We start from the raw sequence: 229,668 nt of genomic DNA on the forward strand, positions 1-229,668 counted from the left end.
TTCTCTCTGGATATATGGTTCTCTTCATCACTCTTCATCACAAGATCATTGGAAGTAGCTGAATCATCTCATTGTTGAAAAGAGACACTTCCATAAGAATTGATCATTGTGTAATCTTGTTGTTGCTGAATCCAACACGTTTTCTGCTGCACTTCATTCTCTTCCACAATGATATTAGTTTAGTACATGTGATAGATATAGAGACATGACCTGTTAGAATCATAAGAGACCTAAGGGATCATCTCTTCAAATCCCTTTATTTTATAGGTAAGAAAACTGGAGGCAGCAAGGTGAAGAATCCATCCTAAATCTTAATACAACTAATAAGTGGAAGTGGAGCCTAGGTCTTCTGGCCCTCATTACCAAGTTGATTTTAATTCACTCCAATAAATGTATCACAATTTATGGGGCAAGTAACTGGAATTTTTAAAGAGATTTTAAAACTTAATTTTAATTGATTTTTCATTTCATTTAATTCTAATTAATTTTAAAGGAATTTTAAAACATTCCTACATGAGGCTGTTCATTAGAAACAATGCTTGCAAAAGATCTCTTCCTTAAGCATTAAGCTCTACAAATGTGGCCAAGGCAGAGTTTTTGAATTTGTGGATGTTCTTCTACCAAATGTAGATAGAGCCTGTTAATAAAGGAGCTTAGCTCAGGAAGCATTACAGGTACTCATTCAGCCTGAACTGTTAATGAGAAAAACAGGGTGACAGGGAAGCCAAAAAAGAGGCTCATTGAAGAAAGCACAAATTAAAAAAATTGTCTCTTCAAATGCAATCTCCTAATTAGTCAAGGCTAAGCATCCCCTATCCCGTGCATTAACACTTCATAGCTGCTAAGTTCCCAGAGGACCTGGTTTGAGGATTGGGTACAATGGCCCTTTTCCCAGAGCAGCAATTAAATCCAGCTTGAAGAGCAGATGAGCATTCACTGAGAGGCAAGGCTTCCTTTGCCCCCTGGCAGGGGTCTTCCTAGCTGTCCATCTCCCAGCATGAACAAAAACGAGGTCTGAGAGCCAGGCCTTGGAGGGGAATACCAACTGGACAGGGCCGGCTTCAGGGCTTGGCAGAAAGTCTCTTTTTGCTCTTATGCAGAGGAAAGAGAAAGCAGGCACAGCCAGGCAGCCCCGCTCCTGCCAGCCATAGGGGGAGGGAGCAAACAAAGCCCTCTTTCTCTGGGTCCCCAAACCCACTGCTGAGCCAAACCATTGGTCAAATCTGCGCCACCTTCCTTTGGCACTGTGTGGTCTGGAGATCAGAGCTTACCCAGGACCTAGCAAAGGGCTACCCCTAAATAAAGGCTTCAGTCTGCTATGGATGCTCGTCTCATATTCTCTGCAGACTCGTTCGGTTACTGAGGGGCTGACTGGTTTGTCTAGGGCAGTTTCTCCTTCTTTATACACCGTCACCATCACCTTACATTTATAGAGCTGTTAGGCTATGCTATGAAAGGTTTATAGTTTTTTCAAAGTACCTCTTATTTGATTCTGAAAGCTCTGTTAGGTAGACAGGACAGACATTGTCCTTCATTCTACAGATGAGAAAACTGAGGATCAGTGGGATTAAATCATTTGCCTAAAATACCACAGCACGTGGCAGAGCCACTGTACCCCCAAGCCCCCAACCCCAGGATCCAGGGGACATTTCATGGAAATAGAGAATATAAGTATCTTAACTGAAACCAAAGTCCAAATGAAAAACAACTCAAGTCTGACATTCAACCTTACTGAGGACAATGGAGAGGTGAGCCTTTGGGAAGTAAGAAATCCAGAAAAGGAATGAGTTCTTGGTGTGATGTCACCTGAGGCTGGACATAAATAATCCCATGCCAGTTTGCTCAAATCCCAGCAGGGTCAATTAATACCATAACCAGATTCCTCTCATACAAGTTTTCCTACTCTCTCTCCTCCAGGTTAATCCCCTAGTCCCCATTACTTCATCTCCTAAAGATGAATCCCAGATGAATGGCTTTCCACACACAATTATACATCACTTACATAGACACAGACATATACATATATATATAAATATACATATATATACGTAATATGCACATCTATAATGCATAGTATATTGTAGATATATACATATATGTTTGTATGTATGCATATATTTACACATAGATATCCCTAATTAACAAGTTCATTGGTTGACAGTCACAACTATTTACTTTGCTTTTTCAAACTCTTCCATTATCATTATCAATTGTATCATCATTTATTGAGGACCACCTACTACTATATGAGCCTGGTATTGTTATTAAGAATTAACAGTAACTGTTATTAAGATCTGGGCCCAACCTTTGATCGTCTTACAGTCTAGTTGAGGAGAAAGGACATAAACTAGAAGTGATCAATAATAGTACAAGGAAGTTTGCCCTAAGTGCCAATGACTGCTATACTCGGTGAACTGTTCCAGGGCTTCAGAAGAGGAAGAGATGGTTGAGAACTAGAGAGACCAGGAAGGTGTCAAAGAGGAGGCAGGACTTGAGCTGGGGAAAGCAGTGTGCTGGAGCCAGTTCATACTGACAAGATCGTTTTGTTAACTTTTCAGTGTGAATATTTATATACTACAAATCAAGCCTTGATTAATTGTTTTGTTGATTTCTAGACCAAATAAAATGATGGAGAAAATATTAAATTTTAACAATTTTAATTAAATTTAAAATTAGATTTAAAAGTGTATCATCAATACACATTTCCCCTGGAGAGCCAGTTGCTAAACATTTACCAGAGCAGAGAAACTACTTAAAAAACAAGAAGACAATGGGATAAGGAGCAGAGAGAATCTTGTAGTATTACAGGGATCTACCTGGAATTTGCCAAGCATAAATCCAACCTATGTTTTCTTTGCTTAACACTTGCAGTGGGAGTGTTAACATCTGACCTGGAACTCCTGCCTTCTTGATACCATTGACCTCCACTCACCTTAATCATCTGTCTCTTTAAAAGCCTTCTTCAAAGCCTCTAGCTTCTTTCTGAGCTCTGCAGTGTCTCCTCTCCATTGCCCAGCAGCTGAAATCAAAGCAGCCGGAAAGACCTGTGTTAACTAGCCTATTATCCACATGTCCAGAGTCCATTTCCAGAACAGGGAGAAATAAAAACTCTTGGAGCATCAGGAGGGGCCTTACCAAGGAAGGCCAGGGTGGAGACCTGGAGTCTTTGGAGAATTCAAGTCCTTCACTGCCTGCAGGACAACAGGATGTTCCTGCCCACATCTGCTTTCAGAAGTCAACAGCTGCAATCATTCCGTCCTCCCCAGACCACTAATTTCTAGCTGATAACAAGCAGGCAAACTATTAATAGAGCTAGCAATATCTTTTGAAAGTAATATGGAATTATATAACTGAAGTTACAAACGTGTTCATAGTCAAGTCAGTGCTCTGAGTCAGTGACCTCACTTCTTGTACCAAACTTTAAGAATGTTATTGATGGAAGAGGATAGATTTCTCTGTATTCCCTCCAGCCTTATTCATAATAACATTATTCTAAAAGTTGAAAGCAATCCACAAATGCAATCATTATGAAGTACGAAAAAGTTGAGTATACAAATGATATAGAATGAGGCAATGGAAAGAATGCTAGGTTAGGGTATCCAGAGGCCTGAGTTTAAATCCTGTCTCTCCTCTTATTACTTATGTAGCTTTGGGAAAAATCATCTTATTTCTACAGGCCTCAAATTCCTCATTGTAAAATGAGAAGGTTGAATTAGGTTTAATTTTAAATTATGATTCTATGAATATTCTTATAATAAATGACAAGAGGCAACACAGAGGGCATTCTAGCCTAGATTCAATTCCTTCCTCTAATACAAACTCGGTTATAATGGACAAATCACTTAACCTTTCAATGACCCAGGCAGCTATGACCATATCTTATAAATATGCTGCCCTCCATCTGCGGAGAGAGTATCTATTCTGGGAATGCCTCACATTGATGAAATCCTAAGTCCAGCCAAAAAGTGACAAATATAAAATGTGCAATGAAGAAAGGGAAAACAAAGCAATAATATAATGCACATACTCTAGTCTGAGAACTCATCGATTTGGCCATTGCTTCTAGTAATTTAGATAACAACCTATCCATATCTTTAAATCCCATGCAACTCTTGTCATTGTGTTCTCATTGAATCCTCCATGGGAATCTACCAGATAGTATGGAGGCCTTTTGTTAGGCTGCTCAAAATTATGTGACTTCAGGTTCAGGACTTGGGCTATCTGTTGCCTCAAGCTACATATAAGTTTGCTATGTGATCAGGCTACCCCTCTTTTCCCACCATGTATTTCTAGGGCCATATCTTTTGCACCATTTCTTGCAAGTAAGTCATAGTTGGTAGCATACAACAGCCTATTTGTGCCCATTATGCATCCATTGCCTTGTGGGTCACTCATATTTGTGATTCCTTGGGGATTGTGCTATTCTTTGATTTACAATCATAGAGTATCACCAGAAGAATATTACAGTGTAAAAGATGTAGAGGATTTCTTTTGTTTCAGGAAGCTGCTTGGGCTCATGGAAAGCACCATGCTACATTCACCAGAGAAACCTCATTCACATTCTCTCTCTGCAGTTCTGACTCCTGGCTCACCATTTCCTGTGTCTGCTTATAACAAGGGCTCTTTTAATTTTTTTTTGGAGTTATCTGATGCAATATTTAGATACTTTCTTAAAATAATGTTTTAAGTGCAAAAATAAGATATACAAGATTAAAAAGGAAATCAAATATGTTGAATACACTTATGAAAATATTTTAAAAATAAGTTTGTAAACCCCTAGGTTAAGAATTTTTGGTCTAAAATAAATATTTGGATATATGGTTGTCCAGTCATTTTTCAATCACATCCAGCCCTTCATGACCTTATTTGGAGTTTTCTTGGCAAAGACACTGGAGTATTTTGATATTTCCTTCTCTAGCTCATTTTACAGATATGAAAACTGAAGCAAATAGGATTAAGTGACTTTCTCAGGGTCATACAATAAGTATCTGAGACCAGATTTGAACTCAGAAAAATGAATCTTACTGATCCTAGGTCTGCCACTTTATCCACTGCATTATTGAGCTGCCCTCATTCATGGATAGATCAGTTCAATAGAAATGTTATTCAACAGAATATGACAATCAAAGTAAGAGACATTATTTCTTAGTTCTATTTTTAAGTCAGATTCTACTGAGTGGTTGTAGATATCATTTCCAGTACGATTCCAGAACTTGCTGCAATTTACAGATCTCAATTCAATTACAAATCTTAACTACAATCTCACCTTCTATCTGGAATCCCTCTTCTGTGTTTTTATGTTCAGAATTTTCTATATGGCTTTGGAAAGCATGCATTCCCTCGTCTTAAACCACTCTTGACTTTTTCTATTTAGAAATTTGCGGAAGAATTATATGTATGTGTATAAAATGTGTGTGTACATTGTATATTTTGTATATATAAAATGTATGTATATAAATATATGTGTGTGCATGTATATTGTATGTATGTATGTATATAGCAGTAGAGGAGAGAGTGAGGGTCCCATGTGTATAAATAAAGTGGTTCCACGTGTTGTGAAGGTCTGTCATTGTGTGTGGCTTAAAGGGAGACAGAATACATAAATGCTTTTCATTTCTTTCCTCCTCATACTTATCCAAGGAAAATTTCCCTTTCTGTAAAGAGGGAAACAAGAGGTCAGACCAGAAGCCACCAATTCTCAGAGGGAGAGGGGAATACCCAACTAGAATTATGTCTCTCTGCTCCCTTAAACATTATTAATCTCAGGGGAATCATTGAGTTTCATTTAACTTTTGATCACTTTGCCATTTTAGGGTAAAGGAGGATCTTAACCTCTATATCCAAGGTCTGATCCCTGCCCCTATCTATATAAGTTGCACAATGAATACACATAGAAAATAGCAGAAAAGCCTCTTTATTATAAAGTCATAGCAGAAATCAAGGAAGATATACATAGAAAACTATATACCAGATAATATAGAATGAAGGAAGTCTTCCATTGGAAGTAAGATAACTCAGTTCAATCAAGAAAGAAGATCTTAGATCTCACCCAAAAAAATTACTACCCAAAGTCTCTAGAGAAAAAAACTGGGGAAAAGGACATATTGCAGACTGCCTACTACTCCTGTCTTCCCAAGAGTCTTTTCCATTGACAACTCAAAGTGGAATTTACTGTCTCCCAAATTGTCTCTAGAACTGAACGTCAGAACTGCCTCTTGAGGAATCCCCAAAGAGAGAACTGGCTGAAAACCAAAGTTCTCACCAGCTCCCCCCCTTCCTCCACACAGAATCGGGTCTTCATCTCCACCAATAGAGTCCCATGCCAATTAACTTTGGATCAGGAGTTGCATACATATATACATATACACACATATATGTGTGTGTGTGTGTGTGTGAAAACACATTAGGTTTGCATTTTTTTCAGAATCAAATGATTTTTCTAAATAATCAATAAACAACAAACACATTGAGCTTGTATTCTCTGTTTTTCAATCAGCCACTTGTGAAAATATGACCTGACATAAAATTTTCATTTATGAGAATCTGCCTGTTTACTTTTCATGCTTTCATCAAAGGTACTTTCACCATTAGGGGTCCCAAAAGTCTTAGCTTCAAACTAAGCTTGAAACTCTTGAATATTAAGACTCTTGAGAAACCCTAAATATACAAAGAATGTTGTAATAAAGATTTTTAGAGAGTTTTAGCCCTTCAGATCAATAACAGTTATAAATGTCATTTCAATGACTTCAACTCTGTAAATAATAATAACAATAAAAACGAAGTCTAGAAAATGCATAGAAGGGAAGGAAAAGAAATTGAAGCAGAATGGTTTTCTTGCTACTTAGTTAAATTTAATATGTATATTTAAAAATTTTTAATAATAGTTTTTTATTGTCAAAATACATGCAGAATAGTTTTCAACATTCACCCTTGTAAAACCTTGTATTCCAATTTTTTCTCTGTATCTTCCCTTATCTCCGTTCCTAGACAGCATGTGCAGTTCTTCTAATCATATTTCTACATTTTTCATGCTGCACAAGAAAAATCAGATCAAAAAAATCAGATCAAAAAAGGAAAAAAGAAAAAGAAAACACAAAGCAAGCAAATAGCAATAACAATAGCAAAGGTGAAAATACTATGTTATGATCCATATTCAGTTCCTATAGGACTCTCTGGATGCAGATGCTTCTCTCCATCCCAAATCTATTGGAACTGGCCCGAATCACCTCATTGTTGAATAGAGCCAAGTCCAACAGAGTTGATCATCACATAATCTTGTTGCTGTGTATAATGTTCTCTTGGTTCTGTTTACTTCATTCAGCATCAGTTCATGTAAGTCTCTCCAGGCCTTTCTGAAATCATCCTGCTGATTATTTCTTAATATTCCATAACATTCATATTCCATAACTTATTCAGCCATTCCCCAAATGATGGGCATACACCCATTTCCAGTTCCTTGCCACTACAAAAAGGGCTGCCACAAATATCTTTGTATATGTGGTTTCCTTCCCAATATACATATTTTTAAAACAAATTGAATAAAGTTTATAATTTTGTGTATAAGTTTTTGTCCTTATTTGATGGGTTAAATTAATAGTTTTAAACTTTTTATTTTTAAAAAAAGAAAATGAAATTCTTCTCTAGGGTTTACTGGCCTTTCTCTGCTTTCCTATCCCTCAATGTTTCAAAGCTAGTCTGAAACTCCAATTTTCTACTCCCAGAATGGTGATGAAAGTGGCCAATCAGATGGTGCAAGATCCCTTTGGTTTGAGGTTTATTGGATCTACCAGTTCAATCAGTTAACAAGAATTTATTTAGGAAATGCTATGTGCTATACACTTTGATAAGTGTGCAGAAAAGGCAGAAATGCAAAAATTGTCCCTGTTCTCAGGGAGCTTACATACTGATCAGAAAAACAAGATAAAAATAAATAGGTACATCCTAACTAATCTGGTATACAGAATCCTGGGCTCTAGTACACTGCCAACTCATTAAATAGTAAGAAGTAATTTCTCTTAGATGGATCTTCATTTCCCTATCAGAAATTTAGGGGTGATAATATTTGTTCCTTAAAGATATGTTCCCTTTAAGAAAATCCAGCTGATTTTATCCAAATTTCAAAAATTAATCACACTTAAGGATAATATTACAAAATGTAATATTATAAGATCTTAATAGAGCAATTTAAATTTTTGTCTTTTTTCAGTAATTTTATAAAGTGAGACGCAATTATATAGCACTTTGAAATACTTAGATAAAAGATTTGGGGAAAGTATTTGAAAAAAAGAAAAAGAAAACACAAAGCAAGCAAATAGCAATAACAATAGCAAAGGTGAAAATACTATGTTATGATCCATATTCAGTTCCTATAGGACTCTCTGGATGCAGATGCTTCTCTCCATCCCAAATCTATTGGAACTGGCCCGAATCACCTCATTGTTGAATAGAGCCAAGTCCAACAGAGTTGATCATCACATAATCTTGTTGCTGTGTATAATGTTCTCTTGGTTCTGTTTACTTCATTCAGCATCAGTTCATGTAAGTCTCTCCAGGCCTTTCTGAAATCATCCTGCTGATTATTTCTTAATATTCCATAACATTCATATTCCATAACTTATTCAGCCATTCCCCAAATGATGGGCATACACCCATTTCCAGTTCCTTGCCACTACAAAAAGGGCTGCCACAAATATCTTTGTATATGTGGTTTCCTTCCCAATATACATATTTTTAAAACAAATTGAATAAAGTTTATAATTTTGTGTATAAGTTTTTGTCCTTATTTGATGGGTTAAATTAATAGTTTTAAACTTTTTATTTTTAAAAAAAGAAAATGAAATTCTTCTCTAGGGTTTACTGGCCTTTCTCTGCTTTCCTATCCCTCAATGTTTCAAAGCTAGTCTGAAACTCCAATTTTCTACTCCCAGAATGGTGATGAAAGTGGCCAATCAGATGGTGCAAGATCCCTTTGGTTTGAGGTTTATTGGATCTACCAGTTCAATCAGTTAACAAGAATTTATTTAGGAAATGCTATGTGCTATACACTTTGATAAGTGTGCAGAAAAGGCAGAAATGCAAAAATTGTCCCTGTTCTCAGGGAGCTTACATACTGATCAGAAAAACAAGATAAAAATAAATAGGTACATCCTAACTAATCTGGTATACAGAATCCTGGGCTCTAGTACACTGCCAACTCATTAAATAGTAAGAAGTAATTTCTCTTAGATGGATCTTCATTTCCCTATCAGAAATTTAGGGGTGATAATATTTGTTCCTTAAAGATATGTTCCCTTTAAGAAAATCCAGCTGATTTTATCCAAATTTCAAAAATTAATCACACTTAAGGATAATATTACAAAATGTAATATTATAAGATCTTAATAGAGCAATTTAAATTTTTGTCTTTTTTCAGTAATTTTATAAAGTGAGACGCAATTATATAGCACTTTGAAATACTTAGATAAAAGATTTGGGGAAAGTATTTGAAAAAAAGAAAAGAAAAAGGAATGTGATCATCCATGTACTTGAATTGGTATGCAATTAATTACAGGGTTGGGGAGAGATGGACAATTGGACTCGGAACTACATAAGTCTTTCAGTAAAAACATGAAGTTAACAAGAAAACTCTGTTCTTTGCTATCTAATAACAAAATATCCTATGCCCCTTCCCCATGTTCCTGAAGTACTCATTCTCTGAAACCAATCTCTCCATTTGGGAGTTGCTGGAATTTCAGCCTGAATCCATCCAAATAACAAAACATACAGCAAAACTGATCAGAGTTAGAAATAGGAATTTCCTGTCTGGGTCTCTTTTAGCTTGGAGAAGAAGTGACACAAATTGAAAATTAAAGAGATGTGAAATTAGACATTCTACCAGGCTACAGCATGACCTATGTTTTGTCTAGCTGATCAAATAAATCAGGTCATTATACATGTTGATGCTGGCCACACACACACACACACACACACACACACACACACACAGAGGAATGAAAATTTTCAGTATGATTAGCATTCCTTGGAGCCCAGAGACTGGGTCAGTGCTTAGGTTAACAAGGTCATCCCCAGAGTCAAAATCCAGGTGGGAGCAGGCTCTTGGATGGTTTCTCACAACAGTAACCCTATGCTTATATTATGCCAGTAGTTCTCAGGATGCTGGGAAATTTCTAGAATTTCCTTCAATAAATTAGGATTGTCTTAAAGAGGAAATAAAATTGACTTTTTTTTTCCAGAGAGGAAACCCCCATGGGAAATTAGCTTTGTGCCCCGTGGCACAAAGAACTAGAACTATCTTGACCCTCGAAGTTTGAACTAAATGTGATCAATGGACGAGTGCAAAGAGTTCAGAAACATCATCATTAACTAGTAGTCAATAATATAAACTGGAAAATGTAGTGCTCCTAAGGAGACGCCATAAGGTCCAAGGCCATGTTTGTTAAATAGAACTGAATATTAACTAACCAAGGGAGCACCAGTGTCCTAAAAGATGTGATCTCTCCCATCTAACATTTTTAAATTTTAAAATGAACATCAAAAGCAACTTTGAAAGCAAAGATCTCCCCAGCCTGAAGGATACATGTGAGAACAGAGAAAAATAATATCTGCCATATTACTTTGTCAGTATTTGGGAAAAGAATGCAATAGTTATATAAATAGGAAGTCTATTCTTTGTTCTTAGAATAGTCTCTAGCAGGGAAAAGAACCAGATAACTATCACAAAATCCTAATATCTTAAAGTTAGAAGAGATTTTGGTATTATCTAGTCTAACCCTGTACTCAAAGGCTCACTAAAACCTCTCTGAAAGATGGTCACCCAGTTTCTTCATGAACAATTCCAATGATAGAGAGTTTATTTTCTAACATTTTTACATTATTAGATAACTCTGTTTTATAAGAAGCTCTTCCTTAAAGTGAACTCATCTCTGCCTTCCTATGTTTTCCATCTGTTGGTTCTCATTTTACTCCCAAAGTCATTATAAAAAATTTTAATTTCCCTTTAACATGATATCTCTGTAAATATGTGAAGATGATTATCATGTCCCATCTGTTTCTTCTCCAAGTTAAACATGTCTAATTCCTACAATCATTTCTCACCTGGCAATTAGGAGTACAGTAGAGAGAGCACTGGACCTAGAATCAGAAATGGCAGAAAGTTCTAATTCTGATTCAGATATTTACTAGGAGTATGACTTTGAGCAAATGTGTCTGCCTTTCTTTCCTCATCTATAAAATTGAAATACTAATAGTCTCTCAAAGTTATTTTTGAAGTTAAAGTGAAAACTTTTGTGAAGCTCTTTGCAAACCTCAATTTGTTGTCATTGAGTCGTCTGTCTGTCCAACTTCTCATGATTCCATTTGGGGTTTTCTTGACAGGGATACTAGAGTGCCAATTAGGGCTGCCATTTCCTTTCCCAGCTCATTTTATGGTTGAAAAACTTATATAAACAGGATTAAGTGACTTATCCAGGGTGACATAGCTAGTAAGTATCTGAGGCTGGATTTGGACTTAGTTCTTCCTGATTCTAAACCTGGTGCTCTATTTACTGTGCCATCCAGCTGCTGTTAGCTGCTAAAGCATTTTATAAATGTGTGCTGGTGCTGGTGGTGCTGATGAGTGACATGGTTTTTAGTTCTTTCACTCTCCTTGTGACCCTTCTCCAGATTTGTTCTAGTTTGTCAATATCTGTCTTAAAAAAAATAAGCAGTAGTGTCTAGCAATTTACAAGAGACAAAATCTAAGAAAACAAGTCAAAAGCTTAAAATCTGCAGTATCAGATAAGCAAATACAAATGCATAAAGAAAAAAATCCAGTAAAATTAGATAAATCATGGAGGCAGATTTTACTTTGTAGGTATAACTAAGACTTAGTGGAGTACTAGTACTGGGGTCCACCTCTAGAATAGTGTATCTCATTCAAAAAGATAAATAAAAGTTCAGGGATTGAGTAGCATAATAAATTTAAAAATATATACTAACTTGAGGAAAAGATGAACTCAAAGGGGAGAAGTCTGGGGAGAATGTTTGGATAAAAATAAAAGGAAGGAGAAAAAGATGCATATTATGGTATAAGCATGCTATCAACTAGCTAGAAGGAAAAAATATATGAAGAATTTGGGAAACAGATTATAAGCCTGACAGGGAAGTATACTATTTCATGATGGAAAATTTCAATTATCTGAAAATATTGTGGAGTTTTCTCTCCATCAAGAGCAAAGTGGATGATATATTCTTATACGTCAAAAGGTAGAGAAATTACCAAGAGGAAATACTATTCTGGACCTAAATGGCCAACAGAACTGGTTGCTGAAGTAGCAATTATGAGAACTTTGGGGAGAAATGACTGTTCCATTTTGGAGTTTGTGGCAGAAGAAAGGAGAGCTGAGCAAACATCTTATCTGAGAGATATTTTTAAAAGTTCAGAGAAATGATAGATGAGATTTCTTGAATTAAAATTCTTTTTTAATAGTATTTTTTCCAATTACATGTAAACATAGTTTTTAACATTTATTTTAAATAAGATTTTGAGTTCTGATTTTTTCTTTCCCCCCTTTTCCCTCCCCATAATTGCAAGCAATCTGATATAGATTATACATTGTGCAATCATGTTAAACATATTTCCACATTAGTCGTGTTATGAAAGAAAAAAGAGCAAAAGGGAAAAAACACAAAAAATAAAAATAAAAAAATGAAAATAGTATGCTTCAATATGTATTCAGATGCTATAGTTCTTTCTCTGGATATGTATAATATTTTCCATCATGAGTCTTGGAATTGTTTTGATTCATTGTATTGCTGAGAAGAGCTAAGTCAATCATAGTTTATCATTATACAATGTTGCTGTACCTTATTCAATGTTCTTTTGGTTCTGCTCACTTCACTCAGCATCAATACATGTAAGTCTTTCCAAGTTTTTTCCGAAATCTACCTGCTCATCATTTCTTATAGTATTTCATTACATTCATATACACTGACTTGTTCAGCCATTTCCCAACTGATGGACATTCCCTCAATTTCCAATTCTTTGCTACCACAAAAAAAGCTCTTATAAATATTTTTGTACATTGGACTAAAATTTAAAGGGAAAGTAGGCCCAAGAGGAATGGAAAATTCTCAAGAATGAAATCCTGACTATACAAACAGGAATAATTTTGAGGAGGAAGAATTGTCTAAAGTATATGATGTGCAATAATCAAATTAGGTTTTTAAAAGACAAACAGAAGAATAGAGATAAGAGCAGATAATGAGGAATTAACACAAAAATATAGACTAATCCTGTCAAAACAGTGTCAAAATAATGCTCAAGATGAACTGATGCTGGCAAAGAAAGCTAAAGAAAACAAAAATAACCCTTGGGCAGTGAATATAGATTAGATCTTGAGTCAAAAAGACTTGAGTTTGAATTCTATTTCAGAGAGTTATTAGCTATATGACCCTAGGCAAATCACTTAATCTCTCTATGATTTACTTTCTTCATCTGTAAAATGGGGAGAATAGTGCCTCAAAACAATAGCTTAAATTTCCCCCACTGGGTTGTTACACATAGTGAGTTAAAATGTGTGTAGTACTTTGCTAACCTAAAAACCCTCTGTATGAATGTTAATTCTTGTGGTGGTGGTTTTTATTCAAGGGAAAATAAGAGGTTCAAAAAGAACAATGTGATAGAATGGAAAGAATGCTAAATTTGGAATCAGTGGTCCTTGGTTTAAATCCTGACTTTTTTACTATCTATTGACCTTGAATAAGTCCCTTAATATGTCTGCTAGGTTTCTATATATAAAATAAAGGGGTAAGATTAGATTACTTCTAAATTCTCTTCTAGGTCTAAATCCATGATTCTTTGAAAAAAGACATGGAACTAATATCAAGTTGGATAAGAGATGGTAATAGATAAAGGAAAGAGGGTAGAACTATTTAATTCATGTTGAGTTTGTTTTCTTTGCTAAGAATGAACTTAAAACTGGAAAAGTCAGAACAAAAATAAAGAATTGAAACCCAGGATGAGATGCTAATAAGGAAGACCCAGATTAATGAGTTCAAATCAATTTGATTACAAATCAAGATGAAATATATCCAAAGGCTATAAAAAATGAAGGAAATGAGATTGCTGAGCTACTCTATTTTCTTTAAAAGATCAAGGAAAACAAAAGTGACACAGGACTCCATGCCTACTTTAGTTGTACCACCAAAGTGCTTCTTGGGCTCTCTATTCTCTTAGCACACTGATTTCATCAGCTCATCAATTATCTCCTCAATATCAGTGATTCTCAGACCTGTACTTAACAGCCCTAGCTCTAATCCCTGAATTATCAACTGTCTATTGGACATTTTCAACTGAAGAGATTATTTAATTTATCATGTCCATCACAGAGCTCTTGTGTTCCTCCCTCCTCTCCCAAACCAACCCCTTTTCCTAACTTTCCATTTCTATCCAGGATACCATCATCTTTCCATTCACTCAAGTTTTCTACCTAGAAGGAAAACTCAGATTTTCACTCACCTTTTCCCCACTCCTATATCCAACCAAATATCAAATCTTCTTAATTATACCTCCACAACCTCTCTTACATCTGTCCTTTACTTTCTACTCTCAGTTAATACTATAGTTCAAGTCCTAATGTCCCCTTAGCTGCTCTGTCGCAATAGCTTTCTAACCAGTGTCTCTGCCTCTAGCCTAAACCATGTTTCTCTAAATATGTTTCATGCAGCTGATAAATTAATATTTCTTGAGAATAAAATGCCACTGTTCCTCTCAAAATGGTCCAATAGCAATCCATTGCCTCTATGGTAAAAGTAGAAATCTCATGATTCGGCTTTTAAAACCCATTTCAATTTTGACCCAGATTACCTTTCCAACCTTATTACACATTAAACTCCAAGCTCCATTTGGTCATTGTTTTGGCCCCGATTGGCTTAGCATGAATGTAAATAGCAATTGGTTCTATTTTGGCCAGAAATCCTTAAGAGACTTCTTGTGTGTGTGTGTGTGTGAGTATATATATATATATATAATATGTTTTATATGTATATATAAAACTATTTAAAAGAGACCATTCTATGTCTCATTTCTTACCTAGCCTTAATTACTGATTGGTATTGCCTCAATTATACTGATAGTTGTTAAATATCTTAACTTGAAAAGGTCAAGCTTTCCCACTGTATCCAGGGCCATCTCCAGTGGTCCTGATCTATACCTGGCCACTGGATCCAGATGGCTCTGAGGAAAAAGTAAGGCCGGTGACTTTTCCCAAGTAGATCCAATTCATTTACTCGTCATGGCATCACCCTCCTGATGTCATGGGCTCTGAGAACACTAACAACAATACCACATTATACCCTTTTATGAATGCTGTGTTCAAGTCAGATAGGCCTATTTACTCTTCTTCCTATACAATATTCCATTTTCATCTCTGTGATTTTGCATAAATTACCTCCAGGGATTAGAATGAATCCCCTTCTTGTTTCCACCTTTTATAATCCTCAGCTCCCTTTAAAACTTTGCTTAAATGTCACCTCCAACAGGATGTCCTTCCTGATTCCCCCAGCTAGCAACATACCCACATTATAGTGTAATAAAAATGTAGCTATGCATATATATTTATTAATATCAAGTACACATTTTCCCCCATATTGAAATGCAAACTTCTAGAGTTTAATTTTTGTCTTTTTATCTCCATTGTCTAGCACAAGATTCAGCATAGAATTTGGACAAGCATATTTAATAAATGCTTGTTGATGAATTGATTAAGGAAGGCAAATTTAGTGATTTTTTTAAAAATAGAAAAGCATGGAGTTAGTGAACAATAGGCCAATAAGTTTGACATTTAACTCCTGGCAAAATTCTAGGGATCCCTAGAAAAGGAAGTGATTAGTGATTCTTAGAAAAGGAAATAGTGATTGCAGAGATAACAGGTTTCATGTTATCAACCACACCAGCCTAATTTCATTTCCTTTTTTGACAGAATAACTAGATTTATGAATCATGGCACACAGTACACATATTCAATCCAGATTTTAGCCAATAATTTGACAAAGTCCCTTATACTATTATTCTTTTGAATATGAGACAAATTTAAAACTAGGAGATGATGGTGGGTAAATCTGGAACTGATTAAATCAACTGACCCATAGAGCAGTTGTTAATTGTTGGGTCTTTCTAGAAGGTCTCTAATATGATGCCCCAGGGGTCTCTCCTTAGCCTTGTGATGATGCATTTATCAGTGGCTTGAGTGAAGGCTTCACTAGCATGCAATTTATAGCATGCAAAGCTGAGAGTGATTGCTAACATGTATGACAGAATCAGAATCCAAAAACACCTCCAAAGGCTAGAATATGAGCCAAAGCAAAGTGAAATGTAAATGTCAATCCTTTCCTTACATTTAAAAATATCTTTTACAAGTGCAAGATGGGCAAATTAAAGCAATGATAGTTTGCTGGCAAAAGATGCAGGACCTTAATAGAATAACATCATAGCATTCTGGAGTAGACATCAGAAAGCCCTAAATTCATTTAGATGTATATCCTTGGACATCCTTGCCTATTTATCTTATAGGGCTATTGTGAGACTCAAGTGAAATATGTACAATATAGATTACAATAAATAAAGTATCATTTTATGTCATGTTGCATGCCATAAAGTGATATACAGGATATTTTAAAAGATTTTGCAATTTTAAGCTTTAATAGCTTGAATTACTTAAATTTTCACAAATTGTCTAAATCGGTGCTTCATACTGCACAAAGATTTCTGGCATACCCTAGGTAAATGTCTACTATTATTTTTGGGTGTGGTTGATTTAGTCTCCACAATATCTCTTGCACCTGTTCCCTTTTCTCTACTCAATCAACCATTTGCCATTTTTTTCCTGGCCTAATACAATAGTCTCCTAACTTTCCTCCCTTCCTCTAGCTTCTCCCCACTCCAATCCATTTTCACAAACCTGCCAAAAAAGTTAACACAAGAAGCAGTGTGGTCCAATGTCAAGAGTATGGGGTTTAGAGTCATATGACCTGTGTTCAAATCCTGCTACAACCTCTTACCATCTGAGTAACCTTTAATGAGTTTCTTAACCTTAGTCTCAGTTTCTTTATCTAGAAAATAATATAGAAAAAGAGGTATCTTAGATTATTCTTTAATCTTAATGAAATCTTAGTCTGCACTAAAAGGGCCATAATACCCCAGAATGAGGGAAGTTATAGTCACAACCATATTCTGCCCTGACCAAATCATACGAATACTGTATTCAATTTAGGGTACCACATTTTAAGGAAGACATAAGCAAATTGGACCATTACAGAAGAGGGCAAAAGAATGGTGAGAGGACTAGAAACCATGCCATTCAAAAATCAGTTGAAAGATCTAGGGACACTTAGATGAGAGCAGAAAACTTGAGTAAGAACATGATATTGTCTTCAATTATTTTAAGGATTGTAGCATAGAAGAGGGATTAGAATTGTTTCATTCGTTCCCAGAGGAAGCATTAGAAGCAAGATCTATTGAACAATGGAATGGATTGTCTCAGGAGGTTATAGATTTCCCTTGTTTGAGGTCTTTAAGCAAAAGCTATATGATCACTTTTGGGGGATATTGTGATTGTTCACTTGTTGAAGATGCTGTTATCCCTCCACCACATTCTCTCCATTTTGAACTTTCACCATGAGTTTTCCAAGAAATCTCATACAGAAACTCAGAATAAAGTTGTATTTACCTACATATTGTACCTACAAAGTCTGGGGCATGGGACTTGTGCATATGGCATCTGAACATACAACATTATATTCATTAAATCACATTCCACAACCCTCCCACCTACATAGCTCATAGATGTCATTCCTCCCAAAATATTATTCCATCACCCATCCTGAATCTCCCTTCTTAGTAACTGTTTATCCTCATAAAATATTGAAATGTATGAACACTGCCCCTGACCTTGTCTCTGGGCAAGTTAGTTTCATCTTGGATGTAGTCATGCTTTTTTCTTATTGTTCTCTTTTTTCTCTTCCTCCCTTTTCTAATCTTACTGATAGACTAAGTCTTCAACCCTTAGAATGTAGCTACATGTCCTGCCAAACAAGCTTTAGGGAGGGGAAGGAAGAATAGTCTTCACAACTTCCTCAAGCTACCAGGTGCATTATCAGACTTTTTGTCCTTGGACCCAAACCAATTCCTGTCTAAGTCTAGTCTTTAGCCAGTTAACTCCTTGGCCAAGAATAACAGATTCTGAGGCAGATATGAATTAAACTAAATGATCTTGCATGTCCCTTTCAACTTGAAGATTCTGTGAAAAATGACATTTCCTAGCAAATTCCTCTAGAGACTTAAAGAACGAATTTTATAGAATCCTTGAAAATAAGTTTATGTGATGATTATCAATATAGATGGAAAGACTGAGGCATGGAAAAATTCAGCTCAATTCAACAAGCATTCATTAATCATACAAAGACAAAAAGGAAAATAGTTCCTGGCCTAAAAATCCTATTTTCTACTAAGGAAAAGCAACACATAAACAAAAAATAAAATATTTCATAAACAAACATTTATTAAATACCTACTCCTTGTCAAGAATTGGACTTGGTGTCAGTGATACAACTACAAAACTGAGATAACTTATTCCTCCAAGAAGTTTATAGTCTAATGAGAGGATTAAAACATGTCATAGATAAATATATAATAAACTTGAAAGGATAAGCCAAATTGTGAAGGGCTTTGAATTCCAGGTAATTTTGTATATTATTCTTTAGGAAATAGAGAACCATTGAAATTTCTTGAAAAATAGACTAATATGATCAGACTTGTGTTTCAGGACTAGAAGTATGTCAACTATTCAAAACCAGATTCAGGTATTCCTATTAGATTATTATAATGGAACTGGCAAGTGATGATAAGGACCACTGGCTATATGAGTGGAGAGAAGAGAACAGATATTGAAAAGGTAGAATTACTACAATGAGGTAAAAGTAATAAGACTTCACAACTGGTTTAAAATAAGAGGATTAAGGAAAGTGAAGAATAGAAGATGGCTTCTAAAATGTGAATCCAGGTGACTGGAATAATGATGGTATCTTGGACAGAAAGAGAGCAGTTATAGAAGTAGATTTAGGGCTTTTTGTGGCTATTAGTGAAAATCCATGCTAAGCAGATGTTCAGGAACCTCAGGATAGTTTCTAGAAAAATAGAAAAATTCATCTGTTGTAGGTCCAATTTTTGAATCAAAATTGTCCCTCTAGATAGTTTCTTGAAATGTTCTTTTACATATTTTGTTCCTTATTGGGTCAACCTCCCTTCTTTTTTCCCCTCTTTTTCTCTCTTTTGTTTGATTTTATTTATAAACTTATGGAATGTCATAGTAGAAAAAGCTAAGTTATTTTTCCTTCATCTCTCTCCCTGCTTAATGCAGCACATGACTTAAAATCCTTTTGCATAAGTCTCTTCTCTTTGCTCCAGTCCTGCTAAAGGGGGCAGAGCTGTGGAGAGCTGGGAAAAAAGAGATCTTGGTGTCTCTTCTTCTTCTTCTTCTTCTTCTTCTTCTTCTTCTTCTTCTTCTTCTTCTTCTTCTTCTTCTTCTTCTTCTTCTTCTTCTTCTTCTTCTTCTTCTTGTTACTGTTCTTGTTCTTCCTCTTCCTTCTCTTTTTCCTCTTCCTCCTTCTCCTCCTTTTTTCCTCCTCCCCCTACCTCTCCTTCTCTCCTTACTCTTCTTCTTCCTCTTCTCTCTCTCCTTCTCCCATTCTCTTCTCTATCCCTTTTCCTCACCCTTTCTTTCATCTCCCTCCTAGTAAGAAAGTACATTCTCTCTAAGTATTGTTTGATATACCTTATCTGTATATCTTCCCTGATTTCTGTTTGCTGTCAACTTAGATAAATGTGTTTATTTCCTATTCACTCTGGGGGCTTTTGTGCAATTGGTATTTGTGGAAAGGGAGCCAAGACTTGTATATACATACCTTGCCAGATTTCTTTCCCATAAAGAGATAGTGATTGCGAGCTTAAACAAACTATTTCCCCTAGACTAATAAAATAGATGTTGTAATACAAATTTAATTCATAAAAGTCTGACTCTAGCTATCCTTTTTCTGAGGAGGGGAGAGTGGCTAGCCTGTTTTCCTTCTTGGCAAGACTCAAAAGTCTCCCTTGGAGAAAAATATACAGAGAAAAATAAAGATTTATGTCTCCCTGCAATCCATGTATAGACAGACACACGTGCTATATAGAACCTACATGGGCAAACCATAGCACACATCTCTGCAGGAATAAAACTTTTGATTTGTACTATTTAAAAGCTCCCATGTTGTTCAACATTGCTTTTTCCTTAGGGAAATTCATATAAGGCCCTGTTGAATGGATACCCTTTCTCTAACCATATTATATCTGACACCATTTTTTCTTCTTTCCCAACCCTGACACTCCAACATGTATCCTCTAGCTAAGCTCAATATTAACATGTGTTTTTGCTATTGATGGAGAAATCTACTCATTTTGCCTTCATTCTTTTTGGCTCTAATTTCCATATCCTTGTGAGTTTTCTATTAGGACATAATAGGAGATGCTGATATATATATATATATATATATATATATATATATAATCTTTCCCCTATATGTCTTGAGGCTCTTTGTGGAGATGTTTACTTTATAAAATTGCTGTAAAGCAAGGACCTCGCAAAATGCTAAATAAATATAGATATCATTATTGTTAGTTATAATAGTTGTAGTAGTATTGTTCTCTTGAAATGAGCCAGTGATATATACCAAGATAAGATTAAAATGGGTTCATGATTTAGACATAATGGGTGATACCATGAGCAATTTAGGAGAGCATGGGATAGTTTATTTGTCAGATCTATAAAGAAGGAAAGAATTTATGACCAAACAAGAGATAAAGAGTATTATGAAATAGAAAATAGAAAATTTTGGCATTAAATTTAAAAGCTTTTGCTTAAATAAAAGCAATGCAGCTAAAATTAATAGGAAAGCAGAAAACTGAGAATATTTTTACAGCCAGTATTTCTGATAAAGACCTCACTTCTCAAGTATATAGAAAACTGAGTCAAATTTATAAGAATACAAGTCATTCCACAATTCATAAATGGTCAAAGGATATGAATAGGTAGTTTTCAGATAAAGACATTTAAGTTATATGAAAAAAATGTTCTAAATCACTATTAATTAGAGAAATTAAAGCAACTCTGAGGTACACCCTCACCTTTATCAGATTGGTTAATATGACCAAAAAGGAAAATGATACATATTGAAGATGTGAGAAAATTAGAACATCATTGCATTGTGGGTGGAGTTGTCCAACCATTCTAGAGAACAATTTGGAACTATGCCTAAAGGGCTAGAAAACTGTGCATACCCTTTGATGTAACAATACCAGTCCTAGGTCTACATCCCAAAGATATCATAAAAAAATACAAAATATTTTAACAGCTTTATTTGTGGACAGTAAAGAATTGGAAATTGAGGGAATGCCCATCAATTGGGGAATGACTGAACAAATTGTGGTATATGAATATAATGGAATGCTTATTGTATTATAAGAAATGATAGATTTCTTTTTTGTTGTTGTTAAAGCTTTTTATTTTTTTTATTTTTCAAAACTTTTTTTTCAAAACATACGTGGACAATTCTTCCACATTAGCCCTTGCAAAACCTGTGTTTCATTTCCCCCCTTCCCCCATGCCTCCTAGATGGCAAGTAATCCAATACATGTTAAACATGGTATAAATATATGTTAAATTGAATATATGCATGCATAGTTATACAATTATTGTGCCATATAAGAAAAATCCAGTCAAACCAGTTTTAAAAAAGGAGAAGCAAAATAAAATGCAAGCAAACAACAACAAAAGAGTGAAAATGCTATGTTGTGAACCACACTCAGTTCCCACAGTTCTCTCTCTGGGTGTAGATGGCTCTCTTCATCACTGAACAATTGGAACTGGTCTGAATCATCTCATTGTTGAAGAGAGCCACGTCCATCAGACTTGATCATCCTATAATCTTGTTGTTGCCATGTATAATGATCTCCTAGTTCTGCTCATTTCACTTGATATCAGTTCATGTAAGTCTCTCTGAAATCATCTTGCTGGTCTAAACAGACAGATTTCATAAAAACCTGGAACAACTTATATGAACTTATATAGAGTGATGTGAACAGAACCAGGAGAACACTATAGATAGTAACAGCAACATTGTGTGATGATTGATTTAACTCTTCCTAACAATACAGTTATCCAAGACAATTTCAAAGGACTTAGGATGAAAAATACTATCCACATCCAGAGAAAGGACTGGTGGAGTCTGAATGCAGATGGAAGCATACTACTTTCACTTTCTTGGTTTTTTTCCTTTTGATTTGTTTCTTCTTTCACAATATGGCTAATATGAAAATATACTTAACATGATTCTACATATATAATTTATATCACATTGTTTGCCATATTTGAGAGAGGGAAGGTAGTGAGAAAGAAAAATTTAGCACTCAAAATCTTACAAAAGTAAATTTTGAAAATTATCTTTACATGGAATTGAAAAAAAATACTATTTAATTTTTTAAAAAAGAAAAGGAAAGAAATGATCCAGTATCTTAGAACTCTGGACAAATGTAATCTTAGATACAAAGTTTTTTGTTACTCTCCTGTGAGAATGTGGATGAAGCCTTATTTCCCACTCTTCCATCTCATTAAGCCTTTCCAGGTTTTCTAATTCCACTTATTATACAAAATTCCTAATCCCTCTTTTTTTTTGCAAGAGGGGACCTTGAGGTGCATGCCTGGGCAAGCCAGAAGACAGTGCTAGAAAGGACCTTAGAAATCATTTATTCTTATCCTTTCTTTTTAAAAATTAGAAAAATGAGCTCCAAAGAGGTGAGAATGACTTGCCCAAAGCAAAGCTGGGATTCAAACGTAGATTCTCTTAGTTATAAATTGTCCACTTTACCATGTAAGGAAACCCTGAGTCATTTTGTGAGACAAAATAACTTACATGAGTCTTATTTAGACCATATCACCAAGGCTCCTGCCTTTTCATCAAGTGTCAGATCAAGAGATACAAAACTCTCAAGCTCTTATTTACTTATTTGATCCTTCAGTTGTAACTAAATTCACTCAAACCCTAATCCTTGAATCCTCAAAATAATCAGGCCCTCATTTTCTTGGTTCTAGTCAAGTACTTGAGATCACAGTTGGAAGGGAACTCAGAAGCCAGGCTAATGTAAATCCCTTTTACAGATGTAGAAACTGTTAAAGTTACACAAGTGAGAGGATTTGAACCCAGGTCCTGTAACTCTAAAGTCAGTAGTTTTTCTAATGTACTAAACTGCCTCCCTAGAAGAGAGTTTGGGCCTGCTATTCTTAGGTGAACAGAACTGACGTTATGAGATTCTGTGATTCCTTTTGAGCAGGGATTCTTTCATTTGTATCTCCAGTGACTAGCACAGTTTCTGACCTGTAGTAGGTGCTGAAAAAATACTTGTTGATCGATTGAGTGGTACTGTTTATATAGATAGGAGACTACAGACCCTCAAAGTCTCAGTCTCTGCCTGTTTTTCTAAGTTCTTAGCAAAGTCTGAAATCCTTCCCCTCTTCCACTATGCTAGCTAAACAAATGGAATTCCTAATCTGCAAAGACCTTTGAACTGTTGCTTAACCCTTTAGACGAAACAGTTGGAGACCAAACTCTATCTTCTGAGCACTGAAACAAAAGGATTCACTGGAGCTAGCTGTCCCAATAAATTTATCTCTTAAAAGCCAAATAAAAAAACTGTTGCTGATGTTCTTGTGTGAACTTAAGGAAGTCCCTTACATATCTGACCTTTGAGTTTCCCAGAAATTCTTCCCAGGAATTCGTCCCACATCTCAGAGAATACAGATTCTACGTTCTTTATTCCTTTAAAAAACATCTCATATAGGGGTTGATTAAGGGAGTTAGGAAGGAAGCATAAGACTTCATTTCTTCTGAATTTAAGGATTTTCTTCTTTTGTAGCTGCCAATACCAGCTCCTTGCATCCAGATGTTTGCAGCAAACAAAAACCACAGAACTTCCTGTCATTTTTAGAAACTTTGCCGCCAGCTCATGCTGGGTGCCCATAGCCAAAGGAAGAATCATCTCAGTGGTTCAGATTCCTGCCCCTGTGATTCCTTTATTCCTAAAATTTTATAACCAAACCCCAGATTTATAAATCCCAGATGGGCTATGCCCGTGACCACAGTGAGTACAGACAAACAGAGCTAGACATGAGCTTATTACCTGCCCATTTGCTTGTAGAAGACTGAGAACTAAGGAGGAATTAACATCTACATAATAAAAAACAAGAATGGGATTTCCCAGGAAAGTTTCATGACCTGTGCATTATTGGTCATCATTCAGGATATAATCTAAACATAGTAAAATTTTATTAAGCTCATAATGATTTAATCAAAATCACAAGTGATTTGAAATAACTGCCATCCTTCTGTTAATAAAATTCCTATTTGTACTCAAATAGAAATAACCACAATCTAGAACTAGTTCAATTTTCTTATTTTTTTTTCTGTAGCTAAATTTGGGACAGTGATAGCCAGGAGAAGGATGTAGCTGGATCCGAATGATACTTCAAAAGACCCAGAGTGTGTGTGTGTGTGTGGGGCACCGGGGGAGGGGAGGGGAGAAGGGGATTATATTTGAATTTCAAGCTATTTCCTTCCCTCTCAACCAGTACCATAAAAGGCCAATATTTGATACTAATATATATGTAAAACTATACAATGCATAGTTCTATATATCAGCTCTTTTTCTGCAGGTAGATAGCATCTTCCTTTATAGAACCTTTATAACTGATTTGAATATTTATATAATTCAGTATAGCTTACTCATTCACATTTACTCTTCAAACAATCTGCCCGTTACTGTACTTAACATTCTCTTGATTCTGCTCATTTCACTCTTCATTATTTCATACAAGTTTTTCCATGTTTTCCTAAAACAAGCTGATACCTGCTCATTATTTCTTACAGTAACATTCCATCACAACTTATTCAGCCATTCCCCAAGATGGGCATCTTCTCAATTTCCAGTTCTTTTCCACAACAAAAAGAGCTGCTATAATAAATATTTTAGAATATTTTATAAGTTCTTTTCCTTTTCTCCGACCTCCTTGGAAAACAAACCTAATAGTATTGCTGAATCAAAGGGTATACACAATTTTATAATTCTTTGGACATGATCCCAAATTGTTCTCCATTTGCTATACTGTAGTTTTTATATATAAGTATAAATGCGTGTATACAAAGAGCTATGTACATATTCAAATACATAGCCTATTCATAGTTGGTTTTAGATTTGTGACTTCACAGACATAGGGAACTTCCAAAGAGGAAATGCACTTTACCAAGACAGATAAGCAACTATTCTGCAACTTATAGACTTAGATAAGAATATTCTTCCCTCAATGGGCTCAAAGATTGTATATTGCCACATTCTGATTCATTTTCCCCTTTCAAGATTCCCTTGGTGTTCATTCTAGCCTGCTTGAAACTGTGATTTGTCCCACGATTCCCTCTCTATTCCCAGAAATGGCCCAAAGTACCCCAGTGATCTTCATTTTATCCATACACGACTTCTTTCTGGGAGTCAGAGGGTCAGAGTTCAAATCCTCCCTCTGACATTTATAAGCTTGTCTCCTTAAATCAATCTCAATTCTCCTGGACCTTGGTTTCTTCTGGTATAAAACAGAGGGTTAGACTACGTGGCCTCTGAGTTGTTCTCAGCTCTGGTGAGCCTATGACTCCCGGCTGCCTGGCTGTGCTCTGAGGATCCTATAACTGACACTTAGCACAGCCCCAGGGGACAAAAGCATCCCTGGACATTTTTGCAGGGCCAGAGAGAAAACTAAAAGCATTAGTATCCAACCCAATCTAGCCTTCTATTCCACAGACATTTATTAAACATCTATGTAGCATGACAAAGCGGATAGGGGACCAGCTTGGGAGTCAGCAAGAGCTGGGTTAAAATTCTCACTGTGATGCATAAAAGGTGGGTGACTGTGAGCAAGTCGTGGTCCCTCTCAGGACCCCAGGACGTTTTCTAAGACTCCACACTTCTGACACATCCAAGGGAATGGTGTGTCTGTGGGTTAGTCCTCCTGGATCCTGGTCTCGCTTTACTGAAATATTTTTGGATTTTTTAAGAGCAGGAAGCAGGTCACATGGTCCCTGTTCTCTGCCATGGTCCTGTCCTTTTGCCAATTTCAACATCTTAGGGAACTTGGGAAAAGACACCAAGTCCATTGGTTGCAAATATCTTTGTGGTCTGGGAAACCAATTAAGGTTGCCATTTTATGAATCAGACCTAATTCTTTCCTACCTTCTCTGTGGTCAAATTTTGGGCAGTCCAGAGAGAGAGAGACAGAGAGAGAGAGAGAGAGAGAAGAGAGAGAGAGAGAGGAGAGAGAGAGAGAGAGAAAGAGAGAGAGAAAGAGAAAGAGAGGGGGGGAAGGAAAAGGAGGGAGGGAGAGAGAACTCATTGTGGTAAGGAAAATTTTAATTTGTTCCATTTAGTTGATAGTTCCTTTTCTGTGTAGTGCAGAGAAAATACCAAGGTAGGATAAAGTTTTTTGACTATTCCTTTCATTGTCTAGAGTAGAAGTTTTTTTTTTTTTTGTTTGTTTGTTGTTGGTTTTTCGTTTTGGTTTTTGGTTTTTTTGCTGAGGCAATTGGGATAGAGCAAAAGTTTTTAATCTGAATTGCATGGACAGATTTCAGGGGGTCCATAAATTTGGATGGGAAATTAAATATTTATTTTACAATAATTGCTTTCCTTTGTAACCTTATATACTTTAATTTATGCATTTAAAAACCCTCAGGGGTCTATAAGCATCATTAGATTGACAAATGGATTTAACACATAGACTTAGATATGACCAGAAATGATCAGATTCAGTGGTTTTTATAATGAATTTTCTATGCCAGTTCCTCTCGTTGATGAGATCACAAGTTCAAACCTCTTCAAAAAAGATCAGAATCTTAATTTGACTAATGTGCGAAGCATCACCAGAATCCAAGCTACCTATGCTTTCTGACTCTTACAGTTGAAGCTTAACTTGAATCTTAACTCTTCCACTTATTTGTAAAGCACTGAACAAGTCATTCACTTCCTAGTCCTCCATTTCCCCATTTTTGCAATGGAAATGTTGAACTAGATGACCTCATATATGTTCTCTTTCTCCCTACATTTAGACAACTACCATCTTGATTTAAGCCTTCATTACCTCTCACTTGGACTACCACAATAGCTTTCTAATTTATCCCCTTGTCTTAAATCTTTTGCAATTGATTCCATTCACCCACTATGCAGGTGCCAAAATGATCTTTCCAAAGCTTAGACCTGACATGTTACTCTCTCTATTCAATAAAATCTAGCAATTCCCTATTACCTCCAGGATAGAATATTAAGTCCTTTGTTTGGCAATGTAAGGTTCTTTACAAACTGACCACTCCCTATTTTTATGGTTTTCTTACACTTTACTATGCTACAGGTATTCTACAATCCAGTCATATTGGTCCACTTATTTTCCTAATGCACATTATTATACCTCTCTCTTTGCCTTTTCACTGGCTCCATAACTAAGATGCTCTCATTACTCATCCCTATCTTTTAGAAGTCCTGGTTTCATTAAAGACTATTTTCTTCAAAAGATCTTTTCCTGTTCCCTGAACTACTAAAGCCTTATATGCTTTAAATAACTAATCTTTCCCTCTATTCCACATAAATCTTATATATACCTATTTATTTACATGCTACAAATCTCATTAGAATATAAGTTCCTTGAAGGGATTAGTTGGTATGGGTTTTTATTTTGTTTTGGGAGATTTTTTGCCCTTCTTTGTATCCCCAGCACTCAGCACAATTCCTGACATAATGAATACTTAATAAATGAATGAAAATTAATTGATTGATGACTTTTAAACTGTGAATCTATGAATGATCAAAGCTATAAAAATGGAGATAGTTTGTGAATAATGTATTAGATTGGAAGGCATCCTTTTATATAATGTCACATCACTAGACATGACACTTGGGTTTTCCACCTAAAAGAGAAACGTCATTAATCCCTGGACATTAAGATTTCCAGAGAATGTGCTGTAGTACTGTTTGCTCAACTTTATAATTTCTTGCTACTCAGCTCCCTCTAGTGCCTAACCGGGACCTCAGCTTCTTTTCCACCTTGGGTATATATCATCTCCTGAATAAATAGCCAACAACCCCATTTCCTAGAGTTCTTATTTTTCTTCTGGAAGTCTCTCAGAACCAAGCTTGAGACCTTGCTTGGTTTCATTATATGTGCTCAGGAAATGGTCCAGGGAGAAAGTGAGTTTCTCACCATTCCAAACCATTTAGCCTCTATTTTGTTTTGTTTTAAGGTCTACTAGATTAGCCAACAAGGGCACTTTGATTTTCTAAACATTGGGGACAGGCTCATTTTTGACAATGCTTAACAAAGGAACCCAGATTTTTCTATGCCCTTGCCTCAAAGGATACAAATGAAAGCCCCTGGAGTACATCAGGAATCATGTTTTCTTTTAGCTTTGACTCCAGACACTGGACTTTTGGCAAAAGTAATTCAGTTCCATAGTAACCTTGACATCCATCTGATGTTAAATCAAGCCTAATGTAGTCATTCTGTGGTCTATTTGTACCTACTGATGATAATCAATCATAATTGAGAACTTTCTGATTCTAGTTAATGGATCTTCTAAAGATACCATCATCACTTCATCACTTCATGAGTATCTTTTATGTTTGTCCAAGACATTTATTTTACTAGCCATTAGAAGAGATACAGGAAAAGGCAGTATTCCTGTTTCTCAATGACATTCATTCATTCAATAAATAGTTATTAATGTCCCTCATTCAACTGGGCCCTCTCTGCAGCCTTTTATACTTCCCTGTTCAATTTACTACTCTCCTCACCACAGTAGCAATTCCAAACATTTCATCCATACTCAAATCTCCCATGGTTGCCTCTCCCATGCCTACTCCCATTCAGTGCCTATATTTGACTATATTTCACAGGAAAAACCAACTTACGACCATCCACCACAATCTCTTTCTTATACCCTCTCCCCATCTCACTTCACTCAGATGCCTTCCACCATTATCTCCTCCTTTATTCCAGTTGTCCCTAAAGAAGCGGGCCTTCTCTTTGCCAAGACAAACCCATCTACATATGAACAAAGGATCCCACTGCACTCTGCTTCTCTAGCAAATTGCTCCCTCTCATCCCTACTCTCACTTATCTCCAGTTGTTCTCTATCCTTTGGCTGCTTTTTCTATTTGCTATAAAACTCATGTCTCAGCTTCAAAAAAAAAAAATCCTTCCTTCACTTGTCTATCCCTGTCAGATAGCATTCCAGATTTCTTTTCTCTTTTGCTTTTAAACTCTTTGATTGAGAAGGTCATCAACAAAAAGTGCTTCTACTGCATTTCCTTCACTTTCCTAAAGTCTGTTTTCGAGCTTCATCATTCAACTGAGATTAGGTTCTCCACAGTTATCTCTGAATTGCCCAATTTAATGGCTTTTTCTCAATCTTCATCCTTCTTGACCTTTTGGAAGACTTTGACTCTTCTTTAACCACCCTTTTCTAGTGTGTATTCACTTCTCACAAGGTTTTCATGGCATTATTCTATTCTGATTCTCGTCCCATCTGTCAAATCACTTTTCAGTCTCTGTTAACTCTGGGTGACCTTCCAGGCTACATCTTGGGTGCCTAATTCTTCTTCCTATTTTGCTTGATGATTTCATCAACTCCTACAGATTCAACCTCTCTCCTTTCCTTCAGGCTCTCCTTATTGGACATCTTGAATTTCATCTTAAACTCAACATGTCCAAAAATAATAATATTTCTCCCCACACCCTATCTTCTTTCTAACTTTCCTATCACTGTTGAGGGAATCATCTTCTCCCAATTCCCCAGAAACTCAATCCATTGACTCCTTACACTTGCTTACTGTTCCCCTCCATCTCCAATTTGTTCACAAGTCCTTTTGATGTGACCTTCACAACATCTTTTGTATATGTCCCCTTCTCTCTTCTGATGCTGTCATCAAGTACCAGTTTGATCACTTCATATCTAGACTACTGAAATAGCCCGCTGATTGATCTCCTTGCCCCAGATCTCTTCGTGCTCCAATCCATCCTCCATTCAGCTTTTCAAGTTGATCTTTCTAAAGTAGAGTTCATGCTATGTTACATACATGCACACACACACACACACACACACACACACCATATCCATATTCAATAAATTCAAGTGGCTCCTTACCACCTCCAGGATCAAATATAAAATTCCCAATTTTCATTCAAAGTTATTCAAAACTTCTTACTTCAAAACCTCTTACTTTCTAGTCTTCTTATTTAATACTCCCTACCCCACCTCTTATATATTCTACAATACAGTGACACCTGCCTCCTTATTGTTCCCAGCATCAAACAATCTCCTGATTCTATCTATTTTGTTGGCTGATCCTCATGTCAGAATTCTCATTTTCCTCAACTCTATTTCTTTCAAATCCCAGTTAAAATCTTACCTGTTGCAAGAAAATCTTCCTAAATGTTAGTGCTTTCCCTTATTATCTAAACTTTATCACTCCATTATTATCTACAATTTATCCTAAATATATCTTATTTGTACATAATTGTTTGCATGTTTTCTTCTCTATCAGACCTTGAGAGCAATGGTTGACTTTTGTCTTTCTTTATATTCATTGCAATGCCTGACACATAATGGTGCTAATAAATGCTTTTTTGACATAGTGGCCTGCTTTGCGGCAGACACTAGTGTAGGTTCTAAGGATTCAATGATAAAAGATGATAGTCATAACTTAGTAGAAAAGATATGTATAATATTTAGAAAATCTTAGGAAGACTTATATGAACTGATGAAAAATGAAGTGAGCAGAACCAGGAAAACTATTGATACAATAATTTAATCACATAGTGACTATAACACTATGAATAAAAGCAGTTTTGAAGACTTAAGAACTCTACAATCAACCATGACTCCAAAAAACTGATGATGAAGCATGTTTCCCACCTCTTGACAAAAAAGTAATGGACTAGAGGGCAAAATGAGACATGCATTATTGGAGATGGCCAAAGTATTCATTTGTTTATTTGGCTATTTTTTATTAGTGAGGGTATTTTTAAAAATTATTATAGGGAGAGATGTGGAGTGGGGCAATAATAATAATGAAGCTTAAAAAAAGTAAATGAAAAAGACTGTCCACAAAGCATTTAAAAGAGTTCACAGAAGAGAATGGAAGGGATTCAGAGAAAGGTACAGACAAGCAAGACATTCAATGTATTATATATATTTTTTAAAAGGGAAACAAGTTGGATATAATAGATTTACTATGCAATCTTTTTCTATTCTTCGTATATGAAAATGGTGTGTATCAAGTTCAGAATAACTAAAAACAAAAAATTTTAAAAGAGCAAAATGAGCAGAACCAAAAAAGCATTATATATAGTAATAGCAATATTATTTTAAGAATGGCTTTGAGTGAATAAGTTATTTTAACTATTATAAATACCCAATACTATCTGAATTTATCAGAAAGAACTGATAAATAGAAGTATTTATAGAAGAATTTTACATATGTATATATTTATATATATACTGATGGGTATATGTGTATATATATATGTATATATATATATTTATGTATATACCTATTCATGTTTCATGATTGCCATAGGGGGAAGAGAAAAAAGAAATTTATATGATAATTTTGATATATATTTTTAAAAATTGCAAATTGTATATAGTAGATTTACAGTTTCATGTGCAATCACAGTTTTAGTATACTGTTATACAAAAACTAGTTCATTCTATAAATTATAAAGAAAATTTAAAATACATACAAACAAAAACTAATACAACTTATAGAAAGATATAGCCCTATAAATGTCTGCCATCCAAGAGCAAGCCTAGCTAGCTATATATAGAAACTTATCCCTGAAAGGTTAGTCACTGAGTCATTAATTTCTAGCTATAATAAGGCATAAAGGAATTATGATCTATGTAGGTAAAGGAAGTGTCTATAAAATATCATAGCTCCTTGAATGATTGAAATTCATTTTATGAACATGAAGAAAAACAGTCAAATACAAGCTAAAATTTTGTGGAGGAAAGTAGTGAGACAAGGAAAATTGGGACAAGGCTAGAGACATCCCACATCATTATAATCAACTAAAAAACCTCCGTTTTATGGCAAAAGTAGTGGGGAAGTCATTGAAGAATTTTTTCAGTGTGTAATATCAAAGCAGTTTAGTAGAAACAATTATCTGAAAATACAGGATGGTTGAAGAGAGGCAAGAAACAGCATGACATTTTAGACAGTTGTAGCAACAATTTAGGTATGAGAGAATAAATTCTTGAATTTGTGTGATAGCAAAGCTTTAACAAGAAAGTGACTCATCTCCACAGGTATTTTGCCTTCAAAACTGCACTGTCCTTATATCTGGGACCACACCTGGTCTGGAGAAACAGCATCTCTCCAGGGCACACCTATTCACCACCTCTGGATAAGTTTCTCTCCTCCACTCTGGATGGAGGACCAGTTACCCCCTCCCAAAATTTTGGTACTCTGAGACAAAGATTCAATTGTCTTATCCTAGTTATAACTACGGATGGCAGTGTGGATAAGAAAGTATAATGGAAAAAGTAACAGAACTAGGCCACTAAAAAAAATTCTGAGGGAGGATCATAGTATTTAGAGCTAAAATCAGGAATGTGCCATGTGAATATTTACATCAGGAAAATCTTCAACTGCTACAAATTAGGCACTGAGTTATTTTTGTGGATTGACTAGACTAAGAAAGTAATGGAAAAAATGATAATGTTGTTCAATCATTTCACTTGTATCCGATTCTTTGTGACCTCATTTGGGGGTTTCTTGACAAAGATACTGGAATGATAATGCCGTTTCCTTTTCCAGCTCATTTGATGAGGAAACTGAGGATAACAGGGTTAAGTGATTAGCCCACTGTCACACAGCTAGTAAATGTCTGAAGTCAGATTTAAACTCAGAAAGATGAGTCTTCTTGACTTTATACTTGGCACTCTATCCTATCTAGTAATAATTCAGGTTAAATTAAACTAATAATACAGGCATTATTTTTCCCCTAGAATGCTCATTCTTAAACATTTATCACAATATCTCTGGCTAGAAGAGACCTTAGATACTATTTAGTTCAACTCCCTCATTTTTAAGATGAGGAAAATGAGACACAGAGATATGAAATTACTTTCCTAAAGTCGCACGGGCAGTAATTTTCCAAGAGAGGATTTGAAGCAAAACCTCTAATTCCAAATAAAATATTATTTATTAAATCATGCGTTGGTGACTATAGTTATGTAGCATCACTCCTCAAATTAAGGGGTTATAGTCAATGAGGGAATGGGAAGGAAACAGAGAAAATAAATAATGGTAATTAGTATAATCCAGAGGGGAAAAAACAGCTATATTTGGAATTAGAGAACCACGGTTTAAATATTTGTTTTACTATAGATCTCAGTTTCCTAATATGTAAAATAAGAATTGTTTTAGATGATATCTACGGTCTATTATAGTTCTATACCTATGATTTGATAGTCCTGTTCTTAATCCTAATACTGTAATAAATTGCTGTTTATTCCTGAAAGCATCCTCACGGATGCCTCCTGGTGGCCTGCTAAGGGAATAGCTCCAAGAGGGTATACATGCCATGGAGTTTAGAGAGAATTTGATGGCAAACATAGTCTGGTTTCTAAAAGAGATTCTGGATCCTGGGCCTCCTGAAGGAGAAAAAACAGCTATAAAAAACAAACTATGTAAAATGTCAAACTGTCTTTTTTTCTTCTCTAAATCCAAAGCAACTATTAGTCAATGAATGTGATGTGGTCAGAGGTTTTGCCCCATTTCTTGCCCTAGACTCCCATCCTTAAATCTGGCAGGGGAAGGAATGGGAAAAGAAAGATATCCCAGGAAGATATTGGGGATGACGTCAGACAAAGTGAAAGTGAAGGAAAGAACCAGGAAATCTATTTGTCTAAGATTGCAAATCTATATCCTGTGAAACTCCTTTGATTTTAAGCTTTTATAGTTTTATAGTCTTCTCTTAATTTCTTGGTAAATTTTCTTTGTCTCAGCTGAATTAAGAGGAAAGGGACTTTTTAAAGCTTTTTCTTTTCTTTTCTTTTTTGCTGAGGCAATTGGGATAACCCTGACTTGCCCAGGGATGCACAGCTAGGATGCGTTAAATTTCTGAGACCAGATTTGAACTCAGGTTCTCCTGACTTCAGGGCTGGTGCTCTATAAACTGCACCACATAGCTGCCCCTAAAGCTTTTTATTTTCAAAACATATGCAAAGATAGTTTTCAACATTCACCCTTGCAAAATCTTGCGTTTCAAAATTTTTTTTCCCTCCTCTCCCCCTATCCCCTCCCTTAGACAGCAGGTAATCCAATATATGTTAAACATGTACAATTTTTTATATATATTTCCACAATTATCATGCTGCACAAGAAAAATCAGATCAAAAAGGGAAAAAATAAAAAAAGAAAACAAAATTCAAGCAAACAACAATAAAAAAGTGAAAATATTATGTTGTGATCCATATTCAGTACTCAAAGTTCTCTCTCTGGGTGCAGATGGCTCTTTCTATCGCAAGGCCATTGGAACTGGCCTAAATCACTCCACTATTGAAAAGAGCCACATCCCATCAGAATTGATCACCATATAATTTTGGTTTTGCTATATATAATGTTCTTTTCATTCTACTCATTTCACTTAGCATCAATCCATTTAAGTCTTTTAGGGACTAGGAAATGAACTTTTTGTCTTCAATACTTTTTAAAAAGAGATCAGGGAAGCAGCATGTGAGCAGGAAGTGATGGTAAAAGCAATAGCATTCAGTCTAGCTCCAGTACTGGGAAAGAAGCAGCAGAGCTGAGATAAAGCAGTGAGTATCCAAAAGGCATAAAGGACTTTGATCACTTTCTACCTTATATGATCTTAAAGGCATTTGAAAGTTCAGTGAATAAAGATCACACTATCAACCTACATGGATCCAATTCTAGCATGAACAAATCTTTTGTTTTTATAATTATGTTGAATATGTTACTGGGTCCTATTAACTCTAAAATCAAATATAAATTCCTCTATTTGGCTTTTTAAAAAATTCTGAACTTAATGACCAACAAAAAAATGAGCATTTTCAGATACTAACTAGAACATAAAAAGAGAATTGTACAGGAAATTTCAAATCTCTATTCCATAGTTTCCTTCTTTTTTAAAAAAGAAGAAAAAAATTCAAAATTTTACTTTTTTTATTCTGAACCTAACAAGTACTAAATAAAAATGAGAACTGCTATGTAAAAGATAAAAAAGAAGAGTGTACATGAAATATTGAAAATCTATTATGCATAGTTTACTTTTCTTTTTAAACATGTAATAAATACAACGTGTAATTTTCAAAGCTGGCCTACATATCTGTGATTCCTTCTGGCTTTTCTCCTATTCTCTTCAGTGCATTTTGTAAAAAAAAATGCTTTAATGGCCCTAATTTTTTGGCAAGCCTATCAATTGCTTCTGCTCCCCATATCATACCCCACACATTCACAAAAAGGGAGGGAAACTCCTTGTAACAGATATGCAGTCAAGGAAAATAAATTCTAACATTGTCCATGTTCAAAAATGTATATCTTATGTGCATTTTTATCCTACCATCTCTTTCTCACAAGATAAATTATTTGTTTTATCTTAGACACTATAGCATTGTAGATGCTCATTGCATTGATTAGAGTTCATCAGTTCTTTGACATTGTCTTTACCACATTAGGGTAATTTATACATGACTTTCTTGGATCTATTTATTTCCCACTGTATCATGTCATAACAGTCTTCCCAAGATCCTCTAAAATAGTCTTTACTATTGGTTTCTTTTGGTTCAACAATATTCCATCATGTTCACAAACCACATTTGCTTTAGCTATTCCACAATTTTGATCCCTCTCTTCATTTCTAGGTTTTGTTTTTATTTTTATTTTTTTAATCCTTCCTTCAGGTACTACTACCCTGTAAAGATGAAGTTGTTTTTGCTTATAATTATTTCCTCCTGAAAATGTCACTTCCTCTTAATTTTCTTTCCCTTTTCTATTTAAATCCTTCTCCTATTTAAAATGATATATTTCTAAACCAAATTTTTGTGTTTGTGTGTAATTATGTATGTTCAGCTCTCCTTTGTTCAGGTCCAGTGAGAATAAACTTTATCTGAGACCCACTTTCTGCCACACTTTCAACAAGTTTGTATAGTTATCTTCTCTTTCTTTGGTTCTAAATTCTTCCCTTATTCCTAAATCTGACATAACATATTCCTTGCTCTCTTAATTTGCTTATGGTTATCACCCTTTAGGTGTAAATTGTATTCATTTTGACCTTATTTTGGTATACAGTATGAGATGCTGGTCTATACCCTAGTTTCTACCATATCGTTTTCTTGTTTTCCCAGCAGCTTTTGTCAAATAATGGAAGTGATAATGGGCATCTTTGTTTTACCCCTTGATCTTATTGAGAAAACTTATAGCTTATTCCCATTACAGATGATGCTTGATAGTGATTTTAAATAAGTATAACTTACTGTGTTAAGGTAAGCTCTATTTATTCCTATGTTCTCTAATGTTTTTAATAAGAATGGGGGCTATTTTTTGTTAAGGCTTTTTCTGTGTCTATTGAGATAATTTATGATTTCTATTGGTATGTCTATTCAGATAATTATATGATTTCTGTTGGTTTTGTTATCAAAATGGTCAATTATGCTGACAGTTTTCCTAATATTTAACCAGCTCTAAAGTATTGGTATAAATCCTACCTAGTCATATCTCTGTTATACTTTTAGTTAGTGTGGTAGATCCTGCTTAGTCTTGACCTAGGTATTTATGCTGATGTTCATTTTCTTAAGGGAATTCACAATATGACTGCCGGTATTTTTAATACCCTTCCATCCACCCCAACCATTCTCATTTTTGAGATCTATACAATTTCACCACAGAATATCAGGAATCTTGAAGACCCTGGACTTGCAATATATTGCTGTGAACTCTGATTCCTGGTTGTTTCCAGAATCCATACTGTGAGTTTCTAGCCACCCTGAAATTTTCTTATGAGAACTTTCTGCTCTTGCTACCTCCAAATAAAGAGCCTTGCACACTACCAGACCTGTATCTCTGTCCTGTCTCTCTTATCTATCCTCATGTTTGCCTAAGGACCTACTATGTGTCAGGCTCTGTGCTAAATGCTTTACAAATATTATCTGATTTCTATTCTCATAACTTCTCGGGGAGGTAAACAGATTCTATTATTATCCCCATTTTACAGTTAAGGAAATTGAGGTAGAGTGACTTGCCCAGTATCACACAATTAATTAGTGTTTGTGGATGATTTGAACTAAAGTCTTTCTTACTCTAGCTCTGGCACTCTATCCACTGTGCCACCTGATTACAAAGGTTAATGCTTGCTTTTCTAGTGAGAGAGTTATGGAAGCAATGAGCATAAGCTTGGACAGACTGGGAGATAGTAGAGGATAGAAATACCCGGTGTGCTATGGTTCGTGGGATCACAAAGAATAAGGCACAACTGAAAAACAACAAAAAATAATCCTTTCTGGATATACTATTGTATATGACTAGATGAATTTTAAAGTATTTATTAAACATTTACTTACTGTGTGCAAAGCATTGTGCTAAATCTAGAGAATACAATAGAAAAGTAACATAATCCTTGTTTTCAAGAAGCTCATGTTCTAAGGGAATAGATAATACATGTAGAAAGTTCCAGCTGCAAGTCAGATGGAAAGGTCTATGATCCTTAGAGTGTAGTGACAAAGCCTCTGATCTCCAGTTTCAAAGGGATCATTTGCAAATTGATGTTTTCCCATAGATACAGTGATATAAATCTTGATTAGATTTCTGGGATAGCTGACAAGGCTATTTAATCTATAATGGAACTGAACTATATAAAGTAAGAATACTGGACTAAGTACTGGGTCCAAGTATAAAGGAAGGGCTAATGAAAAGGAAGAGAATTTCTTCCCAACATAGGCAATATTTCAAAGTAACAGGTAATGTTAACACTGTTAAAGTGCTTTGATAGGAACATGGAACCTTTTGCAGAGACCATCTAATCCAATACCCCAATTTATTACAAGAGAATTAAGGGCCAATGAGGTTTGGTGACCTGGTCAAAGCTCATAAAATAATTAAGTGACAGAATTGGGATTTAAATCTATGTTATCTGACTCCAGAAAAGTTCCACTATATTAATGTGCCTTTCAACAAGACAATGAGATGAGTATTGCAATTACTATAGGTAGAGGCTCTTTTTTAAATCTTCCTACTTTCTTTTCTACATTCCTTTCCCACCTTTGAATACCATCCCTTGCCCTCACTTGTCCAGTGACCTCATGTTGTCCTAAACTTCCCAGATGATCACACCTCCTTTCCCTGTAACACTCCCCCTCCCCCCAAATTATTACAGGTTCCAAAATTACCTTCTTCTTTTTCCTGCACCAAAACCTCTAGTTTAAACTTCCATTCTCTAATTGGGAGTTCTTAACCTTTTTGAGGTTCATAGATCCCTCAGGATATAAACTAAATAATTTACACTAATGACAACTCTCTTTCAAAGGATTTTGCTTTTCTTCCTTCCTTCCTTTCTTCCTTTCTCTTTTTTTTTTTTATTAAGAGCATACTTGTTAAACTAAATGAAGAAACTCAATGTAATTGGTGGCATTTCAGACCCAGTAGAATATAAAAACTGGGACTGGGGATATATCTTGGGGGTGGAAAGCTCCTAGACAATCAACTGTAGTCCTGACTAGTCCTTTAGGCCAAAGTCAGTCTCCATTAGCTAGTGTTGTTTTTCATAGCTTCCTCTCTTCTACTTCTGAACCCAAGCTTTCATTAAAAGCTTCTCTTTGTGGCTCTTATAACAGCTGCGACTTTCCTCAACACCGGGCCCAAGCAAAAGAAATGTCTTTTGCTTCATTCTCTAGAAATAAACACTAATGGAAGAAGGCTGGGGAATCTGAGAATAGGAAGAGCTGCCAAGCAGCTGCACTTTTGGGAAAACAGCAAAACACATGGGAAGCCATTTATCTTTCCTCCTTAGCTTGCAGGTTGAATTTTCTTCTTCTACATGTCTCTCACCCTGTGCTCTATGGAGTTTCTGTCTTTGGCATCTTTGTTTTTGTCTATGTTCCACGAGACTAACCATGCACATGGCCACATCCAGAAGTTATTAGGAGGATTTACTCCACTGCTTGTATGTCCCTCAACTCAAGCACAGACCACAGTCAAAACCATTTATTCAAAGAGAGAAACCCCTTTCCTCCTACACCAGCTAAATCACACCTCCCTGTCATCCTCTCCAAAATGTATTGAAATATATTTTGTTGTTTAGTTGTTTTTTCAGCTGTTTCCAATTCTTTGTGATCCTGTTTGGGATTTTCTTGGCAAAGATACTGGAGTGGTTTGCCATTTCCTTCTCCAACTTATTTTATAGATGAGAAAACTGAGGCAAACAGGGTTAAATGACTTGCCTGGTATTGCAGAGCTAATAAATATTTGAGGCCAGATTTGAATTCAGGAAGAGGAGTCATGCTGACTCCAGGCCCACCCTTCTATCTATTATACCACCTACCTTCCCTACTGAAATATATTAGCTAAGGTATTTAATCTGAGAACTTGTTTGTTTGATTTTAATATTTTGAACAACTACATTTCAATAAAATTGGTTTCCTTTGTAACTTTACATATTTTGATTTTTTTTGCATTTCAAAACATTCTTCTGAGAAGTAGTCTTTAGGTTTCACTGGACTGCCAAAGGGCTCCATGCTTTATACATAAAAATGACACCAAAAAAAGTTAATTTGCTCTGGACTTAATTTCAGTCTTCACCGACTATCCAACTTAGTTTTATCTTTTTCCTGCCCTGCATTCATCCAGATTCTCAAAAAAATGTCTTTTCTTTCTTGGTTTTTAAATATCTCAGAAGTACAATGCACTCCCAGGATTACTGCAGACATTTGAACGTACTCTAGGAAGGACTAAGTACACTGCAAAATGTAATCTAGGTAGAGAGGGAAAAACAACTTTGTGGAATCTTTTATTGAAGGAAGAAATGGATGGGGTCCTTTAGAGTATGTTGGATACCAAGAAAAAAATGTAACATTAGAAGAGTGGTTTGGACCTTGCTCCCCTCATGTTTTTGCAAATATAAGCAGCCTACAGATCCAGGCTCATGGGATACAGTACAAATGAATTTAAATGAGGATATGGAACAAAAATAAGAGATAGCTGTAGTTCTAAAGTCAGGCAAGGTGTTTTTGCTGTATCTTCAAAGTCAATATCTCTTTGTAAAAGTTAATTGATATTGAGGGGTTAAACAGACCGGAGGAGCTAATCACTGACAGCTAATAGCAAAGAGAAACACACTAAAGTCAGAATTTAAGCCAGTATCATTAGAGAACTATACCCTCCCATCCGCCCCACAACTCTTCACAGGTACTTCCTAGAACCCAGAGAGGGAGACATATTAGGAAAGTAAAATCTGAGTCTTTGGTACATACATGTATACATATATACACATACACATATATGTATGTATGTGTATGTGTATAGTAATAAATTGCTAAAAAATCATATTATTGCCTCTAAGAAAAAACCTACAAATCTCTGAAGCATTTAAAGATATCTGCAATCTAGTTCCCACCTTCCTTTTCAATCTAATTTCCTCTTGCTCCCTATAAACATTCTCTATTTCAATTAACTAGCCAGTTGATGTTTTCTGTATATGACATTGTATCTCCTGCTTCTGTATCTTTTGCAAGTGGTATTTTTGCTTTCCTTCTTCCCCTGATGCCTTGTAAAATCCCTAGCTTCCTTCAAGAGCTTCCTTCAAAAACCAGTTCAAGAGGCCACTCTCTTTCCAAGGCCTTTCTTGAAGCTGCTCCACCCTCCAACTGAAATTACTTTGTATCATTTTGTACAAACTTTGTATTTATACACATGTATGTATGTTGCATTTCTCAGGAGAACATAAAATGCTCAAGGACCAAAATGATTTTATTTTTGCCCCTGAAGTCCTAGGACCTTGCACCTTTTATTGGCATTTAACAAATAGTTGTTAAACTAAGTTGAATTAAATCTATAGCCACCCTCTGGGGAATTCAAGAAATGATTTATCCTCCAAAGATTAGACCCTTGTTTCTACTCAAATCACAACTGCTGATCATTGATTGAATGGGAAGTGGAATTAAGGACACTTGGCTGCCGTGTCAGCATTGCCATGAACCTATAACTCTCTGATGGTGGTAAGTGGTGCTATGGCATGATTTCTATGGCAATACAGGCAATCACAAGCAATGACAATAATTGTTAGGCTGACAATCTTGAATATTTTCTGAGACTGAAGAATTTTCAGCTTCTCTTGGCCAGGATATCACAAGCTCCCAAATGACCTCAGTCTTTGGCACAGAAGCATTTTGAGCAGGGAACATTCGCCTCTGTAACCATGCATGGAATTCTATTCTGGGATCTGGTAGAGTTGGGCAGACTTCCTAAAGAGATTGTGATGCTGAGAGCCTAGACTGGGTGGAATTAAAGGCAGAAAAATTTTAAGTGTGAGGTTGGACCTAGAAGGACAGTGAATCACCAGGCTCTGTTGGGCAACTCATAGGAAAGTCTTCTGTTACAATCTAGTGTCCTTTTTGAGGCTGCTTTGTGTTCAAGCTGGTTAAAAATATGAATGCTGGATCCCCTCTAAACATAATCAAAAGCAGAAAAGCTAAGTACCAACAAGCTAAGGAATTAATATTTTCATTGGGAAGACCCACTTCATTTCTGTCATTATTAGCCCTGAGGGTCAACACCAAGGGCTGAAACAGATGGTTATTTTTAATTCTGAGGTTTTCAGTTTATCATTTTCTTTTGGTATCCAGAAAGCTGAGCTCCTGTTCTCATGATGACACGCATAGTCTGGCTGAATTAGTCATCCTTCCCAGCTACAGTATCCTTTGGAAAATGTGGCTGGATTCTTAGGACATTTAGGTACAAATAAACAGATGGGAAAGGCCTTGAGATCCCCCCAAAAGGATTTTCATCTCTTATTTATTATAGTGTCATAAAGAGCTAACATATAAACTATCCTAAAGTATGAGATTTCAAATGTTTTTAGGGGGATGACTAGTCATTCTCTAAACCTCAAATAAAACACGCAGAGGGAAACTACACTTGTCAAAGAAGGCTCTTAATAAGCAGCTTTACGATTACTTGAGGTGCAATCTATGACCTGTTGTATAAAGAATAAAAGGATGATTTATCCCTTCAGACCATATACCAAAGATCCATGACTTTTTCTCTTCTCTTCTCCTACAGTACAAATACCCTATAATGTCCATTGCAATATATTCTATGTATAGTTAGTATACTCTGCTGCTATTTTGTATTCATACTATTGAAGTCATAATAGAAATACAAACTATGCATAATAAGTAAAAATAATTAGGCTAGAGATTCTTCACCTTTTTTGAGTCATGGAGCTGTATGGGTTTGGCAGCCTGGGAAATTCAAGAAATGATTTATCCTGCAAAAAATTATGCCCCCTTTTCTATTCAAATCACAACTGCTGATCACTGATTAAATAAAAAGTGGAATTAAAGATAATTAGATGCCTTGCCAGCATCACCATAAAATGACAACACTTTGATGGAGGTAAGTGATGCTGTCTTTGACAACACAGGCAGTAATAAGCAATAATAATAGTTGTGGGACTATTGTCTGGACTACTTCTTAAACTGAGGCTTTTCAATGTATAAAATAAAATATATGATTACAAAGAAAAACAATTATAGTGAAAAATAGCTACCATTTTAAAAGTGCATGTGTCCACATTAGATACATGATTACATATTATTCAATTCAGCTTGATTAAGTTTAAAGTTTTGTTCAGTCTTTTGTAGGCCCTAATTTATCCTAAGATGAGATAATTATGTCTTACAGTTTGGTCCTTTTGATCATGCTTTACTCTCTTATTGGAAAAAATCAATAATTTGATTTTTATTGATTTTTTTTGTTTTTATACTACCTTCATTTCTTCTCCAATATCCAGTGAGCTATCCCTTGTAACAAGGATTTAATAAGAAAGGAGGAAAAACAATTGAGTAAAACTAAGTAGAATATTGGCCATAGATAGTACATACAATGTGCCATATCTATAATTTCCACTATTGTAGTAAAGATGTAAGATTGTATATGTACTTCTATAAAATCTGTGTGCCCAGGGTATCTAAATGTGGCTCATTAGACAAATTGATAGGTATACTTGGAGTCTTCCCTATCTCTCTCCAAAGGAAACCAAGATTCTTGCCTTAAGAGAATCAGAAGAGCCACAAGGTTGGGCCTCTTTTCTTTAGTTTCTGAAAAGGGTCTTAGACTAGAATTATAACTATTTTCCCCTTCTAAAAATTCTTGGTCTACTTAGGGATACAATAGATTCCAAACAAAAGTCACTTATCTAGCCGTTACCACTTAAGGCACGAGGATTACTCCAAGCTTATATTAGTTGGCTCTTTGGGGTTCGAGCTCAGTAGAAACACTACTGGATCAAAGGATATGCACAGTTTGATCACTTTTTGAATTCCAAATTGCTCTCCAGAATGACTGGATCCATTCACAGTTCCACCAACAATGCATTAGTGCCCCAGTTTTCCCACATCTCTTCCAACATTCATTATTATCTTTTCCTGTCATCTTAGCCAATCTCAGAGGTGTGTAGTGGTGTCTTGGAGTTGTCTTAACTTGCATTTCTCTGATCAAGAGTGATTTAGAGCATCTTTTCATATGATTACAAATTATTTTAATTTCTTCATCTGAAAATTGTCTGTTCATTTCCTTTAACCACTTATCAATTGGAGAAAGGCTTGAATTCTTATAAATTTGAGTCAATTCTCTATATAATTTAGAAATGAGACCTTTATCAGAACCCTTCAATGTAAAAATGGTTTCCCAATTTTCTACTTCCCTTTTAATCTTGTCTGCATTAGTTTTGTTTGTACAAAAACTTTTTAACTTAATATAAGCAAAATTATCTATTTGGTGTTCAACTATTAGTTCCAGTTCTTCTTTGGACACAAATTCCTTCCTTTTCCACAGATCTGAGAGATAAACTATCCTATGTTCTTCTAATTTGCTTCGGCTATCACTTTTTTGTCAGGATCATGAGCCCATTCAACTTTATCTTGATATGTGGTGTTAGGTGTGGGTCAATGCCTAGTTTCCTCCATACTAGTTTCCAATTTTCCCAGCAGTTTTTGTCAAATAGTGAGTTTTTAATCCCAAAGCTGAGGTTTTGGGGTTTGTCAAACACTAGATTGCTATAATTATTGACTATTTTGTCCTGTGATCCTAACCTATTCCACTGATCAACTGCTCTATTTCTTACCTAATACCAAATAGTTTTGACAACCACTACTTTATTTTTTTTTAATTTAAATTTTATTTTATTTAATAATAACTTTGTATTGACAGAATCCATGCCAGGATAATTTTTTTTACAACATTATCCCTTGCACTCACTTATGTTTCGTTTTTTCCCCTCCCTCCCTCCACCCCTCCCCCAAGATGGTAAGCAGTCCTATATATGTTAAATATGTTGCAGCATATCCTAGATACAATACATATTTGCAGAACCGAACAGTTCTCCCGCTGCTCAGGGAGAATTGGATTCAGAAGGTAAAAATAACTCGGGAAGAAAATCAAAAATGCAAATAGTTCACATTCATTTCCCAGTATTCCTTCTTTGGGTGTAGCTGTTTCTGTCCATCATTTATCCATTGAAACTCAGTTAAGTCTCTTTGTCATAGAAATCCACTTCCATCAGAATACATCCTCATACAATATCGTTGTCGAAATGTATAATGATCTCCTGGTTCTGCTCATCTCACTTAGCATCAGTCCATGTAGGTCTCTCCAAGCCTCTCTGTATTCATCCTGCTGGTCATTCCTTACAGAGCAATAATATTCCATAACATTCATATACCACAATTTACCCAGCCATTCTCCAATTGATGGGCATCCATTCATTTTCCAGTTTCTAGCCACTACAAACAGGGCTGCTACAAACATTTTGGCACATACAGGTCCCTTTCCCTTTTTTAGTATCTCTTTGGGGTATAAACCCAATAGAAACACTGCTGGATCAAAGGGTATGCACAGTTTGATAACTTTTTGGGCATAATTCCAGATTGCTCTCCAGAATGGCTGGATTCGTTCACAACTCCACCAACAATGCATCAGTGTCCCCGTTTTCCCGCATCCCCTCCAACATTCATCATTATTTTTTCCTGTCATCTTAGCCAATCTGACAGGTGTGTAGTGATATCTCAGAGGACAACCACTACTTTATAATATAGTTTTAGGTCTGGCATAGTTAAGCCACTTTCACTGTAATTTTTTTTTCATCAATTCCCTTGAAATTCTTGACCTTTTGTTTTTACAGATGAACTTTGTTATTAATTTTTCTAGGTCTGTAAAATAATTTCTTGGGAGTTTGATTGGTATAGCATTAAATAAGTAGATTAATTTAGGTAGTATTGTCATTTTCATTATATTCATTCAACCTACCCATTAGCACTTGATATTTTTCCAATTGATTAGATCTAACTTTATTTGTGTGGAAAATATTTTGTGGTTGTGTTCATATAGTTCCTGACTTTCCCTTGGCAGATAGATTCCCAAATATCTTATACTATCAACAGTTATTTTGAATGGAATTTCTTTTTGTATCTCTTGTTGCTGGATTTTGTTGATAATATATAAAAATGCTGATGATTTATGTGGATTTATTTTGTATCCTGCAACTTTGCTAAAGTTGTGAATTGTTTCTAGTGGTTTTTTAGTTGATTCTCTAGAGTTCTCTAAATATACCATCATATCATCTTCAAAGAGTGATAATTTGGTTCCTCATTACCTACTCTAATTGCTTTAATCTCTTTTTCTTCTCTTATTGCCAAGCTAAAATTTATTACACAATATTGAATAATAGGAGTGATAACGGGCAGCCTTGTTTCACTCCTGATCTTATTGGGAATGGTTCTAGTTTGTCCCCATTACATATGATGCTTGCTGATGGTTCCAAATAGATGGTACTGATCATTTTAAGGAAAAATCCACTTATTCTTATAATCTCTAGTGTTTTTAATAGGAATTGGTGTTGGATTCATCAAATGCTTTTTCTGCATCTATTGAGATGATCATATAGTTATTATTAGTTTGGTTATTGATATAGTTGATTATGCTAATAGCTTTCTAATATTGAGCCAGCCCTACATTCCTGGTATAAATCCTATTTGGTCATAGTGTATTATTCTGGGGATAACTTTCTGTAATCTCATTTCTAATATTTTATTTAAGATTTTTGCATCAACATTAATTAGGGAAATTGGTCTATAATTTTCTTTCTCTGTTTTCACCCTACCTGATTTAGTTATCAGCACCATATCTGTGTCATAAAAGGAATTTGGTAGGACTCCTTCTTTCCCTATTTTTTCAAATAGTATTGGAATTAATTGTTCTTTAAATGTTTGGTAGAATTCACATGTAAATCTATCTGGCCCTGGAGATTTTTTCTTAGGGAGTTGATTAATAGCTTGTTTTATTTCTTTTTTCTAAAATGGGACTATTTAAATAATTTGTTTCCTCTTGTGTTAACCTGGGCAATCTATATTTTTGTAGATATTCTTCCATTTCACTTAGATTATCAAATTTATTGGCATACAGTTGGGCAAAATAACTCCTAATTATTGCTCTAATTTCCTCTTCATTGATGGAAAGTTCTCCCTTTTCATTTTTGAGACTAACAATTTGATTTTCTTCTTTCCTTTTTCTAATCCTATTAATTATAGGTTTATCTATTTTGTTGGTTTTTTCATAAAACCAGTGCAGTTTTATTTATTAATTCAATAGTTTCTTATTTTCAATTTTATTAATCTCCCCTTTTATTTTCAGAATTTCAAATTTGGCATTTAATTGAGGGTTTTTATTTTGTTCTTCTAGCTTTTTTAGTTGTAAGCCTAATTCATTGATCTTCTCTTTCTCTGTTTTATGTAAGTAAGCATCTAAAAATATAAAATTTCCCCCAATAACCACTTTGGCTACATCCCACACATTTTGGTCTGTTGTCTCATTATTATCATTCTTTTGAATGAAGTTATTGATTGTGTCTATGATTTGTTGTTTCACCCATTTATTCTTTAGGATTAGATTATTTAATTTGCAATTGATTTTTGGTCTATTTTCTCATGGCCTTTTATTGCATGTGATTTTTATTGCATCATAATCTGAAAAAGATGAATTTATATTTTTCTGCCTTTCTGCCTTTCTGCATTTGATTTTGAGCTTTTTATGCCCTAATACATGGTCAATTTTTGTATAGGTTCCATGAGCTGCTGAGAAAAAAGTAAATTCCTTTATGTCAACATTCAATTTTCTCCAAAGATCTGTCATACATAATTTTTCTAATATTCTGTTTACCTCCTTAATTTTTTTCTTACTTATTTTGTGGTTCAATTTATCTAGTTCTGAGGGAGTAAAGTTGAGATCCCCCACTAGTATAGTTTTGCTGTCTATTTCTTCTTGCATTTCTCTAACTTCTCTAGGAATTTGGATGCTATATCACTTGGTACATATATGTTTAGTATTGATATTGCTTCAGGAAGCCCTTTAGTAAGATACAGTTTCTTCCTTTATCTATTTTAATTAGATCTATCTTTGCTTTTACTTGATCTGAGATCAAGATCGCTACCCCTGCTATTTTTACTTCACCTGAAGCATAATAAATTCTGCTCTAGTCCTTTACCTTCACTCTGTATGTCTCACTCTGCCTTAAATGTGTTTCTTGAAAGCAACATATTATAGAATTCTGGCTTTTAATCCAATCGAACAGGTGCTTTTTTATTTTTTTATTATAGCTTTTTATTCACAAGATATGTGCATGGGTAATTTTTCAGCATTGACAATTGCAAAACCTTCTGTTCCAACTTTTCCTCTCCTTCCCCCCACCCCCTACCCCAGATGGCAGGTAGACCAATACATGTTAAATATGTTCAAGTATAGAACAGGTACTTTTCAAAGGAAGAAAACCAAGCCATCAAAACCCATAAAAAATTCTCCAAATACAAATTTAAGCAACTCTAAGTTTGCACTTTACTATTCAGATTTTAAAAAAATAACAAAAGAGGGAAACAACAAATGTTGGAGGGGCTATGAGAAAACAGAAGCACTCATACGTTATTGTTGTTATCTATAAATTAGTCCAGCTTACCAAGAAGGCAATTTGGAACTATGTCTAATTAAATTTTATTATTATTAAACATCTTTTGACCAAACAATACTACTAGATTCAAATCAAGGAAAAAATACCATTTACAAAAATATTTATAGCAGCCCTTTATAATAATAGAAAAGTGGAAACTAAGAGGATACTCACCTATTGTAGAATGAGTAAATAATTTGTAGCATACTAATGTAGTGAAATATTATTTTTTTTCCACAAGAAATAATGAAATGGACAGTTTCAGAGGAAATCAGGGAGGCCTCTATAATCTGATGAATAGTAAATGAGCAGACCTAGCAGAATAATTTACCCAGTGACAATACTATGAAGAAAAAACAACTTTGAAACACTTTAGAACTCTGATTAATGAACCAGAAATCCAGAAAACTGAAGGTAAATCACTTTACCCATCTCTTGCCAGAGAGATGGTAGGCCTAATATCTAGGATATACATGTATTCTTGTACATGGTTGATGAGGAAATTTGTTTTATTCGACTACATGTGTCTATTGTATGCATTTTAAAAAATTGTTCAGTGAAGTGGGAAATCATGGGAAGGAGAGATAATGTTTGTAAAAGTAAAAAAATTAGTTTTGAATCATAGAATAATGCTTACCTGGCCACCTCAGGAGAGTCTCTTCTTTGGATCTATTCATTCAAGCAGTTCAGAAATCTACCTAGTTATATTATTACTTAATTCCCATCTTTCCATCTTTTTAAAATGACTAGCATGAGAGAACCTATTAAGCACTTTTTAAAAATATATAAGTAAAATATATTTATACCATTCCCTGATTTGTAATCTATCAATTTGGTATTCAAATATGCAAAAGGATGGGTGATTGCTATCAGCATGGGGAATTTCCAATGTTGGAAACTCCTCTCCATCTATGTATATCATGAGGTCTATGACTTAGCAGAAAGCTCAAGGAAGTTGCCTGAGATACCAAGAAATTAAGTGGCTTGCCCAGGTCATATAGCTAGTAAGTATTTGAGCTGAAAGTATTTCTTTTTTTTTTTTTTAATTTTTATTTAATAATAATTATATTGACAGAATCCATGCCAGGGTAATTTTTTTACAACATTATCCCTTGCACTTGTTTCTGTTCCGATTTTTCCCCTCTCTCCCTCCACCCTCTCCTCCCCTAGATGGCAAGCAGTCCTATATATGTTGGATATGTTGCAGTATATCCTAAATACAATATATGTTTGCAGAACCAAACAGTTCTCTTGTTGCACAGGGAGAATTGGATTCAGAAGGTATAAATAACCCGGGAAGAAAAACAAAAATGCAGATAGTTCACGTTCATTTCCCAGTGTTCTTTCTTTAGGTGTAGCTGCTTCTGTCCGTCATTTATCAATTGAAACTCAGTTAGGTCTCTTTGTCAAAGAAATCCGCTTCCATCAAAATATGTCCTCATACAATATCGTTGTCAAAGTGTATAATGATCTCCTGGTTCTGCTCATTTCACTTAGCATCAGTTCATGTAAGTCTCGCCAGTCCTGAGTAAGTATTTCAAATAAGAATTTGAACTCAGATTTTCCTGGTTTTAAACTATTCTATTTACTAGGTAATATTCTTTCTCTGATATGGTAATCCTGTTGAAACAGAGCTTAACTAACATTGAACCTAAGTAAATCCACCTTTATTTAAGAATAGGACTTCTAATAGTTTGTTGAAAAAAAGTAAAAAGCATAATATTGTTTATCTGCAAAAAAACAGCAAAAGGTCCTTCTGTTTTACATCTTGTTTGAACAGATGTTTCTTACCATAGTTAATTGTTTGTACCACACATCACCTATATCAAGAGAAAACAGATGTTTCTTACGTATGAGTTTGTTTTTCTCAACTCTTATATATTCCTATATCTTATTAGTGTATCCAATCAGAATAAACATTTCTTTTGATGTTGATTTTCTTTATTAAAGAAATCCTATGGAAAACCTAAGGAAATTTATACTTAAATACATCTCTCTTTATGCATCTTCTTTGCAAGCTCTTAAAAAAATCTATTGACTAGTGACTGTTTTTCCCCTTTTTTGAAAATTGGCCAGATTCAAAGAGTCATCATAATTAATTAATGTCAACCTGGTGATATATCTCTAATGTAGTGCCTCAGACATTTGTCCTTTCTCCTTGTGCTGTTTGATAATTTTAAATGAATGTGAATTTTGATGGATAGATGAAATTCCAAGTTGGATGACAGAGCCAGTAATCAAAATGTTCTTGACAGACTAGAAAGCTGAACTAAATCTAGAGAAAAGATGGGGAATAAACTTGTGGCTTAATTAACATAGATAACAACCCTCAACAAATGCAGATTGGCTCCTTCTCTGAAATTTGTAGTGTTAGACCAGTGATTCCCATTAAATGGATTGAAAATTTTTTGAGGACTTTTAACTAATGGTCCAAGAAATTCATGCAAAAAATTACTTACTGGCACTTTAAGCAATAATTATTGCTCAATTATGTTACAAATATTTTCCTTCCGTGACAAGTATGTACATATTTGCAACATCATAGCTTTGTTTCTGCAGCAATGGTATTCTGTCAGTCACCGGGTTTTTGGGTTGGGTTTTTTTTTTTTTTTTTTGGTATCTATAAAGTCTAAGTTTTTTTCCATGACTTTACTATGTTTCTCTTCTTCTGATACCTTGCATATTTATTCCTTAATGTCCTTACAATTTTATTATTCCCAGTACAGATCTCCTTGATTAAAACTTGGTCCAAATCTGGTTGCTTTCCCTACCTTTAGGGCTTTTTCTTCCTCCTCTATAAGCATATCAGGGACTGTAATTTTAGGTACTAAGTGTAATGGGTTCCACTAATCTTAATGGAGAAAAGTTTATTAAAGTGGATTTTTATTCCCCCCTCCCTTTTTTTCTTACATGTATAATCCTTTTTCCATTTTAGTGCCCTGGTTGTCTCCCCGATTAAAATGTAAGTTCTTTACAAGTAGGGAGGCTCAAGTTTGGGACTGGAACAAAATGAAAACTTAGTCTAACAGCAAACAAAAGGAAGTTTACTTAGCTAGCCACAGCATGGAAAATATATTCAACAAGAAAACAGCATTGATTCATTTGAGTGCATTCCCTTGTTTCTGTGTTGGTCATGCTGGTCTGTTAACAGATGAAAGACTGAAGGAAGACGTTCTGACTGCTGCTTTTTATATTTGGGCCAGGAAGAAGTTACACCAATGGTTCCAGCTTTAGGCCCCCAGAACCAACTAAGCATCATGAATAGTTTCAGTATTTTTTAAGCAAAAAAAAAATCCTAATCTTTGTGAGATAAGACCTTAAGAAGAATAGCCTAGCTTATGTTATAGGGCATCAAGAATTGATGCTCCTAACATAGTAAGTCTCTTTCTGGGCTCTTCTGGTCTTCTTGTTGTAGCAATTGACTTATGTAAATTAAACTTCTAAATGAAATTATTATAGTTAGTATTCATGTTATTTCTGTTCAATTCCTATTTTGATTTTCAGCAATTTTTTAAGTATTCAGAGTTAAATTGTTTTAATAATACATCTTATCTTTTTCACATTTTTCTTCTTGTGTTTTTTTTTTTTAACAAATTCTAATGTTACTTCTAATTAATTCTAATATCACTTTAACAAATCCTAATGTTAATGACCTGATTGCACACAGATCACTCAGGAATAATCCTCACATCAATAACAAGCCTTTTTCTAATAAAATATAATTTATTTTGTTCTTTATTATACAGTTTGATATTTATTCAGGGATTACATTTTTTAAAAGAAAGTGTTGGTGATATAGAGACAGGCTTCTGGGTAATATCCAAGTCTTTGGCTTCTCTAATTAATTTTTCCTAAGTGATATATTCACTTATATAGTACATTCCAAAAGTCTTAGTGCTGTTTTAAGCCATTAAAGCTTAAATTTCTACTTCAACAACTGATAGTATATGTGCTTCAACTATATGCATGGTGATTTTGGGGGGAAATCCTTAACACTTGTACTACAATATGTGAGAACCAAACTTCAGTGAAACAATGGTTCTCTGGGTATATTCCATGTCATCAACTCCTTTCTTTTCTTCTCTAATAACTTGCTAGCCAACCTCCTATTGTTGTTGTTCAGTCATTCAATCATATCTGAAATTTTGTGACCCTGTGGACCACACTGACCATGGCATTTTCTTGGCAAAGATCTCCAATGGATGACGGCAAAGAGAGGTCAGATGACTTTCTCAGAATCACAAAGCTAATAAGTGCTGAGATCAGATTTGAATTCAATTCTTCCTGATTCCAGACCCAGCAATTTATTCCCTGAGCCATTTAGTTGCCTCAAAACCAACTTCTTATTTAGCAGCAATTACTTACAGCAATAATGTCAAGGTTTAGCTTCTCTAGCAATATGTCCAATCATTGGTCATTAGAAAGGGATCTCACATTTAGGAGTAATAACAATCAAAATGAAATTTCTTAATAATCTAAACACTGTAATTCTCATTAACATTCTCGGTCCTCTCCCCATAACTTTGTCATTATAACATTTTGTCATTGTAGAAGTGGAAGGGGTCATCATAGGATTGAGAGATGTTTTTTATTTCTCCTCATTTCATGGGTTGCCATGAACAACAACAAAAATTTTCCCCTTGTGGCTGGCTTATTGGCTATGTCAATATTTATAATTAGTTAGATTGCTCCTCAGAAAACAAACTCAGAACCATATTTATATTACTGATAAATTTATCCACTCTTTCTGTAAACAAAAACAGGGAAAAAAAGGAAGTTGTAGCTAAATGGGACAGTTAACATGTATTCTTTGGAGAAATGAAAGTTATTAGAATGGAATATGCCCAAGAGCTGGCTACAAGACACATTATTTCATGAAACAGTTGACCATTATATATTGCAGTAAAATGGTAAGTATTTGCCAAAAAAAAAGCCATGAATATACTTGTCTTACATATCAATAACAGTAACTAAGGACAAATAAAGGATATTCTAGATAGGCCCTCCAAATGAACAACAGAAGTACTTTTTGAGATAGCAAGGGACTAAAAATAAAGCATAACAGAAAGAACACTGAGTTTGTAGTCAGCAGACCTGGGTTCAAATACTAGTTTTGCCACTTTTGAACATGGACAAATCAATTAACTAGTTCATGCCTCATATTCTTTATCCTAAAGTGAAATAGTTGGACTAGATAATTTCCAAGGTGCTTTCCAACTCTATATCTATGATTACGTGATTCAACTGGGGAATGGCTAAACAAATCAAGGTACACACATGTAATAGATTATTACTATGCCAAAATAACTGTGAATTAGAGGAATACAAGGAATCATGGGAAGACTCTATGAACTGATATGAAATGAAGTAAGCAGAACCAGAAAAACAATCCTCATAATGACTATAACAATGTAAATAGAAACAATAGTCAAAATTGAACACTAATTTTAATAATCAAACAGATTCAAAGAAAAGATGTAAAAATGTGTTTCTTTTCTTTGCAAAAAATAAGTGCACTACATTTTATATACTGATAGAAGTGTTGTTTAGTTTTGCTGAACTGTTTTTTAATTTTAGTTATTTTATATTGCTTAAGTCTTTTTAACTTTTTGATGTTATTAATGCCTTTATGGGTAGGAAAGAGGGGTGGGTAATTGAAGTGATGTTAACACAAAAGATATCAATGATGGTTACTTAAAGAAAAAAGAAAGTTATGAAACAGTGCAATGTGAAGATCATGAAAAAAATGTTCATTTTTTAATTGAAGTGATAATGGAAGACTTCTTGGAGGTAGCATATGACTGAAACTTTAAACACAAGTTAGAAGCTCAATAGATGAAGACAGGGAAGGAGAATATTCCCAATATTAGGAGCAGATTGAATAAAACGAGTGCAATGTATGTTTTCAGAAGACAGAAGTGTCCAATTTGGTTAGAGTGCCGTATATGGAATGAAACAAAGTAAGATAAGACTCAAAAAATAAGATAACGCCAAGTTGTAAGGGACTTGAATAGTAGTTTGAACTTGTAAAATGTAGAAAACCAGGGAAGGCTTTTGAGTAGAGGAATTACACAACCAGCTTAATGGATAAGAAAATGTGTCACTTATTAGTACAAAGGATTAGACTGGGGAGAGAATGGATTTGGGGGAAATCTGTGAGGAGGCTGGTATAATAGTCTAGATAGGTGATAATTAATAAAAACTAAAACTAGACTAGTAACAGTGAGGTTAGAGAGAGAAATATGTGAAATATGTATTTCTCACATATGTGAGAAATGATACAGAGATAGAACCAGTGACAAATATGAAAAGTAATAAAGAGAAGCATCAAAGATGATCTCAGGATTAAGAACATTAAAGACCAGAGGTGACAACAGACAGAAATAATAAGGACAGAAAAAGAAACAGATTTGGGGAAGGAGATAATTTAGAACATTTTGAGTTTGAAATATCTCTGGGACATCCCTATAGAGATAAGTGGGTGGAGATAAATATATGGGGTAAAAGAGAGGTCAGGGCTTGAGGTACAGTCATCTAAATGGAATTTTAAACACCTCTGTAATCTGCCACCACCCTATATCTGTAGTCTTATATCATGCTATTCCTTTCCAAGCACACTACACTCGAACTATCCAGAGCACTCTATTTACTGAGATTGGGCTCATCTTGTTCCTATGCCAGAAATGTCCGAATCTTCTGTGTTTCAATCCCTACCAATCATTTACTTGAACTCACAGATCACTAATGATCTTCCTATTTGGAATTCATAGAATGCTCTGTTTTATAATTTCCTAAATCACTTATCCTATGCACAAAAATATATGATTTCTTCAGATTGTGGCAACTCCTTCTGCCAATTCAGTTACAATCTGTCTATAACAACATTTAGTCTCAGGAAGTTGCTTGAAGAGGGAATAACACAGCTAGGAAATATCAGGCAAGATTTGAATCAAGGTCTTTCTTGCTCCCAATCCAGTCTTCTATTCTCTGCGTCCTACTGACTATCATGTTAAGACACTGTAAGTTGTTATTAATCTGTGTTGGTACTTCCTGCCATTATTAGACTATAAGCTTTATGACAATGAAAACTATTACTTATTTAAAATTCTTAGATCTCTCTCATGTACTAGGATGATACTTTACACACCCTAAGTGCTTTAAAATATGGATTGTGATTGATTGACTCATTAGAAAGATTTCATTCTGCATTTAAATTTCTACTGCCTCTTTAAGACCTTAATACCATGCCTTTAGTATCTCACTATTCTGATCCATTCTGGATACCATTGCTAGATTAATCTTCCTAAAATACTACTTTTATCATATCACTACCCTGGTTCTATAATTTTAATGGATTTCTACTGACTGTAGGAAAGGTCAAAACTCCTTAGCCTGGTAGCCACCCGGCTTCCATGATCTAGACTAAACTACATTTTGAAACATATATCCTTGTAATTCCCTAAAGAAATCCTCCATTTCAGGCTTATTATTCTACTCCTGAATCTTTTGATTATATACCTAAATTCTACTTATCATCAAGGCCCAACTCAAATTCCATCTCTTCCCTGATCATCCCAGTTAGAAGTCAGCTTTTATTATTCTTTCTCCTTTATCCTTCTTTTCTTTATCTTTCAATATTTATCTTTACATATTATATTTTCATAAGCACTTATGTCTTAAACACAATTTTTTTTCAATGCTGCCTCCCTTCTTTCCCCCTCCCCAGTTCTGTAATCATAATAAAATCTATTTTGCCATTGCTCCTGGAAATAGGAGCTCCAAGAAAAATTGCTCCAAGAAATATCCATGCCAATGGCTCCACTTGCCATCCCTATAACTTTCAAGACTGATGAGAACAGACCCCCCTCTCTAGCTTTCCTAGACATTCTCCCCTTCCTCCATATCACACATATTGTCTCCCCAAACTAGAATATAATCTTATTGAGAGGAGAGACTATATTTGATTCAGTCCTTAGAACATAGTAAGTGCTTAATAATTTTTTTCTGCTTATTTGTTCATTTAGCCAACACCTTTCCAAATAGATTATAAACTTATTAAACTAGGGACTATATCTTATGTCTCATATCTTTTGGTGCTGAACACAGTGAAGTTTTCACATAGTAGGTATTCAACATAGATTTAGTGGTTTCCTCATTGAAATAGGAAGGCACAAATGCACAAGAAGATTTAAAATTTAACAGCCTGATAATATCTCAGTGATGAAATACTTCAGGAGAAAGGCTATGGGCTAAATGTTCTGACTCAAGCATTAACTACCTGGTCAGTAACCCAGGATTCAGAGAACTAGAAACTTGATTTTTATCATTGGAATTAAAAATGACTTCAAAAGGAAATATGTATGGTGAGTAAAAAGGAACCATTTTTAGCTACTGACCTTTCCAACCCTCCTTGTTATATCTTAATCATGGGATGCTTTTAAATATTCTGATCTCTGATGGGCATTGTCGTTGTAGGCCTATCATTTTATTTTATTAGGCTGTCTTGATCTTGAGTTTGAAAGGCCAAATCTTAGGGGATGTTTTGTTACTCTCTGCTCCTCCCACTCTTCCCACTCATTTATAAACAACCCTTGACTCCATTATTAAGATGAAGCGAGCATGATCAAATTGAGAGATCTTTTGAATCCATTGCTTAGCTCTGACAAGATAAAACTATAACAGTAGATACTGATTTCATGGGCCATATGTGAAAATTGGCTGTATTACTTTAAAATCATATGATAAGTTTTTCTGTTGTATTTCATCTACTAAATTACCACTTACTATTTAACTCTCAAAATCCTTAACTAGACAATCTTCTGAATCTACTTGAGTCTACTATAAGTTACTTGGGTAACTCATAAGGAAAGTATTTTTCTTACATTTCACGTGGAAAGCAAATATTGTTAAGAAAAAAACTGTCACAAACCCATAAATATTACAGTTATAGGAACTACTTGCTGAAGTGCTCAACATACAGAACATAGATAGTTCTGATATAATGCTTGTTTTGAAAACTTGAATTTATTCCAACCCAATCTAGAGAACATTTTGAGCCTGTTATGAATTTTGTATTTGCTTATATTAGATTTCCATCATCAGGAAAACTGTACTACAGTGGTAGGCAGAGCATGCAGGGGGTAATCTCTATGGTTGGGTTGGGGGAGAGTCACTGTCAGAATGCAGTGGTGCCTATGAGAAAAGGAGAAATCTGGCTCCAAGTAGGATGAAGCTATACCCACAATCCAGAATGCAATGATGGGGAGGGGGTACGCTCTGGAGAGACAAGAGTTTGGAACCAGAAGAGGCAGGCAATTAAAAAATGGAAGCCAGGAATATTCTCAATCTGCTCCCCTACTCACTCCAGGATAGATAAAATGATGATCTCACCCCTTTCACCCCCATCATTGCCAAGCCATGTACCCAGGGAAAAGCCTGCTCAGAAGTAGAAGGGGCACACCTCAGTGTAATTATTATGTGTCAGAAGAAGGGGTCACCTGGGGTACCTCACAGAAGAGGTCGTGCCAAAGGTCACTCATGGAGTGATCGAATGCCCTCACTGGACAGTAGCTGGGCTTGTCAGTAACCCAAATCTCACCATAGGGTTCCCTCATATAGCAACCACAATCCTTCTTGGGACCAAATTTGAGTATTTTGTCCTTAAAACCATTTTCCCAATAAGCCTTGTAGTGATTTTTTGCTAAATGTGTTTTTAGGAATATATGTCACTATAGCAGAACTGCCTTATTACACTGTATTGTAAAGGTATATAGGTCAGTAAAAATTAATTCCATAGAAACAAAAAGATCATTAAGTGATTTTTTTAGTCAAAGAAAAAGCAGAGAGCAGTGATGGAAGTTTGCCCTTGCCACTATATCATGTTGCCTCCCAGCAACCTACTGCATTGTGTGTATTCACAGGACTGAGAAATGAGCTATCATAGTCAAAATGGGAGCCAGTTCAACTCTGGCAAAGAACTAGAGCTATATCCATACCAGAATGTGGGTAGGTGCAATCCTCTTTTCTGTTATTTCCATGAAGAAAAATGTTGCTTTTTACAACTGCTTTTTAAACTGGACCCTTCATACTTTCCCCCCTTTTTTATATCTTGTTCCCCTTCACATGGTCTATGATCCAGCAAGAATGTCCTCTGAACTGTTCCTTGAAAAGTACCCTTGACTTTCCACTCCTAGCCTTCACATTGTCTGTCCTCCATGACTAAAATGTCCTTGACATCTCCACATTCTGGCTTCTCGGGCTCAAGTCTTACCTTCTGCAAGAAGCCTTTCCCAATCCCTTAAATGCTGTGCTTACTCCATCCTGTACTGCCTTCTATCAATACTGTATAAATTTTTTATGTACCAAATTGTCTCTTCCATTAGAATGCACACTCTGGGAGGAGAGGAACTAATCTTTGCTTTTCCCTCTATGACCAGCACTTAGCATAGTTCTTGGCACATAATAAGCACTTAATAAATGTTTGCTGACTGACTGGCCATACTGTCCTAATATGCCTACATGTCCCTGGTCATAATGAACTATTGGGAGATTGAAATCTAAGAAGCTTTTAAAATCAAAGGCAAACAATTTACAAGCCATCTCATAAATGGCCTCTGATGGAAGTGTTTTATGGAACTGAAATAATATGTTTAAATAGAATACAGTAAGAACTCACAGCAAGGTAGAAAATTAGAGCTCAAAACAAAGGAGAAAACAGATGTTCCTATCTGCGACTGATACTGAAAGGCTGCTCTAGGCAACAGGAGCTGCAAAGGAGAGATTTTTCTGTCCTTTCACGATTCCTCCTCTGCCATGCCTTCTCCCACAACTCATTTCAAGTTGCTTTCACATAAATGTGTTTTGAGAATTCCTAAACTGGAAAGATCGTCCCTTTCTGGAACTTTTGGCTGAATTTTGCTTCCCTGGTGGAGAAAACTGAATCTGCAAATTGTGAACCCATCTGGATTTTGCTCATAACAGTTGCTTTTGTGGCTCTGAATCAAGTTTGACAAAAGTCTTGCCTGAGCTCCACAAGCCATTTTGTGTGTTCCTTTATCCAATAAGTAATCTGTTTCCCAAAGCAAAGGAAGAAGTAACTCTCATTGGACTAGAACTGTTTGACTAGCACATGTGCAATCATGTGTAAGGCAACTGAGAAACACTATTTAAAGACACAGCAACAAGGAGATTGAAGCTCTAATTCTAAGACACAAAAATATCCAAGAAAATGCAAACATTAAACTCTTTTATTATAAGATCACAATCTGTTTAAAATATAAAATTCTAGAATAATATGTTTCTTCTTCACACATTGGCAACTAAGCCTAGTACACTAAATCCTGTTTTTAGGAGTTAGACCTGGGAAGAATTTCACTTGACTGGCATAACCATTGATGGGCATGAGCATCCCTTCTGGCCCTTTGCAGGGGGCTACATGCTTTGGCCCTTTGTTAAAGTATATTCACAGTAGCTTCTGTTTGGTTCTCATGACTAGGAGTTGACTCAGAATTGATTAGTGATTGGACTAGGGAGAGTCTCCCAATAAGTGGGCTACCCAAGCTGGTGGTTTGAGATGCAGTCACCCTGAGACAATAATGACTGACTATACACACATGGCAGCAAAAACATGCACTTGCCTAGGCAAGCCTGAGAATAGATATGCTTCCTAACAATTTTAGCTATCCAAAAAAGAGTTCTGTTTGCAGTGATGTGGACTGGCCCTCTTTGGGGGTCTTCAAAAAGAGGCTGGATAATCACTAGTTGGTTCTGTCATGGTGCAGATTCTTTTTGTATGTGGGTTGGATTAATTGGCCACTAGAGGTCCCTTATAACTATCATTCTGCAATTCTATGATTTTTTCCCCTCAAGAGTTCTCTATGTCATTCAAAATAGTGTTTGTTGCAAACCTCATCTCTCCTCAAACCTCCCACAGCACTCTTGTTTCCACCCTCTGCTAACAACCTGACTACATATCACAGAAAAAAAATGAGATCATTCAAGAGCTTCCTCTTCTCCCTTTCTCGTTTCACATAGCTCTGACATTATTTTCTACTTTGTTTTCCATTACTTTGGTTTCTAATGAAAAGGGAACTCTTCTTGCCAAAGCAAACACATCTATATGTACCCTTTGATCTCAACCCCTCCTCATACCTATATCCCCCATATCTTTTCTATTCTGTCTCCTATCTTCAACTTCTCCCCACCTATGAACTACTGGTCTCTAGCCTACAAACATGCCTATGTTTTTTACAGCCTTGGAAAAAACCCCAATCATTTAATTCTAACATCTCCATTAGTTATCATCTTGTGTCACTTCTTCTTAGATTTCCTTATTGTTATTTAATATAATGCTCTTCTTAGATCTTTATTAGAGTAGTTACTGGAAGACTTGGACTGTACAGCTTCCTCCTACTCTGATATCTTTGCTTGTTAATCGCCCAGGAAACTCTAAAGAATTCATCAAATAAGTATCGGTTTTGATATTATCTGGAAGAAATTCTTACACATACTCCCAGGACTGATAAAAAACAGATTTTACTACTATTCCTTTAGGTATCTTCACTAAAATCTGGGTAAATGTCTTTATTGCTAAGGCATAGAATCACATTTTCCAAAAGAGAACTGAAGCTAGATTTACCAAATAAGAATAGTTATTAAGTTGTATGACAATAGGATTAAAGCAATTTAAATGAAAATTGAGTCAAATTATGTTTTTGATCCATACAAGTCTAGACTGGCATATAGATCAGAAGTTTATTATATTGTATGTAGGAGATAGGGTATATATGAATACACATGAGTTTCAGTCCAATCTGAAACTATTTTAGATACTACCTCAACAGGATAGTTGCATGTATATAAGGAAAGGAGTAGCTAAATGTTCTTTGTCTTACCAACTTGATATAGGGACTCCTGTTTTATAATTAGACTTTTCAAACAATTAAATTTGTCCAAGTTTTAGAAAGAACCACTTGGTTTCCATACATTATAATCCAAGAATTTCTCAGAAGTAAATCAGAAAAAATGTATTACTAGGAAGAAAAAAAGATGGAGGCAACAGGAAAGACATTTTCTCTACTGTTAGGATGCCAAGAGACCTAGAGAAAAGCTTTTGGCAAGTAAATAGACCTTACTCTGTGAAGGATTATGGGAAAACATGAACACAATATAAGTAGACATGGACACATTGAGATTGGTACTATTGGAGAGTGTGTGTGTGTATATATATATATATATATATATATATATATATATATACACACACACACACACACACACATATATATATATATACATGTATGTATATATATACACACACACATATATACATATATATGTATGTATGTATATATTTTTGTATGTATGAAAGCACAACTACAGAATGAATCTATGTAAGCTCTGAAGATCCTTATCCCAATTCCAATTCATTTGACCATTCAAATCCTAAACTATAGCTACATGTCCTTCTCAGAGTTCTAAGGACAACTCTGAGAAGTAAAGAGATATTATCTCTAAATCATCAAATTGAACCCCCACTGGTATACATCCCCTCTCTCCAGTCATTTAGTCAACTAGCCTTGAGGAAGTTTTAGCAATGATTATTTACTAAGATATTATAGTAAGAAAAAATGGTACAAGCATTCCTCTAAAAAGTAGTGATACTTTCTCCAAGTACTCCAAGTACTATATCACATATAGAGTTCAGGGAAAAGAGGCTCAACTTTAGAGCCCATACTGCAAAGGGGTAAGAAAACTCTTAGTTGCTACTTTTTTTCCATTTGTAAGGTACTCAGTTATTTCCCTTAAGCATAGTAAATATATGTCCATCTATTCTTGCTTTTAATAACTGACTTTAGCTGGTGTGTTAGGGAAGGGGAAGAAGGAAGGTAATAATGCTAGGATACTGGTGGAAAAATGAGAAGTCCAAAGTCTTCTAGACCATTTAAAGTTTATATGATCCTCTTGGCAAAGGATGGCAAGGGGAAGGCTGAGGTCAAACTAAGGCCCTCCCCCTCCACCCATACCTATTCAATGATATGCTTGAAGAAGGAATTTCATACTGTTTCAACTTACTTGTTTATTTAATAGATTAGCTCTGGCTATCCCAACAGGGTGCAGCTAGGTGGCACAGTAGAAAGAGGGCCAGACTTGGAGTTAGGAAGACTCATTTTCCTAAATTTAAATTATTAATTGTGTGACCAACTTACTTAACTCTGTTTGCCTCAGTTTGCCACAGTTGCCTCTGTGAAATGAGCTGAAGAAGGAAATGGCAAACCACTCTATCTTTGCCAAGAAAATCCCAAATGGGATCATGAAGAACTAGATATGATTAAATAACAAAGCCTAACAAGATTCTAGTGAACTGTCATTCCACTTGGAAGGCCTTTTAGCCTTTAGTTTAAGCCTTCAAGGGTTCTTAATCTAAGTCATTGAATTTTTTTTTCAAAACATTTACATAAGATGTGTTGTGAAAGAAAATACAGATCTCCCCCCTGCCAAAAAAAATCCCTCAAGAGAAATAAATAAAGAAAAAATGCTTCCCTCTGTATTCAGACACAATCAATTCTTTCTCTGGGTATGGATAGGATTTTTCATCCTAAGTCCTTCAGAGTAATCATACATCATTGTTTTGATAAGAATAACTTTCATTCACAGGAGATCCTTTGCTTGAGCTCATGGAGGACTTTCCAAGTTTTTCTGAGAGCATCCTGCTCATCATTCTCACCCCCCCCAACAATAATATTCCACATAATCACATACCACAATAGCATAATCACAAACTACATCCTCTCGGTTTCTAATTTTTTTGTCCTGAGAGCTAATAGAATTATTTTTGTACATATAGATCCGTTTCCTTTTTAAAAATCTCTTGGGATTCATTCCTAGTAGTCGTATTGTTAAGTCAAAGGATATGCATGATTTTATTGTCCTTTGGGCATAGATCATATCTTTTGATTATTTATTAATCGGAGCATGGCTCTTAATTATTTATTTATTTTTATGAATTTGATTCCATTTCCTCTGTGTTTGAGAAATGAGGCCTTATCAGAGAAATTTGCTTCAAAATTCTTTTTTTTTACAATTATTATTGCTAACTGTATTTCCTTCCATTTATTCTATTATCTCCTGTCCCTCAAGTGTTTTGCTACTGTGGATTACTGAACTTAAAAAAAAAAAAATACATGTCTTTTTAAAAATACATTTTAAAACATTCTGAGAAGGGGATCAGTTTTTACAAGTCTGACCTATGATCGAATGATTAGATTGATTGAAATGTCCTCTCATTTAATTAAGGTATCAGAGTTCAAATGGAATGGGGTGGTTTCATTCCTGTCCATATATAGAATTATCAAACTTAGTTCTATAAAATGTTGGCCAGAAACATGCCTTTCCTCACAGACATTTAAGTGTTAGCACTATGTCCAGGGAGAAATCGGAAATAAGACACTTTTAGCACAACTCTGTCATGTTACAGAATTCTCCGAAGTTCTTCTTACATCCATATTCACCCTGCCCCATGCCGGGGACCGCATTTCAGAAACCAGTAGATTTTGAGCCTCATATCTTGTTCAATATGCAAAGCAAATAAATGAAACCAAGGATGTAGAAAGGCAGCTGTGGCGTGGTTTATACTCTGGCCTTTAAATCATTTCTGGATTAAAATTCTGCCTGACACACTAGCCCTGTGATCCTCACTAGGTCACGAGAGAGTATTTGTATTACATTTTTCAGTTTTACATATTGTTTTATTTAATAACTTCACAATGCTCTACTCGAGTCTTGCATTGTTAGAGTTGTGCTCGTGAGAGTTCCCTTTATCAGTGAAATTCCAGGTCCCTTCTCCGAGCCTAACATAGAAGGCGGATGTATTGGAGAAAGGTCCCGAACTGCGCTGGGCCTGGGATGCTCTGAGCAGCAGCTCTCACTTATCATCTCCGGCGCGGGCCACTTGGAAGGTGCGTCCCTTGCACGGCTGCGGCCAGCTGGCTTAGGGTTACACCTGGCCGCCGGCCTGCCTGCCTGCCTCCCTACCAGCCTCCTGGGATTCTACTACTTCCGGGAAAACAGAAAGAATATCTCCTCCCTTCAGCTCTCAAATTTTTCCCATACATTTCACCTAATCCGAGATTTATAGCCCTCATCTAGGCTCTCCCGCCTAGCATGGCCCAGCCCTGCCCACCCCGTCTCTGTCACAATTGCCCCTACCCTATCGTCCTCCTCCCGTTCCTTGCCTTAAACAGTAGTCTCCTATTGGCCGAAGACGTCAAAGGAGGCCAGTTACCAAAGTATTCTCGGCCTGGGATCCAGCCTCCACTTGACGAGCGGCTGTTTGGACCAATGACCTAAAAACCCTAGTAGTGGGAGGCACCGATGCAATGAGAGCTCGGGGTTCGTAGAGTAGCGGGTGTGCGGTCCAATGGATGAACCATAGCCACGAGATTAGGGGTGTGGCGAAGCTGGTCGTTAGGGGGCGTGGCGTTAGTTGCCCGGGAGGGGCCGGTAGCGGCGGGAGCTGCACGGCACCGGCCGAAGGGTTCCGGCTGCATTTCCATGAGAGCAGCCGGCAAGAGCGGAAGAACTGGAACCGAATCGGGAGAAAATCACGTCGCCATCGCCAACCAGCGACAGGTAAGGGCCGTGATCTCAGTCTCTGGACCCCGGCAGGCGGGCCTTGTCTCCGGGTGTTTCTCCCATCCCCCTCCGGGTATTTCCCCATCCATCCATCTCTTTCCCCTCGACCCCCGGACAGCTGATCCCCTCACGTTCTCGGCCCTGTTTGCCTCTTCTCCTCGGCTTGTCCTGCGGACTCTCCTCCTCCAACCGCGCACTTAGTCCTTCCCTGGGCTTCTTCCGCCCTAGATCCTGGTGTCTTCCCCGAGAGCCTAGCTCGGGGAGCTTTTTCCTTTGGAGATGCTTCCTTAGTGGAGCTTCCTCCCGCACTGATACCCCAAATCTACAACCCCTGTGGGAAGCCTGTGGGCGCCGCCTGCCCCCATCTCAAGGCCTTGCCCCGAAGCCTAGCCCTTCCAGGCTTCCCTTTCTCTCCTCCATCCCGGGGGCCTTCCGGTGCTCACCCCCGGGGAAGCTCCATTGGAAATGGAACTGGTGCGAAGGGATGTTCTGATATTTAACTCTGTTAGTCCTTTGTCCCCTTCTCTTCTCTTTCTCTCCCTGCTCCCGAGCTCCTTGGCATCTATGCCCGCTCCCCCCACCCCTCCCATCCCCTTGGGGAGAGCCCCGGGGTATCAGCAAACCGTCCTCAATGAGGAACTGTAGAAGGGAAGCTGGAGGTGTTTACCCAGGAAAAAGAGACTTAGAAGAGATATGCGTGGTTGCTGTGTTAAATATTTGAATGCCTGTCTTGTGCAAAGAGGAAGAAGTATAGGTTCGTTTCATGTCGTGGCAAAGGTCAGCTAGGATCTAAAGGCTAAAATTACAGGGAGGCGCTTTAGGCTTACTGAAAGCGGAACTTTATTGCATTTTGAGCTGTCCAGCAGTGAAAAGGGAAATGCTTCATCAAAGAATTGAGCACCCCTATCACTGAAAGTATTCTAGCAGAGACTTGGGTGACTATGTGCCAGAAAAGCTGCAGAGGAAATTCTTGCACCGGGTTCTTTGGATTTTGGATTAGGTGACCTCTAAGATCCCTTTCTCGTCTTAAAATCCTACGAGTTGTCTATATGGCCTATAATATGTGTTATGTGCATTATATAAAATAAGTATTGAAATATAACTCGATGAATTGGAAGCCCTCTGCTGTGGGTGGTAGCAAACAATATGGATCCCTACCCTCAAAGAAAGGAGTTTACAAACTACTATGAAAGCTAATCATCTGAACCTTGCAGATATAGTTATCATTCTTCCCTTACATTGATTCCTCTGACCCTTTAACTTTGATAGTACTGCTAGTTTCTCTGTATCATCCTGGCAATTCTGCTATCCAGAATCAAAGGAAGTCTTTTAAGTATAAGCTCAAAAAAGATACATTGCAAAGCTGTTATGTTTGTCAGATTAAATATGATTCCCTCATGATGCTTTCTGAGCTCCTGCAGCATTTCATTATATCCAAATTAAAGAACTAAAAGTAAAGAAGAAACTGGCCCAGTTATGCTGCCACTTCGGTCCATTCTGAAAAGAACTTAAATGAAAGAAGCTTTATTTTATCTTCTGAAGGATAATCTTTCATGCCTTCTGGTTGAAATGACAATGATAAATCAGATGGCAGATGCAGTAGAGTTTGTTTCCTGCTGTTTTGCTTGCTTTAGGGTGTCCAACAGATAGGGAGAGTGAATCATAAGATTTCTTGTGGTCTCCTCCCCTCCTGCCTGTTTTACTGTGGGTTATCCTCTGAATTATGAATTTGAAACAATTCTTACCCTCCATGTATTAGGATAATCAGAATTTAGAGCTAGAAAGAACCTTGATGATCATTTAGTCCAAATCCCTCATTTTATAAATGATGATGAAATTGAGCCCCAGAAAGGTTTTCCCTTGTACCTCAAGTCAAACATTTTAGTTACTGAGAATCAGAGTAGAACTCAGAGTACTTTACTCATTTCATTAGTGCACAGCTATATAATTCTCTTTCTATTCTTGTTTCTACTTTTTCCTCCCATTGTGATGTTTGGATTACACAGTGTTATTTGTGTATAGTTTTGATTTTTTTTAACCACCTGGTTTTTTTTTTTTTGTTGTTGTTGTTTTTTATCCTCTCCTTTACTCAGGATTTTGCTAGTGTTTGCCCCATTCCTGGTCCATTAAAGGTTATCCTGATTTTTATGTTTAGAATCCTGTGTATTCCTCAGAGATAGGGGATAGAGACTGCACCTGTGATTGGCAAAAGGAACTTCTAGGCAAGAAGGAAACTCTTTCAAAGAAGGCTGGCATACTCTTCAACTTCTGGTTTTAGAGTCTAATCTAGAGCATGGAGAGGTCAAGCAGACTAGACAATTTTTATTTTGTTTTCTTTCCATGCCAACAAATTTTAGAATCAAATGCAAGTTTTCACAATATACTTAAAAAAAAAATCTTGATTTTCAGCTTGATGAGACAGTTAAAAAAAGACCACACAGGCATTGGTTTCAATGATACCCTATTTTCTTACCCACTAAACTTGATCAGGTTGTTGTAGGGTGTTATCTTTTTTTTGGCTCATTTACCAGCTAGATGATGCAATTTGAGTCTAAATCGATGAACATTTAAAGACAAAGTTTTCAAGAGACATTGATTGTACTAAATGATTTTTGGAAATCCAGATATATCTGTCAACTATATTCAAGCAAAGACTTAGTCATTTGAGTAGAGGTGGAATAAGTAATTCTATTTCTTACATTTTTTTAAAAGCTTTGCCTAATGATTGTTGGGAATCTTAAATGTTTCTTAATTTATCAGCTTCTTCCCTTTCTTCCCTTGTGCTTGAAATGACAATGACAAAACTAGATGGCAAGTGCAAAACAAGTTCTGATTTGGTCTATTGGGCTTTCCCTTCTGTTTTCATTAGCACTTTCATGGCTTTTCAAAATAGCTGCCAAAGATATAGTTCAATGAATTATCAGCCCGGCCCCTTCAAGCCATAAGACACTTGTCATCTTGATTTCATCCAAAACACCAAGCAGCTTTAGTTTTCCTGTAAATATATTTATCTGCTTTCAGGATATAACTAAAGACTTTCATTCCTGGCTGACTGACATATTATTTTTCTTCCTTTTCCTTAGATTTTCAGTTTTTTTTCTAGAGCAGTTCCAGAATTCAGCCATTTTGGAATTTCAGAAAATAAACAGTCTGCTTTTTGTAGGGTGTGATATGTTTGTGGGTGAGAGGAGGAGATCGTAAAGAAATGATCCAGGCCTTCATGGAACTTCTAGTCTAGTAGTACAGCTTTAAGACATATTAGAATACTTTTTGTTTCTTTTTTTTTTTTTTTCATTAAAAAAAGAAAAACGCTACTTCCTCTTTAGTATTTTTCCCCTAGTGTGATGATGAAATTAGTGAAAGGGCTTCTTACATGCTTTTTAGTTCTTATCTTCCAGGTGCACTCTCTTCTTGAGAAGTTTTGGTATAGCTCTGAGTCTTTTGGCTTTTTACTAATTCCATATTTCTCTTGTTTCATTCATGGTAGGGAGACAAATTCCATCTATTTCTCACTTTCTCTTTATCTTGTTCCATATAGTCTTTGGCTGACCATGGCAGAAAGGTGGTTTCTAACATCATAGAATTCCATATGGCAGGATTTCCTCCATGACATAACTACTGATACATGCTTATTTTCACTGAGATGTCACTTTAGTCAGCATTCTCTGTCACTTGGAAAAATGTATTGGCATAGGGTTTTCCTGTAGCAAGATCTCTATGACTTACTGAAACTTCAAACATTACTTAATTCATAGGTTAGGAAATTATATACAAGCTATTGTAAGCCATTCTTTCTCTTTTAGTATTAAAATAGCCTCTTTCAGGAAGATCGAACTGTTTATGGGTGTATGGTATAGTTTTGTGTTTTTTGCAGCTTCCTAATGTTCTTGGCCTACTGGGGGATCGTTATTTCAGTTTCCTAATTGATGGCCCAATAATACTTTCATCTTTAGGGTGCTTTCTTTTTTATTTTATCTAACTTTTATTTACTTCTTTTTTCAACTAACAGACAGATGTCTGTCCCTTTACCTCCTCTTGCCTCCCCACTCCTGCCATAAAATAAAAACAAAGTCCTTGTAACAAATATGAATAATCAACTAAACAAATTTCTGCATTAGGCATGACCAAAGGTTTATACCTCACCCTGCAACTTCAGACCATCACCTACCTCTCTTCCAAGAGGTGGGCATCATGGTTCTTCAGCAGTCCCTAGAATAGAAATATAGTAGGTCAGTATTTTGATCCAGATTTTTAAGCACTCCTAACAATTCATTCATTAACCATTTATTAAGATCTTAATATGTCAGGCCTTGTTAGGTAACAGGAAAACAAGAAGGAAAGAGGAAAAAAGAGGGAAAGAAGGGGAAAAAACATTATCCTTGTGCTCAAGAAGTTTATATTGTATTGATATTTGTAAAGTTAAGATTCAGATATTTAATATAACCTTAGATTTTCTTGTTCAGTTCCTCAGTAGTTAAGGAAAGAAAGTGTCTTGGCCAAGGTCGTATAACTAGGTAAATGACAGGCAATTGCCTCCTTCAGTCATCTGGACGCAGAGGCATTATGTTCTCGTATTTAAAACCTTCTTTTCAATAAAAATCATGAGTATGAAATTATCTGACTCATATCTTTGCTTGGGGTCTGGGACATCTTGCTGTAGTGACACAGCTGGGTGCACTATTTGTATAAATTAGCAGCTGGAAGAAGGTTCATTCTGTGTTCGCCTTCACTGGTAAAAGAGCTGATAAGTAAACAGCTTGTTAGGGAGTTGGAGCATTGACACTTTTGGTTTTTCCCTGATGTTTGTGTTTCTTGTATTTTCTTAAGTGGAGGCTCAGAATTAGTTATTTTAGTGTTGCTGTTGGAAATCAGTAAAATTAACTAGAAGATTTACTCCAAAGAGACCGAGTTATGTAGCTAATGGCTGCCTAGTTGGGGCTTTGAAACTTGACCTTTTCTGTTTTTAATGTTATTACAAATTAGTCATCGCATTTAAGTGGCATTTGTGAATTAAAGCATGTCATTCCCTGGTGGAAAATATTATTCTCTTTCTATAGAGTATAAATAAGACCTAAGCAGATCTAGATAATGCAACTTGTCAAGGTCATATCATGAATTAGTGAGGGTTATCTAGAAATCAGAGCTGAAATGGACCTTGAGTTAGTTACTTAAGAGTTGATTAGGTATGACTATACAGAAAAGATAACTTTATTTTTTTCTTAATCTCCAGAACAGACTCCCCAGCCACCTTTGGCACTTACAGCATTTGCAAACCTTACAGCACAATATAAATGTGAGTTATTATTGTTACTACTATTATTATTATCACAAATTTTTTTTCAAAAGATACATTTTTCCTGAAGTTTTCCCTTCAACTTCCCTTTCTAATTCTTTTAGCTAAAGTATTCTCAACCTCCTATTAATTTACCTTACCATTCTTATGGTAATTGAAAAGTTTACTTAAAAGTTGCTTTCTAGATCTTTCCTCTTTGATACGGGCAGTGCCATAAGGGCAAGGGTTATTTATGTCTTCTTTTGTCTCTCCACAGTTTTTAATTTGAGGCTATCAATAAATAGTAGTAAGACCTGAGGGAAGAATTTTTTAAAATTTTATCCTCTCTGCCACAATGTGAGCTGCTGTCTACTTGCCAGCCATTAGTGCAATAGGAAACAAGCTTGTTATACTATTCCTTTATATTTTTGGAGACTTTCAAGTATACATTCTTTACTTACTCTTCTTTACCTCTACCTTTAATACCTTTAATAATCATAATAGCCAGCCTTTATAGAATGCTTTAATATTTGCCAAGCACTTTCCACATATTCTTTCATATGATCATTGACTAAACGTCAGTCTCTTTAGCCTTTTTTTTTTGAACCCTATTTCCCAAAGCCTTTAATTCATTTTGGCTGTTTTCTGGAGCCTTCCTGAGTTCTCCAGATCATAGTTTAATTGCATGGTCTGAAATTAAATGCAGTATGCTAATAAATAATATATAATAATTAAGCATAAAAGAACTATATGTCTTACACCTGTTTACATATCTTAGTATCATATATGCCTTCTTTAAAGCTAGAGTACTAAGTTGATAATTTGTGGTCCACTCTGACCCCCTATACCTTGTCTTGCTAGGCTTCTCCAACACCAATTCTATCTTCATTGAGTGTTGCTGTGTTCTCCCATGGGTAAATTACTCTGTCACTTTCCCTGTCAGATTTCATCCTGATTATATTTGCCTATGTCTCCAATTAATAGACTAGGTTTAATTTGGCTTTTCAGGATGATAGATATTTGATCCCATCTAGAGCCTTTAATTTCTTGTCCATGTAATATAGCTGTTAGCCACATTACTCTATTATTACAGAATTTTATTAAAGTGTGAAATATGAAGCAGTCTAAAATAACATTACAAAATTTTCTCTTCCTTTTTTGTCTTTATAGAAAAAAAGGAAATGGGCTTAAAGAAAGTTTTTATACTGTAGTATAACTATATGATTTCTCTTTTTATACAGTGTTTCTCTGGCCATGCAAACAAGTATATTCATTGAAGGAAGAATTTAAAATTTTTCTTTCTTCATATATGCTTTAAAAGAAAAGTCTTGTGGTTTGCTTTTGTTTTTAATACCATAGTTATTTCCCAATACATCCCTTCCCTGTAAGAGCTTCCATAGAAACCTTCCTTGTAACCAAGAAAAACAGTAAAGCAAAACCAGTTGACACAATTACTTCAGCTAAGAGCACCCGCATTACTTCACCTTAGAGAGGTATGCTTTATTATCTTTACTCTAGAACCAATACTGGGCATTGTATTTAATCAGTCCATTTGCCTTTTACTATTGTTTTCATTTATGTTACTCAGATACCAATCTCCTGATTCTATTTTCTTGGTTCTGATTATTTCATACAAATTTGTCTGTGTCTCTCAAATTTTTTCTGGGTTAACATTTCCAATAAAGAACATGACACATTTTGCTTAGTCTTCTCATTTGATGGGCACTTAATTTGTTTCCTTTTTTCTTTTTTTTTCTTTCTTCTTCTTGTTTTTTTTTTTTCCTAACAGAAGTGTTGCTTTGAATATCTTAATAATATATGTGGGACTGAGTACATCTGGGTAGTACAGTAAGTAAATATATTGCCAGCCCCAAGTTCAAATATGGCCCATGATTTTGGGCAAGTCACTTAGCCCCACTTGCCTGGGCAAGTACACACACACATACACACACACACACACACACACACACACACACACGCAGGGGTGAGGGTGGAATGAGGGTTGTGGACCTTTCTTTTTATTTTTGACCTCCCCAGGAACATATCCAGTAGTGGGATGGCTGGATCAAAGGATATGAACAATTAATAATTCTTCTCACATAATTCCCAATCCTTTTCCCAAATGGTCAGATCCATTTACATCTCTTTCAGTTCTGCATTAGTTTAACCTGTCTTTCTACAAACTAATATTTTGGGTTTTTTATTATCTTTACTAGTTTGATGAAGTAAAAATCTCGAAAGTCATTTTAATTTGCATTTCTCATTATTTTGAAATCTTTTTCATGCAATCATTCTTCTGCCTGCAAGTCTTATTTTGAAAACCATCAATACTTGTTTGCCCTTCATTCTTGCTTATTTTTGAAGTATGACCTTGGGTAAGTGATTTAGAACAGTTAGTGATTTTCCGTTTTCCTAGGACTTCAATAAGGATAATTGCAGTCTTCTTTAATCACAGTTTAACAAAAAATTCTGTTACTCTATACTTAACATACAGAAAAATTAAGCATTTCTATTTTTAAATATTGTATGAGACATTGAGATCTGAAATTATTAGCAATGTGTTTACCAAAGATTCTTCTATCTCCTGAGATAAATGACTTTGTTGTAATATCTTAACCAGGAGTTAGAAGCAAAAGTTTGGATCTACAGCTATGAATTTGATAGCATTTGGACAATGTTCTCTGGCTGGTTTTTTGGATACATGTGCTTAATTAAGTTTATGAATTTCATTTCCAGACACAAAAGTATTAGGTGATAGAGCAGATAGACTGTTGCTCTTTATTTGGATTGTTTTTCCTTTTTCATAGGTATATGATATGATTCACATATGCCATCATAGCTTGAATATGAGGCTTTACAGAACCTTAAGAGTTACAAAAGATATTAGAGTTCATCTAGTCCAACCTTCTACCCAAAGCAGAAACACTCCAACGTCTCTGACATTTCTGTATGAAATCAACTGAATTTATATTAATGAAGAGAAGATTTTCAAAAGGAAACTTTTTCTTTGAAATGTATGATATATGTTTGGGGGAATAGAATTGCCTTCCTCATTGTGTTTTATTTTGGCTAACTGTAAAATTTATATTCTCTTAATTCATTGAATAACTGATAGTGCCCGGAAGCAGCCCAAAGGATGCTGGGTTTATCCATTTGCCACAAAAAGAATAATTTGGAGCTGACTCTAGATGATAGTTGTTTCTGAGCTGCTCCCTTTGCTGATTGTTGATGTAATTGAGCACATTTCCTTGTGAATTGCTGGATTTCTATTGGTTTTCAGCAGTGATTTGATTTTGATATTAATCCTACCAAAAAACTGAGGTAAATAAAATGTAACTAGATATTTGTGGTGATTTGGACTTCCTATATCTTGTGACTGATTTTTATATCTCAGAAGCCTAACAGTCCTGGTGTTGCATTTCTAATATAAACTCAATATAAATGGAATCATTATTTCTAGTATCTCACATCTCATTTTAGTTTGATGATTATGTGCTAGATACCCTTTGCTTCTAAGAGAGGAAAAACCAACTACAGTTCCATTCTCCATTTCGTTCATGTAAATCTAGTGCTCACTATTGTCAATGACATTGAAAAACACACCCTTTTAAAATGGTTGCTGTTGGAAAGTGCCAGATCATTCCCAAGAATATTTTCCTTATTAAAAAAGCTTCCTAAAACACATTTCCTATCTTGTCATCATTATTATCAACTAATTCATTATTTAGTGCATGCCATATGTTAGGTATTTTATACTACATTCAATAGATTTGATAGACCATTCCATCAAAGCACTTAATTCTCTCATATTCTATTTTTTTTATTATTAAACCTTTTTATTTACAAGATATATGCATGGGTAATTTTTCAGCATTGACCCTTGCAAAACCTTCTGTTCCAACTTTCCCTCTCCTTCCCCCCATCCCCTCCCTAGATAGCAGGTAGACCAATACATGTTAAATATGTTAAAGTATGTTAAACACAATATATGTATACATATCCGTACAGTTATTTTGCTGCACAAGAAAAATTGACTTAGAAATAAGGTAAAAATAACCTGAGAAGGAAATCAAAAATGCAAGTAGACAAAAACAGAAGGAGTGGAAATACTATATTGTGGTTCGTACTCATTTCCCATAGTCCTTTCACTGGGCGTAGCTGGTTCTCTTCAATATTAAACAAATGGAACTGATTTGGTTCATCTCATTGTTGAAAAGAGCCACGTCCATCAGAACTGATAATTATATAGTATTGTTGTTGAAGTATATAATGATCTCCTGGTCCTGCTCATTTCATTCAGTATCAATTCATGTAAGTCTTTCCAAGCCTTTCTGTATTCATCCTGCTGGTCATTTCTTACAGAACAATAATATTCCATAACATTCATATACCACAACTTATTTAGTCATTCTGCAATTGATGGGCATACATTCAGTTTCCAGTTTCTAGCCACTACAAACAGGGCTGCTACAAACATTTTGGCACATACAGGTCCCTTTCCCTTCTTTATGATCTCTTTGGGATATGAGCCCAGTAGTAATACTGCTGGATCAAAGGCTATGCACAGTTTGACAACTTTTTGAGCATAATTCCAAATTGCTCTCCAGAATGGTTGGATGCATTCACAATTCCCCCAACAATGTATCAATGTCCCAGTTTTCTCACATTCCCTCCAACATTCAGCATTATCTTTTCCTGTCATTCTAGCCAATCTGAGAGGTGTGTAGTGGTATCTCAAGAGCTGTCTTAATTTGCATTTCTCTGATTAATAATGATTTGGAGCATTTTTTCATATGGCTAAAAATAATTTCCATTTCTCCACCCAAAAATTGTGTGTTCATATATTTTGACCATTTATCAATTAGAGAATGGCTTGATTTTTTTTTATAAATTAGAGTCAATTCTCTATATATTTTGGAAATAAGAACCTTTTACTATAAAGATGTTTTCCCAGTTTATTGCTTCCCTTCTAATCTTGTCTGCATTAGTTTTGTTTGTACAAAAACTTTTAAATTTGATATAATCAAAATTTTCTATTTTGTGATCAATAATGAACTCTATTTTTTCTCTGCTCACAAATTCCTTCCTCCTCCACAGTCTGAGAGGTAAACTATCCTATGTTCTTCTAATTTATTTATAATCTCATTCTTTATGTCTAGATCATGAACCCATTTTGACCTTATCTTGGTGTACAGTGTTAAGTGTGGATCAATGCCTAGTTTCTGCTATACTAATTTCCAATTTTCTCAGCAGTTTTTGTCAAATAGAGAATTCTTATCCCAAAAGCTGGGGTCTTTGGGTTTGTCAAACACTAGATTATTATAGTTATTGACTATGTTGTCCTGTGAACTTAACCTATTCCACTGATCAGCTAGTCTATTTCTTAGCCAGTACCAAATGGTTTTGGTAACCTCTGTTTTATAATATAGTTTTTCTCTCATATTTTATTAGACTTCGTCAGTGTAGGCCTTTCTTCCAGTAATGCAGATTGTGCCATCTTCTAGGACTTATTAGAAGGTTCATGCTACTTTAATTCAAAACTTCATTATTCTATTACCAGACTGATGGTGGACCTCTCCAAGTTCAGCTGACCTAATCTATCACTGAGCCCATACTCAAAGCAATTCCTACTAAGTCCTATAAGAGTTTGAAATCAATTAAAATATAACCTTCTATAACTCACCTCTGTACCACATTGAAAATTCTGGTGGAGACAAAAAGTTCATCAAAGGAATATGTGATCTAATTTAACTAATGTTTTTATTTAAGCATCTAATGTGCAAGGCACTATGCTTAGTATAAAGGGTACAAAGATAAGATGTAGCGCCAGTCCTTAACAAATTTACAACTAAAATATTTATACAAGTAATCGCAATACAATGTGTTTTGCTATACTAAATAAATCGTTAGTACATGTTTGTTGAGTTAAGTAGAAAGGGTGAACTCAATTACTGTGGGGAACTTGCAGGATAGATGTCTAACTTAGAAGGAATAAGGATAATTTCATGTAAGTGTCAGTACAGGAATTGGACCCTGAAAGGAAGAAAAGTGTTTCAGAGTTTGAGATTTGTGGGTGAGCACTTAGTAGATGTTTAATAAATGTTTATTAATTACTGGTATAAGGATGAAAAATGCAAAATGATTTTTAAAATGACTTTGAACTGATATTTTGTTTTTGAACTAACCCCCTATTCACCTTTTTCATATCTCCCAGAAAGTCATTTTAATGAGCCAGAAAATTTTGCCCTAGGCTAATTGCTCTGGTCTGTTAACCCAAACTGATTATGAAAATACTAAAGTATTTAGGGAAGCATTTTCCTTTTTTCTTGAATCTTAGAAGAATCAACTGGTGACCAAATTCTTGTTTAATTTCTTAATTAACCCCAAACTAACATATTACAGACCAAGGGCGTTTGTTAAAATATATATTCTTTAGGGTAAACAAGAGATGCCATTGATCATTTTATTAACATATATTGTGTTCTTTTAAAACTGACATGGTTGGATCATTTTTGGCATTATCTCTGTGATACTACTCATGACTCACTGTGACATTATACATGCTCTGATTGATTCATTCCTAAATTAAGTATGCTCTGTGTTTTTATAAAGTGGTTTTAAAGATTAATAAATTATTTGGTTTTTCTTACATTAAGATAATTCTACTTTTGAGATTATAAATCTGTATATGAGGAAAGAGGACTAAATGATCTTCAAGGTCCCTTTCAGCTTTTAATATTCTATTTATGAAATAAACAAAAGGGAAATTATTTGTACAGATGTTCATAGAAATGCTGCTTTTGAAAGCAAAAGAGAGGGTAGAATATTCCTAATGTTCTACAATAAGGGAGCACCTTAACAATTTATGGTATGTTAACATTATAATAATAGTAGTAGTGGTAGAAGGAGTTACTGGCATTTACATAGTGATAAAATCTATAAAGGTCTTTATAGATATCAAATGTATCCTTATAATAATCCTGAGAGCTAGGTGATATTATTACCTCCCTTTCACAGATGAGGAAATTGGGGCAGAAGTTGTGACTTGTCCAGGTCATACAACTAGGAAGTTTCTGAGGAGGCCATATTTGAAATCAGGTCCTTCTTACTCCAGGCTCAGCATGCTATCCATTTAATGAGCCACCTAACTATGATGTTAAGTGAAATGTGAAGAATCCAGCTATTGTTCATATTGACAGCTAAGTAAAATGTTCTGTCTATATCTATATATGTATGTGGGTGTGTATGGAGTTGACATGAAGTTCTTTAGTAGTTTAATGCTAAATAGACTTTGCTATACAAGTTGTTTATAATAAATTTTTGTTCAATGCTTTATCAAACTAGTAATCAGTGAATTTCACCATCCCTTACTATTGAGGATTTGCTTATAATGTTACTTTCTATTGTTTTTTTCTAAAATGTACCTGTAGGTAATTGCTACATTTTTCAAATTAACAATAAATACAAATTGTATTATCATTTAAGAAGGCTTGAGTTTGATGTTAAAAGGCCTGGGATTAAATTCCGATTCCAAAATTTACTAGTTATATGATCATCGACAAGTCATTTAGTTAATCTATAAAATGGAGATGATAATATTTGTGCTAATATCTCACATGCTTATTGTCAGGAAAGCACTTTGAGACCCTTAAAGCATTCTATAAATGTATCATTCATCAGTGATAGTTTTAAAAAGAGAAGGGAGAGGAAGCTTAGGTAAGTATTCAGAGATATCCATTGGTGTCAAGATCACAGTGTTTTGGTGGTGGTGGTGTTTCATTTTGATGCCTATTAAATTGCACATAGCTGAGGGTAGGATATGTTCTTTAAATATGTGAGTCAGGACTTCCGGCCAAGATGGCGGAGAGGAGGCACACAGCTGCATAAGCTCCACATTTTCTCTCAGAATCCATTTCATTACAAGCCTCTGAATTAATGATTGACTGAAAAAAACCCACAAATAGTTACCAAGAGAAGACATCCTTGAAATTCGCCAGGAAAGGTCTGTTTTTACTCGAGGGCAGGGACGATTTTAGATCGGGCACAGGCTGAGGGTAGGCAGTGGCAGCGAGAGCGCAGGAGGCAGCTCACAGCCCAGCAGACCGGAGGGTGGTGGGGTGTGATCTCCGCCGGCTCTGCGGGGAGAGCTTTGATACAGAATTGGATACTTTGCCCTGGCAGCAAGTCAGTAGCCCAGCAGAGAAGCTAAAAACCGTGGGTGAAGAATACAACCCCAAACAGCTGGAGTCTCTCAGAACCTGGCCACCCCTCCCCCACAGTGTCTCAGCACGCTCTCAGAGTCTCAGAGCGCAGGCGCAGCACAGTCCTCCTAGTGCCTCAGTGCTGCCCCCCGTACCCCCACAGTCTGTAGAGGAAGCTTGATAATACCACCCAGCCCCTCCCCCCAAAAAAAGCAGATTCCATTTGGGGGGGGTTTTTCTTTTTTTCTTTGCTAGTTTGTCTCTGATTCTTCTCTGACAAAATGAGCAAAAAATTGAAAAGGACCTTAACTATTGACAGCTTCTATAAGGATAGAGAGCAGACTCTAAACCCTGAGGAGATTAAAAACAGACTGTCTTCAGGTGACCCCCCAAAGGAGGAGATCATCTGTTTCTCAGCACAGATGAATCTCACAGAAGAAATTAAAAAGGCTCTCACAAGGGAGCTAGAAGAAAAATGGGAAAAGGAGAGGGAGGCTTGGCAGGAGAGTCTGGAGAAGTCATCCCACTCATTTAAAGACAGAGTGGATAAAGAAATCAAATCCTTGAAAAATAGGATTAGTGAACTGGAAACAGAAAATAGCTCTCTAAAAAATAAAATTGGCAAAATGGAAAAAAATTCCATAGAACAAAAGAACTCAATTGGACAATTAGAAAAAGATATTAAAAAAGTGAGTGAAGAAAATATTTCATTGGAAATCAGAATCGAACAAATGGAATTGAATGACTTGAGGAGACAACAATAATCAGTCAAGCAAAACCAAAAAAATCAAACAATGGAAAAAAATGTGAAAAACCTTCTTGGGAAAACAACAGACCTGAAAAATAGATCCAGGAGAGACAATCTGAGAATCATCGGACTCCCAGAAAAGTATGATGAAAAAAAGAGCCTGGACGCTATTTTCCAGGAAATTATCAAAGAGAACTGCCCAGAAATTATAGAAACAGAGGGTAAAATAGACATTGAAAGAATTCATCAATCACCTACTGAAAGGGATCCTAAAGTCAAAACACTAAGGAATATAGTTGCCAAATGCCAGAACCCTCAGACAAAGGAAAAAATACTGCAAGCGGCTAGAAAAACCCAATTCAAATATAGAGGAGCCACAATAAGGATTACCCAGGATCTAACAGCATCCACATTAAAAGATCAAAGGGCCTGGAATATGGTATTCTGAAAGGCTAAGGAACTCTGTATGTGACCAAAAATAACTTATCCAGCCAGAATGAGCATCTTTTTCCAGGGAAGAAGATAGTCATTCCACGAAATAAGCGAATTTTACCTATTTTTGATGAAAAAACCAGAACTTAACAAAAAGTTTGATCTACAAATATAGAATTCAAGAGAAACCTAAAAAGGTAAAAAGAAATCTTGGGAATTATATTTTTTGCTATAAAGATGTATAAAGAATATATGTATACCTTGTTCTAGAAACTAGAGGTGGAAAGGACATAGTATCAGAAAAAGGGTAAAGTGGGGGTACTACATCTCAGGAAGAGGCAAAGGAAATCTATTATATCTGAGAGAAAGAATTGAGGGGGATGAATATAGTGAGTATCTTACTGCCATCAGAATTGGCTTTAAGAAAAAAATTTTAGACATATTCAATTTATGGTGAAACTTCTCCCAGCTCATTGAAAAGTGAGAAGGGAAAAGTGAAAAGGGAAGGAATAAGCTAAGCGGAAGGGAATACGGAAACTGGGAGGGAAAGGGGTAAGATAGGGGAAGGAACTCTAAGGTGGGAGGAAGAATATTAAAAAGGGAGGGCTGTGAGAAGCAAGTGGTGCTCACAAGTTAATACTGGTAAGGGGGAAAGAAGGGAGAAAAGCATAAACGGGTTAACAAGATGGCAAGTAATACAGAATTGGTAATTTTAACCATAAATGTGAATGGGGTAAACTCCCCCATAAAGAGGAAGCGGTTAGCAAAATGGATTAAAAGCCAGAATCCTATAATATGTTGTTTACAAGAAACACAACCTGAAGCAGGGAGATACATGCAGAGTAAAGGTAAAAGGTTGAAGCAAAATCTACTATGCTTCAGGTGAAGTCAAAAAAGCAGGGGTAGCCATCCTGATCTCAGATCAAGCTAAAGCAAAAATTAATCTAATTAAAAGAGATAAGGAAGGGCACTATATCTTGCTAAAGGGGAGCATAGTTAATGAAGCAATATCAGTATTAAACATATATGCACCAAGTGGTGTAGCATCTAAATTCTTAAAAGAGAAATTAAGAGAGCTGCAAGAAGAAATAGACAGCAAAACTATAATAGTGGGGGATCTCAACCTTGCACTATCAGAATTAGATAAATCAAACCATAAAATAAATAAGAAAGAAGTCAAAGAGATAAATAGAATACTAGAAAAGTTAGATATGATAGGTCTCTGGAGAAAACGAAATGGAGACAGAAAGGAGTACATTTTCTTTTCAGCAGTTCATGGAACCTATACAAAAATCGAGCATATATTAGGACATAAAAACCTCCAACTCAAATGCAGTAAGGCAGAAATAGTAAATGCATCCTTTTCAAACCACAATGTTACCCCAAAGAGATACTAAAAAAGGGAAGGGGACCTGTATGTGCCAAAATGTTTGTAGCAGCCCTGTTTGTAGTGGCTAGAAACTGGAAAATGAATGGATGCCCATCAATTGGAGAATGTCTGGGTAAATTGTGGTATATGAATGTTATGGAATATTATTGCTCTGTAAGGAATGACCAGCAGGATGAATACAGAGAGGCTTGGAGAGACCTACATGGACTGATGCTAAGTGAGATGAGCAGAACCAGGAGATCATTATACACTTCGACAACGATATTGTATGAGGATGTATTCTGATGGAAGTGGATTTCTCTGACAAAGAGACTTAACTGAGTTTCATTGGAGAAATGATGGACAGAAACAGCTACACCCAAAGAAGGAATACTGGGAAATGAATGTGAACTATTTGCATTTTTGATTTTCTTCCCGAGTTATTTTTACCTTCTGAATCCAATTCTCCCTGTGCAGCGGGAGAACTGTTCGGTTCTGCAAATATGTATTGTATCTAGGATATACTGCAACATATTTAACATATATAGGACTGCTTGCCATCTTGGGCGGGGGGAGGAGGGAGGGAGGGGAAAAAATGAAACATAAGTGATTGCAAGGGATAATGTCGTGTAAAAATTATCTTGGCATGGATTCTGTCAATACAAAGTTATTATTAAATAAAATAAAATAAAAAAAAAAAACCACAATGCAATGAAAATTACATTCAACAAAAAGCCAGGGGAAAGTAAACCAAAAAATAATTGGAAACTAAATAATCTCATACTAAAGAATAATTGGGTGAAACAACAAATCATAGACATAATTAATAACTTCACCCAAGAAAATAACAATAATGAGACATCATACTAAAATGTATGGGATGCAGCCAAAATGGTAATAAGGGGAAATTTCATATATCTAGAGGCCTACTTGCATAAAATAGAGAAAGACAAGGTCAACGAATTGGGCTTGCAACTAAAAATGCTAGAAAAGGAACAAATTAAAACCCCCCAGTCAAACACTAAACTTGAAATTCTAAAAATAAAAGAGATCAATAAAATTGAAAGTAAAAAAACTATTGAATTAATTAATAAAACTAAGAGTTGGTTCTATGAAAAAACCAACAAAATAAACAAACCTTTAGTAAATCTGATTTAAAAAAGGAAAGAGGAAAATCAAATTGTTAGTCTTAAAAATGAAAAGGGAGAACTCACTACTAACGAAGAGGAAATTAGAGTAATAATTAGGAGTTACTTTGCCCAACTTTATGCAAATAAATTCAACAACTTAAATACCTTCAAAATATATACCTTCAAGATATACCTTCAAAGGAAGAATACCTTCAAAAATATAGCTTGCCCAAACGAACAGAGGAAGAAGTAAATATCCTAAACAGTCCCATCTCAGAAAAAGAAATAGAACAAGCTATTAACCAACTCCCTAAGAAAAAATCCCTAGGACCAGATGGATTTACATGTGAATTCTACCAAACATTTAAAGAACAATTAACTCGAATGCTATATAAACTATTTGAAAAAATAGGGATTGAAGGAGTCCTACCAAACTCCTTTTACGACACAGACATGGTACTGATGCCTAAACCAGGTAGGTTGAAAACAGAGAAAGAAAATTATAGACCAATCTCCCTAATGAATATTGATGCTAAAATTTTAAATAAAATATTAGCAAAAAGATTACATAAAATCATTCCCAGGTATGACCAAGTAGGATTTATACCAGGAATGCAGGGTTGGTTCAATATTAGGAATAACTATTAGCATAATCGACTATATCAATAACCAAACTAACAAAAACCATATGATCATCTCAATAGACGCAGAAAAAGCATTTGATAAAATCCAACATCCATTCCTAATAAAAACATTTAAGAGCATAGGAATAAATGGACTTTTCCTTAAAATAGTCAGGAGCATATATTTAAAACTAAGTATCATATGCAATGGGGAAAAACTGGAACCTTTCCCAGTAAGATCTGGAGTTAAACAAGGTTGCCCACTATCACCATTATTATTCAGTATTGTATTAGGAACGCTAGCCTCGGCAATAAGAGTCAGAAAGAGATTAAAAGAATTAGAGTAGGCAGTGAGGAAGACAAACTATCACTCTTTGCAGATGATATGATAGTATACTTAGAGAACCCCAGAGATTCTACTAAAAAGCTATTAGAAATAATTCATAACTTTAGCAAAGTAGCAGGATACAAAATAAATCCCCATAAATCCTCAACATTGTTATACATCACCAACAAAATCCAGTAGCAAGAGATACAAAGAGAAATTCCATTCAAAATAACTGTTGACAGCATAAAATATTTGGGAATCTATCGATCAAAGGAAAGTCAGGAATTATATGAGCAAAATTACAAAAAACTTTCCACACAAATAAAGTCAGACTTAAATAATTGGAAAAATATTAAGTGCTCTTGGATAGGCCAAGCGAATATAATAAAGATGACAATACTCCATAACTAATCTATTTATTTAATGCTATACCAATCAGACTTCCAAGAAAATATTTTAATGATCTAGAAAAAATAACACAATCATATGGAACAATAAAAGATCGAGAATTTCAAGGGAATTAATGAAAAAAAAAATCAAATGAAGGTGGCCTAGCTGTACCTGATCTAAAACTATATTATAAAGCAGCAATCACCAAAACTATTTGGTATTGGCTAAGAAATAGGTTAATTGATCAATGGAATAGGTTACGTTCACAAAACAGAATAGTCAACTATAGCAATCTAGTGTTTGACAAACCCAAAGATCCTAACTTTAGGGATAAAAATTCATTATTTGATAAAAACTGCTGGGATAACTGGAAATTAGTATGGCAGAAATTAGGCATGGACCCACACTTAACACCATATACCAAGATAAGATCAAAATAGGTCCATGATTTAGGCATAAAGAACAAGATTATAAATAAATTAGAGGAACATAGGATAGTTTATCTCTCAGACTTGTGGAGGAGAAAGAAATTTGTGACCAAAGATGAACTAGAGACCATTACTGATCACAAAATAGAAAATTTTGATTATATCAAATTAAAAAGCCTTTGTACAAACAAAATAATGCAAACAAGATTAGAAGGGAAGCAACAAACTGGGAAAACATCTTCATAGTTAAAGGTTCTGATAAAGGCCTCATTTCCAAAATATATGGAGAACTGACTCAAATTTATAAGAAATCAAGCCATTCTCCAATTGATAAATGGTCAAAGGATATGAACAGACAATTTTCAGATGATGAAACTGAAACTATTACCACTCATATGAAAGAGTGTTCCAAATCACTATTGATCAGAGAAATGCAAATTAAGACAACTCTGAGATACCACTACACACCTGTCAGATTGGCTAAGATGACAGGAAAAAATAATGATGAATGTTGGAGGGAATGCTGGAAAACTGGGACACTGATGCATTGTTGGTGGAATTGTGAACGAATCCAACCATTCTGGAGAGCAATATGGAACTATGCCCAAAAAGTTATCAAACTGTGCATACCCTTTGATTCAGCAGTGTTTCTACTGGGCTTATATCCCAAAGAAATACTAAAGAAGGAAAAGGGACCTGTATGTGCCAAAATGTTTGTGGCAGCCCTGTTTGTAGTGGCTAGAAACTGGAAAATGAATGGATGCCCATCAATTGGAGAATGGTTGGGTAAATTGTGGTATATAAATGTTATGGAATATTATTTTTCTGTAAGAAATGACCAGCAGGATGAATACAGAGAGGCTTGGAGAGACTTACATGAACTGATGCTAAGTGAAATGAGCAGAACCAAGAGATCACTTTACACTTCGACAACAATATTGTATGAGGATCTATTCTGATGGAAGTGGATTTCTTTGACAAAGACTCAGTTTCAATTGATAAATGATGGACAGAAGCAGCTACACCCAAAGAAAGAACACTGGGAAATGAATGTAAACTATTTGCATTTTTGCTTTTCTTCCCGGGTTATTTTTACCTTCTGAATCCAATTCTCCCTGTGCAACAAGAGAACTGTTCGGTTCTGCATACATATATTGGATCTAGGATATACTGCAACATATTTAACATATATAGGACTGCTTGCTATCTATGGGATGGGGTGGAGGGAGGAAAGGGAAAAATCAGAACAGAAGTGAGTTTAAGGGATAATGTTGTAAAAAATTACCCTGGCATGGGTTCTGTCAATAAAAAGTTATTATAAAATTAAAAAAAAGAAAAAAAATATTTGAGTCAACGGGTATTTATTAAGCACCTAGAAGGTTTATACCTCTGTACTTTTTTAAAAAAATGTTTTATTGATATTTTTTCTTTTTACACCACCTTCATTTCCAAATACATCCATCTTTTTTCTTTCCTTAGAGAGAATTCTTTTATAGCAAAGTATAAAAAAGAAAAAGAAAAAATCAATTTAGCAATTTAACTGACATGTCAATTGAATGAGAATATATGCAGTTTTCCACACCCATAGTCTCCTCACTGCTACAAAAAAAAGGGAGAATGCATTTTTTCCTCTCTTCTAAAACTCCCTTATGTAAAAAAAAAAAAAAAATGAATTCATCTTATTAGCATATGAAAAACTTACCTACTGTAAAAAGCACTGTTAAAGCTAGAAAATACATAGAGCAATAGAGGACAGAATCCTTGCTGTCAAGGAGTTTGCCATTTAACTTTATTCTGGTCTTCTTTTACTCAACATAATCTTTGACCTATTATACCAGTCAAGTCATGTGATTGTTGTATTTATTAAGTTAGCTCTATTTTAACTTGAAAAGGCTCTTTTCTCTCAATCAATTAGGAGAGCTAAAGAAAATAAGTGTTGACTTGCAGCTGAAAGGGAAGATGTGCTTTGGATATAAGCTACGAGTACCAGTCATGATACAGCAGGAAAAAATCAGAAGAGCAATAAAAGAATGGACATCCCTAATGTAGAATGCTGAAGGCCACAGTTAAAAAAAATAAAATCATCATCTCTTGGCCAGCCTTCTCCAAGCTTAGTTGAACTGAGTTTCAAACAACAGGCCATTTCCTTGTCACCTAGTTTGTGCTTGAAGATTTTTTAGTATAGAGGTCTACTCTAGTAGACCACCTAGTACCATAGTCTTCAAGAACCCAGAGAAGAACTAAGAGTTACTACCATATAACTGTAAGAAATAATTCATAATAGACCCATTCTACTCCAAGTTTAACCTAATGATAAGGAATTTTTAAGTAGTTTGAATTTTGATTTCTTAGAATCATTCTCTTTTCTTAATTTCAACAAGTATTTACTGAGTAGCTAATAGGTGGCTATTAATATAATTTAAATTTTAAGTGGGTATTGCTATAGAAATGAGACATACTATATTACTATGTAGGTCTGATCAAAAAGGCACTGACCCACATTTCTATCAGAATATATATAAAGGTACAGATTTTGAATTACTTTTAAAGTGATCTTGAAAACTATGTATGTCACTATACAGCATGCACTCCATAAAGGAGAGTAACAAGCTAAGAAAGGAGAGAATTTAAGAATTTTAGGACATTGAAGAGGATATACAGCTGATAGGGAAAGAAATTTTCTTTAAAATGAATTAAATCTACAAATCTCATGTTTTTACCATCATATTCTTCTACTTAGATGTCATCATTAGGTGTAATGTAATGTTGCATTACAACTGTGTAATGTAAAATTGGCAGATGATACTGCATGTCTCTGCTGTCATAGGTGAGGTCTACGTGGCCAAATGAATGCTTTCCAGTTTTTCGGCCTTTTGTCAACGTCACATATAAGGCACTCTTATGAGATTAAACTGACATGGTAAAGGTAGTACTTAGATAAAATATACCTTATCCTATTCCCAAGTCAACTACAGAAATTCAAATTGTAAGTGATAGCCTGAGATCTTGATAGAATGTTTCTATTTTGCCCTGCTACTCAGCTTGAACTTTTCTTTTTCATCAGGTCAGTTTTTTCCCCATGTCCTGAGTTTAGCATGCTCATTCCATCTGCATGACTTGGTTCAGCTGTTTTCCTTTCTGAAATCCTATCCCTTTTCCTTTATCTGGACACCTCTTCCCCCATCTAAATCTTACTAATCCATCAAGGATAAACTCAAGCCTTACCTCCATGACTCTCACTTGAATTTCTACAGTTAGTATATTCTTGGACTATAAACATTTAATAATTCTTTGCTCTTAAGTTATTTTCTAATTGTATTTTCACTGTGTCTGGTCTCCTTTATCAAATTATAAATTCCTGAGGAAGTTCTTGGTGTTGCACTTTTTTTGTATCTTCATGTTGCCCCAAATCCTCTCTTCCCTTCTACCTGACAAAACACAAAAACAACAGAAATTTAATAGAGTCTGATATAGAGTAGTAAGCAGTCAACATATTTCTATTGTTTGTTTGTAAAGTGGTAGTACAAATGTGAGCAATAGAATAACTTCTAGATTATAAGTGTCTTGAGTATAGTGATCATGTTTTATTTAATTTTATTATATACCCTCCTAACTCAATGCTTTGTCCATAAGGCACTTAATAATAATGTTTAATGAATTAATAACTTCTTAGCTAGATGTTTGTCATTGTCCAAATAGGCACAAGTCAAAACAAAACAATTAATTAGAATTTTTTTTTTTAAATCGTAGTCAAGGCTGCAAAGATTATTGGGAACCATAAACATTTTATCCTCATCTTATTCTTTGAGAAGCCTTTCAGCTTCCTCTTTATACTCATTTTACTAAGTATGAGAGTAGAAAAATGGTGGTTGTGCCTCACGAAAGCAAGGCAGAATTGAAAAGTGATAGTTGAGGGGCAGCTAGATGGGACAGTAGATAAAACTCCAACCCTAAAGTCAGGAGGATTTGAGTTCAGATCTGGCCTCAGACACTTAACACTTCCAACTATGTGATCCTGGACAAGTCACTTAATCCCAATTGCCTCAGGAGGGAAAAAATGGGATAGTTGAGGGAAGGAAAAACATACAAGGAAGAAAGGAGTAATGCTAATCAACAACAATATTAATCATCGTGTCAATATTATTATTGAGTTGTAAGGTTTTCAGTTATGCAAATGATTCTTGTTCTGGTACTTTGGGCATTTGTTTGTTATACAGTTTGGCCCTTTAGCTTAAAGAGATTGCACATCCCTGTGCTTATAAATGAAATATGGATGTGTGCTTTTTTGTGGGTGATATTCAGTTATATCTGATTCTTCTTGATCCCTTGGACCATACAGTTCACAAAGCTTTCTACTGAGGTAATTTGCTATTTCCTTCTTCAGTGGATTAAATGACTTATTCAGTGTCACACAGCTAGACTCTGTCTGAAGTCCAATTTGAGTTCAGGTCTTCGGGACTGGAGACCCAAAGTTCCATCTCCTGATCAACTTCAGGCCTACTTTCCTTTAGGTAATAGGTAATGCTAAAGTTGGATAAATTGAAACGTGTTCTACATTTTATCAGAAATGCATTGTCTTAATTCCTGACAGATTGATCTTCCAAATGCAATGATTTCTAAGACTTTGGCTATGAGCTCTGCTTTGGTCCCTCCTAAATCCTGAATTCCTGTTTTGCAACCTCCCTGTCCCTTTGGTCATTAAATGGTCTGTAAATGAATACCACACAAATTCAGTAAAAGAAGACTCGTCCTATAATACAAATAATCACTCCCTGATGTATTTGTTCTATGTTGCACCACACCTGTCTCTCAGCTGCTTTATTATCTAGCACTGCCTCTTTTATAGAGCACCTGTGGCATGTTGTTCAGAAGTAAGAGCTGCTTTTTGCTCAGAGAGTACACAGTTTAGACACAGAGCATGAACAGAAGTGTGCCCATGGGAGAAATGGGGAGCAGCAGGTTGGAGTTACTTTGCGTTTTAATGAAGGCCTAGAAAACTTACCGAGACAAGTGAATGCTCCATAGGAGGGAATGTATGACAAAATAATAAAAAAAAAAAAACTTTGTATTAGAATTATGAGGAAAATGAAAAAACTATGATTTTATATGTGTAGAGATTTTTGTTTTGTTTTTCCTCTTTGGTTTGGAAGAGCTATTTCTTTGGCAGTAATCCCCAAACAAAATGGATTGTATTGCTTTTGCTTTACAGTTGTAGATGTTCTTAAATAGGTGTTCTGCACCAACCCTATCCTGTGGTATGTGTGAAAGTGATGTATTGAAGCACTTTTTATAGGATTGACACATTTATGAGGAATTTGACAAGAGGTCACCTTCAGGATCTTTTTTTTTCACATCCCACAGAACCAGAGTATCTCAAAGGTGAAAGGAATCTTAAGGTTATTTAGTCCAATGTGAACTTATTTCCTCTATGAATGAACAAATCAAAAACATTAAGTGTTTACTATATGCCAGGCACTGTATTAAGCAATGGGGATACAAATAGAAAAGAGAATTAGACAGTTCCTGCCATCAAGTAACTTAGATTCTAATGGAGGGACATTTAAAGGGAAGAGTAACTAAAGGGTGTTTTAATCTGGAAAGTCAAGAGAACTGATGAATGGAATCATAATACACTCAATTGTCATGCCTTTTTGATGTGATATACTGAGTAAGTACCCACAACCCGGGGGAGAAAAAAACCCACGTGAATCACTATATCTATCAACTATCAGCAACCAACTATCAATTTGCTGATCAACAAAAATAGTGTCTCAGCTGCTACCAATTCCATATCAGATTTTTACTGCATGTGGCTATTTGGGAGGAGATAAATTAATCTATAGTATATTCAAGTCTATTTAGCAATAAATAATGAAGTAATAAGATTCTATCACTTCTATTGCTTTTATTTTCCTTTTGTAGACATCTGTCTGTTGGAAAACTTAAATCATAAATACAAGTATATTCTTAAGCTTTCTAGATTACTTCTTAATTCTTTTCTCTGGCTTTCTTTCCATTCATTGTCCAAGCTATTGATTTCTAACTCCTCAAATAAAATGTCTCTGTAAGAATTTAAATAGTTGGTTATGAATGCTGAGGGACTAAATTCCTTAGTGTTATAGAATACAAGTTCCCTTAAGGCAAATTTTTGTTTTTGTATTTACAGTGCCTGGCATTTTAAACGTGGCACGTAATAGGAACTTGATAAATACTTGTTCATTAATCTGGAGATCATGGATTTACAGAGGGATCTTAGATTTAGAGGTGGTGGAATCCTATACCTTCAGTTTACAAATGAAGAAACTGAGTGTCAAGATCACATAGACTTTGTCACTAAGTGACAAAGACAGGAATTGAACCCTGTTCAAAAAGACAGTGTTCTTTATCCATTATTATTTGCTGGCAATGGGTTAAGCCAAACTCTTTTGAATGATTATTTTGTGTGTGTGTAGCTTTGTTTTATGCTTTTCTCGAAATAATCATCAGAATTTTTAGTTAACTCTTGTCATATTTTTAAATTGATGTGCTCAGGAAACACCTTGCTGTAGAGGGCCTTTAAGACAGTATCTTACAGAGTAAATTTTTTAAAATAGGTTTATTAGGTTGTAGATTTAGAGTTAGGAGGGAGGGACTAGTTCAACCCTCTTGTTTTCAAACAAGGAACTGAGGCCAGTAGTAAAAAGAGAACAAATAATAAAACACAATGGGATTTTCTATTTACACTTCTAGGCAATTCTATGACTCTAAAGTGGTGTCTTCTATAGAATATTATTTGTGAAAACCTACCTCTTCCTTTCTTAAATATGCCTTTGAAATGTGTAAAGATTATTCTCATAACAATTTTGTTTAAAAGAGAGATTGAGGATAGGAAGAAGGAGGAGGGAAGGAGGAAGGGAGAGAGAAAGTAGATAATATAAATACATTGGTAATTACTGTAACTTTTTTTTTTTTACAGTAAGATATAGGAATATAGATCAGAGATGGAAAGGAACTTTAGAGGTCATCTGGTCATTTTGTAGATGCAGAAAATGAAATTCAGAGAGATTAAGTAATTTGTTCAAGAGCTAATGTTCCCATCTTTCCTAGCAGAGAGAAAAGGATCCACTGCCAATGAACTAATGAATTCATGTCATGTCTATGACCTGTTCTTTTTTTCACCTTCGTCCCTTCCCTTCCCTTTATTCCCTTCACACACATACACACACACACACACATCCAGGGAACTTTGTATCTTTGAAGTACTGATTTTTGTGTTTTACCATCTATCCCTCAGCCTTGGAAATCTTTTCTTTCTTGAAGAGGAAGGTACTGAGTTATCCTATAGTCCCCTGCACAAAATGTGTTTTACATATTGGAATCTAGCTAAAATACTTTCAATAACATTGAAATAATGTGCAGCATGTTATTTAATTATAATATAACTTTCAGCTATGGATATCAAAGAATTTTATAAACCTTATTTTGTAGAAAGGATTATACCCATTTGCAGTAGCAGAACAAAGACTAAAAGGGAGTTTAAGAGTTAAATCCAAAGTCAACTTGGAGATAAGCTCAAATCAAAAGCAGAGATAAGCTTCCTGGATGAGTGGAGGTAATTACTTTCATGACTGGTAGCAAATAAAGTGGAGACAGAAACAGAATGGGAAACTCAACTCCTTTGGTATGTCATTAAAACAATCCATAAATTCCCTTCAGCTTAGAGTCCTTGGTACTAGAAGTTCCAGGCGTAAACAGGTAACTCTCAGCCATATTTACTTACCAATTGGGGAATATACCAGCTGTGGTTCTTTTGTAATTCCCTGAACAGGCATCATAGTAATTGTTGCTATTTATGTCTTCCCTCTCTTAATTATTTCCTATTTACCCTGTATATATCATGTTTGTATAGATTTGGTTGCCCAATGTCTTTCATATTCTTTAAGAAGCTCCTTGAAGAGCTCTTTTTTGCCTCTTTTTGTACCCCCAACCTTTAGAACAATACTTGGCATCTAATAGGTACCTAATAAATGCTTATTAACTGACTATGAAGATGTGTTAAGTCTTGAAAATTCAGGAAGGTAATGACTAAGTATTCATTAGAAACCTAAATGAGATTTTTTTTTTTTTAGCAGATAAACAACAATCCTATGCATATTTCTTCATCTAGAGGTATACTGTATCATAAATCATTTTGACTTAATTTGCTAGCCTTCTTAACCAAAATGAATTATTGTTAGCCTTCCTGTACTAGTCTAAGGTGTATATATTCAGCTCAGTTGAACCCGAACATGTCTCAATGGTGCAATAGGGAAAAAAGGACAAGATTTGGAGCCTTGAGTACTGAGTTTCAAATCCTGACTCTGCCAGTCAAGAGTCTATGTGATCTTGGGCAAATCAATTTCCTCATCTGTAAAATGAAGGGGTTTGCTTAGAGCATTTCTAAAGTGTTTTCCATCTCTAAATATATCATCCTATAATCTCCAAAACTGCTGTTTTATAAAATAATTGTTAAAAATCCAGTGGGTAGATAATTTATTTTTTAAAGTTATTTCTTATGATTGCATATCTGCAACCATACCTGCACATTCAGTTGTGTTTATTGTTCTTATTGTTTAAGGATAGTAGAAGCAGTGTAGTTGTTGTGCAGCAGAGGACTGGATTTGTAATCAGTGGGTCTGGATTCAAATACTCTGGGTGGTTTTGGCCAAGTTACTTTACCATTCTGGGCCTCAGTTTCCCTATCTATAAAAAAAGTTAAACTGGAAGCTCTCTATGTCTCTTCCCATCCTAAATCTATTATGAACTTCTGATCTTGGGGAAGCACTAAGGCAAAGACATACCTTTGGCAAATTTTAAAATACTGTATGACTTAGCCTTGTAAGAGAACCACTGTTAATTATTGAAAGAATAATAAAGTATTCTAATATGAAAAAAATACAGTAAGCCATCCCTTTTCATCTTTTCATAGTCTGAAAAACTGGGCAGAACAGACTCAAGAAAGAGGATATTTTTGTTGGGCAACTTTGTCAGATAGTTTCATCTACTTGTAGATCTAGTTGCTTGCTGCTTTTTTGGACAGACTTTAAATTCCAAGAGGGTAGCCAGATTATCACTGATTACAGGTTATCATTAAAACCAGTTTGTTCTCATAAAATACTTGGCTTTTAAAATGATGGTTTGGAGGGGAGAGATTGGATTGATCTTTGTATTCAAATGATTTTGTGTTTTAAGAAGCTAAGGTATGATTTAATTTAAAAAAAAAACAAAAAAAAACACCGAAACAGGAGTTGGGAGATTTCAGTTCAGGTCCTTCTATGCTAGTAACTTGTAATAAGAGTTTGAATAAATGACAGAATTGTTCTATGTCTCAATTTCCTCACTTGTAAAATGAGGGGATTAGAAATTCTCAGCCTATCATTCTGCTGGCTGTGTAAAATTCCCAAGTATATCCTGAACTAGATTCAAATATAGTTGAAATATATTTAACAAAAATAAATAAAAATACAACATAGATAATACTAATTTTACATTTTCTAAGACAATATACTATCAGCAATGATCAATTTCTATTTGAATTTAATACCATTAGACTAGATGATCTTTAAAGTTCCTTCTATCTCTTAAGTATATCATTATGTTGATATATAACAGTAATATTTCAGCTCAAGAGTTCCAGAGTGTAGTGGAATGTCGTTAATATTTTAATTTTCAAGTTAAATAGCTTATAAATTCCCTCTGTTAATATTAGCAAAGGATCTTTGTTGAGGAAAATTTACAGAGACTTAATATCAGGAAAAACTTTCTTAACAATTAGAGATGTCCTGAGTGAAATGGGCTGTCTCAAGAGATAAATTCTTCTTCCTTAGAGGTCTTCAAGCAAAAACTGAACAAGAATCTGTTAACTGTGTTAGAGTAGATATTTGAATATGGGTTAGACAGAGCCACAGAGATCCCTTCTTTTTGTCAAATTATTTAATTCTGAGGGTTACATAAGTGTATTTTCCAACATTAGTATATTGATAAAAAAGGAAGATCATTAGTTGAGAATTTTATCCTGCCTCAGTTTTAACACTCTGAATATCATTATACCAGACTTTAGATGTTGAAGATTGAAATGAATTTGTACTGATCTCAAGACAAACCCAGGAGGTGTCTTCGTAGAATAAATCTCTAGTGTAAAGAGATTTTTAAAAAAATCTTAATCTTAAAAATTAAGTATGCATTAATAAATTCCAGTTAATTATACATTTTGGCCAACAGAGATTTTACTGAATTTCTATATTCTGTAAGTATTTTATAAATTTTTAAATAAAATGTTTTGATCTGTCATCGTTCAGTAAAGTAACCATTGGCTTTAAAACTTCAGAACCTGCCTTGGGACCACCCCAGTAGTTTTCTGCTTGAGAAATGAATGGTTTCTCTGTGTAAGTGAATAAATTTGTTTTCAGTATGTTCTGGAAAGTTTCAAATTTTCCCTATCATAGAGAAAATACTTTAATTTTTCCACAAGGTTGTTTATCCAGCTGGAAAAAAATCCATTTGCTTTCTTGCTCTATACATTATATATACTGTGTGTATGTGTGTGTGTGTGTGTGTGTGTGTGTGTGTGTGTGTATACACACACAATACATAACTTTTAACAAGTGACTCATTTAATCAAAATAATTTTTTTTTTTTGGTTCAGAGGAGCTGTTTTAACTCAGCAGTGTCTCTTCTTTATCTTTATTCTTGTTGCTGTCACATGTTAGCAGCAGGTCATTCCCCTCTCTTTTTCAAGGAGTTGGTACCTGGCACACATTCTTCTTTTCTATTTCAGCCTCTTTCTTAATATTTGAGAACTTAAGTGTACATGTTCCTTCAGACATCCTGACCCTGGCCATATGCCATTGATATCACCATTATCCATAACTGATTACCCTCCAGAATTCCAAAATTTAAAATTTCTTTTCTGATCATAGGCTTCTCTATTTTATTCCTCTTAAACCTATTTTTTAGTTCTTACCTCAGCTTCTTTTCATTCCTCTGCTTTCCCTGACTTTTTTCTCTTCACAATCTTGACCCTGTCATTACTTGTTTCAATTATACATTGTACATTTCCCTTGAATTCCTTGCCTTCTTTTTCTACTACTCTTCATACCACACCAAACCTTAACCCTAGTTTTACTCCTAACCATTTGTCTTTCCCACTCTTACTTGCATCTACAGAATGCCACTAAAGAAAATCTTTTTAAAGTTAAAAAAAAAAAACCTCTGCTCACTGAGTCCACTGAAAATTTGTTATTTAATCTCAACTATGTTGCACATTGCTGTACAGTAGTATCATATTCCCAATAGCAGCCATTCCAAACTTGCTTTTCTCTTCTCAAGCTTCTTATATCACCCTTTACCTCCTTCTTAGAGTATCTCACCTTTTTATTGCGAAAATGTCTCCTATCATGAACTTCCATTTCTGTCCATCTCCTATCTCAAAACTTTGGTATCATATCCCATTTTCTCTTCCTTTGCTCCTGTCTTTAAATGAATGGCCTTTCTCCTTGTCAAGGCCAGCTCCTCTCCACTTATTCCCTAAATTACATCCCTTCCCATCTCTTCCAAGAGAATGCCCCTCACTCACCTCTATTGTCCATCATCAATCTGTTCTTATTTAACTATTCTTCCCTCTTGCCTGAGCTTCAGGCTCAGATCTCAGCTATTCTTAAAACAATCCAAAAGCATAACCCTTCACTAGAAACTGCCATCCTCTCTATTAACTTTTATCTCTTTTTCACAGCCAATTTTTTTTAAAGAACACAAAAAGCTATTTAACTCAGTATTTGCACTTCTTCTTGTATTTTATGTATCCCAGCTTCCTACCCTACCATTTGACTAAAGAAGTAATCATATTTATTAAGGTTATTAAATACTTAATTACTTGCAAAATCAGTTGATCTTTTTCTCACCTGTCACCTTTTTTTTTTTAATTTCCCTGTGGTTTTTAACTGCATTAATCACCTGAAGACTTTCTTCTCTTTATCTTAAGACACTTTTGTCTCTTGATTTTTCTTCCTACCTGTCTGCCTTTTTTTCCTCATTCTCTGTTGCTGAATATCCATGTCCATACTAGTTTGGCATTCCTCTTTCTCCTCCTCTTACTGGAACTCAGATTCCTGTCTTTGGGGCCCTAGATTCTTTTTTTTTTTTCCCACGTTGGACTTACTGATTTTATTTTGTTTTATTTTGTTTTTTAATTTTTTAGTCTTTTTTTTTATAATTATAACTTTTTATTGACAGAATCCATGCCTGAGTAATTTTTTACAACATTATCCCTTGCACTCACTTCTGTTCTGACTTTTCCCCTCCCTCTCTCTACCACCTCCCCTAGATGGCAAGCAGTCCTTTACATGTTAAATATGTCACAGTATATCCTCGATACAATATATGTGTGCAGAACCGAACAGTTCTCTTGTTGCACAGGAAGAATTGGATTCAGAAGGTAAAAATAACCCGGGAAGAAAAACAAAAATGCAAATAGTTTACATTCATTTCCCAGTGTTCTTTCTTTGGGTGTAGCTGCTTCTGTCCATCATTGATCAATTGAAACTGAATTAGATCTTCTCTTTGTCAAAGAAATCCACTTCCTTCAGAATACATCCTCATACAGTATCGTTGTTGAAGTATATAGTGATTTCCTGGTTCTGCTCATTTCACTTCTGCTGGTCATTTCTTATAGAACAATAATATTCCATAACATTCATATACCACAATTTACCCAACCATTCTCCAATTGATGGGCATCCATTCATTTTCCAGTTTCTGGCCACTACAAACAGGGCTGCCACAAACATTTTGGCACATACAGGTCCCTTTCCCTTCTTTAGTATCTCTTTGGGGTATAAGCCCAGTAGAAACACTGCTGGATCAAAGGGTATGCACAGTTTGATAACTTTTTGAGCATAGTTCTAAATTGGCCTCCAGAATGGCTGGATGTGTTCACAATTCCACCAACAATGTATTAAGTGTCCCTGTTTTCCCACATCCCCTCCAACATTCTGCATTATCTTTCTCTGTCATTCTAGCCAATCAGACAGGTGTGTAGTGGTATCTCAGAGCTGTCTTAATTTGCATTTCTCTGATTAATAATGACTTGGAGGGGGCCCTAGATTCTAATAGATAATCTTTCATCTTATCTTTACACCATATCACTTTCTGTCCAACTCCAAACCACATATACTCATACATACATATACTGCCCCTCATCTCTTTACTCTCCTTTCCAGCCCTATCTTCCCATATCTATGTCTTCCCCCACTAGAATGTGAGCTACTTGAAAACAGGGACTGTCTGGCTTTTTTTAATTTGTCTCACCCCCCAGTTAGCCTAGTGTCTGTCACTATGATGACATAATAAGCACTTTTTTTTTTTTTTGCTGTTTCCTTCTTCAATTCATTTTTTTAAAATAATTTTTTATTGATAGAACTGCATGCCAGGGTAATTTTTTACAGCATTATCCCTTGCATTCATTTCTGTTCCGATTTTTCCCCTCCCTCCCTCCACCCCTTCCCCCAAATGGCAAGAGTTCTTTACACGTTGAATGGGTTGCAGTATATCCTAGATACAATATATGTGTGCAGAACCAAACAGTTTTCTTGTTGCACAGGGAGAATTGAATTCAGAAGGTATAAATAACCCGGGAGGAAAAACATAAATGCAAGCAGTTTATATTCATTTCCAGTGTTCTTTCTCTGGGTGTAGCTGCTTCTGTCCATCTTTGATCAATTAAGGCTCTCTTTATCAAAGAGGTCCACTTCCATCAGAATACATCCTCAAACAGTATCGTTGTTGAGGTATATAATGATCTCCTGGTTCTGCTCATTTCACCCAGCATCAGTTCATGTAAGTCTCGCCAGTCCTCTCTGCATAATAAGCACTTAATAAGTGTTTTTTTCAGTTATTTATTTAGCCATCTGTAGAGGGCCAGAACTCTGAAAAGGTGTACTTGAATCAAGGATAGCAGGGTGCTTACAGTTAAGCCCCTACTCAGTGTGAGATAATAGTTCTCTAAACATATACTTAATGTGATATGGTGATGTAATGGTTGCACATGCTCAGTTGCTGTAATGATGTAATTGTACTAAAGTATTTAAGGGCTGGGAAGACTGGGAAGGAGCCTCTCAGACTCAGACACAGAAGAAGAATCACAGTCAGAGACACAGAGAACACTCCCAACTCCAGATTCCAGACTTCGAACTCCATCTTTGACCAGCCTCATGGTGGCTCTCCTGCCTTCATCACTTCTCCACCTAAAGCCCATCCAGAGATCCTCCAGAAAGCTAGCCTGGACATTATATCCATTCATTCCAGTTCTGCTTCTAAAAATCAGTGGCTCTCAAGGCTTTGTCCCTAAACCACTTCTCTTTCCCCTCTATTCCTTATCACTGAGTGATCTAATTACTAAGTGGAAAAACCCATTCTTATGGGTTCCATTATCATCTTTATTCAACTATCCAACTATAATCACTCTCCTGAGTTCTAGTTTTGCTAGCCGTTTGCTTGCTGGACATCTCTATCTGTATCCTGAGGTATCTCAAATTCAACTTGTCTGAAATGGAATGAACCTCATTATCTTAGTCGCTGAATCTGTCCTACTTCAAACTTTCCTATTCCTGTGGAAGACATAGTAATTCATTGTTTCTGAGAATGATCACATAATGTTTCTTAACTCTTCCTTTTCTTTCACCTTCCTTGTTCATTAATTGACTGTCTTGTTGATTCATCCTCCAAGACACCTCTCCTATATGTCCCTCTCTACATTCAGAGTTATCTCTGTAGTTCAGGCACTTACTACTTGTCATCTAAACTATTGAAATAATCTAATTAGTCTCCCTGTTTTTAATCTCTTCTTTCTCTAATCTATCCTTCACATAAATGCCAAAATAATCTTCTTAAAGTTCAAATTAGACTATGGCATTTCTTTGTTCAAAAGTATTCAGTAGATCTTATTGCTTCTTGGAATTTAATCCTTTACCACCAGTTTCTGGCCTACTGTAATGACCGCGTATTTAAAATCAGCCGGAGTCAAGAATTCAGGTTAAGGGAAAAATCTTCAATCTTTATTGAAGTGAAGAGGTGAATAAGGATTACAATAGCAATATGGACAGCTGCGACAGGAAGCCAGCTAACAGAGGGGGATCTGAGCTGAAAAGCCGTCGCAATGGCAATGCAAGCAGTCTCTCCTTCCCCTTCCTTTTCTACTCCCCTGCTTCCACTCACCAAAATTGTCATTTCCTGTACAACACATCAGGACTTGCACAAAGAGTGGGCGGGGGCTATTCTTTCTCCAAGCATATATATTAATAGAGTATGGTCCAATTACTATTTAGCCTCATGTGCTTGGGACCTCAGTGCATCAACTCAAGCCTCAGCCCATTACAGCCTACTTTGCTAAATTTCTTGCTACTTTTCCTTTACATACTCTTCTATCAATTGACTTGCTGAGGTTCCTCTAACTCAGCATTTCATCTTTAAAACTTGCAGCCTTTTCCTTGCAATGCTTTTTTTTTTATCCCAATCATTTCCCAATGAGTCTCTTCCTAATTGCCAACTAATAAAAACCTTCTTTTGCAACAAATAAGTATGATAATGAAAACAATTAATATATTGACCATATTTTATCTATAGTGTACCACTTCTCTACTTAAATGTGGGAAGCATGATTTACTCTAAAGTCCTTTGAAATTATGATTAATCCTTAACTTTATTCAGAGTTCACCTCAAGTGCCATTTCTTATGGGAAATCTCAGATTTCCTTAGCGTTAGCACTTTCTCCCTTTTTAAACTGTCTTGAATATGTGGTCAATTTGACAATTTGTTTTGCTTTACTAAGCATATTTGTTACAATGGCTTTGGTTTTGTTTTTTAATTGGGAGGTACTAAGAGAAAAAAAATAGACTTTTATTCATTAAAAAAAAAGACCTTTGTACATACTTAATCCCCCTGTAGAATATAAACTCCTCAAAGACAAGAACTTATTTTTTCTTAACTTTTCATCCCAAATTCTTAGCACAGTATCTTACTGTGCTTACAAATGAGCACTTAATAATGGTCATATTATTGAATTATTGAAAATCAGGAGAGCATTAGGTGTTTACGTACTTATGACTTTGTGGATGAACATACTTATGTAAAATTATTATCTTGGCATATATTAAAAAATTATTTTCACAGACTGCTTAGCTAAATTTGGCCCTCTTTGAATAGTTAATGGAGATTTGGTTCTATGAAAATTCTCTGATTCTTTCTATGTTTTTCTTCTCTCTTTTAATTTTCTACTTTTTAAATCATTTTAAAATAGTACTTGCTTATTCAGAATTCAGTTCAGTATTCTCAATACCAACTTTGTATTGCACATGCAAGATGATTGTAAAATTCTTTAGATATTTATTTCCTAGTATTTAAATATAATGGGGAAAATTTCCTAATAATTAGAGTTGGAATGTGCTGTTTTGGGAGGTAATGAGACATCTTCAAACAAAAGTGGTAAAACCAGTTATTGGGCATGTTGTAGAAGGGAGTTTTCATTTAGGTATGGGATGAACTAAAAAGCCTCTGAGGCATTTCCAACTCAGATTCTATAATCATGATCCTGACAAAGCCTTGCCCCAGATTTAAAAAGGGGTAATTGTTTTCTCTCATGAAAAGATGGCTGGCTTCTCCGTTAGCAGGGTAGTCCCATTATATACACTGTGTAGTTTGTGTCATCGGCTTCCAAAACCATGTGTTTGATTTGAGTTTTTTGAAGGAACCAGTCACAAACATTACTTTTTTGGTAGGAGAAAGATGAAAGATAGCACTGTGGTCTTTCTTCACAGATAAATTACTGAAAGAAACTTTAGCAATCTTTATGAATTAATAAATACATTTGTTGGGATATACACCCAGTTGTCCTGGAAGACTGGCATATTCCCTAAAATAATTTTGGCAACATTACTGAAATATTCCCATTCCCAAAGGCTTAGAGGGAAGATATATAGCTCAGGTATAGATTGTCTTGGCCTTTCTTATAGCATCTTCCAAGATTTGTTTTTTGTTCCATTTCTCACAACAGATTTTTCTCTCTTATGTGCCAGCACCCTAGTCTGGCTTTACCAGTTGAATAGCATCTAAAGGGAAAAACAGGTGAAACTCCATTTTTTCTCTCTGATCTTTTCCTTTACAAGGCTTTGCATTGTATGAACGCCTTTAAGTAGCAAGTGAAAAGGCTACAAGTTCAAAACTGGGAGACAGTAGACTTTTTCTGGTCCCTCTTTTTCTCTTAATATACTATACTCTGCCAAACCTCTTTTCTCCTGACGTACCTTAACAATTCCAGTTTAAAATGAATCACTGGACTTATTCAGAAGCAACTTTAGCAGAACATTAAAGACAAAGTGGCTGTCAAAGTAATGGAACTTAGTCTACAAGGAGAGCATAATTTGCCTAATAGATTTTTTTTCCTTCTAAGATTAGAATGAAGATGAGTGTAGGATTTTTTATAGGATCAAAGAATCATTTTAGCTGGAATTTGGGGATTTTGGCCTAGGGACATATGCAGATAAATATTTAACAACCAGCTCCTCCCTCTAAAAAAAACAAGTGACACACTTTTAAGTTAAATGTATTTTATTATCATTTTAACATAATTAATATAAAGAGGGAGGCTGTAGGTAGGAAAGTAGGAAATAGCTACAACAAACAGTTAAAAAGTACTTGACCTGAGCTCATATTTACAATCAGCCTAGTATTCCTCACCATTTAAGATACAGGATTATTCTCTTTACATGACTTTAAGAATACCATTCCAGTATTCTGTGAAATCTTTTCCTCTGCAAAGCTGCCCTTGATATAATTTCTAACCTGATTTTATCTGTATAAAAACATTGGGAGTGGAACATGATATGAATTGCTTTTGGAATGACTCTGGTTCCCCTGAACTCACTGAGCTATTACTCAAATACTTCAGAAATGAGTTTTATCTTATTCAACTGTCCTTTGTATTGTATAATTATTATTTGCATACAGTAAATCTTCTGTGACTTTTAACAAATATTATCAATGGCAATATCTTCTAATATGAAAGGACTGAAAAGTAACTTAAAGGTTTGTAGGTATTTGAAGACTTAAGGGGCTCTGAACAACAGATAGGTATTGATGATGTAACTTTGTTGTTTATATTTTTTAGTTGCAATGGAAAAAGGTCCAAAGTATTTACCTGAATTAGTATCTTATTTTTTCAGACTAATTTTAAGCTTATGCTTACAATTTTTTGAGGTGAAGCTATAATGGAAAAGTAGCTAAAGAGAATGTTTTAGGAAATCTTAAAGAAGGGAAAGGGACCTGTATGTGTATGAATGTTTGTGACAGGTTTTTTTGTAGTGGCCAGAAACTGGAAACACATATGGTTTTGGAAGCCGATGACACAAACTACACAGTGTATATAATGGGACTACCCTACTAATGGAGAAGCCAGCCATCTTTTCATGAGAGAAAACAATTACCCCTTTTTAAATCTGGGGCAAGGCTTTGTCAGGATCATGATTATAGAATCTGAGTTGGAAATACCTCAGAGGCTTTTTAGTTCATCCCATACCTAAATGTAGATGCTCATCAATTGGAGAATGGCTGAATAAATTGTGGTATATTAATATTATGGAATATTATTGTTCAATAAAAAAAGACCAGCTGGAGGATTTCAGAAAGGCCTGGAGATACTTAACACAAACTCATGCTGAGTGAATGAGCAGGACCAGGAGATCACTATATACTTCAACAACAATACTATAAGATGATCAATTCTGATGGATGTGGCCTACTTCAGCAATGAGATGAACCAAACCAGTTCCAATGGAGCAGTAATGAACTGAACCAGCTACACCCAGCGAAAGAACTCTGGGAGATACCTAAGAATCATTACATTGAATTCCCAGTCCCTATATTTTTGCCTACCTGCATTTTTGATTTCCTTCACAGGCTAATTGTACACTATTTCAGAGTCCGATTCTTTTTGAACAGCAAAATAACAGTTTGGACATGTATACTTATTTAATTTATACTTTAACATATTTAACATGTATTGGTCATCCTGCCATCTAGGGGAGGGGATGAGGAGAAGGAGGGGAAAAATTGGAACAAAAGGTTTGGCAATTGTCAATGCTGTAAAATTACCCATGCATATAACTTGTAATTAAACACTATTTAAAAAATTAAATTAAAATAAAATTTAAAAAAAGAGAATGTTTTTGGATGAGTATAAATATCAATATTCCATGTTCAAGAACAGTTGCTTTTAAGTGTTGATGGAGTTAAAAATTAACCTCTATTTATTTACCCTTTCAGTTAACTATGTCCATAGTTAATGCCTCACTGTGTTTTGATAGGTGACGTGGAAGATATGAGAATATAGACATCAAGAAAAAGATGATGGAAAGGAGAGTCTCCAGTGAAATTGTGTAGACAAAATGCTATAGTCTTATGTTTGAAAGTATAGTCTAGATCATTGGGATTTAATACCAAATTGTGCTTTAATGCCAGAACAGACAGTGGGATAGTAAAATAGAAATTGGTAGACTAGTACAAAGATAAGCTAAAGTACATTTAAGATCTAAGTCCAGAAATAGCACAAATCACAGTCAATTTTTTCCCCTTAGTTTACTAATACATGGAGTATTCTCTCTCTTTTTTTGCCTGTTTAATCACATAATTCATTTCAGTTCAAACATTTATTAAGTGCCTGCTGTATGTACAACTCTATGCCAATCACTGGGGAGCTAGATAGAAGACACTAAATGAATATCTCTTGAATTGGATTTCATTGAAGAGAACAAATAAAATAATCCCTGCCCACAAGAAATGGTACCTCATTCAAGAAAAACATTAATTGGGACCCAGGTATAAGGAAAAAGTACTGTGAAGTCATTTCAAAATACCATAACCAAGAAAGACCTCATGTAAAAGGTAGCACCCAAACTGTGCTTTGAGGGAAGGTGGAGTTCTCCAAGGCAGAGATGAAGAGGAAGCACAGGCCCAACAAAGGGACCCACTGCACAAAGGCATGATGCTGTAGGCTTGTGGAGAAGGGACAGGCCAGTCTGTCTAGAGAAGAAGAAAGTGTGAATAGGAAAGATCAGTGGTAATCAGATTCAGGAAGGCTCTCAATGCTAGTCTGAGAGTTTCTTATTTTATTCTAGAGACAAGAAGAAACCTGATGATGAGTTTTTGAAAATAGAGTTAGAAAAAACCTTAGAGATCATATTGTCCAATCTGCTAAATCTTAACTCTTTCATCAAGTCTTAGTTCAAGGCCTACATTTTTCATGAAATCTTGGGTATTAAATTCTCCTCTTAGTCAGTTCTGTCTTTTCTGTCAGATATCTATGTCATCTTTAGAGTGCAAAATACAGAATATTTTACTTTAGATTCTTCTTTTGCAATGTATTATTTGCCAATTTCACTGATATTTCTCTTAAATCCCTGTGTGGGCCCTGAGTTCCACCAAATCTAGGGATGTCATTTATATCAAAGCTTCTTAAACTGTGGTTTGCTACCCTATATGGCATCATCTAAATGAATGTAAAGATTGCAAAATTATAATTTATCATCAATAAATGTTTGGTTTGTATACTTTTTAATATACTTATGTATCTTGGATCATGTAAAAATTTCTCAGGCAGAAAGGGATTATGAGTGGAAAAGTTTAAAAAGTCCTGATCTGTGTCACCTAAAGGACACCTAGCAGAGCATCGGGGCCCACAGCAAAGGATCATTACAAATAATGATTGATAGTGTTTTTCTTATTTTAGTAGAGCCTTCCTTTGTCACTCAGATATTCCTATAGTAAATTCATGAGAAGATAGAGCTTTTGAATATAGTCCTTATTTTATCAACAGATTTTATTTTCTTTTAAAGCCAGCTCAAAAAATCTTCTCCACCCTTTCCCACAGTTTCTGATCTGATGCTATCTTTGAAGGCAGCTAAAATTGGTAGCTAGAAAAAAACAATTTATCTGCTCAGGGGAACATTCTTAAAATTTTGTACTGGCAAGTTAGATTTCTTTTCTCTCCTAAGCTTCATTGTTCCATTTCTTTTAAGAAATGATATTAATTTGTTTGGGCACTTAACACTTAAAAAACCCTTTTAAAAAAACAAGTAGTTCACTGGTTCTGTCCATGAAATAGCTATTACTTTCTTTAGCATTACCTATGAATGGGACAGATTAAGAAACACTACTCATAGGCACTCACAAAGTGGGATCCCACAAAGTTGTGGGTCATTTTCTATAATTCATTGCAATAATCATCTTTCTTTTGCCCTTCTGACAAGCAGTATTTTTAGACTGTTTTGTGTATGTTTTGATTAAGTTGCTTCATTCACATTTGTGAAAATAATATAATATTTCTTTCACTTTTAGAATAATTTGACTACAAACGGCTCAACGGCTTTCTAAGGACGATATTCAAAAATTCTCACTATTAAGGAACAAGTGACATTGGTAAGATTATTTTGCTAAAGGTATTTTCCCCTCTTTGCTTGTGTTTCTTACTGCCATATTGATCTGAAAAGGTGTTGACTTGAAAAAATGTGTTTGCTATTTATTTATTTCATAAAATAGAATAAGGATAGTTCAAAACCTATTAGACCAGATCTGTTTAATTCAATTCAATCCAACAAACAATTTATGAATGCCTTCTGTATCCTGGCTATCCATTGGGGCTGCAAACACTGAAAATAAAATAATATAGTCCTTGTCTTCAAGAAGATTTCATTCAACTGTGATTGAAGGGATGGTGGGGATGAATTATCCAGTAGGTATACAGTTGAGGAAATATAAATTAATTTGAAAATACAGAGACATACCACCTGAAGAGATTAAGGAAATCTTCATGGAAAAGGTGATATCTGACTTAAGCCTGGAAGGAAACAAAGGCTTTTCAGAGGCAGAATTGAACTCCTTCCCATTCCACATATATGAAATGCTGAATTTTGGAACAGCTGTTGGTTCATTTTGGCTGGAACATTGAATATGTGATGGAGTAATATGAAATTAGATTCAAAGAGTAATTGGGAGTCCAGTTGTAGAAGGCCAGGATTAGTGAGTTTGTAACTTATCATAGAGGCATTAGAGCAGAGGTCTAGAGGCAAAAAAAAATTTCAGGAGGACAGTAACATGGTGAAACCTGTGCTTTAGTAAGATTATTTTAGGAGTGGTATGAAAGATTGATTGGAAATAAGAAAACCAGTTAGGAGCATACATATTCAGGATGAGAGGTAATGAACTAGAGGCCTGAACTAGGGTCCTGGCTATGGGAATGGAGAAAAGGGGATGAATGTGAAAGACTGTGCAGTTAAACTCCTACAGGATTTAGCAACTAATGGGGAGGGTAGCAGAAGAAGGAAGAAGAAAGAAGTCTAGGATGATTTGAAAATTTAGTGTAATGAATATAGTTGTATACAGAGGAAGCTCTGACTTACCATCAGTGCCTAATGAATTTTAGGAGAAATGTTATCCTTTTGAAAAATTTAAAGGATACATATGATAAAATTATCCAAGGTACAGCTGAGTGTTAAAGTGACATTCCAGAAAGTCTTGTACTGAAGCCCCATTTCAGTTGCCATTGTGGTGTTGAAGTTAATCTTAGATTCTCAGAAACTATGTTAGCAGAGCACAAGTTCTAATGTTCTTTAACTGTTCTTTACTGTTTTTAACTTTTAACTGTTCACAAGTTCCTTAACTGGAAAGGCTTAAAAATATGGGCTTATTTTTCAGTTTAACTAAGTGTAAATATGTTTATCACCTGGAGTTTGACCTATTATCACTCAATCACTACACATTTTTAAAGTGCCTACTACATGCCAAGTTTCATGAATGAAACAATCCGATTGTTAGAAAGTTTTTATTGATTGTATGCCAAATGTTGCCTCTTTTGAATCCCCTTCCTTGTTTGGGATACTGCTCTCTAGAATAAAACAACAAGATTAGTCTTTCTTCTACTTGAGTCTTTCAAATACTTTTAATACTACTGTTGTGAGGTACATTGGAATTACCACTGGATTTGAAGAGAATTTGTATTCATCTCCCATCTCTATTACTGGCTTGCTACCAGTGTGACCTTGGGCAACGATTAAATCATTCAGTTTGCAAATATTTATTAAACAACTATATGTGAGGTTACTACTCTAGTTTCTGGGAGTACAAAGACAAAAGGTAAATAGTCTCTGCTCTCAAGGAACTTATATTCTATGTGGAAGACAATGAACATTTACATAAGTAATTATATGAAATACAAGGTAACCTTGGAAAGAAGATATCTCTGTAGCTGGGCAGACCAGGAAAGACCTCATGCAGAAAGTGATTGCTACCATAAGTCTTAAAGGAAAATAAAGATTCCAAGAAGTAGACATGAAAAGGGACTTTATGTCAGACATAAGGGGTTCAAAACAGAACTGGGAGATGATGTGTGTGAATAACAAGGTCAATATAGCTTTATTGTAGAATCTATAAAGGGGAGGTGGTGTTCAAGAAAGCTGGAAAAGGCCAAGTTGTAAAGAGCTTTAAATGCCAGGACAGAGAAATTTATATGTGATCCTACAGGTAATTGGAAGTCAATAGAATTTATTAAAGGCAAGGAGATGAGACTGATGGATTGATCCTTCATTTTTGGAAAATTTTCATAGCAGTGATGTTGAGAATGGATTGGAATGGGAGAAGCCAAAGAAACCAATTAGAAAACTATTACAAAAATTTAAGTGATAGGTAATGAAAGCATGAATTGGGGAAGTTGACTATGTGAATGAAATGAAAATGAGAAAGAAATGACACGGTGGCCATCTAATTGAATATATGGAATAAGTAAGGAATAAAGAATGACACTTAAGGTGGTGAATTTGGATGTGTAGAAAAATGTTATCTTTCATAGTAATAAAGAAGTTCAGAAAAGGGCTATTAGGACAAAGATAATGAAAGATATTAAGTTCTACTCTGGATAGATTGAATGTTAGACATCAAAGGAATAGCCATTTCAAAATATCTGATAGGTAGTTGATAAGAGACTGAAGCTCAGGAAAGAGACTAAGCTTGGCTTTATAAATCTAATAAATCAGATAACTTATAGATTGAGCCCAGAGTATATGATGAAATGACCAAGCAAGAGAGCATTAAGAGAAAAAAAAAGAGAGAGCTTAGGCAGAACAGCCATAGTCAGGATATATGAGATATAGATGATGATACAAGCAAAGGAAATTGAAAAGGGGAGAAAATGAAAAAAAAAATCACTGTCATGAAAGCTAGAAGAGGAGAGAGTATCTGGGAGGAAAGAAGGTAATTAACAGTCAGATGCTACAGAGTTTTCAAAAAGGATGAAGGCTGAGAAAATATCATCAGATTTGACAAAAAACCATTAGTAACTTTCCAGAGAGCAGGGACGAATGGATTACTGCATGAAAAAGCCTTAGTAAGTATTTATATGTCAAATAATTTGCTAAACACAAGGAACACAAAAAGTTAAGTCTTTTGTTAGAATTCTTACAAGGTGCTAAGTCAGTGAAATTGATAAATACAATGGTTTAAGTTTAGCAGGTGCTTAACAGTTTTCTAGATGTACTTAGTACTTATTAGAGTTCACACCTTTAAGAGGGCATATATAAGCCAGGAGCCTCAACCAGGATGTACTTCGGGAGATTCAGAGCCAGGATTCATTTGAGGAGATTTACAAGTCAGAGAGAGTCCAGGAGATTCACAAAGTCAGAGAAGACAAGCCCACTCTCAGAGGCGGAGTCAGATTCATTCCAACTTCCTCCTTTATGCTGGCTGGAGACATTGAGAGGATGAGAGGCTGAAGCTGGCAGAGGCAAAGGACTAGCGGCAAGAGCTCTTGGAACCAAGGAGAGAGATAAGCCTCTAAGAAAGCTAACCAGGCCCAAGGAAGGAGACAGTACTTGGAAAGAGAAAATAAAGGTTCTCAACTTCAACTCCTGGCTGCATTCAGGGTGATTACACTGAACTGAAAGGAAGGTTGCTTCCAGAAGCCCTCCAAGAAACCTGTTCCCAAAGAACATTATATTTTAGAGCAGAACATTACAGTCTTTCACCTAAAGGAACTTACATTCTAATAGGAGAGACAACAAAAGGAAACTTTGGCCTGAGGAGTTCCAGGGAGGGTGAGACAGTCATGGGACACACCCTTTCCAAAAACATCAGTGGTGTTTTGATTACTACACCCAGAGCTAGTGGTCAAAAAAAGGCAGAGTACTAGTGCATGCACATGGTATAAGGCAGATGTCAAAATGGCTTAAGTTGGTTGGATGGAATATAAAGCATCATCTGGTCTGGAATTAGCTAGACAGATTATCTCAGGCTAGGTAGTACTGGGATAATTCAAGATAGCCTAGCCCCATGGCAGGAATTATAGATTCTTAACTTATAATTATAGATTGATTAACTTCTCTAGAGAATAGGAACTTAGATTGTAGAAGTCTTTTGCTGAGAGCTGCTGAGATAGGTGAGGAGAATTCAGGTAAGAGGGCACATGGCAAGACTGCAAGGTGACCTGTGTGAATGGCTAAATGGGAAATGAAATATGTCATTTCTCTGAACCTTGATTTTCTTTATCTGTAAAATGAGGGGATTAGATTAGATGACCTCTGAATTTCCTTCCAAATCTAAATCTATGATTCTATGATCCAATTCTTTTCTCCAGACTAAATATCTCTAGTTCCTTTAATTGATGACTTGAACTCACTATTTTGATTGCTGTCCTTTGAATCTTACCAGTTTTTACATATTATAAAAACTATTCCACCTAGAACTGAAAATTTGCTATATATTGCCATTTAAGCTATTGCCAATTCTGTTTGTATGCCTTTGGAATGTTGATTATAAGGGGGGGGAACTTCATAATCCCCCCTTTCCTTTAATCTAATAAACTATTTTTTAAAGAAGCTTTGACTGGCCAGTGATCGCAAAAGAAGTTAAAAAACTAATGAGCATCAGTTAGATATTAAAGGAAAGAGATAAAAATTTAGATAACCTCTTAAAGCTTATTGTATATTGGAAATATGACCCAACATAAAGATATATGTTGTAGTTATCTATAACATGTACTTTACATAGAAGGGAAAGCATTTATTAAGCACCTTCTATGTGCCAGACCCTATACTAAGCTCTTTACAGATATTATTTAATTCTGACAACCATCTGGGAGCTAGGTGCTATTATTATCCCCATTTTATAGTTGAAGAAACTAAGATAAGAGTTTAAGTGACTTGGCTAGGATCATACAGGATCTGGAACTGGATTTGAACTCAGGTCTTCCTTATTCCAAACCAAGATAAAAATAAAAATAAATAAATAAATAAATAAATATAAATAAAAATACTTGGGAATTATCACCAAAAGAAGGTCAAAGGAGGATTACTTGAAATTCAGGAGGGAGAAGCAAGAACATTCCAAGCACAAGTAACAGAGTGAGCCAAAGACATGGAAGACATAAAGTCTTAAAGGGTTCTAGGGAAACAGAGAAGAGCAATGCTTGGAGTATAGGGTGCATAAGGGAAAAAATCATATGAATAAGGTTGGAGAGTGGCACTTGATTTTGAAGGCCCACAACTGAAACAAAAGAAGATTGAACTTTAAGCAAGAAAGGCAATAGGGAGACTAAAGATTTTTAGGGAAAAAAATGAGTGATATGACTAGATCTATACATAATGAAAATAAGTCTGATGATAATGTGAAAGGTGGAATGGTAGGATAGAGGTGGAAAGATCTGTTAAGAGGCAATGACAGTAGTTTGTCTGAGTGGTGGTGAAGACTGATAATAGGAAGGTTGTAGTAAAAAATAGACGAGAAAAATGGGATGGAAAAGAGATATAAAAAGAGGAGCAGTAGGACTTGGTAACTAGCTGGAGATAGGATGAAGTTATAAGATTAGAAATAAGAGGAGGTAAAGCAACAGACTTCCAGACATGGAAAACAGGCAGTGTTGTCATGGGCAGAAGTTTTGGTCAGAAAGAGCTCATAGAGAGAGAGGTGTTATATTCAAATTTTAAAATTTAACCTTCACTTGGCAGTGGCCCACAGACAGAGATAAAGAGAAGCAAGATCAGAACTAGAAGTGTATCAGAACTAGCAGAAAGATCAGAACTAGAAATGTATCCAGAGAATCATCTGGGTAAATATGGTTGAACTTAGGAGAGTAAATGAGATTTCCCAAGGAATAATTAGAGAAGAAAGCTTTGAGGAAAAATGTTGGGAGAACATTGCCAAAGGGAGTCCAGAGGAGAACAAAGGAGAAGTCAGTGAAATAGGCACATTTAGAGAGCTAATATATATGCGTTGCTTTGTGTCACCATGTCAACTATATCACTGAAATACATAGTTTGTCTCAAGCATCAAAAGTTGGGATCAACAAAAAGGGAACACTTACTTGCTAATATTCAAATTAGCATTTTACTGAATTAAGGACATGTGAAAGCACAAATATGCCATTTCTTGACTGTGTCAGAGGTTCCAGTACTCTCAGAATATGGGATCCACAGTGGCACAAATGCTGGCAGAGTTTTCACCAACCTAAAAATGCCTAGATTCTGTGTGGGATCCATTACCCTTGACTGAAGTGATATATTTGTTGGTACAAGTCTTTTTTGCCCTTTTTTGTACTTTGAGTCAATCATGGCAATGACTAAATAGAAATTGAATATTATAGCATAGATCAGTATATTGCCTTGCCTGAGCCTAAGAGAATAAGGTACAATTACACTGGCAAGGTATAAGTACAGGAGACAGAAATGCACACAAGCACAAGAAGCATTTCAAAATCATTGAAGCTGTGGTTTGCCATTGAGTAGTTCCCATAGATCTCCCCAGGGCATGCTAATGAGATCCCTGGACTGGCACATTTTGTGTGCATTCAAGTGCCATATCAATGCCAGTTCTTTTTGAGGGAGCATGATGAAGTAGGAAAAAAAACAAAACAGAAACAGGAGAGATCTAGATCTTAATCCTTTGTTGTTAAGTCATTTTCAGTTGTATCCAACTGTTTGGGACCCTTTGGGGGTTTTCTTGGCAAAGGTCCTGGAATGGTTTGACTTATCCTTCTCCGGGTTATTTTACAGATAAGAATACTGTTGGAAACAGGGCTAAATGACTTGCCCAAAGTCACACAGTAAGTGCATCGGGCCAGAGTTAAACTCAGGAAGATGAGTCTTCCTGACTCCTGGCTTGGCACTCATTTCCTGCATTCCCCTAAGATACCCTGAATCCTATTTCTGCTGTTTATTAGCTCTGTAACTATGGGCAAAATCAAGTAAACTCTCTTGAGCTTGTTTCCTTATCTCCAAAATAGGGACAGTGATAATAGTTGACATTTCTATAGTGTTTTGAAGTTTGCAGACTACTTCCCTTATATTATTATAATTGTACTTGTTCTTTATAACAAACCTATCAGGTAGGTATGCTTATCTTAATTTGACAATGAGGAAACTGAGGCTTAAGGAGATTGAGTGACTTGCCTGGGGTCACCTGGTAGATGAAAGATTGAATCCCCATGTCTCCTCACATAAGGCCCAGCTGTCTTTCTACTGCATTGTAGTTCCTCTCCATAATAATACCTGAAGATACCCACCTTTCTGTTTTGTTGTAAAGGGTTTTATAAACTGTTAAATAAATTCCACATGTCATTAGGAAAAGAGTGTGGTCTTTGAAACCAAGGGCAGAGTGCCTGCCCAGAGAGAGGGAATGGCCCAGAAGTGAGAGGAGGTCTGGAGAAAGGCCCTTGGTTTAGCAATGAAGAGGTCCTTCGAAAATGGACATTTCAGGAGAGAGCTAAAGGTGGAAGCTGGATTATAAGGAGCTGGTAAAAAGAGGTCTGTGAGAAAAACACTGAAGGTTAGCTTTTTCTAAACATTTGGTAATTATTGGAAAAGGAAAAAAGGGATGATGGCTGCAAGAGAGACAAGGACCAAGGGAAAGGGTTTTTTTAGGATTCAGGGAGACCTGAGCATGACTGAAGAGAATGTTGAAATTGGGGCTGCTGCTCTCTCATTGGCATGTGCCTAGGTCACTCTACTGGCCCTGATGTTAATCCCTAAGAAAGTCTCTCCATGCTTCTTTGGTGAAATTAAAACTTGACTTTTTTCACTGTGACCTGCAAATGCCAAACTCCTCACCATTCTTTATTGTACACCTCTTCTTTCCAGGCTCAAGATGAATGCAATGCTAGAAACCTCTGAGCTGCCTGCTGTGTTTGATGGGGTAAAGTTAGCTGCTGTGGCAGCTGTACTCTATGTGATTGTCAGATGTTTGAATCTCAAGAGCCCGACAGCCCCACCTGACCTCTACTTCCAGGACTCTGGGCTATCTCGATTTCTCCTGAAGTCCTGTCCCCTCCTGACCAAAGAGTAAGTGATTCCTGCAATCTTATCCTAAGTTGTATTGCTTGTATTTCCAAAGAAGACTGAAATTAAACCTAGTTTACTTATGCTTTGAAACTAAGTTGACTTATATAGGGTAGAAGAGTTGATCATTATCTGTGATTTTAAATATGGGACTTTTTGAGACCAATAGCGGCCACCAGCATTTTGATATTGTTACACTCAAATTAGAAATAGAAGTAATGAAGTCTTTTCTCCTCCTCCTCTCTCCTATAACAAGGTGATAGCATCAGTGTCAGGGGCTTCACAAAAGAAATAGTGGTATTTTAGGAGCCAAAATAAAGCTAGAGTATTTATCAAATTCACCATTTCTTGCCCTAGTTGGGTGAAATGATCATAAATATTGAGCAGAAAAGCCATCTCTGCCCAAAGTATTTGAATGAGAAAAAAGCTCAGACATACTGGGTACTTGCCAGTTCTCTTATGGGAAAATGTATCAAGATTCCATTAGCTAATGAGAACATTTGTTATTAAATCCTGACAGGTTGTGTGAGACCCCAAGTGAACTAAGCCTTTTTTCCTTTAATTTATGTTTGAGAAAAGGGAGGATATTTTAAATTATTGGGAAGTTGGATTAGAGCCTCTGCTGTGGGCAGCCTTGGATATGATTCATACAGGAGGAGAAGCCATTTTCTGTGGTTGAGTATTTATAAGAAACTTTGAAGAATAATGATATCTCATCCATCTGGATAGAATATCTGTAGTATTCAGTGTATTTCTCTGTTAGGATACATAGAGATGTTGGCATAGGAAAAGCAGGTTGAATTCCCAGACCTACAACAGAGAGAACTTGATCCTAGGTTTTAATCCTGTTTGGTGGTTCAGTTCATGCTCAGATGTTACCATAATACAAATTTTCTAATTGCTTCATAAAATGGTTTCATTTCTTGAATAATTTCCTTTTCTGTGACTACTGATTAGAACCTTGTTATATCTAAATCTCAGTTAATATTTTCTTCCCCCTAATATATTACAATGCCACTCGAGTACTCATTTTTTGAAAAAAAAATAGTGCTTCTGGCTTTACCTTTTTTTTCTCCTTTTTATTTATATGACTTAATTCTTTTTAGCATTTTTAAAATAATAAATCACAGAATTTTAATGTGAAAAAAGGGACTCATGTATAACATATTGCTGCATGTGATCAAATAAGAAAAGTTTTTATTTTTATTTTAGCTGTTTACTTCAGCACTGTAAGGATCTGTAATTTTGTCTGTAGACTTCTGGTTCCTCCACCAACCAGGGTCATTACCCTGGTATTTCTTAACAGTGGTCTTATGAAATACAGTGTGTCATTCCACACTGTAAAGGATTTACAGCATTCCAGTAAGGAACTTGTCAAAATTTAGCTCAAGTGGTCCTCGGAGAACAGGCTAACTGTATGTCACCAGGTCCATACTTTGTTAGGACTTCCCAGAGCTTCTCTTCTACTAATGATAGGGCATCAATAGAATTTTAATGTATAACAAATAAACTCCAGACATTATTTGAGAAAACAAAAGTTTGTGGGGAACCCATCTTAGCCCTTTGGAGGCTGGTACATAGGGAGCTGTCGTGGTTTCCCTGGGAAATTTGCTGTGCTTTAGGCTAAATCAGACACTGTACCCAGAATTTTAAAACCATGGGAATAAGTCTCCTGAGAACCATTTTTCTCCTGAACTATTGACAGATTCCAACATAAAAGTTTTCATCCATTTTTTTTCCAGTTTTCATTTTGAATGCATGAGAAATAAATATTTCCTATATAAGAAAAGGCATCCATACCTAGCTCCTTATGGACATACTTCCAGAGAAAGCTAAATGTATTTAAAGCTCTGTAAGTTTATATGCAGCCATTCACTCATGATTAATTAGAGGAAGCTAGGAGAAAGCTGCTATTGCCCAATTTCCAGCAAAATATATAAGATTTGATTAGTTACTAATTGTTCAGAATGTAAAGAAAGCTGAGTAGGCTTCTTTCATCCAATAGCAAAGATTTTAAATGCTGTAATTTTTCTCATATGTCCCCTTTTTAGGCACATTTTTTAAATGGGCCTGAAGGGCAGAGATGGCCTGGTTACTGGTTACATATAGATAACTGTACTTTCTATAGTGATTTATGCTGGTTCCACTGAAATCGTCTTCACCTACTTCAATTGACTGTCACCTCCATTCTTCCCTGTCTGACGTGGAAGTGTCCTTTGATCCCTTTAGCAATAAAGATATTTGAAGAGAGAGAAAAGCTATGTGAACCAATTGCATAAAGTTAGTTACTGGCAAATTGCCATTTTAACTTCAAGTTAGGTTAGGTTTGGGTGTTGTCCTGGATCTGCAACTACCCTAATATTTGCACTGGGGAGTTGCTTGTGGTTTCAGAGATGTATTTAATGAATAACTCAACAATTAACTTTCAAAACTTTTTTAAATTATTAAATTTTTGTTATTATTGAAGATTGCTTTGTCTTTATGGTGAGAGAGCATTGAAACAGTTAAAAACCTCTAATACTTAAGCATAAATTTCTTTGTAAAAAGTGACCAAAGGAAGAAGTTTTTATATCTTAGTTATTTTAACCTTTCTTGCTTTGTCCTGTCAGCCCTACTAAACATTAGGATTGAATTACTAAAATGCCTAGTTTGAAGACAAGGACCACTAAAGGCCAACTTTTCCCAACCCTGGGTTCCAGCTTAAGACCTAGATCAGAGTTTGAGCCTTCAAATTAAATTTTCATCTCATATTCGTTGGTATGATTGGTGCTTGCCTAAAGCCAGTTTCTCCTTATAAGATGGCCACATAGTTATGGCCGTGACAGTTTTTTGAAACAGGGACAGGAAGCTTTTCTGTTATGGGCATAAATACTCATTCTAACAGCTAAATCACAAGAGACTTTCTAAAGGACCAGGCGTGCTTACAGTCTTTTTCACTAACAAATCCCCTTTCAGGTTTGAAATGGCAGTGATGACACTTAAAATAAAATTGCTGTTCTTGTTCAGCACTACCCACTTTGAAGAAACAGTTCTGCTGAACTAAGAACTGAATAAGAATGTATTTTATTTTACCATCCTCATGTCAGAAAAAATTTGCAGGAATGTGAAAGAAACTAGAAGGGAGTTTGTTTAAATTTTCTTGCGTATGACATTAAAACTTTTTAAAAAGTTAACTCTGTGTGGGAAAGATAAAGTATTTAAGTTACAAATGATTTAGTTTATGAGTAAATGAAAAAGTCTGATTAAATAGAATGGTATTAACTTCTTGTGCTAGTAAATGAATATATACTTAAACTCAGTAATTCATTTTTTGTTCTCCTATGTTTAATCTGGGATGAACAGACCAAGATTCAGCTTAAAATTAAGTTTCTTAATATCTATCAGAAATGTGAAATAAAAAAAACTAATGATAAAGAAGACAGGAAATCTGGTTTCTAGTTTCATCCCTGTCATTAATTTGCTGTGTGATCCCAATCTTTCTGGATCCCAATTTCCCCATTTGCTAAATAGCATATTTCAAAGATCTCTTCCATCTTGAAATTGTCATGATCCTAGTAACATAAGGTTTATTAACTATCAGCAGAAAAGTACCTATCTCTATTCTTGCTTCCTTTTAGAGAAGGGGACTGAGACATTAGTAATACAAAAGACGACATAAATATGAAGATATGAAGATGAGATAAAGTTTCCTAGTAAGACACACAGTTGGAGCTGGTGTAGGAAACCTGATTATGCCAAGGGTGCAAATCCTATTTAGATCCTTAAAAGAAATAAGAGGAAAAATGGTTGTCTATGTTGCTTCAGACTTCCAAAGTTATTTTGGGGGTGGAGGAGCCATGTATGAATCTAAACACAGGATTTGAGTGAGCCTAATTGACTTATCTTTACTTCTCTTTTAATATTTTTGTCAGAAATATTGTCTTGAGGAGTATTTCTGATATGAGGAGAACAGTTACCACAAAATTATGCAGAAAATAAAATATTCAATAAAGTATTCTCAGCATGACCTAAAGGAGGGTCCCTGAAGGGGTCAAAACTGGACAGTTGTCTCAGCTACTATTAGAATAAATATTCTTATCTTGGAAAAATCATTCTGTAGGTAAGGAATTGAGGTTAGAGGCCTAACAGCTACAGCACTTGAACAGAAGTCTTATAGAGCTCCCTATAGACATTCCCCTTGTGACTCAAGACCAAAGTATGTTTGGATTGCAGACAGATTGAGCCTCTGTTCTTCTTGGTGTTGAGAAGGAGCAAATTCAGGACTGGTGGCAAAAAAGGACTTTACTCTGCTATTAAAAGGAAAGCCAGATTATTACTTTCATAGTGCCTGCTGTCTCACACATTGTAAGCACTTAAACTCAGGTAACTTTGAAAGACTTAAAAACTTGGATCAATGCAATTATCAACTGATTCCAAAAATCTGCTGATGACATGTGCTGCCCATCTCCTAATAGAGATGTTATAGATTTGAAATGTAGAATGAAACATATATTTTTGGACTTGGACAACATGGAAATTTGTTGCTTTTGACTATATATTTTTTGCAAGGACTTTATTTTTCTTTTTAAATTAAAATGCATAGAAAGGAAAGAAGATTTATGCCTGCTAATTAAAAAAATGAATCAAGTTGCAAAATATACTTGCAGACTGACTGGTGCCGTTAATTCAATTTGTCATCCCTGAGACCTATTACAAAAGCACTTTACATCCTTGGGTCTTAGTTTCCTTATTTATAAAATGGAAAGGTAGAACTAAGTCATCTCTTAGGTCATACTCTAATATTCTGTTATTTCTTCCCCACTTAGCACATGGCAAAGCACAAGTCTATATATCTGTGACTTTTTTTTAGCACTAACCATAAAATACATGAGTATTTATAATAGATGAATTAAAACATTTGCTTTGAGCTCATCAAAAATCAAACTATTCTAAGTTATATATTTTACCCAATAATACATCAGTCCTTATGCTCATACAAGTTAGGAAGAATACATTTTAAGAGAGAGGACAGTTTGGTGATTCTGTTAGACAAGGCCTACATTTTAAAAACTGTGCCTTTCTGCCTACTGTGTTCCACAAATAACTGTAGGTGTTGGTCTGTTTTTGGCAGTGATGTGTGTGCTTTGGAAAGGAATACAGTGCAGTTTTCCAGCCTGTGAAACAACAGTGTTGATCAGTAGAGCTCTTGGGAGTTTCTTGTTTGTATATCTGGAACATTTCCATCCCTATAACTGGAAATGTTTTGAGGGTGAGGAACTCTTTTTTTTTTTTTTTTAAATCTTGCACAAACAAAACCAATGCAACCAAGATTAGAAGAAAAGCAGAAAGATTGGAACAATTTTTATGACCAGAGTTTCTGATAAAGGTCTCATTAATCAAATATATAGACAACTGAGTTAAATTTTTAAGAATGCAAGTTATATTGATAAATGGTCAAATGATATGAACAGAAAGTTTTTAGATGAAGACATTAAAGCTATTTATAGTCATATGAAAAAATGTCCTGAATAACTATTGATTAGAGAAATGCAAATCAAAATAACTGAGGAATCACTTCATATCTATCAGATTGGCTAATATGACAGAAAAGGAAAATGATACATGTTGGAGAAGATGTGAGAAAATTGGAACACTAATACATTGTTGGTGGAATTGTAAACTGATCCAACCATTCTGGAGAGCAATCTGGAACTATACCCAAAGAGCTACAAAACTGTACATACCCTTTGATCAAGCAGTGTCTCTACTGCTATCACAAAGAGATCATAAAAGAGGAGAAAAGACTCATATGTACAAAAATATTTATAGCAATGCTTTTTGTGGTGGCAAAGAATTGGAAATAGAGGGTCTGCCCATCAACTACAATGACTTAACAAGTTGTGGTAAGTAAACATAATATGCAATTGTGCTATAAGAAACGAGCAGACTGATTAAAAAAAAAAAAAAAACCAGAAAAATTTGCATGAACTGATGGCTGTGTAAAGTGAGTAGAACCAAAAGAATATTATACATAATAATAGCAACATTGTGCAATGATCAACTGTGATCAACTTAAGAGTGTAGCTATCCAAGATAATTCCAAAAGACTCATGAGAGAAAATGCCATCCATATCTAGAGAAAAAACTAAGGAAACTGAATGCCGATCAAAGCATGCTATTTTCATTTTGTTGTTACTGTTTTTCCTTTTTCATGGTTTTTTTTTCCTTTTGTTCTGATTTTTTCACAACATGTCTAGTGTGGAAATATGTTTATCAGACTGTACATGTATAATCTATATCAAATTGCTTGCTGTTTTGGGAATGGGAAAGAGCAAGGAGGAAAGGAGAAAATTTTGGAACTTAAAATCTTATGCAAAATGAATGTTGAATACTATCTTTACATGTAATTGGAAAAAATAAAATACCAATAAGTAAGGGGGAAAAGGAAAAAAATCTTAAGATTCAACTTAATATTTGGGTGATATTAATCATTTCCTACTCCAGTGAGAGGCAGCAGGGTATGGAGGATTCCACTAGACCCAAAAACAGGAAGACTTTCATTTAAATACTGAATCCAACACATAGCAACTGACCAAATCACTTCACTCCTCTAGCCTCAGTTTCCTCATCTGTAAAATGGATAATAAAAATAGAGGAGTGTTGTGAAGACAGATGAGATAATCTGTTTAAAGTATTTTGTAAACCTTAAAGAGCTACATAAAAGAGTTGTCATTATTATTTATATTATTGCTCTATACACACCCATTAGAATGTACAATCCTTGAGGACAGGAACTATTTTTGCCCCTCTCTGTATCCTGTAGCCCTCTAGCCCACCATTTCTAGCTTGGGACTTGAGCTCAGGTCTTCTGACTCCAGGGACAGCTGGGTGGTACAATAAATGGGGCGCCAGACTTAAAATTGGGAAGACTTTTCTTCTTGAGCTCAACCTGACCTCGGACACTTAGTAGCAATGTGACCCAGACAAGTCACTCGACCTTTTTAACCTCACTTTCCTCATCTGTAAAATGAACTGGAGAAGAAAACGGTGACCCACTCTAGTATCTCTGCCACAGAAACCCCCTTTGTGGTCACAAAGAGTAGAACACAATTGAAATGACTGAACAAGAATTACAGACTTCTTTCCCCAAATGTCACTCATGCTCTTTGCATTATATCATCCTGCCTTGAGGATGAAGATTAAAAAGAGGCCATTGGATTTAACAATTAGGAGGATTTAAAAGTTGGAGGGAGCAATTTCAGGCCTAAATGGTAACATGGGAGACCAAGCATTATTGCAGGGGATGGAGAAGAGAATGATAAGGAAATTGAGAAAGTGAATATATGTAGACTATCCTCTTTTAAAGTGTTCTATCACTCATTTGAAAGGTGGGAGATAAGATACTGTCTTGAAAATAGTGGTCCCATGCTGACCACAGAGAATGAAACAGGTTTTTCTTTTTCCTTCTATTTATTTACTCTATCTTCCCCCAGATTTCCAAAATACAGAAAGAAGAGTCAATTTGGTTGCTTTTTTTTTTTTAGGACAGTTGCCAAAAAGAATAAATAAATAGAAGGGTAAATGTCATATCCAGGAAATGTCCAAACATACCAGGCTTGAAGAAGTTCATTCTAGAAATGTAACTGAAGCAAAAGAAAAAAAAAGTATTTAATGACAGGAATGCCATAGTAAGACAGATATGGCTACAGTAACTCAATTGCTTTGAAATTTCTCATCCTCTAGATCCCATAATCAGAAGAAAAACAGACTTTGGAGAGTAAGAGAGAGACCATGTGTGGAGAGGATTGCATTGTGATAAGTCTAACTCCATATTTTAGACTTAATCTTTGAATTCATTTGTATAAGAAACCCCTGAGGAGGAAATTCTTTTCAACAAATGCTTATTGACACCTGTTCTGCAATATATTGTCTTAGAAGAATTTATTTGTCTTAAAAGTGTCTTTATACCATGGGCCCCTTTGACAGTCTACCAAAGGCCATGATCTTCTCTTAGAACAATGTTTGTAAGTACATAAAATACACATGTACCTTAGAAAGGAACCAATTATATTGAAATATAGTTATCAAAGTGGTAAGGTTCAAGTTCACAGATAATTTGAAATCTATTCCCAGATCTTTTGGGGAGGCTATGGGAGTCTCCCTTATGATAAAAAGCCAATGTCTTAAAGAAAAGTTTGGGATACTGAGTAAAGGACTTACACAGGAGCATAGCTATCCCTCACAGTCCCAAATACTTACAGCATATTAAAATGTTGGAAGAAAGGCCATAATTGAAGCTTTTACTGGAGTTTTTGGTGAAATTTTGTTTGTTTTTGGTGAGGCAACTGGGGTTAAGTGACTTCCCCAGGCTAGTGTTTAAGTATCTGAGGTCACATTTGAACTCAGGTCCTCCTGAGTCCAGGACTAGTGTTCTAGCCACTCTACTATCTAGCTGCTCTTCCAAGATTTTCTTTAAACCACGGATGTTTGAGGTTGGTATGTATTGTCATTACATGCCAAAGATGGCCTCTTTTTAGTTTGCTCTTTTACTTAGGTCAATCCTATCTACAAAGAGAAAAGATGCTACTGCATGTTTTTAAAAAGTTGAAAAAAGGGAATAAATGCAACAAATAAATAAATGCTTTGTTGATTTCTTCCATAGGTACAGATCGTATCACAAAGAAAAGATTCTCTAGTGCCAGGACTGACAGAAGCCAGATTCAGCTAGTCTTAGAAGGCTTAAAGGCCTTGAGAAGGATGAGAGGGAGTAGGGAGCTGAATATAAAAAAGTAACTGCCCAGGAAAAGAGAACAGTATGAGAGATGAGTTGGGGTTGAGAGAAGACAAAGCACACACATGGGAAGAACAATGGATTTGCCCCGCCTGAGATTCAGCTGTAAATGAGAATACTTGGGAAAGTTGGGTGAAGAGTCAAAAAGCTTAGGATCATATGTGTATTTTAATTTGATCCAAGAAACAATTGAGATCCCTGGCAGGACTCTCGTGATCAAAACCCTAGTAACCTTTTTTTTTTTGATCATCTCTCACCAGGAGATAAAAATGTAATTGGTTCTTTCTTCAGAGCAGCTGCTGACTGTATTAATGAGAAACGTTGGATGTTATTGTTACCTGTGAACCTATCAGATAGATACCTGACACATGTGGGCAGGAATCCAGGCAGGATGCTACAGGATCTGGTGGTAATGGCCGGTATAACATACTATGTGGCTGTTCCTGAACTTTTTATTTATTTTTTTCATTCGGTCTGTTTCCAGCTTCTGTTTAAGAATGGAAAAAAACCTTGGATTCCTATTAATCCTATTTCCTTTTCCATATTGTTTTATCCATTTCTTCTTTCTCTTTTTAGAGTTCTAAAGCTCTGTACAAGTATTTTGAAAGATGACATTCTGGTGTTAATTAGCCTCGTATTTAATTTCTTACCAACAGTGGTGTCTGTCTGCTACAGTTTTGACTGTGTATACTGATCAGAAATGTCTCCTACAAATTCATCTCCCCTTTTTGTTTCTATTAAGCAAGGCCACTAGCTTGCATTTCTTGTTCCAGACATCACCTCTTTCCTGCCTCTCTTTGTCTCCTATTAACTATCTTCTAACAGTTGGATCACTTTTCTTTCTGACTCTACTCTCAAAAGCCAGGTTTCATATCCCATATGCTATCTTTGTGCATCTCTGGTCTGAGAATGCACAATATATAGGACAGAATGGAATGTTCAAATTGGGGCATCTTTACACTTGGCTTTATCAAACTCAGTGTATCATAGAGGAAAATAAGCCATTAGATATTTGTCTTTTATTTTAGTTATTATTATCTCCAGAGAAATACAGTGTAGGCAACTCTATGTGTGACCTCATTTCTCATTGTATACCCTTTTCAGTATCTCTTGAAAAGCATTATATGGAAAGCTAATTTTTTTAAGAATAGAAGAATTTCATTTTCTTGGACTCAAATTCCCTTTAATTTTCCTTTGCCCACAGAGACATTCCAAACTTCATTGGTTTAAATATTTTTTTCCTTGCTCTTTGATTTATTGTTGTTTAAGCTGAACACTAAGACTTTGTCATTTTTCTAGATACACAGTCATTGCCCCAATTCTCATTTTTCTTTGAACTGGTTTCATCCTTTTTTTAGGAACTGTATAAATATTTACTTAGATACTTGCAGTAAAATATTAAACATTGATGAAGTGATCTAGGAAACTGATGTGATTACACAGGTCCTTGAATCTCAAGGACTTGCTTAGCTAGAAATCTGCATTGGTAACAAGTTCTTAAAAGATCAAAGACACAGGATTATTACTACTAAAAATGAGATTTTTATGTTGTGATAAGAGAAAAGATAATATATTTATATGGTACTTTATTGTATAATTTTATAATTGCTATGCAGATTTGAAACAAATTATTCTTTATTTAATCTTCACAATAACAGTAATGAGGTAAGCACTATGAGTAGTATTTTACATATGAGGAAACTGAGACTGAAAGTTAAATTGACTTGCTAGAGGTCACACAGCAGGCAAAACTGAGGTTTGAATCCAGCTTTCCTGAGCTATAATCCAGGGCTATTTTCCTTATCCCAAACTGCCTCTCTATAATGTAGCACTGCCCTGAGTTCATCTCTTTTATTGTGCGATGTATTCTTTATTGAATGAAACACATATACATTTATGTGTGTGGTATTTGTATGTATACAGGGGTATATATGTATATATACATGTTACCATATACATATATAGTATATATTCCTATTAAGAAAATCAGGTGATTTCATTATCATAGGAATTATATGGGAATTCAAAGTAGGAAATAAAATTCCATATAGGAATTAAAAGATATAAGGGTGTTAGCTGGATTTATGATCCAGAGGTTTATCTCTTTTTCTCTAAGATTTAACATTAGGCAATATCATTTGTTATGACAAAGGGAGTTTCCTAACCTGGGAATTCCCTCTAACAATGAAAATCACAAGTCCCTCTCTTTTCTTATGCCTTGTTCATAGTAAGATTTTTAGGTAAATGTATGCTGCTTGTTGTGCTCAGATTATTTTGTCCATTTTTTTTTGGGGGGGGGGATTATGCCTACTTATTTTATATACTGTATCAGATAGCCAGTTCAATATAGTCAAGCCAGAAAGAAAAAAAAAAAACTGCTGCTAAAAAGTAATACCATTTCAAGAGACCTGTTTTGTTAAATCACTGTGACTAACCTAAGCAAACTGCCAACTTATCAGTTCTCCGATACCAGGATTAAATAAGGTTGTTTGCTGAGCCATTGGTAGGAGAGTCTGTTCATGAGTATATACCTTTCTAAACACCAAATGATATAAAAGTTTGTCTATATTGCAAAATATTGCCTCATGCTTACTGCAGTTAAAGGAAACATCTTTTTGCTTCACTGAGAATAGTGAATTTTTTTTTTAATTCATAGTCTCAAAACTTCTGAAATCAAGTTATTGTTCATTTCACTAATGAAGTTCACCTTGAACTATAGTAATGTCCTATAATTGAGAATTCTTTTACTTTAAGTACAAAACAGATATTCTGATATCCCTCCCTCACAAATAGTATCACAATCTAGACAAATGACATGAATATTAGGCCCTTACTACATTAAATCTATTATGTTTGAGGAATTATCTCAAGCTTCCTTCTTAGTTCATTTTGATCAGTTCAATTCAATACTTATTGGATATACTAAACCAGGCAGACTTTGGGGAGAACTTCTTTAGAATATAATCAATAAGCTTATTAGCATAATTTTATATGGTGCATAATTAATATGCACCAATGATAAATATAATTTTATATATTTAATTTTAATATTTAATATATTTATATATAATATATATTTAATATAATATAATTAATAATATGCTATTATTTGTATCCAATATAAAGCACTGTACAAGGTTCTGAGGATACAAAGTCAAGAATGAAACTATCTGTTCCCCAAACGAGTTGACCACCTACTGGCATCATAGCAGCCCTCCCTCCCTCCCACACTGCTCCTGGATTGACCAAAACTGAACTTAATCTCTAGGTTACAAATTTGGAATATTTTCCAAAAGATCATCACAATTCTAATGTAGTATTCTGAATATTCTGAATTGTCTACATACAGTTTTTAACCTCAGACCAGTTTCTCTCTGGTACTGGGCTGGCCATTCCCCTTTCCATTTGAAAAATGTTAGTGTGTAGGCTACTCTTTGCTATTTGTTGGTATATGATTTATACTTAAGAAATACAAATTAATTTTAAGAGAGAGACTTAGCAAAATACAATTAATTTGGCCTCCGAATTATAAGGATAAACGATGCATTCCAAAGGAAAATAAAAATTATTTTTTGATTTATCTACTTTTTTGGATTATTTCTACTACTATATTAAAAGGAGTAGGCGAGTAATTAATAACTGATTCTAATTTATATTTAGAGGAATTCTATGAAACTGAATGGTGAAAACAATATAAATTACATAAAGGTAGGCCCTTTTAGCAGGAAATACCCTGTGTAAAATAGGGATTGTTTAGTGACAATGCTTAGGCTCAGAAGTGCTTTCATGTTGTGGTATTTATAATAGGAAAGTACATTTTCTGAAACGTACCTTCCTTTGATGATCTTTGTGGCTGTTACTGATGCAGAAAGCTTTGATTCTTTATGAACTTATTTTGTTGATGATACATATATTTATAAAAATATAACTATATTGTTTGATAAAACCTGGGTAGCAGCTCAAAGAAAATCTTTGCCAGGGCTCCACACACTACTTTCTATTTTAGTGAAAATTTATTAAGTATCTAGAACATGTAAGGCATTGTGGTAAAACACTGGGAATACAAAAATGAAAAAGTTTAGAAGAAGTTTCTAATTTAAGGTGAGGGTAGTGTGACATATACACAAAAATATGATTCACAGTGGGCAGCTAGGCCCAATACAATACATAGTATTGTACAATACTATGAATACAATATATAGAGTGCCTAGACTGGAGTCAAGAAAACCCGAGTTCAAATTTGGTCCCAGACACTTACTGCTGTATAACTCTGGGCAAGTCATTTAACTGTTTGCCTCTGTTTCCTCTCTGTAAAATGAGCCAGAAAAGAGAATGGCAGACTACTACACTATCTTTGCCAAGAAAACCTCAAATAGGGTTACAAAGAATCAGACAGGACTGAAATGCCTGAACAACAAAATAATACGGAGTAGAATTTAATAAAAGGACAATTGCAAAACCTTGTGTTCTAATTTTCTATAGCATAAAAAAAAAAAGGGCAAAAAAGATCTAGACAAAGTATTCTGCCAAAATTTGAGGGGAGAGAAGAAATTGCCTACATCTGGGTATGAGGGTGAGTAAAGGAAAGACTTCATAAGAAGAGGTGGCTTCTTGTAATGGCCTTGAAGAAAGGGATTTCTACAGGTAAAGACAAAACTCTTTGGGGAAAGTAGGAGACCAGGAAGAGTCAGAGCCTTTGTGAATGCATGGAGAAGGGAGAATATAGGCTAAGATCAAGGAACAACCAGTTTAGTTGGAATGTCAAGCTCATGGAAGGGACTAGTGTAAAATAAGTTCCAAAAGTAGGTTGGAGCCATATTGTAGATGACCCTAAAGACCAGGCTTAGCATTTATTATAAGCAGCATGGAGCCTTTGAATGTTTTGGGGTAAAGAGTGACATTGTCAGGCATTAGAAAGATTATTTTGGCATTTGTGTGAAAGCTAATTATGGGAGAGATCAGAGTTAGGTAGGCCAGTTAAAAGGATTTTTAAAAAGATAAGCAAAAATGTTCATCCTCTCATCTGTTGCTGATGGTGTGAGTGGGAAGAGAGGTAGGAGATGTAAAAGAAATTGTAGAAATAGAATTGATCAGACTTGACAAGGATTGGATGTGGAGAGTGAAGCAGAAAAGTAAAAATTCATTTTACACTTTAAAGCCTAGGCTTGGAGAATGGTAACAAACATCAACAGACATAAAGAAATTAGGAAGATTGAAAGGTTTTGAAAGGAATCTAATGATTTCAATTTTGGACAAGACTGAGTTTTAAATGACAGTGGAACATGCAAATGGATATGTACATAGATAGTTGGAAAATGTAGTACTGAAACAGAGAGATATCTGGGAGATATATAGAGATGATATTGAGAGAAATGATTGTTTCTCTCTTGTGTTAATAACTAACTATTGAATCAGGACCACGGTTTTCCCCCTTTTTTACTTCCTCATCCAGAAATCAACCAGTATGGGAAATCTTGGGCAAAGACTTAGCCAGACTAAGATTTAATCACAGAGCAAAAGAAATTCTAAGTTTAGGCAAATGTTTGAATTCCTATTCATTATAATTTATTCAGACAGGTCTAGGAAAATGTGGATTTTCCATTGTATTAACAGAGGTTAGAAATTGATAAGTCTCTTTGACAAAGACTTGAATATGCATTTTCAAGACCCTCTTTGGAAAACAATCTACCTCTCATTGCAATATTTATTCTCTCATTACTTGTTAAACATTCAGAGTTGTTTGCCATCCTTGAGAACATCTACTCTTCCAAGAGCATATAAACTATGGGCCCACTAGCTTGAGGAGTCTCTGGTATTTGAGAGTATCACTGACCTCTATTATTAAAATGCTAGCATTACTAATAAAATGATTAAATTACACAGAAACTATGTCTCTCAAATATTTTAAACATCACAATATAGATGATAATAGAGATAAAGATATAGATTTATTTTTGAGTTATCTGTTATTTTCAACCATGAGAATTGATGGTTTCTCCAAGAGATAGAGAAGAGAGATAAGGAAAGAGTCTTTGATTTAAAGAACCAACCAGAGCTGGCTATCCATAGAAGTGTTATGGCATAAAATGAGGTTATTGCTGCTATAGAGAAACCATCATAGTTTAGTATATGTGTCAGCTTCTGGTTATAAGGGTCATTAAGTAAGGGCTTGTGGGCTTCATAAAACCCTTTGAAATCTTCCTTCTGAGAAAAACCCAGCACCAAGACACTCTTTCTTCCAAAGATCAGTGGTTGAATTCAGCAATCAATTATTGCCTGATTAGGAGGAGATCAAAGAGAATCAGCAAAACATATGCATTGTGCCATATTTTTTAAATGTTAATTCTCCAAGCCACTAACTTCACTTTAGAAGACTTAGCTCCATTATCTTCTGTTGTGCAAATTTTTTAGACTGATTGTGCTGACTCTTAAGTAGTATTTACTTCAGGATATGATTCATTGGGAGGCTACATCTTGGCCTGCTTTTTCTAACTGGCTTACTAAAGCTTGTGATCAGTCATTAACATGGAATGAAGAGCTTCACAAAGATTTGTTAAATCTAAAGGGTGCCACACCTATTAACGCAGTACAATTTTCTTTTCTCCCAACCTGCCTCCTTCAGCTTTATATACTCACTTGGGTTACAGGAAAAGGTTTGATTCTCCCATCATAAATGTGTGTATATATATTTTTGCAAGAAAAATCAATTTAGTGAATACTTATTGAACCTTCCCTCTAATCAGATTGACCTATGCAGTGTCCCTTAAAACTTTTATCTACCTATATGCTTTTTCTTATACCAGCTTTTTATAGATGATATAAATCCTTGAGGATCCATCCCAAGTCCTACTTCCTCCAAGATCTTAAAGCACTTATTGTTTATATTACTCATGGAACTTTAGATCTGGAAGTGACTTTAAAAGTTACCTCTTTGGACCCACTGATTTTACAGAGAAAGATATTTAGGTCCAGAGAGCTTAAAAATATTAAATTTAAGCCCCAGCTCAGATCTTGCTCTTCAGGACCTGGATCAAGTTCTTTCAGCTCCCCAGGCTTGCTTTTTCTCATGCAAAATAAAAAAGTTGATGACATGATTTCTAAGGTCCCTCGCAACTCCAATTCTATGATCCTAGAAGTAAGTGATACTTTAAGAACACAGCTAGAGACTAGACATATTTCACATATCCTCAAATTTAATATTAAAATTAAAATTTTAACAACTTTTCTCCCAGGTTGTTCTATCCACCACATTAAATGCCTGGAAGGCTTACTTTATCATGTTGCTCATCACTCCCAAAATTTTATACGCTTCCCATTGCCTATGAAATAAATGATTCTTCAAAGTGTCTTTGTTAGGGAGACGCAGGAGAGAAATAACTTAGACTTTCATACAGTGTAGCTTCAGTCTTCCCAATATATATAGAATAAATTTTCGGAAGGGAAAAATGTTTTCATTTTTGTTAAAAGATAAGGCCCTTATCTTAACATAGTGTCTGGTCCTGAACTGACACTTAGCAAATGTTTGTGGAATTCCACTGAACAGGAGGGAAGAATTCTCAGAATTAAGAGTGATTGTATATTAGGAGTCATATTTTATTTAGTATCGTTTACTATCAGAACATGACATGAGTCACTAATTGAGTATGATTTAAAAACAAATAATGATACAATAGTGTTATATCATTATAGACTTTATCAGACTATCTGACCTTTACACTTCAAAACAGGAAATTACTGGAATACAGGAAATTGATTTAGGATTTTTAGTGTATGTATTCAGTCAGACAACTTGCTATTCTAATACTGTAACATAGTTGGAGAACTTGCTCTTCTTAGGTTATAATCTTATCGACCTTTACTACCTCTTTATAGAAACCACTCAACTAAAATGTATATAAAAGGTATTACCTGGATATAAGTGCTATATAATTGGAAGTGTAATCTGTAGCACTTTACAGAGGCTCTGGACTCACACAGATTGGGGTCGATCTTGATGGATTCCAGAGGAATACTAATTTTGTCCCATCTAGAAGTCTGCTTCTTACCTGCAAAGTCTAATCCATCTCTCTCAAGGTCTTGGCCCCACTGTAAGCAACTTAAGCAACCAAGGTATTGACAACAGTACAAGCTTATTAAAAGGCATGTAAAGAATATAAAAGAAGCTATCATTCTGTCTTGGTTAGAGAAAAAATAATTATAGCCACCCTTCATTGAGTGTCATTTCTGTCATAGAGACCTGGAACTCTAAGAAATGAGGATAATTGATATTATTTATTCATTCTAAAATAGTTGGTAGTATGTCTCCAATTGTGTTATACTCTCTTTAAGTTGGCTTTTCCTATCATCTATAATACAAATATAATAATAAAAGGAAACTAATTACATTGAAATATAAATGTTCCTAGGATAGTTTACCTCTCAGACTTGTGGAGGAGGAAGAAATTTGTGAACAAAGAAGAACTAGAGATCATTATTGATCACAAAATAGAACATTTTGATTCTATCAAATTAAAAAGCTTTTGTACAAACAAAACTAATGCAAACAAGATTAGAAGGGAAGCAATAAACTGGGAAAACATTTTTACAGCTAAAGGTTCTGATAAAGGGCTCATTTCTAAAATATATAGAGAACTGACTCAAATTTATAAGAAATCAAGCCATTCTCCAATTGATAAATGGTCAAAGGATATGAACAGAAAATTTTCAGATGATGAAACTGAAACTATTTCTACTTATATGAAAGGGTATTCCAAATCATTATTAATCAGAGAAATGCAAATTAAGACAACTCTAAGATACCATTACACACCTCTCAGATTGGCTAAGATGACAGGAAAAGATAGTAACGAATGTTAGAGGAGATGTGGGAAAACTGGGACAGTAATACATTCTGTGTGAACGGATCCAACCATTCTGGAGCGCAATTTGGAACTATGCTCAAAAAGGTATCAAACTGTGCATACCTTTGATCCAGCAGTGTTACTACTGGGTTTATATCCCAAAGAGATCTTAAAGGAGGGAAAGGGACCTGTATGTGCAAAAATGTTTCTGGCAGCCCTGTTTGTAGTGGTTAAAAACTGGAAATTGAATGGATGCCTATCATTTGGAGAAGGGTTGGGTAAATTGTGGTATATGAGTATTATGGAATATTATTGGTTCTGTAAGAAATGACCTGCAGGATGATTTCAGAAAGGCCTGGAGAGACTTACATGAACTGATGCTGAGTGAAATGACCAGAATCAGAAGATCACTATGCACTTCAACAGCAATACTGTATGAGAATGTATTCTGATGGAAGTGGATATCTTCGACAAAGAGAAGATCCAATTCAGGTCCAATTGATCAATAATGGACAGAATCAGCTATACCCAGAGAAGGAACACTGGGAAATGAATGTGGACTACTTGCATTTTTGTTTTTCTTCCCAGGTTATTTTTATCTTCTGAATCCAATTTTTCTAGTGCAACAAGAGAACTGTATGGATCTGCACACATATATTGTATCTAAAATATACTTTAGCATGTTTAACATGTATGAGACTGCCTGCCATCTAGGGGAGGAGGTGAAGGGAGGGAAGGGAAAAGTTGGAACAGAAGTGAGTGCAAGGAACAATGTTGTAAAAATTACCCATGCATGTGTTCTGTCAATAAAAAGCTATTAAAAAAAAAAAAAGAAATGTAAATGTTCCCCTTTTTTGGCATTCAAAGCCCTTCAAATCCTGCCTCTCCTACTTCTCCATGTTCTAACTTACACTCCTCTCCCCCCCCCCGCCCCCACACTTTGTTCTAGAGACACTGGCCTCTTTGTTGTTTCTCAAACAAGACACTCCATCTCCTAAATTCAGACATTTTCCCTGTCTCCCTAACCTCCATTCATAGAATGGTCTTCCTCTTCATCTCTGCCTCCTGGCTTCCCTGACTCCCACCTAAAATCCAACTTTGTACTCAAAGCCTTTTCCTATCCCTCTTAATTCTAATGCCTTCTTACTATTTATCACTTACAGTTTTATCCTTGTAGATTGTGTGTACCTTAAGAGCAGAGATTATCTTTTTACCATTCTTTGTATCTACAGGACTTAGCACAGTGACTAGCACATAGTAGGTCCTTAGTTTAATGACTCATTTATGTATATGGTATATATGTATGTGTGTTTGTGTATATGTTCATGCTTTGAAGATTGTTGTGTTCCATGATTTATAACTGTAAAACGTCATCTCAGAGGTTACCCAAAGGACAACAAAGAAGTGTATATGGTGGACGTTGACATTCAGGCCACAACACATCACAAGTAAAGAATTTATTACCAAAGAGAAGTGATACAAAGGATGTCATCAAAGAAACATGCTAAGAATGAAGGATCACCACTGAATAAGCCACACACTCCATTGATATGTATCCTTTAAGATCATGAAAAGGCTAGGAAGGTTCTTACCATACAAATGGGCCTCCAGTGGTGAGCTTATGGAATGATACAGGTAGGAACCCAAGGAGGAGTCATCATGTGAGCTACATTGGTAAATAGCACCCACATCAGTGAGATCTCGTGTAGTATGTACACTGAATGTTTTTTTTAATTTGTTAATTTACCAAACATATACACTATTATAACACTCCAAGTCTAACATCCTCCTTCTCACTATATCCGAATTGCCTTAGTCAAGAATCCAATATCTTTCATAATCTGGCTGTGCTTGACTCTGCCTTTCCAGCCTTATTTCATATACTTTCCTGCATCAACTCTGTGGTCCAACCAAACTCATCCTATTCTCCTTCTATATAACCTTATTTAGTATTGTAAGTAGATGTGTAGACATGTTTTATGTGTTTGTGTGTGTTAAATGTGTATGCATGTGTATACACCCACACACACACACACACACACATACAGTAATACATATTATACAACCCATAGGCAAATGAATTGACAGACACTAAAATTGAGACCCTGAAATACTGAAGTTCTATATGATGAGGCTTTACTGAATTTAGGTTTTGATATGCTGATCTCAGAGATTTAACTAAATCACTTTCTACTGTTAAATCTTGGGTGACCTAATTAAACCTAGTCAACAGTTGCTCAGATAATAGTAATAGCAAGTTTCTTTCCTTACCTTTAATGTAATAGAATTATGGTTTCTCTGTTTTGTAATAACATTTTAATTTAGCTATAGTTACGTTTGTGAATTGAACCATGTGACTGTTTTGCTGTTTTTAAACATTTGTAGTTTAAACCATGTACAGTTAAAAACAAAATAGACCCTGTGTATGAATCAAGGTTTTGCCCAATGGCTTATATTTCAAGCCCCAAATTACATTAGGCAAGGAAGATTTCATTTAGTTTCCTTGGTCAACTTTTGTCTTTAGTCAAAAAGAGAAATTCTCTGTGGTGGAATTTTCCCATGCATAATCTTATAATTCAAGAACAGAAGGGCCTTAGTACAGCATCTAGCAAGAGCAATGACAATGTGATGTGTCATAGCTGTGGAAATATCAGTGCATTCAGTGAACAAAAATGCTGTTTTTAAAGAAGAGCTCTGATTATTCTGGTTAATAGACATTCTGAGAATCACTTTGCTTGTATTATGACAATGGGCCTAAAATATTTAATTCTAAATGTAATTGCATAAGAAATCCATCATTTTCTTATCAACAATTTCCTTACCTCTAGAGTCTATGTGATGAGCTGTATAGAATATGAAGTGCAAAGCAACCTTCTAAAAAGAAGCAGTCACAAATTATACTTCTCTTTTTATATCAGTGTATTAAATCTAGAGGTTTCAGTCTTTTCTTTGCCTCAATGTACAATCCATCGTAAGCATGGGTACTATACCACAGGGCTGAAGTAAGATTTGGAAATCACTTGAAATTCCCTCTTCTTCTTCCATTACTATTACCTAGAACTACCTGGAGCTGCCTGCAATACTGAAATTGCACTTTTTATAAAATCAATAATTTGGAACTAAAGTCAGCCTCTGGGAAGAGGACTTTTGAGGAAGTAACTAAAGTCATATTGAATGGTAAGAGTAAGCCCCAATATAGGTTATTCCCAGACTCTGAAAAGAAAGACTTAATAGCTTTCTAATACAGGTTAAAACCATCTGGTTGTGATCATGAGATTGGTATAGAGACTCTAATATTATAATTTAATAGAACAGAATTGACCACATTTCAACACTACAGAAGCAAACTCGTAGCCTGTCATTATATTGATAATATTTGTTGCGGATAGTCCCTATCTTCTAATTTATTTTCTTGGAAGAAGACTCACAATGCCAGGTATGGATTTGTAATGATTGAGAGAAATATGAGAGAAGGGACAGAAGAGACATGAATTCTAAGCATAAAGGTTTTTGAATCCCAGTGTCTAGTTGGCTTTTCTTTCTATAAACCTTTTTGGTCTGCTAAATTCCCTGGCAAAATGTAGTAGAAAGAGAATAATTAGATTTGAATTCTATCTTTGCCACTTACCATATATAACCACAGACAAATCGCTTAACTTTTTGGTGCCTCAATTTCTCCATCTATAAAATGAAAGTTTTTAGACTACCTTTAAGGTCCCTTCTGACTCTAAATCTTGTGACCTTATCTCTTTGTTCAGCCATTCCAGGTCCTATCAGGAGACTAAAAATAAATCCCATGTTTCTTATAGGACTGAAAATTTTGCCTCTGATCAATGCAAGTCCTTGTTAAAGCAACCAAGTCCCTTTATGTTAGACTATTTCCCTGAAAAAGTAGTGTTGCAAATGAAAACCATTTCTCCTGACTCACTTCACATTAACTGCTTGACCCATACACATTCGGCTTGCTTTTAGCAACATTTTTTTACAACATTTAAGTACTATGGCCAAGAAAATAGGTTGTTTGCCAAGTTTTAAGAACGAACTCTTTCAGGAAAAGGAGGCATTGCAGCTCCATGGCAAAGCACTGGAGTTCTTGAGAAGAATCTTTTTTGGGGAGAGTAATTATCTCAGTAGGACCTGAAGCATCCATCCTGTCCACTCCCCGATCTCACCTATTTGTTAGTGTTCTATCAGTAAAATGTTTTCATAAAAGGGAGACTAAGGACAGAAAAAGCAAATGAATTCTGACTTCTTCCTGTTCATAAGTCAAATTAGGAATACATTCAGGGTTTCCTGGCTTTTAGTCGACTGTTAGGTTCACAAGTATTATTTGTCTAGTGAAAGCACTAAAATAATTAGTGTGCTAGGATGAAATTTTAAAAACCACAGATCCTGTAGAAAAATTATTTCTATGTCACCAAATGCCTTTTTTTTTTCTTTTAAAGATCAAACAAATGAATTCTGGGTTTAAAGGTTTTAAGCTATTCCAGGTAGCTGGCTAAAGATATGCTGTGGGTTATTTCTCAAATTATGAGGATCTGAGGTAATTTTTTTCTATGCTCTGTGCCACTGGGTTTTAAGTAGTTATTCATCACTCTTTTTAAACATTTTCTATATTTAGGTCTTAGTCATATTTCCTCTTTAAGACAATTAGAATCTGAATATACTTTGGGTGGGGCAGAAATAAAAAGGATTAAAGGTTTCTTTTGTAATGTTACCATTTGCTGTGATTATTGCATTGATGACTTCTGAAAGCACAAATCTTTCTCACACACACACACACACCACTTACGGATTATTTATTTCTTCTTTATTCTCCATTTGAGCTCAGGACATCATTAAGTCAATATTTGTAATAGTTTCAAAGGCTAAGTTACTGAAATATCTTTGGTTGGTAGCCAGCAAATAGTAAATAAGCTCTCCATCTCCTGAAGATCTCACTCTTATGAAAAAATATAGATAATTACTGGTCTCTGAAGCTTTTTTAAAGCCCCAGATTGTACCAGCAGATCTAAAATCCATTAAAATTTCCATTATTATTGGATAGTCTTGATTTTTAAAAATAAAAATTTTTATTGATACTATTAATTTCTGAAATGAAAACAGCTGCATGTTTTCCTCAATATATTTAATGATATATACTATGAAAGAGCATTAAATTTAGTACCAGCAGATTTGGATTAGATTTCTGAATCTATACCAAGTCACTTAACTATTGTGACCATTCCCCTGCACCTCCATATTCCAGTTTTCAAATGAGGAAAATAATAGTGTCTTATCCACTTTATGGTATTATTGTGAGGCCTCACAATATATAATATATGTGAATATATGTAAAAGTACTCTGAAAAATCACAAAATATTATACTAATATAAGGTATTTATATAATCAGGTACTGCTTCAAAAGGATATTAATACATAGGTGAGAGGAGAAATTTCTTAACAGGTTATTAAAAAGAAGTTAGGAATAGTCAGGATAAATACCTAATCTCTTTAGGCTAAGATCGTGGAGCACAGCTACGCTCTCAGGAACAGAATATTCCTCTGTATCACCATCAGAGACAAAATACTGAATTGTATATAAGCCAGTATTGATTGCATTTCTTATGTTTTCTTGAGAGAGATTTCAGTGAGACCCTAGCTACTTCTAAAGAATCTAGGGCAAAGTACCTATGTAATATAATTCTTATTCCTGTGAAATAATAACTGTTACTCTCCTATTTTATAGCTGGGAGGAAAAAAAACCCTGACACTTGAAAATGTGATTTATATAAAAAATAAGATCTGCTTAAACTGTTCTTTAATCCAATAAAGCTAAGGATAAAGAAAAATAGAAAGCTTTTTTAAAGAATTAGATGATAGATTTATCTGATGGTAAACCTGTGAAGTTCTTACTCCTCATTCAGTCTCTTAATTTTTATTATTTTGTGTTTTTCTTTTAGCAATACTGTGACCATATATTAGTAAGAGACTATGATTAATACACCCTGAGAGTCAATATTTCAGAGTTTCTAATCTGAAAATATCACTTCCAAGATTTTTAAATGATGGATTTAACTAGTCTTAAGCTAGGTTCTGTACCTAACTCAAGATGTAACCCGAGGCAAGGCACTTTACTGCTTAGTTTTCATCATTTGTCAAATAACAGACTTCATGATCTTTCAGGTCCCTATCAGTCCTGATACTTTGCCTCCTTTCATAGTTGTCAAGAAGGAAAAATGTTTAGAATGACTCCCAGTACAGCATGTTAGAAATAGTTGTGGGTGGGGGCCTAGAGACCTGAGTTCTTGTCCCAGTTCTACCACTAATTAGTTCTGTGACTTTGGGTCTCCATCCTCTTTAGACCTCAGATTCTTCATCTCTTAATATGATGACAAAGTTGGACTAAATAAATTGTAAGGTATAACAGCATAAAGAGAATGAAACAGAAAAGGGACTAAAATTAAGAAGCAAGAGAAACTTGGCTTCAAATAACTAATTTTATCTACTCTTCAGTTTCCTCATCTGCAAAATGGGAATAATATTAATATTACATAAGAATGTTTTGAGAAGCATACTATATAAATGTTAACTCTTTCCAACTTTAAAATTCAGATAGAAAGTATAGAGAACTTGAAAGCCAAGACATAGTTGACCAAAATTCTGATAGGTGTGCTGTTGTAGTAGAAAACTACAGTAGTGCAAAATCCCACAATTTCAGAACTCAGAGCATAACAAAGAAAAAACAACAACAATAGTTGAACAGGTTGGCATTTTAGATTCTGTTTTAGATATCAAAGATACCTTAGAATCCTTTATTTCCTCTCGACTCCCCTCCCTTACACATATTCATATTCATAAGAATACTATGGAACAGAATGTATGTATAAGAACATGTATGTATAAGAGGTATAAGAACAATCACAATGTCAGTGTGTGGTGGGGAGGGGTGTGAGGAGGGGGGTTTTCAAGATGCTATTGAGGTCCCAAAATATGTTGCCTCCTACTGGTTTAGTGACCAGCACTTGAAGGGTGGGGAAAGAAGGCAGGAATAAAGAGAAATAGACAGCTATAGAAATAGATGATAGATAATAGAAAGAATTAGTTAGACGATAGAAAAGGGTGATCTGCAGCTCTGCAGTGCATATCAGTAGCATACCTCATTAACTAACCAGATGCAAATCATCTAAGAAAAGATTTGAAAGCACCTAATGAAGAAAATCTCTTCAAATATAAAGAACCTGGATAAAATATAATACATTATCTTAGGATTTAATAAAGAGGGACAGAATAAATTCTAGGATGAAATAGACACACTGAGGTAGAGCTAGAGAAAAAGAATCCAGAAAAAGAACTTTGGAGACTGAATGTGGATCAAAGCATAGTTTTCGTCTTTTTTTGGTTGTTATTTGTTTCCTTTTTTTACTTTCTCACTTTTTTTTCCCCTTTTGATCTGATTTTTCTTGCACAGCATGATGACTATGGAAATTATGTTTTATGTTTAACCTATATTAGATTGCTTGCTGTCTAGGGGAGAGGGGAAAAATTTGAAATGCAAGGTTTTAATATTTTTTAAGTCATCAGGCTTGAACAGAGGGATAGACCCAAAAGTCAACAACTGAATAACCTTAAGAATCTGTGGCTACAGGTTAATCCAGGGAATGAAAAATTATCATCTCATCCTGTTTTCTAAAACTTATCTAATGAGATATAAGCTGTATCATTTGAAGACTGGATTTTTATAATTTTAAAATGCTTTATCAGTGTATTTTTAACATGGTAGTAAAAAGCATTTTCTTTTTTCCTAGTGAGACAAGGAGTAGAAGTAGTGAAGAGAAGTAAATGAGAAAGGTTGCAGTCCTGAGAGCAAGGCCTAGTTGACTAGCTATATAAATATTATTGGACTTTTTGCAAAGTACAGTGGGGGAATTAAAAAAAAATAGATTGCTTACTGCCTTCAAGAAACTAACGATCCAGTTGAGAAGATAAAAATAGGAGAAAAGATTGAAAAAAAAAAAAAGAGAGAGAGACCATTCAATACAATATGAGGGCTGTCACAAAGTGCAGTGTTTAGTTTGAATGTTTGTAGCTCAGTTTAGTCCACTGTTTATATTGAATGGGATAGACAAATGTGATAGAAATTAAGAGAAGTAAGGAGCACTGTGAGCCAAAGTTGTCCATCAGCAAGCCTTTATTAATTACTCACTGGCCTAAGAAGACTATGTAAAGAAGGAAGGATATGATTTTTATCTTAAAGAAAAAGCAGAAAAAACTCTGATCCTTTTTAGTAGTAACAGCAGAACATTGATGATTCTTTTGCTAGAAGAGCTACCTGAAGTCCATTCTGCTCCACATTCCCATATTCTGTTCTACCTTCACCTTCAAAGGTTCCATTTGGATACCTGGTTTAATGTCAGAATTTCAAGTTTAACCCAAAAGCCTTGGTCCCTTTGTCTTTTACTTAATTTTTAAGGTTTTATTTAAAAGTTCTTTCTAAGGGTCTTTGGATCTATTACTGTATTTCTATTGCATCTTTATCATCATGAATCTGGATTGTCATTTGTCCTTCCTGACTCTTCCCCAGAGAGAAGTCATTAAGCTATTAAAAACTTAATAATCTAATAGAATTTTTTAAAATAGGCAGTAGAATTTGAATCACCTATTCTGGCTTCTTAAAAAATGTTAACATCTTGGCTTCAAGTCGAGCTTTCCTGTCCTATCACAAGTTAGAAAAAGCATAGAGAAAAAAATAATCTTTTTTGGTCAACAGGATTTGGAGCCGCATCTGTTTCCTCTGGCTAGTCTGAGAAATCGTGCAGAGTTTTATAATGAAACATACAGTCTTCTTTCATTTTTCACAGAAGACCTACTATATTATATAAAACCTACTATACTATATAATAAACTATTGTTGTCAGAGTGCCTATTATTATCAAGGACTTCAAAGCACCTTATGGATATCTGGAATAGTTAAGATTGCCTAAAAACAGGGGAATGGATCTGTTGACACTTCACTTCTGATGTAATTTTTATAATATTCATTACTTAATCTTGTTACTGTGTTCCTTTGAATCAAACATGTACTATGTTTAAGGCACTATGTAATACATGGATCAGCAGAAATAAAACAGTCTCTTGGGGAGCTTGCACCATGGTAGATTCAAATAGATATTCGTAATCATAAGGTAGAATATTTAAGTGTGATAAGGAACAAAGTGTTTTAGGAGATCAAAAGAAGAGAAGTTTATATCTGATTGGAAGGGTGGTAAGCCAGAATAAGAATGGACTAGGCCGAAGGCAGAATATACAGAGAACCATTTTTTAAATTGTTTTTTAATCATCTATTTTACTGCCAGTTTTCTGTAGTATGAAGGTATTTTGTATTAAGTTAAATCATGTTTTACAGTGAAGATTCAAAGCCTCAGTAGTCTATAAACACATTGGGGCTCACTTTTAAACACTGCTTATAGCACACAAGTGTCAAGGTCCAACTCTGCCTTTGAGGAAGTTGAGAATAAGAGAGATGAAGAAAATCTTCACAAATGCAGAGTTTCTGATCCTTTTTTTGCCTACAAATATAAAGCAGTTTCTATTTTTCCTCTCATCATTCATCCTCCTATTCTCATTTCCCCCAAGCTCTTTTCTTAGCTGTGGTATGTGTAATAGTATATTATTTCTTTTGTGTGCTAGAAAAAAAAAATAATAATAATAACCAAAAAAAACACCCAAGTTAATAATAATGATTGGTGTTATGCCTAGTAAAAAATGACTATAAATTTACAAGATATATTTTAATGAGATATCAGAATTTTTGAATCCAAATGAATATTGTCCTTGGAAAAATAAACTTATTTGAAATAAAACATTTATTCCGGCTATGTTATCCTTGCTCAGAGTTTTAGGAACCACTATAATTGCCTTGGAACCATTCTGTAAGCCAACAAAGAAAATCATTCCTGTACTATTACTTTATAGTGACTCTTAATTTTTTTTAATAAAAGTAATTATTGCCCAGCTTAATCACCTCCCAGAAGAAATATGCCTTAGAATCTATAAGCATTTCCAAAGATAAGGATCTAAAAATGTTGCAGTCAAAGGCATCTTGCTGGAATAACTGACATCCCAAGGTGGCTTTTTTGAAATATCAAAAATGTTTATTATAATACATAAATTCTACCATTCATTGTTTTTAATTAGTCATGTTACTTTATGATCTTTATCATTCAAAGAGTTTAACTCAACAATTCAAACTATATTAATTATAGTAGTTCTATTAAGCTATTTTTGGAAACATTTTTAAAAGAGCATTCCTTTAATTTGAGTGCTCTAGTATTAAAAAGAGGGAAAGCAACAAAAATAGTAATTGTTTCTAGATCATCTTTGCACAGCTCTCTAGAATTCACCTTGCTCTTACACTGTATAGAAATATAGACAAATGAGACTTTTTTGCAAATAAGTGATAAAGAAATAATATTAAACCCATCCACTTTCTTACCTTCACATTTCTATGGTTTTAATATTACTAATAACTGCATGTTTATATTCTCTTGAGGCCCCATACCTGGAAACCTACTACTGGCCCTATAAATTAGATAAAATACAGCTAAGCTTTTTGAGACAACAGAATCTCATGTTATAACATGTTATAACAGGGTGGCAGGGTTAACAATAAGAACATAGCCACATTTCTTTTCTTTGTCCTCACCCTAATCTAACAAATAGACTTATGGAAGAAGCCTCAGATTCAATTAGGATTGGTAGAATTGCTTACTTTGGTTCTTAGATCCAGTATAACTTTCTAATTATTTTAAAGAATGGTTTCCACTTTCTTTAATGTGTTTCCTTCACTCTTTCCTTTTTGAACTTTGTTTCTTAAAATTTCATTAACTATTTTTGTTTTACTCTTGACAGTCATTCTCTGCTCTTAATATTAAGAGCAGAATAAAGGTTCTTGCAGGCTGAGTCATAGGGTATATGCATTCTTTTCTCTGAGTCATTGTATATTTCATTTCCACAATTGTATATATAAAGGATCATACTTTGAGGGGGAAAACAAACAAAAAAAACTCGCCCACCACTAATTGAAGGTTTTCTGGTGCTTTGTGGGGTTTGGGAGGTAAAAGATACGGGACTTTGGAGAAAGCAATAAGTAATAGGATTCTTGGAATTATGATCAAATGTCAGTTTGATGGATTTTTAAAAAACTTTACTATTGTTAAATTCTACCTTGTATTTAGTATCTTGACTGGGAAATCGGTAGTGCTACCTTCCATTCAATTAAGCAAACATGTATTAAGTCTTTTTATATTCATTCAGAGGCTTTTCCTGGATAAAATAAAAACAATGATTATTCCATTTTGTAAATGAGGAAACTGGTACAAAAAGTTAGAAGTGATGTACAAGGCCATATACTATTCCATAGCAGAAGACAGATTAAACTATAGATAAGCTGATCACATATTAGTGCTGTTAACGACTGTCTCAGATAGCTTCAGTTAAACCAGAATTTGGCTTTCTGAATTCCTGATGAGTACATCATTTCTTACATTCATATGCCACAATTTGTTCAGCTATTCCCCAATTCATGAATGTTCGTTCTGTTTCCAGTTTTTTGCCACCCAGAAAAAATCCTCCTACTAAGAGCTTTTTTTGAAAAAAATTTATGGAATAGTTTTGCAAATCTGTGGACTATGAACATTTTATTTTCTTCTGCCTTAACATTGTTGGCCACCTATTAGAACTCAAAGAATTGATAGTGAGGGTGTGTATGCTGGCTGTCAGCCTCAGAAACACAAATCAAAATGCCAATGCTATGAAGTCTCAATCACTATTTTTATTCAGAATCTATTTGGTGTGTCTAAGTGCAAAATTAATATTAAAGTGGGCACTCTGTGAGGGTGCAAAGACATTATGTGAATCCACCAATCACCTTCCCAAGAGGAAATAGTGAAGTCAAGCAAGAAGAGAGTCATTGAAACTTTGAAAAAAATGCACAGGAAAGTAAAAGGAAGTTCAGAAGGAAACATTACATGCTAGATAGTTTTCAAAGTAACATGTAAAATGCATTATATATGTTTTAAAAGCAAATGGTGTGAAATGGAGATGTAGTTTCATATATAATCCCTTTGTGTAGTCTGCTATTTATATGTGTTCCTTTTTTGATGTTTAAATTCAGAATTTAAAAAAATAATTTTTAAATTATTCTATAAATCTTTAAGTACTATGTAAATGCTGATTGATATTATTATCATTATTATGGTTTCTGTGAGAAAACCATAGTTTTGTGCTATCGATTGAAATAATAAATTTGAACATTTCCCATATTTAGCTGTCAAAAGAATGATACAAATACTTTAATGCTACACATGTAAGAGGCAAGAATGATTAAGCTTCATAGAAGAGGTTTGGAACTCCAGCTGGGCTTTGGAAAATGAGTAAGAGACAGACAGATGGAAATACATAACAAGGACATTCTGAATAGAATAAGCAAAGACATGAAAGCCAAAGGCATGGAAGCTGGTGTATTTGAGGGACAGTGATTAGGCAGTCCTGCCTGATGTATGGGATTTTAAAAGTTCTTTCTTGACACCATGTTATCCTGGAAACCCCTAACACAAGAAAATTATAGAATTTTAGCCCTAGAGATCATTAGGTTACCCCTATCATTGCAGAGAAGAAATAAAGGACTAAGTTCAAAAATTTGCCTTAAGTAACATTCCTAATTAGTAGCAGAGCTTGGACTAGAATCCAGATTTCCCCATACTGAGTAAAGTCTATTTGCTTTGGACTGTGTTGCCTCCCTTTAATGATAAAATGGATTCTTAATATTGAGAAAAATTGGCCAGTTTACAGAGTGATAATAGTAAATAGCTTACAAGCTACCAAGAGCAGTTATGAAATCTCCATTCCTGAAATTCTTTTAAAAGAGAATAGACGACTATTTTCCAGAATTATTTAGACACTCCCCTAGTTCCCCTTTAAAAGCACCCCCACACAAGATATACCCTATTATCTCCCAAAGTCCTTCAAGTTTTGTGATTTTGTCATTAAAGCCAGGTATTGGTTATAAATCTATTGGGTAAAGACCTAATTGACCTCTATATTTTGTTTAGCATCCAATTTGTTTTAACAGTTTGTCAAGTTCAATTTTATTTTTTGAATATTTTGTTCATTAAATAAGGGAATGAATAACTCAAAAAATTTTGACTGCATGCCTACTAGGGTACCTAATGAACATTAATTAAATTGAATTGCATTATACTGGACTAGCTAATCACTCTGTTGATTACATTTAGGTTGCCCATTTCAGAGGCCTATTATAAGACACAAAGGAGAATTTAAGGAAAATATTTTGTAAATCACAAACTGCTTTATAAATGTCAGTAATTATTATTATTATCATTTCGTGTCATTACTTTTAAAATTGCACAGTTCCTGTTTTCCTATTTTCTTTCTAAGACATGGGAAGATGATAAAATATATACATATAACGAATACATTTTGAGAACACATAAAACAATACATGAAGAAGTATATATTAATTTGGTAGAAAATAGCATGCCAGGTATCTGAGTCACTTACTAGTAAAGAGCTATCAGGGCTTTGTCAACATCATAGATACAAGGCTTACCATCTAGTTAACAAGAATAATTAATTAAAATAGGAGCCTAACAGATAGTGCTTCCTCCTACCCAACTGACCTGGATTCCCTAACACCTATGATTCACTAAGCTGGCCCTGGGCTTGGTTTGTGGTACTTGTTGCAGCTACAACCATTCCTAGTTAAAGCTTTTGCAAATACTAATGGGCCCAGAATAAAGGCGTGAACAGAATAGGGTCAGGTTACTAGAAGGGCTGCTTAAAGATGTTTACTTTGAATATGGTTTTGAAGGAAGAGAGAGACATGACTTAACAGATCTCATTTTTGATGAATAGATTACAAATAACTTCAAATTAGACAACTGTACTTTTATAGTGGGAAGAACACAGATTTGAAGTTAAGAAGCATGGATTCCATTTTCAGCACTGCCCCTCACTAACTATATGGTCTGGACTGATCAAGTTACTTCTTCATACTTTAGTTTCCTGTCTATAAAATGAAGAAGTTGGATGAAATAAAGGCTGAAGATACTAGCTGTAAAAATGTTATGATTCAGTACTATAAAGAACAAATTTTTTAAGATTTTTTTTCATTGTGAATTTAACAATTATCAACAAAAAAGAACTATTTCAGAATACAAAAAAGATTTACATGTACAGTTTTTAAATTGTTTTTAAATATATTTAAATTTAACCCAATATTAACAAAATTGCCTTGTTTTTGTGTGTCCCCCCAAAAAACTACTACTTCTACATATTTTAATGTTTTCTTGTAGCTTCTCCCTTCCTTTTTTCATTTTTCATCTCCATCACTAACTCAGTCTTAAGTACAATCAAGCAAAACAATTCAACATATTGACCATATTTGAAAATGCTTCTTATACTATGCTCCTAGTGTCTCATCTGATCATCACTCCCTAAAAACCAGACTTTACATAATTTCTCTAATAGGGAAAAACTACTATAAGCTAAGTAATTTATTACAATTATCCTTTTTATTTTTGTTGTTATTAGCTACAAGTTCAAATCTATTAGTTTGTACCTTCATTTATTACATTCATTAACAATCACCAGTAAGATATAATCCAACAAGATATTTTTTATATTTCCTATTAGGAACCTAACTCACTATTTTCATTTAATGACAATTGCATTAAGTTGCTGGCCTTGTTTGAATTTAGTTATTATCCTTTGCAATAAAATTCTAAATAGGATCCTAGCTAATGAATTTGTTGTTAGTTATTGTCTTCTTTGGACTTATAACATAGACAAGAAATTTAGGGTTAATACAGTGACTTACCTATAAAGCCTGGCTAAAAGAAATATTTATATTTTTTGATTTGTTATTTATAAAAATATCAAGAGATAGTGTGGTACAGTAAAAAGAAATTAGGGTCTCGAGTCAGAGGCCCAAGGGAGATCAGATCCTAAATCTGCCACTTAATTCCTGTGTGATCTTGGATGAATTAATTAATCTCCTTGAGCCTTACTTTCCTCATCTATAAAATGAGGGGATTAAACTCAATCTCAATGGCATTTGAGGACCCTTCAGTCTCTAAATATGTGGTCTTGTACTCTTGTGAATTATTTAAAACACTCAGATTGGCAATATGTACAGACAACAATGAGGGATTCTAAAGCCACTTTGGAGCTAAAATACAATATGGTGTGTTGTGTGTGTGTGTGTGTGTGTGTGTGTGTGTCTTAAGATTTCTTTATCTTATATAATTATGTTAAGTGTACAGAGTTTCTTTTAGTGTTATAAAGTAGATTACAAGGTTAGTGTTCTTAAAGATTTTTGAAAGCTTATGGTATGTAAGGAAAAGTAACCCTCAATTTTTTTTCCTCCCTAGATATATTCCACCCTTGATATGGGGGAAAAGTGGACATATCCAGACTGCTTTATATGGGAAGATGGGAAGGGTAAGGTCACCTCATCCTTATGGCCACCGAAAATTCATCACCATGTCAGATGGAGCTACTTCAACTTTTGACCTTTTTGAACCTTTGGCTGAACATTGCATTGGAGGTAAGCCAAACTGGTTTGGATGGTTGTGTCCTTACTTAGAATGAGTGAACTATTGAACAAGGGAAAATATTTTTGCACATCCTATAAGGCAGTCTTTAATTACAAACTAAAAGTCTCTTATGAAACACTGTGGTAGAGAAGTTGAGGAACAGATCTCCTGGATTATATGAGGAATCTTTAAAATTATTAAAAATCATATGGTAAAAATATTTGTGTCAGCCCTTTTGGTAGTGGCAAAAAAACTACCACATATAAGGATGGCTACATTCTGATGTGTGTATATGCTCATTATACTTCAGTGCATATAGAGCAATTTGCCTTTTTCTGATCCTATAAATAGAAAAACTGCATGTAAACCAAATAGATTTTTCAGATCAGGATTAGCCCTAGACAAAACTGGGGGAGGGGGGAGAGGAAAGGTGGTATATTTTGAGTATTCTTTCTAGGGTCAATCAGTAGCTCTGCTCTCTAGACACTGATTTTCATATATCTCCTCTAATTATGGTATCAGCCTTTATGATTCTTGAAATATGCTCTCATCTCTTAAAATGACATTTGCCTGCCCTATACTCTAAACTTTATCATGGATGCTCATAATATTTAAATTGGAAAATGACAACAAATGTGCCAAGATAGAGGTCATTTGAATTCTCCAGAATTACCTACCTTATTTGCTTCAGATTCCACATTTTGGAAGCTTGCTTTGCCTGCCCATAAGTTCACTAGCATGAGATTGTGTTAGTTTATTTCTCTAAGTGAGGAATTTGAAAGTATTTCTTTCTTTGTGGCATATTTTTACTTCCTAACTTATTTTACCTTATGCTTAAAGAATAGAATTTAGTTTAGCCAGCCTGCTTTGCCAACAAAAAAAACAGCAGTGAGGGGGCAGGAAAAATGAGTAATACTAATAATTTGGTTATGATTTTTTTCCTTTAAAAATGCTTTTTTTCCAAGCTATTTCTTCTTAGGAAAGGATGAAAATGGTTCAAGGATATTGTCAGTATATAGTTTATCTCCCCCACCCAAAAAAAAGACCCCTCAGATATCAAAAATAGCTCTTATTAAGTTATGGAAAGAATTCTTGTCAGATTTAAGAAAAAAAGCCCTTGTTATTAGTCCACTATGGCAACATTACCATAATGAAAGGGTAAACAACTTATTATATGGAAAAACAGAGCAGTATAGTGGAAAGAGAGGCTCTAATTTGAAATTTCAGTTCCACTACTTACAAGCTATGTGACATTGGCAAGTTATTTATGTGAGCCTTAGTTTCCTCCTATGCAGATTGAAAATAAAATTGTTTATCTGGCCTATCCCACAAGAGATACATGTATATATGGATGTGTGTATATATACTTATATATGCATACATACATATTTGTATGTATATTATATGTTAAATTTAAACTGTAAAGCACTATACAAAGTAAAGTAGATAATATTATGATTCATAGACAAGCATTTGGCGAGTTCCTCCTTCTAAGGCATTTGGAATTAAATTCTTTTTCAGGCAAGGTGATAAAAGGTGATTGGGACTAGGGTAACCCTTCCATTTCCTGACAAAATTGGATTTTAGTTTTTTCATTTAGCATATCAACATTGATCTAGTGTCTTTGGATTTCTTCTTTCAATCTTTAGATGATGTCACAATGGTGATTTGCCCTGGAATTGCCAATCATAGTGAGAAGCAGTACATCCGAACCTTTGTCGACTATGCCCAGAAAAATGGCTATCGATGTGCTGTGCTGAACCACCTAGGTGCACTACCCAATATTGAATTGACATCTCCGCGAATGTTCACTTATGGTAAGGGCAAAAACATGTCAAGTATGGCTAGTCTGGTTCTTGTTCTTGCCATACTAACTTACACTATAGTAACAAAATTATACTATAGACCAAAACCTCTTAAACTTTGGGTCATGACCTCACAACTGAGTGTGAGGGTAGCAAAATTATGATTTATTATCAGTAAATGTTTGATTTGCTTACCTATTTTGTAGACTTATATACCTGAGGTCATATAAAAATTTCTTGGGCTAAAAGGGGTCACAAAGTGGGCAAGGTTTAAGAAGGAATGCTATCGATGAACAGATGGAGTATATCTTTAATCATTTCTGACTTTCATAGCCAAAAAATTGCAATGTTTGGAAGAGGAGCAGGAAAAATGACAATGCATTGTAAGTAGCTACTTAAGGAGAGCTTTAAATCTGCCTTCCCATCATGGCTATAGCTTAGTTTTCCCGTCACTTTTAATGGTCACCACTCTGAAATGAAGCCAAAATTGTAAATTGTTTGGCACTATCCATGGCTTATTGCAAAACAAAGTCATTGCCCTAAGCCAGATGTTTAGCTCCAGGATAAGATTTCTAAGGGATTATTTTATCAACTGCCAGCCTTGGGCAGAGAACTGTTCAAACTTAGGAAGTTTCTGACCTCATTTGAGGTGAAATGAAACATGTCTCCATTTGATCTGAGCTCCCTAAAACTTCATTAGATCAAATCAAAACCTATAAATAAGACCTTTAAGACTACAGAATCATAGATTCTCAAGAATTCAGAGATAAAGATTCCTTGGAGATCATCTAGTCAAACTTACATGTGTTTAGGAATCCCTTCACAAAATCCTTTGACTATTTGTTTCCTTATCCTTCCTTAAAATAAGTATAAGAATACTTAATAGTATCCACCTAACAGGCTTATGAAAACCAAATAATATAGATGGAGGGAGAGAGGTAGGAAAGGACAGGCACTCAGAGATGCTATTATCCACTTTCTGCTTGGTGTCTCAGGAGATAGTTCAAATTTCAGTAATGTTACTTAATACCTTTATGACACTGAACGAGTCACTTAATCTTTCTGGTCATTTGTTTCCTCATCTGTGAAATTAGAGTGTTAGACTCATAGTATTTAAGGTCCTTATCTTTTCAGTTCTAAATCTCTGACTCTAGGGATAATTCACTGTCTCAGAAATCTGCCAATTCCACTTTTCCATAGCATTAATTATTAGGTTTTCCTTCCTAATCCCCTTCCCCTTCCTCGCCCAAGACTGATTGAGCTAACATTCACCTGTCTCCCTTCTATTTTTGCCTCCTAGGACCAAGTTTAAAAGGCTCTAATCCCCTTCATCTCTTGATAATCTTTTAAATATCTGACATTTCTCCTTCTGTCCAAAGAATTTTTCTTTAGATTAAACATAAATGAATAAATTAATGAAAACAGATTTTTAAAGTGCTTACTATGTGCCAAATACTATGCTAAGCTCTGGTTATGTAAATACAAAAGCAAATATGCCTCTGTCTTCAAAGGACGTATATTCTTATGGAAATTTATGTTACAACCCATAAAGGAGAAGTAGACACAGAAGGATATGGTGGTCTGGAAAGTTATTGGGATGATGAGTGAAGGGATAGAATAGATTGGCACACCCTTCCTGGAAGCAGTCACTTTTAATTTAGCCACTGATGACAAATGGCCAGGGAATCGAGTAAGACATGACTGAACTCGACCTGCCCTGAAACTGTGGGCCACACAAGGCCACACCACTCAGAACAGAAGGGGCACAGGGTCCAAATTGAGTCACTCTTCCTCTGATAGGATTTTCAGTCCCTTCACCATCTTGGCTGCCCTCTTCTAAATGTATTCAAACATGTGAAAGCAGGGTGGTAATTGGAAAATGTTCTGGATTCTCATTCATAGAAACTGAGTTTGAATAATTTCTTCATCTGTAAAGTGAAAAGACTAGACAAGATGACTACTAAGGTTCCTTCTAGTTCTGAATCTATGATTCTGTGTCAATATCTTTCTTAAAATGCAGTACCAGAGCTAGTCTGTCCCTGTCAAACAATCAGGACTCTAGCTTTCTGTGTTCTGGACACTGAGTATTAATTAATGCAGTCTGGCATCTCATTAAGTTTTTTTGACAGCTATATCACATTGTTGAATCCTAGTAAGCTCAGTTAACTAAAACTGCCATCTTAATACTTGTGCACTGATCCTACTTTACATTTACTTAAGTACTTTGGAACTGTAATCTTAGTAATCCCTAATAAATGTTATTTTATGAAATTTAGCTTGTTACTTTACCTTGTCAAGAACATCTTGGGTTCCAGTTCTCTCATTCAGTGGGTAAATTAACTTCCCGAGCCTTGTGTTATCCATAAATTTGATAAGTATGACATCATTCAAGTCATTGCTAAAACATTTAACTAATAGTACTAACTAAAGTACTAGAGACCTATGACATTCTACTAGAAACTGCCTTCTAAGGCAAGTCATTGACTCTTTGGCCAGTCTGGTGAGGCCTTCAAGCCTTGTAGTTATCTCAGAATAATGTTTTTAAATGCATAAAATAAAATACATAGGATAATGAAGGAAACTAATTATGCTAAAAGATAGTTATCTAAAAAATTTTTCTTTTAAATTTTATAGATCTCTTGTTAAAAACACCTGGGGACATTAGTCAGTTTAATTTTAATTCTTTTGGTCTGGTCATACAAGCAATTTAGAAACTACAAAGTTTTACTGCCATCAAGCCCATATGTATTTTGGTTATACCACAAAGATCTGTCTTGTCTTCTCTCTCCCTCCCTCTCCCCCTTCCTCCCTCCCTTTCTCCTTCTCTCCTTCCTTACCTCCCTCCCTCCCTCTCACACACAACCACCTCATCAGCTACTTAAGAGTTTACATCCAGCCCTATTTGTTTTCCTGAGCTTTACTCCCATGTCACCCAATTACCTTTTAAGATTTCAAATTCTGAACTTCCCAGATATTTCAAATTCAAAATGTCCAAAACTGAACTCATCTTTCCAACCAAACTTTCACCTCTACCAATCTTCCTTATTTCTGTCAAAGGCATTGACCTCCTTCTAGTCTCTTAGATTCAAAAGCTCAGAATTAATTTGCATTCCTAAACTTCCCTCACCCCACATGTCCAATAAGTTGTCAAATATTATCATTTCCACATCAGTATCTCCTTTCTTATCTGACCCTTTCTACTTAAATAGTCACCACTCCAAGTCAGGCTCTTACCACTCCTCATTGCAATTATTGCAGCAGGCTCTTAATTGCTTTCTTACTAGTGCAGTCTATCCTATACATTACTGCCAAAATGATTTTTTTAATGCAAATCTGACTAGGTCACTCCTGTCCATCAACTTCAGGGGTTCCCTATTGCCTCTAAGATAATATGTGATTTCTTCTGTTTAGCTTTTAGCACTTTACAATAATTCACTCTCAGTCTATCTTTCTACTGTCATTGAACATATTCTCTCCTCCTACACTCTAGAACCAGCCAAACTGGCTGCTCTGCTTTTCACCCTCCACCTTTCATCTCTGCTTGTGCATTGGCCATCCCTCAAGCCTGGGTGCCACCTTACCTCATCTTTGCTCACAGAATCCTTTTCTTTAATACACAGCTCAAGTCCCATCTTCTACATGAAACATTTCTTTAATTCCCTGAACTACTTTGTATTTATTTCTATTTATTCTCTTTAAATTTATTTTACATATGCTTAGGGATATACTTCTTGTCTTCCCAGTTAGGATGTCAGCTCTTTGGGAGAAGGGCCCATTTTATATATTGTCTTTGTGTGCCCAGAACCTAGGACAGTAAAATGAGGATCTTGAATTAAGATAACTCTGAGGTCTCTTCTAATTCTTAGTCTAAGACATTATTATGTTTATGACATGTTCATTTTACCAGTTGTACAAAGACGAACAAGGCAAAACCCCTTCCTTTATAGATCTTTTAGTCCAGCAGGAAAGATCAAATTTACAGAAATAAATATAATGGGTTTTTTTCTTTTTTGTATGGACCTGTTTCATCTGTATGGGGAATTTTTGATATGGAAATGCTTTCCTAATACAGATTGATAGCTTCTTTTTGATTTTGTATTTGAGAGACTTGCCAAGGATATTGAGATTGTCATTTGTTAAGAGGCAGGATTTGAACTTGAGTTTTTCCAGATCCTAGATCATCTTTCTCTATGCTGTTTCATCCAGAGTGATAAGTTAAATGTAATATGTCTGAAGAAAGATATTAGGACTTGGATGCCTTCCTGTTTCCACAGTATCTCAGCTACCTCCAAACTACCCTTGCAGAGCCTTCCTCCTACTGGTGAGTTCTTTCCAGTACCTGCCTTTTGGGTAAAGGTCTAGACCAGCTATCCCTTATTCCCTAATGTTCCCTTCTCGTTCTTCTCCTCTTTTTAAATGTCTGCCTTTTTTTCATTGTCCTCCCCTGTTGGAATGCAAACTGTCTTTAGTCTTGTATTTCTAACCCAGTGCCTAGCACTGTAGCCCTTGCATAGTGAGGACTTAATAAATACTTGCTTATTTATTGATTGATTGATTGTCCTTATGGCACAAGCTCATTGTGAAAATATTTATAAAATATTTTTGCTGTATATTTTGGATATTACTCTTCTATTGAAAGAAAGAATAGGGAAAAAACTTAAGCATTTCCATTGATTCCTTTCAGCTCTATAAAGTTCATCTTCTACTGCTACTTTTACTTGTAAGATGAGATGGTAGAAGAGAAACCAAAACATAATCTTGCGCATATTCTGAGAAGATAAAAACATGTCAAAATGACTTCAAGCAAAGTGATTAAGAAACCCCAAATGTAGTAAACATTAACTTAGTCTTTAAAAAACAACTAAAATGAATAAGGTGGATTTAGATCCTAATGATCTTTTAATACAATGAATATTTTTCAATTAAGGTTACCTCCAAGAGTTGCCCTTAAAAAAAATTTAAAGAGCATTGCACAAAGTTTTCTGCTACAGCATATAATATCCTTTCAATTACACCTTTACGCTATTATTGTTCTCAGTTTCACAGTAACAAGAAATGGTATACTTACTTGAAAAATCAAAATATGGTCTGTGTAAAACCTAACACAAGTGAGCATCTATAAACATTCTTAAGTATCAAATTGAATAGCCATCCAAGAAGATCATGTGTGCCATAATAAGGGCTTAACCCATTTAAAAAAATGTACTTTGTACTAGAGACCAAAGATTAGATGATGGAATTTAAAGGGAAGGAAAGGAAAATATTTACTTCCTCCTCCTTCCTTTAGTTTTATGTTTCCTAACCCATATTCCCATGCCAACCAAAACAGATACTTACTCTGCATTTGTACTTAACTAAGTTTGGCTGATAATAAACCATGAGACATGAACCAGGAATGTCTAGGGTGGTCAGAAAGGCCTGAATTCAAAACTGGCCTCAAACACTTACTTGCTATGTAACTCTGGACAAATTACTTAACTTCTGTTTGCTTCAATTCACCAGAGAAGGAAATGGCAAAGTACTCCAATATGTTTTCCAAGGAAACCCTATGGACAATATTGTAGTCCACAGGATCACAAGGAATCAGACATGATTGAATGACTGAACAATGGCAGCAACAAACCACTAGAATAGACTTTCTGCTAGCGTGTCCTTCACTATTTTTATCCTGGTAAATACAACAGAATTTATGCACGGATCATATCTCCCCAGGACAGACTATCCAGGTTCTCCATTCTTTCTTATCCCTTGAAGTTATTGGTGGGAATTTTGATTTGCTTCAGTTAATTTTTGAAATAGTACTCACTCAGCCTGGTCTCCTAGATAGTTAATGGTTTAACTTCTTTCAGCTAGGTTGCTCTTTAATTTTTTTATCATTTTTGTGAATTGGATAGTGTGTCCGAAACCCATCTTACATGATCTAAGCAAGTTGAGCAGACTAAAAACAAAGTCTAAAACTCAAGATGAATAATAGATCCACTGCAATGTGATTTCCAAAACAATCATTAAAACAAAAAGAAAATAAATGATATATAATACCATGGCAAAACCAATATATATTAATTTCAACATCTAGATGGGATGGGCCACTTAGCTACAAAAAGATGATGCAAAAATTTGAGAAATTTTATTTGAAATGATTTTTTTGGTGAATAATGTAGCTTTTCATAGGAACAGTACAGCAGCAGAGATATGTTGGCTTAATTTATCTTGTTTTTAAAACTTTGGATGGTGTTTGGAATATACAGCATTTCCTATCACTTGATCCTGAAAAATATCTAGGAAAATAAAGAATGTGTGTTTTGCTTTCTTTTTTTTCCAAATGCCTTAAGCAAATAGTCTAATAATTTGTCTGAAGATACCCATAAACCAGAGACATTAACCATAAAACAGATTGTAGATTATTAGGGTAACTGGATCTGGATTTTTTAAAATTGTCTTTAAAAGTATAATTTTAGGAATGAGAAAGCAAGATATCACTGTACATATCAATAACCAGAAGGTTTCTAGGTTTGGTCTAGATTCAAGAAACTGAGAAGAGAAGCTTGTCTTCCCTTGTGTATCATATTGAAAGGGATAAAAATATAACCTGACTTCTCTTAAGACCATGAGCCTATTAAGTACTTAGCAGTACCCATCCCTAACTGAAACACTAAGCTAATGCAGGTGCTCTATAGGGATTTAAATGGCATTACTAATCTTATTTCTAAGCTCTTCATTTTTGGCAAAGCCAGAGAGTGGACAGAGGGCAGTATTCTGTTCTGGTGGCTAGAGGATCTTTTCAACCTCCCATCAAGCACAGTACTAAAACTTTTTTTTTTTTTGAGAATTTTCTTCTACCTACTTTAGGGATCTTCTCTGTAAAACCAATAAAGCTCTACTAAAACAGTGATGTTTTAAGCCATTATTCACATCAGTTATATAGTTTGAGAAGACATCTTATTCCAAGTTGCTGCAAAAGTACATTTTAGGAACTACACATTGCTTTGACCTCTCCATTTCCCAAAACATAATCCTTTTTTTAAGGCAGATAAATAAATTATGAACAGATTCACTATCATCTTGTCATCTTAGGCATTTTAATGGATTCTGGCCTGTTGATTCCTGCCAGTTTTGGTTTGTAGAAAGGAGTACAGGAGAATAAGCATGAGCTATACTTATTCATCTCTTATCCGTCTTCTGCTTAGTGGCTAGGGTTTGGTTATACAAGTGCAGGAGGGAACCCTGAAAAGAGAGCTGGATTTAGTGCCAGAATCAAATCACAAAATATGAGGGTTGGAAGGAACCTCAGAAGCCATTTAGTCCAATTAACACTGAAGCAAACATTTCTTCAACTATAACTCCACCAAGTGATCACCCATGCTTTGCTTGAAGACTTCAAGTGAAAGGAAGACTAATTACAACCCAATGCATTTCTGTATAGATCTAATTGTGAGGAAGATTTTCCTTACTTTAAACCTAAATTTGTATCTGTAACTTCTATCTATTAGCCCTAGTCTTACCCTTTTAAGGCAAGCAAAAGAAGTCCAATCTTTACATTAGTGACATCCTTCAGATACTAAAGACAGCTGCCATATCTCACCCTAAGTTTTTTTCTCCAAGCTAAATGTTCCCAGTTGTGCCAGATGATTTTCACATGGCATGAACTCAAGAGGAAGTATGTTGCCCAAAACTGAAAATAGTACTTCAGATGTAGCCTAATCAGGGCAAAGGATAACTGGACTATTCACTCCTTGGCCCTTTAGCAGCACAACATGGCATTAGCCTCATTGATTATTATATCTTATTGTTGACTTATATTTGAATTTCTGAGCCACTAAGACCTTCAGATCTTTTTCCGAAAAATTGACATTTAACTGCCCCTTCTAAGTGTGATGTTAGATTCAAGTCTATTAAATTTCATAATTTATACTTGACCTTGTATTCTAGGCTTTCAAGATCTTTTTGAATTCTGATTCTTTAATCCAGTATCATTCTGCTCATTCTGTGTCATTCTGCATTGATAATAAGCATGTCAACCTTGTACTGATAAATCCAAGTCATTGATAAAAATGTTAGCCATCATAGGGTCAAACATAGATCCCTAAGGCTACCCTATTGATGCTTTCTTTCCAGTGACTGATTTCTCTTTGGGTATAATCATTCGAACAATTCCAAATCCTCTTAATAGCACTATCATTTAGTCCACATCTCTCCAGGTTTTCCACAACCATAGCAAGAAGAGAGTTCATCAGATGTTTTGCTAAAAATGTGGATAATTCTTTTTAAAAAATTCATTTGGCATGACTTGATCTTGAAACCATACTGGCCTTTTGTAATCATCGCTCCCTCTGGATGTTTACCCCTTTTAATAATAAGATCTATCATTTCACCAAGAATCAAATATCAGACCTGTAAACTTATAGTTTCTATATTCTATTCTCTTCCCTTTTTAAAAAAATGGGCAGCATTTGCTCTTTTCCAGTTTAATGGCACCTTTCCTGGTTTCTGTGATCTGTCATAGGTCATTGATAAGAACTCAGCAAATACACCAGCCATTTCTTTCAACATAACACAGGATATAGTTTCTCTGGATTGGATGACATGAACTGATTCAGGGGAGCAAGATTCAGTCTCTATTACAATGTATATATTGATCTTTTAGCCATTTTCATTCTGTCTTTTTCAGGCTAGAAATCATTCTCATTGGCAGGCAAAATAGAAGCAAAGTGAGAATTAACTAGCTTTGCCTTCTTTTCCTAAGGAGTTACACAATCCCTTCTAGCCTGAGTAGCAGCCCTATCCTTTCTTTGATTACATTTTCTCTAATAGTACATTTTTAAAATTTGGTTAAGTCAACTTCCCCTAGAAGCCTTGGACTTCTTTGTACTTCTTACCAAATTTAAGCACTCTTAATATAATCCTGACAGGACTGTGCCATACTTTGATTTCATCTTCAGTTACTTGCATGTCTCTTTGTAAATATCTTTTTAAAAATCTCAGGTTATTGGTGAGTTTAAATACTAGCTCTGCTCCCTTACTGCCTATATGACTGAGCAAATCATTTTCCCTCTCTAAAATTAAAGGGTTCAACTAGATATTATAGAAGGTCCCTTCTGGCTCTAAATCTATGATCTCTTATGATTGAACTTTTTCCCCCACAATATGACTTGTATAAAACCTGAGTATAGCTTATAATCAATATTTGTTTACTCATATATTGTTTTCCTTTCAAAGAGGTCTCATTTTAGGGTTGGCACCTATACTTGGCCCAACAACATACTATTACTTTTGTAGGGACAGTCTAGATTAATTATATCAGGCTGCTGCTTATAGTTTCCTCCAACATGCTCAGACTTCCTTAAACTTCATCTTTTTTCCTGAGCTGAACTAACAGGGCTAAAACAGACATAAACAGTTCCAAACTAACCAGGTACACAAGCATATACCTAAAACTCCAACTCCTTTCCCCCAAAACCAAATTACCTGTCTACCGTCCTTTAGCTCACAATTAAAGCCACCTTCTCCCCTGGCTCTTAGAGGAAGTTTTTCCTTTGCAAGAGCTAGTAAATTGAACATATCCTAGGCCTACTTCTCTAAGAGAAGTCCTCAAGAGTATTAACTTAGCTTTTATTTTTATTGGTATGGTATTTGAATAAAGATATTTTACACACACACACCCCAATAGGGCTCCATGGAATTGTTGACCCAGAGGGATAGAGTTGTAGAGGGGAGCATGTAGTCTTAAGAGAGCAAAGGAAAATAAATTTAAATCCATCAGCTCATTCCCTGTAGCTATCTGGTCTTCGGATGAATTATTATTATTTTTTTTTTGCACTGGAATGGGAGCAGAGTTGAAAAAGGTACCTAGTGGGTAGAACTACTTGATATCATATGGAAAATGAAGATATTAATGATCATAAGGATCCAATAGGAATGGAAACCAAAATGGCCCAGGAAAGTGGATTATTCATTTTATATTTAATTCAATTCAACAAATATTTTGTCTTACTAGTTTCTGGACTCTTTTATTTTATTTTTATTACTTTTCTTTCCCAGTTCTGCCTATCATAATCAACTCCCCCCAACTAGATACTCAAAACTACCACTTGATTTCCTTTACCCAATTTATATAAGAATATCCACGTATATGGTGTGTGTGTTTCACTTTGTTGTCTTATCCTCCATATTTACGACCCAGAATAGCCACTGTCATTCTGAAGATAACATCTCAGTACCTTTGAACACTAATATGTTAAAGTTAAATAATGCTTTTTCCTACTTGCAAACAGTTAATGAGCCCATAAGGCCCTTTCTCTTTTTAAATCTGTAATAATTAATTAAATCTGTAATTCTCTAAAGTTCAACTTCAAATGTGATTTCTATAGCTTCCTTCCCTGTCTTAAAACTCAGGGAAAAAAATCATTTCTACCAAGCTTCCCTATAAAAGTGAGAGCACATAAGAATTTATTTAAACTCTTCATAACTGAAATGCAACCTTCAATCTGCCAGCTCTCTGAATCTAGCTTATCATCCCTCTGAGGATAAACCCTTTACAACTCCTTTTTCATAATTCTTAGGCACAAATGAAAGGCATTTCCTCTTCCAAAACAGCATTAGATTTGGGGAAGAGTCAAACTTGACAACCCTGTAGATGCAGCTTACAATCTGAAGGCCTTCACATCCCTGAAGGCAGTACTGTCCTCAGAGTTCCCACAAAGTCACTGCTCTGGAAGAACAAAGAAAAATGAAAATTGAGGATAAAGATTTTCTTCTACACAATGCCATCTCATCTGATGTGTCAATAATTATACTTCGGGTTTGGCATTTTTTAATTTCTACTACTATTTTTTAACTGAATTATTCAGTCTTATAGCAACACCCTATAGCTAGTAGATATGACCTAATAGTGACTCATACATTTTTACTTTGGGTATGACAAAAGGTTTCCTAGGCTCCCACCCATCTAAATGAGTTCATGTTGTTATTTTCACCATCTTAATTTTCCAGATCTTCTACTTGACAGGGAATTATATTTACTTCTATTTCCCCTCTCTTATAAAAACTCTTTGGCATATCTGTGTGTGTGTGTGTGTATGTGTGTGTGCGCACATATATATGGTTGCACATGTATAATATATATTAATGCAGTTAATATATAGAGATATATTAATATATGGTACATTCATATATTACATATACACTTATATATTTATGTATGTTTACTTAAACATAAACCCATGTATCATATGTGTATTATGTGGCGTGTATATTAATATGTACATAGTATTTGAATAGATGTATGCAAACATTTTATTCATTCTGTAAACATGTATTAAGTTCTCATATATGTATACATATGTAGACATAGGATCATAGATCATAAGAACTGAAAAGGTTTACAGAGACTATTCATACCAACTCATTTCGCAAATGAAGAAATTGAGTCCCAGAGGAGTTGTGACCTTCTCAGGGTCAGTTAGCATTTGGCAGAACTGAGATCCAAACTCATGTCTTCTAACTCCATGTCCATCTTTTTCCCATGGACTCGTGCTGCTTCCCAACCCAGCACTGGAACTGCAGGACTCTGGAGCTATCTCTCCGTATGTGTCAGAACTCATTCACACAGCTTTTGCAGATTCAAAGACCGCTGCCTCACACGCTCCATGTGAGGTATAAGCATTTGCTGCTCTGTGGTGGCTGACTCTTCATGCCCCATGGTCATAGCATGCCAGTACACCGCCCAAGACCTTTTCTTGGCAAAGATTCTGGAGTGGTTTCCCCATTTCCTCCTTAAGGCAAACGAATGAAGTGACTTGCTCAGGATCATGTTTTATAGGGACAGTCTAGATTAAGTATATCAGGCTGCTGCTTATAGTCTCCTCCAACCTGCCCAGACTTCCTTAAACTTCATCTTTTTTCCTGAGCTGAACTAGTAATGTTGGAGGCCGCAATATAACTTGGGTCTTCCTGACTCCAGACCCAGCATATTATCTCCTCAACCATCTAGCTGCCCTGGTATGATTACTGCAAGTATTACATTTTACAAATAAGGAAATGGAGACTTAAAAGAATCTGATTTAGCAAGGATCACCACTAGTAAGTGTCAGAACCTGGACTTGCTTTTTCTATTTTTATCATGCCATTTTTGTCTTTAGCCATATAATTTATTCTTTTTTCTTATTTCTCTACCCTGGATGTTGAACTTCTCAGTCCTGTTGGCCCCATTTGGGAAAACTCTTTTAAAATGAAGTAGATCACAAGCAGATGTTGCCCAGAGGGCCTTTTTTATATGTCCCAATAGCTGGGACATTAGCTACGTATCATTATCATTCATCTTTCTGTTCTGAGCATTGTTGGCCCTCAAGTGTTGAGTGATAATAATCAGCTCTTTGTGCAAGGCTATAGTCAGTGCCCTAGATTTTATTTCTATTACAGTAGCCTTAGATTAGATATCTGAGCAGTGCCACCAATGCTAGTCCCTTAAGGATTAAATGCATAGAATCTCATTAAGAATTTCTCTCATGCTTGAAAGTAGATTAGAGTCTCTCTGACATTTGTATTACTTATAGTGGAATAATCCAAGGAAAATGGGCCCCATTTGTTTGAGCTGTGAGCTCCTCTAAGTCAATGAAACCTGTAGCATCCCATTAACTTTACAACATCTTGTGAACCTAAAATGAAACATCTACCAACAACATAAGGACTCAGAGTTGGAGCTGTGTAAGGTCCATTGAATGACTGTTCTCCTGTGCCTAGGAGACATCCAGGTTTGTGGAAAACAGTTATGACAGTGTGCCATGAGGCAGACAGAACTGGTCCATCCCTCAAATCCAATGTGTTTGTATTTAATTCAGCTGTCAATCCCAAAGTACCTATATAATTAGCTTCACTGTAGCTGTTCCTTGGTATCATAGCAAATCGCTCTTGTAGCAATCTTAGTGACATCTCTATACTTGTCTTAGATCACGATTAATTAACCTTGAATTTTAATGACATTAGAATCTAATATCTAAAATTATGGAAGGGACTACAAGAGCCTTCTAGTTCAGGCCCTCATTTTACAGAGAAGGAAAGTGAAATATAAAGCGTGCCAATCAAATCTGAATTTAACTTTAGTACGGGATTTGTTTTCTTCTGAATCTTATGGTACATAACTTGAGGGAACTATCATGTATAAATTTCCTTCCTGCATTCAGATCAACAGCTTGTATGTTACTGAAAGAGAAAATTGCCTGGAATATACTGAGTACCTTCCTTAAACTCACACAACTATTTTGAATCAGACACAGGGCTTGAACTCCCCAAGCAGGTCTTCCTAATTCTTATACCCACCCTCCAGTCACTATGATTCTTTTCTTTACTTTATAGTAGAGATCTCAAGATTACTAAACAGTAGACAGATAGAAAAAAGATTTATTGAATATTTGGTGGAATGGAAAGAAAAAACATCTGATAAAAGAAGTGAATACAATCAGAAAATTGTTTTGCCTGGTATAGGCAGTGCTATTAGGAGTTAATAACTCCCCTATAGAGAGATTGGTTTGGGGGAGTATAATTACAAAGCTGTTCACTTAAAATCTTAGGAAGATATTTCAACCATTGTAGAAGAAAGCAAAACTTGCATGGGTGACAGTGTGTTACAGTGGAAAAAGCACTGGTTTTAGAGACAGAAGAAGACCTGGTTTAGAATCCTGGCTCTAATATTATGTAATCTTGAAAAGTCATTTAACTTTCTTAAAGCCACAGTTTCCTTACTTTTAAAATGAGGTATGACAGCAATAGCAATATTACATGACAATCAATTCTGATAGACATGACTTTTTCCAACGACCTTGTGATGAAGAAAGCCATCTACACCTAGAGAAAGGACTGTGGGAACTGAGTGTGGATCATGATATAACATTCTCATTCTTTTTGTTGTGTTCACTTGTATTATGTTTTCTCATCATTTTCTTTCCTTTTTGATCTAATTTTTCTTGCGGCAAGATAATTGTATAAATATGTTTTTATATATTAGATTTAACATGTATTTTAACATGAATAACATATATTGAATTACTTGCCATCCTGGGGAGGGGGAGAGGAAAGGAAAATTTGAAGGTTTTGCAAGAGTCAGTGTTGAAAAATTATTCATGCATATGTTTTGGAAATAAAAAGCTTTAATTAAAACAAATAAATAAGTAAAATGAGGTATGAAGTGGAAAATAAGGAAGGAATAAGGTTCTTCCAAATCTAAATCCTAAAAGCTATTACCTGGAGCTCCCCCCAGGCTATTGTGTATCCATCTAGCTAGGAACAGGAAAGGCAGCGATGGGGAGGCAATGTTGTGAAAAGGGAATTCCAGGTATTGCCCAAAGATCAACTTATCTAACTTTTGAGGACAATTATCACCAGAAAGTTTGCCACTGTTTCATTTTTCCAGCTTATAACAACTCAAAAACCAACTCCTATGGCACCATGGGGTTTTTGGTCTGTCTCAGTGGAGGGAGTGAAATCAAGTAATTTTGCCATTCTTTTGAAGACTCATCAGGAGGATGCCTCCTCAAGAGAGAGCTAAAGGTCAGATCTAATAACCTCATGCTATCCTGAAGATCCTTTCTGGGGGGAAAATATTTGCTTTAGTATTCAAGAGTGAGTATGTATCGAGAAGTGGTACAATTTGGAGACTGGTTCCATAAGCATCCGGTTCTAGTGCTGATAGAAATCAGTTACCCAGATGGGAATTCAAATTCAAAAAAGCAGATAATCAGTTTCTTAAGGCCCAATCCAATAGGCTTAGCATGCTTCCTATAGCCAAATGCTGAGTGCTTGCTGCAGGAGGGAAACATATATGTAAAAGAAAAAAAAAAAAAAGGTGGTCTTACCTTCAGCCTGCTCTTTTGTGGGATGAACTGCTAAAATTCCTCAGTTTTAACCAACCAACAAGTCTGGACCTCCACCATAAACCAATAATTTTCTTATGCTATCATGCCTTTTGCTCATTTTCTATTATCTCCTCCCCCAGTGTCTTCCTGTTTTTTTTTTTTTTTAACCTTTGTTCCCACAGAGGCAAACCTGAGGACTTAGAGGGATTCAGAGCCACCTCTTCATTGTATAGTAATTGACTTCCTCTTGTTAAAGGAGCTATTGAGAATTACCTAGTTTATGACTTGTGTGGAGGCCTGGACATAGGCTGATGTCATTCTTTTTTATCAGAAGCATCTTATTTGGATTGCTGAATTGGTTTGTTTCTTTCTGCTTATTGCCACTGTTTCATAGAGCATTTTTATCCTAAATGCACAAAATATATCTGCCTGGTTGTTCCCACCCTTCCTAAGTAGATCCTGCAAATAATGTATCAGCTTCCTGCTTTTCTCAACACCATGAAGACCCTACAGATTTTGCCCTCAGCCTTACACATTTTTATATGTATGACCTGAACATTCTTTTTTGGTGATTGAAAATGGAGCAGATCTCCCTTAATTTACCCTTAGAACAGTATTTGATCCACAACATAAATGACATTAGAAACACTAGTGTCTAAGCAGTTTTTTACTAGCTAAAAATTTCTGTCAAGAAAAAAAAAAAAAAAAACCAGGGCGTTTCTAGTATAATATCTACTTATCTACTTAGTCATTTTCGAAGCTGTAATACAAAAGAACAAAAATTGTGTTTAACAGAGAAATCAATAAAATCTTAAAACTGATTCAAAAAATCAAAATCACAAGTACAAGATAGGGAAGAATGTCTCAACAGCAGGTTGCCCAAAAAAGATCAAGGGAGTTAAGTGAACTGCAAGCTCAATATATATTAGCAGTGTGGACATGACAGCTGTGAATTTACACTGCAGTCTAAATTAAGAGGGGCAGATGTTTCAAGATTAGGAAGATGACTGTCCCATTGTAATCTGCCTTGACCAGTCCACATCTGTAGTTTTGTGTTGTTGGCTGCCATGTTCTACAGGGAATATTGATATGTTGGAGCATGTCCAGAGAAGAACAGCCAGGATGGAAGTGAGATTAAATTTGTTCTGTTTAGTCCCAGATGGCAGAACTGGTAGCAGTGGATAGAGGTTCCAAAAAAGGCACTTAAAGATTTAAGTAAAAATTTCCTAACAATTAGAGCTAGTCAGAGGTTTTAAAATAGACTATCTCAAGAGGTAGGATCTTCCCCTCATAGGAAAACTCCCACCAAAAGCGTGTTTTGTATATTCATTGCATGATAACTGATTTGTGGACTGGTTTCTACTTTTAGGCTGTACCTGGGAATTTGGAGCCATGGTGAGCTACATCAAGAAGACTTATCCCCAGACCCAACTAGTTGTAGTGGGTTTTAGTCTGGGTGGAAACATCGTGTGTAAATACCTGGGTGAAACCCAGGCAAATCAAGAGAAAGTCCTTTGCTGTGTCAGTGTGTGTCAAGGATATAGTGCATTAAGGTATGTGTACTCTTCTGTTTTTCTGTCATCATTTCTTCCAGGAAAAATCAGTCCAGTATTAGGCAGAAAATTCTGGATTTTTGATAAATCATATTTTGCTTCTAGATTGAGTTCTTTAACATATGTCCTTGTCTTCTTGTTGTTAGAACCCATAAATCAGTGCTGTTCATAATTCTGTATCTCTATACCCATATTTATGAAGGACAAAATTCCCTGTGTCCTTAAGAGAATCAAATATCATCCATAGAGATTTATAGAATTCCCATCCTTTTCACAATGGAATCAGTGAAGAGAAAAGTTTAGAAGAAAAGCATACAATTACTGCCTTCCAAATGTATCACAACTGCCAAATTTAGATCATAGTTGGTCTATTCAAGGTAATCTTTAAAACTGAAGAACCATGAGAGGGCATATTCTCCCTCATTTCAACCTTAAAGATTAAGAATTTTTCAGTTTCTTTTCTTTGACACTTTATGGTTTCATTTGTATATTTTACCTTTGGATTGATGAGTTCTGTAAACTTACCAGCTCATTACAGTTTGATCCTGTTTTTAAAGAGCTTCTAACAAAGAATTACTAGAAATATTCTTTAACAAAATGGCTGAAATTTGTGATACTTTGAAAGACCAAGCAAATTTTATAGTCATGGGCTGGTCCTTCTTGTATTAATTGCACTTATGATCAGTGTATCTTTTGTTGTTTTACCTAAAAGCCTCAGGCTTCATTTTTAAGCCTTATTTTATTATCTGTCCTCAATGGAAATACACATTAAAAAAAACAATTCCTGATGTGGTATTCATTATTTTTCAGTATTGATAATCAACATAGTCAGTGAGCACACTAAGGTATTAATAGCCCAAGATATAATCTTTTACTATATAACATACACCTAATTTTGAAGAATTCTCTAATAGTGAGAGAAACCTTAGACTCCCAGGATCAGTTTTCATATGTAAATAGCTATTTGAGTAATAGTGACAGAGAGCTGTAAACTCCGAGACCAGACCTTAAGCAGCTTCACATGCATAAATTCATAATAGCTTCTTATTCCTGAATACCCACATTTAAAAAGCCATGTGAATACACTTCTATCCCTAAGACTTTGTGCACTCCAGTCCTGCAGCTTGAAAAGTATCTATAAATTGAGAGAATTTTGTACTTCATAAATTCAGAATTTTAGAGTTCAAAATTATCTTAGAGATCATCTAATTTAATGGTCTAATTTTTTTTTAGAAAACTAAATACTTCCTGGTCACATATTTAGGTAGTGACTGAGAGCCAATAATTAGACCAAGGTCTCCTCTCTCCTAATCTATTCTTCTTTCCACTATCTCTAATTCTTTTGGAATCTCCCCCCTCCCCCCCGCCTCCTTCTCCTTCTTCTTTTCCCTCCACCATGCCACCAAAAACAAAAATAAAAGCAAACCTATCAAAACTATGAAATCAAGTGGAAAGAAATAATACTTTTTATCTTGGTTTTATTGAAGCTGTTCTGAATCAGGATTATTTTCAGCTCACAAGTAATATATCAAATATGTGGAAACAAAAGTGTATTCTTTAAAGGTATAAAGTATTTTATATCCTGAAAATTTTAGTTATTACTATCCAATCAGATTTCTCCTAGACTTTCTTTTCTTTACAATATGATATATATTTTTCTATAATATTTATCCTATATCATCAAATAAAAGAAAATTTCTGCATTCTTTAAGAATACTTTAATGTATATAATAACATTTTGCCTAGATTTTCATCAAATATAGTTAAGGTAATAACATATATACAGTATAAGTACTTAATTCTTTTTTTTAATGAATAAGAAGATCTGAACAAAATGGAGTAAGTTAGCTCTCTGGAAAATTTACTTATAGGACACCCCTTTTCTGAATGATGTTTAATAAACGAGGTTTTATTCTACACCAGGAACATCCCAATTGGGTTATACCATCCTGAATGTAGGATTTTCCTTGACTTTATGAAGCCTAATATTATGTTGCGCAATTATGACTTTGGTAAAATCATTGAGGTAGGAAGTGATAGGTTAGAAACCAACTAATTTTGAAGTTAGTCAAGCCAGAGGAGTCTTAAGTTTTACTTTTAATTGACTTTATTATATGTATCCAGAATGGCCTGGCCTCCATTATGTTATCTATAAATATAACCTGTCTAAACTGAGGAGGCATATCCATCACCTTGACTTTCAAAGCACCAGAAAAATATTCATTAAAAGGATGCAAATGATGTTTAACCTATTTCAGATTGCTTGCTGTCTTGGGGAAGGGAAGGGAAGCAGAGAGATGGGATGAGGGAGTGGGCGGGGTGGGGGGCGAGGGACCGGGGAATTGGAACACAAGGTTTTACAAAGAAGAATGTTGAAAAGTTTTTTCATGTATTTGGAAAAGTAAAATACCATTTAAAAAAAAAACCCAGATAAATAAATAAATTGAATCTGCGAGGATTATTGGCTACCAAAAAAACCGAGGAGGCAAAAATGTATGTTGTTGTTTTAAAGAAAAAAAGCCAGAAACTGTGTGTTGTTGTTTTAAAGAAAAAAAGCCAGAAACTTCTGTAAAGATTGCATCTCCTAAATGGAAGCTTCTTTCATTCTGCTACACTAGCTCCCTCTATTGGAGGCAAGAGCACACCATGAGTCATGTATGACCAGTGTTTGTGTCTCAAATGGGGAAACAAAAGTACAAAGTCTATACTATGATAAATAGCTATAAATTTTGCAACACCATGTATTTAGTCCCCCCTTTGGAAACACAAACTGTTTTTTCATTACTTATGTTATTTATTTCATTCATTCCCATGTCAACTTCATGTGATAAGCAATGGTTTTAACCTTTGAAGAATAAGGATCCTAATTACCACGGGTCACCTTGTTTGACTTTTCTCTTAACGTTTAGCTCAGAGTTCTTTCCGTTTAATTTCCATGCTAGGACCTTTAATCTCTTTTCCACCCTAGAACACATTTCCATCTAGTGTAGTGAATTTTAACTGTTAAGGAGGTTTTAAAAAATCCTAATAATTTTCATTTGAGACTCCCAACAGCCCTTTGACCTTGTAACTAATAGTGCAGGAATTATTTTCCTCATTTACAAATGAAGAAGCTGAATCTTGGATCATTCTGATGTCTAGACTTGCCTTATAGGGTCTTTCATCAATAACATGTCCCTCAACATAATATGTCTGAGCCTGGATTTGGACTTAGGTGTTCCTGACTCAAGTCCAGCACTCTGTCCATGGCGTTATCTAACAAACTGAACCTTCCCTTTCTGCTGGGACATGAAAGTGGCCAACATTATTATGATCTTTCATCCCTTCTCCCATCCTTTTTGCCAGAGTGGAGTGGGAAGGGCTTACCTTTCTCTGGAATCAGTATTTCTGGGTTTCTATAGTAAATCAATCATAGTTGAATCTGGAGAACTATTTGGGTAGTAATTTCTATCATTTGTTATTTAAGCTCATTAGTTTACCCTTGCTCTGGCAAAAGGAAATAGGAGGAACAGAGAGAAGCCAGCTGCCTGCTTTCTATAGTCAGCTAAATCGAGTGGCTGTTTAATGACTTCATGTATTATTATGGATTAAATAAATCACATGATATATGCCATGTTCTCTGTGATAATTTCTCAGTATATGCAGCTGCTTGCCTAAGCCAAAGGAATTTGTGTGGTCAAGTTAATCCTTGATTTAATTACTTGTTTGAGCCTGTATGTCTAAAGGCATCTTGAGTATAAGTTTCATCCATTTAGCAACAGGAAAGTCCCAAAAGTAAGTGAGAGAATTGGTCAAGCAAATGCAATATGCAATATGCTTCATCTTTACTTCTTAGAGACTGACCTACAAGCTGGAAGGAGGGAAAGTCCCACTATTTCTTAGTAGGCAGAATGAGTTTACAGAGCATTTCAATAATCCTGGCCATCTTTTCAGAGAAGACCCCTAATAGTCTCTTAGTGATAGTGGGCAATAACTACAAAACCACTATCAATATAGAACATTGAGCACCCTTTGTGTGATTGAAAAGGACAGTCTGTGATTTGAGTTCTCAGTTTATAAGTGCTGGAATGATCATCCAGGTTTCAATTAATTAGGAAAGGATTCTAAAAGGAAGTGAGACAGAAAAAAAAAAGAGGTATAGGTTAGTATTGAGAAGCATTACCAACTTGGCACAGGGCCTGACTCTGCATTGCCTTATGGAAACTAGAGACCCTTTTAAAGAACAACACAAGAATTATCAAATGCACATTGCAGTTATATTCTTTGCTAAATGGGTTTGGTAACACTACATCTGGGCTTTTGAGTGAAAATTAGATGAGTAGTAATGCTATGCAATGGGAAAAACATAGGACTTTAAAGAGTCATAAGTGCCAGTTTGAAGGTCTGGGGAAAGAGCAGCCTGAATCTGCTAAATGTCTGAAAAAGAGGTTTTTAAAAAAATACAAAAGGTAGCTCATGATAGGCTAATGGAGCTTTAGAAGTTACTCCTGGGATCAATTTTAATATAAATAGTATTTGAAGATACTTTAAAAATGTATTCTTTATATAATATTAAAATATATGAAGAATATGATAATATTATTTATTATTTGAATCATTCCTTCTATAGTATTTTGACACTGCTAATTTGTGCTCTGCAGTAAGGGTTTGTTCAAAAGAGATTAACTTAAACCTAGCCTTATCATAAATTTTGAATTAGTCATTTATGAATTAACCAAATTTTTATTAAGTATAAGACCTAAATGCTACAAACAAAGATGGGAAGCCAGGTCCCTTCCTTCAGCAAGTTTACAATTTAGTAAAGTAGTTTATAGCAACTTTTTCCCTAGGGAGCTCAAAGTACTTAATAAAGAATTGTAATAAAAAAATTGTAATAAAGAATTTTCTCTTACCATACTCCATACAGGGAAAGAAAGCTTGAAAATAGGAATAATCCTATGGGTTTTACAAATGTGAAAAAGTAAGGCATAGAGACAAGAAAATCTTTGGCAGAGACAATATTCTTGCTATTTCTGATCGTTTTTCTCAGTTTTTCACTGGTAAATTATTTTTCATCCAATCACTAGTTCATAGGATTGTAGTAAGATACTAAATATAAAGAAGCTTTGAAAAATCATTGTTATTCAAATGCAATATGCTATTAGTGATATAATACTTCAGTTGCCTTTCCCACTAAGAAAATGTTCTCAAAAGTACAATGGAACCTTGCATATCTGTCCAGGTATTTAAAGACAAGAAATAATCTTGATATGGAAACACCCAGATAGTCTAGAGCTCCCTTAACTGTTCCCCACTCTCCTTTCCCAGCACTTTCTTATTTTCAGTCAACTACATTCTCCCCCTTATCCCAAGATCACTTTTCAAAAGTTTTAGTCTCATTCTCCCATTTCTCTACTTTTGTTTCCATCCCTATTAAACAGTCCAAATGAAGTTCTGGACATACAGAGACAAGATGTGTGGTTCCATAGTTCTAGCTAGGTTTGTAGCATTATAGCACAAATGGCTGCTTTGGCATCACTGAAAATGGTGTTTAGGTCTTTATTGTATTTTGAATAACTGCTTTTATTGAGAAAGTTTTCCCTTTCTCTTAAACTTCTTCAGCTTGCATCCAATGTATAGTTAACTCTTGACTTTGAAAGAGAATTGTCATGTGAATAAAGTATTACATAATTCAGTTATGTTCAGTTGCCTACTCCACATGGTTTGGTGGGATTTGGTTTTTTGTTTGGGAGGTAGAGGATATATGGGTATATATGTGTACAACAGGAACAGTATTATTATGATTGTGTTACTTTTGTTTTGATTAGACAAGTATTTATTACAGTCTTTTTGATTAGATAAGTCATTCATTGCTTAAGTATATATCACCTGATGATAAGGAAAAATAACCCAGAAATATGACAGATGACAAGAAAAACCTAGTTTGGGAATACATATTTGTCACAGATAATCAGTATGAAAATACTGAAATCAGCATCTTATCCCAATACTTCATCAAATCTTAAGTACCTAATAGGGACCAAAGCTCTTCAGATGCTTATTTTGTTAAGTCACTTTAGTACACATATCTAATCTTAGTCCCAACCCTCCATCTTCACATGTACCTTATCTCCTCCCTTCCTTCATATCGAAGTACAGCCAAAAAAGAATGGAAGAAAAGTGTCCTGGAAAGGCAGTCTAATGTCTGGACAGGTTGTTTGGGAGTCAAAGGGTGTGAGCTGGCAAAGGAAACAAGTTGCTATTCATTGCTTAGGCATGTGGGGAGACTGCCTGGCCCCTGGGGTCCAAAGGAAGGGGCCAAAGGGCCTGCCAACATGTTCAGTTCTAACAACTTTGGTTCTACTGTTGATTCCTGTTTAGCTTTTCAGTTTCTGCTATTCCTTTTTGTGCAAAGCTTATAGCACTTGGACCTTCTTGACCTTTGTTTTAGTAACATTCTTAGCAATGAACTTTAAATAACATAAGGATTTCAGGGCTGAAATCTGAAAAAATACTTCATTTTTCACTGTTATTTTTAACATTATTTTATGGGGAAAGTTTGCTGGCCCCCAAATGAAATTGAGGCATTTTGGAAGGAAATAATTTTTTCAAGTGATTGCACTTTGAAAGACTCAGATCATTCAAGTTCCTCACTCTAATTTGGAAGGTGAAAATAAAGTTTCTTTTAGGACTTTAGTAGAAATATGAAATACCTAAGTTAACACATTAATGTATATTATGAAATTGAGCCTCTTGACATTCATAACATTAGAATAAGGAAGGAATAAAGGAATTTTATTTGCTGAGACTCGGTTGGTGCTATGACTTAGACTGGTGGAAAAGAGACATTAGGTAGGTATCAGTGAGGACTGATCCTTTTAGCTAGTTTATGAAACCACTGCTGTTGGCTTGTCAAAATGTACATTCACTTCAGATACAAGTATACAAATCTGGCAACTAAATATTTATAAAAGATAGGCTGTCTCTACACATATCTACACACCCCTACCCCCCCAATAATCAGTAAGTCTATTTAACTCTTACTATGAGTCAAACATTGTGCTGAGCATAGGACTACAAAGACAAAGGCAAAACAATCCCTTCCTTCAGAGGACTTAAGTTCAGTTCAAAATAGTTATATAGGTGTGTATATATATATATATATATATATATATATATATATATATATATATATATATATATATACCTATATCTAAATGAGCACAAACTAAGCACAATATAATTTTGGATGTGATGGAACTAGCATGATGGTATCTGTGGGAAGGGACTCTGTTCAGCAAAAATTCCCCACTAGACATACTTGGAAAGGATTTTCTCATTTTCATTTCATTTCTATTTTCTCATCCCCTGTCCCAAAGTTCCAAGACTGATCATTAATTATCAATCAATTTGGAGTCACACTAATCTTGTGAGTTACAAGAGACCAGAAAAATAGAAATTCATTTGTTACTAAAAATTAATTTCCTTCCCTATACCTTTTTAACACAGCCAAAAAGAACATTTTTCAAATATGAAACTACATATACATATGCACATGCGCACTCATGAAATGCCAGTCATATTCATCACTGTTCTGTTACAAAGCTGAGAAAACTTATTTGTAGGGTAGAAGGCAACCATGGTATTAGAATAAGGGTTCTTACTATCATATTAATGATGCTACTTTCTGCATCGCCAACAGATTTACAAGTAGTTGAAATGAAGCCCCAGTAAGTGACATTGACCAAACAAGATGTGGCCACCATAGTAGCTTCTTCCTGGTGTAATCCTTGCCAGCAATATCATGATTATTCAGTGTATTACTCTAAAGTTGATGGCTTTAGAACTGTCAGTCAAAGTTCTCTTTTCCAAAAACTAAAGTCAGCAACCTTAAAAGCTTTTGCTGCCTGTTTTAAGCATCTCATTATAATGAAGAAAACCTCTGGCTTATTATTCTCTTTGCCTGAATACCACTCATTTCTAAGCCTATCTTTTATCATTACTGACTGTCATTTTGTGGCTTGGTTTAGGGCACAGGAAACTTTCATGCAGTGGGATCAGTGCCGAAGATTTTACAACTTCCTCATGGCTGACAATATGAAGAAAATCATCCTTTCTCACAGGTACCATTGCCCTCCCTACCTTCCTTCTCATGGGGATCATTCTCATTTGCTGCCTAGTTACAATAGGGGCTATTAAGAGGCTCTGGACCCTCATTTCTACAACATCAAATCGTCTGAATAGCCTGTATAGGTATTCCTGCTGGCCTAATCATTGAATTTTTCCTTTGTTAGAAATTACATTTTGCTCAACCACAAAGACTGACCAGATTTTTTCTACCTTTAAGTTTTAAGTAAATCCAGGAAGGTAATAGCTCTCTACATAATACTTTAACTACAATATCATAAAAACTGTTAGCATTTTTAAGACTAGTCACACAAAGGTGATCATATAATGTTGTAATATTCTTCTCTAAAATATAATATTTTCTGGGAGCAGGTTTCTTGAGGGGCTTCTGGAGGCCTTTGTTTCAATTCCGTGTAATCACCTCAAATGCAATCAGGAGTTAAAGCCCAAATCCTTTATTGTCTCCTTCAAAGTCTTGTCTCCTTCCTGGGCCCAATTAGCTTTTTTAGAGACCTATCTTTCTTCTTGGTTCTGAGAGCTCCTGCCGCTAGTCCTTTGACTCTGCCAGCTTCAGCCTCCAGCAAGTACAAAGGTGGAAGATGGAATGAATCTGTCTCCTCCTCCGAGAGCTTCTAGTGGGCTTGTGTGTCTGGCCCTGAGAGCTTCTTGCTTATATGCTGTATACTGAATACACACCAATCATTATATCACAGGAAACCGTTATTTGTGGTAGGATTAAATCAAAGTAAACTAGATTTAACCACTGTCTTCTCAATTCCACTTACTTAGCACCTTGTAAGAATCCTAATAGAATGTCTTAATAAAATATCCATTGGTTCACTACTTGATTTCCTGGCATCCCAAAATATGTCTCTGCCATATTTATTGCTCTTATTTAAATACCACTTTCATCATGTTAATTCATTTGCTCAAGAAAACATGAATGGCCTCCCCACTTTTATCTCTTCTCCCTAAATTTAAGGTCTTCCATAATCAGGGTACACCTGTCTATTCAACAGTATCACAGCCCACATTTTATTAATTAGTTAAATGTTTATTATATGCAAAACATTATTCTGGTTTTCCTACTATTTGCCAACATCTGCCCTCTGAAACTTCAGCTCACATGTGAAAAAGCCCCAAATTCTACTGACATTTTGTTTTGCATATCACGATTAATTCCCTGCCTTACCAGGCTATAATGAGGAGCAAGAGGTGTGTGTAAAACACCCTGTATATACCACTTAGAGGATAATAATATTTATACCTTGAAGAAACCTTAAAAATGTTAAACCTCCTAAGGGTTCATCTTCTTCATGTAACTGATGAAGTTTGGATCCAGAGGAGTAAAATTACTGCCCATAGGGAGGAAATAGCAGGGCCAGAGTTTGAACCTAAGTCTTATTTCTCTCTGCAGTCTTCTAATACCTCACACTAGTTCTGAATTATAGGCTGTCATGTTACTCATTCTTGCCTTGTAAGTTCTAGGAATGTCTTTGCAAGGAGCGTATTAGCTTCTAAAAGTTACAAAAGAGATCTGATTTTTTTTTTTTTTTGCATCCCCATAGGTAATTTATTTAATGATTTTTTTTTGGTGACCTAGGAATAACAACAAAAGTAAATAAATGCTGAATTATCAGTTCACTTTTGTTTATTTTTTATTTTTTAATTTAAATTATCATTAGAAAAAATTTGGTCGCCTTGCTCTGTCATCTGCAAATTGTATATTTTAAGGTGCCATATTAAAGCATGGCTGGGACACCTGTGTGGCACAATAGATAGAGTGTTTAGAGTTAGGAAGACTCATCTTCCTGAATTCAGATCTGACCTCAAGACATTTGCTAGTTGTGACCCTGGGAAAATCACTTCAATCTGTTTGCCTCAGTTTTCTTACTTGTAAAATGAGTTGGAGAAGGAAGTGGCAGATCACTACAGAAGTTTTCCCCCGAATGGGGTCAACAAAAAGTCGCACACAACTGAACACTACCATCACTCTAATGGTAGTTTCTTTGCTCCTTAAGTAAGGTGATAGATGGGGAGGGACTTTTGTTCTTCAGCCTAGATACCAATTCATGAGACATGGATGCTGCTTCTATTTTGTTTTCCAACACGATGGTCACACAATGGCACAAATGGTCAATTTGTAAAATATTTCTTTTGGGGAGAACAAGGACTCAGCCCTGGCAACCATTATGTGAAAGGTTTTCTGCCAATCACTAGGTGATTGAATCTTCTGCATAGAACACGTGAATTCCAGTGTGTCCGGATTAGCTCATCTAGTAAATTTGGGAGTGCATGTATTTTTTAAAATTTACCAAATTTGAAAACCAAACATTTTACAAAGAATATTTAATGTATAAATTATATTACAAACAGCATTTAATCCCCCTTCTAAGTAAACTTTAAAAAGCTGGAAAGGTTTCACATTCTGCAATGGGTTTGTAACAGTGCCAAGCAATTTACTTTCCTTTGGGTTATCTTTTCTATTTTAGAGTAGGACATCAAATCAAACACTGATTGGTATTTCAGGGGGGAGCAGAGTTGTTGTTAAATACAGCATGATTTATAGCTGCTACTGAAATGAAATATAATAAATGCTGCTCATTAGGGCCTACCTGAAGAGAGTCCCCTCATTTTCCTCTTTGTTGATCTGTAGCATATCTATATAAAGGGAGCTATATTCTTGAATATGGTGTCTAGTATTTTCTAAGCGTCTTTCTTTGGTTTTAGCCATCTGTTTTGGATAAGCTAATTGTCTTTCTCATTAAGAGAAAGAACCAATCTAGAAAAGAAAAGACACTGTCCTCCAGGTGATAAATATCAGATTGCTGACATACCTTTGAAGACAGTGGGTCTGTAGTACCCACACATGCAGCCAGCCTGCTGCCTGGCACGCCTTTCAATAACAAAGTCCACTGATAACTTGTATTGTGGGGGGGCAGAGAGAGAGAGAGAGAGAAAGAGAGAGACAGAGACAAAAAGAGAACAAAAGAGACACAGAGACAGACAAAGACAAAGATATAGAGAGTTCTACAAGATTCAGTTCCAGTTTCTTAACCTTGTCTGGACTGCCTCCGCTCACTGCACAGAGAGGATCTTTGTCTTTGAAAGGGCAGTGAAGGTCTCAGCTTACCTCCCTCTGCAGTTGCTCAAAAATCAACAATCTGAGCTCATTCATTGGCAGACTCTGAGGGCTACAGGGATCTATTTCAAATCAACATATAGACACTTTGGCAAAGTTTCACTTTTGTAGATTGCCTTTGGGCAAGGCAGACTTTTTTTGCCATTGCATGTTTCTTCAACTTTCCTCCCAAAATTATGTTTTTATTCACTTTTATTCCAGGCAAGTTCTCTTTGGAAACAATGTTAAGAAACCTCAAAGCCTTGAGGATACCGACTTAAGCAGATTGTACACAGCAACATCTCTAATGCAAATTGATGACAATGTGATGAGGTATGTATAAGAGTTTTGATCTTAAAACACCTTCCTCTAAAATAGCATCATCTAAAATAGGTGCTTAATGAGTTTAGCTTTAGCGGGGAAAAGGGAAATTGCCCCCTGAACTTATTTTAAAAAAACTTAAAAGGTTTTATTTAACATAAAGAGAGTTTTAAGAATGATCAGAGAAAGCTAACATTAAATCATAGGTAGGTATCATCCTTGAAGGATGAAGCCTCTTCTGATTCTTATGAGAATAACATTCCTTTCACATCAATAATATCCATTAAGCTTCTAGGCTTGGGAGGGTCTCTTGTTGTTTTTCCTTCTTTCTCACAAAAGAGCAATGACATCAGGAAGGTAATGTCATGATTTGCAAATAAACTGGATTTAAGTGAGACAGGACTGTGTAAAGTTACCGGCCTCATTCTCTCCTGCAGAGTCATCTGGGTTCAATGGTAAGATAGATCAGGACAACTGGAGATTTTCCTGGAAAATCCTGGATAAGGGGAAATCTTGGCCTTTTTAAGCTTGTCTATCCCAAGTCTCAGTTTGTCTGAGGCAACAGCCATTCAGGTGATTAAGATTAAGTAAGAAATGAGGCCAAAAAATGGCCTCATAAGGAAAAGAGGGAATCAAAAAGCTTTCAACATGAACCAAAAAGCAAAATAGATTTTAACCATCTTCATTTAAGATAGGGACAATTTGGAGTTTGGAAAGCCAACTTGGCAGAAAAATTTCTTCACTGAGCCAAGCTTCCTTTGTAGTAAATCTTTTTTGATGTTATTTTTATTAAATTGAAGAGGAAGAAAAAAAAAAATCCTTGCAACAAATAGGCATAGTAAAGCAAAGCAAAATCTCTCATTGACCATGTCCAAAAATATATTTCATTTTGAATTTTGAGTCAGTCATCTCCCTGTCAGAAGGTAAGGGACACACTTCTTCCTTGCGTCTCTGGAATTGTAGTTTATCATTTCATTGATCCCAGTTCTAAAGTCTTTTGAACTTTTTCTTGATTATTGTTGTTACTGCATAAGTTATTCTGGTTCTACTTACTTCATTCTGCATCGGTTCATACGAGATTTCCCAGGTTTCTCTGAAATTGTCTATTTTGTCATTCTTGAGTCACTTCTGAACTCCTCAACATCACTGGAAAACAATTAGTTTCCCAGGAATCATCTGAACTATGGATGTTCTGGGTCTGTATCATATGCTTAAGCAAATCTGACCCCTAAAAGTTGAAGGTCAGGGGTGCTTGTTATAATGTTCTTCCCATAGCATTTTATATTTTTGTTAAAAAGCAGTGAATCCTATGATGATTTACTTGGAGATTCTAACAGAATCAACAGAGATGCTAATTGAGACAATTATTTCAGCAAAGTTGCTGGCTACCAAATAAGCCCTTAAAAATCCAGAGAATTTCTTTATAAATAACAGAATCCAAAAAGCAGTAATAGAAAGGGAAACCAGTTCCATTCCAGATATCTGCAAAATGTATAAAGTATCTGGAGATCAATGCATACAAAATACTTGTGTATGTGTGTGTGTTTGTGTGTGTATAATTTATATATACATATATATGTATATGTGAGTATATGTGTTTATGCATGTGTGTGTATTCGTTTTTAAAATTTTCCTTAGAGAAATAAAAAGCAACTTAAATAGCTGGAAGAATATTCAGTGTTTGTGACTAGGCCATACCAGTGTAATAAAAATGATAAATATTATCTCATTTAATTTATACTTTTAATATTATGCCAATCAAATCATCAAGGATACTTTATACTTTACAAAAATATAATAACAAAATCCATTTGGAAAAATATCTAGGGAAATGATGAAAAAGAGGTAAGGATAAAAGGGGTAATAGCAGTCCTAGATCTCAAACTTTTATTATGAAGCAGCAGTCATCAAAGCCATCTGTTATTGATTTTAAAAAATTAGAGAAATAGATCAATGGAACATACTAAACAAGGAGAATCAGAAATGGTACCTTGATATATCAGAAAACAAATTACTTAGAAAAGAATTGCCTATTTGATAATAATTTTTAAAATGTACTAGGGAAACAAAAAACAGGCTGGCAAAAATTAGGCTTAGATGAACTTCTTATACCATAAATATAATACTATTTTAAAAATTAGAAGAAAAAGTAGTCTATTCCTAATTATTGCCTCCTGGGTAAACAGGAGGAACTTAACATATATGTCCACTTACTGCTCCCTAGTTTATGTCATCTCATCCTATAGCAATCTAGATGCAAAGACTGTCCTTTGCTGGACAGACCTCTGTTGCAAAGAATGTATTGGCATCCTCTGGATTTCCTAGCCTCTTAGCTTAATGCCAACCTGGGCTCAAATAGTTGGTCTTTTTTGATATTGTAGAAAGATGTTAGCTCCTGTAGATAAATGTGGAAATTAGAAGAAAGATAAAATAGATCCGCATTGAGGCTTAAAGAAAAGTATCTATTTCTTATATTTTTTACTCCTTTGGTATATCTTAGGAAGTTCCATGGCTATAATTCCCTAAAAGAATACTATGAAGAAGAAAGCTGCATGAGATATCTGCATGGGGTGAGTGAATGACTAGAATTGACTATAAATAATAAGACTATTTTTGTTTTGTCCCCAAACTTAAAAATCTTAGACTTGGAGTTAGAAAAAACCTTGTATCCAAGTAATCTAACCTCCTGGGCACCCTAAAAAGCCCTCCTTACATGATTTCTGATTATGATCATCCATATTCTTCTGGAATACTTCTAATAATGCAACACTTGCTACCTCACAAGGCAAGCCACTCACTTTATCACTGGTACATGCAAATAGTTAAAAAGTTCTTTCATATATTGCACTGACAACTGCTTTCCTTCTAACTTTGATCACAAATCAATAGCGAGAAGGAACTTCAGAGATGATTTAATCCAACTCTCTCGTGTTACAAATGAGAAAACTGAATCCCATAATGGTTAAACATCTTACCGAAGGATACACGAATACTATGTGACAGGTCCAAGATTTGAACCCAGGTCCTCAAGCTTTAAATATAAGCAATCCTTCCACTAGCCTGTGCTGCTTAGTTTTCTGCCTTCTAAAATTATATGGAAGAACTCTTCCTCTATTATAGGAAAGCCCTTCAGATATTTTAAAACACTTATCATGTCCTCTAAATTTTCTCCTTTGCCTCATTTCATTGATCTGTTCCTTTTAAGATGATTTACAAATTCCTCATCATCCTGGACCAATTTCCAAATGATGTCTCTTTTAAAATGTATTACCCAGAATTAAAAACAGGGCCCCAGATATGTTTAGGTAGCACAGTTATAATGACATTATGTAATCTTGACATTATATGCAGGAGTTCTTAACTTGAAGCCCAGAGATCTCAGGGTAGGTAGGGTATCTGGATAGATACAAAGAACGTTTTTGAAAAAATATATATATTTATTTCAATATAATTGGTTTCCTTTGTAGTTGGTCCTGTGTATTTTATTTTATACACCTAAAAACATCACTTTTAGAAGAGGTCTATGAGTTTCACCAAATTGCCCACAACACAAAAAGAGTAAAGAACCCTAGCTTTTGAATGCAAACTAACATTGCATTAGTTTTCTTAATAGCCATGTGACCTCATTGGCTAATAATAGCTTTTTAAAAACTTAAACCCAATCTTTTTTCATATCAACCTACTACCAGTATAAATCTCTCCATGTTTTTGTTTTGGTTTGGTTTTTAACTGAAATGGAAGCCTTGATTTTTAAAAGGAATAGAAAAGGATTGTTTGTGAAACTGAACTTCTATTAAATAAGAGTTTGTTTTTTGAAAGTCTATGTTAAATTTGTCTCGTGTTTTGCAGCCCCCAAGGTATTTTTGTAGTAAAATGAATATATTGACTGTATTACCTCCAGCATTATTAACAAGTTTGGCCAAGGTCACTCCCAACCTGTTATCAACCTGATCCTACTAGAAATTTATCATTCATATATTGTTGACATGGCATTTGTATACCCTGATCATAAGCCAGGTATTCGTCCTTGTTCATTCTCTTTAGAAAGGGTTGCACAGTGAGTTTTAGGGCTTAGTCACCCAAGAGCAATGATGGTAGTACATAGAGACAGCAGCTTTAATTTTATTTTTCCTTGTACAGATTTATGTTCCACTCATGCTGGTTAATGCTGCTGATGACCCCTTGGTGCATGATAGTCTTTTAACAATTCCCAAAGCCCTTTCAGGTAAGTGCACTAATTCTGACATAATAAATCCTGTCATCTTCCTCATGAAGTTAGCTCCTGAAGTTATACAGGGAGGCTTTTCTCACCACCAAGCTTTTATCCAACAAGATTCTGTTCATTTTCAAAGAATCTCTGATAATGTTGCCACCTGAACACTTAAATTAGAAATGTTCTGATTTTCCTGTCCTATTGCAAAAGGTCAAAACTATTAGCCAGGAGCTTTTGCTGCTCTCACCAGTGCTATGTGAAATTGCTCTGGCAGATCATGATTCTTGTAAACTGGGAAGTTGGCTTTGGGAAGGAAAGGTTCAGAACCACAGCTTCACAAGAAAAATATAAAGTCATTGCTGTTGATGGTGACTCCAGCTGTTCTGGGGACTAAAACCAAGCAACTGCAAGAATAAAAATACTGCCCAGTGGACGGTAGTTTATTTATTTTGAGGTTGATGTGACCTCATCCCACACTTATTAAGAGATAGAGGACACAGAAGAAACCTGAGGAATGAGAGGAAAAAATGTGGGAAGAACAAACTGGGCCATTTTAGACCCCTAGGACATAAACCATAAGAGAGGGAACATTATGAGGACAAAGTTTTCCTTTTTGTGAATATAATAAGGAAGTCAAAGGAAAAAATGACATTTTTGGTTTAATTGGATAGAACAAAACAGAAAGGGCTTTTTAGTCACTAAGTCAAAGCCTTTGAAATCTAGAAAGTAGAAGAAATGGGTAATTTAGAGGCAGATGTTAGGCAATGGAAAGCTTTCATGATGAAAAAGAAATAGTCTTGTGATTTCTTATATTTGAATATAACTTGCCTCTGTCATTTACTACCACTACTAACATTGGGCAAATCACTTAACCTGTGATTTTTCTTTATCTGTAAAATGAAAAGCCTGGACTAAATTAATTCATCAACTAGTATTTTTTTGACATGTACAAAAAAATAAAATAAAAAAGGTACAAATAGTCCCTGCTTTCAAAGAGCACATATTCTAATGGAGTGACTTGTAAATAACTAAAAATGTACAAGATATAGAAAGTACCTGGGATGAAATCTCAGAGGGAAAGGCATTAGCAGGTGGGGGAACTGGGAAAAGTGTCTTGCAGAAGTGAGATTTTTAGACCATTTTAGTTCAACTGTAGAGTATATAAAAAAGAAAAAAAACCTAAGAAGACTGAAAAGTAGGAAGGGATCTGATTATGAAAGCTTTAAATGCCAGACAGAAGAGTTTGTGACTCTGAAAATCATGGGGATCTACTGGGAGTGTATTGAGTAGAAAAGGGACATGGCTAGACCTGGACTTTAAAAAAAAAAATCATTGTGAGAGCTGAGTGGAGAATGGTTTGGAATACAGAGAAAATTGACACAGAGAGAACAATTAAAAGACTATTGCATTAGTCGAAGTGAGAGATCTGAGGGAGCCTGAACTAACATGGGGGCTTTGTGAATAGAGAGAAGGAAACATATAACAGAAATGTTTTGCAAAGAGAAATGACATGATTTGGCCACAAAATGGATATGTGGAGTAAGAGTAAGGCATCAAGGTGAACAGGAAAACGGTAGTGCTTCAAACAGTACTAGGGAGATTGGAAAGAAGTATGTTTGAAAAGAAAGTTAAGTTCCATTTTAGAAATATTGAGTTTAAAATGCTGAGACTCTAAGCATAACCAGTTCACTATGTCCAAAAGGCATTTGGTGATATTGGGCAAGTACTCAAGAGAGAAATTAGAATTGAATGTATATATCTAGGAATTAATTATATGAGAGTTTATGAGATCACCAATTGAGATAAAATACAGAATAAAAAGAAAATGACCTGGATCAAAGCATTAGGGGGACACTCACAGTTAGTGAGCATGACCTAGATAAAAAATCCTATTGAAAAGGTAGAATAAGAAACAGAAAAGAGTACTTTCACAAAAATCTAGCTAGGAAATACTATCCAAAGGAGAAAGTAGACAATAAATACTGCAGAGAGGTCTACAAGGATAAGAGTATTATTTTTGGTAATTAAGGGATTACTGGTAACTTTAAAGGAGGTCATTTCATTTAAATGATGTAGTCAAAGGGTTAAGAAATGGAGAAGAGAGAAAGTGAAATGGAAGCACCTTGTGTAGATGGATTTTCAGGGAGTAACTGAGAAGGGGAGGAGAAAAATAGGATGATAGATTACCAGGAATAAGAAATAATAAATGAACCATTTATTAAGTACTCATAGGATTATAGTACTCACAGGCTAAACTTGAGGAATTTTAAGGTTGGAGAAACATGGGTGTGTTTGCAGAGAGATGGAAAGGAAATAATAGGGAAAGATTGGAGATGATAAAGATAATAAAGGGGACAATATTTTGGAGGAAACAAAAGGAGATAAGTTCAAAGATATAGAGGAGTTGGCTTTAGCAAGGGAAAAAGTCATCTCTCCTAAAGGCAGAAATAGTGGGAGAGAAATGTTTGAGCGATGTGAGATGAGAAGACATGAAGGAGCTCTTGACAAATGGCCAAAGTGAGAAGATTCGGAACAGTTGATCTAGACAATGAGATAGTCAATCAATGAAAGTTAGAAATCAGTTGCATCAATGAGGGCCTACCTGAGGCCTATAACAAACCTCGTGAGTACTATATTCTGTTTACTTCAGTTCCATTCTAGCATGTGAATATCCCTCATTGTCCATTCACATGTTTTCTTTAGAGTAAAACATAGCAAGGAGAAAGAAAAAGGAGAAAGATTCAAGTGGTGGGGAAAGTCTGGGGTTGGATTTGGCAGGGCACATGATAAATGATCAGATGACTGAGTGGAAAAGATAATGCAGAGTTGGATTCACCAGGAAGTCAAGATAGGAAAAGGAGGAGAGGATACTCACTTCAGAAATGGTGAAGAGAATGAGGTTAAATCAAGGATAAAGACATAATTAGGGTTTTGTAAAGCATAGGGAAAGATTGGAAACTAAAAGATAAGTCATATAAAGGAATTTTAGATTTTGTAGAAATGGTACACTTGTGAGTAATGACAAACTTTTTAACTGAGGTGGAGTAAAGTGGTCATCAGAAATGGTAGATTGAGGAACTGGAAAGTTAAGAGAATTTGAGGAAGAATTAATATTTATTCTGAAATTCTCTCCTGAGGACAGTGAACTCATTGAGGAAACAAAAAAAAAAAAAAATGTCCTAGGTAGTTTAATAAGAGCTACCAAGATCTGGATTTGGTAATAAATTTGGAAATCATAAATCTCAGAGGAAAAGAGATTGCTGAGTAATCATGGTAAAAGGTGAGTCTGGAGAGTCTGGAAGTGACAATGGGAATTCCAACTCTCCTCTTGCAACCAGTGAGACAGAGTAAGAAAGAAAATGTAACCTAATACTGGAAAGGCAGGCCAAATATAACCTTCTAGAGGAGATTAGGTCTCAGTGAGGACCAGAAGATAGAAATCTGTTAAATCTGTCACCAAAAAAATCTGAAATGGGATCTTGGGGGGTTGGCTTATGAGAGTGAGGGAGCAGGCAGTTGGGATGGGGGGAATAAGATCCATACATGGCAGCTGAAGTTTCAGAATCATTGGGATAGGACATGATGTATAAAAGGATAGAGTTATATTAACCATTGAGAGAGGTCCATTGAGGGTGGCAATTGAATAGACTGTTCAAGGCTTTCCCTTGAGTGCCAACCTTAATGGCTGGTGAGGATGAGGATGATGATGGGGAAAGAAGGGGATATGAACTGAAAAATTGTAGAAGCTTTGCCTCATAGCAGGCAGGAGCTAAAAGAGGCATGGGAGTCTGGGGCTAGCCTGGGAGACCTTGGTAATTTCTAGCCCTAAGCCTACGATACTTTTTTCCTAATTAATATTACTTCAACATCTCCAAGGATCTAATGATCAAGTAGGACACAGTCCCTTTTAAAACAACATCTAGATTTGTAAATCAGCCTTAGAAAAATATATAAAATAATAATCAAAAAGAACATGCCCATAAGTAGTAATATGTTTATATCTTAAGCCAGGTACATTGAACAGTCAGCCTTTTGCATATCACACCTCTAAACCAAGTTAATATAGAAATATATCAGTATCTTAGCTTCTGATGTTTCCCTTCTAATTTGAGAGACAGGGGTGATTTAAGTGGAAAATCAGTGCCACTATGCAGCATATTCTCTTAAACAATCAGGTACTACCAGTGAGCGAAATAGAGACCTATTATACAACTTCCTTTATCTGTATCTAAAAAGAGCCAACTGGAGTCTGATCACTCACACAGATGCCTTTTTCCCTTTGCAGAGAAACGAGAGAATGTCATGTTTGTGCTGCCACTTCATGGAGGTCACTTGGGCTTCTTTGAGGGTGCTGTTCTTTTCCCAGAACCCTTGACCTGGATGGATAAGCTGGTGGTGCAGTATGCCAATGCCATTTGCCAATGGGAGCGTAACAAATCCCAGTGCTCAGACACAGAGCAAATGGATGCCGACATGGAGTGATGCCCTTACAGACTCAGAAGCACTCCAGTGGCCCTTCCTTCTGAAACTATTCATCTCCTCACCTGTTGCTTCAGGTTTTCATCCTTCTCAATAACCTGGGTATGTCAGCAGGGAAGCTTCCCACCAAGAGCACCTCTCGCCGAGGCAGATGGCTGTCCCCAGGATCTTCAAGCTATTTTTATGCTTAGGTTACTGGTTTTCTTTATTGCATTATTGGCCATGTTGATGAGTGGCAGGACTCTTGATCACCTGTCCGATTTCAGCATTTGATTAAGCCAATTGTCATCTAATTTCCCTATTAAAAATGTATCTGAACAGCATCTTTGCTTTGCCAATCAAAAAAATCTTCCCAAGAACATGGCAAGATGTATCCTAGAGTTTTGTGACTATACTTTATGCCGTTGTTTCAACTCTGAAAGGGCCTGTGGTTCCAAGCCAATACTGAGAGGGAGCTTGAACCACTTAGCATGAGAATTTGGAGGAATGTGAGCTCCATAAGCAGGGGGGAAAAATCAGCTTCTATAATAAGCCAAGCTCCATATTTATAACACTTCCTAAAGGGTCTTTCTCCCTATTCAGCAAAGATTTTAGGGTAGAACTATCTTGTGTTTAGAATTTCTTACTGAAGTTTATAACCAGAGATGTCTGAGTATCAGTGACTATCAGCTTTGGGCATAACGAAGGCATGTACCCTTTTGTGCATTTACAGTAGAGGGTAATAGATAGAAAATTTCTGTCACGATGACCTTGGACAAGTCATTTAACCGCTGTTAGCCTCAGTTTCCTCATCTGTAAAATGAGAGTTGGACTATTTGATACCTGAAGGCCTGTCCAACCCTAAAATTATATGATGATTGATATTTGTTTAGACTTTGAGAGAACAGAATTCTAAATGACTTCCTGTTCTTTGAATTTTTGCCCACATCAAACAAGTAGCCTTGAAATGATTTTTGCCTTTCTTTTATTTCCTCATTACTTATGTAAAGGATTTTCTTTAGCACTGAATTATGTGCTGTTTTTGTTTTTCTTTTAGCCCAGGTCTCCTTAACACTAGTTCAGTAGTTTAAAAGTAGAATTTTAAGTTTAAAGTTAAACATCTCCATTTGAAAAGTAGTCTGTTTCAGAACATAATTTTTATTGAATCTCCTTTAATTATGTACTGTTAGATAGACTTTTCCGATCTCAAGTCAAAAAATGTTGGTTGGGATTTGGGGTTTTATCCTTTTCCTGATCTGTTGGCACATGTGTATCTAAAACATTCAGTGATTTCTATAATCTAAAGTTCTAAAACCAGCAGTTGCTATATGGGATTGTACAGCACTCATAATGATATTACTAGGTATCCTTTTTAGTCTTTTACCTTCTTTAACTTCTTTGACTCCAGCAATAAGTAGAGGCTAAATTGGAAAGCTCAGCTGGGGAGAAGTATTCAGGCACTTTGAAGGCATTATTTTTATGTCCATTGACAGAAGGATATGTGTATTGCCCCAAGTGACTGTGATGATAATGACAATTTTTACCTGGAAGAAATTCCGTGTGACAATCATTAGATCACCATCTTATAAGCATGAACAACAACCAATATTGAAAAATATTGGAACTCCTTTGATCTCCATTTTGCTTTCTGATTATTTCCCTGTTCCATTTATTGTAATCTCTTTTCCAAGTTTTATTCTTTATTGCCTTTCCTGTGACACTCTTTTAGCACCAATTAGCACTTTAAAATTTTAGCCTTTATTTGGCAATTAACCACTTTGGTTGTGGTGAAAAAATTCTGTCCCCCAAACTCCCTTCCCCACTCACAACTAAAATCTAAAACATAAGACATACTTCCTGTTACTGGCATCACTTCTCTGAACTTAGATTAGTTAAAGCAAGCAATAATTTTATAACCATTGAATTACTGTATCAAAAATGGCAGACTCCTTTTTGTTTGCCTTTGGCCATTTCCTGGCTTATTCTAATAACTGGCACATATGCATATGCTGCTACATTCAGTAGGAAAAAAAGGATCAGATCATCATTATCCTATACATAAAAAACAAAGGTAGGGAAAAGATCCAGTCATGTCTTTTTTCCATGATCACTTGTTTCCTGGTGACTGGTTAGCAATATCATTGATTGCTTTTGTTGGAAAAGAATCACATCTATCTTTCAGCCTTTGTAACTATATAGCAAGAATTTAACATGCAACATCTTATGGACAACTTCCCACCTACATTTTTTTTGTGAAGTATAACTGATGGTGGCATTTACATTCCATTTTGGCCCAAGTGGAATCAACTGAAACCCTTTGTACGTATTCCAGTCTCTTCACCACAGTGAGGGTGAGGGTGTGAGTGAGGCTTTTTGTCTTACAAGGAAATTCTTGTTTTTGTTTGCTTCTTTAATGAATATGAGTAGGCTCTGAATTTAGAGAAATGCCAGCTTCCCTATAAGGCATGGATGCAGTGTATCATTTTATATGGAGATTTTCTTTTCTCTTCCTCCAAGCTTCCTATTCCATTCCTTTCAGGCCACCTTGACAACCAGTAGTCATTACCAAGAAGTAGAGATTTTTTTTTCCTCTGCTTTCTGGTCTGCTTCCTGGTAATCTGTCTGCATTTGATTGGTTGGATCCACATGAAAATGACAAAACCTTTCTGGCCATTTCTTAAATCTGTTTTTAGATATTCTTAATACACAGTATCAAGAAACCCTGCTTTATTTTTCAAATGCTACTCTACCTCGCCTTAACCAGAAATAAAAATTATACCAATCAAGGCTAACAGTGTTGAAAGTTGTGAGTCTAGTAGAGGAAGGAGCAGTTGCCATTTGGAAAATTATATGAAGCCCTCTTGATGCATCTATATTTAAGGATACACTTTTAACAGATTTGGAAAACAAGCATTTGTCTCCCTGGGAGAGAAGCTCTCATTACTAGAGTAAGATAAAGGCAGAAGAGACCTTTTTTTCATTTGTTTTGCATCCTTAGCTTAATGCCCATCGGAGTTACCCTCTATCTTGTGTAGCTGTTGTGTTACCACATTTTCCAATGTGGAAGTTTATCTGAAAGAAGGATTATGCATTCCTGAGTCTCCTTAGGAAGATGTTGGCTCAGTTACCATCTAGTTACTAGTCATTGATGGTCAACCCAGATTTGTTTACGGAACTTCTAGACTGGGTCTTACCACTCCTATCTTCTCTAGATACCTTGCCCATGTAATAACAGCTGTGTCAAGGCTTATCTTAATAAGGTTTAGAGAAAAAGCAATTGTATTTTAAAAAACTAACAAAGACCACCATCTCCCTTCAGGATTTTCTGTAGCATGACCATTATTACCTTAAACCCTCTCTCAATTCAAAAGGGTTTGTAATCTTGGCCCATGTTTTATGGGGATCAGTTGAATATCATCATCATTCAACATGAGCCAAGCAGGACAATGAGACTCTTCCTAAGATAGAAAATTCCATATACTTAGCCTTTCTTTTTCCAAAGCTAGCTCTATGTGATTCAGTGATTAAAGCAATTTGTAGTCTTCAGCATAACTACATATAGCTCTTTATATAGCCAAGTTCACTATGCCATGCGTCCAAATTACAGATCTCTTTAAAATGTGACTTAATGTGAGCTCCAGGGGCACAATGGAACTTTTGTTCCTATTTAGGCTTTATAAGTGAGCAGATGTGTAGGATTTGAGCTGCTTTTCTTCTTCTATTCTGATTATGACTTAGACCTGAAGATTATTGAGGCAATACGCTAGCTTTAAAGATCTTACAGATCTTCATCCTTCAGGCAGTACAAAAGGGCCATTTAGTACTATATCATTGCAGTGTCCTATCAATGTCCTTGGAAATGTCTTCCTTCACACCCAGAGCCTCCAGGAAATCCTCTGATATCTACCATAATCTTGTAGTGTCTCTCTGCTGTGAGACTGAACCAGAACTATCATCAGACATAGAAAATGTATAGTCCCCACTCTCATTATATAATTAGTGTGGATCCTAAGATCTAGTCCCAAATTCACTAAATATGCAGACTTACAGACCTCTTTCTGCCTAGGCTACAACCTAGGCCACCTTGGATCAAATAAATGATTCACAGATACTGAATTTGGGTTTGCCCCTCTTTAAACCTATACAGATTGGGCCACTTCTAACCCTAGGAGAATAAGTAGCTAAAGAAGTTTTCTTCCCTCTTACCAATAAAGCAAAAGATATTTAACTCTCTGTGCCTCGTTAAGATGAGGATCACTGTTGCCAAAGGGCCAGAGAGCTATGAGACCTTCCAATCTAAAAAGCTGCTGCTTCTGACCACCGTTGCTTTTTTCAACAACACTTCAAGCATTTCTCTTACAAAGGGGCTTGGCAGGAGGCCAGTCTCCAAGACAGGAAAGCCAAACCAGCCAACCCTTTTTTCAGGTACCATTCATCAAAGAGCTGCCTCTTCTAGGATGTCAACCTTCTCTGTAATAGTCTCATCTATGCCCTAATGCCCTAATTATAATGTTGACTAAAGCTTTCATATATTTTAATGAGTGGACTTACATAGTTTCTAACCATTGGGGTAGGTTACATATTCTAATTTACATAAAACCTCTAGATCTTTGCTTCATTTTTGATGAATAGTAATAAAACCTTAACTTAAGATATTAACTTTTGAAAAATAATTGTGTTCACATTAGCCAAGAGATCCACTATTGCCATAAATTCAAGAACTGCCTTCATTTGAAGGATTTGCAGAAGCGCCTTCCATTTCAATATTCAATCTTCTTCCAGGCCTCCCATGATATGGTAGCCAACAGGCCATAAAAATTCAGCTGACCACCTTGGGCCTAATGAAACCCACTCATTTCACAAACTGTTCATGGCCATGAATAATTTTTCTTTATTTCAGAAGTAGTTTTTTTGGGGGGCAGGGAAGAATGAGGGAACAGACCCTTTTCATTTTTCCTAAAGCACAATTCAAAGTAAAAATCTCTCTCCTTCCACACTGGTTCCAGATGATGAGATAGTTCACTCTGCCTCAGGAAGACCTACACTGTACCTGAGCTTTCTGACTTTTGCCACTACAGCGGCCTTAGCAAAGCTGGGAGGGGGGAGGGGGAGGGGAGGGGAGGGGATAGGGCAGGGGGAATGAGTGTGTATTTCTTTCTGTATTTTGGTTGGACTCTCCCGTTCAACATATATTCTTAATTTTGACAGATTTGCTTCCAGATAGGTTTTTTAAGAGCCTTCACTTCCACATTCCTGTTATGTTGCAAGGTGGTTGTTTGTTTTTGGTTTTTTTTTCCCTAAATTTAAAATGCTGCCCTGAAAAAAAAAAAAAATTAGTTTGTATACTGAAAACCTTCCAGCTTTTGGATCTTAAAGGGTGTGGGAGGGAGAGAATGGGATCCTTTAGCTCTAAGGCATTTAAGATTTGCAACTAACAATGCAATTTTTTCTAAATACGGCGATGTTTACCTTTATTAAGAAAATTATATTAAGCAATGGTGTCCTTGATCTTTTTATTTTCTCATATTACTTTTGGACCTATTTTGATTCTGTGTGGTGGTAAACAAATATCATTGCAAACAAAAATGATAATTTTGTTATCTTTGATTCAATGGAATTTCTTTACTTAAAAAAAAATAAAGGACAAAATCAACCAAGATGTGGCCTCGGCATTTTCTTTATGCAGTGATTATTTTCCAGACACAGCATGGAAGAAAGAGCATTGGACCTGGAATCAGAAGACAGGAGTCCAGGTGCTATCTTTGGCACTTTAATGGCCATGTGATTATGGGCAAATCATCCAAACATGTTTGAGCCTCAGTTTCATCTGTAACATGAGGATAATGATAACTGCCTTCTGTTACCTCGTGCGGTACCTATAAAGAAATTGTTTTGTAAGGTTTAAAACACATATAAATGTGTATTGTCATTATTCTAACCAATAAGCTAATTTTTCATTTTTATATCTAAAATCATTGCTTAGCATGCATGAATTACCTTGCAGATTTATCTTAGGCAGCTTGAATAGGGTACAAGATTTAGGAATAGACATTTAACAAAGTGAAAATGCCAGGCTCAGCAGCAAAACCATCATTTTTCTCTATTCTCCTAAGAAGTTCCTACTAGAAAAAGGGTCTTCTTGTTAAGTTGTACAAAACATTTCTTATCACTGTTGGTTTTAATCCAGACTTCTAAAGTGCATTTTAAATTACTAATCCATAACAATTTTTAACTTGCCTATCTATGAACTCTACATTCTTCATTCTTTGTCAATAACAAATTCATTTATCTTAGATTATTTGACAGCCTTCTTTCATAATAATAGCTTTTAAAAGACTGTGGACCTGAGATTCTTAGCATTTTTTGTGTCATGGACACCTTTTGGCAGTGTGGTGAAGCCTATAGACCCCTTTTCATAAATAATGTTTTTTAACTGTATAAAACAAACTAAGTATTAAAAATATATAAACAAAAGAAACAAAATATGTTGAAATATAGTTATAAAATATATTAAAAACAAGTTCCTGGATCCCACATTAAGAACTTTTGTAATCACACTTTTTTCTCATTATTTGCCCAAATCCCTGGTTATAGACACTTAATTGACAACATAACCATATTCCCAGTCTCCCAAATTCATCACCTCATCTTTTCCTCTGACCTCTCTCAAACATCCAATTAGTTTAAGACCCTGTAGTTTCTACTCCAACAATTATTACGTACCCTTTCCTTTATTCTTATAGCCAGCACACTAATTCAGGCTTTCTTCTAAACCAGGCTAATCTTCTCCTACGTGATCTTGCTGGTGCCAGTCTAGTTTTCCTCCTTGCACCTTTGTATTTGCCTGAATCTGGCAAATTGCTTCAATATAGCATTCCTTTGGCATTTCCTTATTGCCGAGCAAATAAAGCACAACATAAGCTTGGAATGTGGTGTACAAAGCCCTCACAATCTGGCCTCCAGCTTCCTATAACCTTCATACATTCTACATTCTAGCCAAATTAGACTATTCTGTATTCCTCATTTTCCTCCCCTTTTACCTACTTTTTTTCTCTACGTCTTTGTTCATGTCACCACACTTCTCCCCCTCCCTCACCCATAATGACTTGCCCTATTCCAATCTCTGTCCATTAAAATCCCAACCTTTTTTCAAGGTCCAACTCAATTACTCCATTCTCCAGAAAGTTTTTCCTCCACTTTCTAAGTGAAAGTGAGATTTCCCTTCACAAATTTCTCACTTTGCCTGAATGTTTTTGTACACGTTACTTCTCTCCATAGCTTCCCTTTCTCCCATCTCCTCTCCCCACATTTGATGGTAAAAGTCTTGAGAGCAGGATTTGCTTTGTCTCCTTCCTTGGGTACCTGGCACATAATCTCAGTGAAATGACTCACAAAAACGCCAACCTAAGCTAATAGAATGGTCCTGATCTGTTGGCCTTGTGCTGGGCCCTTCCTGACAGCTGATAGAGCTTTGGCTTTCACACAGGGAGGAATCATTCTTCGTTAGCAAGAGAGACGACAAGCTAGAGGTAGGAAAGGTCTGGGCAAGAAGTGGGACCACACCCATGTTACTATTAAAAATCCCATGCATTGTCAGAGGGCAGGTCTGTCCTTCCCATTCTGTCTTTAATCATAGACAACTCCTAGAGGGAAGAGGCCATGACTGTCACATGAAAGACATTCCACCTCTGGACATAAGGTAGGTCATTATCAGTGGGAATCTGTTTCAGATCGGATCTGCACAGCTTGCTGTCATGGTCAATTAAGATAACTAGTCCTGCTGGGGCACACAGACCCAGGATGCAGACAGCTGTGACTGTCAGCCGTGGATTTGGTTATACTTTAAACCAACACAAAATGAGCTGCTCATCTAAGTGTGGACAGACCTTTTCCTTGATTTTGATCAGTGTCACTGCCATAATTTCAGACTTTGCTACCAGACTCTTTGTTATAGGATCACCCAAATAATTGAGCCACCTCCCCTCCAAGTGAACAGAAGATTCTTTAGCCAACTTTATTTTGGATTATTGGACCTCACTTTTGATTCCAAAGTAAGAGGGACCTCCCTTTCTGGCAGCCATCCATAATTCACTGAAATTATTTTGTTGGCAAGAGCTCTCACTGGACCCATGCAATTAAATTATTAAATTAAATGTACAGTTAGTCTGATGGAGCTGTCATGTGGAAGAGAATTAGGTTTGCTCTGTTTAGCAGAAGAGAACAAAAAGAATTAGGAGAAAAGCATGAAGCTGAAATGAGGCAGGTTTCAGTTAAGAAAACTTAATAATTAGAACATCCCCTAACAGAATGTACCACCTTAGAAGGCAATGGATTCCTCTCATTGGCAAATTGGCAAAAGATTGTCATTTGTTGGGGATCTTAAAGAGAGGTGGATTCCTTTTCAGGAACAGATTAGACTTACTGATCTCAGAGTAAATGAGGACAAGACTTAAAAGTAGGGGTTCACTGTGCAGGACTAGTCAATCATATGATATCTGAGTCTACATCAAAGGATTCAAGCATAAGAACTCTTCTGACCTCCATGGGGGATTCTATTCTCTCCTCTCAAGAGTTTCATCCCTATTGTCATCCACCTCCTTTTGGGAGCAACAAGCCTGGGAAAAAAGTGCTTTTGGACCATACTTGAGGGCGGCCCTCATCTTGGATCTGATATTTCTTCTGATACAAAGTAATTTCCTTAAGAACTGGAATTACATCATTTTTGCTTTTGTATCTCTAGTACCTATCACCAACACATAGTGTGCTTTTAAAAATTCTTGCTGGTGGATTAATTGGTTGTTCCATCATGGAGTAGAGAGGCTATATCCCCGCACTCCTGTTTTCCTCCTTTCTCAGAATATATCACTTTTATTAGTTACTTAGGTGTAAAGCTACATCCTGCTACAATGTTTTTCCCATCAAGGTCTTCATATCCTTAAAGTGTTCTCATCATGCATGCTCTTTTAACACAATAGAGCAGCTGTGGTGTCCTTGTGGGAAGAAAGCTTGGGTGTGTGTGTGTGTGTGTTTCTCTTCAGGAATCCAGTAGAGTGTACTGAATTGAAGAAACCTGGATTCAAATATTGACCTTGCCACTTGGTTGCATCACTTCGTTTTCAGCAAGGTATTTGAGCATATGTGTCCTGAGGTCTATAGCCTCTGTGTCCTTGACTTCTATCTGGAATTGTGGTAATTTCTATGAAAGTGCTAATAGATCATGCTGACCTTAGCACCAACAGACAGTGTAAACTAATGGGTAACATTCTGGATGGGGAGTCAGCAAAGTCCTTAGTTTGAATCCCACCTCTGCCACAATACTCCTAGTATTTGTATCATGCTTTAAGGTTTGCAAAACTTTTACAAAAGTTATCTCATTTTACCCTCACTAACAACCCTGGAAGGTAGGTGCTATTATTATCCCCATTTTATAGGTAAGGAAACTGAGGCAAACAGAGGTCAAGAGACTTGCCCAGTTAAGTGTCTGAGACCAGATTTGAACTGTAATCTTATGGATAACTGGTCCAGCACTCTCCTTGTATCACCTAGCTACTCCATTTGATAGAAGGAAAACCATAGGCAAGTCACTTAATTTCTCAGAGATTCACTTTGTTGTCTTTTGTTTAGTTATGTCCAATTCTTTGTCACCTTGTGGACCATAGCACACCAATGTTATCCATGGGGTTTTTTAGCAGAGAAACTTGAGGGGTTTGTAATTTCCTTCTCTGATAAATTAAGGCAAACAGGGTTAAGTGACTTGCCTAGAATCACACAGCTAGGAAGTATCTGAGATCAGATTTGAACTTGGGATTTTTCTGACCTCAGTATGCTCATTAATTAAAATGTAGATCATTATACCTGTCTCACAAATGAGATAATATTAAATGCTTTTTAAACCTTAAAGTGTTGGCTAATATTTTTGCTACTACTGTTCTATATCCATGCTTCTAGGAGGTCATTTGCAGTACAGCTTGTCCTCTCTGGCCCCCCTTCATATACAATACACAGCCTTCCCTTTCTGAGGGGAAATTTTCATGTAAAAAATCCTTTTGTTTTTTATATTCATATTTGTATGAGGATCATCAGAATATTATAAAGATGGTAGGTATTGTGCTGTTTTTGCTAACCACTACAAGGGAGAAATCAATATAGGACTTTCCCAGGGAAATGCAGGAAACTTTAAAAATGTTATTGGTTGGGGTAAAGAGAAATAGGGGAAAAGGGGGGAAAAGCCCAAAGCAAAAAGCTTCCCTCAATTATAATGAAATATCTAAAACTTCTGTTACATTTCAAGGTTTACAGAGCACTTTGCACATATGATCTTCACAATAGCCATGTGATTGAGTATTATTATGGCTGTTTTATAGAAGAAGAAATTGAGGCTGAGAGGGGTAAAGCACATATTCAGAGTCATATAGCTAGTAATTGTGCTCTTCCTTGCTCCAAGTCTAATACTTATCATGCCACCAAATGCCTCTGAGAATAGATTTGTTGAAGAGAGAAAAGAGTGAGTGAGAGAGAGAGAGAGAGAGAGAGAGAGAGAGAGAGAGTGTGTGTGTGTGTGTGTGTAAAAGAAAGAAAGAACTCTGAAAACAACAATCAATGCTAGGTAAATATTTTTCAAATGAAAAGTAAAAAGACTCAAATCTGAAAACACAATTGAGCATTAGGTCAGACCTAGGGAAAGTGAATAGAGAAGAACAGAGCTAATTTTCTTTTATACTTTAGTTCTTTTTATTTTGTATGGTCTCTTGTTAGATTAATTTATTTTACTTGAAATTTACAGAACCCATTAGAGCAGAGTTTATTTTCCTAAAATTATTCTAAAAAACACAACCACACACACAAAGAAAACGTCCTTACAAAGGCAAAACTGGGCTATGTAGTTTGTATTTTATCAAACAATCTCCATCGGCTAGGACACAAAATAAACTGATGGCAGCCAAAAATAAAAAAAACTTAGGATGGATAAAAATGGAAGAAAAAAACAACTTTAGGTGTGATTGAAAATTGCATCTTTGATGATGTGTCTAGTGGAGGCTTTGAAATTTGAGACTATTAACATGACTTTGCAAAATAATTATCATCTTGCCATGGAGAATGGAATTTTTTGACATTAGAAAATATATGTGTATAAAAAATAATATTCTTAAGTGCCTTTTATGACATCCTGTGTTACACTCTTGGCAGCTACCTACTTTGGCCTATTCCTAATGCTGGCTCTTCTCACTTAGCAAAAATCCTATCCAAGGTTACTGTTAGAGGCTATTAAGTGATCAAGGATGATCACACCCTTTCCTCTTTTAAAAGGAAAGAGAAAACCCTGTTACCTTTGGCCTTAAAGCTCTGAAAAGGTTCCTCTGGCAGTGAGCCACAGTTCTAAAAGTATTATTCTCTGCATTTCATGTACTTTGTCATGTATTAGAATTTATATATGTTTCTTACCGTGTGTGTGTGTGTGTGTGTGTGTAGAATCTAGATCTGGGTCTAAAAATTGCTCTTCAAATTTTCTTTAATTTATACATAATTTCAACTTTTTTTCCAAATTCAACTTTTTCTTTTATTTGTCCAGAACCCTCCAAGACACATGATTTCCTTCTCCTAATTCAATTTGAAGCCTTCTCTCTTTTCTCATTCTTCCTATAAACACACTAGACTGTAAGTTTCAAAATGGAAGGAGTTGCACTTTGTCAAAACTTATCTGTCTAGTGGCCTAGAATGATGTTCTTCATATGATAGATGCCTAAGAGTTGACGTTGTTGCTTTTAATCAAAAGGCAGATGCAACTGTGGTGTAGTCAGAGCAGCGCTGGACTGGAAATGAGCAAGCTGGAGTTCATGTCTCCTTGATTGTGATTTGTTAAGTATGACCTCTCTGGACTTAGCTGTTTGTGAGGATTTGGGAGTAGAACTCTGAAGTTCTGCTCTCCAGGTTGCTCTGATCCTATTCTAACATTGAGAACTGGTTCTGGGCTCAGAGGGCTGGGATACTCACCCTACCCCCCTATTCTTCTATTCTCAATTAAGTCACTTGGTTCCATCTTTAGGGAGCCTGGAAAATTTCCCCACCTCATCCTTCTGGGGACAATTTATTTAAAACTTAGATTCCAACTCAATTTTATAGTTCCCCAAAGGGAAAATAGAAAAGTGTTCAATATACAGTATGAGTCAAATATGGAGCAGTTATTTATTTCCTATACAAAATAATGCTAAAGTATAAAAGATTCTCACAAGCACTGACAGTAAGACTTAAGCTAAACAAGCAGCAGTGCTAAGTACTGTAATTCCCAGAGGAAGTTTGACATTTAAACCATCTAAGGATGATGCATTTTGTAGGACTGCTGATTAGGCACCCTACATTTCACCTCAGGCTCTCACTTGTCAAATGGCAAGCCAGGCCAGGGGCTTGAGCCCCTCCTCTTAGTTTACTGCTCCCTTGCAGAATCTTCCCTTGCCACCAGTCAGCTCCATTCATTGGACCCAGGACACCGAGACCTCTCCAAATATCGAGACATCTCCAACTCACAAGGTTGCCTTTAAGCCTGGAAATTGATCTCCAGCTCCACCCAAATGCTGAATCAAGCCCACAAGATCAGCCAAAACCAGGAAAGGGGCAACTGAGAAACCTCCATAAGTATATGTAGTATAAAAGTGTATACTGGATCAGAAATAAAAAAGTTACTAGTGCCCTCCATCCCAATCTTGATTCTTCTCCTTAGGTTGTAGCTTCTTTCCACCAACCATGTGCAACAGTGACTTTTCTCAGTCCCTCTTTATCCTTTGTTTTTCTCCAACCACATGCTTTCAAAATTGGGGAAATTTATCCAATAAACTGGCATTATTTTGTGTTTAATTCCTGATCTCCAGATCCTTTCTCTGGATAGAATCTTAGTTGGGAAAGCAAGGGCCAGAACTGAGAATTTTGACTCACCCTTAATAATATATCCATTGTGCTCCAGTCTCCCTCACTCAACCTAAGGCATAATAAAGGCTTATTTTTCTTTTAATGTTGGACTATGCAGCTGTCTTTTAATCCTAACCCATGAGCTATATTTCAGTAGAAAGACCAAGACCTTAGAAATAAAACTGATATCAACCCAGGTAAAAGCACAGGGCAATTATGGTGAATTGTCCTCTTTTTTCATTATGTCACTAGTCTAGGTGTAACCCTTTGCTGTGGAAGATATAGACAGAGAAGGAGCAGCCTTGTGTAAATACACAATTTGAAAAGAAGTAATTTGTATTGGCTAAAAGGCATAGTATGGTGTAGCAAAAAGAACAGTTGGCTAAATCAGAAGCCTTGGGTTCAAATTCTAACTTTCACAATTGCTGGCTCTGGATCCATGAGCAAGTCACTCGAGAATTTCCTCCACTGTAGAATGTACTTAAAGTGCCATATAAATTGAATAGTCATTATTTGTGGACAAGAACTAAAACTCTTAATGAACTCCAAAGTGAAAAGCAGATTCAGATATGTGCCAATACATGGAAAAGGGCCCCAGAAATGAATATGAAAGGTAAAATCATAGGATTTTAAGCTAGAAGAAATATTAAAGATTATCCTGTCCAGTAAAGTCAAACCCAAAGATCCCTGAGGGCTGTATATTGACTTAGAAAACTACAGATTAACATCATCTATGTTAAATTATATTTTTATTTTATTAAACAGTTTCCAATTATATCCTCGTCTCATTTGAGATGCGCTTGAGAGTTTTATAAGTACTTATATCTTGAGTATGACATTTCTGATCTATTCCAAATCCTTCCTTTTGTAGATAAGAACACTACCTAAAGAGGTTAAGTGATTAATCCTAGGTCACATGGTTAGTAATTCACAGAAATTTTACCTGGAGAGATGTCTGGGAAGAGGTAAAAAGTAGTGAGGGAAAAAAAACTAGGAGATTTGTAATGAGTCAAAAACAAGAGCCAAACAGCAGTCTACAGAAATTGACCTGTGAAGAACACCTAAGGAAAATAAGAGAAAGTTCAAGAGTTCCTGGACCTGGAGATAGGAAGGATATGAGCTAGAATAAAATAAGAAAGCAACCAGATCCCAATGAAAGGGAAGATTGAAAAGACTTTGCTTTCCTCAAGAACTTGGGTCTAAAAAAGAGAATATCCAAGAAGCCAAGGAGAGAATCAAAGAACTGCTAAGGCTCAGACTTAGATGATAAGCATTTGTCCAATGGCTTTCCAGTAACTAACTACAATGCACATTTGTGATTTGCCTACCTTTTATAGCTTTTATGTGCCCCCAGCTTCCCCAGAAATACACTCCAAACAGTTAGCTGGAAGTCTGGTGATCCACCTCATACTCACTGCAATGACAGGGGTCAGGTCAAGGCTGCCTACCCATGTTCTCAATCTAAAAAGGAGAAGCTTGTCCAGTCCCTTGGATGACAGCAGTGGGAATACCCAGCGGCAAATATCTTGTTTTTATCACAGTACTAAAGAAAATTGGTCTGTTTTTATATTTCTCTCTTCCCCGTGCTATCCTTCTTTAACTCTACCATTGCCCTGTAGTTTAAATGACAATTAAAGAATGAGACTATCCCCTAGTTTTAGAGGCTTATCTCCCAGTTTTGCTGACTCAATGTGAACAAGACAGGGATATCTGGTCCTGACTGGGGTTACATATGTGAAGCAAGGTATGGATAACAACAAAAACCCCTGCTCCCTCACACAAACAATTCAGAGAAAGGATCACTGGGGTCTCTGGGGAAAACAGTGGGCGTTCTTAAAATGCAGTGTCCTCCGTCACCGTTCGGGGTCCAAAGAGCTGCTCAGCTATGACTTTGCCATCGTATTTGGGCAGCGTGCCTCCAAAGTCAGAAGGCAATATGTCTTCATCAATTTCCTGGAAGAAGGTCTCCAAGTCATCTCCATGAATGAAGACCTAAGGTAAGAAGAGAGAGACAACTAAATAGGAAGATGTGCTACACGCAGGAATGTATTCAATCAGTTAGCAAAACTATCTGGGTGAAATCTCTAGCATCTGGCCCCTTCTCTCTGCAGTTAGAAAACCAAGGTGGTCCAGTATGAAGAATGCTGGGTCTGGAGTTAGGAAGAATAGAATTCAAATATGACTTTAGACAATTACTAGATGTGTGACTCTGAGCAAGTCACTTAACCACTGCCTGCCTCAGTCTCCTTAACTTTAAAACGGGATCATAATAGCACCTACTTTCTAAGGTTATTGTGTAGATCAAATGAGATAACATTTTGTAAACTTTTAGCACAGTGCCTGGCACTAAGAAGCAGCTTTATAAATGTCTATTCCTTTCCTGTCATTTTAGGTTAGGCCCTTATACATCCTACCTTTTACTTGGACTATTTCTTAACAGATCTTCCCATCTCTCTTTTTCCTTTCCCTATCTATCTTTAATACCATCACCAGAATAATCTTTCTTATGCAGAGAACTGGCTATGTTTCTTCCTTTGTACAGAAATTTTCAATGGATCTTTATTACCCAAGTAAAATTCAAACTTTTTGCTCAGCATTCAAGGCTGAGTCTTAGAGTCATTCTAGCTTTCCAGTCATATTCCCTAGCAGTTCTCTCTACACATTCTACCCAGCAGCAGAACTGAAGTACTCTTGTCCCTGAACATGCTTTGTGTTTTTTCTCACTCTGTTCCCTTTATCTGAAATGTACAATTTTCTCCTCTTTATTTGATGAATTCCTGCCCATATTTTAACACACAAGCCAAATGGCACTTCCTTCATGACGCTGACCCTTAAATTCTTAAGTGAAAATGACTTTCCTTCAGGACCAGCACTTGGTTTTATAAATATTTTTACTTAATATATTCACCATGCAGTATTCTGTATTTGAGTTATCTAGGTAGGCATTCTATCTATCTCCCTACTAGTCTATATGTTCTGCCCAGAAATTTTCATTGGTTCCCTATTGGGTAAAGTAGAAACTGCCTGTATCCCTAGTTTTTGGCACAGTCCCTGGCACATAGAAGGCCATAATAAATGTTTGTTGACTAACTGATGTGATAGCCAGTTCCCCCTTAGCCTCTGTCCTTTTCTGAGCCTTATGGCTTAGACATTATAGTTCGCTGCTTTGTGACTACTGGTCAGAACCGTTGGTGGACCCAGTTCTTGCTCCCAACCCTGTCCATGTTGATTCAGTAAACAGTAGCCTTCTCATACTCACCCGCTCCAAAAGTTTGTTCTTTAAGAAAGGCTTAACCACATTGTAGGTGGTGGTGAAATACCATGGCTGATAGATAAAGTGGATGGCTTTGAATCTGGCCGGGAAAGAGTCCTGCAGAAACAGAGAGATAACCTCTCTCATCTCACTTATTGGTTCTCAACTTTTCACTTATTGTCACAACCCCCTGAGAAAGGTCTAAATGGAAAGAACCATTTGCCCTGAATTTGCTTAAGTAAGCAGGGATCCAAACACAGAGTGAAGAAGTGACCTGCCCATCATAGTCCATTCTAACAAGAGGACCCAGGAGCCCTTACTCCCCTTCTAAATATCTATGTGCTGGACCTGCTGGGGTTATCCTGCCAAATCAATTATCACTTGGAATAAGCCATTATGAGGTGGAGCCAGCAAGACATATATAGAAAAATGATTCATTTTCAGGTACCTTGTCATTTTAAATATACAAACTTTGCCAGCTGCCTGCTGAGTGAATTGATTCACTTTATAGACTGCCAAGATTTTCTTATTTTACCTCATTCTGCCACATATCCCCCATCCTTTCACAAGAAAAGGAGTTGGTTAGAAGGAGTTTGCTATTTTGGTGAATTTTTGAGAAGAACTTTACTTATAATAGAGTTAAATACTGCAATAGATTACCAAGGGAAGATGTGCTGTCTTCTGCTTTGGAAGGTTTAAAAAACATACTGGATTCACATTGATTTCTATTTGGTTTTAACTAAAGCTTATTTATTTAAAGCCTATCTATTTAAAAATAAAATAGGTAACTTTTTCAGTTGCCTTTTGGATGAGTCTAAGAGCTATGGGAAAATAACAAAGGAAAGAAGTAAATATGACCTTACCTGGAGCATATCCACCATCTTCCTGAGCTCTGAGGGCCTGAGGCCTGTTGCCTGGTGCATGGTGAAGCCCTTGAAGTTCTCAACAATGCAGAAGCCATTAATCTGGGTTTCCTCATTTTCTAACAGCTTCTCTAAGATGACACAGTATGCCTGCAGGATCTTCAACAAAGAGGAGAAAAGGAAATAAGGAAAGTTTAAACTGTCTTGCTACAACATACAATATCCAGATCCTGGGATGTATACTAACTTTCTCCTTCTAGATAAGGCCAATTACTCATCCCACTACTAGAATATTTCTTTACATTATTAGTGTCCAGGACTGAGGCCCTTCTTCCAAAACCTTGTGTGTCTGGTGTTTCTGCTTAGTTGTTATGAACAAATACATCCAGAGATGATCCTGCTTTAGGGATGATCTACCCCAGAATGGAAATGGACATTGACAAAATGACCTGTGACATGACTAGTACTTTTCCAGTGGGAGGAAGAAAACTTCTATTCTCTTTTTTTCTCTGAAAACTCTGATAACTGTCCTGATATGTTAGGAATAGGGGAAGGAAAATAAAGGGAAAGGAAAAGGGAGAAGTCATCCTAATCTTGTTATCTTAAGGAAAAGAGAATCATCATCCTAATAAATAAATTTACTGGTCTAAAGATTTGAACAGTTTTTAGAAAAGGAATAAAAAAATGTACTTCCAATCTTTACTAATAAGAGGAATTTAAATTAAAATAGCTCAGAAGTTTCACTTCCCACTCATTAAGTTGGCAAAGATAAGAAAAGACAGAAATAGCATTAGCTGTGCTGCAGGAAGTCAAGCACACTAAGACATAATTGGTGGAGCAGCAATTTAGTCAAACCATTTTGGAAAACAGCTAGGAACAGTGTGAGAAAATTTTCTAAATTGTTCATGCCCAGTGATTCCATGTCCCCCAAGCAAATCAAAGACAAATCCCACATGAATAAAACTTTTTCATATCAACATTTTTGTGATAACAAAACATTTGAAAACAAAGCACCCAATGGTTGGTGAACAACTAAAAAAAATTGTGATATGTGAATTAGTAGAAGAGTATTGGTTGGTCAGAAATATGAGATAAATATGAAGAAATCAGAGAAACATGAGAGGGTTTGTATGAACTGATGCAAAATAAAGAAAACAAACCAGAAATACATTATTCATAGTGATTAAAACAATTTAAGTGAAAACAGTGTTTTGACACAGTGTTTCAACACAAAAGTTTCAACACACAAAAAAAGTTTTTTTTTTTTTTTTCACTACAGGACGTGGGTTACAGAGGACTGGTGATGATATTACACTTTCCTGACTTTGATAGGAAAGTAGGGTCTCTGGGGAATAAATGTTGTAAACCCTGTGAAATGCAGTCATTGGTTGGTTTTGTTTTTTTCTGTTTTAAAGATAATTCTGGAGGGAACATGATTAAGTAATACCTGTCATATAAGAATCAATAATTTAAGAGTGAATTAGTATGCCAAGTTACTGAGTGAATGAGGAAACATTTCTGGAGAACAGATTATGGGATTTTATAATTCTGATGATTAATTTTCAGTAAGGGTCCTATCTAGTCATACTGCCAAAAAGCTTAGGATAGACAGGGGTATGAGAGGAGATTATTGATCCACCCCAGAATGAGGCTAAATGTAACAGAGAAATTACTTCCCCCCCTTCTCCATTGACCTCATCAAAAGTAATTTCTTCATAGTCCCAATTCTCAATGTTGAAGAGCATGACCACACGACCATATTTATCCCGGCTAGAGAGAATGCCTGGGTAACCAGCTTCAATGGTACAACGAACAGCCTCTGGTGATAGATCTTCAAAGAGCTCAGGGTATTGTTGTCGGAAATTCACATAACCTATCGGTGAGAAGAAAAAGCCAAACAGTCCTGATAGCCTGTTCCCTTATTCCATCCCTGGGGGAAATCTGCAGAAGGAGTATGTCCTCATTTTCACTTAAAGGCTTTAGACATTTTTGATCTACTGGGCTTGGATCCAATCTCACTGATGTTGATACTAAATCAAGTTAGACCATTTTTCCTTAGCAGAGCTATAATTTGAGATTAGATTTTGTGCTAGGGCACTGAAATTACAAAGCATTCATTTCAGAGGTGGCTTCCCTAGGAGCATTGGAAAGTGGATTTCATGTAATTTGACCAAGAAGCAAAAACTGCTCGTTATGGTTCTGCCTTCGAAAGTAAGAAAAGTTCTTTCTGCTTAGCATAGACTTTGCTCTTAGAGCAAACTCTACAAAGCAATGGAAGAGTCTACTTGAGAAAGATTGTTGGAAACATGTCATTCTGTAGTATTTGTTTTGCTGCTCTCATCTAGTTAGCTCATTAAAAAACTTCCTGTCCCAGGAGCTAAGAAACTTGTCCCAGTGACCCCTCTTCTCTTTTCCTCCTGCAATATTTACAAACTTGAAACGAAGCCTTGAAGTCTAAGTAGGCAGAGAGAAGAAGCACCCTTACTCCATTAGGCACATGGCCCCAATTCTATGACCTGGTTCTTTTCCACAATTCCCTGTGGTATGGAAAGAAATGGCTCTTCCTTCCAGAAGTAAGCTGAAATCAGCTAGTGAAGGAAAGAGAAAACAGCACAGTGATGATAGTGCCTTCAAGACTGGACCCCAGCATGTCTGGGCCAGCAGAGACCTTAGTGATTATCCATTAAAGCCTTTTTACTTTGCAGATTTAAAAAAAAAATCAAGGTTCCCACAACCAGAAAGTAGCATTAATGGGAGAGCAAGGACACAACCAAGGAGGCAGAAAGGTACTGGCTTTGGTATGGGGAGACTCATTGTCTTAAATCAACCTCCCCAAACACACCCTGGGCTGTCACCCAACCTCACCTTTAAGCAAGTCATAAGCACGGCCGACATCAAATTTACGGGCCCGAACAAAACGAAGGAGGAAGTCATCGTCCTTCTCCTGTATTTTCTCAGCCACCAACTGACCCATGTCATCTCCAGAATCAGCCCGTTCTTGAATCATTTCCCTCAATTCCCTCACAGCCACTTCCCGGGATTCCTCTGTCTCATTGAGCTCATCCTTGGCCTGGAATTGGAGAAGAAAGGGAGGGCTACACGAGAAGAGTATAAAAAACTTGGAGGGAAAGGGACCTGGACTTCCAAGGAGCCAAGTTCCACATTCAGCAAGGCTAACAGGCATTTTAGCTTAATCTAGGAGGATGGTATGAGTCCTTGATGAAAAAGGAGGACTTGGTCAAATGCATAAGTATCAATTTTCTTCCTCAAAGAGTATAAATTTTTTTCAAATACTATGCTCATTTGAGCTTCAAAATCTCATAGTTGGGGCAAACTGGAGGAAATTCACATACTGTCCATCTGGACTGAGATAATCTAGACTCAGCTGAGCACCTCAGGGACTATAAACAAATTATAGATGGAGGGATGCTGGGCCATTACCTTTGCTAGCACATTGTGTTGCTTTGGCTAGGACATTACCTCCCCAACTTAGAAAGAGAGCATGCCATAGTAGTCAGAATGTTGGACTTAAAATTCTCTCTGACACTTACTAGCTGAATGATCTTGGCCAATTCACTTAACAACTCTGAGCCTCATCAGCAAAATAACAGTAACTTAAAATGATCTCCTTTCTATCCCATTTTCCCCCTCTCCCACACTGATCTTCTCTACCTTCTGCAGGGTGTGGGGGGGTACCCGGCTACACTTTCCAAAGACAGGTCCGTGGTCCTTGGTTGTGAGTCGCTCTAGCTTGGAACGCAATTCTTGCTCCTCCTCGGACACTGCCCGGAATGTTCCTTCCTGGGGGAAGGAAGGAGAGATAAGGAATTTCTCTAAAAAAGACATCTAAATATTCTATTTGGTCCCTTAAATGTGTGCTTGTTCATAGGATCAGACATAGGAATAAAGCTAAATCCTCACTTTGCAAGAGGACAGTTTGCAGGAAATAAGGCCCGCGTGCCCACAATGTGTGCCTGTTCTCTTAGACTGGATGTGGAGCATTAGAGGAAGAGGGAAGAGGAAAGAGAGAGCCTGGTGGTACTCACTCCTGACATGTTGCTCCCAGGAAGGTCTTGGGTGACTGGAAGTAGTGACAATATCACTAATGCACCCCTTTGCTTCTCATCAACTCCTTTCCAATGATGGGAAATCAGTGCTGCAGTCCTATTTCAGAAGGGCCCAAACTGATGATTAAACAAATGTACATGAACAGAAGAAATACAAATCTCACTCCTTGATCTTTTCTCTTGAGGTGAACTTATCAGACTGGGTCAGCCCAGAAAAATATCTTATTTTTACTCCATTAACAGGTTGAGTTGTGGGGGGAGAGAAAGGGAAGGTAGAACTAAATTCCTAAATCTTATCCATCCACCAACTTATATCAGCATCCTCCATTTTCTACACAAAAACACAAATGTAAATTTGTAAATTCTCTTCTCCCCTATGCCCTCTCTTCTAGAAAGGAACAAAAATAGCCATATGCTAAAGATAAGAACAATAACTTCAAAGGACCAGCCAGAAGAACTGGGTCCAAAACAGCCTCCAGGATGTTTTCAGATAGAGGTTCTAAACCAGTGATTCATGAACTCATTGGAAAAAAATGTATTTTTATATAATATTCAATTATAATTCTTTTCCTTTGACATCCTGTGTATTCTATTTATTCCTTAAAAAAAAAAAAACAAAAAAAAAACATGATTCTGAGGTAACCATAGGTTTCACCGAAATGCTAAAGGCTGAAAAATACCCAAAAAAGTTAATGACCTTTGTCTCAGATCATCTACAAGGCAAACCTGCCTAGCTCTGAAGTCAAGGGGCTGAGGGAAGGGAAGGGAACCCCTCCCACTCCTCATTTGGGAAAGCTGCTATCCAAAACTCCACCTTTTTGTTGTCCCCTGCCTTCTCTGCCATTGTGTGGGGGAAATCATAGAATTTTAAGATGTTAGGGCCAGAGGCTTCCACTAAAATCCATCTTTAATGCCTTATTCTGGCCGGGAGGCAAGTGACCCTGAGAGAGAGAGAGCCTACCAAACAGAGAGGTTTTAAATATAGGCTATATATGTATATGTGTGTCTACACACACATACCTAAACTGATATACACATAAATATACATATATTCACATATGGATTGCCTTCTAGATACTCTGAGACAAAGATCATTTATTTGGGGGGAGGGTTTGTATGTTCTGGAGCCCTTTGAAAGTCTGGTAAATCCTATGAATCGCTTCTTAAAATACTGGTTTTTTAAATGCACGTTTTGTGTGTGTGTGTGTGTGTGTGTGTGTGTGTGTGTGTGTGTGTGTGTTACATGAGGATCAGCTTAGCTAAATTTAACATCTGGCTTCAGGTAGGTGTGTTTTTCTACTACAATAAATGTTGAAAACCATCTAAGATGAAGAAAAGTTGCAAACTGTGCACATGATAGGAGTGCCCACAATAATGAAGTTATAGCTCCTCAACTATCAAAGAAATGGACTAAACCAACCCCCAGACCCACAGGAGGGCCTGCCATCCCTCTGTCAATCCATCTGTCGGTCTGTTTCAAGTTTGCAGACCCAAGAACTCAAGCATGGGGAAATATAGTGCAGTAAGGTCTTCTCCAACTCTTAGGCATTCCAGACCTAGTGTTGCCACTAACTTGTCGTATAATAACAGGAAAATCAGTGCCCTTAATTTCTTTATCTGTCGAATGAAATGGGTGGACTACTTGATTAGGTTGCTTCCAACTCTAATAATGACTTACTGCATAGAGTACAGCAGACGCATCACTTTGTCCACAAAGTTCTGTATAATCAAAGCTGTTTTTCCAGTAACAATGCATGGCTGTGAAAAGTGGATTATAAGAAAAGCTAAGCACCAGAGAATTGACACTTTTGAATTGTGGTGCTAGAGAAGATTTTTTTGAGAGTCCCTTGGACAGCAAGGAAATCAAATTAGTCAATATTTAAAGAAACTAATTAAAGATACTGACTGTAAGGCTGATATCTGAAGCTGAAGCTTAAATATTTTGTCCACATAATGAGATGAGACTCATTGGAAAAGACCCAGAAGATAGGAAAGATTGAAGGGGAAAGGAAAAGGAGATAGTAGAGGAGAAGATGGATAGATAGAAACATGGAAACAACGAACATGAACTTGAACAGACTTTGACAGATAGTGGAGGAAAGAAGAACTTGATATGCTTTGATCCATGGGATCACAAAGAATCAGACACAACTGAACAATAATAAAAGTATAAATAATATATAATGTACTCTACTTATAACATCTAGGTCCTATATTACACTATTTTATATATTAAGTATATATAAAGTTGTGTTTATGTATTTCTGCCTATGTTTAAGATTCACAAAGCACTTTTCTCACAACAACCCTATAAGGTAGGTAACACAAGTCTGTTTCTTCATCTATAAAATGAGGCTCACATTGGGTAAAGGACTTGGCCAGAAACACATATTTACTATATGTCAAAGCCAGAATTCAGCGCCAGTCTTGTGACTTCAAGTCCAGAATTATTTCTTTCTAATAGTCTATGATTCTAGATCATCCATACTTTGTATGGTATAGTCAAAGGACCAAACTGTTCTCAAAGTTCACACATGGAGTAAGGGGAAGAGTAGCAGCATTATGTACAGAAAAAGCAAAATGATCTCAAAGCTAGGAAGCTTCAGGCTCAAATTCAGCCTCTGGCACAAACTCTTTGAACCTGGACAAGTCACAATCTCTCAGAGCTCTTGTGGCCCCTAAGACTAAAACTCACAGAGAATGTGCTCATCAGCACTGATAGCACTGAACTCCTAACCCACGAGTTCCTTATATATCAGTGAAACCATAGGTCCGATTCCTATCCCCGTGAATTTGGGACTAACCCCAGGTCTTACTTAGGTTAGCTTTAGCAGGCAAAAGGTGGGTATAAGTAATTTATTTTTATCCACTTGTGCTCTTTTCCCTAAAAACCAAGCTTGAGGGGAAGCTAGTTGGTGTAGTGGATAGAGCCCCAGCCCTGAAGTCAGGAGGACCTGAGTTCAAATTTGGTCTCAGACACTTAACACTTCCTGGCTGTGTGACCCTGAGCAAGTCACTTAACCCCAACTACCTTGGCAAAATAAATAAATAAATGAAACGACAAGTTTGACCTCCCAGCTACTTCCACCATCACCATCACCATCTCTGGAACAGCCACCAACTTCCTTTGGTCATGGTTGTTGTTCAGTTGTTCCTGACTCTTTGGAATCCCATTTGGGGTTTTCTTTGCAAAGATATTGGAGCTCATTCTGCAGATGAGGGCACTGAGGCAAACAGAGTTAAGTGACTTGCCCAACTACTAAGTGTCTGAGGTCAGATTTGAACTCAGGAAAATGAGTCTTTCTGACTCCAGAGCCAATACTCCACCCACTGTGCCACCTTGCTGCCCCAACTCTCTAGGCGCAGAATATCTTTTTTGAGCTGTTCTAGATTCCCGTTCGCATAGAAAGTGGTAGGGAGTTTGACCTTTCTCTACACTAGAAAGCCAAATATTTACACAGAAGAGAGGGGCTTTTAAAGTAGAAAGCCTAGCAATGAATCTCCTTTTTTACCCTTATTTTATCCTGCAATGTCACACTAATCAACCTCAGATGCCCCCTTTCACCTCTTTCCTGATATTAGCTTTCTCAGTCTTCCTTCACAGCCAGTTCTGCTTTCTCTCACTCTCCCTATGGCAATCCTTTCTCCTTCTACCTCTTTCCTCTCCCCACTTTTGTTCCTCTCTTCTCAGGCCTCTTTCTCATTCTTTCCTCCCACCTTTCTCTCATCTATTCCTTCTTTTTCTAGCACTTAACATAGTGCTTCCCACATGTATTACAGTACCTAGCACATAGTAGGCATTTAATAAATGTTTATTGACTGACTGATTACCTCTTCCCTTCTCTTCATTGCATCTTTCTCCCTCTCTTTATGTTTTTATTTTTCCTCTTTTTTTCTCTTCCCTCTAATAATGACCTATATCTACTGTACCCACAGCACCAGAGTCAGGGGATCTAGGGATAAACTTTTAGTCTATTAATTGAAAGATTTGTTTCTTACACCTAAAGCTAAGAAACCCACATATTTCCTTCCAGATACAGGGAAATGTTCCTCTTTATTTCCATACTAGACCCCATCTTCCCATCTGCTTTACAACCTGGAATCTATCACTGAATGAAGAAGAATTGGGGGAACCTGTAAATTAATGAGAACTTGCCAAACCCTTCTAATAACAGAAAAAATCAGGTGGCCAAATTAACTGGAGAAAAATCTATCAGAATAGACTCAAGCAGATAAATTTCCAGATAGACAGAAACCATGAACCTATCATGGCAATAGTTGTAGAGGGCAAAGAAAGCCTCCATCTCCAGCCCCATCTGTAGATAGCCCACAGAGATAATATAGTACTTACAGACACTAAAGCCAGAGCACCCAGGACGTTTCTGGCCCATGGAACAGCCAAGCCGAACATCTTTGAGGATGCTTTGGGGCAAGCAGCTTTCAGTTATTTTGAAAAAATCATTTAACCTTTCCTTTTACAAAAGTGACTATGAACCACTGACTCTGGGGGAGAAGGGACACTTAGCAAATATTTAAAATATTGTTAAAATGAGTGGTTCTTACCCCTTTCCTACATCCCCTGAAATAGTACCTTTAAGATAGGATTTGGACCAGCCTAGAAAAAAGAGTTAGCTGGGCCCAATCTTGAAAGCAACACTGAATGGTTCCTCTGGGAGATGCTTCCTCTGCCCAACCACGGAAAAGCAGACTTACCAGCAAGGATTTGCCCTCCTTCCCCGTAGGGGCTCTGAGTCCTGAGGCTGGAGCCCCACTGGGTGCCTCGGAGGCTGGTGGGTGAGGAAAGCTTTGTCCAGTCACCAGATTGGGATTAGTCCTGTCACAAGGAATTACTCATTTCAGCTTTTCACTCTAAATGGGGGAGAAGCCAAGGGAATCTATTCAAACCTCACAAAGAGTGAAAGCAGATGAGGGGGTAGCTGGGTTAAGGGAGCTAGAGTCTAGGGGGATGTTCTTATTGGAGCAAGTAAAGAAAGAGCGGTGTTCAAAGTCCAGGCCCCATAAATGGTAACTTCAGGGCCGGCCCATGGAACGTTAAAGCTTGCTTTTGTGTCCCTCGGGCCCAGGCCATTAGTGCTCATCAGGGTGGAAAGCAAAGGCATGGGGGTAGAGGTCTATTGCCAATTTTTTCCTCTCTCTGCCTTGCCCTTAACTGGGAGGAGATAGGATAGAGTAGCCCCATGATAGGGATTGGGGAGAAGCAAAGGGGATTTGTACAAAGGATTGAAACATTTGGTCTCTGGCTAATCTGTAACTCCATCCCAGCTCCACAGCCTAGTGAGGGACTGGTACATCTGTCTTCCAGGAGAGTGAGGGGAGCGGGAAAAGAGAAGAAATTAAATAAGTGATTAAATAAGCATATTGTTTATGGAGAGAAGGATAGAATGATTGTCACATGCTGGGCAAACAAACTGACCCATCATAAGATCTCAGAGCTGCTGCAGGGAACTCTAGGTAGAATCCATTTCCATCAAAATCCTTTCTACAGAGACAGGCATTACTTCCACACCAAGAAGCCCGTTTCAGTTCTAGTTGCTACAAAAATATTCCTTCTCTTTTGGCCAAAAGCCGCCTCCTTGAAATTTTCATCTGCTTGTTCTAGTTGTACCCATGGGGGCACACACAAAAATCCTAACTTCTCTTTTATATGACAAGGGCAGGGAGGAGGGGTAAGTTAGACTTGTACAATTCTTTTATTTATCATGTTGTATAAGAAAAATCAGATCAAATTGGGGGAAAAAACACAAAAAAGAAAAAGAAAAAACAAAGAAAGGTGAAAATACTATGCTTCAATGCACATTCAGTCACCACAGTCTCCTCTCAGGATGCAGCATTTTCATCCCAAATCTATTGAAATTGTTTTGAATCACCGCATTGTTAAGAAGAACCAAGTCCATCACAATTGATCACAGCATAAACTTGCTGTTACTGTGTACAATGTTCTCCTGATTCTGTTTATTTCACTCAGCATTGGTTCATGTAAGTACATGATAGCTTTCCAAATATTTTAAGAAAACTAAAATTTTCCCTCAGGAAAAAAAGACAGGAGCCTTTCTTCAGGCTAAAAATCCTTAATAGTGTTGGAGCTCTAGACCTAGGGTCAGATATATGCTAGCTGGGTAAGCTGGAACAAATCTAGAAATTAGGTCCTAAGAAGAGATAAAGATATTTAAAGAAAGAAAACTAGTATGATCTATCATCGTAAAAATAAAGGGTTCCTGAATCTCCTAGGAGAGATTCCCCTTACCCTAGAAGGTACCAAAAATACACCACTCCTGGGTTACAGGACATTTTAAACTTGACTTCAAGGGGCAGCTAAATTAGGTGCAGTGATTAGAGCACCATTCCTGAAGTAGGGAGGACCTGAATTCAAAGGTGAACTCAGATACTTAACACAACTAGCTAGGTGACCCTGGGCAAGTCACTTAACCCAATTGCCTCAGCAAAAAAATAAACTTGACTGTTTCATTTCTGGTGTCCTCAGGCTTGTTCTTGAGAAAGTCCTCCCTTACCATTTGACTAATTTCTGGTAATCCCTTTTTGTAGTTTGTGGTAAGTGAAATCATGAAGAAAATCTTAATTTCCAAGGGATTTTTTGTATCTTATTCCTTCCTTTATCTCTGAGCCTCTCCTCAGGTAGCCCGATATTGTCAACTGTTATCTTAGGCCAGATAAGTACAGAAAGTACAGAAGCATCATTGAATCATAGAATGACAGCTTGGGGGTTGGAGAGAACCCTAGACACCATCTTGTTGACCCATCTCATTTTTCAGATGAGAAAACAAAATACAAAAAGGTTAATCAATTTGCCTGAGGCCACATAAGAAAATATAGAAGCAAGATTCACACTCAAGTCCCTTAACCCCAAATCCAGGGCTTTTTCCACTATATAAATTGTAAGGGAGGCAAGGGGTCCTGCCTTTTGAAATATTTCTGAAGACTACATCTCTGGGGGAAAATATCCTAGTATTAGGAAAGTTAGAGAAAGAAAAAGAAAAAGAATGTCCATTCAGGGCATACCTCTTTAGAAAAGAAAAAGCTTGAATGAAGGCTGAATTATAGACTCGTAATCCCAACCAAGCACTCAAGTAATTAGGAATTCAGAATTACAAGATTTAGAGTAAATGGGACGTTTTAACTTCTGTACATTAGCTACAGGGTATTTAATAAATACGAATTGGCCCACTCTAGGATACAGGAAAGGATTTAAGAAATCTTTGGCTGGGGGATTGAGGTGGGAATGCAAATGCCTCTTCTGGAAATGGAAATTTTCTGTTAGGTTTTCTTAGATAATGGTAATGTTCTATTTCTATTCTATTCTGTTCTGTGTCTTTTCCCATCCACTTTTCTCTGCTTGACCTGAGCTCAGTTCCAATCTTCCAATACCCTCCTATCTCTGGAACAATGGTGCCACTTTTCCTGAGAAATGATGACCTCGTTAATAAGAGCATCAAAACTGACAATGCTTCTCTGTGCAAAGCCCTGGCAAGCTTCTCCAAGCATAGCAGAATGGAGATGGCAACACAAATATGTCTAGGGAGGCTATTCACCTTAACTCAGTGGTTTCTAAACTGTATAATGATGCCCCACTTTTTTTATAAAAAGAAAATTATCATTACCTCATATTATTTAAATCTATATAATTATGTAAATATAGATTATTATATAATTATACAAATAATTTCTTAGCTCATATTTTATTTAAATAATATTAAAAGCTTATATTAATTTTATAATAAAATAATATTACATACATTTGTTTACTGATAAGACCCTTTATAATGTCCATGATTATAAAATCATCAGCAGCAGCAGCAGTAGCATTATATTTTTATTAATGTGATGGTTGGGCTTGCTTTTCACTGGTATCATTCATTGTGATATCACTGATGATATTAAAAGTTATAATTTTTTCAAACACTAATCAAGATTGATATTTTATCTTTATAATAATATAGCCAAAAAAACCTTGTTTTACACAACTACATATTAAAAATGGTAAGATCTTTTTTTCCTGATAAATCAAGGAATTCTGTTATCTATGGACAAAAGGGATATATCGAGATCTGTTAAAATCTTAAATAATAGGATTTTCAGGTTCCAAAGAATATTTCAACATACTATCAGAAGATGTCTATTAACCATATTCATTCAGATGGAATAAGACAAAATCTATCCAATTCGTCCATAAGTGAGTTACCTATTCTAAAATGAAGTGAAAAGTGCTTCTGTAGATCATTCAATTGTTTAATCAGAAAGTCTTTATTTTATTCTATTTAATTTGCAGTTGAGTTACATTTTAAATTGGGAAACAACAAAATATATTATAACTTTATTGCCCAAACTCTAACTTTTTCATAAATGTAGTCACTTTACCTTTCTGAGTACAAATTTGAGAATGTTATATTGATTTATTTAGATCATTTATAATTCTTCAGTAATACCCACCAAATATGTTTTTAGAAGGAATTTTTTGTTATGAGATGAATTTGATTCATTTTTATTGTGCTCATTAAGAAAAATGGCTAATTCTTCTTTCAAATATTCTTTGAAGTACTTCTTTGGCTCAAAAAAGGCAGGATTTTTTCAATAATATAGAAATATCGTATGCTCTGCTCCCATCTTATACTGTTTTGCAAAGAACTTTCCTTTTAATGGACTATGATTTTATTAAATTGATTGCTATTAAGATAACTTAGAAAATTCTACGTATATACTCATTTTTCTCAGTACAAATAATTGTCTTTGAAGTATGCAACATGTCCAAATTGCATGAATTTGCACAATCATGAAAATGTTCTACTTTGAACTCACTGGTACTGGTGGTTATCATTTCTGAAAGAATTCATCTTGCTCCTTCTACCCAATACTCAGCCTAGCTAAAGCATCAAGGTGTCCTGAGGATGCAGAAGGCAGAGTGTGGCCAGTAATTCAGACTTCTCTGGCAACCTTGACCCCTTCTCCCCTCACACCCTGACCTTAAGAGCTTGGAGAATAGCAGTATATTCCAAACCACCAGACCTACGTCCAGCTCCTTCTCCCATATCCAGTTGTGGAGAGCAGGCCCACCAACAACTACTGACCCACTGCCACCAACAGGCAAATAAGTACAAGAGCCCTGGAGAGTGCAAGCAGCCCCCAGAAAACTTGCTCTTGGGCCTTTGTACCCATCAACTGCCTGCCTAATGACAAAGCCGAGCAGGCAAGCCTGCCGAGAGCCACACCTCCCCCAGACCACAGCACCTCTGAAGCATGAAAGACTTCAGACCCCCAGAACTAGATCTGAAAATAGCGGCATAAAAAAGCCTGAAGCTCGGGACAATGCCTCACCATCCCCAAGAAAGCAGAGCTCAACGTTAAAGTTTAAAAAAAGAGGCACAAAACAAGAGATCTGTTCAGTTCTTCACACATATATTATATCTAGGATATACTGTGACATATTTAACATGTATAGGACTGCTTGCCTTCTGGGGAAGGGGGTGGAGGGAGGAAGGGGAAAAGTCAGAACAGAAGTGAGTGCAAAGGATAATGTAAAAAAATTACCCAGACATAGGGTCTGTCAATAAAAAATTATAATTATTTTAAAAAAATACAAAAAAAAAAAAGAGGCACAAAAAATACTGGAGAAAATAACACTTTAAAAAACAGAATTGGTCTAACAAAAATTCAATGAAAAGAACTCTTTAAAAAGCAAAATTGACATATGGGATAAAAGGTTCAAAAATTCACTGAAGAATTATTATTTACAATAATAAAAATGATTAATTAAAAATGAATAATAATAAATTATTAAGTGAGCAGAACCAAGAGAACAATATGCAGTCACAGAAATACTGTTTAAAGAGTAATTGTGAATGACTAAGCCATTCTGAGTAAAATTATGCTTCATATTAACTATGAAGGATTTATGAAGGAGAATATTATCTACTTTCAGAGAAAGAACTGGTATATAGAAGTGTGTATTGTATGTTCCACATATATATCTTTATCAATTGTTCCTCTTCTCTAATGTGGGATTGGGATGGAGGGAAAGAAGGAAACAATTTTTTAAAAATTGTAATATAATTGAGAAATTTTAATAAAATAAATAAAAAATATAATTAAAAAAAAAGGTTTATTGAACTACATGAAAGCCATGATAAAAAAAAAAAAACCTAGATATAACCTATATGCCCCAATATTTTAGATCCAAAGGATAAAATAGAAACTGAAAGATCCACCAATTGAAAGAGGTTCCAAAATGAAAACTTCCAAGAGCATTATAGCCAACTTTCAGAGCTCCAGGTAACATTTCAAGCATCCAGAAAGAAACAATTCAAACATCAGAGAACCACAATCAGGATCACACAAGATTTAAACAGCTTATAAGAGCAGAGGTTTTGAAATATGATATTGCAAAAGGCAAAGGAGCTAGAATTACAACCAAGAATAACCTACCCAGCAAAATTGAGATTTATAATCCTTTGCGAGGGGGTTGGAGGGAAAAACAGATATGTAATGAAATAGAGGACTTTCAAGCATTTTTGATGAAAAGACCAGAGATGAATAGAAAATCTGACATTTAAACACAAAATTCAAAAGAAGCATAATAAGGTAAACATGATTGAGAATCATAAGAACTCACCAAGTTTTAACTTTTTACATTCCTATATGGAAAGAGTTTTATCATTAATTAGGGCGTTTAGAAGAAGTCTACATACAGGGCAGGAGACTGAGGATTATATTGGGATAATCCAAAAAAAAAAAAAAAATGAAAGGGAGAGAAAAAGGGATGCACTACGAGAAGGGGTAAGGGAGAGTTAGAAAATTTTCCTCACTTCTCAAATATATGGGGAACTGAGTCAAATTAAAAACACAAAAACAAAAATCAAGCGTCTTTATCCAGTTGATAAATTGGCAAAGGATGTGAACAGACAATTTTCAGAAATAGAAATCAAAGTTATCTATAGTCATATAAAAATTGTTCTAAATCATTATTGATTAGAAAAATGCAAATTAAAACAAATCTTAGGTACCACCTTACAACTATCAGAAATGACAAATAATGGAGAGCAATGAAGGAATATAAGACACACTAATAAACAGTTAATGGAGTTGTGAACTTGTCCAATCATTCTGGAGAATAATTTAGAACAACGCCCAAAGAGTTATAAAACTGTATACCACTACTAGATCATTATTCCAAAGGTATCAAAGAAATTATACAAATTATGTGCAAAATATTTATAACAGTTATTTTATGGTGGCAAAAAACTGTATTTTCATCAGTTGGAAAATGACTAGACAAGTTTTGATATATGATTGTGATGGAGTACTTTTGTATTATGACAAAGGGGATAGTTTTAGAAAAAAACAAAAACATGGCAAGATCTATATAAACTAATGCCGGGTGAAGTGGGAAGAACAGGTAGATCATTGTTCACACTAAGCAATTTTGTAATGATGATCAACTGTGAAAGACTTGACTAATTTTATCAATATGATGCTCTATGATAATTCCAAAGTACTCATGATTTTTAAAAAGGCTACCCACTTCCAGAAAAATAACTAATGAACTCTAAGTGCAAATTGAAGTATAATTTTCTAACTTTTTTTGTCTTTCTAAGGATTCAGCTAATGTAGAAATGTGTTTTGTATGATTTCACATGTATAATTAATATCATTTTACTTACCTTCTTAGTAGATGGGGAAAATGTGGGAAGGAAAGAAAATTTAGAATTCAACAGATAAAAAGAAAAGAATGTTAAATAAGTGCTTCATTCGTTTATTCATTCACTTATAAACACTCTTCACAAGCCTATTTTCATACTACAATCAATTAAGAGTCATCTGTTCAGAGCTCAATATAATTTTCTCACATTATATTGTTTGCATTTTTAAGATCTTTAAATATATTTTGACTTTCTGTTGATGTGGCACTGCTATCAATAAAGATCCCCCCTAACTTCAGCAACAACAATATATCATACATATGAAATCAAATGAGTATTTTTAACTACATCAATTACTTCATCTATTTGCAACACAAAATTGGAAAAAAAATTTCTTGAATAAGCAATCCATAAAGATCTTCAGATATAAGAACAGTTCTCTTTCCTCCTTTCTCACTGTATTATTTTCCAGTTGCATCATTCAAAGCTGCCACATATGATTAACCAAGCTTTGTTTTAACTATATCAAGATTTGTGAGTATCATCAGCATTTCTTCTAACAAATGAGACTTTATATTTAACATTTCTGGAAATCACTTTATAATATGAAAGGTACCTGGTATTTTTGTTTGGTTTATCAAAAAGTTTATTTTTGTCTATTAAAATAATCTAATTTTCTCCAGGAAAATTATTTTGTTTTGACAACATAGTCTATATGTATACTCTGAAGATGTTTCCATTTGTTAAGTTTCATGCTATTAGCTAAAATTTTTGCACAAAGCAAAAGTAACTCACCTTCAATAAGTATATTTATATATGTGATTATACTTTTCAAATTTGAGCTTGTGTTTTATATTTCCACTTCAATTGTCTCTATTATATTTGTTCATATTAATTTCAGCTGCTCCAAAGGATTTTCTTTTCTAAATGGTTATGTTTATCTCTCATGATACGATATCAAAATCTGTATATCACTTATTTAACCCTTTAAACTTAGAGATAATAAAACATTAAGACAATTACATTTGTTTATTTTTTTGAAAACTTCAAATTATTACCTATAACCATTCTTGAATAATTTTCATTTTTTTAAATTGCAATTTTTCAAAAGACTTATTATACTGCACTTATCCAAATGAATTAAGAAATAAAAGATATATTATGGTGCTTTTAACTTCCATACAAAGATTGATGTCAAGTTCATGCTTCACATTCAAATATAGTAAATATCACCTACATCAAAATTCTGTAGATAATGAAAAATAATGACATAGACAGATTGAGAGCTGGACTAAGTGTCAAAAAGGTCTAGTTTCAAGTTCCATCTCTGATTGGTTGACTCTGGGTATCCAAGCACTCCCAAAACTCTCTAAAACTATAATTTGAAGATAGATAAGAGTTACTGTGGATTCTGTACATCAATAAAATGACTTTTAAAAATTTTTTGATAGTACAATTGTGTTTATTTTCTCTCTCTTCAGTGACTGGTTACAAATACATTTATACAGCCTTGATGTGTTGTAAATATAATGAATTTTTTCTCAATAGTATATTATTTTTCCAATTATAAGTAAGGATAGCTTTTAGCATTCATGTAAGGATGGCACCAGAGCTGAGCCTTGAAGGAACTTAGGGATTCTAGTAGATGGCTGTAAAGAAGGATTGTATTCCAGGCATGGGGGACAATCCAAACAAAGGCACGGGGATGGGAGATGAGATATTGAGATTAGGGAATAACCTGTTGAGTTAGAATGTTGGTTTATATGTGGAGGGGAGTAATTTCAATAAGCACATAAGCATTCTGAGTATGAATTTACTTTCTCCAAAAATTTTGATATAGATAGTGTATCTCTAATTTGGGGGGAATATTTTATACCAATTGTTCTTACTCTATCACCTAAGTAAACACCCATTCCTTAAAAGCTAAATTAGCCTTAAATTGGCTGGCTAATTGATAATTAGTAGGGAGCACACTGGATAGGGGTTTAAGCTCTGAGTAGAAAAACAGTTGTTTCTCACTAGTACCTTGCCCACCAGTTGAAGTGAGAGTGTTGGGGAATTATATTCAGGAAAATTTGAGTAAGAATTAGGGGAAATTAGAAGCAGGAGAATGTTACCAGTGCATTTGTCATGGAACTTTTAGGCTCTACCAAATAATGGTATATAAAAAAGTTTTAAAGTTTGCAAAGCACAATATATACACATATCACATAATATATAACGTATGTATTTTTGTATATACATATGTACATGAAGCATTTTAAAAGTACTACTATGTGTCTTGGTTACTGTAAAACACTGCCAAAAAGCTAAAAAATTGGAAGTCCTACAATTCAGAATACTTCCTCAAGATAAATCCTTTCCCTCCCCATCCAAGTTATAACTTTAGGTAATCTTCATTTCCAGCATTTACACAGAGGATGTAAAAAGCTCGGCTTACCAAGAAAAATCTTTTACAATGGAAGGGGAGGGGAAGAGGAAAGGAGGTTTACGTGAGCCTTACTCTCATCAGAATTGACTCAAAGAGGAAATAACATACACCCTCAAATAGAAATCTATCTTAGAATTCAGGCAAGTTGGAGAGGAAGGGGATATGAGAAATAGGGACGATGATAGAAAAGAGGGTATATTGGGGGAAGGGATGATCAAAAAAATTTTTTTGAGGGAGGTCAGGTTGAAATGAGAGAGAAAATTGGGAGATGGGAAAAATACAGTTAACAAAAGTAATTGTGTAAAAAAAAAATTGAATGATATGATGGTATACTTAGAGAACCCCAGAGACTCTACTAAAAAGTTATTAGAAACAATCCACACCTTCAGCAAAGTTGCAGGGTATAAAATAAACCCACATAAATCATCAACATTCTTATATATCACTAACAAAACCCAACAGTTAGAGATACAAAAAGAAATTCCATTTAAAGTAACTACTGATTGTATAAAATATTTAGGAATCTATCTGCCAAGGGAAAATCAGAAACTTTATGAGCAAAATTACAAAACATTTTCCACACAAATTAAGTCTGATCTAACCAACTGGAAAAATATTAAATGCTCTTGGATTGGGCGAGCAAATATAATAAAGATGACAATACTACCTAAATTAATCTGTTTATTTAGTGCTATACCAATCAGACTCCCAAAAAACTACTTTGATGAACTAGAAAAAATAACAACAAAGTTCATATGGAAAAACAAAAGGTCAAGAATTTCAAGGGAATTAATGAAAAAAAAATCAAATGAAGGTGGCCTAGCTGTACCAGATCTAAAATTATATTATAAAGCAGCAGTTACTAAAACCATCTGGTATTGGCTAAGAAATAGACTAGTTGATCAATGGAATAGGTTAGGTTCAAAGGACAAAACAGCCAATAACTTTAATAATATAGTGTTTGACAAACCCAAAGACCTCAGTTTCTGGGATAAGAATGCACTATTTGACAAAAATTGCTGGGAAAATTGGAAATTAGTATGGCAGAAAATAGGCATTGACCCACACTTAACACTGTACACCAAGATAAGGTCAAAATGGGTTCATGACCTAGGCATAAAGAATGAGATTATAAATAAATTGGAAGAGCATAGGATAGTTTACCTCTCAGACCTGTGGAAGAGGGAGGAATTTATGACCAAAGAAGAACTAGAGATCACTATTGACCACAAAATAGAAAATTTTGATTATATCAAATTGAAAAGTTTTTGTACAAACAAAACAAATGCAGACAAGATTAGAAGGGAAACAATAAACTGGGAAAACATTTTTACAATCAAAGGTTCTGATAAAGGCCTCATTTCCCAAATATATAGAGAATTGACTCTAATTTATAAGAAATCAAACCATTCTCCAATTGATAAATGGTCAAAGGATATGAACAGACAATTCTCAGACGAAGAAATTGAAACTATTTATAGACATATGAAAATATGCTCCAAATCTTTATTAATCAGAGAAATGCAAATTAAGACAACTCTGAGATACCACTACATACCTGTCAGATTGGCTAGAATGACAGGGAAAGATAATGCGGAATGTTGGAGGGGATGTGGGAAAACAGGAACACTGATACATTGTTGGTGGAATTGTGAACACATCCAGCCATTCTGGAGAGCAATTTGGAACTATGTTCAAAAAGTTATCAAACTGTGCATACCCTTTGATCCAGCAATGTTTCTATTGGGCTTATATCCCAAAGAGATACTAAAGAAGGGAAAGGGACCTGTATGTGCCAAAATGTTTGTGGCAGCCCTGTTTATAGTGGCTAGAAGCTGGAAAGTGAATGGATGCCCATCAATTGGAGAATGGCTGGGTAAATTGTGGTATATGAATGTTATGGAATATTATTGTTCTGTAAGGAATGACCAGCAGGATGAATACAGAGAGGACTGGCGAGACTTACATGAACTGATGCTGAGTGAAATGAGCAGAACCAGGAGATCATTATATACCTCAACAATGATACTGTTTGAGGATGTATTCTGATGTAAGTGGATCTCTTCGATAAAGAGAGCTAATTCAGTTTCAATTGATCAAAGATGGACAGAAGCAGCTACACACAAAGAAAGAACACTGGGAGATGAATATAAACTGCTTGCATTTTTGTTTTTCTTCCCAGATTATTTATACCTTCTGAATCCAATTCTCCCTGTGCAACAAGAAAACTGTTCGGTTCTGCACACGTATATTGTATCCAGGATATACTGTAACCTATTCAACATGTAAAGGACTGCTTGCCATCTGGAGGAGGGGGTGGAGGGAGGGAGGGGAAAAATTGGAACAGAAGTGAATGCAAGGGATAATGCTGTAAAAAATTACCCTGGCATGAATTCTATCAATAAAAAGTTATTTTAAAAAAATTGAAGCAAGTTTCTTTGATGGAAGCCCTCCTTTCTCAAATGTCTAGGGAACGGAGTCAAATTTAAAAGGAAAAAAAAAGATAAATGATCAAAAGATATGAACTATGCTCAAAGGGCTATAAAATAATGCATATCCTTTGACCTAATAAGATCATTACTAGTCATGAATCCAAAGGAGTTTTTTTTTTAAAGGAAAAGTACCTATATATGCAGTTTTTTACACATATTTATTGCAGTTCTTTTCTCAGGTCAAAAAAATTGGAAATTGAGGGGATGTCCATCAACTGGGGAATGGTCGAATAAGTTGTTGTATGTGATTATGATGGAATATTATTGTTTTATAAAAATGAGCTAATTGCAGTGTTACTACTGGGCTTATATCCCAAAGAGATCTTAAAGGAGATAAAAGGGACTCATGTGTGCAAAAATGTTTGTGGCAGTCCTTTTTGTAGTGGCTAGCAACTGGAAATTGAATGGATGCCCATCAATTAGAGAATGGCTATGGTATATGAATGTTATGGAATATTATTATTATTACATTATATATATTATTATTAATATTATTATATTCTGTAAGAAACAATCAGCCGGATGGTTTCAGAGAGACCTGGAGAGACTTAAGTGAAATGAGCAGAACCAGGAGATCATTATACACAGTAACAACAAGATTATACGATGATTGATTCTGATGGACGTGGCTCTCTTCAACAATGAAATGATTTAAACCAGTTCTAGTTCTTCACTGATGAAGAGAACCATCTACACCTAGAGAGAAGACCGTGGGAACTGAGTGTAGACCACAACATAGCATTCTCACTCTTTCTGTTATTTGCTTGTATTTTTGTTTTCCTTCTCAGTTTTTTTTCTTTCTAGATCCGATTTTTCTTGTGCAACAAAATAACTGTATGGATATGTATACATATATTAGATTCAACATACATTTTAACATATTTAAGATGTACTGGACTACCTGCCATCCATGGGAAGGGTCAGGTTGAAATGAGAGAAAAAATTGGATGGGAAAAATACAGTTAGCAATAGTAATTGTGTTAAAAAAAAAATGATTCATTTCTCTTCCCAAATCCTACCCACTGCATCTTACTTCCTTTAGTTCACAGTCATGCCTCAGAATTGGATGCAACTTTCTCAGAACTACAGTAATGTGAACATAAAGTATCTTCCAGGTTACATGGGAGATGGGCTGGAATCAGCTCCAACTAGTTGGAACAGAAGATTTTACAAGGATCAGTTTTGAAAAATTATCCATGCATATTTTATAAACAAAAAGCTATAATAAAAAAATGAGCTGATTGCTCTCAGAAAAGCTTGGAAAGTGCTCCATGAACTCAAGCAAAGTGGCATGATAGGTACTGTGTACAAAGTAATAGTGATGTTGTAGGATTATCAATTGTGAATGACTTTGCTATTCTCAATGATTCAATGACCCAAGACTACTCTGAAGGATTTCGGATGAAAAATGCTATCTAAAGAATTGATTGTGTTTGAATACAGATTGAAGCATACTTTTTAAAAACATTATTTTCCTTGAAGGTTTGAGGTTTTTTTGGGGGGGGCAATAGGAAATCTGTTTTCCTTTAAAACATGACTTTTATATAAATGTTTTGCATAACTTCACATGTACCTTTTCAGTGGGGGGGAAGAGAAGAAGAGAGCAAATCTGAAACTCAAAGTTTTAAAAACAAATATAAAAAATTATTTTACATGTAACTGGGGAAAATAAAAATATTAAATGAAGCACACAGAGACAAAAAAAAAAAAGCTCTGCCTAAGAAGGCTTGAGAATGATTTCTTCTAAGTTTATGCTATTTTTTTTTATTCATTTGTTCCTTTTGGGACTCACTTCTCTTCCCAAGTCCTACCCACTGCATCTTACCTCCTTTGGTTCAGTCATGCCTCAGTGCTGGATGCAACTTTCTCAGAACTACAGTAATGTGAACATAAAGTGTCTTCTAAATTACACAGGGGGATGGGCTGGAACCAGCTCCAACTAGTTAGGCAAGCCAATGATTAAATTTTCAGGGTGAACAAATAAATCAGTGCTAGATTTATTATCTTGATGTCTAGACTTTAGAAAGTAATAAAGAAAATGTTAATGATGCAAATTAAACTTAAAAGTATTTTATGAACATTCTACATCCCACCACTCATCACCCACTACCCACCTTTCCCAGACAGTGGGATTTAGTTATAGGAACTATCTTCTCTGCTTCAAGGATTTGGGTGTTTGTAGGTTATATGCCCTTCAGGTTAAGTTTTAGGAGGAATTTATAGACAGACATCTTTCCCCAGGAACTAAAAGAATAATAGTTACCTTGAGGCTAGGGTGACCCCTACTGGCTACGGGTGATTCTAACATTCCAAAGGTGAAATTAAAAATGAAATAAAAGGTGAGCTTAAAAAAAAAAAAAAATCCTCTTTACATTGCCCCCTCATTCTTTCCCTTCCCCTCCCGTGTCCCCTCTTCCCAGTAATTAACATGATAGCCTTTAAAATTTTAGACTAGAGAATTTTAGATCTGGAAGAGGTATAGAGAAGTAGTGATTTGTTTTTACCTATGAATATAGCAAAAAAAAAAAAAAATGATTACTGAGTGTATTCAAAACGATTGGTGTAAATGTAAAAAATGTTTAACTCTTCCAAGAAAAGAGTGTAACAAGCCACAAAAGATCCTTCCTAACTGGTTTGTTGTTCAAACTGGACCCATTCCAAGCAACTACTTAAGAGGATTAGATCCTTGTTTCTTTCCTTGCCCCTTTTACTCCTCCCCGACGCCCGACTTCGCCCCCCATCTCCACCAACCTTCCCCCTAACCCATCTTCTGCAAGGCTGGGTGGCAGGGCTAGCTCAGCTGGGGTCTGGCTGCCCAGCTTTAAAGCAGCCTTGAACCCTTCCCCAATCAGTCTTAACTGAGGCATGAGAAATAGAAACTCTGGATTGAATAAAGTTATTATGCCTCCAGCAGCTGAAAGGATCACATGAAGTTTCTTTCTGCAGCCACACACTTAGGATTTATTTCCAAAAAACACTGTATCAATCAAATATCAGTTAAATTCCAGAGCAAGCATTGGGGAGATGGGAAAATGCTTAAAGAACTTGTGAGGCTAAATTGTTGAGAATATCTCTCAGGGAATCATGCGAACCTTCAGCTCCACCTTTTTTGCCCATGCCCAGCCAGACATACTATCAGGTAAGATATGAATCTCTATCTTGGTATTTTAGACTCTGGTTCAGGATTACAAACTAAAGAGATCATAGTCTTGGGAAATCTTGGGCACAGCAATTAATGTTGTGAAAAAATACTATTTTTTTTTTTTTTTTGCTTTAGAGGGAAAGAGTTGTCTTTGTCTTTTTCTTATTCTAGGAAACTTTTTTTTTTTGGAAAACGTACACAATCCAAATTTTTGTCCTACTATTAACCAAGAAGAAGAGGTTAAATGATTCCCAATTTTGTAGTAGTTAAGTAAAAGGTGTCAAGGGGATTCAATCACTCAATCTAGGAATCAATTATGAAAGATTCTGGCAGTAGTCCTCTGGGGATTTGGAATTACATGAGCTCAGTTCAGAAGCTGCTTCATCTCTTTCCATACTTACTGTTTGCAAAGAGGCAGATGGATTTAGCACAAGAAGGCCAGTGCCTCAGTGAGATGTCGATGGAGGGACTGACTGGTTAACAATATAGTTGTGAGGGCTACTATATGGAGAGGAATAAAACTGTTAACAATCCTATATGTGGCTCCCCAACTAGCCCCTAACAAAATTTATTTATTTATTTTTGCTGAAGCAATTGGGGTTAAGTGACTTGCTCAGGGTCACACAGCTAGGAAGTCAAGTGTCTGAGGCCACATTTGAACTCAGATCCTCCTAATTTCAGGGCTGGTACAACAAAATGTATTTTTAACACCTTCTTCCAATCCCTTCCAGCCCTCTTGTTCTTCTACAATCTAGTTCCTTCCCTGAAAACAGTGAATTCAGTCCTTTGGAACACTGAATCATCCCATCTAGGTTAATCTTTCCAAGAAAGCTTCCAAAAATCATTTCTTCCTTCTATTCTTATCCCCTAAAATATTAATCTCAAACATTAACCAAAAAAAGAATTTGCTAAATTACATAATTCATTTTCAGTGTCAAAACCATAAACAGATATTTAGACTATAATGGAGTCATCTAGCTGGAAGAGATCTCTAATGTTAATAATTAGAAAGTTGAGTCTTAGACACTTTAGTTTACTCACCTGTGGTTAGTTACATAGCTAGTGAGTGGAAAAACTGGAAATAGAATGCTGATTTCCAAACTCCGAACTCAGAGTTCTTTGTGATCTGAAATGTGGTCCTTTTTCCTCAAACGCAGAGGCCCCTCAAGGCAGAAAGGACATAAATATGTAGAGAGGATGTGTCGGAATGACACTTTCCATAGAGTTGCATAAAAAGGGTAAATATTATTCATTACTTCATGTATCCTGCTGTAACTGTGGGATGATAAGGATATTATAATACAAGCAGGGGTGAACTGGAACCAACTCTAGCTTTCCACCAGAACTTTCTCCCAAATGCTGAATTTTCTGAGTGAACACTTCTATCTCAGAAAAAGGCAAACATTCCAAATCAAGGCTTTATTTATTATTTAATCGATTGTCTAGAATTAAAAACGTTATGGACATAATTTTTTTTTAATTTAATGAATTGTTAATAATCAGATTAATGTTAAAAGTGTATTCTATATATTCCTTCCCTCCCTACCACCAACCTGTTAAACCTTATGGGTTCTCTCCTAATTAAAGTATTATTCCTCTTCATGTAGCATAGTTTACAGGAACATAATTTATGGAAATTCTGAAGAATTTCAGGCAATATAAAATGATATTTCTAGCCAGATATCTCTCCTCCTTCCCTTCCCCTCCCCCAGGTAAACCTGGCAACCTGGGTATGTTTAGTTTCTTAGAGGATTTATCAGGCATAAAGGAAGAGTTTTCCACTTTTTCAGGGGGAACCTTTTCTAAATAAAGCTCCCACTTCCAAGAAATCTAAAGGAAATACAATAAGTCAACAAATTTTCATTGAGCTGAATTCTTCTATTACGGAATATGCTAACTTGATGTTGCTATAATATTTTAGCAGCCCATAACATGAATTATATTTGCTTTGTTTTATGAAAACTTAATGTTAGCCTATTCTTAATCTCTCCCCCACTATTCAGAGGGCTCAGAGAAGCAAGTGGAAGAGTGACACAAGCTTGGTTGATTCCCTAGAGTCAGTCAGTCAACAAAATGTAAAAGGAAGACTATTGAAGATGACGAGGATCTTAACTAAGATAGTGGCTTTGTAAGAGAAGGAGATAGATAGGAGGAAGGTCACAGAGGTAGAAATGACAAGATTTGGCAATAGATTGGGGAATCCAGGTGAATGAGAGAAAAGAACTGATGATGATAGAGAAGTTTCAAGCCTACGTTCCTGGAAAAAATGGTGGTGACATTGGGAAGAGGGGAAGGTTTGGGAGAAAAGGTGATTTCTGTTTTGAAAGAAGGGAATTATAGGGTGGTTATAGAAATCTGGAAATTATCTAAATAAAGATTATAATTAAACTCATGGGAATTGATGAGGTTACCAACTAGATAGTAGAGAGATCAAAGAAAAGAGAACCTAAGAAAGAATTTTGGGAACATTTTTGGTAAGTGGTAATGACCTGGAAACCAGTAAAGAAAACTGAAAAGGAGCAGTCAGCACATAGGAAAAGAACCAGAGTAGTTATACAAAAATCTAGAGATATCCAAGTATCCAAGAAGAGAGAAATCTAGAGTGTTAAATGCTGCAAAAAAAAAAAAAAAAAGTTCAGAAGTATGAAAATTGAGAACAAGCTGTTATTTTTTGATAATTAAGAAATCATTGGTAATCTTTGAAAAGGAAGTTTCTGTTAAAAAAAAAGTCAGAAATCAGATTGCAGAGGTTTAAAAAGAGGGTAAGGAAAGGAAGAGAAGACTTGTTCAAGGAGAGTAACTAGAAAGGGGAAAAGAAATATAGAATGATAGCGAGCTATTATGATGGATTTAATTGAAAATCATATTTTATGAGTATCCAGGAAGAAATCAGTAGATAAGGAAAGATTGAAGATCATAGAGAGGAAAGATATAATGAAGGCAATCTGCTGAAAAGATCAGAGGAGCTATAATTGAAGGTACATGTAAAGGAGTTGGCATTGGCAAGGAGAAGAGTCACTATTTCCTCTGGTACAGAAGTAAAGAAAGAAACGGGAGAACATATGAAATATGTGAGATGAGGAGAAGACAAGAGGGAACTCTCAGCAAATGTCTTCACTTTTTTAAAAAAGAATACATAAGGATACCCTAGTATAGAAAATGGGAGAAGATGAGTAAGATAAATGAAGTAAAGAATGGGATGAGTCCATTAGGGAGTAATAGAATGTTTGTCTTGTGATGAGGGCCCCATTGAGATAAGAAAACATAAATGTAGAGTGGCTCTAACTAGCATGGCTATAGGATTTTTTTTCCAGCTCTAATCAGCAGCCTATGAATAGAAGGGAAAAAAAGATGGATGATGGGAGTAATGCAAGGTTCAGATTGGCAAAGTATGGTCAACCCAAAGATAAGAGACTGAGAATATGGCAGTGTCAGATGGAATTGGTTGATCCAAGAGTTGAGTAGGAGAAGAGTGTGATCACTGTAGGGGTAATACCTCTGAAAGAATTGAAAGGAGGAGTAATGAGATCACAGTGAAAATGAAGAGCAGGGTTAGGTTTTGTAAGATCGGATGATAAAAAATTGAGTTCGTGATGGTGAAAACAGAATACTTATGGATGATGGCAAAATCAAGAGTTTGTGACCATCCCGACAGACCCTATGCTACGCGCTGAGGATACAAAGGCTTGGGCAAAAGGAGAGGAGAAAAAGTAAGAGAGAATGATGCAAGAAGAGCTGCATCACCCGGCAAAAACCTAACTCAGTTTGGAAGTTTGAGACTGTCAACATCAAAATGAGACTACGGAGAAGGGAGAAGTCTGAAAGTAGGAGGGTACCTGAAAGAGATAGTGGAGAACTAGACGCAATTCATCCTCCCCCGCAAATGAAATGGAGCTCCAGCCTG

General features: G+C 35.6%; 2 protein-coding genes across 3 annotated transcripts; one reads left to right on the plus strand and one right to left on the minus strand.

Moving 5' to 3' along the window:
* The first annotated feature begins 64,749 nt into the window (after window positions 1–64,749).
* Window positions 64,750–190,604, plus strand: ABHD2 (abhydrolase domain containing 2, acylglycerol lipase). 2 transcript variants are annotated; one of them, XM_051981081.1, is made up of 12 exons: window positions 64,750–65,015; window positions 70,249–70,311; window positions 105,339–105,419; window positions 113,120–113,320; window positions 146,360–146,535; window positions 148,174–148,341; window positions 164,545–164,728; window positions 172,738–172,830; window positions 176,178–176,288; window positions 178,777–178,846; window positions 180,417–180,501; window positions 184,775–190,604. In XM_051981081.1, exons 4-12 carry the CDS (start codon window positions 113,127–113,129, stop codon window positions 184,969–184,971), a joined length of 1,278 nt encoding a protein of 425 aa, XP_051837041.1. In that variant the 5' UTR covers window positions 64,750–65,015; window positions 70,249–70,311; window positions 105,339–105,419; window positions 113,120–113,126; the 3' UTR covers window positions 184,972–190,604. The 2 variants fall into 2 exon arrangements, with proteins under 2 accessions (XP_051837041.1, XP_051837040.1); XM_051981080.1 differs by lacking the exon at window positions 70,249–70,311.
* Window positions 190,605–197,148: 6,544 nt separating this feature from the next.
* RLBP1 (retinaldehyde binding protein 1) lies at window positions 197,149–206,110 on the minus strand. The gene is made up of 7 exons (XM_051973959.1): window positions 206,010–206,110; window positions 205,636–205,764; window positions 204,829–205,033; window positions 203,658–203,836; window positions 201,964–202,122; window positions 201,107–201,217; window positions 197,149–199,839 (listed from the first exon to the last, which is right to left on the minus strand). The coding sequence occupies exons 1-7, from the start codon at window positions 206,016–206,018 to the stop codon at window positions 199,681–199,683; spliced, it is 951 nt and encodes a 316-aa protein (XP_051829919.1). The 5' UTR covers window positions 206,019–206,110; the 3' UTR covers window positions 197,149–199,680.
* Between the last annotated feature and the right edge of the window lie 23,558 nt (window positions 206,111–229,668).

The sequence above is a fragment of the Antechinus flavipes genome, chromosome 2 (genome assembly GCF_016432865.1).
Source record: "Antechinus flavipes isolate AdamAnt ecotype Samford, QLD, Australia chromosome 2, AdamAnt_v2, whole genome shotgun sequence".
Lineage (NCBI taxonomy): Eukaryota > Metazoa > Chordata > Mammalia > Dasyuromorphia > Dasyuridae > Antechinus > Antechinus flavipes.

Excerpts from the sequence above, each read along its gene's own strand:
- RLBP1 (XM_051973959.1), bottom strand. Across the intron at positions 205,034-205,635 it reads CCCCCCACACCCTGCAGAAG|GCCAAGGATGAGCTCAATGA; the intron begins GTAGAGAAGATC and ends CTCCAATTCCAG. Across the intron at positions 203,837-204,828 it reads TGCTTATGACTTGCTTAAAG|GTTATGTGAATTTCCGACAA; the intron begins GTGAGGTTGGGT and ends TCTCACCGATAG.
- ABHD2 (XM_051981081.1), top strand. The coding sequence starts at position 113,127 with ATGAATGCAATGCTAGAAACCTCTGAGCTGCCTGCTGTGTTTGATGGG. Across the intron at positions 176,289-178,776 it reads ATTGATGACAATGTGATGAG|GAAGTTCCATGGCTATAATT; the intron begins GTATGTATAAGA and ends GGTATATCTTAG. Across the intron at positions 178,847-180,416 it reads GCATGAGATATCTGCATGGG|ATTTATGTTCCACTCATGCT; the intron begins GTGAGTGAATGA and ends TTCCTTGTACAG.